We start from the raw sequence: 288,358 nt of genomic DNA, 5'->3' as shown, positions 1-288,358 counted from the left end.
CAATGCACACACAAGCTCAAGCACACACTTACTGCCAGCAGCACAGCACATTTCAGTGGCTAACACTGGGTTTTAAAGTGTGTTTTTGTATTCAGCAATAAAAGGCTGCAGAACTGTGACACACATGATTGATTAGTTGGACAGATTCCCACAGGTCAGACACCGCCACAGTAAAGAGATTTCACGCCGTGGCTCTGTGGACATTTTTTTTCCCCTTGATTTTTATCATTATGATTGTATTTGCTCCCTCATGAATGTATTAAATTGGACCAGCGATAGCTCTGTTGAACAAGATTAGGGGGCAGAGGAGGGGAGAAGGTGAGAGGTGTGATGAGAATGTTTGTTGTGGGAAACCCACAAGAGTTCCTGTACAAATGCCAGATCTAAAATGTTTAGCTACAGCAAACAAGGTGTCACCTGTGTACAAGATGCATGTAAACTCTGAGCTCTGCGGGAGATTTTGTAGCGACAATTTAGCAATTGTTTGTCTCATTGGCTGTGGAGTGATTTGCCCTTATCTGCTGCCTTATCTCGCAACAGCAGCCATGAATAAAAGTAGTTGACAACATTTTTTCTTGTTTTTTTTGCAGATTTTAATTAGCTGTATTGACTGGCAAGGAGGTAAAATTGGCCGTTGTTAAATGTAGATGTATTTGGTGTCTGTTTGTGATTTCTAGCAGTTTTTACACTCTGAGATGTTCTTCTTCTTCCTAGCGGTTTATGTCCCGCGACGCAGGGTCCGCTATCTTGCATGCCTTCCTCCACTTCTTCCTATCAAGGGCGTCTTCTGGTGTAACATTCACAGCCTTCATATCATCCTTGATTCGGTCCATTACATGACATGTTACATAAACAAATTCACTATTAGCAAGCACACAATTTCTGCTTTCACATTAATAAAAAAGTTAAAAGTTTTAACTAAACTTGAATAAAGATAAAGAAACAACTGTATTTCAAAGGGTAGGACTCGCATGTTAAAATAAGACCCTGTACATGTAAAGTAACGACTGCAACAATAAATTGCAGCAACGTTTAAGATTGTGTTTTGAGATAGAGCCCTTAAGTAATCATTTCCTTTTTCTCACACTCTTCCTCCATCACTATTGTAACGCACATAAGATAATGATTGTTATCATCCTAATCCTCTCTGCCCTTCATGTCATTCTCTCCTCTCATGCCTGTGATGACTTTTCCGCTCCACCCGTTATTCATTTTCACCATTGTCCTTTCTTGTTCCATCACATTCCTTATCCTCTTTCTCTGCACCACCATCTTCCTGCCTATTCCCGTCTGCACTCTTTGTGTTTTCTGTAATCCTCTTCTGCCTGAAAGTGGAAAGTGGCTGCAGGCCTTTTGATGGCCAATGGATAACTCCTACCTCGTGCATAAGATAAGCTGAAAATGTTTGTGCATGTAAAGTTTTCATTGTTAGGTGAGGAGAGTTTGTTTTTTAATTATTATTACTCTGCTGGTTCAATGTCACAATAATATTCCAATAATAAATACAATGTGGCACTTTTTATCTGTGTCAAGGTCAGGGTCATATATCCTTACGTCATCCCTTTTATTCATATTATCTTTCTCTTTTCTTCCATATTTACTTTTATTCTGCTCAACAGACAACTTTTGCTTCTATTCCTACAAGAAGAATGATGATGTGCAGAGTTTTGGAGCATGGATTAGCCATATACACTCTACTGTAGATCTAAATAAGCTAAACCATACATATGTTGAGCATTGCGAAAAGTTTTCCCATTAGTTTTGTGATCTTAGGTTATCCAGAAAATAACATGTCATGTCGTTTTGATATTAACAGCAAGAACAAAATAATCTGTTCTTGTTTGATTTTGAATGATTAGTGATTTCTAGCATTTTCTGTTTTCAAGTCAAGTCCAGCTTTGACCCTTAACTTAAGTTTATTTATGTGTCTGTGGTTCCTGGTCTAGTAACAGTTCTAACTTCCTGTCTTATTTTGATAGCTACTTTTGTGTGTTCCTGTTTTGATTATGTGCACCTGTGTCTAGATTCCCTGATTGTGTCCAAACAATGGCTGTATCCCAATTCAGGGTCTGCAGCCTTAAAGGCCGCATTTTAAGGCCGATTACGTCACCGCGACGCGACGAAGGCTGTCCCAATTCGAAGGCTGCTCGAAATGCGGCCCTCAAATGCGTCCTTCATTTCCCTGAATTTTAAGGATGTGGTGGTGTAGACTTCATGGCCCAACATATCCCAGAATGCATTGCGTGGCGGTGGGTGTGGATAATTTTGCTGAAAAAAAACAGCGAATGAGGGGCACCCGAAGAGTAAACTTTAAGTAAGTACTGAATATTATGTCACTTATTTATGTGCAAATGTTTAATAACGAAGAACATTAAAACATTACTGTTGGCCACATGTCGGCAAAGTCATGTGACATTAGTGACGTTTGTACTAACTTGGTTTTAAAGCCTTTACTTTAAAATATACACCGTTCAATAGCTGAGCTTAATCAGAGAATGATCAAAGCTCATGTAGAAACAAACAAACAAATGAACAAAAGATTTTCTCCTTCATTTCTGTCAAACAAAGCTGTATGAAACGTTTCCAGCTGTTAGTATCATGGTTGCTAGGCAACCTGGGCAGTGCGACAGAGGCTAGACCGTCCCATTTCACAAGCCTCGCACTTCCGGCCTTAGCGGTCTTTAAGTACGCGGCCCTTGAGGATCGTTAAGGCTGCGTACTTTAAGGCTGCAGACCCTGAATTGGGACACAGCCATTGTCTAGCTTCGACCCCCTTAACTTAACTGTTACTTCCTGGTCTAGTAGCAGTTCTAACTTCCTGTCTTATTTTGATAGTTACTTTTGTGTGTTCCTGTTTTGATTATGTGCACCTGTGTCTAGTTTCCCTGATTGTATCCAAACAATGCTGACTTCCCTGTCTTGTTTCTTTGACTGGGTGTACCTTTAACACTCAGTCATTCTGCCTGAATTCTGTTGTTTCTTTTAGATTTTTATTTGTTTTTTTGTTTGTTGGGTTATTTTTAACTTTCCAACAAAAAAGGTGTGTTTTTCTTTACACTGCCTTCCTACTGAGTCCTCATCCTATAGTTCTCTGACAGCCAAGTGGCCGAATATCTGTTCCTGCCAATATCTTTGGACTTTTTCAGGGTGTTTTTTATTTGTTTTTTTTTTGTGATAAATGAATATTTAAGGAGAAAATAGGAAGAAAATTGTAAGGCAAAAGAAGCGCATTTAATGGAAATCATTTTTTCATGTAGTTATGCCAGTAAAACACTGAAATAATTTTTTCATTCAGTGGCTCTCACAATATCTCTCTACCAACCAGTGTCTGTTGCCTATAAAAGCATCATATATGCACTTGTTAAGTTTCCTAATAGTCTTCAAGTTGTTATTAAGAACTTCTTTTAAGTATCTAAAATAAACACATTCATTTTGTAAAATATTTTCATCATACAAACTGTGTTGATATCTTGAGCTTGATCTGTAGTAACGCAATTAAGAAGAAATATAATCTTAATAATGAATAATACAGAGAGTAATAATACACAGAGAATACAGAAAGTAATGTAGACAAGAAGCAGAATGTATATGCTACAGAAAAATCTAAAGTACAAGTACATTAAACCTGTACTTCAGTAATTTACTTATGGTAAAGTATATCCTTCTGGTCTTTTGAACTAATGTCTCCTCTGTGTGAGTGACTGCAAAACAGGTATCATCACTATAGGATGGGACACAATTTGGCACCCTCAGCTGTTCTCCAAGGATATAATATGATATGATACAGGATATATTCCAGTTCTTATATTGCTTACTGATAATCAAAATTGTAACTGTATTTTTTCTCCTTCCTTTAAAAAAATAAAAGGACAGCCCAAACAGGAGACTTATAAGCTGCATTACAAGAAGCTACATGGATGAGTCTACAAGGTCTCGACTGAAAGAACAAGGAAAAGACGCAGAAGTTTTCTTTGACTGGGATTTGTTTGTTTTATGAGCATCTGCTCTTGACATGGCTGACCTCTCACTCTGTCCCTTTTTTTGTGGACCTCATTACTCTCTCTGTCTCACTCTCCAAACATACTCAGCAGAGTCCAGGCTGATTTTCTGGACCTCATTAGTTTTCCAATTAGCTGCTGTCATCTGTCAACTGTCCTCCTGGTTACTTGGGGCTCCATGACACCACAGCCAATTCTCTGAATTCTCTGCCCTGATTCGTCTCACTGGGAACAGGTGGACTTCCTGCTTTTTCTTTTTTCTTTGTTTGTTTGTGTCTGTTTGTTTTAGAGAAAAGGAACGACGATTCCTTGCCCTTAAGTGCCAATGTTCCTCCTAAAGTTAGAAAACACACTAACGGAAAATAGAAGTGACACTAGTTTAACACAGCTTTGCAGCAAATAATCTATTAACCTAAAAAAGATTATTATTCATTTAAGTGAAATGACACTAAATTCAAAATAAACAAAAGCACAAAGCTGATATTCAGATTGCATGTCCACAGAGACAGTTTAGATGTCCCTTTGAAGAGAAATGTTTAAATTTTTATCCCCTCACTGTTTCAGTGCAAAAGGATCAGACTCTGATATATTTGCTGTGCAGCTGTATTTTGGATGGATGTCTTTAATGGAAAAGATTTGCCGCTCCGTTACTTCCCAGTTCTTTTCTGCTCCTAATGACTGAATGTGGATCAAAGGGGAAATTTTGAACTCAAAACACTGTCATTAGTTTGAACAGGTTGTGTTATTACCAGAGATGGGCAGTAACGCGTTACTGTAATCCGATTACTTTTTTCAAGTAACGAGTAAAGTAAGGGATTACTATTGCAAAAATGGTAATTAGATTACCGTTACTTTCCCGTAGGAACGCTGCGTTACTGCGTTACTAAAACCGTGATTTTTTTGCGAGAATGTCTCATGACAGTGACGTAAGCGAGTGCGACGTTTGTGACAACAGCTGTGTGCAGATCAACAATGGATCATATATCGAGTGCAGAGAGAGTATGAGCGTGCAGCGTTTAAAGCGTGGAAGTACTGACCTTACTTTGAGTTTGATTCCATAAAAAGTGACAAAAACATTAGTGTCCGTTGTGCGTGGGAAGAAAACTTCTTTGTACAGCGAAAAAAAACCCTAAACAAGCACCGAGTAGCTACGACGTAATGGGAAACTCACAGAGAAACTCGCGGATTCTTCCACTGACCGCTGCACACCTGCACCAGGGTAACCCTCCGCCTACCCACTCCTGCTTTACAGGTGAAAATAGAGCAACAGGACCGCTAGTCTTTGACTTTATTTATTTTCTGCTGTGTTTTACTTGCATCTATTTGAAAGACTGAGTTTAAATACAAAAATATTTTATTTTATGTGCTGGAATGTGCAGAAAATAGGTTTAAATGTTAAACTAATTTCTTCCAGTCAGAGAATGTTGCATATAATTAAATTTTTGCTTGATGCATAAAGTTAAAAGATTAAAACTAATAAAACAAGTTTTAAAAAGAGACTTTTCCATTTGATTACATTTTGTATGATGGATTATGCAGAAAAAGTAGAATTGAGCTGAAAGATCTATCACTTTATCACCTATTCAGGTTGTAAATCGTGTTTTTAAAAAGTAACTAAGTAATTAATTACTTTTGAAAATAAGTAATCAGTAAAGTAACGGGATTACTTTTGGGGGGAAGTAATCAGTAATTAGTTACTGATTACTTTTTTCAAGTAACTTGACCAACACTGGTTATTACACTGCAGTTCAGATAAAACATGCACCAATGCCCACTTTATTAGGTACACATTTGACTTGAAGATTTGGGGACATATTGACATGACAGCATCGTGCAGTTGCTGCAGATTTGTTGTGAAACATGATGTGAATTTGCTGTTCCCAAACATGCTCTATTGGTTTGAGCTAATAAGTTACATTAACAAGCAGCTGAATGATCTATTCATCGCTCTAGTGAGGCTCCTGCTTAGTTGGAGGTTTGACTATAAGAAGTTTGTCTTCCTCATAAAAACTTTTCAGCACCACCTATACCAGAGGGAAGCCTTTTAAGCTAATGTTGCCACACCATTCTTTAAAATTCATCAATTAATTGGCGCTGGCCTGCTGCAAAACATCTTAGCCTTCCACAAGATGTTCTTCTGTTTTTGGGAGATCCAAACCCTGCTCTCTCTCTGTCTCACTATCCAGTATACCCCCGAACAGATGCAGACACACCTGCACCACAGCTTATTTCTCTCCTGATGCAAAACAAACCCTCCTCTGAGCTTACCCTTTGAGCTCCTAAACGTTCGTAGCCTCGGACCTGCTGTTAAAGCTCCCGGATAAAAACACACACACACTCACACACCAGCTACTGAGCTGCTATAATATATGCACATGATAAATAATCTACAGTGTATAGACAGGTTTCACTGGCACTGGAGGATTTGGTCTGTTAATGCGTCTTGTGTTTTATTTGAACGTTGATTTGTGGAGCACAGAGGTTTGGAGGTTCGCTCTGTTGTCTCACATTAAGGACGTTCTTGTTTTGAGAACTTTGACTGTTCTAGGCAGACCAGCACACCGAGGGAAAAGACTATCACTCCCCCATCAATTTGTATTGATGAGAGGGGGGTAGCTAATCTTTTTAGACACACTAAAAGCAGGAGTCTTGGACCTGACAACATCTGTGGACAGGTACTGAGAACTTGTGCTGATCAGCTGAGTGGGATTTTTCACCATATCTTCTCACTTTCTTTAGAGCTAAGATTTGGAAACATGCTGTCATTGTTGCTGTTGCTAAGGGCAGTTCTCCTAAGGTACTGAACGATTTTAGGCCTGTGGCTCTGACTTCTTTAGTGATGAAGTCATTTGAGAAGATGATTAAGAAGGAGATTTTAATGCATGTTGAACACCATCTTGACCTCTTCCAGTTCGCCTATAGAGCAGGGAGAGGCGTGGAGGATGCTGCTGTCACACTCCTGCATCTCTCGTATAAGCATCTTGAGGCCCCCCACACCCACGCAAGATTATTATTTGCTGACTTTTCATCGGCATTCAATACAAGTCAACCCTTCTTACTCGCTGACAGGCTTTACAATCATTTCAAGCTTGACACTAGTCTGGTCGGCTGGGTGACAGACTTTCTGACTAATGGGTCACAATGCGTGAGGGTGAATCATGTGTTTTCTGATGTGCTCTCCTCCTCTACTGGATCACACCAGCGTGCTGCCTCTCTCCCCTTCTGTTCATTCTGTACATGAATGAGTGTCGCAGCAATTTCACGAACACATCCTGAAGTTTGCTGACGACACAGTGATCGTCAGTCTTCTAGTGGGGGACGAGTCAGGCCATGGACAGGATTAGACATGATTATTGATTTTAGGAAGTCCTCTTACAGCTCATCGCCCACTATCATTAAAACAGCCGATATTGGGATCGTTGAGAGTTATAAATATCTAGCTGTGGTACTTGACCTTTTTGAATCTCATGCTGATGCCACTACTAAAAAAGTTCAACGAAGACTGTTCTTTTTAAGGAAAATGAGATCTTTTACTGTCTCATCTGAGATGTTGTCCTTGTTTTATAGAAGTTTTATCGAATCTGTGACGTCTTTTTGTATCGCTGCCTGGTTTGGTAACCTGATGGTGAAGAATAAGAATAGGTTGGGACTTCTGGTAAAAACTGCTAGCACAATTTCAGGGCGCTGGCAAGATGGACTTTTGGCCATTTACAACAGAAATGTGCTTAGAAAGACCTATTCTATTTGTGATGGACCGCGTTGAAAAACAGGAGGAGTCCCAGGAATTATTAGAAAAATATAGTTTCCATTTATTTAACCCCCAAAAATTATATTTACAAGAGTAATAAATGTTGAGCTCATAAAAGAGGTCAAAGAAACAAAACTGAACTCAGGCAAAGACTGCAAACTTAACGACCCAAATGACTGCTACAAACAAACATAACTGACCTAAAACATGAAATGACATACATATATATAATGGCTGATCAGACCATTGTGACACATGAGGGGTAACAAACAAAACACAATCATAAATCACAAACGATGCAGTACAATCTAGTTTGTTAATAAACTAAACACTAAAGAAGAAAATCAAAAACCCCATTAAACCCTAAACTCAAATATTTAATTAAATACAAATACTTTGTTTTTAAAGTAAAGAAAACACACATTCTCCCCTTCAGCAAGAAGTGGTGGTGTGGTCCAATTATCTTCCTTTTCATTTAATGGTTTCAAACCCTGGCTACCATCTTTTGTCCAGCAACTCCCAGGGATGATGGCAGGTAAGAAATAAGACAAAGGTTAGTCAGAAAGCAAAGAAATAAAGTAGTATGAATACATAACTAAACTAAATGTACGCGCTTACAAATAGAACAAATGTATCCAAAGCAATCAATAAAGTTATTGGCAACTAAAATGTATTACTATGTTCAAATGAAGAATGAAAATACAAAAGTTACCGACTTTAGGGTTTGGCCATCACACTATTATTAATTGTGTGAACCATCCACTTCACAGGGAGTTTGAGTTGTTGCCTTCCGGCCGCCGTTTTAGAGTACGAGGAAGACTAACAGACTCCAGGTCTCTTTTATCCCCACTGCATCTTGTCTCCTCAATGACAAATAACTGTCCTGGGACCTTCTATCACTATTATTGTCATTATTATTTTATAGTATAGTTCTGTTTATTTATATCCTGCTGCTAAACTAATTTCCCCTTGTGGGACAATAAAGAAATTGAAATTGAATTTTATGATCTGCTGGAGCCTTACTTTGCTGAGATGGGATGTTCTCTCTGTGCTTCCAGAGATCCAGCTTCCTTCCTCAATCCAAAACCATGCATATCTGGTTTATTTGTGCTTTAAAATCAATGTCAACGTAAACAGTTGACCGACTCTATCTGCGCAGTTTGACTTGGTAATGCACTTCTTACTTACTTTGGATCAACATATATTGAAATGATTTCTTTCACATTTAAAATAACTTTCTTTTTGTGCTGTCGTAATTATTATTTATCACTTCTAACTCACTTACGTATCACTCGCAGTGTGTCAGTTTCACAGATATTGAAGGGAGCACAGAGAGGAGGAGAGCTGCAGAGTGTTAACATAAGTTAACAGCATGAAGTGAAATGACAGCTCTCTATCTCGCACCCTCTTTCTCTCCCCAGGGCGCTGCCATCTGGCCCTGCCGCCGCCACCAGTCACACACCCAGATTGCGTGTTCGTTTGCATTTGTGCACAATATTACATTTTGTGAAAAAAATCCATTTTCATCAATGTTTTAAAAGCATCTCTGTAGTGAAGTTATATTTATTTCAAAAAGGAAAGTTTGGGGGGGATCTTTTTTATTTTTACAGACAAAAATGTATATTTTCTTCTATATATAGTATATCAAACACAACATCAAGTCCAGTTTTCATGGTTTCTTTGTAGCTTAACTTTTGGCCCATCCTTAAGTTTTTTGTTTGCTTGCTTGTTTTACTGTCGGGCTCTGTCCTTAATCACAGAAGCATGCATGTGTATCACATTACTGCTTCTCTATCAGCACAAAACAGACCTAATTATAGCAGTGTGTGGCAACGGCCCAGACAAAAGCCATTGTGTTATGTGTGTGTATGTGTGCGTGTTTGAGCACGAATCTGTGCTGTGAAACCAGAGTAGATTACTTTTAATGTGTGCCAGTGGCAGAACCAGCGCTATGTTTCTGTCAGCAATGAAGCGCCATGGTGTTTGTCTTTTTGTGGGTGTTTCTGGGTGTTTGTCTATAAATGCCAGAGGAAAGGTCAGCGAAAAGTTTTGACTATCTCATATGACCAGAATTAAATAAATATTTAAATGAAAGAAGCAAACACGGAGCTGTTTTTATTGAGGGGATGTCGGTGCACCGTGCTCATCCAGGGAACACGTCCAGCACTTTTTAAACGGTGCATATTTCAGAGGGGAGGTGATTTATAAACCTGTGTACAGAGCTGATGTGAAACTTGAACTGCTGGACTAAGAACACACACATAAAAAAGGATGTAGTCAGTACATAGGATATTTGGAGTGCATTAGAGGCCACTGATGTACTCCAAAAGCAACCTCAGTTCTTCTGGGAGTGCTTTCTGGCAGCAAAAATTCTGTAAAGCCACAAGAGCTTTATCGAGGTCTGACACGTATGCTGGGCAATGAGGCCTGACTCTCAGTTTGTATTACAGTTTATCCCAAAGGTGAATGAATTTGAGGTCAGGGCTCTGCACAGGTCAGCCAGGTGTTTCAACAAAAAGAAAAGAGAAGTCTCTTTTTTTTATCTTTTTTACATATTATTCTGAGGTGACTGGGATTTAGAGGACAGGACAGTCATGAGCCGACGTAAAACAAAGGTTTTGATTTACCATCAGTAAAAGCCAACTGTCTCCCAAAAATGAAAAAGTTAATTAAATGCTGATGGATTGGATTAGTCCATTTTTATCGTACCTTTTCTCAACCCTTCCCTGCAGTACAGATGTTGCATAATGTAATATGAAGATAAAAATGAGCTAATCACAATCTCATATGTTCTGTAGTGTTCATGTTTAATGGCTTGTATCAAAGTCTCAGAGTTTGGTGATGTGCTTGAGACTCATTCCCTTCCATTTTAGTGCCGTTGGCATGTTTTCCTTTGTCTTTAAAATCTTGTTTAATGTTCGCCTTTTTGCTTATTTTCTTTTTTAGGCATTAAGGCATTAGGGGTGTCTGTAGCTCAGCTGGTAGAGCAGGTCATCTACTGGTCGGAAGGTTGGTGGTTCGATCCCTGGCTCCTCCAGTCTGCATGCCAAATATCCTTGGGCAAGATACTAACCCCAAATTGCTCTCCGATGCATCCATCGGAGTATGAATGTGTGTGAATGTTAGCTATAAAGTATGGCGTTATTTTTGTGCCACTATTCTGAGTTTATTTTGTGACCCAGAAAGAATAATATTTCAAACTCCGCCACACCGTGTTTCTCCGCAACTGCCTCGTTTGAGTTTTGGACGAAATGGATTCTGGGATATTGCATTTCGTCATTTCGAGCTGATTGGAGACAAAAACAGCCAATCAGATTTTTTTTGCATCCAAGTCTGTGATTGGCTGGTTTTGTGGCACAAATATAACGGTGTAGAGAAAGAGTTGAGTGCGCACGGGCAGAAATGTTGAGAGCGCGAGCAACACATTGCGAGCGAGCGCAAATGCAAAAACTGAGCGAGAGGGGCTGCTGTTGTGCGTGTGTGTGTGAATAATAGCAAACACTGAAATACGTTTTCTGCACGCAGCAATGAATTCTGTTCACTCAAATTCAGCTTTTCTTTGCTCAAAATAAATTTCTCCTCAAAATGCAACACTTGCGCCTGCAAATTGTTTTTACGTGCGCTCAGAATAGTGGCACAAAAATAACGCCATAATAAAGCACTTAGAAAAATGTGCTTGTGCGAATGGGTGAATGCACAAGTTGTGTAAAGTGCTTTGAGTGCTCAGATGAGTAGAAAAGCGCTTTATAAGAACCAGTCCATTTCCCATTAATCATTTCTTTGCACTTGACAGCATCACTGCAAGTCATTCACATACAGGAAACTGATTATAATAGTTCCTTATGTTAAATTGGGCACATGAAGAAGACTTTAAATCATCTGGTTTTTTATTTAATTTTATTGTGTTTTTATATTTTTTTTATTTATTTATTTATTTAGTTCACAGAATCCCAGGAACATTTATATTTTCTCAGGAAGTAAGATAGAGAAAGAAAATCGTGACATGATAGATTATATTAAGCTACAGAAGCACAGGGAAGAGTGGTGAGCCCTTAAGCACCGTCACAAATTATTCATCCTTTTGCTAATATACACAAATATCCCATGCTGGAATGTTTACTCTTTAAGGATTTGAAGTGCAACAGCTTGTCAAGCAAATTTCCCCAAAATGTTTTCATTGACATCACAAGAAGGTTAGTCTCGTAGCGTTTGCTCAGCACGTCAGTGTCATATCTAACCACCTCATTTCAAGTTGGATGATGAATTACATAACTGGTTCTCCGGCTCTGATAAGTGTTGTTATTCCATTAAGAGTCAGGCTGTTGTCACCACGTGGGAAGGGATTTATAGTTAAATGATGACACAAATCCCCACATTTATCTGCACTGCTTCTTCTAAAGCATTACTTCATGGGGAGTTTTTTTCTGTTTGACTTCTACTCTTATCTTTTGTCGTGTTTTTTTTTTTTTCCTGGATATTGAATGGCACAAAATCCACTAGGATTTAAAAATGCAGATGAGGAAGCTGGGACAAGCACAGCATGCAAAAGTGTTGCTGAGCTCCTGGTTTGGCGCCCGCCTGCTGACATCAGGTTGTTCTTTTAAAAGGTCAGGCTTGCAGTTTGGGGCCAGTAGAGGAAAAAAGTTTTTAAAAAAAGGATGTTTCAAAAATAAAGGACTTGCTTTGTAGTCTATTGATGGATTACAGAGCAGCTGTCAAAGCCCATTCGAGACTCTTTCATTCATTCAAACTCAAACAGACAGCTCCATCTCCACCTTCATTTGCAATATTTGTTTTGGATTATTTTTCAAGCTGTGTATACAAACACATTTCCCCTGCACAGTTTGACCACACACTGTGTTTCTAATAGTCCGGAAAAGGAATTTAAAAAAGAAGAACATGCCTGTAATTTTAGGCAAACCACAGAATGCGGGGAAAAAGAAATATCTATCAAAATGCATCTGCCATAAATAGAGAATGATGACTTTCAGATGCTCTGTTTGGCCAAAGCTTTACATTTAATAATTTCACAGCTGTTTTTATTTTGTAAGAGATGTGAGAGCAAAGTAGAAATAAGGTTGCTAAATAATTATTTACCGATTACTGTTATCATCATTCAATAAGTAAATTTGGATCTTTTTGTCAGGTTAGTTTGAACTGCAGTTTAACATCATAAAACATTAGGGCTGCTCGATTATGGCAAAAATGATAATCACGATTATTTTCACTGAAATTGAGATCTCGATTATTTGACTATATTTATTTAACAATAACAATATGTTGAATAATGACTTTAAAGATTGTCAAAAATAATATAAAATAGTGTGCAAATACTGATAACAATGCAAATGTTTGCAATATAAGAAATAAATGAAAAATGTAAACATCTATGTTTAGTGAACTTTGCAGTGTTGCTCTGTGGTGCAGCTACGACACTGTAGCAAAGTTTACACACTGTGTCTACTTGATCCACGTCTGACTCCACGAACCCATAATGTTTCCACACCACTAAAGTTTTTTTTGCCTCTTTTAAACCAACGGCAGTCACTCTCCTCTCCAAATAACTTCTGCTGAGCTTTCCGAGCTTCCCTCGGGTCCTCTTAATCAGCGGTCCCCAACCCCCGGGCCTCGGACCGGTACCGGTCCGTGAGTCGTTTGGTACCGGGCCGCGAGAGTTGAGGCTCAGGTGTGAAATGTATAGTTTTCAGGGCTTTTATCGGTTTTCAGCGTTATTTTGTTATCGTTTTTATCGTTAACTCGGTTTTCCTGGGTCTTTTCACGTGTGTTATGAATAAATCTTCTTTTTTTCGGTACCGGTACTAGTTTTATTTTGTTGTATTTATCCGCGACACCTTAAAGGCCGGTCCGTGAAAATATTGTCGGGCATAAACCGGTCCGTGGCGCGAAAAAGGTTGGAGACCGCTGCTCTTAATTATTGTGACACGTGTTCGAAATGCAGAGAGGTGCGCTCGATTTGCCACACGGAGCAGCACGAGAGTAAAGCACGAGGGAGGGGCTAATAATCGGCTCAGTCATTTTTAACGTTGAAAGCCCAGATCGTAATCGAGATTAAAATTCGATTAATTGAGCAGCCCTATAATACATTATAATCTGATTTAACAGAATTATTATTAATGTGCAGAAGTATTGAGACAGCCTTCATTATTTTATATTTTGTGCCAAAGGAGCCTGACTTTCTTGTAATTTTGTGAAGTGGTCTAAAGCAACAGTTCAGCAGGCTTTCTAAAGGCAGTCCAGTCCTTGTACGTGATCATTTTCAGGGGAGGATTTCTTTTTGTTTGTTAAGATTGTCATGGTCCTGGGTTTGTTTCCACAGCTTCCTGAGTTTTTTTGGACTTTCTAATTTAGTTAATCTCAATATTGTGTGATGCCAGGTTTGTGTTGTATTTAGGTTGTTTCTTATTTTTGTACTACTTAGTGAATTTTGTCTTGTTCTTGGTCTTCGTCGCCTTCGTTTTATTCCTTCCTTAATGTTTCTCTTTCCCTCGTGTCAACTCCTTCTGCCTTTTGTACTTTCCCATGTATGTTCTCCCCATTGATATTTCCCTTTCTGTTTCCTTTGCCTCTTCCCCGTCTTTGGTCCTTTTGAGAGATCAGTCTGTTGTTTCCCCCTCTGTCTTGCTAGTTGTGTCCCCACATCTGGGTGGTCTCAGTGTCCTGTCTCTATTTCCTGTTTTGTCAAGTTAGTATGCCTTTTGGCCACTGTGTTAGTTACTTCCTGTTTTACTTTGTTAGGTCCTTGTCCTGTATATGCCACATTCAGTTTAACGTCACCTGTCTATTAAGTTCGATTCTGTTCCCACCTGTTCCGTTTTCTCTTGTCATCTCTTGTGTATATGTTGTCTCTGCCTCCATTTTTCCTTTGTTGCGATCTCCCTTGTTTTGCAAGTGCTGTGTGTTGAATGTTTCCCGCAATGAGTGAAACCACACTGAATGCCACATTGCATTCTTTTGGTGAAGCTATGAAATAAAAAGCTTGTGCGATTCGTCCTTGAAGAAGAAACTGGAAAGAAAGAGGGCAAAAGAAGAAGTGGCTTTAACTGTGTGGAGAGCTATTCCTGGTGAAATAAATAATTTAATTTCTTTAATCACTTAAAGAAGTTAAAATAAAGCTTCTCTGAGAAATTATGTTAAAGAACAAAGATATTTATACCAATTTTTGTTTTTCAAGCTTATTAGAAGCTTTTGTGTTGTTGTATTTTCATGTTTGAGCGTTTCAGTAAATCACTGCATATATTTCCTATTTTCCAGCCAAGATATAAAGGAATGAGGGTGTGACTTAAGACTTTTGCACAGTGCTGTAGATCTTGAAAGGGCACCAAGGCTTGAGATGAGGTTCACTTTATTTCTCTGTTGTGTGATTATGTGTGCTGCATATACTTTTTGATGAGCTTTTTTGTTTCCACATCAAAACAAACCTGTCCGCTGTTATGGTTTGTGTGCGTGAGATGCATGGCTATTCTTCCATCTTTCACCTGTCTTTGTTTTCAGTCTCATTCATATTCTCCACTGATTCTCCACTTGTCTGTGATTTTTCTTTCTGGCATATTTCCGGTTTATTCTTTCTGCTAGTTTTTAATCGTCTTCAGTGTAGCCAAAGCAAATACATCCAGACAACCACAAGTCCCTTTTCACCTCTTAGTGTATTTTCTGTCTACCTCAGATTTTAATATATATTAAATGAAAGCCTGTTTTCCCAGCAGCAGGCGTTTTATTTTACTCCCTTTAATTTGACTTTAACTGGTAGAAAATGAAGAAACTTTTTTGACTTGATTTAGATTAGACATTATTCCCAGCTCAGCTCTTCCCAGGAGGGTGGCATGGTTCCCCCCTTTTTGGTGGTCCTCCTCGGGTCCTCGTACTCTGGGGCCTTTGGATGTCTGAATCTCCTCCATACCTGCTTCATGCCCTGGGGGACGGGGCTATGGCTCCCCACACTCCCTAGCAGATCGTTACATGGAGAAACCTTTGGAATACAAGCATGCTGATCCATGCTTGTATTCCCAGCGTCTGGGACACAGGTGTACACAGACGTGGACTACACCTTTCTTGGCTGCTGCCTCAAAGCACATTGTGCGCTGTCGATCTTGCGTGCTGCACAATAGCGTTTAATATTTAGTATCTACTGTTATCTACTGTTAGCTAGTTTATTGTGATGGTGCTGTTTTTATTATGTTGCTCTTTTTTTGTTTGTTTTCTCTTCTGTTTTTTTCTCCATACAGGTGATCCAGGTGTTTTGTTTGTTTTTCTTTCTTTCTTCCCCCCTTTCTCACCGTCTCTTCTCCCCTCTGGTTTTCTTTCTCTCCCTCTCTTTCTTTCATTCTTTCTCCCTGTCCTATCCCCGAGTCATGTCTGTCCCATTTGTAGCAACCGAAAATAAAATAAATACATAATTATAATAAAGGTCAATCAAATGGACCAATATGGCAAGGCCATGATGATCCACTTGGTAAAATAAATCCGCTTGGTATCTTTCTTGGCCTTAAGACAACAATTCTGATGGCTAAAGATCCAAAAAAAGAAAAAAGATTAGATATTATTGTGATGGATGCAGGGAAATTTGGCCATTTAGACACTACATGTTTCCTTTAGTTTATAACCAGGTACTGGAATCTTTGAATCTCCTCTTTACAATATTATTTTTATGTAGTTTGGTGTTAATTCCCTCTGTCCTCAATTAAATGTTTTACTTTGATTTTTGTTCTGAGTGTCTTTGCATCATTGCTCATTTACTGACTATTTAATCGTTACCAGAGGAAATGTTAATTCGAGGTTACAGCTGAGCACTGTGTGGTAGCTTGGGACACTAATTAACTAGACTCATATGTTCCCTACAACTATACATCAAAGTACTTTGTTGGCTAAGAGGGCGAGCTCTACAGGATCGCAGCAAACGAACTGACAGTGCTTTGTTTTAAAAGGATGCTTCACGTGAGCCGATGGGAATACAAACTGATGCTGGGCCCAGTGTAGCTTTAAATGAACAAAGTAATTAAGGTCTAGATGCTTTGAAGCAGGACGATTAGATTTCCAAGATCATTTGGTTCAAATAAGTAAAGAAATAAAAATGTGGAGAAAAAAAAAACCTGAACAAAGAAACTCTTAAAAATTGCCTTCGATTTAACACCTCTGTTTAATCTACAACGAGGCAATGAGCTTAAATGTTTCCTTTTTTCTCCCAAACTGGACATGACAGACTGACAGAGAATTGCAATTGATTCTGTGCGTTCTTTTGGATTAGATCACTTTCTTAACCAATTGACGTCGATAAACAATCAAGCTTTACAAGATGGTTTTCAAAGATTCCTCCTATCAGCTTTCAGGCAAAACGGACAATAATTAAACAGAATCTGGTTTTCATTAAAGCAAAAAACAAAAAAAACTCCTTTCAACTAAGTTTACAGCTGGTGTCTGCTTTTTTTATTTTTTATTTTTTGCTTTTTTTGGGGGGGCACTTTGTGCATGTCTATGCCTCACAAATATATGTGACCAGACGTAACCAGAAAACTTTGATATTCACGCTCTTCTTTCCATCATTGCCCTTCCTTTAAAGGAGTCAGAACTCTGTCACTTTATTACCTTCCTACTACCTTGTTGCCTTCAGAATGGCCTCAATTCTTCTTGGTATAAATTCAACAAGATGCTGACATTCCTCAGTGATTTTACTCAATATTGTCATGATGCATCATCCAGCTACTAGAGATTTGATTTGGGAGTTCTCCAGCCATCAGAAGGTGGATGCACTGTGGTCATAAAGGGATGAATGTGGTTTGGAGCAATGCTCTTGTAGGAAGTGGCATTTAAATTTTGCAGTTGGTGCTAAGGGGCCACCACACCATTACACAGCTTTTGGTGAACCTATGTAGTTTCAGTTTCCTGTTCTTAGCAATTCAATTCAATTCAATTTTATTTATATAGCGCCAAATCACAACAAAAGTCGCCTCAAGGCGCTTCATAGATACAGAGAAAAACCCAACAATCATATGACCCCCTATGAGCAAGCACTTTGGCGACAGTGGGAAGGAAAAACTCCCTTTTAACAGGAAGAAACCTCCAGCTGAACCAGGCTCAGGGAGGGGCGGGGCCATCTGCTGCGACCGGTTGGCGTGAGAGAAGGAAGACAGGATAAAGACATGCTGTGGAAGAGAGACAGAGGTTAATAACAGATATGATTCAATGCAGAGAGGTCTGTTAACACATAGTGAGTGAGAAAGGTGACAGGAGTGGCACCATGTGTGGTCTTCTACTGCTGTGGACCGTCTGCTTCAAGTTTTGGCGTGTTGTATGGCCAGAGACACTCTAACGAGCGGTTATTTGAACTACTGTTGCCTTCCTATCAGCTTGAGGCGCTCGTGTCATTTTCCTCTGACCTCGTCCTTGGATATCCAAAAGTTGATTCTGTTCATCTGGACGTAGCGTTTTCAGTGGGAGAAACGTTTTGTCACTCATCCAAGTGACTTCTTGTGACGAAACGTTTCTCCCACTGAAAACGCTACGTCCAGATGAACAGAATCAACTTTTGGAGATTTACTTACCTGGATGATTGAGTCTGCATCAAGACCTTGTGCTTGGATATTTTCCCTTTTTTAAGACCATTCGTTGTAACACCTAACAATTGTTGTGTGGGAAAAATCCCAATTGGACCAGCCCATTGTATGAGCAAATACACCACTTTAACCAATCGTCTGCCTGAATACAATATTTATCTCAACATATTTAACAATATTGTGCAATTTATCAAATATAAATCAAAAATCTGAAAAAGACAAATTTTTTTCTTGAATGACGTCTGTGAAATGAATCTCAGCACTTTTGTTTTCCACAACAACACAGTTTATGGTCCAAAATACCTGATTTTGAGATAACTAAAGCAAAAAAAGTAGCTAAACCAAAGACAAGCTTCAAGTTTCACGATGTGATAAGGAATGCTGCTTCCTTTTACCCATCTGATTGTTGGCAAGACATCCTGACATGGAATGAGAAGGCAAATCACTAAAATAGAAAACATTTGTAGAAAAGACACTAACAAGGAGGTGAAGGCCTGAGCAGACTGTGAAACAGTGTGAGAAAAAATTTGTGGTATTTCCACTATAGTCGCTGCTGGAGGGGGTAAAGATGAGGACAGGCTCAGCACAGTGCACGTGAGCCTGCGTGGGGTGTGCTTAGAGATAATTGACACGTTTTCAGGCAATAATCTATAAGCAGCGTGTGCAGGCATGAACATGTGAGCTTGATGATCGTGCACACAAAGCTGAGATCTACTGGGACTGAAGAGAAGCTAATAAATGTGGATGCGCATGAAGAAAGGATGGATGAAAGCGGCCCTGATCTACTTTCTGCTGGAGGAAAGGCGATAAGGCTCTTTATGCTAGAAATGCTACTAATATACCGTATGCGTGTGAATATGTAAGCCAGATTTGAGCACTATTGAAATTTAATTTACTTCATTTAAAACACTACAATAACAGATTTTCACGCTGAAAAATCTTTTTGAAACGCAGGTGCCTCCAATTTGCTTTAATTTCCCCTGAGATATTTCTAAAACTTGTTTCATATCCAGCTGCTTAACATGACTGAAAATAAATAATGACAGAGTGTTTGTCAAGTTTTGTTGTTCATCTGAGGATATATTTACCTCGAGAAATTTCAAGACCTAATAAGAATAGATGATTTTTATTTTGTCCTGTAAAACCTTGTGCAACCATGCTTAAGTGAGTGAAAAATTTAGAAGGTTTTGAATTTTCTGAGGAACGCAGTGGCGCACACATCATTATGATAATGGCCAATTTTTTGAAATGCCAGGATATTTTCTGGGAAACACTGACAATGAAACACCTAAATGGCTCAGAGTAGAAGGAAAAAGAGTCTCTAGACTCGCAAACACACAGTTTTCACTTGTCTATTTTGTTGCCTATTGTAAGTGACCTTTACTGCACTACAAGTAAATACGTTATCTTTATTCTGCCTGGAGCAGATTAATAGATCTGTGCTCCACACGCACTGCACAAATTCACTATTACAAAGTAAATGACCCAGAAGACCTCTCTGGCATACAAAGTATCTGGTGTTGACAGATGCTTAGACTATGGTAATGAGTGTTCGTCATGTAAGATTCTTAAGTCTTTTCAGGAATACTGCCCAATAAATTGGCTCGTTGCATAATTATTTCCTGAAGCATGGGCTTTTTGTTTAGAAATCTTAGTAAATAACTCCTTGCACGCAAGCATGTGCGTGCATGTCATGTTGTTTCAGCAACAGGCAGTTAGAAGATACCCTTTGGCATTTGTTAACCCAACAGAGCTGATCTATTCAGATTCAGGTGAGTGCAAGGATAAGGACTAGTAAAAGACCTTAAATAGAAATGGCTTTTATAGTGTTTTCACCACAGCGACATTTTACAGTCAAATACATGTTTACTTGTAAGTCAGTGAGTCCCTGATTCTCTTTCTTCTTTTAGCTTAATGATATATAGAAATGCACAAATGCGTGTTTTGCACTAGCATTCAAAAACGTACCTGTGATTATTAAATATTTTACAGACGTTAAATTGCATGTTGCACTCGTGCTCTTGTATCTTGCACAGGTGTTTATGCCTCGCTAAAATGTTCTTACTCTCCACTTACATGAGACAAACAAAGAATTCCTGCAAAGTGGAACTGTAATTAACTTAATTTCGTCACAGACACGCTAACTGCTGGGTGGAAATTTTCCACTGCCAACCACATCTTAGTTAGCATTTGTGTGGGAGATGCTGTGAAAACACTGTCTTTAATTTCCATAAAATGTGTGTTGGGCTTTTTCGGATTAATATTTGGCTGTTCAAGTTTAAAGTATGAAAGTCAACTGTATTATCAACCTGACTAGAAATGTGTGTTAAAGCCAGTGATTGGGCTTACCTTATATGTTTTCAACATTTTCTGCTTTATATCTCTAATTCTGATTATATGAAAGTGATTCAGCACATGAACTTTCAAAGTAAAAGATTTTGGAGAACCTATCAACACCCGTGCACCTGCCTGAAAGACTAACAGAGCGTGTGAAAACACCTTGCTCAGCTCAGTTGAACTATGTCCTGAAGAACATGTAGGCTGCAAGTGGAGGCATTTTTTGTCCAGTTAGGACATGCCATCATTATGAAGATATTCCAACTTAAGGAGTGTCTTGGTTTAGGCACAATTGTGTTTTTCCATGTTTTTTCTTCTTTGATAACGAATTGCATTTAACCAAGGAGATCTTCACAACAGGCCGTCTGGTTTCAGAGATCTGTGTGCAGTTATCAAGCTGTGGAAGCAACATTTGACAACATTATTAAAGATATACTTTACTGTTAATGTCCCATTGTACTGCTTGCGTGTGTCTGTTGTAGTTGCAGCTCACTGATTACTGACTGAGGGCATCTGTGTGAACGTATGGGCTGAATCTTGGTGCTCATATTCATACATTTATTTGTATTTCTTTTAAATAAAACTTTTGGCATTTAGAAACATTTTCATATTTTGCTTGAATTTGTCCCCGTGGGGAATTTTGTTTTGGGGAAAACATCAGCACTAAACATAATAATCAGTACACATAAAAGTGATTGTCCTCTTATTTTCAATGAAAAACTGTGGTACCATAAACAATACACTGAAAATGTGAGGAAGTATTTGTAGCTAACAAGTTCTAAATCAGTCCAAACAGCTGAAACATGTTATTGCACTACCATTAAACAGTGAAATGCTCTAAAATAGTTGCACAAAGTGCCATATTCTCCAGGCATACACCAGCTGACATAAGAGCTCAGGCTGTGACGTACACCGTGTATGTAATTTTGAATTTGTGCATGTTTTCCCCCGTCTCTCTGATGGGAAATGAAACCTCAGATCTCGTCACTAAGAGGATTACTTGAGAGGAAAAGACCGATATCTGCAAATCACTATTCAGGGAATGTACAGCGCGCTCATAAATCCTTCTTTTATTTTTCTCCTCTGGGCACAGGATGACTTTTGGATTTCTCAAGTTTTTTTTTTCTATTTAATTTTTTTTATTGCATTGAGTTTAAAGACCAAACCATAATTTTTAAATGTGCAGATTGCAAGTATGCACAGAGTATGCATAGAGTGCACAGGTGTCCAGCATGCACATCTTGTTTATGGGGTAAAACTGTATTTCTTTATTGTAGGGTAATTCCATTAAAAAAGCAAGTAAATAAAAATCAATATTGTTCAAACTATTTTTGGTTGGATGCATAAATGGCCACAGTAGTGGCTTGTTTTTAAAATACCATTCTGCTGCCATACATATCGACTAAGACATCATGTTGCTGTTAATCTGCGTCTAAAAGTTGCCCCTCAGCAAATCAGCTTTCTTCCTAACTAAGGATTTTTTTTTTTTTTTTTTCAAATTTTTGCAAATTGGCTGGTGGTGGTTAAAATGTAGTCGGCCAAAATTATAAGAAACATTATCAATAATAGCTGTTAATGAAGAAAGCAAATGTGCTACATCCAGTGTTGGGAAGATTACTTTTAAAATGTATTCCATTACAGATTACAGAATACATGCCCCAAAATGTATTCTTAATATATTATCATGCTGTTTACAACTACATGAATGTACTATTGCTGTGATTTATTACTGTTACTGAAGGTCCGCGGCTCCGAACCGTAGTAAAGGGACCTCTGGCTAATACGGTGGGTTCTGTGTCAGCTCGTAGCCGAAAACTAGCTTTACTTTGTTGTCTGGGTCAACTTTGCTAGCGAGAGACAGAGAGAGGCGTTGAAAGGCTGCTCCAACGGAACTTATTGTTTTCGGAGGAAAACACGAACACGGTGTACAGTCGAGTCTTAATAGCTTACTTACAACTGGGCTCGTCAGGCTCTCTTCTTGGCTGCAGTGGTTATTATTATATTTACATGCTTCCAGCTCCCGTTTCTGCTCGATGACAGCTCATACTTTTCCTTTTTCTCCCTCCCTCGCTCACAGACACATAACGGGTATGGCAGTCCATTCTCCCTGCAGCACGGACTACACTGCCCATGATGCTACATTCTTTAGAGCTATACCTGTAGCATTCTGCCTATTAGCTTAGCACAACAACAACAACAAAAAGGCGCTCTCTCACCCAGGAGGCACAGCGTCGCCCTGTAACCATGCCAACCGTAACACTGCCGCCTGGAACAACAGAACGTAGCTGTCAAACAAAACCCAAACAGTCCTGACCCGCCACAATATGAAACAGGGAAGTACCGCCGTGTAATCCATTTATTTCAACAAAGTAACTGTATTCTAAATACCACCTTTTTAAACGGTAACTGTAACGGAATACAGTTACTCATATTTTGTATTTTAAATACGTAACGACGGTACATGTATTCCGTTACTCCCCAACACTGGCTACATGGCACTTTATGTATGTAACAAATGTGTCAACTTTGACTTCCAGTTGCTGTCTTCCATCTACTGCTGCTGTATTTTATGCCTGAAGCTGGCACCAGATAAGCCAGCTAAGCTGTATTGTTTTGACTCACCCTAAACGCTCCACGATGAAGTTGCTGCTAATGGGATCTCAGATTTCTGTTTGGGTTTGTGTCAGTTTTCAGTTTTGCCATCTGGAGCCAGGCTGTCCTGGACTCTCCCGATAGTTTTAACAACCTCTTCTGACTCCCAGCTCATCGCATACTGATGCTTGGTCAGGATCCATGGGCGTCAGACTGTGACAGACTGAGCACCTCTTTAGCATCATTTTTCAGCTTGCATGATAGTGCGGTAGAGTTTGGGTCTCTCGACAAGTCAAAAAATGTGAGGAGACTGTGGGCAAAAGGGGCCCATAGGTGTTGTTACTGTCACTGTAAAGATAACCATGCTAAAGGATATCTCACAGGTGCAAGAGTGTGTGTGTGTCTGTGTGCGTGTGTGTGTGTCTACCAAAGATTAGTCATGTAATTCCTTGCCTACTTTATTTTATTTGAAGAAATTAAACTATTACCTGCCTCCCAAGTGATACCTCTTCTAAGTTTTTTCGTTTTTCCTTTTCTTCATCATGTGGGAAATCAACACTGAATTAAGAACTGATTCCTATTCCGTGTGTTTGTGTTTCAGTCACAGCCGAAAGTTGAGCTTGCTGAGGTGGTTCTAGCATTTAAGTAAGCTGCCTTGCCGTGTTTGGAGATGGCCCTTGGTCAGATTCAGGACACACTGGAGAGGTTATGCTTCTCTGTTTCCTTGGGACCACCTTGAAGTTCCCCTAGAGTAGCTGGAGGAGGTGGCAAAAGTAAGGGAGGTCTGAGAATGGACAGATGCATCCATTGATGCATGCTTGGATGCTCACATGACAGTCCAGAATAAATGGGGTCCTATGGAGCAATCCAAATGTGTAATGCTGTGGGGTAAATGTTTTTACTGGCAATTTTCATTGTGTTGTCAATAGAAAAGGTCGATTAATAGGTGCCATTTTTAGATTGTTGGAGGTGTTACTGAGAATCGGCTCCATTCTCAGGAGAACAATGTGGAATTTGACCAGCAGTAAGCAGAAATTTACTTTGTCAAGTGATTTAAAAACATCTACTATGGCTCATTAATAAGAAATAATCCTTTAAAACAAAAATACAAAAGAACTTTTGTGTCACAATATTAAACGATTACACAAATGCATAGTGTATAAACAGTGTAATGTCATTGTCACAGTCTGTCCATGCTTGTGTTTTCACAGATGCCTCAGAAAAGCACATTAGGTCTTGTCTGGCTCCAGCAGCAGCCCGTGGTGCCCTTTCATGGGACAGCAGCCCGGGATGGATCATGCTGTCGTCTCCCCAGTGTTTGAAGTCTTCTTTCACCTTGCCTCGTCTTCCCACAGGCGGTTGGGGTGTCTTTGAAATTAAGCAGTGATGCATCTAAGGTGCCTTCTGTTAGAATTCATGGGTTTTGAAACCGCCATGTACAGTAGATGGATCAAACACAGAGATCGCACAGAGCTGAGGTATGGTGCGCAGTATAACACCAACGAGGAAAACATGATGTATGACTGCATCCACGAGCATCAAAACTCTATTTACTTTGACCTTAGCCTCAAACCCTTTAAGGGGGTGTATCTCAGTACATGATAGGCAGATACACCTGCAGTTGTATCTGGTCAGAGCAGGACACCCTTATGACACAGGAGGTTTTTTTCAGTTTTTCATCATTTCAACATTGAATTCAGTGGGTTGAAGCTGACCTGTTACATCCGGTCCTGCTATAAAATTCGCATGCAAGAATCTTTGCAGGATTACTCAGAACCGCATGTTCGTGTGGGTCGAGTTCCTCAGCTTCCTGACGTGTCAGTTCCTCCAGTGTGCGTACAAATGTATGCAAAGATAAGATAGCAAATGACTCCAGTGGAAATAAAAGCCCACGCAGTAAGCAGCTAAAAGTGTGCCTTGAAAAACTATGCGTGCCGAGTGGGTGTGAGACAATCCTGGCATACGTCAGTTGTTCTGAACAGTTGTCACGGGCGGTGGCCTGATGCCACATGAAAGCATCCGAGTGACGCAGATTTAGAGATTGATATTCAACTATTATAGCTATTCCAAAGAAGAAATAACCGAGCACTGACTCCACACAGATGATAAACGTTTGGTGCTTCCTTCCCATTCTTCAGTCGTCTTTGTAGTTTTCTTTGCCCTCCGATGACTCATGAACAAAACACGATTGTGAACGTCAGCGATGGAAGAGAACGCTGCATTGTTGTTGCTACTCTTGCTCATCAAATGTGCAGTGATGCAACTTATTCTTAACAATCTGCAGTGGGGCTGACATCCATCGGTATTCTTTGCAGCTCGTGGGTTCATATATGAGTGTTAACATCAGGTGACATTTTAATCTTTTATCTTACGAGACAGTGAAAATAATGCAACCTTGACACATTTTCAGTAAAAACACAAGTGATGTTCTTTGATTTATTTTATTCACTTAATCTCGGTTTACTTTCTACAATATAATTTCCCTGATGTTAAACCCAACCGTGGTATCCACTTCTTCTCTGCTGTTTCTTGTGTTTTTCTACATGTTCTTTTTATTCGTCGTCTCTTTTTTCTTCTTCTTTTTTTTACATCTGTGAAGTGAAGCCAACCAGTGGTGGGATAAGCGTAAATCTGAAAATTTGACGTTGAAAAATGTCCAACTCTTGGGTGCATTTTCAACATAATTCACGCTGCCTGGAGTAAATCAGTGTCTGTTTACATCTCCTCAAAAGCTTGGATTTCAGAGGCAGCGTGTCCATGTGCAGAAGCGTACACAAGTGACAAGCGTTTTCTCTGGATGGCACAGAACTGGCGATCCATCCTATTCAGTTTAACATGCTTCAATTTGAGCAATATGCTTTCAGTCATTTCTAGATTTTTTTTAGCGTTACTGCAGGGACATTTGCAAAGAAAAAATTAAGGTTTGGGAATAAATAACGGTAACAGCTGGGCTTCCTTGTGGAAATCAACCAGAGACTGAATGTGCACAAAGCATACACATTTTGCACGCACACTCGATCTCTGCGAGGGAGCTGAAGCTTAATTTATTTTTCTCTCATGTCTGTCAATCGCTGATTTATTTTATTTTACAGTAATTGTTGTCAACAACTACACAGCAGGAAGCTGCTGGTGTTTCATGAAAAACAGTTTCACTCTTCACTAAAAGTGTAGCCCGCGATGCTGCCAATCTATCAGCCCCAATACATGGATTCACCTGGGAAAATCGACCTGGTTGCAGATATTAGAAACAAGGCCAAATGATCTGGTTAAAGAGCAAACAGGACAGAGGGAAGAGCGTGTCAGTACGTGTGTGTGTGTGTGTGTGTGTGGGTAGCACTATTAGGCCAGCGGACATCTGCCTGGCCCGTGTTTGTAATCCCAAGTAGCCTGAGCCTAACAACTACATAATGAGGGTACAAAGCAGCTGGTCTCTGTGTTGATGTGTGAGTGCACCCTTGCCTTAAAATGTGAACACAATCATTAGGTGTGTGTGTGTGTGTGTGTGTGTGTGTGTTTTAACAGATAGTCTGGACACAAAGCTGCTTTTATAGACTGGGGAAAAAAGAGTGCCCCGTTCCCTGCTGAGAGGGCTCAGTCTCTGGACAAGGGTCTGTGTGTGTGCATTTGCACTTAAAGCATAGTGTCGGAAGAAACGCAACCATTTGGCTGCTGTGGTGTTTGTAGCCGAGCCAGAGCGCTGATGACAGCATTTCTCATTTGAAGTGTTTAGAAGCAGTTTGTCTTAGATTAAAATTGTGTGTGTGTGTGTGTTAGAATTTGGCATTTCACTCACGAAGAGTTTCCACTGCAGGTCAGCAGCAGTTGCTTGGATGCTGGTCAGGTTTGTGTGCCAGCTGACATGCATACTCTTACACACTGCGCTCAGGCTAAAGGTGGCTGTGTTTCGTAAAAATCTCAGCACAGCAAGCGGTGTTGGGGTTGCTGGAAAAGTCATGTATGTATGTGAGCTGTATGCATGTGCATGGCTGTGTGTGCACATGCATTTCTCTGTTTCAGTGAATGAGTGATGTGTGTGAAGTGAGTGTGTGGGAGTTTTGCATCGTTTGTAATTACCACCTGCTGCTCAGTCCTGATGGAAAAGGCCATAGATTGAAACAATATAGAATCAAAACTTGACCTTTACCCTTTTTGCATACATAGATTTGCAAGTGGACAAGTACATAAATGTAATTGGAAGCAACTAATAGGTTAAACCATAGTTTAAAACCCATCTGCTTGTCGTTTTTATTTATTTTTTCGGTATGTAACATGAATCATGCTAAACGGGATTTAGAACTTTTTATCTTTGCACCACATTGTCTGCCTTCATCTCACCCTATCCCGCCACCCTCATCTGTCACAACTCATCTGTTGGTCTTGCTCTTTTTCTCATGCTTGGCAGCTCTATAATCAATATCCCTCCATTGCACCTTGAATCTCCAAATCACTTAACCAGATCTTTCATTCTGATGTACTCATTTCTAATCCTCTCCATTCTGGTCACTCCCAGTGAAACTGAGCATTTCCAGCTATACCGTCTGTCTTTTTGTCAGTGCTACCATGTCCAAACCATACATCATAGCAGTTCTTACTACCAATCTGTAAACCTTCCCTTTTACCCACCCTACTATACATCTGTCACAAAGAGCCCAGACATTTGCCTTCCCCATTTCACCTCCTCCTTTACCTCTCTTGTGCACTGTCCATTGCTCTGAATGATTGATTTCAGGTGTTTAAAGTCATCCACCTTCACTACCTCTCCTCCTCGGATCTTCATAGTTACACCTGTCTCCCTGTCATTTGCACATATGTATTCTGTTGTGCTTCTGCAGACTCTCATGTCTCTTCTTTCCACAGCATACCTCCACCTCTCTGGGTCGTCTTCCACCTGATCCGTACTCATCACCAGAGATGGGCAGTAACGCGTTACTTGTAACCCTAACCCTAAACCCTAACCCCCTGTTTGCTTGATGCATAAAGTTAAAAGATTAAAACTGATAAAACAAGTAAAAAAAAGAGACTTTTCCATTTGATTACATTTTGTATGATGGATTATGCAGAAAAAGTAGAATTGGGCTGAAAGATCTAAAACACGATTTACCTATTCAGGTTGTAAATAGTGTTTTTAAAAAGTAACTAAGTAACTAAGTAATTAATTACTTTTGAAAATAAGTAATCCGTAAAGTAATGGGATTACTTTTTGGGGGAAGTAATCAGTAATTAGTTACTGATTACTTTTTTCAAGTGACTTGACCAACACTGCTCATCACAGATCACAAAGTCTTCTGCAAACATGATAGCCCATGGAGCCTGCTTCCTGTCCTGATGTGTGAACCCCCACATTACCCATCTGTCAGTCCAATCACACCTCCCCACTGTCTTGCTGTCATCATGCACGTCTGGTACCACCCTCGCATACTTCTCTGACTTCCTCATTTCTCATTTGGTCAGGGTTTGTAGACACTGGGTGACTGGTCCTCACGTTCTCCAGACCTGAAACCAAGAGAGAACCTCTGAGATATTATGTATTGGTGCATCTGATGCTGCCAAATAATAGCACAAAATGTCTAGAATCTCACTGATGCCCTGATCCAGGTCTGGGAGGGTATCTTTCAGGGCATTATCCACCATCAAATGACTATCAAGAATATTTTAATATTTTATTCATTATCTAATGTTTAAGTGTTGCATTATTTATTTTAAGTAAAACAAAACCTGAAAGCTTCTGCTATAAAGTCTCTAATGTAGACACTGGATGATTTCAGCAAATAAAATTTGTTAATTCAACAAAAAATAAATAAATACATAAATAAATAAAACAACATGACACCATTTAAAGTGAGTGTAGTCTCTTCATAAAGTGAAATTAGACCCTCCACCCCACCTCCTGCTTTGTGTGCCCTGCTTTACTGGCCTGTGTGAACCAGTTCATTAATGGCGTTGCGTGAGTGGAAGGAGTTAAGTCAGTCATAGACAAAAGCAGATACCATAGCTGTGTATCCTCCCGCCACTGCAGGCAACAACATTGCTTTCTTTTGTTGTCTGTGGCATTTCACCAAGTCCAGAGTGGAATTTGCGAGAAGCTGGAGGACGGAGAGAATCACTCAGTTCCGGGAGAGACAAGAAGCTTATCTGTGGCTTAACACATTAAAAGGAAGGCTCAGGTGTCCGTGTACTTGTATCCCTCCACGAGTGAGTAAACTTACCTGCATGCTTTGTCTAAGCATATATGTGTGAGTCACACATGTTTGACAGGTCCTGAGTGAGATCATTGTGTGACGCATGCACCTTAAGATCACTATGATCAGATTCAACAAGAACAAACAGAAATTATTCATTGTTGATGAACAAAATGCAAATGCAGTCGCATGCAGCTTAGCCACAGAACGCAAGCATTCGTAACAGGATCAGATATTTTCTGAGGCAGATTTGGAAGATGTTAAGAAATCACATAAAGAAAGTTTAGTCGTATAGAGACTTGGCACAGTTAAGTCCCATCCAGACAAGAGAAGAAAACAGTTCATGGCCTCAGTAGACTTTGTACCACATCAAAGTGCCTCCTTGTGAATTCTCAAAGTGAAACGACACAGAGAAAGCTGCAGTGTGGTGAGATGAACTGACTACAGTGTAAAAAGAAGTAGTAAGAAGTAAGTTTTTAAAAGCTGCCACACTGAAAAAAACTTAAGCATCAAATGCAGATGTTAATTAAGCTACATTTTGACTTTATTTACTAGAGTTGATCACAGCAGCTTACTAAAAAAGAAAGCTAACACAGGCCCTCTAACAGCTGAGTGGACATAGAAAGCTGAACTAATCCTCTGTCTGAGTGAGATGTGATATTTTTAGCCAGATAAAGTTCATGTTTCATCCCTCAGCTTCATATTGTGGTGTTTTTCCCTCAGTGTGTAGGACCCATATTCCTCTGTCTGTTTGTTAAAGTTGCCAACTGAGCGCCCAGTGGCACCGGGCTAGAGATTGGCTGGCAACTGCCTGTCAACTACCAGTTGCTAGGGAAAAGGGAGTATTCCCCGACTGGGTGCAAGTGGTTGCTGGCAGCCACTGTGAAATTAATGGAAACCAGTCAGTCCCCTAAACACTGGTCAAAAAAATAAAAAATAATGTGTACTCCCCGACCAGTAGTTGCTGGGGGATCCTTGCTGTTGCTGGGTAAAATTAGTTGCATTGAGGTACACTTTGTTACACTGAAAACCTCCTTTTAATTGTTCTGGTTGCAACCCCCGAAATCACCTGTAGTTTGTATGGAAGACACGGTCTTGCTGTCTCAACAACTACTGTGAAGAGTGCAACACAAACTGGAAACGGTGACAGTTGGTCTTCAAAGTAAAAGCTGAGCCTTTTGAAACATACCTTTTGAGAGTAAGTCACAGGTTTTACACTGAAGGCGAAAGTTCTCCGTTTTACATACAACTACAATCGACTAATGCAATCTGCTCCCATGGAGGCAATCACAAGGAGATTTTTGGTGAACCACCCAGTAACAACCAGCAACCAGTCACCAAGCAGTCAGGGGATAAGCATTTTTTTAAAGTGACCAGAAAATACAAGAAGGGTCACTGCCCAGGTCGTTATGTGCAACCCTTTTGTGTGGATATCTGGATAGTTTTTACTGATTACAAAGATATGAAAGATTTTTTTTGTATCTTTTGTCTAAAGTTTTACTCATTTATAAAGAAGCTTCATTTTAGATTTTAAAGTTCATGTTGCTTAACATGAACTACAGATTCCCATAAATGGACACATTATTTCATTCCATTGTTACAAAGTTCATTGTTTTCTATTCTTTGTTCGTCATTAAAATTTCAAATTAAATAAAAGCCTATTTTCAGAAAATACACGAAAATCACATCTTAATGTTCTGACGTGGGTAATTGTATCCATGCCTTCAAGGCATTCGGCTCATTATCTTTCTTCAGCTTTACCAACACCACAATGTATGTCCTTAAGCTCCAGAGCAAGTAGCTTTCCTTTGTGTGAGGTCTGTGGTGTCCCTTTACATGGCATGTGAATTATTCAGGAGTCTGGTCACGTTTCCAAGAGTGTCCCGCCTCATTTCGTGCCAGCATTAGCATGGTGACCTACATCATGGTCTCAGCCTTAATGTACAGCCTAGAATGAATATTAAATCTGCCAGTGTTGTTCACCTGTTGTACTACCAGCATGTTCTCAAATAGCACAAATCACAGGCCAAAATAAATAAACCAAACCACTGCAGAATTTGTTGGTTAAGAAGATGTTTTTTATCTCTTGTTTTTACTTAACATACAGTCTGTGCATCTGGGGCAACTGGATTTTCTTTTTTTGGGTATTAGTTTTCAGAAGGGATAACTAACTCTTGACAAAGTGCTTCCCTTTGTTTTTTAAATATCAGGAGTATAACAAATTGTTGCAGATATCATTTCTGAGATGACACTGTGTTATTTATAGCATAACTATGAGCTACTGTGAGGTATTTGCAACCAAATGGAGTTCGATTTTAAGTTAAGCACAATTTTCTTATAAAACTTTAAATACACCTCACTAGACTTATTTGCTCTTGTTGTAATAGTAGCTAGGTAATCAGATTAATCCTTAAAAAAGAGGCTGTATGCAGGATTATTTACATGTAAAAATCAGTGACTTCCTGGCAAAACCACCACTCACCGAGGCAAGAATGATCAATGATAGCTAAGATCAAGATCAACAATGGGAGGATACTAACGTGTCAACACAGCTAGTGAGGCCATTACATAGAATCACTTTTACAGCTTAACTTCTCATACCAGCGCATTTTAACAGCACATACATCCATTTAAAATGTAATTATCAACAATTGAAATACAATAAATACAGCAAGCAGATGGTTGTTTTGTCTCTCTGTGTTGGCCCTGTGATGGACTGGCAACCTGGAATAGGCTCCATCGCCCCGTGACTCTGATAAGGACAGTGTTGGGGAGTAACGGAATACATGTACCGCCGTTACGTATTTAAAATACAAAATATGAGTAACTGTATTCCGTTACAGTTACCGTTTAAAAAGGTGGTATTTAGAATACAGTTACTTTGTTGAAATAAATGGATTACACTGCGGTACTTCCCTGTTTCATATTGTGGCGGATCAGGACTGTTTGGGTTTTGTTTGACAGCTACGTTCTGTTGTTCCAGGCGGCAGCGTTATGGTTGCCATGGTTACAGGGCGACGCTCTCTCTCTCTCTCTCTCTCTCTCTGCGACTGTGTGTTTCCTGGGTGAGAGAACGCTTACTTACAGTTGTAAGTAAGCTATTAAGACTCGACTGTACACCGTGTTCGTGTTTTCCTCCAAAAACAATAAGTTCTGTTGGAGCAGCCTTTCAACGCCTCTCTCTGTCTCTCGCTAGCAAAGTTGACCCAGACAACAAAGTAAAGCTAGTTTTCGGAGCCAACACGGACCCCACCGTATTAGCCAGAGGTCCCTTTACTACGGTTCAGAGCCGCGGACCTTCAGTAATAGTAATAAATCACAGCAATAGTACATTCATGTAGTTGTAAACAGCATGATAATATATTAAGTAATCCAAAGTATTCAGAATACGTTACTCTCATTGAGTAACGTAACGGAATACGTTACAGAATACATTTTGGGGCATGTATTCTGTAATCTGTAATCTGTAGTGGAATACATTTTAAAAGTAACCTTCCCAACACTGGATAAGGATACGTGGAAGAGACTGGATGAATGGATTGAAATACAGCAACTGTCCAGATTTTTTTTAATTACTTAATGCTACATTTAAAAAGCTGTAATGATGTACATCTACATGACAGCTGTTTTTGTATCAGCAGACAATGCAAATGACCAAAAAACAAATTAGATTGACAATTTTTCTGTCTCAGTATAATAGATGCCCTCAGTCTGGCCACTCCTGTCAGAACTGTCTGCCTCCACCACTGACAATCACACTTTTATTTCTTCTTTTTTCCCCGTTAATATACCACAAACCTGAAACAACCTTTTTTATTTCTCAGACTATAACCAAACACTGACATAGTTTGATATTCAGCTGAACTTCCTGGAAGCATTTTTAACAGAAGAAATGTTTGAGCTTGAGCTCAAAGCATTAGCTGCTGACGTATGACATTTAAGCTCCTCCAAAGGTAACAAGAGACTCTGGCATGTTTGGCTACGAGCATGAAATTGCTTGAAAATGCTTTCTTTGTCACTGAGGGGTCATTTTGAACACAGTCCCAGACACACCAAGACTTACACTCTCAGTTTTATTCCAGCATAGTTACATGGTGCTAAAACACTGGAGGATATCCGTTTCTCTGGATTACTTGATAATAAGTGGAGGGGGGAACTATTCCTCATAATACAGAATTATATAGTATGATCTGACTGAAAAAGTTCCTCATGCAAAACACCATTTTATTCCTTGAGAAGGAATAGAGAGATTATGTTGTCTGGCAATTGCCAGTGATGGCTCTTTGGGGAGTTTTGAAAGAAACTGGAACTTTTGAGAACCTGAGGAGAGATTTGTGTCACAAATTCACCTACTTTACAGGTACATGGAGAGGAAGTGGACCAGGAAAAAAAAAAAAAACTCCAGTACTACCTTTCACTTACACTTAAGTAATGCATTTCAGCTTTTGGGCTTCATCGTGGTCATCGTAAAAATATATACATTTTAATTAAGATTGCTATTGGGTAGAAACAAGCATATCCAGTTGTGTGGCAAAATACACCAGGTGATTTAGTGTATGACGGTCATTTTGAATGTGATATGCTTCCTTTTGACAGGCAGTCTGAGTATTTCAGACACTGCTGAACTACTGGGATTTTATCACACAACCACCTCAAAACAGCAGAAGACCACACCGGGTGTCATTGCTGTCAGCTAAGAACAAGAAACTGAGGCTATAACTCACCAAATTGGTGACATGCTGGTGGTGTAATGGTGTGAGCCATATTTTCTTAGCACACTTTAGGCCCCTTAGAATCACCTGGTGATCATTTAAATGCACCAACCTTCCTGTATAATTGATTTGATGACTATTTCAATCCCTTTATGACTAGAGTGTACCAATCTTCTGATGACTGCTTCCCGCAGGACAACGCGCCATATCATAAAACTTAGATCATCTCATACTGGTTTTTTGAACACGACAATGAGTTTAGTCATTTACTGGCTTCCACAGTCACCAGATCTCAATCCAATAGAGCACCTCTGGGATGGGAGGTTCACATATTGGATATGGAGCCAACAAATCTGCAGTAATTGTGTGATGCTATGGACCAAAATCTCTTGCTGAATCTACGCCACAGATTTAAAGATGTTCTGAAGGCAAAAGTGGGTCAAACTGAGGAATAGTGAAATTTGCCTCGTGTTTTCTTTCCCCTTTGGGTACAAACAAGTTTTTATAGTGACTGTTAAATTCTTAGTATTCCATTAGATTTTTTTTCTTTTTATCATGATGTCTATTTTTTATGATGTATTTCATAAGGTGTTTCAGTGCTTTTCCTTTTTTTGGCAGAAGACAAAAGGCCCAACCCGGCCGTGTAGGTGTTTCCTTGGCTGATATGTTCATGGACTTTTTTGATTAGTTCTTGGGGGAAAAAACTGGACACAAACTCAGAGGAGCTTGGGAACGATGTGACCTTCAGCTTTCACACGGGAAGCTACACAGCTGTTCTTCTGTGAGGTACACTGTGTAATGAGCACCTGGATATTATTATTTCCTGAGTCAGAGAAAATTTGAAGTAATTTTGTTTGATTTTTTTTACATAGCTGGGTAGGGATGGGTATCGAAAACCGGTTCTTGTTGAGAACCAATAACCTTAAATAAATGTCGTGTTTTTAATTCCGCTCCAGACTCGTGAATCTCAACCCAGCAGCAGCGGTAACGTTTGCACGTCCTCTCCCGTTAATGTGGCAGGTAAATAATCAACTAACAGTGCATATTATGTTAGCGCGATCTGCCTCATTACAAAACCTGCCATTACTGTGCATTTAGGTGACCATGATGAGAGAGACAGAGTCTGGCTCAGATGCTGGCAGTTCTCGCTGCAGTCTACCGGTAGCGTCTCCTTTCAGGCCAGGATAGACGAATGTCACCGAGCAGTGACTAAGTTTGTGGTAAAAGGCTTGCACCCATTTGCCACAGCAGATGCCCCCGATTTTCGGTAAGTGAATGTGTTTAATTGTAGGCAGGGACATTATTGCATATTCTTGTGTAATTGCTACAGAAGAATATTTATTTTATTATTTTACATTCACAATTTTTTTTCCTGGGGACCTGTGACACCCCATTGAAGAGCCGTAGGTTGGATCTGTTAAGATCTCACTGTTGGGTTTGTAAGGCCATGTTACTCCTAAATTTTTATCTTGTTCAAAGAGAAGATATAAAACAAAGATCTAAGCTAATTGACCTTAGTGTTCTCCTTTTTTTTTTAAAAAAATAATCGATAAGAGAATCGATAAAGAATCGAATCGTTAAACAGAATCGAAAATGGAATCGGAATCGTGAAAATCTTATCAATACCCATCCCTATAGCTGGGATTACCTCACCAAAATTACTGTCTAATCATGAATAATCATTGTGAATCATGAGTGCAGGACATAGACACAGCCTAATAAAAGGAGCACCACAGCTCTCTGCTGATGGATATAATTCAGAAATTGGATCCAATAATGATGGACTTGAGCCACCATAAACCCTTATTATCATAGAACATATAAAATCATTTTCAAGTCAGATAGAAAAATAAGCAGTGATACTGTTCTACTGCAATTTGTATGCAAAAGTGTTTTTACATGAATATATGCATGTTGGAGAGAGGACAAAAGAGCAAAACAACTGTGAAGATTTATTACTTTCAGCCTTCGTTTCTGTTGTTATACATGGAGCATTATCCACAGGTTTTCCCCAAATGAATGTAATTTTAAGCAACTGAATTTGTACACATCTCAGCACTGGGGTTAGAAAATTACATTTGCACGCTTTCGTATTTTTCTAATTATGTTGATGCACCTTCCTGCGGAGACCCGGTGGAGGATAATAAAAACCACGGGTCACTTATTGCCTTAATGTTCTCGTGTACGAACGTGACATGACGAGCCAAACGGGGTCAGTTAAACACGAGGGAGGAGGTGCAATAAACCTGTTGTGGTTTCACAAAGTATTTACATTTCTTCATTTCAGAGGACATTAGCAAAATTGCATCTCAATAACTACATTAGCGTCAGACTCTAACTGCTGTTTAGAGGAACTGGACTGCACACTGTGCTGGCCACATGTAGGCATCTTCAGGTGTGTGTGTGTGTGTTTTATCTCTGGAAGAAGTGTTGATAATCTCGAGACGCATACAACCTAGATAACTGCTGCTGCTTCCCCACAGGTTTCAGCCAGTTACATTTTTAGTTCTTTGATTTGTTCCTCTCTGTTTCTACCAGCATGATCTGAGTCGTTCCCGTCTGCATCAGCTCAGATAATTCTGATATCTTTTTCACTGTGTAGCTTCTCCACGTTTATCAGCAGAAATTTCCAGTGGTTAGGGAGACATTTTTGTTTGCCTTATTATACAAAGATTTATACCTGAAGTTAGCACAAACTTTAGAAAAAAACATCCCTTCCAGCAAACTAAACACACAGAAGGATTTCTATCTTGTATGAACACAAAGTCAACAGGAAAACTAGTGAAAATCAGCCAAACAGCACTTTGTGATTCTACAATGTAAACAGACACTAACAGAATTTCTACCTATTAAAGGCTCTGCCTGCTTTCCTGAGGTCAACATACACTCAGCCTTAGCATCCCTATGGATTCTTCACTTCTGGCTTTGTGTTAGTATGTTGTCTTTGCAGATTCTTGCACAGGGTCCATGTCTTGTTATCAGCAGCTGTTCCTAGCCTGCCCACAGTTTGCACTTTATCACCATTCTTCACATTCTTGGCTTTTCATGCAATAAAAACAAATTGCTCCACAATTTTTATCCTGTACATGGATTCATTTGACTAGAACAAATTAGCAGGGCTTTAAAGGGCTTGGAAGGAAAAGACAGTTTGAGTTTCTTGAAAACATTTCACCTCATCCAAGAAGTTTCTTCAGCTCTAAAACCAATCTGTGGAGAGTCCCACATTTTAAGACCTAGTAGGAGTTGTCCCTTAAGAGGGTTGTTGAGCCACTATTGATCATTGATCACATACAAGGTCTTAAATAATCAGGCCCCATCTTATCTTAATGACCTTGTAGTACCATATTACCCTATTAGAGCACTTCGCTCTCGCTCTGCAGGCCTACTTGTTGTTCCTAGAGTATTTAAAAGTAGAATGGGAGGCAGAGCCTTCAGTTTTCAGGCCCCTCTTCTGTGGAACCAGCTTCCAGTTTGGATTTGGGAGACAGACACTATCTCTACTTTCAAGATTAGGCTTCAAACTTTCCTTTTTGCTAAAGCATATAGTTAGGGCTGGACCAGGTGACCCTGAATCCTCCCTTAGTTATGCTGCAATAGATGTAGGCTGCCGGGGGATTCCCATGATGCACTGAGTTTTTCCTTTCCAGTCACCTTTCTCGCTCACTATGTGTTAACAGACCTCTCTGCATTGAATCATATCTGTTATTAACCTCTGTCTCTCTTCCACAGCATGTCTTTATCCTGTCTTCCTTCTCTCACCCCAACCAATCACAGCAGATGGCCCCGCCCCTCCCTGAGCCTGATTCTGCTGGAGGTTTCTTCCTGTTAAAAGGCAGTTTTTCCTTCCCACTGTCGCCAAAGTGCTGCTCATAGGGGGTCATGATTGTTGGGTTTTTCTCTGTATCTATGAAGCGCCTTGAGGCGACTTTTGTTGTGATTTGGCGCTATATAAATAAAATTGAATTGAATTGAATTGAATCATGTGCCTCATCAATCTTTTTCTTCTATTCACCCATCAAGCAGATTATTCAAGAATGACTGTAACTCAAATAATGTCACAGTTGTATATCACCACGAGGCATGTTAAAGGCCAGTAACATAAACCCTAGATTGTCGTGTTTTTGCAAAATACAGGCTCAAGGAGCAGACTCAGGGCACATTTGGCAGGTTTTTAGTGTTTACTGACAAAGATAGACTAGTGAAGGGATTTTATAGGATGGGTGTCAGCAGCACTGCAGCTTCACACTCCTGAGCTGTGTCAGAGGAGAAAATATGGAGTTAGCAACTGCCCAGGAGGTGAGTATGAATTGTAAGAAGAATCTTGATGGTTCTCAATAATCTTAATCGTGTGCAGGGTTAAGAGTCTTGGAGCAAGTTGGTGGGCAGCTGGTGGAATTCCAGGAGTTGATCCCGAGAGCAGGAAGGCAGGTGACCAGGTGAGTCCTTCCTTTGACAGGTTATGGAGAGCTGGTTTTGGAGTTGGTATGATTAACCTGATATTTCCACATGCAGCAGGCGAGTTGGTTTCCAGGAAAGCAAGGTTTTCCAGGAGGTACCTGAGTAGGCAACTATGAGTATCGAAGAGTGCACTCGGGAGCAAAAGCAAATGATTACTAGGAGCAGGTAACACAGGTGGCCTAATCTTCACCATACTGGCCATGACAGTTTGGAAAAGAACTGCAACCTGAAGTCTGGATGATTCGATTACCAGATGTGAGACAGGTGTGAAATAGCTCAAAGGAGAAACTTAACGAAACAGAAAAGCATGCTTGTCCAGGGCTGTTTAACACCGTCACTGCTACTTTGAGCCTTGCTCTTCTTTCCAGCTTTCCTTCATTCACTAGACAGTTTACATTTAAAAAAAACACTCCAGGTGCAACCTGAATATGTCAAAGAACCCATACTTGTGTCTTTTTTTGTGAAGACAGACAAATCAAAGCCTTTATTTAACATACAAACAATATCTCACCTCTCCACCTCTCTTTTGTACACCAGCCATCTTCTCGTTCAGCTTTGTCCACAAAATCTTGTGGTTAAATTCAAACATGTTCTGTCTTATCCGCATTAAACAAGATGGTGTATTGAAGTTATTCTTCATTCAAAACATATTTTTAATAGATTTTTAAACATGAAACCTCCTGACCAGGTGTTCATGTTAGGACAGCGCAGGTTTCCCGTTGCACTGGGAACACGTGGATAACATCTCTCCCACATTTGTTTATTGAACTGTCCTTCTGACTTGGAAACGGGAGGAGGGAGAAAAAGGAACACGAGAAAAAAAGTAAAGACATGAACAAGACAAGACATAAAGTAAACAGATATGTATTATATTATAAGGTGATTAAAGGTTTAGATTAATGGATTTTTATACAATGAATCTAAGCATATATATATTGAAAAACCTTTATTTAACCAGTCTTGAAACTCAAGATAGGCACTCTTCACTTCATTCTGATAATTACAGAGTTTTTCTATTTTCAGCAAGTAATTTTCCAAGAAGGATTTAACTGGGAAACAAATGGAAAACTCATTTCTTATTATATTTGATGAATTAGATCCATTTCAATAATCTATGAGTCATTTTTTATTTTACACCTTTAATTTGGGTACAGGTTTTTGTGTAAATTCATCGGGTAGGTTCCAAGTCCTCGGATATTTTCAGCTCTGAGGTATCCAAGGATTTCAGATTCTTATGGGTTAAATAACATGTTGTCAGCAGAGTAGTTATTGTTTCAGACAATTTGCTTGTCTTTAGACCCAGACTGCCTGTTTCTCAACACAGGCGAGTAGACAGTGAGGCGACACTGTCAGCAGAACCAAATAAGGCAGATACTGTTTGGTAACACGATGAAGTAAAGTTTCATGCTTCCTTCGCTTGATGTAAAGTCGAGTTTAGTTCCAACTTCAAGATGAGTCATGATGGTTTTTTGTCGACTGGACATTTTCACAAACACTGATTGTATTTTCTCCTTTGGCTGCAATCCTGTCACATTCATATCGGTACTGACGGTGTATAGTTACACTTTGCATTGAGTTGTTTTACAAGATTAGACCTTCAGATTTATACCATATCATCACACCAAGGCTGGTTGCGCTAAGATTAATCATTACCGTGGCTTAGATTCGAGGAGAAATTCTGCAGATTTTATGCATGATTACTTCAGTTGTCAGTGGCAGCACTGTGAGAACAGCTGTCTATGAGCCAGAGATTAGGAGAGAATGAGGTTAGACTTTATTAATATCCATTTTAACAGAAAACCTGGTTTACAAATTGGAAAAAAAGAGGGGGGAAGAGAAAACAAGATATTTTGTATCTAAAAGTGTTACAGAGTTGCATAATGGAGATTATAGAATGTTGCAATTTTTGATCTTGAGCCATACTAAGGAATATATTCCTGCCTCAGCAGGAAAAGCAAGTGGAGAGGTGGGGTGAACTACATCTACAATTAGCTTTAATTATTTTTGTTGTTGTTTGTTTTTTGTATTTTAAAGCAGCAAAGTCATATTGCTATATTTGGGGAGAATACAGTTGGTATGAATATATTTATCTTCTTCTTGTATCTTCTTCTGTTTAACTCTGGATTTATTTGTTAGACCGCTAAGACACTGTACTTAAAGCTAGTTTCAGTTCCCGTGATTATATCACATTAGAACTACAGATTCAGCTTATTCTGGTTTATGAAGGCTGAGCTTTGTCCGCTCAATGAAATATAACCCTGCTGCCTCACTCAGGATAAATAATTTTTCTGTTTTTATTTTATCTAGGGGTTTATGATTTGTTCCTTAGATTTATTTCTCTGTTTTTGTTGGAAGTTTACAAAGTTATGACAGAAACCTGGAAAACATCAAGCCTGGACAAGTTTGAAGCTGCAAGCCAAGAGATGAATTATTAGTGCTTGGGGTTTATAATGACTGTGTTAGAAATACCAAATCACATTACCCAGCGGTAGCCTCCTCCATTTGTTATGACTGCGTGTGAGTGAATGAGTGATCCATCAGCTGACTTTACAGCTGATGGCTGTCAGGTATAGACATTGAACATGTACACAAACTCATTGACTTGAGTAGTGGCATACAAATGTGATTTACTGAAACATGTGTAGGTCAAACAGGAAAAAGGGATTTTGCGACCAGAAATAAAGTATTGCTGAAGCCTAATTACTGGGTTTAAATTTGCTGTTGATCCCTCAAGCATGGACCCATGGAGACATAAACATCTTGAGCCAAGCATTTTGGTAAACTTGATCAAGTGGAGTTTACGACTGAATCTATAAAGCCTGAGATCACAGACTATAAAACTGGGTTATGATTGGTGTAAAACCTAACTTTGATCTCAAAGTCTAGATTTGATGTCACTGGGTTTTGTACTGGTTATGTAGAGATATTGCAATTCAGCATATAGGTTTTAATTTTTACTGGCTAAAGGAGAAATATCACATTGCAGTTTTCAAAATAGCTTCAAAATGTAATTGATTTTTGTTTGGGTTTTTTTTTTTTTGGGGGGGGGGGGGGGGGGGTTACATCTTATTATCTTATTATCAGTATAATTAGTACCATATAAAAAAATAAGGATGGACGTAGCTGTTAAATGTGAAGCCAACATGCAAATATTTGCATTATTTTTAATGGCCACAAGGGGGTGATACCTGTGACTTCTGGTTCCATAGAAGTCTATCCGGTCGTTAAGTCTGACGTCACTAGCCGTGTCTGGGCCTAAACTCCGCTGCAGGTCCATATATCAAACGATCACTATGGCATTACTGGGAGTTGAAAAACTGTCTAAAGTCTTTCATCTTTAATAAAATGATCAACGTTCTGCTCTACCAGGTGTAACAATTGAGTTTAACATCCAGGCATCCATGAAAACGGAATTTATGACATTTAACGGAGTTAGCAGTTAGCAAGAAGTTAGCTCGCTAGCTTGTATCTAAATACAATATAGCATGTCCTGACTGCGGGGTTTTGGAAACAAATTCAAACGTACAGCTCTGTTATAACTTCCAACATAAATGAAGACAGAAAACTAAACAGCAGTGACGTTTGTAGGGTTACTGAAGTTTGGCTAGCTGGTATATAATGATGTGCTACGTGACTGCTAGCGACACAGCTATGTTAGCATAATATAAACAAGCTAACTTTTTTTCCACTCGATAAAAGTTAACGTGAGTGTTCTCGATGGTCAGGAACCAGTGTTGCCAACTCCTCAGTAAGGAAAATCGCTATTGGTTGTCCTAAAAGTCGCTAGAAGTCGCTAAATGACGTCATCACCTAATTTGCATAATTGGTCATGCTAATGTAATTGTAACCTACGCTGCTGGAGAGAGAAATAACATCGTGGACGAGACATAAAGTGAGCAAAAAACGTCCTAAATGCATTTAGAATTTATTTAGAACTACAAATTAAATTTCTTTTAGCAATTATTGTTTTTGTAATGTCTTTCACGTCTTTTTTTTAGCGACTTTTTTTCTAAAAAAAATTGCTAGGGGGTCTGAAAACTCGCTAAATATAGCGACAAAGTCGCTAAGTTGGCAACACTGTCAGGAACAAATGTAATCGCATGGCAGGATGCTGTAAAAGGACCAAACTTCAGCCAGGAGAACAACTGAGATAATCCATCCACAATACGAGGTTAGTCATTCATATACTGCTGCATGGGCTGGGCTGTAGCTACATCCTAAGGTTTTAAAAACTGAGCTTAAATAAATGATTAGCGGTAATAAAAGCCAAGGGAGGTCAACAGTGATCACTGACTGTTTTAGGAGCTTTTTGATATTAGATAGAAGAAAATACAAAACATTAAACATGTTAACAACACAAAAGCCATATTAAACACAGACTACTTTAGGCCCAGAAGTAGGATTCGTCACGTCATCACTTAACAACCGGATAGGAAAATGGCCTGCTGACTTGAACTCTGTAAGCACTTTACTATCGAGTTTATGGACTCTGTCACTAATTTGAATAAAAAAATATGTCAATTTTATAAATCTTGGTCATATTATGTTGACCAGTGAGCATGAAGATTCACAGTCAGGTGCAGTCAAAATCAGTTTTAAAACAGAAAGATGGTGACAGCGAAAATGCCCATGTGGAGGCTTCAAAACAGGACTTCAGATACCAATGGTTAACACGGTAGCTACATCCATCTTTTATATTGCCCGTGATTTTTGTGGTTGCTATGGCAACATCTCTACTCTGAGGAGTGTCAAAAATATAGGTGGTGCAAGATGGAAAAAAAATCTGCTAACTAAAATGCATTAAATTCAATGTCATGTTTGTAAAAAGAAAAAAATGGGGGGACAAAATATGTCCATATACATCCTTAAGACCGGGCAGGATATCAGGAAATGAAATGTATGCGACCCATGTAAGTACAATGTGAGTGATGTTTTAGAACTGACCTTGATATGATGTAACACCAACATAAGCCATGACCATTGTCATTAAATACCTCAAAATAGGACATGTCCTGGGAAAGCACATGTGATTTTTCCATGGTGAATTGAATAGAAGTTCGAGCAAGTGCATGACAGTTTGGTTGAATTTTCCCACTCACCTACCATTCCTGTCACTGGGGACCTCAGTACATATTTAGCCTACACACCAGATTTGCATTATCTTTACTGTCAGATAATTTTTTCATCCTTTCAAATTCTATTTTTCTTTGTCTGTCTTTGTGATACAGAATTTCCACTAAAATACTTACTCCCACTGTGACCTCTCACGTACCCTCACCATTGTGGCTTCAGGCGAAAGATTTCACTGCAGTACTCACATACTTCTCTGCAGAAATATGTCAAAACAGATGAGCAGTCTCTCTGTCTCTCTGCTATGCACTAATAGCCTAGTCTGTTTATGTGCCAAGTGACATTAATTTCAGCAATCCCAAATGCACTTTTATGGAAAGACAGTACACACCTGCTAGATGCTCTCCCAGCCCCTAAAAGAATTTACAGACTTTTATATTCGTGGAAGGCTTCTCTTGTAAAAGCCATGCAAATTCAAACAACCTGAAACAGATGGTGTGCTTGTCTTGCCTCTGTTCTGTTTCATGTCTCAGCAGGTCATTTTATGTCATTGAAGCAAAAGCTATTCATAAAATTCACTTAAGCTTAGGACTGTATTAGGAAGGACAAACTCTACAAAAGCAATAATTCAGTTTGAGAATGTTTTGAAAATGTCTGCAGTGTTAGAGTTATTGAATAAACTCGGGCTATTTTAGATCGAGCCTCAAAGAGTGCAGATCGAGATTCACTTATGACTTCCACATTATATTAAGGAGACAGACGGTGAATGGACTGCGCTTTACATTAATGTGTTTTGTTGCTGTGGTTGTTTTACTCCAAAGGATAACGTGAAATCTTTCATACACATTCACGTGACTGGCTTTAAAGCCATGTGGACACCGAGCAGCCAGTTGGAAGCAACTTGATCCCTTCAGGTAAAGATAAGAAGATAATCCTTTATTTATCAAAGATCAGGGGGATTTTTTCACTTGGAACAGTATTTTCATTCAGTTACATTTTATTTATATAGCGCCAAATCACAGTCACCTCACGGTGCTTTGTATTGTAAGGTAAAGACTCTATATTATAAACAGTCATGGAACCCAGTTTGAGCAAACACTTGGCAACAATGGGAAGGAAAAACTCGCTTTTAAGACAGAGATTATTAATAACCAATGATAAAATACAGAGTGGTGTATACATTATTTTAACATCGATACTGGTGTGCGACAAAGCTGCGTCCTATCGCCATTCCTCTTCAACATCGCCATTGACTATGTCATGCGCCGAGCAATTGGACCGAACACGATGGGCATCGCCGGACGTGATCCCCTGCAGCAGTTCATAGATTTGGACTTTGCGGACGATATAGCCTTACTTGCACCAACACTCCGGGCTCTTCAGAAAACAACCTCATCTTTGGAAAGTGAAGCAGCACCGATAGGACTCAGGATCAGCGGTGAGAAGTCGAAGATTATGCGAGTTGGTTACGCTACACCATCAAACACAGCGGTTACTGTGAAGCAGCAGCAGCAGCTAGAAGAGGTGGACAGGTTCATGTACCTGGGTTGCACTTTTAGCAGTGACAGGGACGTGGAGGATGACGTTAAGTGCAGAATTGGGAAAGCATGGGCAGCCTTTCAACGATTGCGACCTATATGGATGACCACCGCACTGCCTTTATCAACCAAGTTGCGGCTCCTGAAGACCATCGTTATACCGACGGCACTGTATGCAGCGGAGACTTGGAAATCAACTGCAAAGATCAACCGCCATCTTGACGTCTTCCAACAACGTTGTCTTCGACGGCTGCTCAAGATCACATATCGGGATTGCGTTACCAATGAAGAAGTATATCGCCGTGCGGGAGTAGAGCCGCTCCATGTCCAAGTCACCAAGCGTCGGTTCAGATTTGCCGGTCACATCCTTCGGCTACCGGACCCGAGACCTGCCCGTGTCGCGGTTCTGTGGAACCCGAAGAATGGAAAGAGACGGCGAGGAAGACCTAAAATAACATGGAGGAGGACTTTCCTTGAAGATTTACGTTCAGTCGAACTGTCATGGGATGAAGCAACAACTGCCGCGATTGACCGAGTTCGATGGCGTTCTCTTGTCGCCCGATGCGCCGATCGGCACGGGAGGATCTAAGTCTAAGTCTAAGTAAGGTGTATACACAGAGAGAGCAAAATGAAGTGAGTGAAGAAGAAGCACCATGCATCATGGGAAGGCCCCAGTAGTTTACTGCAGTGTAACTAAAGAAGGGTTTAGGGTCACCTGATCCAGCTCTATCCATAAGCTTTATCAAAAAAGAACGTTTTAAGCGTAATCTGAAAAGTAGAGATGGTGTCTTTCTCATTAATCCAAACTGGGACCTGGTTCCCCAAAAGAGGGGCCTGAAAGCTGAAGGATCTGCTGCCATACTACTTTTAAATATCCCAGGAACCACAAAGTAAGCCAGCCATCTGAGAGCAAGGTGCTCTATCTGTAATAATATGTTATGGTCAGCAGTATTGAATGCTGTGCTGAGGTCGAAGGATAAGCACAGAGATGAGTCCACTGTCAGAAGTAGGGATGGGTATCGTTTAGGTTTTATCCGATAACGGTGCCAAACCGGTACTTTTGAAACGGTGCCGGTGCTTAAACGGTGCTCAAACCGGTGCTTAAAGAATGGAGAACACAAACTTTGTCCAAAAACCTCTCATGTTCAGCTGTTTTTTTGTAAAAAGATAACAATGTTAGCCTTTTCTGCAGCTATGGGGCATATATGGTATCACTCTTGGCTGGAAGCAGCTTAATCAATGGAAAAAACAAACTTTGTCCAAAAACCTCTCATGTTTAACTGTTTTCCACTTTTTCTTTGGTCATTTTAGCCTTTTTGGCCAGGGTGAAGGGAGTATCTGCCATCAAACAAATAGACAGCCGCATGTAGCTATGATGATGTTTGCTAGTTCACCTTACGTATATTAATGTAATAACGTGGTTAGCCTACTCAACGTAAATTACACACGAACAACATTAAGCTACTCACGCAGAGAAGAACGGCTGCTGCTGCATCATCATCCTCATCATTTCTGCTACACTGGCAGGGCTAGGGGCCAGGACTCTCCTCTCCAGGTTTTTGGGGGATGTTGCTAACTCCGGGTCCAATAACAGGCACCACACCCACAGTAGATGTGCTCGGTGTGAGGTCTCGCAGCAAGCTATCAAATACGGCGCATTTCTCGGCTTTTAAAAAAACGCTATGCGTCGCCAGGTGTTTCATCAGATTTGAGGTGTTACCTCCTTTGACAGTATCACAGTATCAGCTTAAAGCACTTGTTGCAGCTGCTGAGTTTGCATCTTTTGCTGTGAAGTACAGCCAGACTTTTGACCGCTTCGCCTTGGGCATTTTTAATCTGTAGCTCTGCTCTAAAAGAACGTACGTACCTGGACCCGCCTACTATCCTTGGAAACGTAAAATGATTGGCTAGAATCTAAAGTGTATCACAGCTCGGGGGAAAAAAAAGCACAGAAATAAAGCACCGAAATGTGCGCTGCTTTTCGGTCTGGTTACTACCGTTTATGACAGAACCGGTGCCATCATGGCACCAGATACCGGTACCCATCCCTAATCAGAAGCCATAAGAAGACCATTTGTTACCTTCACTAATGCTGTTTCTGTACTGTGATGAATTCATACCTGGGTTTTAGAAGTATTTCAATATAATATTTATTTAGAATTTCGAGGGTAATTAATAGAAATGCATACGGTACGAGCACAAGTAAATTCAGCCAAAGTTAACAATTAAAGAAGCCGGAGAAAACAAATATATTTCTGAGATTCAATATAGTTTCTTGGAGATGGCGGCACTACCAAGAGGACAAGCAGTTGAACTGGAGGTGGAAGAGTTGGAGATTTGAAGCAGGATGGAGAGATTTAAAAAATAAGAGCATCGGAGGAACAGCTCAGGCTGAGTTAGAGAGGCAAGGATGAGATAGTTTGGACATGACATATAGCCACCACCTTACCTTAAACCCCAACGGGTGTAAGATAATGAAAATCATGCTGTGTTAACATGACAGTTTAAAGACCAATTACCTCTCTGCCCAGGGCAGCTAGCCTCACCTTGTACCTCACCCCAGCCACCTGAAAGGAATTATCTTCTCATACCTGCCTGTCTGAACAAACCTTTACACATGCCTTTCTGTCCGTTTAGCTGCCTGTTGCTGGAAGCTCAGTTCCTTCAACACAGACAGAGCTAGACACACATTTTAATGCCCACAACCCCAACAATGGTAAGATACTTACAGGAACATCCTGGTTTCACTGATTTACTCACAATCTTGCAAACAATCTGTTGCAGGGAGATGGCAAAACAGAGCATCCTGGCAGTTGTTATTAATTATTCACTATATGTGCGTGTATGTAGTGTCCCTACATGTCCGTACTGCAATTAAAACTAAAAACTAAAAGTACCACTTTTCACAGCTATGATGCATTTTTTTGTTATGCAATTAAGGAGAAATCTACCAGATTGTTTTGTGCCTGAAACAGCAAGAATGTGCTTTTCATATAGTAGTAAAAAAACAGACACACGCTCTCATTTGTGTTCATTAACCAGCATGTTCATGAACCTGAGAGAAAAATCGAGGCCTAAGGGAGAGTCCAACCCTTCAGGCGAAGCTTGTATTTGAGATCTCATTCTTTCGGTACCTCCCCACACCTCATGGCCACAGATGACCCAGAGGGGCCTTCTTTTTCCAGCTGAGAAGCCCTGAGACACGGACCTGACAGCTTTCATTCCTACTGCTTCTTGCTTGCCTGCAAACCACCCCACAGTGAGCTGGAGGACACCTGCTGATGAAGCCACAAGAACCACATCATCAAAAGCAGAGAGATGATCCTGAGGCCACAAGACCAGAAATCTTCAGCTGCTTGGCTGAGCCTAAAATCTCTGTGCATAAAAGTTATGAATCGAATCGGTGACAAAAAGCAGCCCTGGTGGAGCCCAGCTCTCACCAGGAACTGATCAGACTTGTTGCAATATGAGTGAAACTCTATAACAAACACAACAGCTTATTACCTCATTTGTAGTGTAATAGGATGACAGCAAACTAAAAAAAGACACCCTGTTGTCATGGTCCTGGGTCCTTTTGACCCAGCGTTTTGTGTTTTCTATTAGTGTGATTATTGGTTCTGTTCTTCCTGTTTAGTGTTTACTCTGTTCTACCCGTGTGTTCCTGTATCTAGTCTGTTTCTTAGTTTGTCCTTTCATGTGTAAGTTCCTGTTTTATTGTGAAAGTCTGTGTCTTATGTCAGTGTGTTCTGTTTACGTTTCCCCTGCCTCGTCAGCTGTGATGTCTCCCAGGTGTGTTCCCCTCCTGTTTCCCATCCCCTGATTCCTGCCGTGTGTATTTATAGTGTGTGTTACCTCGTCCTCGTGCTGGTTCGTCTGTGTTGTTTCCCCTCGGTCTCCCTGCGTCTCCCCGTATGTATTTTCCCGAACCTCCCTGCATCTACGTTTCTGGTTTGTTTTGTTAGTTTGCCCAGTTTAGGTTTTTCTTCACCTTCTTCACCTTCACCCGCGCCGTTGCTGTTGTATTTTCTTTTGTAAATAAATACTCATCTGCACCAGAACTGCCGCCTTTTGGGTCCTATCTCCTATTCCACACGTCTGCCACACCGGACGTGACACCCGTACAGTTTGAAACATATGTTCTCAAGTTTTTAAACAGCTGTAGAGCTTAACAGCTGATACACAGGCAGATGTGCTGAACCTGAAAAGTTTCTGTGCTTTTTGGTTACAGACAGAAGCCTGCATTTAACTGAGACACTCAGCTCCCAACAACATAAACATATTCTGTGTCTGCGTCTCTGTCTGCCACTGTCTCTCCTTCTCCCTCTTTAACTACATATCATTCCAATCTAAACACTATATCCTTCTGCTATGTTTAATCTTGGGGTAAACTTTACAGTTTTCCTGCAGATTAGCTCTGCGTTTACAGCGCTGCCAGGTTCATTAAAAGCCGATGGACACAGTGCAACTTAGTATCACAGACAAATGTTTACAATCTAGCAAGCAGTACGGTTCTGTGTAAATACATGTGGTCCTTCAGTCCAGTCCAAAGAACTGAAGAGAGCCACAGCTGCAGGCGGGCAGTGAAGCTGGAGTATTTTGACAGCCACTTTCAGAAAACAGCTGTCTTATTTGATCGAGTGAAGAAAAGTTTTCTCTACTCTGAGAAAAAATGTCAGAATATGAAGTGTTTACTTCTAAAATGACACATGATTTTTTTTGCTGTCTTAAAGAAAACAGTTGATGCGATCATGAGAAGAAATACAACATATAAATGTTGAATTATTATGGGGTTTTTTTTAAAAAAAAAACTAATTTAACGGCGACGGTGTCCAGCTGGGCCTTTTCTGTTTAGAGTGTGAATTGCACTGATGTGGATGTGCTGTGTAGCGTTCTTCTGATATTGCTGTGGAGCTACACCAGACAGAAGAAAGGCTGGCAACAACTGCTTGAAGGCTTTCCATAGTTTATTACTGTTTTTGTTTTGGGGTTTTTTTGAGCCAACTGCTATGTAGCATCTGTGGAAAATCTGGTCCGCTAATTACATTTTCTATTACTATGCTCTCTGCTTCACTGCCAATGCTGCCAGTGTTCATTTTATGTGAATGCAAAGATCAAATGTTGATATATTGTCAGTGTTTTTAATTATGTTTTGGTTAGTAATCATTAGCTAAACTTCAAAAAATGTTTCTCCAAAGCATCATCAACATCAGCTTATTAAGGCTGACAAATGATGTTATTTTCTTTTCAAGACAGATTCAGTTTGGCTGAAGTCCTCCTGTATTTTTAACTGCTGCCTTCACTTCCTTTCTTTCTTTCTTGTAGCTAAAAGGATCTAATGGATGAAGACAACTCATGTCCAAGTTATTTTCAGTCATTACAGCTGAAGACTGAAACAGACAGCTGACCGTTGTCTTTCATCCTGAGATCAAAAAACAGGATAGATTCACACAGCTGCAATGTCCTGTGGGGGTCACGTACATCCTAATCTGTCACAGTCCACTGAAAATGATGGCTGGCATCTTGTCCCGCTGCTGTTCATGAAGGGAACAAAGAAGAAATTGGCAAAGAGGTGGTAATATTAAGACAGGTTCACAGCTGATTTGCACACTGTTTTGGCGGCGCGCACGTGTAATCCTGCAACATGCGACAGATGTACATGCTGCGAGAACTCGTGTAGATGCACACCCACAAATATGGTCATGCAGACATGAACAAATGCACGCACACAGGTACATGGCGCGGACAGACAGTTCATGGCTGCTGCTTTGAGTTATGACAGAATCTGATTGCATCAGTGCAAGGGGCAAAGAGGTGAACACAAGCACAAGTGGGAAGTGAGTATGGGAAACACGCACACACACACAAATCTTATTACGCTGGATGGTGATGAATGTGGTTTAATCCTGTGGTTAGAGTTCCAGGTGGGAGGGGTCAGACCTTCTTCTCAGGGCTATCTCTTACAGGCCAAAGGTTCAGCCTGATGGCATCCCCAGATACAATGAGTGCATTTATTCATATGCAGGGAACAGAATAAGCCTAAAAAGCATTCACAGAAACAATATCAGCTTTGAATTTCACTGAGGGACATCCAAAAAAACGCAAGAAGGACAGAAAATAATTTGACTGTTAGAAAGTGACAAATGTGATCAGACATGAGGTTGTAAGATTTTCATTACGTTTTCGTGACAATGGCGTTTGAAACGAATCAGTCCAGTTTTCTTAGATGCTGACGTCAGGCGAGGGGAATCTTAAAAGGTCGTCTCCAGCTTTTTTTTTTATGTTTTCTCTAAACTGATAAATATTTATTATGTTATAGGTTATATCTGATTGAGGAAAAAATAATGAGAAAAATAATATACTCCACGATTTCAATGTGCGTGTATGCTTAAAAAAAGTTTTCTATCAGCAAATGAATTGAATCTCTTGAACATATATATTCTTAAACATGTGATTTTTACTTGTCACTTTTTACCCAACAACACGGATTTTTTTCTTCAATTTAAGTCTCTGATCCTTAAATGTTGCCTTCACTGACCCACAATGTGTGTTAGGTAACGTATTTTCGTACACGTCAGCCTTCAATTTCACTGTCCTGTCAGCGAGGAGGAACTTTTCCTTTGTCTCGGCTCTGTTGTTGCTGTCATCGTGGCGGTTTTCTTCATCCCACCAAGTTTTCTGCCTGTCAGCCTGAAATCAGGACAAGAGACGAACAGACCAGCAGACGTCATCCTTCCAGATTTTGGTGAACAATACGTGCGTTTTTGTTTTTTTTCCTGCCCTCCCTCCCTTTCCACGTTCTCCACTTCTCCCTCGCAGGACACAACAAGTGTTTGATTCGCTGTCTGGTCGTGCATATTAATGAGAATGGGATAGCGGGCAGCTTTTAAAAGAGCTGCTGCCTGCCTCTCCACAGCAAGCGAGGGGGAGAGAGAGACCTAAACGAGTGATTGGAGATTCATCCAAGCGCTCGGGACGCACAGACGGAGTTGCACAATCAGTGCTCCAAAGGGACCCCAAAAAGCTGAAATCCCCATTGCTCTTCACGTCTGCCTCCCAGTAGTGGATGCTATCTACATATCGAAAGACTTTTTGTTGATATTTCAGTATTTACTGCTTTGGAAGGCTCCGGTTTTGAGGAACTTCTTTTAAAAAAAATCTTTTTGGACTTGTGAAGACATGCGTGGGTGCACGACGGTGCTGCTTTTGTTAGTGGTGGCCTTATGCTGCCTGAGCGCAGAAGGTAAACACTTTTTTCCTGTTTATCTTAGTTAAAGTTTGTCATTTTTTCAAATGGGCTGTGCGGCGCTTAAGCTGTGATAACTGAACAATTATCGGCAGGTGGGAAATAGGTGGAAGGTGAAAGCAAACGCCTGGTGTGTTGTGTTGTGTTCGTGAAAGGAAAGATTGAGGAATCAACTCGTGCTGTGCGGAGTTTGTTTGAAACCAGAGTCAACAGCTGAAGTCAACTTTGCTGAAGGGACTCAGTGGTGCGTTTGCTTGCATGCCTGTGCTCCAAAAATGAATTTAGGTTGGCATAAACAGTGTGTTACCAGTAGCGTGCACTCAATTAGGCACTTTGTTTGTGTACTAGTGTCCATAAACACTGAGATCTTGGAGCTGAACTGTAATAATGAGTACCACTGTGGTGTAAGAAATCTGTGTTATGATGAGCCTTATGTTGGCAAGCGTCCTTGCACCCTGAACAGCCCTCTGGGACATACAGCGTCTGGCAAGACAAGCGAAGCCACCCATATGTAACTAAATTAACAGTAAAATATTCCAATTTTAGTTTTTACATAATTATTTAAAATGCATTTTTCTTTCTGTATCATAGATTCTCCTTTCATGTCTGCAGCTGTCAAACTTTGTGGGAAAACTTTGTATTTGCCAGGAGCATTATTATATTCTGATGGAAACTGACTTTTTGTATAAGTGTTTACCACCATATATATATATATATATATATGAAAGTAAACATACACGTCATTTGAGAACAGGTTTAACGGGCATCTCTTTCAGTTCAGTGTGTAAAGTGGTGAAGCTGTTTGCCTTTGACAATATAGTAACACCAGTGTTTGCCCATTTTTATTGGCCTTTGTTGTCTGATATGTTGGCGCTCCGTCGCGCTCCACTGTGGGGGCTTGTGGCAGATTTAGTGCCTGGCGGTCTGGACAGATAGCAGATGATGGATGAGGGAAACCTTGGACTATCCAGGTCATCACCTCCCATCACAAACATACAGCCCAGCAAAACTAATTTCCTCTGTGTAATATATTCACTACTACAGCTAGAAAACTTGCCCTGAACAGGCATCATTTTAGGTTGATCAGAAGATGATGGACAGACATTATTAAATATATGTGTATGCTTCAGAAGTAAGATGACATGTAGCTTTAATTAAAGAGGTGCATAGTCTCTCCCTTAGTGCTTGTAGTGCAGGAATTTTATAAAATTAGTGTCTGATAGAGAAGCAGCATGATAGTGAGATAAATGCAGGATAGCTGAAGTCTCAAGTTCTTCGTGCAAGGCATTAAGATCTTTAGGAACCCATGCATCGTCTGAGCTTAATGGGATAAATGCAGCATCTTTAATTTTGCTGATGTGCAGTGAACAATCAGCAATAGCGTAAAACTCGTACAGTGTGGAATTCAAGCCAATTTCCTCTCTGCACAGATGTTTCCATTTTGGTCACGCTTAATATAAAAAGGGGTTTAACTGCATGCCAAATTATATTTCTATTTTAATGTGCCTTTGACTGTGACTTAAGTAAAAGCATGGAATTTCAGCTGCGTGTTGCCAGATATAAATATAGAAACAGATAACACCCACTTGTCATTTGAATTAGAATTCAAAGATAAAGCGGGAGTACTTCGTTGTGCTTCCACGCCAGTTTGCTGTCAGATCGCAAAGAATCAACTTCCCTGTCAGTTAAATAACTGTCAGTCTCACTGGAAGTAATTGAGCTTGCATGACAAGTTTATTCGATTTGTGTGTTAGCAGTGTAATGTGTGCGTTATATTTCTCAACAGCTTACAAGTGCAGGTGCACCAGAAAAGGGCCCAAGATCCGATACAAGGATGTGCAGAAGCTGGAGATCAAACCCAAACACCCGTTCTGCCAGGAGAAGATGATATTGTGAGTCACACTTTGATTCTCTTTCAGTGTGTCACTCTCCATATGTCATTTCTGCATTTTCTCCTTTCTCTCTCTGCTTTTTTCCTCAGTTCTTATTCCTACTTTACATTCTTCTTTTTGCTTAATCCCTTGACATTTCCCTACCTGCTTACCTGTGTTCCCTGTTTTCCCCCCTTTCCTCTGGTTATTCATCCCCTTTTTCTTCCAGCGTGTACTCTGCACATGCCTTGAATACAAATCATACAATTAGCAGATTACCAGCATATTTAAAGCCGTTCCTCCAACATACTGTAAACATATTCAGCAGCTGCGCTCGCGTTTCGAGAACACCTTTTCGTCGGTGCCTAAAACACTCTGAAAGATTTACAGCGTGATAAACTGATAATTTAATTACTCCCTGTAGACAGGAGGTGGGGATGATTTATTACCTGAAAAGGAGGGGATGAAGAAAGCAGCGATTTCCAGAACATTCCACAATGTTCAATTACTCAAGCATGAACATTTCCAGACTTTTATTTGTAAATTCAGACATCATGAGCAGTGTGAGATGTTAGCATCACATAATGCTGCAGTCCATTAATCTATCTATTCTACTAATCTATTAAAGTCTAGTTAATGTAAGAATAATGTGATGCTTGTGTGTTCAAACGACTGTTTGTACTTAAACAATAAAAAATGGGCTGAATCACAGATCAGTGCTTGATCTTTCTGCCTCTCTCTGCCATCACACATTTAACCTTTCAGGTCAAAGTTCAAGCACACATACAGCTAATATGCTCATTTTGAGCTACTGAGGAATGCAGCATCAACTTTTCTTCTCCTATGAATTATATTTCAAAAGGAGTAACCTGTAGCGCTTTAAGACAGACACTCTCACCGGAGATTTATAAATACATTCATATAATGCATACCGTCTGTACTACATGATTTCAGCTGATGTGAATGAAGCCCCACAGAAACCAATAAAAACTATAAAACGCTGTGTGCGTTTTATAGTTTTAAGTTTTTGCTTCAAAGCTAAATGAAGGCACAGCAGATGGGGATGTTATGTCAGCCTCCTGCGACTCTGCTTGGTGTTCGATGCACAATCTCTGCTGCCACCTGCTGACACATTACAATATAACACAGAGGACACAGGCTGTGCGATGTGTGGACAGATTTTTCTACTTTTTACAAAAGGTTTGAGATAATATCCAACTATTTAAGTCAGTTTATCATATCAATTGATTTTAAATGGAAAACTAGGTCCTCTTATCTCACAATTTGCTGCTTTTATAGCAATTTTAATTAAGTAAAATTGATTATTAAGTTTTAAGTTAGCTGTTGTTCCGTTTTTGTTTTATCATTAATAATTTATTTAAGCTCCAAGTACATTTATACTATTAAAATCATTCATTAATGTCCTAATGTTGTTACAGATGCCCAGTACTTTATGGTAATTGGTTGTTGTTGAGTACAGCAAATAAATTGAAAATTTTAGTGTGTTAATTAGTGTTTCAAATTTCATTTGAAAATTTCAACTTTCAAGTGCTGAATAGTTACAAAATAGCTGTTAGATGTTGTCTCCATCTATCCGAACATTATATTTTTATGAATGCGATGTGCTCTTGAACGCCTTAAGGGAGTTTCTTAAAAATTGAGCCAAATGTTAGCTTAGCTGATTACATTTTGAGGGTCAGAGGTTACGGTCACTCTAACCTCACAAAAAACATTTTGGGGCTTAACTCAAGAATTTACACTGTAAATACGAATAAATGTAACACTCTGTAAAAGTCATCACTCATGATAAAGGCTGAAAGGGGCTATTTGAATTCATGACTCCTACCTTACATATTTTATACATGAACTGCAACGTAACTGGCTGGCGGAGGACTACAGCTGCAAAGTCACACATCAAGTCAGTCAAGAAATAAATTGCGTGTGCATTCCAAAAGAACAAACCTGTCAGAAGCATTATATTGTATTTGGTCTGCATCACCTCACAGGTCTGTTTTTCTGTGAGGGTGTTACGCGCCACACAGTCATCATTCAAGGTTGCTCTATTAGCATGAGATGGGGCCCACCAGCCGTTAGTGCCTGGTGAAAAATGAGTCTCAGCAGGCTCCGGAAAGCAACAGAAAGAAAGAGGGTGGGAGAGAAATGAGCAAGAGAGTCCCCACTTTGGTCGTTTGGCTTACAGCGCTTAGTTTGGCATTCTCAGCAGCCACTCCTAACCACAAACATGCACAGCCTAGGAGCCCCATATACCATCTCCCTATTCCTACCTGTCCTCTCAATTTTCTGTCTTTTCCCTGGACTTCATTCATCTTCACCTTCCTTTTTTTAATGTCCTTATAACTCACGGACGTTTTCAGTCACTAGCTGTGCTTCAGCTACCTAGGTGAATGATAATGAGTCGGCACCAAAGCTCAAACGATCACTTTAATTAGGTTAAATGCAATATACACAGGAAGTTTCATGTTCTATCCATCAAACACACTCAGAACTCAGTTCTTCCAAAAGAAAGAACACAGAGCTATCTAACTAAGGCATCAATTGTGAAACAAAGGGACAACCAAATGGGCAGGAAAATAGAGGCAAAACTCTTTAATCTAATCTTTATAACCACTGAATACAGCCTTCGAATCAAAAGTCAAGTTCCTTTGCAGTCAAGTCATTTAGCATTCATGGTTTGCTGAGCCTTTGAGTGTGTCACTGGATAGTGAGGCCCCCTAGCATGGTGGGTCTTTTGTTTTTTTATATTTACCACGCTCGCTTCTTTCGTCTGAATACGCCACATACAGGCAGTCTGTCTCTGTCGTTGCCAAAAGCAGAGCACAACAGACAGATGAACTGATTCAATGAGCTTAGATGTCACATTTTTAAGTGGCAGCTCCATAATATTGCTTCATTGCCAAAAAAGCTGGCAAAGCTGTGCAAGCGGATCTTTTGAATTCGGAGGGCATTCAGCTGTGGAGATGTTATTGGAGGCAGCTTAGAATAGCCACTAAAATTTGGGGCAAAAACATGTCAGTTGTCTTACTACTTAACCAGTCTCTATTCAGCAGACTCAGACTGGCTTTCAGATGGTTTGACTTGCTCACAACAGTGTTTTTACTCCAATGAAGTTGTGCTTTGAGTTCTTAAGCTGAACTTAACCCTCCCAGTCAAACTGAAAACTTTCATTGTGAAATGTTCTTATTTTGCTCACTAGCCATTTTTGTTGTCATGATATGATAGCAGTCAGATTCCGGTAAGTGCTTGGCCTTTAGGGCCACTATATTATTTTTTTTCATAAGTGATGTAGGCATTGAAATGTTAAAAGCGATCTTACTGAACAGCTGGCAGCCACATGTGCAAAAATAACTTTTTGCACATTTTAAAAATCTTTTTTCATTTTTATAGGAATAAATAAGAGTGTTCAAGAGTACATGTGTACTTGATACCGACTGGAAAACCTACATGTCATGTTTTGTGTTTTTTAAAATCAGTATTTAACCTTTGCTTCTTCTCGGCTCCTGTTCTCAGTGTGACAATGGAGAATGTGTCTCGGTTCAAGGGGCAGGAGTACTGTCTTCATCCCAAACTTCAGAGCACTAAGAACCTGGTCAAATGGTTCCGCATCTGGAAGGACAAGCACAGGTAATAGCCTAACACCAAAAATAAATAAAAAAATAAATAAAAATCAGGTGATGTTAGTTAAAAGTACAGTCAGTCGTGTTGTCAGGTTATTTAATGTGTAATTATATATTTCAGCAAATTGATTTTCACAAACTGAAACATCTACACCAGGGGTCTCGAACCCTAGGCCTCGAGGGCCGGTGTCCTGCAGGTTTTAGATGTGTCCTTGATCCAACACAGCTGATTTAAAGGCTAAATTACCTCCTCAACATGTCTTGAAGTTCTCCAGAGGCCTGGTAATGAACTAATCATTTGATTCAGGTGTTGACCCAGGGTGAGATCTAAAACCCAACAAAACTTGGGCCAGCTAATGTTAGGCTCAAGTGTTCTGAAAGTCACACTTCCTTCTGTTTATCAGAGACAAAGTGTCGCTAAGAGTCCCAGTCCAAAAATGTTAGATCCATGTTGTCAGCTGAGGTGAAAGCAGAATGACAGCCTACACTCACTACAGATAAACAGCAGCTAGAGTTGTTTGTCCTATGGAGGCCACCATAGCAAGGATTTTACTCTTGCATTGGTAGGCATAACAAAACAGAATTAAGTTGAGCGTGATCTGCATTCTAGTGACATCTAGTGGTCATTTATCAGGTTTACATGAGAAAAAAATTATATAAACACGTAAGTCAGACAGAGTTAGCTTAGTCAAACCCATAAACTATCGGTGTAACAGTTAAGGTCCACAAGTGTACTTTTTTTTGAGCTTTTATGTCCAATTTGCTGCCTTTCATGGGAAATAGAGTTTGTGCAGTTACATAAATTGTTGTGTTCTGTAATGTTTATATCATATTGCACCACTAGAGGGTGGTGTCGCAAAATAAGAGTAAAGCGGAGTCGGTAAAGGTTTAGAGTTAGAATATAGTTAGATGGCTAGCTGATAACTGATGTGTGTCACTGCTACCTCTTCGATGTTAGTCTGTGCTGAATTCATTAAAGAGCACTGTTCTTCATGAGGACTGGTTTATGTAACAGAGATAACATATGCTGTTATGGAAACTTAACCCCTTTTAGAGATTTGTTAAAGTAAATAAAAGTAAGAATCTAAAGAACATTTCATGTATTTACAATATCGCAAAGCTTCATAACTTATATATATATAGTCAAATGTTTACAAAACTTGATGTAACTAATGGTTATTTGACTTACTGCTGCATTGCTATCATCTAAAAGCAGTCGGGCTATTCTTTTCTGACAAGCCAGTATTTCCCAGACAACTGTTACTGAATGTTTCCCTTTGGATTAGCCTCTATAGACCCTGAGATGGTTTTGTGGGAAAATCCCAGTAGATCAGCAGTTTCTGAGATAGTTAAACCAGCCCGCACCAGCACTAACAATCATCTTCCCCATTTTAATGCTCAGTTTGAGCATTATAAGGTTATTTTGGACATGTCTACATGCCTAAATTCAGTGAATTGCTGCCATGTGATTGGCTGATTAGATATTATTAGATATGCATTAACAATCAGCATTCCGATTACAAGACGAACGCCCAACTCTTGAGCCACGATCGCCCCCTTATCTCTTAAAAATTACCATGTTATATCTTCTTTGTCATTTCATTAAGAAGCAATGCATAAACCACTCATAAACATATGCACATAAAGTTTTTCAAGTTTTATCCCTGACTCCGGGCTGAAACCATATCCAGTGGCCATCAATAAAGATGTGATGCTTTATTGATTTGTTTTGTTGAAACTAGTCTTTTTAACTTCAGAGGTCAGACTCAGGTCTTAGACAAAAGTCCTCTGGACGTATTTTTTCAAAAACAGCATTTCTAAGGGACACTGTTGGTTACAGAAGCATTAAAGTCATGTTTCTACTACATGTAAACATTTGATCGCTACTCAAACAGAGACACCTTTTTTTAGGAGGCTGAAAAAAACCTATATTGTTTACAACCAAAGGAGCAAATCTCGTAAGAGATATATGTTTGTTTTCCACAGGGTGTATGAAGCATAAAACCGTCGCTCTCAACACAAGGATCGTGTGAGACAAACAAAGGACACCAACTCCACCAGGACTACATTTGTGAAGTACAAGATGTAATCTGCATTGAAGCTGTACTTCTACTTCCTCTGCCTGAGATCTGTCAAGCGCATCAAGAGATATCTACAATTTGTACATAGGCTGGTGGGCTCGCTTTAGTTGGCCATCAGTGTAGTTACAGTCACTCACCACTCCAGTCTTTGCCACTGTAGTTACATTTGTCAAATTGTGGACAACGCCATCTGTGTTCAAACAGTTGTATGGTTGTTATTCAAAGGGGCTTCTGTTCTGTTTTGGCTTTGGTGAAAAATGTGCAAGAAAAAGAAATTCTGAGGAAAGGCAAATATTTCTCTTAGAAATACAGTGTATTGGTGTTTAATCATTGCAGTTTCCACTTTTCCGTATGACAGGTATATTTATATAATCAGCGTATAAGGTTTGGCTACAAGGGTGCAGTTGAAATAACGGGATAAAGGTTCTCCATAAATTAGATTCTCTGTATCTGTAGAGGAGAGTCAGTCAGTGTGTGATTATATTTTATACAGAAGTTGTTTTTATTCAGACAGATTATGGAGGTCCGACAGTCAGTGTGTGTGTGTGTGTGTGTGTGTGTGTGTGTGTACGCATCTGTGAGTGTTTTAACTGTTTCCATCTTAATAAAAATTCCTCTTCAGAGGGACAATGAATCAATTTTTTTGCAAACTGTTCTCAGACTAAGAGTGCAGATTCAATAAATATAAAAAAATATAAAAAAATCAAACAGGTCATTTGTGCCATCACTGCTACAGTCTGTTTACTGGAAATTGTCCAAATAGGTCATTACTAAGTACACTAAGAATATAAGAATCCTAGCTGTTTATGATGAATGACTATATGTTTCCATATTTTCACACTGGTTGAAATATTTTTTTAACTGACCTACATATCGTGGCATCCTTAAAAGGATGAGTCAGGCCTGCGATAGCACCAGTAGACAGCATCTTGATTTTAAAACCTATTTAAACTCTTTAACGCCTGCTGAAAATGTAAAATAATAATAATTAGAATAATTTTAGGAAATATTTGTCAGACAGAAGTAAAATGTGCTCTGGGCTTTACTGCACCTGCAACAGTAAAGCAAAAATAAATTACAGTGACATTATCAATAGTTTCAAACTCTGCCCAGTGAAATAGTCTGGCTTACTGGTGTGTTTTTTATTAGTTTATGGACAATAAGGAAGCTCAGTGGCACAAAAGAATGAACTATATCAAGATTTGGTTACACAGAAAAAAGTTTCTTTTGTATGTCTTCTTTTTTGTTGTATGATTTATATATATATTTTGATAGTAGAAATGTTGGCTGTTATCAGAATTGTCATTTATGATGGAGTTTGTGTTATTTTGATGTTAGAAAGGCATTGGAAAAGTAATGCTTTGCTAGGGACGATTTGGCTGAATATATATATATAAAGAAGCATTTTGGAAGTGGAAACATATAGCCTGTACGTTACTGAGAATAAAGAATAAATTCATCTTAAGACTTTATAGCATCATGTATATTGTATTACTGCATTATAGCTGTTTTTTGCTATTTAAATCTTGTTTTGGTAACAGATTCTTGGAGGGTGTGTGTTTGAAATAGCCCACCAAGCTCACTGTTAGACCTTCCTTAGATTGTTAAACAATAAACACAGCAATAAAGTGTCTATAGAGTGTCTATAGAGCTTGTGTCAGTTTGTGTTTGTATTTAATTCATTTTATTGAATTATTGAATTGTAGTTCAACTGAAACAGCAAAGAAACCTTTTTTTCTTACAACATATTCCACCAGGTGGCGGTAAATACCCATTCAGTCACATTTAATGTCCTGAAAGTGACTTTGCTCCACTGTATTTATGCATAAAATACATTTATGTTAAGTAATATAATGCATGACTAATATAGTACATGTATTGATCATGTCACTATGTGCAGTATAGGCTGGCTGGATATCAAATACGTGTAATGCTCTTTTATTCACTTTAACAAATCTCTAAAAGTGGTTACGTTTTCATAACAGCATATGTTATCTCTATTACTTCAGTGTTTTATGTATAGGCACATAAACTATTCATTTAATGATTAATTAACTTGCAGCTATCTTTATGTAACTGCACAAACTCTATCTGCTATGAAAGGCAGCAAATTGAATATAAAAGCTCGAGAAAAAAAAAGCACACTTGTGGACCTTAAGGTTACAATTGTTACACATATAGTTTATGGGGTGGACTTTGTTGTGAAGGCTCAGGTTTATTATTCTCCCAGCATATGAACAAAGGGGTGCTTAATAAAGTAAAGTTAAAGGTTTTAGTTTATACATTTATTCATTAGTTTTATTTGTAAGAAGCAATGTACAAAAACACTGGAAGAGAAAAAACAAACAAAACAAACACATATCTAACATGCAAGTAATAATAAAAGAATCTTTGAATTATTAAGCATACAATAGCAATAGTACTTCATTATTTCTAAAATATAATAAAGAGATTATTAGACTGAACTTACAGCATTGTGCAAAAGTCTCTTGCCACTCCTTTCTTTATATTTTGCTTCCAAGGAGCCAGACTTGCATGTAATATTTTAAAGTGAGCAGCAGTTCTCCAGGCTTTCTGAAATTAATTCACAATTTTTCTTTAGACATTGGCTGCTTTTTATTTTATTTTCAGTCCATTCCTTGTACCAGAGCATTTTTACATATAAAAAAGCCACACAACTCAGGGCAAAAACCAGTCTTGCACAATAGTGTAATATAGCCAAATATATATATATATATATATATATATATATATATATATATATATATATAAACACATACTTGACACTGGATTATTACTGTTAAGTAGATAAAGAAATCAGCCACAGATGCGTTTTAAGCCGTCTCTGCTAGTCTACAGCTGTCTGCAAGGCGGGGTCAGTATTTGGCAGCTGTCTCCTGCTGCGCTCACAGTAAAAGAGGCGGGGCCAGCATTTGGCAGGTTCGTCCCTGGAGGGTGTGTGTGTGTATGTGTGCGAGTCTCTCCAAGCAACGACCTGCGAACGGGCATCCGAGCCAGTCTGAGCAAAAAAACAGGAACCACATTAATTTCGAGTGTCTTTGCAATGTTCCCGACGATATTTCTACATTATTTGCTTTGATCTCGTCAAAGTTATCGTCTCACCAGAAGTCGGCTTCAGAAACGAAACAAGAAATTAATGCATCTCGCTCCGCTTTCCTGTTTGTTTTGACCTGGTAAGGTACCCCGGAGCGTCTGATTAGCTTTCCTTGCTAACAGCTCTTCTTCTGGTTCTCTCAGCATCTTAAACGCTAACTAATGCTAGCCTGCTAAGCTAACTCTGTCTGACCATTTCTATTATGTGTTTATATCATTTTTTCCCTCATGTATACCTGATATGATATATCTGCTCTATATGTGTCTTTACGTAGAGACTAATATTAAAGCACACAGCGGGGCTTAAAACCGTTTGCGACTACATTTGTGGTCACTGTGAGCTAGTGGCTAACGGATAGCACCGAATAGCAGTTCCATCACATCTGTGGCTCCTCCGCAGGCACGGCAAGCTAATTCGGAGACAGAAAAAGAAACTCCTAAATAATTGAGTGTTTAAGGTTTTTATCAGTACCGCAAGATAAAAAAAACACTCGATAGGTTTTTAAAAAAAGTTTTGTGTACCTTTGATAATATATATAAATTATGGAGTTGTGTGATATTGCTTGTGCATCAAGAATATGAGACGCAGTAGGTAGGATAGTTTAAAATCATCCGGTTATGACGGGTTTTTGTACAGGACTATTCGGAAACCGTTTTGAAATCTGTGTTCCTGGAATTCGTGTTCTCCCGAGTTGTAGATGGTTTCATTTTCTGTTCTGTTTATTTCTGGAAAGCTTCACTGACACAGATGCTTCCTGCTCGGATGCATTTAACTGTGTGTGCTGGAATGTTCGCCAATGCTAAGGTTCACATGATTTGATACGAAGCTGTGCTGATCCAGATGAGGATATGTATATGTGCAATAATTGCGTCAGCAATGGCGTTACATTGAAATGAGAGGCTGACGTTTATTTTTGAGCTCTTTGAAGTCTTGGTGATTGCATAATGGCATCCGGCAACATGTCAAGAAGCATGACGGGTTGGTCTTCATACGCTGTATAGTGTGCATAAGTAAAAGAACTTCCATGTGTATGAAAACTAGACTGTAATTCATAATTAGTCATAAATATTTGGCCAATTTAGGTCATAAATAAGGCATTAGTTAAGAGGAATTTACCAGTATATCCAGGTATGTTGTTAGTAATATTATTTCTGTGCCTACCATATAGGTTCCAAATATTTTTTTCACTTCATGACTTGTAGGAGTTAATTCTATAAAACCCTTTTAGTTTGAATACATTTCAAACTACAGCGCACCTAAATAATATACATTCACAATTATTAGTTATACCTCTTAAAGTGCTCATTAACACAAATACCTAATTAGGAAGTCACATGGCAGCAACTCAATGGATTCAGGCATGGAGACTTTGTCAAGTCAACCCGCTGAAGTTTAAACTTAGCATCAGAATGAGGAAGAAAAGTGGTTTCAATAACTTTGAACTTGGTTTGACTGATGGTGCCAGATGGGCTAGTCTGAGTATTTTCCTACACACCTCTCTGTACTATGCATAAGTAAAACAAGTGCTCTCACAATCTAGTTTGAAGTTCAGTCTGGTCTGGAAAAGGGAAAATATCAAGTGAGCAAAAGCTCTTTGGATAAAAAGCCTTGTTTGTGCCAGAGGTCAGAGAAGAAAGCTGTTTTGAGTTGATAGGCAATCAACAGGGGCTTGAATATCAGCAGTTGGGCTCAACTGTCTTAAAATTGTGTTTAAATGGTACATAATAAATTCAAAATAAAATGTTTGCTGCAATGCTACCTTTGCCCCTGTTTTTAAATAAAGTCAATATATAGCAAGTCTTTGTTGTAAAGCTTTGATACAAACTCCATTTGGACTTGTCAGGATAAACAGTGTTTTAGCCTTGAGGAATTACCCAGTATGCTGTTAAGCGGCATAATTGTGTAAATATGAAGTTATTAATTAAATAGTTTGTTTGACAACTTGTGTCCTAGGATTGTTCCCAGTTGAAGAGAGCTATTTGCAGATTTGTAATGGCTGTCCTTTTTAATGTGTATGATTCATAGGACAGGAACTGTGAGTGAGAAGACTGTACAGTCATAAAAGCCCCCTTCTCATGCGCTTCAGCAGTATCCATGGCAGTAATAAGATAAATAATAATATAAGCTATTTGAAAGGACACGGTGGGCGTTGTATCTTTTAACTGGTACAGCATTTATGAAAGACTGGTACACTGCTCAGCACTGCGTAATTTACAGTCATAAATACTGCGCTTCGAGCTTTTTAATTGTAATAAAAAGCTTTGTTTTACTTTGGTAGTAAATGATACATTTCTGTTGTTTGTCAGACAAAACAAGTTAACTAGATTTCAAATTATGCTATGAAAAGCTTTTTATGAAATTTACATTAAAAAAATATGTGATTAAGTTGATTGGGAATTAAAATGAGTTGTTCTGTGACATCATCAGCTAACCAAATGATGGGGATGGCATTTTGATAACTAGAGATATACTAATATATCAACAGAACATTTGCATTGGTCTTGATCAGTTGCTGAAGTCAATGTTATCAATTTTATAATGGGTAAATATATATCAGGATTGTTACAAAGGGCTGAAAGACTTCTAACAGTTATGTTACAAGCTGTCCAGACGATATCTTTGTTTTTGATACTAGTTTATTAAAAAACAAAAAGCTTGAAAAAATTAGATTATATGTTATTTATGTCACAAAACTGTCCTGGCAGTAATTTAATACAGAAGCAACCTCTGACTTGTTTCCACTCTGTTCTGATTGGATAATCTGTATTGTGTTGAGCTCTTCAGATATAAAATAAGAATTATTTTTTATCTACTTTAGTCTTAGGCCTTCTCAGTACAGTATAACCTGTTTCCAAAACACTAGTGTCTAAGAAACAACAGGTGGGTCTATACAGGTCAGTGGAAAAAATGAAAAGTAAGTAAAGTCAGCTGCTGTAAAAACACCTTAGATTTAATCGGACAGTACTTTACAATCTAAAGTGGTCTTATACAACAGTCCTCCAATACAGTCTACCTTAATAAAGGTTATAATGGTCCATGTTTGATGAAACTGTTTAAGCAAAGTGTTGATTCAGCTTTATGGTCATTCTAGAGTTGAGTTCTGGAGTTGTTGGTGTAAATGAACTAGATAATGGGAGCGCAAACATCTCTAATAAAAACTGATCAGTATGATTTTTATTATGATTGATTTTGAAATGGGCTGCGTTAACTTTAACTTAATGTAGAACTGCAGTTAAAATCTATTTAAAATTTTTATTACTCCTCCAGTGATTTTATCAATTTTATACATTTTAATTTTATACATCCTCTCACAGTGCATATACATGCATGTTAGGTTAATTGGTGATTCTAAATTAGCTATAAGTGTGTATGTGAGTGTGAAGGGATGACTTTCCATTTATGCTAGACCTGCAAAAGACAGGCCGCCTGCCTAGGGAGTACTTTACCTCTCACTACATGAAAACTGTTCCAGCCCTAAGTTGGGCAAGATGGATGGATGAAACTGTAATGGTGGCAATGGCTCTTACTCTTAGAGGCTCTTAGAGTGGAGTGTAACATATTAAGCCTTAAATACAAGAGAAAAAGCAGTAATTTATCATATTGTGACAGGAATCGGTATGATTTTCAAATATTCAAGTTGTCATCCACTAATAAAAATGAGTAGTGACTGGGTGCTGGCGTAGCTCACTGGGTTGAGTAGGGGATCCATGTGCCGCATTCAAGAATAATTGGATAAGTTAGTATTTTTTTTCATGAGATGCCTACATGTTAACAGCTGGAAATTTAATAATTACAGTAATTATTTTACCTCTAGTCACCTACCTATAACTAACTAACTAAGTATACCTACCTATAACGAAATATTAATACTGAAATCAAATAAAAATTAAATTCTCATTAAGTGTACTTAAACTGAACCTGCAGCCCTTTATGTGGAGTCTCTCACGTATGCACATACCAACAGAGTCAGAACTCTCCAGCCTCCTACAGCGTCAGATAAGACATACATGTAAGACGACCCATAGTTTTTATATGGAAGGAAAAACACACGCACACACAGCAGTGTCAAAATCACACAGCTGCCTGGAGTGTGAAACTATTGTTGCCTAGTCATTGAATGTTGTTTTTTTTTAAATGCTGTGTATAGGGCCCCAAGCCAAACTAAATATGCCCCAACGTTTGCTAAAGCTGGAGCAATACTACCAGAAAGCTACAAAATTAAATCTCATTTGGTTTATGTTAGCACGTATATAGCAAATATGCTTTGTAACTTATAACTAGTAGAATTGGTGAAAACACCATTTGTGTGTTTGTATGTCATGTGTAAGCACAAGGCTTAAGTACTCAGTGATGGAAAACAACAAACTCCCATGAAAAGGAGTAGCAATATGAAAGTATGTAGCTACAAGCTGAGGAAATCCAAAGCACTGCCTTCTGTTGTAAATTAAACCAAAACTGCCCGAAGGCAGTGTCATGCTGTGTGTCACTGCCCTGGCTCAAAGACTGTGTAAATGGAGATGGTTCACTGGGTGGCTATAGAAACGAAAGCTTCTACATGAGGGGAAAAAACCCTCATAGAAGCTTTTTCCCTCATATTTTGTCATTTACCTTGAATAACAAAGAATATCAGAACTTTAACTGTACATAGAGAATAGATGGAAATGATGTGTACATGCTTTAGGACTTCCACCAACAGGTTTGACTAGTATGATCCTTTTGGCATGTATGTATGTAATTGCTAAGTGCTCTCAAACATGGAGCTATCACTGTTTCCTCAATGACAGTAAACAGCTCAGTAAAAATCGCTGTGTCACGTAATTATGAAATCAGGAAGTCATGTGAAAGTACAGTTTGTCACTACTTCTAAAAAACTGACACAAAATGCTTTAAGTTATCAAGCTCCTTGTGGTATGAAATAACACAGAAGTGGTCAGCAAGGAGAGTGGTGAGGGGGATAGATGGCACTTGGGTCTGGTATAAACTAAATGTCCCACGTATAAACTGATCTCTGGAGAATGCTAGAGAATCAGTCTTGTGTAAAGATCTGACTGATCATCTTTAAATGCTCAGTGATGAGTACCAAAACTATGAAAAAGAGAGATGGAGTTGGGGGGGAAGTAAAACAAGGTCCTCATTTCACTTTGAAGGACTTGACGGATCTTTTTGCTCGTGTCTGAGTGCGAAATACCTTAAAAGGCCTTGCAGCCTCCAGGCTTTGTGGGTCAGAACTGTTTGGGCAGCAACAATAGGCCAATAGAGAGTGGTTACAATCTTTTGACAATTTGTATTTACGTTTGAAAATTCCAAATCAGAAATTGATAATTACATTTATAAGTTTAAAATAATTTGCTGTAGTTATTTGATGAAAGCAGTTCTTAATTTTAGTTTGGAGTTCATTTGAAAAGCAGAGGGCTACAGTATTCAATTAGGCAGATGGAAAAATCCTGTACTGAGCAGCTGGTTGGGGTTAAGTAATCTGGGGCTGACACCGTGTTCTCAGTAGGTTTAAGGGCAGTGCCCTAGCCGTACAGTATCTGCTGAGTGTCGAGCAACCACAGAGATTGCCTGGTGAGCAAGGTCATATAACTGGAAATACAGCATGACAAACGACCATAAAATATATTTGTAACTCTTAGCAGTATTTTCTACAGTATTTGCAGACCTTTGTACATTAAGTCTGTGGTTTTCTTCCTGCTTTGGAAAGCCCCAGTCGCTAAATATCTGTAAGCGTATTGGTTTCTATATCTATTTTCAGTTTTGGTCTGCATAATTAGTTGCCACCCTGTCTATAATATGTATATATTAGCTGTTATATATATATATAACAGCTACTGGAAATTAAAGACTGAATTCGTTTAGTTGCCCAAGTTTCCTTGTTTTTTATTTGTAGAAAGAAATAGTGACTCACTTTTGTTGATTATTTTTTCTTTATAATGTATGAAAGTGACTTATCACAACTGGGGTGGGTGATCAGTAAAAACAAAACTTGAATTCACCCTTGTTTTAAGTCCTGTTTAAGCCAAATTGCAATCAGTAAAGCCAACAGTCAGTCAGCGATTACTGCATGCTTTCAAACTTCTTGAATTATACTTGTGATAGCTAGAGCAAGGCTTTGCAAATGGCTAATGCATTAATTTGACCATGACCTCAGAGGTGAGTTTTCCTGTCTTGATTTGGCAGTAGTGCTGTTTGGCTTGGATTGAAGGGTAAAGTTAGTTTGCTGGCATCAAACTCAGCTATTAAAACCTCTCAACACTGCTCTGGAGCCATTTCAGGTCAAGTCATTGCTTACCTAGATCTGGGATCAGCTGTGCTCACTCGTTCAGCATTGGCTTTTGCACGGAAACTCATTTAATGGGATATACTTTGGTTTATTTTCATCTGGGCACATTAAGGGTTTATGTTACAGTGTTACATGAATATGATGGATACTCTCTATTACTGTTCATATAAGTCAGTAAAATTAAGGAAATATTTTTAAACATTTATAAAAATCATAGCAAACACAGAACTGTTTAAAGTTGTACACAAAGGCCTTGCATTATATAAAACTAGACATGCATGGGAAACTGCATTTTAATAATTATTTATATTAGTTTTAAAATATCAGTATCATTAGGCTGAACAACAACAATTAAGTGATTATAATATCATGAAACTGTTCCCTTGAAGTCTACAAACAATAATATGAACTGTTTCCCACTCTTAATATTTTGTTTACATTACACTTTAATAAGTACACAGCCTTGCTAGATTCTGTTGTGCGTTTCCATTTTCCCAGATGGGTTTCTACTTACAAAAAGAAAATTACATCATTACTCTTGATACTTTTGTACATGCTGTTCCTTTTTCCACACGTGGAATTAGTTGGGTAAAAAAAGGTGCTTTTTCAATTACATTTTTTGTCATTTGCCTTGACTTAAATGATCTATTATACCTCTGTTCTTATCATAGTAAAAATGGCAAACAAAATTTAGCAAGTGCATCTTGAAGAGAAAATCGACTCTTTTGTGTGTTCGATGCATGTGGAGAACAAGCATTGACTCGTGGCCACAGAGCAATAATTGAGAAGCAAATTCTCATTGATCTAAGCTCATTTCTACTTACCACAATGTAGATTTGTTCACTTAAAAAAAAGTTAAAAATATAAAAAGATGCAGTTAAAGAAGTAAAAGACAGCAGCAAAAGCTATAATTAAAATGTCACTTCCTCTATTCTCTGTGAAACTATAGCTTGAACTCGTATCAGATTTTGCTTGGTCACTGTTTAAATGCTCTTCAGCCTGTTCATTTGTCAGCTTATGCTCACAGCTGGTGTTTTGATCTATTGTTTACACACAGGAACTCACACACAGATGGGAATGACAAGACTTGTACTATCCTGTGTAGACTATTCTGTTAATTGAGCCTCATTCAGTCTTTGTATAGTAATGCAAAGGATATTCATTCTGTGATACTAGACAACAGGCTTCCTCATTGTTTGAGTTTGACTTTCCCATTGCACTGTCACTGCTTTCACAGAGATGCCAGACATACACAAAGGCAACGGTGACGTAAAATACCGGCAGAGTACTGGCCCAAAGTTGGAGTGCAGACATTTGGAAATTTCCATCAATGTGAGAACGAGTGAGAGAAAGAGGTGATACAATCGATGCTAAATCAATAAAGCTCAAAGTCATTGCCTCAAAGGAGGCTGGGCCCAGCAAGTCCTCCAAGCTCTGCTAAGGTCGGGCTACCACCTAATCTGTAATGCTTTGATGGTGAACTGAAAGGAGTGTGTTGAAGTATATGGAAGCTCTGGAAACAAAACATTTACTTTCAAATTTGTAGGTCGTGTACATCAGTAGGAAGTGTACTTCACACCACTGGTGCATATTTTGTCACCATGGCAACTAAGAAAAAAGAAAGACATAGCAATCGAATTTACTATGTATTTAATAGATATCAGTACCATCAAAAAAAAAAAAAAACCGATTACATGCATAATATGCATACAAGACATGAGATATATATCACCATACAAAACCTATCCACAGATTATACACCTGCTGAATTTAGTGTGAACCACACTAAATGTTAAAATGACTACTGCAGTTACTTTACAGTACAAGTTTGAAATAGATCTGTTGACTTAAAACCCCAATTTTACAGTAATTAATGTTCTTGTTCATAATCCTTTGCATAATATTTCTTGATAGAGGGTAATTACTTTAGATGCGCCAGCTCCACATGACTTTGTTGCTGTAGATGCTATCGTTTGATCAAAAACCACTGGTTTATTATTACTTAGTTTTCTAAGGATAAATTAGTGTTAGCTCTAGGGGGACAATTAAACGTTTATGATATAAGGCCTCTAAACAAAAAAAATCTTCAACTACATAATAGCTCTATTGGGATTGGCGTGATAAAGAGGCTGCACTAAAAGTTGATAATACACTATCAAAAGTCCCTTTTATCTTTTATGCAACATTGCTGTATGTTAGTGATGGCCTACTGTCATCCAGACATAGTTCGTGACAGTAAAGCCACAGTGTATAGCCAATGCTTAGACAGTAATATACACTATGTGTACTGTATAATAGACTTCTTTGGGAGATTGCACAGTCTGTGTGCAAATTACCTTTTTTAAGATGGTTATATTTAATAAAATATGACCTTAACCGTTTCTTTAGTTTAAGAATAATCTGATTTGGGTTATTGGTAAAGTGTTAAAAAAATAAATTCTGTATGTCTGTTTACCCAGATGGCAACCAGTCAAACTTTATGCAAATGTCCCAAACAAAATGCTGCTTTTCCCTCCACTCCCACATTGGCTGCACAGAGCTGCACTTGTGTTTCCACTGTAGGCGTTAGAGCTTTTTTCAATGTCAAAGCCTTTCTGGGAAGCAAAGAAAGGTTGTTGTTGTTTTTTTTGTTTTGTTTTTTACTGTTTCCCTTGAAAGGCACATGAGTCCTATAAAATTTTAAGACAAATTAATTCAAAGGCCTTCATAAATCACATGGTTGTTTATCCATAAAATGTCAGTATAAAGTATCAAAAAATTTCTGTTACAGTTTCCAAAAATGTCTGTAGGTTGCATTTTCTAAATGACTGTCCAGAATGATATGATGCGTGCTGCATAGGCTGGTTACACGAAACAAGATTTAGCTCTGTTCACCCCCTTAATCTGTCATATTCGTCAGATTCTCTAGCTTCAAAGAAAATCAAGCTAACCAACATTTGACAGCCAAACTAGTTTTTAAAGTACGTGTTGCATGAAATAGTATAAAAATATGTGTTGAAATGGTTATTTTTGTTAATGTCCCCTGCATCTTCAAAATAATTAACAGGAAGATTGTGAATGTTTCTCGAGGGAAAGAGATAACAAGGCCTGAAAAGAAGATGTCCCCCAAAGACATGTGCTTATTAATTTATCACAGAAGGAGCAGCTAAACTAGGCTAGGGCAGTGAGCTGCTGCTGCTGCTGCTGATTCAAGGGCAAACGCCAGCTTTACTGCCTTTTGTTTCCTCCTGATCGTCTCCTTACCTCACTTGCCCTTTCTTCTGTGACTTCATTAGTGTTTCTGCACGGAAACTGGATTCTGTTTGAGCAAGATAATTGCCAGTTTTCCTCATTTGGCATAAGAAAAATAAAACACAAACAAATTGTAAAAATGATTTGCCGTCTTTGTGTGGATACACTACTCAATTTTTCCCTTGTGTTTTTCCTCTTCTTATTCTTTCAGCCATTCTCTTTATGATGCTCTTTTATTCTCTATAACTCTACTCCTTCTTTATTCCCCCATCTGTCTGTATCTTAGACTCTCAGCCTGACTTGACCTGCTGCTGTCTGCCTCCAAGAAATAGACTATAATTTCAAAGTTGTAAAATAAAATAAAACTTTAACCTAAATTTAAAAATGTTAACTATCCGCAAAATATTTGATTTTGTACTAATAAATGACTGAATGCTAAATAATACTCTTCAACTCTAAAACTAATCTACAGATTAAGATAGAGTATAGTAGTATCTACTTGAGTCTTAGTGGGAAAATGTATTTATTTATATTAACATCTATTTATATGTAATCCTTCTATTCTGTTGCTTTATACACTTGCCATGAACAGTCTATGTAATAGCTCATTAGATGCTATTCAACCTTTAGGCTTTTTAACACAAAGGATAGTGCTATCGATGTATATATTGTTTTAAATTACTTAATATTTTTCTTAAATTGTACAAATTGAGAATAAAACAAATAATAATAATGTTAAGTATCAAATTTGTAATTCTTGCAGCGAGAATCTAAATGACAGAGTATTTATTTCTCACCAAAATCCCTGCTCTCTGTTGCTGCCATTTATGCATTTTGCCCATTTAGAAGTAAGTCTGGTGGATAGTGAACATCATCTGCTAACAGCATGTCACTAAAATGTACAGATAGAAGAAGAAGAAGAAAACAAGGAAGTTATTACAACATTACAACAACATCCTTTTGCTGGGACAGGGTGTATTGTTAGGGTGGCTTAGTGCTACAAGGCAAATGAAAAGACTTGGCACTAATACCAGACAGCTTAAAATGTGCACATACAGGTTTTAGGTCAGCTTTCACACCACCTATATGTTTTTGATTTATACATGCTTTAATAGCTGTTGTATTTCCTGTCTTTGTGTTCGTGCTTTCTTTTACGGGCTCTCTCATGCAAACTGTTTATTTTTCAAAGCCCTATCTGTTAATGTTTTGTATACTGAGACTGATACAGCTGTGTGTAATGTAAAAACACCTTAGCTGCTGGGATCAACATAATCACTAGCTGTGCTTAGCAGGTTTTTGATATGCTTCGTGTTATTCAGGTTCTTGCAAATTAGTTAAACATTACAAATGGCTAACTGGGCTCAAGGTAGTAGAAAATTAAAACTATTTCTGTGAGGTGACATGTTGTAAGTAGAATCTGAGTAAATGAGTCTCAATTTAAAAGCCGTCACTTTGTGCTCAGTAACTCAGATTGCAAATCAGATGGCACAGAAAATGTTTAAGTATACACACCCTGAATGATACATACCAATGCCTGATACATTTGAGGAGTGCTTAAAGTGACGTGTCATCTTCATTACTTCAGTGACAGACCTTTTTTGGGGGGGTGGGGCTGGCGTGGGTCATTCCAACACTATCGACTTAACTAAAGACTTAACAATCAATGGATACATGTAAGAAATGACTTGAGTCCAACACGCCTAACACAGTAGGTGTGTGGAAATATGAGGCCATAATAATGGTTTTATGGCAGACCATAAAAGTTGATAAAGTTTAGGGGATTCGTGTTTCTTCTCACGTTTACCTTTTTAGACTTTCAGGAAAGAGAATGAAAATCTCTTTCCTGAAGATTTTTTTTCTTTGCATGTATGTATCACAGTTTTATGTAGTTTTCTGTTATTTACCTTTTGTCTTATGTTATGTCTTAGGTCTCACTAAGTTTTAAGACTGGGTTTTTATTGTATCAAAATATTTACTTTAGTTTCTTTTTTTTTTCTTTAATGTGATTAAGTAATATACTTGGCAAGAATTGTTCAGGGGCAAGGTCCAAGAAATTCGGAATAGATTTGTGAGGCAGTTGAGTCACGTAGACACCCAAGTTCCAATAAACTATTACATGAATTCACAGGAAACTTATATCATTACCTTGAAAGGGAGACAGAAGCAAAGGCTGGAGTTGAACTTGGGGCACTGCAATAAGGCCAACTGATCCTTAATGCAAGGTGCAGTTACTCTACCAGGTGGGCCGCCAGGGCACAACAAAGGGCTTCTCTCTTTTTTAGTTTTTGGTTTAATATAAATGCTAAAAAACTCCCAGGCACTTTGTTTTAAGTGACAATTAAAACACTCTATTTCTTATACCACTATTATGTTTAATTGAGAGAGAAGAGTTGGGTTTTTTTTAGTTTTTTTTTTTTAGATTGAATATATCTTTTGTATGAGAATGAAGCCTTTTTAATTCTTCAGATTTTGACAAAGTCTATATATAATCTTCTGAAGAGCAAACAAAACCATTTTGAATCCAGGAAGCCAATCTGTGCAAATATTTTTTAAGCTAAGAAATTTAAGACAGTACATCATTGAGAATGAAAAACAGAACTACTGAAATGCAGGAAACAGGAGCAGTTTCTGGGTTTGTTCTTATGAAGAGAATTCCTGGCCCAGCTACTTCCTCCAACCTTCTTTTTGTCACCTTGTGCTTTCCTCATTTAGTTGGACCATGATAGTTTGACAACTAATCACAGACTGCAGAATTGAACCACTTTGATCTCTTTTATTCAGTAGATTTCACACCATGGTGCGCGTTGGGGAGAATTTGCTGATTTATTTATAATGCCCTGTGAATATTTCATTTTCATTGTGGTCATGGACTCTGTTTTAATGGAAAAGACACTGTTTTGCACATCAGAGGTTCAACTTAACAAGTCTTTTGTTCTCGTAGTTTTTTCCTCTTTTTTTTGCTGCTGTTATCACTTGGACCATGTCAGTGAACTGTGTGGTCATAGTCATATTGTGGAACCTCTGATCTTTCTGTTCAGGTTTCATATCTATGTGAACACAGGTGCTGCCATACTGAAATGTGATACAAGTCACATGGCAAGGATAGAGTCACGATCCAGAATCTGATTCTCCCGGCAGGTGTAGTTGAACTGACTCAAATCACATGATTAGTTGTGAATATAGTCCCTGGAAACTCGTATTTTACTTTGAAAGTTCTGATCATAAGTGATTCATTTCAAATTTGTTTCTGTTCCTTCTGCACCTGAAGCTCAATAACCAGAAATCCTCATAGTCAAACATTAACCAAGTCTTTTCATTAGCAGTGTTTGACTTTCAGAGGGTGAAACAGTTAATTTCAGCGGTCCCCAACCTTTTTTGCGCCACGGACCAGTTTATGCCCGACAATATTTTGTCGGACCGGCCTTTAATGTGTCGCGGATAAATACAACAAAATAAAACTAGTACCGGTACCGAAAAAAAGAAAGTTTATTCATAACACACGTGAAAAGACCCAGGAAAACCGAGTAAACGATAAAAACAATAACAAAATAACGCTAAAAACTGATAAAACACCCTGAAAACCATACATTTCACACCTGAGCCTCAACTCTCGCGGCCCGGTACCAAACGACTCACGGACTGGTACCGGCCCGGGGGTTGGGGACCGCTGGTTAATTTAGCTTATCTTCTGTGCTTTCTTTAGCACATCAACTGACCGTGTTTATTCTAGTGAGACAATAAAGTACAATTGGAAAATGCCAGAAGAATAGCAGAGCCATAGCCATACGTCTGGAGGTTTATTAGATGCCAAAACCCTATGATGTTTTGGCATCGAATAAGCAAATGTGAAACGAATGATTCCAGTCATTTCATCCTTTATCACAGCTGATGCGAGGGAAACAATAAGAGTATGGCTGTTCCCAAATCATATGCATTCCGGTTCTTTATTGGACCACACGGTCCCTCCCAATTGAAATGTGTGAGCTCATGGCTTTTTACCGTCTTATTGTTTAGCCGTGCGTCTCTGTGTACACCTTTCTGGGTGTGTGTCTTTTTCTTTGAACACCTTCCTTCCTCATTCTTATTCAGGTTTATTTTTCTCTCCTCAAGCACTTAAAATTTATCATGTTCAACAATGCCCCTTATTGTTTAGAAGGACGTTGTAAATGTATATGGGTTTAAGACAATCAGATAGAAGCATACAAATCAGTTCTATTGCTGACCAAACACTGCAGAGATCTTTTAAAGTCAATTTTCATAGCAGGCAAAGCTTTGGTTTAGTTGGTTGTCTAATCTCTTGGTTAGAGATTGTCCTCATCTGTCTGTTCCTCTGTCTGACATTGCTCCAGTGTTTTGAACCTGCCTGTTAATGTCAAGCTTTTGGTTCTGCTATTAAAGCTTTCAGCCTGGTGAATTAATAATTATCTAACAATATTCAGAAACAGTAGTTAGGGCTTGCATAATGACTTTGTTTTCCAGGAACAAAGCTGTGTAGCTTGTGGGCTCTGACCCAGTACAAGAGTTTTAGCTGCAACAGTGGGATTTACTCTGGCTTTTAAAGAGGCTTAGCAATGCCAGTTCAGTTGGCCTTAGAAAAACTGGAGGCTGAAGAATCTCTTTATTAGTAATAACTGTGAGCAAACACAAGGGTACTGAAAAGTCCGTTTGGTGAAGTTAAGTAAAATATCCTATGTAGTCATTGGGAAAGCTTTGATATTAAATATCACTCAGACAACAGTTCAGTAAGATGGGAACACTGGTACTCAAACAATGGCAGATAGGAGAGTAAGTAAAACTTTAGTCTCCAAACAGACCATATGGTACAAGAGACAATAATTATGTGTGCTGCCTTAAAAACCAAACTTGAAAACAGTTGTTTCTGTTTATTGCAGTTCTTTTCTTCATCACAACATAGCACATGTAATCACACATTGTGTCTAACAAGGAAACTTGGCTGTGCCTGACAATTATAATATGCAAACTCTGTTTCAGTCCCACAAAACCCAGAAATACGATCCCAAGTAATCCGATGGTTGATTTAGGTTTTATATTAACCAAAAATGGCAAAGAGCTCATTTTATCGTTAGTGCGTAAGTCAGTGCACTGGAGTTTTTTCATGGTTTTCCTGATTTGAGATTGTAGCTTTTAGAGTTTATAGCTTTCATAACATGGCACAGGGCTTTATTTCCATATGGTTGTTGCCAAGGCTCTTAAAAAGGTTTGTAACAGGCTCCATTTGATGGTCTTACTTACATGATCCAGACGACTGTTTAGGAGATTTAGGTACTTTTGTAATTTTGAAATCTTACTGTTTTTGCAAAGAGAGGCAAATCTTTTATCTGTCAGTATTTTCCTGTTGTGCCAATTTCTGTTCCTGTTTATCTCTACTACTGCGCTTCTCTTATTGTAGAACTGTTGAATCCAAGTAGGCCAGGTGGGTGGTGTAACACACAGCCAAAACTGTGAATAAGATAGGGAAGAAAGGAGTGAAATGGAAAAGTGCATTTATACACTGTTTTATTGAGTCTGGAGCCTAAATGGGTCTACCTGCCTTTCCTTTGCTTCATCAACATAAAATACAGTTTGTGGTACATATTTCCATACTGACCAGTTAAGCAAAAGTAAAATTTTCCTCCTAATATACTTTCAGACACGTACACTCATTAGCTAGATCTCATTTTGCACGTATTCTAACATGCAACCATGTCCTGTCTGGGCAAATAATAGTTCACATTCATACAATGGCAGTATTGAGACACACATGCACACTCTAAAGGGGCAGGAAGTCAATAGGAACACACCTAATATAGACATTAAATGGGACTCTTTGTGCATACGGGCAGGCACAGGTCTGTAAGACACTATGGCACAGCTTTCCAGAACAATCTTTATTGGTTTAATTATTGTATTCAGCTCTCCAGCTGACTTTTAGACAGCCTGATATCTCAAACCTTGAAGATTTCATTAGCGAGCAAGGAGAAAAACAGAATGGGGAGTGAAGAAACAGGAAAGACAGGATTTTAATGAAAAAAGATGAAAAGAAAATGGGCTCGGAGCATAGAAAAACTAGGGCTACGTCCACACGTACCCGGGTATTTTTGAAAACGCAGATTTTTCTATGCGTTTGCACCTTTCGTCCACATGTAAACTGCGTTTTTGGTCACTGAAAACTGAGATTTTTAAAAACTCTGGCCAGGGTGGATATTTTTGAAAACTCAGTTTTTGCATTTACGTGTGGACGAGGAAAACGGAGAAAACGCAGCGTCAAAGGTGTGCGCATTTTTTGACGTCACACTGTGCGCCACGTTATTGTTTCGGTGAAATGAATTTCTACCATACTGTTAATTGTTCTCTCTGCAGTGTTTAAATGCTTACATATACACACACAGTTACTGTCCCTCCACACATACGACTCGGTTCTGCTTCTATGCCCCAGCTTTGTTTACTTTTTCCCACCGAGGCTTCTAGACTTCTGATTGGCCAACATTTCTGGACGGTTAGGAATATAGCACCACCTGCTGCTTTGGCATGTTCCTAGTCTTCCTTCATTTCTGCCTTTACGTGTGGACGGGATTATTTTTTAAAACGAAAACGGAAAATCTCCATTTTCAAAAATACCCGTGTACGTGTGGACGTAGCCTAGAAGAAGAGAAGGGAAAACTGAAACTCGCTGTTGTGGGTTTTTATTGCTGCGATTCCAGTTTTGGTATTGGGCCCAATGCATCTTTCATCACTAAATAACCATGAACATGCAGCGTATGAATATAAAGCCTGAGAATAGAAACAGGAAGTGGAAAACTATAGCCCACATGAAACCCATTGTTACTACATGAAGTAGCTAATTGTGTTTTTCAACACACCTGCGATTGGTTAATTAAAACGTTCCATCTTTTTTGTCTCCATCTTTATCCTGTCTTCTTCTGCCATTATCTCCTGTTCTTTTCCCCTCCATCTTTTTTCTTTTCCTGGTTCTCTTCTCAGTGTAGCTAGAAGGGAATCCTGTTCGAGGGATTAGCGGTCTGTCAATGAGGAACTACCGGCTCATCTTCTGCCACAACCTGAAGCAGCCATAGATGGTTCAGTGGTTTACTGGCCAGGGGAGGAGAGGATAGAACACACTTTCACTGCTACACGGTGAGTGCACACAAACGCACAACACTTACTGAGCCACATCCGTAATTGAAGGGGAAAATAGACTCGGTGCATTTCTAAGCCATGATCACAGATCAGATGCACAGATGCACATCGGGGTTTTTTTAAGCAGTTTTTTTAAGCAGCAAAGAGCACATCATCCTACAGCCAAGAATTAATTAGCTACAACCGATGAACTCTGCCAAGGGCTGTAAAATAAGCAGTTATTGGTACATGTTGAATGTATCCACTTAATAATGCGAACAATCTGTAAAAGTAGGCTTAAACATAGTAGTTGTTGATATTGTAAAACAAACTGGATATCAAGAGAGTAAAAGAGAACTGAATATATGTAGCTTTATCTACTTACGTTCAATGCATTCTTTGTAATATTTAAAATTATTAGTGCTGATATTTTTCTATTTTCATCTGAAAATCAAAATGTTTTAACATTGAAGTTTGAAACTATTAAAATATGTACTCATATTAGGGCTGTGCGATATCACCAAAATCTCATATCCCGATATAAGAATTCTATCGTCCGATAACGATATAAATCACAAAAATGTAACATTTTCTGTAAATTCTGTGAATCTCGGGCAGCTCGACTTGCGTGAAGTGTTTCCAGCTGCGCGTCATGTAGCTGGAGTCGAGTGTTTTAACCGATGCATGAAACAAAACATTTTTAGACGTTAGTTGTAACGGCCGCTGTTTTCTTTGTGAGTATTTATTACACGGCGTGCTGCGGGGAAAAGCCTGTTCTAACGTTTGAGTCTAAGGTTTATTTTTTAGCACCTGGCGGCTCTTTTCTACTTCTCATTCGTAAATAATCTGCTCTTTCACGTGATTCAGTTTATTTTGAAAAGTCTCAACTAGAGATGGCACGATACCACTTTTTTATGTCCGATATCGATACCGATATCATAATTTTGGATATCTGCCGATACCGATATGAATCCGATATAGTGTGTTTTTTAATCAATAAAACGTTTTTTTAATATCTTGCTGCATTTTGTATAAGTTTATACTCAAGTTTAAATAAATAACAACACTAAAGCTATTCTGTTATACCTGTATGTAAAAAATACACTGCACCCAAAATATTTCATAGTTCAGCGACACTGATCAATCTAATAAACTTAAACCTACTCAATCCTTCCTATTCTGGTATTTTAAAGAGTACTTAGCAGAAATATTAAGCAACCTAAATAATAGGGTTGCAAACTCCAAGCAAAAAACAAACAAACCACCCTCCACCTCATGATGCTTAATCGATGTAATCAACTTTAATTTGATGCAGGGGGAAAAATGCACAGAAATAAATTATTTTTCAAGAATAATTAAATAGATTCAACATCTTTCTTCAACAGAATTGCAGACTGCACAGATGGTACCTTCCCAAAGGAAAAAGTACTATAGCTTACTAGGGTATATTAGACTTAACAGTTACTATATACAGTAATGGACTTCTATAGATTTTACATCAGATTAAAACTTTGGGTGTAAGAGTCAGATAATTATTTATTAAAAGCTAGACATTTTAAATGAGAATAAGAAAGAAAAGTATGTCTTTGTGCCCCCTTTTCCCTGTTCATGCCCTATCGGCCCCCCTGGCTAAACTTTGCTAGATCCGCCCCTGCACAGTTACCAGCTGTCAGCTGCGTAGAAAAAGATCCTGGTGTAGAAATAATATTAAATAAATTCTAACAACAGCTTATCAAGCTTAATAGTGCTGCTGTTTTTCAGCCGCTGGTTTCCTCTTTCTGGTGAGAAGTGGGCCAAAAACTAAGAAGAGAGACGGACTCGCGACAGAAAAGCCGATCAGCTAAGCATTAGCATTATCATTACGCAGTTTCACGATTGAAGTAGCAACAGGAGAGAGAGAGATATCTCACCGATATCCGATCCAGTAATTTGGGTCAGTAATCGGACCGATACCGATACGTAATATCGGATCGGTCCATCTCTAGTCTCAACAGGATCTTGACCTTTATTGTGAAAGGTTTATGTGGAACATAAACAAGCGGACACGCAATGCTGTTATCGTCGTTGTTGCTAACGACAATGCATAAAAACAGGCGCTTGTCCGTCCATAGTGTGGTTATATTAAATATAAGAGAAAGAGAGAACTTTAAGAAATTAATATAGCCACTACAGTGACCATCAGAACGATGAAAAAATATTGCCATAAACAGTTTATTTTGCGACACCACAAAACAAACGATAGCGTAAAATGAAACGATAGACGTTTTTATATCGTCATCCGATATACATGTTATATCGAACAGCCCTAACTCATATTGTATGTCATTTATATTTATATTGCATTGTATGTCACTATTGTAAATAAGGCCAGATTACTTGCTTACATTTAAAAGACCGCTATCATTAGTTACATAATACTGTGAGATTAGTTTCACTGGAACAAATTGAGAATACATTTCTGATAAACTGATGTTCCTCCCCCAGTGATGAGTGGACTGGACACCATCTGTCGTTGTTTGCATTTAGATTACTCACCAAACAACCAACGTCAATATCAGACTTTTCATTTGCTTATTTTGCATTGATTTTCATCCCATCCTGAATGTGATCACCTCTAAAGAAGCTACAGAGGACGACAGAACACATAATATAAGACTGCAGGAAGCAAACAAAGCAATTTGTCATGCAACATTTGTTATAGGATAAAATTTATTGGTAAATTGATTATGCAGTCTTTGGAAGACTGTAAACAAAACTGACATAAGATGTCCTACTCCCCCACCTACCCTCTTTTTACAAAATCCCTTTGCAGGTCACTACCCTGTAGCTGTGGCCCTGCCCCCTCCCACTCACTGGCACTTAACAGTTAGTAAAGCCAGACAGTCCTGTATGTGCTGCATGACTGTTTACTGGCGCCTTTAAATAATTATTCTTGTTATCTATAAGCCTGCATGATCAAGGACGAAGATTTTTATTTATTTTTTTAAGCCAGGCTGCATTCTGTCTTTCTCTCACATTATGTCTAAACTCATCCATTTCTTCCTTTATAAGACGTGAGGTCTTGGCGGGGTTGTGGTGAGGAGGAGGAGGAGCAGGCCATGAGGAAGAGCGTGTCTCCGTTGCCAGGCAATGAGGGCGGGAGCTCAGCCAGCACCACACGGGTTTTTGGTGTTCCTCTGGAGGATGTGACACACACACACACAATCAGCGGCCATGAGGTTCCTGCACTAGTAAAAGATATTGTCGACTACATCGAGGAGCACGGTGAGTGACTGAGACGCAGTTCAGTTTAATTCAGTCCTACATATTTGTTTAATATGCACATTGAAATGCATATCCTAGTCCAAAACGGGTCCAAGATTCCTCACAGTGTTACTGGAGGTTAAAGTAATGCCATCCAGAGTTAAGTATCTGCTTAGATACCATATTTCTAAGATTTGAAGGGACAAGTACAATAATATCACTTTCTATCTGAATTTAGGAGCAGGAAATTGGAGGTCATCCAGGTCTTTAATAAAACTTGCAGTTTCGTGCGGTTTAACTGATTAGTGTGTCATCTGGCTTCAGGGAAAGATAGAGCGTGGTATCATCTGCATAGCAGGGAAAGTGTATACTATACATGTATATAGTAAATGGAACTGGTCCTAGCAAAGAACCCTGTGGAACTCCATAATTAACCTTAGTGTGTGAAGAATAGGGATGGGTATCGTTTAGGTTTTATCCGATACCAGTACCAAACCGGTACTTTTGAAACTGTGCCGGTGCTTAAACGGTGCTCAAACCAGTGCTTAAAGAATGGAGAACACACATTTTGTCCAAAAACCTCTCATGTTCAGCTGTGTTTTTTTGTAAAAAGATAACAATGTTAGCCTTTTCTGCAGCTATAGGGCATATATGGTATCACTCTTGGCTGGAAGCAGTGCTTAAACAATGGAAAAAACACCAATTTTGTCCAAAAACCTTTCATGTTTAGCTGTTTTAGTATCTGGTCTGTTTTCGGTCTGGTTACTACCGTTTATGTCGGTACCCATCCCTAGTGAAGAGAGCTCTCCATTAACATTAACAAATTGAAGTTTATTAGAGAGACTCAAATCACTGCAGTGCAGTACCTTTAACATGCTCGAATTGCAGTAATGAAATATTATGGTCAGCAGTATCGAACGCTGCACTGAGGTCTAGCAGGACAAGCACAGAGATGAGTCCACTGTCATCGGCCATAAGAAGATCATTTGTAACCTTCACTAATTCTGTTTCTGTACCTCTACAAATAAACAATTCTTCTTCTGATGATCTGTTAGCTGTTTTAAAACTACTCTTTCTAGAATTTTTGAGATAACAACAAGGTTGGCGATTATTAGCCTATAATATAGCCTATAATTAGCTAAGATAGCTAGTTTAAGTGACAGCTTTTTAAGTAATGGTTTAATCACTGCCACCTTAAAGGCCTCTGGTACATAGCCCAGTAATAGGGAAATGATTTGGAGGAAGTAATTATTGAAATTAAATCAGAGGGAAAGAGTCTAAATAATTATTAATAGTAGTGAAAGTAGCTTAATTCTTAAATGAACTTAAAATAGCCAGAGGAACTTAGCCTAGTTACAGACCTTCAGTGTGTACAAAAGAAGCAGAGAAGTTCATGTAGGGATAAAGCTCCTCTCTAAATCTTCTGTGATTAAATTATAAGAGGTGCCTTAAATTTTGCATGTGGCTGACGCAGATCTTTCACCTCATTTCTTTTTGGTAAGGATCTGCTGCATCTCCCTCAGTTAAAGTTATGAGTCATATTTAAATGGAGCGTTTAATTTGTAGCAGGATACAGGCATTACATAATCTTGCATAATTACCACTAATGTTAGTTTACTTGACGTAGAAATAACTCTGCGGCTGATGTCAAAATCCTTTTATTGCGTTTCAGCTGTAGTCTGACTCGAGGGGTTGCACCTGTAGGTCATTCCGCTTATTTAACTAAACACGTCGAGCCAAAGATTGAAACAATTTCTCAGTACAAAATGTTGGATGTTCAGCTAAATCAGATTACGTCTGTGATGTTTCAGTCCTGCTTTTGTTGAGCTACAGTATCTTACATCGTGATAAAACCAAAATATGTTGTTTGTGGGATCCAGTTTTTGATAAGATAAATTCTGATGGCCCTGGCAGACAGCTCCATGGCCGGCTTCCTTCTGTTACATAACACTTCTGTCAACTTCAGCCTCACTTGTGAAAACAGAAGAGAGTGAAGAGAGTAACCTACCAAGCGCTCGCCCGGGATTTTCCTACAACCCCCTAGAACATTTCTGTATGAGCATCACAGAGCAGTAACTTCAGTCTTCTGTCACGTTCTTACAAAAAGGAAGTTGGCAGTTAAGACAGCTCAGTCTGAAAGATGAGAAGTAAAATGCCTGACTGTTTCATTAGCCAGATCCAAGTTTTGTTTTTTTGTTTTTTAAACGAACCAGATCTGAATTGGGCTTGTATAATGGTGCTGATTAGATTACACTATCAGTACTTGTTTTATAGCTCTTTAAAACCTCAGCCAGACACTCTTATTTATGCTAAAGATATGTTGTTGGTTTGACCCTTGTTATATCAATTAGACACTTGTATGTCGTTACCCTTACTGTGTGCAAAATTACTTCACATGAGATAAAAAATTGCAGAGCATGTAAAGATCAGTTGATGTACTTTGTATCATTAGAGATTGAAAAGCAATTCCACAGCTGTAAATCCCACATAAAATGAAGGAATTGCCTGAGAAGACAATAAATGGTTTAAAGTAATAAAAGAAAGATTATCTGGAAGCATCCGGATCATTTAAATAGGATTCATCTTTGATATAGATCTTACAAAGCAGGTCAATGGGACGCTGGACACGCTGGATACATTTTCACATTAAAGTAAATAAGTGTTCAGTAAATACGCTTTTTCTGGATCCACAAAAGCACTCGGGTTGTCACTGAGCTTTTTTTAAACACTGCTGAAATGAAGGACCACTTTAAATTGTTTCCAGTGAAGCAGGTTGGTGATTTGTGTAACTTGGGGGCTCTTTGACTACATGAGGTTATGCAATAAGTCTCCAGGGTCTCTGCTGGTGCAATAATTAGAGCGGTGCTGCCTGTCAGGAAGTTACTAAGACAGTGAAAAGGCCTCCGTCTCTCTGGGATGCCTGGTAGTAGTTGAAGCAGGAAAATGACGTGAAATGTCATTTTGAAAGAAGACAGTTGCCAAAAGCTGAAAACATTAGAGGAATGTCTAATGCCCAGTGTGTTTTAATGGATCAGCAAAGACAGAGAGACCGTTTTATTTTATTTGAGTGTAACTCTGCTGTCACTCTGTGTACCTCTGGTGTTCTTCATGTAGACGGCTTTGTGGAGATATAAAGCAGGTCCCACGGGATTCCTGTCATCATTTGATTATCTTGCTTGTTAACAGATAAAAAACTGGAGAGTGAGGCTATAATCAAATGTAATCCACACATCAAACCATTACCACTTAAATATAGTTTGAAGCATTTCGTGTGGTTTTTTTTCTCCACACCATATATTTGTTGTGTTGTCAAAAACGGATCATTTGTGATAGCAATAAGTCATCAGATCTAGAACACTCACCACTAAACAGATGTTTTCAGGTGAAAATGCATGCAGTCGATGTATTTCTTTGGAGCTTTGCTAATATATTCCCCTTTTCTTTTGTTTGTATATGTTTCAGTAGATTTTTTGGCAAATTTGTATAAACAACTTACAACTTACAACAAGTGGTTGGTCAGGTAGCTGCAACCAAGTAGTTGTTACACATCCAGAAAAAGAACCAAAAATCTTTTGCAGCAGATTCATGTGACATCGCAGTGCATAACATCAGAATATTGTTTTACAAGCTCAACGGATATGTTTGGTAAACAAGAGGGAAAAATGTTGATTATTCTAGAAATGTCCTCTAAAAAGCCTTGACAAGATTTACAGATTGATCACAAACACATGTGATGCTGCCTCACATGCGAATGATATTACAGTATGGTCATGCTTTTTCTGATAGATAAGGGAAGAATCCACATAACCAAATGTTTTTGCACACACACACACACACACATCACTGTACTTTCTTTTGTTCATCTTATATAAGTTGTGTAACAGTGAAGGATCTGAATCATTCTGCATCAGCAAAATTACAGTACTCGGTAGGGCTGCACGATTAATCGTTAGAAAATCGCGATCTCATTTCCAAATGACAACGATTTTAAAAAAAAAAGAAAGAAAAAAAAGATGACGATTGTACCGCATTTTGATCCGGGACATAATCTGCATGAAAACAAGCGCTCACTCTTCCTGCTCAACAAATGACAAGGGCGGAGCCTTATACCACGTGATACAGAAGCTGTGCCGTGTGATGCTAAAATTAGCAGGGAAAAAACAACGGAGAGCACGTCAGGGATGACGAGAAAGTGACAGGAGAAAATCCGTCCCGGTCAACCACCCAAACATCAATAACGGGAACCTTATACAGCGCTTCCCTATACTCGAAGAACTCTCGCAGGCACAAAGAAATTACGGAGGCCATCACTTATCACCTGACCAAAGATATGGCTCCATCAACACTGTGCAAAACGAGGGATTTAGGAAAATGATCAACACCCTAGACAAACGCTACACAGTGCCGTCCCGCAACTATTTTTCTATTGTTGCACTACCTGCTCTATACACGCAGCGTCGAGCAACGGTGGAGACGCAATTTCAAGCAGTACAACATTTTGCGGCAACCACAAAACGTGAGACATTTGTTGTTTTTATGTTTATTTATTGTTTTTATGTTCAGTCTCAACTGTTACGAAGTTGATGTGCAGTTAATAAGTGCAATAAATATTTATACTGGAAAAGAAAATCGTGAGAGAATCGTGATCTCAATTCTAAGCAAAAAAATCGTGATTCTCATTTTATGCAAAATCGTGCAGCCCTAGTACTCGGTTAGTTTTGACTTCCCTTACAGGTTTGTAATTTTCAATTCCTAATTTGGAAACTCTAACATGACCAAGCTGTATTTTGTTGCATCTTTATGAGTTATTATTGTCAGAAAAACATGCCCTGTGGGGGGGAAGCATATAAATCTTCACTGTTTTAAAACACCAATGACGATATAACAGTATTCCTGGTGCTAAACCTGGTTGTTACACTTTACAGGGTGACAATAAGCATGTTATTACAACATCGGTTTTTGCCTGATTTTGTTAAAAAGTTCTCTGACAGACACGAGCTTGTGAATGGGATTGTTGATTGGATCCAGTCTCTGTTTCTCTTTGTTTTTGATATCAACTACTTAAAAAATTTACTTACATGCAAAATTAATCCAAAGCAAGCAAACCAAACTACAGAAAGCAAGACTGTCACCTAGTATGTATTAGAACTTGCAAAACTACTGTAATGCCTGACATACCTTCACCTCTACAAGAGGACTTAATTTGACAAACCTTTAGCTGCAAAAAAGTGTGCCACACCTAAGCTACTGCCAAGACCTCTAAAGACTTAAGCATGAAAACACCTGTTTGTGAACCACAGCAGGGCTTTGATGAAGTTATCTTAACAATTATGCAAATATGAGAAAGGTTTATTTATTTATTTATTAACCTTTATTTAACCAGGAAGATCCCATTGAGATTAAAAACCTCTTTTTCAAGGGAGACCTGGCCAAGATAGGCAGCAGCAGGTGTCTCACAGTTACTGAAATTACTCAAACACAGGCAGCAACAACACACATGCAACAATAAGTGAAAGAATACAAATAAAATAAAATACAATTCAATAAAATTCAAATTAAAATAAAAAAGTCAGGTAAAATGACAATCAATCTAATAAAAAAGCTTGTTAGAAAAAACTTAAATCCATTTAAGATAGTAAAAAAAAAAAAAAAATTCAAAGCAGACATGTTAAAATAGAGTTTGATTGTTATATAATAAATATAATTTTAAAAAATCCTGGTAAAAATGAATAAGCAAACCAAGTTAACCAAATACTGAAAATTGAACTGTATATTAACATGAATGGTTTTGAAGTAGTTTGAGTTGATAATTAACATATTCATAACTGCTGCTATATGTGTCTTTAGGTCACCTGGACTTTGAGGGGCTCTTCCTGGTTAACGGCAATGCAGAGCGAGTGGATTGGTTGCGTCAGCGCTATGACAGTGGTGAGGAGGTGAAGCTAGAGAAGGAGGCCGATCTGGCGTCAGCCGTCAGTTTGCTCCGACTGTTCCTGCAGGAGCTTCCTGAGCCCGTTATCCCGACGGCTATACAGGGACGCATACTACAGCTGTATCAAGGTGTGTGACCGTGGCTGTGTTTCCTCTTCTCATGCTATTTTACGAATTTCTTCTACACTCAACCACAGTCTGTTTTTATCCAGTACGATGCAGTTCACCTCCTTTTTCACCCTGTCTTCCTAAAATCCGGTTGGAGCTTTGAGTTTGTTCTGCTCAGTCTGTAAATGTACTTCCTATGAAGAGTGTTGACCATAGCTGTTATAAAAACAAGCACACACTCTTCTGCATCATTTCTGGGTCTTCATCCAAGTTGATTTTGTTTTAAGCTGTTAAGGCTGTGCCCATGTAGGCTGTTGCTGGTTATATAAGCTGTGCGTACACAGTACGGTGGTCTGCATGTACAGAAAACTGGCTGAAACAAACTCTCTCATAACCTGAATTATCTCTATGTTTGCATATCTGCTACACTGATGCACAGCCTTTATCTTTATGCCTCTGCTTGTCCACACGCTTCTCAAATTCAAAATCTAAGGTTGTGTTAACAACGTCCCAGAGAGAACTGCTGTCTTTCAGTGGTTATTAATTCTTCCTTTTTGAGGGATTTTGGTGTATTTGGGTAAAAAATGATTGAAAGGCTTGGGTTTCATTTCCCTTTTTTGTTTCAGCTCTTTGGCCTGTCCTCTTTCCTCTCTGTTTTTATCACAGATAATCTGCTCTAATCCCCTTGTCACAATGATGGTTGTTCCGGTTGCTGTCATCCAGATTATAGTAGAAGACTGATTGTGTGTTTGTCGAGACTCCTTGTCATGCCATTTATTTCTCAGTCTATTATATTCTGTAATGGCACCACTGCACTTGTAAAGGATTGCCTTTTTTGCACATTTTCCTCTCCGTCGCCCTCCGTCTCACCTAGTTTCACCTCTCCCAGAGGTGAAACTGAGCATAATGTTATCTGTGTGTGCAGTTTCTCTTGATAAGATTTTTTAAGGCTATCTGTGAAGGACCAAGAAGGACCCGATAACCCATAATTCACCCCATATTATCATTAGTTTTGAGAACAAGCTCTAAAAGCAACACAGACTGCAACAGACGTTCTAATAGTGATTCTGAAATAAGAGCTTACACCTTTTTCAACTAAAAATAAAATAATTACATAAGAGATCCTGTCTGTGGGGTCGAGCTCTCGCCAGCTGTGCTTCTTCATAGCATGCACGACCTGCTGGTTCTCTCGGGAGCTGCTTTGCACAGTCCATCAAAAACCTAACGTTCTTTGATGACTCTAAATTGGCCGTAGGTGTAAATACTCTTAGCCTTGTGATGACCTGTTGAGCTGTCCAGGGTGTCCCCTGCCTCTCGCCTAATGAGAGCTCCAGCCCCGGTGAAGTGGTTAAGCAGAGAAATGAATGTATATTGGCTTAAGTAATGATATCCGGTTTTTCGTCTTCCCATTGCTAGATTACGACAACGAAGAAGAGCTGTGTAGAAATTTGAAGTATGTGCTTCAGGACCTTCCCCAGTTGAACTACGGTCTGTTGCGTTTCCTGTGCCGCTTCCTGGCTAGCGTGGCGTCACTTCAGCAAAAGAGCTGGGACGTCGGAGCGCTGGCCGCCGTCTTTGGACCCGACATCTTCCAGTAAGATTCTTCTGCAGTTGTTTAAGAATTTCAAATCGTAATTTTGATTGTTGTACACAGCTGCCGTCTCCATCTCACAGATGTTTACTTTTAACTTAATGCGGATGGTGTGGATTTGTCACTAGTATATATTCAGTACTTCATTACTTGTTTTAGAACTCCTGCTGCTTGTATTCAAAAGCTTCATTGTTACATCTTCAGTGGAAATTATTAATCAAGTGCAAATGATCAGATTATAAAGCTGTAAAGTCAGCGGAAGGAAACTCTTGAAGCCGTATACCACATCTCATTTAATGAAGCCACAGAATAGAGTGACAGCTGAATATCTATTTTTTTTTTTTAAAAGAGGGAAAGAAGTTTTTATTTTTGGCACTTGCAGGAACACGCTTACACAGAAGTTAAAAAAAGAGGGGTGTTTATTCTCGTGGGAAGCAGTGTGCAGCCAACTCAAACTTTTCTGTCATTTTCCATCTGCAGTCTGTCAACAGGAGGAGAGGACCTTCGGGACCAGGAGTCTGTCAGCAGAGTCCTGGCAGAGCTGCTGGACAATCAGGAGGGCCTGTTTGACTCGGAGGACGATGATGTCTCCACCACCAATGACTACAGCTCCATCAATGAGCAGGTTCGACCCAACTCTTATACCACGCCTCTCAGTGGGGCTGCTCAATTAATCGAATTTTAATCTGGATTACGATCTGGGCTTTCAACGATCATTAAAAATGACTGAGCCGATTATTAGCCCCTCCCTCCTGCTTTACTCTCGTGCTGCTCCGTGTGGCAAATCGAGCGCACCTCTCTGCGTTTTGAACACGTGTCACAACAATTAAGAGCAGCGGTCTCCAACCTTTTTTGCGCCACGGACCGGTTTATGCCCGACAATATTTTCATGGACTTTAAGGTGTCGCGGATAAATACAACAAAATAAAACTAGTACTGGTACCAAAAAAAAGATGATTTATTCATAACACACGTGAAAAGACCCAGGAAAACCGCGTAAACGATAAAAACGATAACAAAATAACGCTGAAAACCGATAAAAACCCTGAAAACTATACATTTCACACCTGAGCCTCAACTCTCGCGGCCCGGTACCAAACGACTCACGGACCGGTACCGGTCCGAGGCCCGGGGGTTGGGGACCGCTGATTAAGAGGACCCGAGGGAAGCTCTGAAAGCTAAGCAGAAGTTATTTGGAGAGGAGAGTGACTGCTGTTGGTTGAAAAGAGGTAAAAAAACTTCAGTGGTGTGGAAACATTATGGGTTCTGAGTCAGACGTGGATCAAGTAGACACAGTGTGTAAACTTTGCTACAGTGTCATAGCTGCACCACAGAGCAACACTGCAAAGTTCACTAAACATAGATGTTTACATTTTTCATTTATTTCTTATATTGCAAACATTTGCACTGTTATCAGTATTTGCACACTATTTTATATTATTTTTGACAATCTTTAAAGTCATTATTCAACACATTGTTATTGTTAAATAAATATCGTCAAATAATCGAGATCTCAATTTCAGTGAAAATAATCGTGATTATCATTTTTGCTATAATCGAGCAGCTCTACCTCTCAGTATTGTTGTTTCTGCCTTGCGTACTATCGGTGTCCAATCATATGACAATAAATAGCATAGCACACTTTCTACACTTGATTTTGCAAATGCTTTTGAATTTATTAATGACTGTGAATGGTGAAGATATAGTAAATATAGTTTGTGCTGTCGTGGCAAAACATTTTATCACAGTCCACAGAGAGGTCGTCTATTTTCAAGCTTACTCGTTAATGCAGTTTTTGGTCTTTCCAGCCCACACACGTCTTCCCTCCTGCTGTAACAGATTATTCCCCCCTGGGATCAATAAAGTCTTTTTTTTGTTCACCCCGGTCATTCTCCCATAGGGGTCTTTGTAGCTTTTCTTTTATCCTCAAATAAACACAGTCTCTAAATCTAGAGAGTGATGGTAAATGCCTTTTTAACCTGATATAATAATAATTAAATCTGCAAATAAAAACAAAGCACAAAACAATCAAATGGAAAAACAAGACAAATTTAAAATTTCTTGCCAAGTTATTTGCAGAAAATAAAACTTACTTACTTAACCATTTATTGGCATCAATCGTTACATATGGACAAAAGCGTGCTTTCACAAAAGCTGTTAGATTCCTCTTTGTGTTTTCTTCGTCCTCTCTGGTGGCATTTGGCTGTAAAATGTGGCATTTAACCGTGCCAGGGTCAGAGGGGAAATTTTTTCAGCGCTGACGCACAGAGATAGCAGTCAAATCTTATGAAAAGCGAAAGATGAAATTTATAAATGTCACCCAACAGCATAAAAGAATTTAAAAAGGCTTGAAGTGATTGTTCCATCCAACAAGCACGTTCTGTCTTGCTCTGAGGTCTTTTTTTGTTGTTGGCATCAGCAGCAGTAAGTTAGATGTAATAAATGATCAACCTTAAGGGCTAACGTGAGAATAACAACTCTGCTTTATTTTGACTCCAGTGACGATGTTGTTATTAGAAATCTAGAAGAGATCACATTGACTGATTCAAACCTGTTATGTACAAAAATGTTTCCTTGTAACAAAACTACAGTGTCTCTAACTGGAGTTATTAATTAGCTAGAAGATCAGGCTGAAGTTTTGCTGTAAGGTAAATAACACTGGTGTCAGCTGTACCCACTTCCTCTTGGTAATGTTGAAATGTAAGCAGCGGCGTTTAGGGAAAACAATACAGCATTTTTCTGTAAACAAATATTTCTCCGAACGACCTTGGTGTTCCCGCCCAAGGACAATGGCACACCCCTGCATACTTTACACAGAGCATTACAAGAATGTCGTTTTATAGAAACACCTGAGCCTCAACCGAACATTTTCCTCCGCTTTCTAACAACTCGTTCTCTTCGCTGTCGTGCACGGTACAAAGAAAGGCGTAGTTAACTTTTAACTTTACAGTGGCCTTGTGCTTTTGTGCGATAACAAAAATACAACAATAAAGAGGCAACCCTTGATCAGTATCTCAAATGCTGTGCTGCTTTAATTTAAGAGCACGTTGTTTGCCACAGCGGGGACTCTTTAAAGATAGATAAATGTTGGAGTGAAAGGACAGCCTGTGAAAGTATGACCACAAAAAGAAAAAGAGAAACTTTGCTATAGATCTACATTGTGTCACCTATTCAAAACCTTTCAGCTGCTTGCTTTGTTTGCTCCCCGCTCCTTATCTGTTATTCTTTGCTTCACAGTTAGTGTGCTCTTAACCGAACCACTGCAGACTTTGCTTCCACTTGCCTCGTAATATTGAGTCCTTGGAGTTATTATCTGCCAAATCCTTCCTTTTATTCAAGGAAAAGTTTAACCTGATCAAAGGCTTTGCCTTGCGAAAGACAACTAATTAGATTGTAATTGCGCTCTAAACAACAACAACGTAAAGCACAAGTTCTTTCAAGCAACTTCTTCTTTAGCTGTTGACCTCAGTTTTATTGTCTGATTTGTCAGATGAATGAGACGATAATATTTCTAAGAGACATAATGGAGGAGGTGAGAGCAGATGAAGCATGAGAAGACAGAAGCAAATCTGTAAAGACATGTCTGTGCACTGATCCATGTGTCTTATGTAATAGAGAGGGCAAAAAAGTGGGTGGTTTGAAGAAGGAGGGGGAGAGGAAGCAGCCGGGAAGATAGGGGAGAAATGACAAGAGTGCAGAGACAAAAGAGGAATCACTGAAGGGAAGGAGAGAGGGAGGGAGGTAGAGGTGGTGAGACAAGGGAGGAGGATAGGAAAAGAAGCCGGTGATGATGTAACCATGTAACTCACACCTCCAGTCCCTGCTCTACACCGGGGATGACTCTCATGAAGGGGATTATCTCCCACACACACCTGCTTTCACACAGGAGACCTTGAATCAAGCCTGGTTACAAACTAAAGAGTAAGTTGAAAATGCTTGGTCGAGCCTAGCTAGCACACGTAAAAGGAGCCGATTCATCCTAAGAAATGGAGAGACATTGTAAAAGCAGCGTAACAGAGAAGTACATGAACGATAGTGAGCGGAGAAAGGTGGAAGGCAGGTGTTGTTTTTATAGTGTGTTCAGCACAACAAGGCGGGAATAGGTCTGACAAAGATGAATATAAAGATGGATTTTAGCTTGTTTATCGCACAATCGGAGTCAGTTGAATCTCTGCTTGGGTGACAACAATGCTTGTTGCTGTTGCGAGGATAATAAAAGGTTTGTTTTTTAGTTCACACTTCTTAGTTTCAGGGTTTCTGTTAAGAATATGAAAGAAAAATATTCTGGATTCTCTACTGAGATGGATGGAGATTGTGACATTTTTGGTGCAGCTTAGCTTGGCTTGGCTGGACTGTCTGATAGTGTGTTTTGATTCCTTAGCCCACATTTTCTTTGGATACACACCAGCTTGGAAATATATTATTGCTTTAATCAACCACAATCCTGTGGCACTAAAATGCTGCTCTGTTCTGACTCATAGCTTTTAGACAGACAGCGACACTGCAGTACCAATATTACAAACATAAAAAGTGCGCACGCTGTCCCATCTGAATAATATCTGTGATCCACAGTGCCTTGTGTACTGGGGCTACAGTTGATATTTCTGCAGATTAAATGAGGCTTGTAGGCTTGAAGTTAATTTGACTACTGAACCTCAGACCTTTTCCTCTCGAGCTCTTTTCTTGTTACATAATTGTTCTGTTTCCTGTCTCAATAAGACCTCAGATCCCTTTGTACATCCCCTGTGCCCGAAGTGGACATAAGTTGAGGCTTCAGCAACAGATGTTTTATTATGCATTTGTAGGGAGCTTGTGAGAAGACTTAGTATGTGGGTAATTGTTGCTGTATGACCCTTTCATTGCACCAGGTGTCATTTCTGTTTAATGCAGAGCTGCAGCGATTCATGGAGTAATTCATAGAATTCTCTTGCAAAAAATTCTGATGCAAATTCCTTTCTTTGACTGCTTTTGTGCCGTTGTCACCGTAGGAACGCGAGCGCTTTGCGACTTAAAGCAGACCTGCAGTACCAACAGATTTAGGAGCAGCATGTGAATAAAAAGTTTAACAACATTAAGCCCACACAGTTTTAAACAAAAACCCTGATGACACAACAACAGCAGCAGTGATGATGACGCTGGCACAGTTCAACGTGTAGTCCGGACTCTGTTTACACACCGCGAAAAGAAGAGAGGAGGAGCCATTACCGAGACATCCAAAACAGCAGCGCTGTTCCTGTGATTAAACCTTTACTGGAAAAATGCTGGCAGAGTCCAACGAACGCTGACAGGAGAAAAATTTAACTCTGAAGCTGCTCCATCCACCGCTGTTTGTTTTAAGACAGCAAAAAATCTGCAGTAATGTATATTAAAATGTGCAGATGAACTATTGACTTACTCTGATACCAGACGGGTTAAACTACACAGCTTTCTGAAGGCTGAAAGTAGGGCTGCCACGATTAGTCGACTAGTCACGATTACGTCGACTATCAAAATCGTCGACGACTGATTTAATAGTCGACGCATCGTTTGAAGCTTTGTAAGATCACAAAAGACGCAGGAATAAGTAGTAGGATTTAAGAGTGTAATAACGGACTGAAACAGAAGAGGGCAGCACTGCATGTACAAGGATGCCAGCTGCCGTTAAACCGCGAAGAAGAAGAAGCTGTGTCCCAGAATTCATAGCGCGGCCCAGCTCAGTTTCCAACAATGGCGGCAGCTAGTTAGTTTTAATATTACTCTTATTATTCTTTCTGGGTCACAAAATAAACGTTTAACATATTTTCAGGCGAGAATGTAGCTGTGTAAACCTCAAATATCTGCTCAGTTTATCAAGACACCACATATTTTCAAAAGCGCTCCGACGTTTTCGGAGACGTCTGTTACCCACTAGCTCGATAGCTAGCCGGGGGCTAGGCTCACTAGAGCCCGTGAGAACACCGGACTCCCGGCAAATCGTTTTCAAACCCACTGCCGTCTTTCGCTACTGAGGTTAAACATGATATATAAGTCACTTAGATAACTTAAAAATGTTATTGTTTGGCCTTTTTTAGTATTTTATTTGTTCCTGAGTGAATCGGTTTGGCTGAGATTAAAGTTATAGTTTTTACACAGCTGAATAAACGTCAAGCAGACAGCTGATTATCAGAAGTGTGAGATGCTCGAGAATATACTCCGGTGTCCTGTTATATTTTAGATAGCAAGGAGTTTATTAAACTTCACCGAAACAATCTGCAAATTTCATTAAAATTTAATAAACTATCATCTTGTCTTTATTTTTAGTTAGCACATACCTTAAACACTTAAAGCTGTAAGCTAATGATAGTTATATAAGAGCAGATGCTGCTGGTGCAATAAGCTGTACGCTGTACGTCCAATGGATGATGATCTGATTAGTCGACTATCAAAATAATCGTTTGTGGCAGCCCTAGCTGAAAGCAGCCGTCCTGTTTTACATTGGAGCAATACCTGTAGCAAACAGGGGTGAGTCTAAAGGGGGGCCTTGGGTGTACTAGGCCATGTATATTTCAGGGGTTTTAATAACATTTTTCAGAAAAAGAGAAATAAAGAAATAATATAAAATACTCTATTAAATAATAATTAAATTGCATTAATATTTAACTTTTTTTCACAAGCTAATAAAAATGTAAGCGAGACTCTGTTAGGTCGGACACTCAGTTATCATATTATTATAATTAATGTCTACATCTTAATAACGTCTGTTTTCAGCAGTACAAAAACTTTTATTAAAGTCAGAAAGTATTTCTTATCTGATTACTCGATTAATTGATGCATTAATCAATAGATAATCCATCAATCGATGGCTGCCCCTCCCTGAACCTGTTTCTTCCTGTTAAAAAGGGAGTTTCTCCTTCCCACTGTCGCCAAAGTGCTTGCCCATAGGGGATCATATGATTGTTGGGTTTTTCTCTGTATGTATTATTGTAGGGTCTACCTTACAATATAAAGCTCCTTGTGGTGACTGTTGTTGTGATTTAGTGCTGTATAAGTAAAATGGAATTGAAGAGATTACTCTATTACTAAAATAATCAATAGCTGCATTGTAGTGCAGCTGTAATGTGTATACATGCAGTTGAGTGAATGAAAAAGGATTATGTGTTCCATGTATGAAAGACTCGTCTGTCTACTTAATTACTGTCTTAATGAAAGCACAGGTGCAGTCAGAACTGTGAACTGTAACTCCAACTGGGTGGATGTGTTAATTCATAAATATCAAGGTGTTCAGCAGCAGTGAACAGCCTGCTTAGGATGGAGGACACACACTTGCTTGGACCTCTGACACGAGTGATAAATTATTGAGTCGTAGCCTATTTAAGTTGGAATGTGGAGTTATTTAAGGAGGGTCTGTTGGCCTAGTTGGACAGCAGAGGAGATGTGTAATAGCTGTGGAGAGAGATATAGTATGAACACACAAAGATCTACGGATTTTTCAATAACGTCTTATGAATACACAGCTACATTCTTGATTTATTTACTTTGACTAAGATCTAGATCACACTGCCCACTCACTGCAGGAACATTAGGCCAGAGGGCTGTTCTCCAGTGGTACTGCTGGAAGTAAACAGTGCAGCCTTGCAAGCAAGAATGAGCAATAAAGCACTGAGAGGAGATTCAGTTGAACAGTTTGGACCTTTACACTTCCAGCACCTTAAAAAAAGTCCACTTCACAGTTCAGCTTCCTCTCTGCAGTAGATAAATGTGAAAATGAGAAAGAACTGCCTCCCGTCTTTGTTCTCTTTAGTCTCAAACCGCTCTGAGCGTACAAATGACCCCTTGGAAACCGCAAATGTAGGCCACAGTTTGAGATCAGTGATGCCCATCCCAATCAGTTGTTCTGTGATTGTTCTGTGTTCTTGGCCCACAAAGAGTTTGACAGCCAAGCAAGTGATGTCAGTGCAGCTTGTTCCTTGTTCTCCATCCTGAAACTCTGGATTCGACTGCTAAATAAGTGCCAATGTCGTGACCTTTTGTTCTAGAGTGTTCTCTCCCATCTTTTCACCCACTCGACCACACACACACCACACAGAGGCGCACTTGTCTATCATCACTGGGACTTGGTGTCTAAAAGCACTGCATCTTCTGTTTTTAAACATTAATTTGATAAGTTAGCCCGATTAAAGATTTCCACAGCCCTAAATGGGAGTGGGGGGTTATAACTGTTTAACCAACCCAATGAATGACCAAGCAAGGTCATCTTGACAGGGGGATTTAACCTCTCTTATCCTCTAATATTGTTACATCACCTCAAATGCTTTCTGATAACTTACTCAGCACATTGTTGACCATATTCATAACTCCATTTATACCATTTGAATGAACACATCTAGCCCAGGGGGAAGTTATACAATCAAGATTCACTGTTCATGATGTCAACCGCTAATGTGGATACACAGGGGCTTTTGTATTTAAAGCTTATCCACACCAATTTTTCCATGTCACTGATCAGCAGCCTGGATAGAATATGCTTCTGTTAAATCTTTGATCCCAGTTCACGTTCATTGAATTCAATATTCATTTTCCGTGCAAAGAATTTTTCACGAGTTTTGCATAATTTTAAGGTTTAACCCGTCTTTCTGTGATTTCCTGCTGTGTGTGTTTGTATCTGTTTGTGCCACATAATCTGAAATTATTTTACACTCAAGATATTCTGATCTGGATTATAACATCAGGAAGGTGTTTACTAAATGACAGTTTCTATATTTATTGTTTCAGCTCTCTGGTTGATAATTATGTGCATGTCCGGTTCAGCGGAGAACGTTTTAATGAAAAGCAGCTGAAAGAAGCAAGCAAGGAAAGTTGCGTTCTTATTAGGGCTATATCATACCGTTCACATGCTGTGTCCCAATTCAGGGTCTGCACGCTTGAAGTACGCATTTTAAGTGCGATTACGTCACCGCCACGCGACGACGGCTGTCCCAATTCGAAGTGTACTTCAAACGCATACTCCAAATGCGCCGTTGATTTCCCCAAATATCAAGCGTGGTCTGGTGCACGCTTCGTGGTCCCATATATCCCACAATTCATAGCGCGGCGGTGGGTGTGGATAATTTTGCCGCAAAATACGGCAGAAGGGAGCGACCAAGAGTGAACTGTCAAAAGTAAGTACTGAATATGACGTCACTTATTTATGTGCGAATGTTTAATAACGAAGAACATTAAAACATTACTATTGGCCACATGTCGGCAAAGTTATGTGACATTAGTGATGTTCGTACTTTCAGCGTTAACTTGGTTGTGTGTGTGTGTGTGTGTGTGTGTGTGTGTGTGTGTATATATATATATATATATATATATATATATATATATATATATATATATATATATATATATATATATATATATATATATATATATATATATATATATATATATATCATAATAATCTGACAATAATATAATATTGGCCATATTATATTTACACTACCACAGTGAGATGATTTTAGTCTTGTGATCAACATTAGCTAATTGTTATTTACTAACTAATCTTGAAATAACTGTTCAGTACAGAAATGAAGCCCAACAATCATGTTTTACAGTCCTGTGGTCTCAGCCTCAGATACTCAACTAATCACAGTGATGTCATGACAAAAATGAATGACCAACAAAACATTTTTCTCTTTCATTTCTGTCAAACAAAGCTGTATGTAACATTCCTCGCGGTTAGTATCATGGTTGCTAGGCAACCTGAACAGCGCGACGAAGGCTAGACCGTCCCATTTCACAAGCCTCTCACTTCCGCACTTCTCGTACTTATAGTACGCACCGTACGTAGTACGCGTAGTGCGCGTACTTAAAGCGTGCGGTCTCTTAATTGGGACAAAGCCGCAGTAATACCGATGTAATGTTGGGCAACGATAGGAAAAAGAAAGATCGCGATAGAATATGGGTAAAACGCGCATGCGCAGTGCCTTTGTTTACATACGCACATGGCGGCGACGCAGAATGAGAAGAGTGAAAGTGGATCGTTAAATGAAACAGATGAACCAGAATTAGCTTGTAAAAATGCTGCAACTTCAGTGGTGTGGAACTGGTTTAGCTTTCATCCGTCAGATACACAACAAAGCACTATTTTTGGTAGAGCATGCTAGCGGGCCGTCGTTATTACCGTGTTGTTTGGAAAATACGGCACACTTAAAATCAATCCTTTGATTTTTCTGAAAATCGACAGAGCCCCTTATAATCCCGTGTGCCTTATGTATGAACTCTGGTTGTGTTTACTGACCTCGAAACGATTTTATGTGCACGGCGCTCGAAAATCTGTCAGATGCTTTAGTACGACTTTGCTAAGCTACGAACCCACAACACTTGATGGATTGTCGGAGCATTACGGCTATCGTAGGCGGAGCGATACGTACTGTGCTTCAACATAATATTACCGTACTGTGTGTGTTTAACCTCTTTTTAAGTTTTCTGGATATTATACATGGTTATGCTGAGAATATGTCACTGGAAATGCCTTTTGGTTAAACTGTCAGCAAGGAATTTGCATTTGCACTGTTAAATTTTTATATAACTTTAATGCACATAAAAAAAACTGCTTGTTTAAGTGAAAATACATTGATGGGGTTTTTTGCACTAATAAAGTTGAGGAGTTGTAAAGTATTTTGTCTAGTGTCAATTATATCGTTATCGCAAATTTTCAAATGTATATCGTGATAAATAGTTTTGGTCATATCGCCCTGCTCTAGTTCTTATATATAAATGTCTAAGATAAGAGATGAATTTTCTGCATTCATATATAAACATCTAAAATTGGAGTTTTAATAAATCAAAACAATATTTCCCTATGGTAGCATGGTTTCCATCCATCCATTCTCTTCCACGTATCCAATTCAGGGTCGCTTCTAGAAAAGTCCAAGTATGATTGTGATGTGATGTGAAGGCAGAAATGAACAGAGTCATCTCTTAACATCACCATGAGCTGAGCTGCTGCTTATTTTTCCAGCTCCTGTGAAACATTAGCATCACTTGTATTTTTTCTGTGTTAATAGCAAAGGATGGTCAGGAGATTAATAATTATCTGTCAGGCTTCCATATAATTTCATCAGTATTTCACACACCTACACGTAAAGATAAATATCACCCCGTAGCTCAGCTTAAGTGCATGCTGGGATAAAGGATATTTTGACTTCTCAATTGAAGCTCTGTCATAAAAACTGAGACTGAAGCTGTTTAAAAGTCTACGTTCTGCACTTAGACACACACACACTCTCTTACTTCAGGGAATCTTGTGAGTCATCCTCCTAGGTCTGCACATGTGACGATGCAAGAATTTCCCAACAGCCAATCAGGGCTTTTTTTTAACAGAGGTGTTTCCATAGTGACAGTACAGTGACAGCAGCAGATGCTGAGAAGACCAAAGGAGAGAGGCACAGGAAAGGGCAAACAGGGTGACGTTGTTTCCTCATGACAGTGAATCTGGTTTAACCTTTTAATCCACGCTCCTTTCTGGGGTTTTGTAGTTGAGGTCAAACTTGTGTCTAATGCAATGTGAGCATAAGGTGTAGCCTGAAGAACCAGCTGATGATTTTACACAGGAAAAAATATCTGTTTATAAAGTCATATTTTACTAAATCAACAAAAGAAATCCTTGAGCTGGAGCATAAAGTACAGCTTGTTCACATGCTGTCACCTACCAGAATGATGATGAGTTATTTCTGTCAACATATCTATTCCCCCTCCCACCTTCTCTCCTACATCCATCTCCTTCCCGTCTCCCTTTCTTTCTTTTTACTGGCAGATTCATTATCACTCTTCTTCTTTCCCTTCGGCTCGCTCGCTTGACCTTTTCCTCATCGTATTCACACCTTCTTACGTGATCTTAGCCTTAAAACCGGAGCTGCGGCAAAAGAAACTCAATAGTTTGTTGTCGAGTTTAGGTTGCACTTGCATCAGCTCGTCTTTTTCCATCAGCCTGTTTTCTTCTCTGTAAAAGCTTTGAATATGTGGCTCGTGCAGGCCAATCAAAGGATTTTCCTGCACCGACAATAGGACGTGCTCTCTGTGAGTCAAAGGAAAAACAAAGACGGCGGTTTTTCCTTCTGGTGTGTGTTGTGTGTTCAGTTTTTCACAGAGTTTGTGTGATATGGTTGAGTTAACATCCAGAAAGCTCCGCAATTAAATAAAATGTCTTCTGGTGGTTATTTTTCTATATTAATAATCAATTTTTGACCCATTTCTGTGACCTTTCTATATTTGCAGAGTACACAGACCCACACGTATCATACATGTCAACTATGTGCTCAGTGTGTTTACAGCTGTGGATGTAGTCTAAAAGCTAAATGCATTCACTTGTTAGTTTTTATTTTATATCAAACAGCAAAGCTCCACGTGCTGCATACCTGGTGGTCTGGTTTCTCCTTCTTACAGTCTTGGAATGTGACTATCATGCATCGGGACATTGCTACGTCAACGAGAAAATGATACATCCTCTCAAGCCCGAATTTAAACCCTCGTTCCCGTCCTTCTCCCTCCTCCTCGTTCCTCTTGTCCACTCATCACCCCCTCCATCTGTCCATCAAAGAAATGTTTTTTCCCTCCCTGCTGAAGACTACATCTGCGCTGTCAATGCGTTACTCATTAGCGTCGTCTATATTTGGATATCTAATTGAACAAACTGTAACGTCTTGGTTCTGCCTTGCAAACAGAGTATATACAGCTTTATATGAAAGGATTTTATCTCTGCAATCACTGAAAGTCCCTGAAAAATAAAAATATAGGATATGTTCATGTTATTCTTATAACTGTAAACCTAACAGTGAAGTTGGCCGTCTTCATTGGACTCCATCGTGAGGCTGGTTAATGTCAGCGTGTATATTTCCACTCAGCGTGAGATACAGATAAATAAAGTTTTACGTTACTACCTGAAATCTTTATTGCAAAATAAACATGCATCGCGTTACCCTTTAAGAAACCGCTTTGGTAAACGTTTCACCCGCACAAGTACAGGTGGACTGTGGTGACCTGTGCTGTAACCTTTGTCGTTCCGTAATGTAACTGTAACTGTTTTAGTGCTTGTAGTGTTCCTCATTTACATCCTTTTATATTTCTGTCTGCAGATCACAGAGCTGTTGGATGATGAGAAGTGTGAGGCAGAATGTGAAGAGCTGCCTCAGGACGGGGAGGACGGCCCCGCCTCCGACTCACCGCAACGCACACGCACTGATGACAACCCCACAGTCAGGTGCGGTCACACATCTCTGTCTTTGTTATTAGATCACATGACGTGTCAGAGTCACATTAGGAGGAGGATATGACGTGTGATAAAGGGCATGACATGTCTTGGATTAAAAACCAAGACGTTCCAGTTCTGTGTTATTTTTCGACAGCCCTTCAGGCCAACTAGCAATGTGGTCACTTTATCAGCTGCTCGTCTCAGTCTGATTACGAGAGATTTTGTTTGGTCTGTAATGGACTCTCAGTGTAGGAACAATAGCTCATTCACTCATCAAGTCATTTCATTTTATGATGCCATAGAAACAGTGATTTTTAAAAAGACAAACAAATATTTTAATCCCAAGGCGCACCAGAAGACAAGCCAAGCTTTCAAGGCACACCTGCATGCCTACATGTGGAAAATAGCTTCTTTCATGTGAAATATCACTTCCTCTTTTAAATATATATTAGCAGAAATGGGCATCTTTTACAGCACATTTGTAGCATCTGGATCGTAACGCCTACAGATTAGTTACGTCTAGTTTGCTCCACACAAGAAAGCAGTCTGTAGACCCTTTTGATGTGTACTAATATAGACAATTTAGCGTTTTTGCAGTTGCAATGTATTTAGGTCAGTGTATGCTTCTAAAGTTAACTGGTATATCTTGTTTGTGCTGTGGTCCCATTTTAGCCCACTGTGAACATCTTTAACTGTGTTATAGTATAAAAGGTCAGCAATGACAGCAGGGATCAAGTTGGAGTATGAGTGTGTGTGTCTTTGGTATTAGCAGTTAATTTTTTTGTTTGTGGTTCAATACCAAATGTTTCCGTGACTGCGTTTATATTTATGTGAGCTTTATTAGAGGAAGATTTAAAGTCGCAGCTATTGTACCGCAGTGCACAGACTGCCAATGAAAACAAAGGGGGGATTACATGCAGTAAATTCTTTAAATGAAACCATGCACATCAGATGGTTTTGATCCTGAAGTCACATGGGATTGATTTTAGTTGGTATTAAATCTCGGTTAGCCGTGGCTAGCCTGCAGCCATCATCCCTTTGACCTTGACTAACCTCTTGTCTGGCCTGGGGGGATTACTGTGGTATTTGTAGACCATGGAGCATCCAGAGTACTCCGCAGAGCCGTTTCAATAATGCACAGATTTAGAGATTGTTTTTCTTTTTTAATTCCTAGTCCTATTTAGTCCTCTCGAGTCTGATTATGTGAAAAAAATATTTATTTTTGTGTTTTCAGAGCTGACATATTCATAAGCTTGTTAAATTAAATGCATAAATGTTTAGAATTTGAGCATGAAGGATGGTACTGGTTATGATTGGATGGGTTTGTTTTTTGTTTTCTACGATTATAACTACCACGTTTTTGGAAGCAAGCTGGAAACACTTACTGTCGAGTCTATTAATTTAACCCGCGTGCTTGATCCAGAGCCAGTCCTGACCTCTCTGGGGCCTTAGCAAAGTTCTGCCAAAGGATCTTCCTGACAGATCCATGAGCCATTTTAACTATTTATCATTGCCGTGTAATTAAACCAGTGATCCCACTACAAACCTAACTCCCTAAACCATTTAAGGATAAGCACTGCTAGAACACAACGAGATGTGGACAATAAACAGTATCGTTTCTATAGAACTACATGAAGTTTTAACATCAGATTTGGAGACTTTTCTGTTAAAATACACAGAAATGTTTTTGTTGAAAATCAGGTTGGGGCTGTTTTTTTGTACTCAAAACTTTTTTTGAGTTGAGCTTGCTGTTCCATATATGTATATGCCATAGGCTTTGACTCCAAAAAGGTAAGTTCCCATCTAGTGATTCAGCGTTAACGGTGGCTCAGTTGTTTGTCTAGACTTGACAGACAGGGAAGGCTGTCCTCTGTGGCTGTTGCTGTGCCCTCTTAATAGACTCTGACAGCCAACACACACACACACCTTAGATACCGACAGCCTCTACTCATTTCAGATCTATATATATATATTCCCGGGAATTTCTCTTCTGATCTCTCTTCTTACCCCATCACTGCTTCCCTCCCTCTCTGCCCTTGCTTATGTTCTCTCTCCATGTGTGGAAAGTATTTTTCATGGGTTCACCGAAATACCCTGGCAGCATGAGAAGCATCACCCTTAGAAAGCACGTCTATGGCTAAAGGCGGGAGGAGAGCGATGGATTAATGGAGGGAATGGAGATTCAGGCAGCTAAAAGCGCCACAGCGAGATAAGAACTGGAAAATGTCCCTACTTGTGAACGATTTATTGATTTTCAATCTAAGTGATAATGCAATACTGGACCTCAGGAGGAAAAATGTTAGCCTGACAGTAGATTTTAAAAACATTAGCAAACGTTTGTCTTCAATTTTACCTTTGAAGACAAGTTTTTACTTTTTAGACCGTCGTACCAGTTTAGCGTGACTGACCTGTGTAGCTCTTCGTGAAGCAGATTACCATCTGTGTACATGAAAATCACGCATGAGATTATTTTGTGTGACTGTGGAAATGATTCGTATATCTCACTGGGACACCATACCAGGCTGGAGAGCCTTGTTCTGTCCATTTGTGCCAACAATTTTCATGTGCACGCACACATATATGTCTGACCTCGTCCCTTCTGGGTCCCCTACACTGGCTTTGACCAAATTATTATTATTATTAACCTTTATTTAACCAGGAAGATCCCATTGAGATTAAAAACCTCTTTTTCAAGGGAGACCTGGCCAAGATAGGCAGCAGCAGGTGTCTCACAGTTGCAGAAATTACTCAAACACAGGCAGCAACAACACACATGCAACAATAAGTGAAAGAATACAAATAAAATAAAATAAAATTCAATAAAACTCAAATAAAAATAAATAAATAAATAAAAAAATCAGTTAAAATGACAATCAATCTAATTAAAACAGTTGCATGTTATGGACTTGGCCTCAAGGATTCGTAGTTTAGATTTAAAAGCAATGGTCACAACAATTTGGATATTAATAATCATGAAACTGATCTGTGTTGGTCTGGTCCTAGTTTTGGGCAATGTGCAAAGGAACTGTTTATATGTTTGGGAAACCTGCAGCGAGCTGAGACTGAAGAAGTCACTTGGATGAGTGATGAAATGTTTCTCCTGAAAACCCGTCGTTCAAATGAACAGAATCAGCTTTTGGGGATTTCCTTACCTGGATGATTGAGCATGCATCGAGACAAACAGTCACTTACTTTTTTACCTGTGTGAATTGGATCTTGAAGGCTTGGTTGTGTATTCTGTATCGTTTTATGCCATATTGCACTGGTCCAAAATGATCTCCAGACTGACCGCTGGAGTCCTTATCAGGTGTAATTCATAGCCACTGTTTTGGATTAACAGGCACAAATTGTACCACAGTCCCCTTACAAGTCGTCCCTCGAGTTTGCACGGTGTAAAAGGGCCTTTAAACTCTCTGCACACGAGGAACAGAGAGGAGACAGAAACCATAGTTTTATATCCTCATCCAGAGCTGAAAGCTTGTGATAGCACGATCTATCACAAATGCTGAAAGAATCCCATCATGTATAAAAAGGAGAGAAAATGTCCCAATTCAAACCACCCTGTCTTGTTTTTCAAAAGCGAAAAAAAATAATTGCCGGATTTTTGTGTTCAAATCCAACACATAATTAGTAGGGGTGCAACGATACAACAAAATTCACGGTTCGGTTCGGTTCGATACTTTGGTGTCACGGTTCGATATTTTTTCGATACAAAAAAAATGTTCATGCCTTTTTATTAATTTGTCATTTATTAAATTTTCACGGCATATTCTGCACCACATCTCTGTGCGTTCATCATTTGTTTGAAGCCAGCTCACCTCCTGCAACCACTTTTCCGAGAATACGTGCTTCTTTTGTGGTTCGGACTCCTTCTGACATTTCTTTGGAGGTGGAGGAACATCACAGTAATTGCTTAAAGGAGCTTCTTCGACATCTTTAAGAGTTCTAAACAAATGTCTGTCCTCCTCCTGAAAATCTTATGTACGCAAACACGCATTGCAACTTCTTATCTTGTGCGGGTTTTTATTTTGACAGGGAATGCGCACCTGCGGACCACTTATGTGCAGCCCTGGTTATTTAGCTCGTCATATTGCAGCCACAGAAATTCTTTTGTCCATGAAACCATAAAGCTGCACTTTCTTTTTGCCTTATAGTCTGATTTGTCATAACCTTTCCGTTTTGTCACTTCTTCACCCTGACCTGTCTTATTTGGCTCAGCAGAACTAAAATATATATCCTGCTGCTTTTACACACGCACTAACATAACGCTCAGCGATTCTCTGCGCGATCAACCTCTCACATGTTTAAGCTGCAGGAGATTTCACTTGTCATGTTTGCATAGTAAGCTAACGATTGATAAGACGATGTCAGAGGAATTGGTGCGCAAATTATCATTACTCACCAATCAGTACTGTCGCTTTCTATACACAGTTCACGCGATTGCAAAGTGAAAGCAAAAAACAAGCGCAAATTCAAACGCAATTTCAGTATGTCACATATTGACAGTGGCCGATGCCAATGACATAATTACCCAGCTACATTTCCGAAAGAATGCAAAAGCATTGACATATATTTTTCCTTCCTACGATAGGCCGACGGGCAGGGCAGAGATAGATTTTGGTAGCCCGACTGGAAAAAAGCCCCAGGACGTGGGGCTAGCGATTTTGCGAGCCCTGTATCTGATTGAGGAATCACTCATCTTTGGAAAAGAGAGTTTATTATGGAGAAATGTCTCTTTCCAAAATAAAAGCTATACTATACGCTTCTTCTGGGCTATATTCTCAGCAGCATATTAAACATATCAGGTCCCCATAAGGAGAATCATGTGCTAACGGCTGTCTAAATGACTCGGGTAAAGTTTGTAGCATGCGTGCTTGTTTTTGTCTGCTTCCACTTGTCTTTGCACTAGGATGATGTCGGAGTAAATGTGCAGTCATATTGGTTGTGTTCCCACTAGTGCTGTCAGCGTTAATCTGAAATGACGTTAAGGTCACAACACGGCAAATCTCCGTTAACGAGCTACCACGGATCGCCTCATGAGTGGGGCTGGAAGACGTCAACACATTAACGAGCTAACTGCGCTAACACACTAGTTCCCACCAATTGAGCATTGCTGGCACATCCAACATACTGTTTTACTTTTGTCCATGACACGCTTACCTTCAGGGTCATACGTCACATGAAAACCAAAATAGTTCCAAACGCCAGATCTGAATGAGGGTGGGGGAGGTTCAATTTGCCATGTTGCAACGAGCTTAACTTCTGTCTAGCTAGCTTGCCCTGCGCTCAGTGAATCTGTGTTCGACTACTCCGCCTAGGCTGCACTGTCGAGCGCAGATCCACAGCGCTCAACACAGACAGCATCGTCAGAAGGAAAGTTGATAAAATAAATTAAAAATGTTGTATCGTTCGATACATATGCGTACCGAACCGAAAGCACTGTATCGAACGGTTCGATATCGATACGAGTATCGTTGCACCCCTAATAATTAGCTCTGCTTTCCAGGGCTTTGCTGCTTCCTGGTACAAATTGATAAGGTAAACCTGTTCTGGGCTGTCTCTGCTCTGCAGTCTGCTTCCAGAAATGTTATAAATAACAATCCCTCAGTAAGTATTGACATGTGTTGATGCTGTTCTCCGTTAGGCACCCTGCCCATGCTTAACGTAACCATGACTCGAATATGTTGGCTATAAGATCTCTGCGTGACCTGAACATGGACTGTATATAGGTCAGTACAGGGGTGTCAGCTTTTTGTTTTTGGCGTTTCAACCTACTTAATGGATAGGTCATGTTTGCTTTATTTTCAAAAGCTGACACCAAAAGGAAAAAGGTAGATATGCACACAGACCAAGCTGTTTTTAGATTCTTTTCTTTCTTTTTTTAGCATTTTTAAATTGTGATGTATGTTTCTATAGTAAAAGGAGTGTAATGCACACAGGAAGTGATGGACCAGTACATAATCAAAACATTTAAAAGGATACAAGGAACTAGTCAACACTGTCATATAGAGGTGGGAATCACCATACATCCCACGATACGATATTATCACAATACTTAACGCACGATACGATATTATTGCAATTTTTAAAAATATTTTGCGATATTCAGATTCTGTACATAAAGGTAAACTTTATCAATATTCATTTGATCTAATATCAAAGTCTCACACTCAGTCTTTCTCTCATTTCAGTTTTATTGTTGACAAACTGAACGGTTTGTATTACAGTCTAGTCCAACTTAACTGAATCAACCATCTGGTACAATTATAGCTATTCTGAACTATGCAGTTTATGAAAACTATGCAGCCCCTTCAGCAACTGAAGAACTTGAAAGTAAATTAAAACAAAATATAATTTTACATTAAATAAAAAAGTTTTAAACTTAATTAAAATAAAACATGTCTTAAATTAAAATAAGTAAGCTGTCATGTTTATTGTTGCCAAAAAAAACAAGTTAAACACATTTGGACAGTGAAGGAATGTCAGGATTCTTGCTCAGAAAAAGGATCAACATGCTCTGAAGTCAGAGCACAAAAACCTTTTTGTAACAAAATATCGATTTCTGCTGTCCCTGTATCGATACATTATTAGCAAACAATATATCACGATACTACACAGTATCGATTTTTTCCCCCACCCCTACTGTCATAGTGTGTTTTCTTCAGCATGAGAGGATTATATTACAAAGAGGTCTGGAACATGCAGGGGGCTGGATCAGCGGGTCAAAGCAGTGGAAAAGTAATAGGAGACATTAAAAAAAATCTACAACACAATCAAATAGAGCTAAACAAAACTGTCATTGCAGTTAATTTAATGACAGAAAGCTGCTGCACAGCTGTTGTCAACTCCAGTCTCCATGCATCTATTTCACTGTGACACTCATGGAGCAGAGATTAGAGTGAGCTGGAAACGATAACACAAGCCTTCAGCTTGAAACACCTAAAGGAGAAAACGCACAGCCACAGCAGCACTGTGACATGGCATATGATGTGCATCAAGTGACACAAACAACGGCCAAGTGTGACTCGGACCACGTTAAACAACCTGTCTGTGAGGGACAACAAAATCCCATGTGGGTCCACCATTTAAACGTTGTTTTCTTAGTTGTAGAGCCAGTCTGCAGAGCCACACCTTACCCAGTTTATAAATGTAGGTGAAGGGTTATTGCAGTTGTGCGACTAGTCACAGCAGGGTTTCTAATTATACATAGAAAACATTTGAAGCTGCTGTTTTGACACATGCCATTCAGCAGCAGTGTGTTTCTGGCTTTAATTATATGTTTCTATGTCACCGCATTAAGTTGATGGGACTGGTTTGTTATGGCTTGGTGAATTGTTGTCAGTACAACCCAGTGAACCCATTAATAATGTTCAAACAGGTCTCCTGGTCCTTTCGCCCTTTATTTCTAGACTGTGGCCTTGGCACCAGCTTCGGGCACAGTGTGTAAAGTGATACACCAACTGACCCAGATTGTACCACTCATTGACACGTGCTATCAGTGCTCATCCACAGTTCGGGGACAGCTGTTCTATCTTTCCGAAGAGTGCTCACGTTTCTAAATCACAATAGATAAAACAGTTATTCTGATTGGCTCTGAAGCCTCTTTGTCAACATGCTGCCCCTGTTGTGTCTGTAAGTTATAAATAGAAGATAAAGTTTTAGTTTAGGCGTCACCAAAGTCAGCGGTAATACCAGGCAGGCTGAAAGTCAAAGTAGTGTTAATGATTCATAACATTTACACATTCTCCTCGTCTGTTTCTTCCCTTGAGAAATTCCTGGAACGTTGTGTGTAGACAGGTGTATCCCACATGGAAATAACAGAATCTAAAGTTGGATCCTTTAGGAAGTTTGGAACTAGCAGGATTTGTGAGCGGATTTGCACATTTCTTATCTATGATGGTCATGAAAAAGGACATTTCACATATATATTCAGTAGTTGACCACTTGCAGAAGTTGCATTTATTCGGTGTTGAAAAAAATAGTATTTTAAATATTTAAATATTTTTGTAGTCTGTCAATAATCTGCAAGTCCATGGTCTTCAAATTGACAGCGGTTAGAGTTATATATAATAATACCCAGTCGTCAAGTTTAAAGTGAAGTTTTTAAAGAATTTATCCAAACTGTAATCATTGAAGCTGTGCTCACTAATCGAAGGATCAGTTGAATCATAAGCACAGAACACAACGTGTCAATACAGATCTAATATGTTGAAACTGTTAAAGTTTCTTCCTTTTAAAAAATCATACAGAAAACAAGAATTTGGATCAAACTTCTCCTAGTTGTTGTATGTGAGGGTTACATTTTGATTGGGCAACTGTAAAATCATCAACTTTTAACTTTCACTGTTCTTTATGGAAACTTCCAGAAGCTTCACCTTACAGTTTGTCCAGAACAGAAGAACAGAGGCACACTGTCTGATATAAACACTGTGTTCAGAGTCACACTGATTTTTTAAGTGTAGTTACTTTTGTAGGTACGTTTTGCTTAAACTGACAAAATCAGCATTTGGTTTTCTTTTTTGTAAAATATGTAGCTAGTCTTGTATTTAGTGTTTAGTATTGCCTTTTACCCAGCAGCTAATCCGAAATGTAACGTGGTTTCATAATTCAAATGTTTGCTCAGGATGATTCGTGATTTTTGTCTTTCTGCTGAGGTCATGCTTAGTGAGCACTGTGCCTCTAAATCTCAGCTATGATGGTTTTAGTTTATTGTTTTCCTTCTCCGCTCTTACTACGAGACTCTAAAGCTCTCCAAAACTTCCAATATACATCTTTTAAAAAAGCTTAATAACTTAATATATACAACCATGGTAATTATAGATAACAAAAATATTAATAAAATAAGGAAAAAACACATTTTAGTTAACTGAACTAAAAAAAATAGACTAAAAGAAAGAAAACTAAAACCGATAAAGCCATCCAGTATTTACTGTTATATTCCCATATATTCTATATAAATTTATGTTATATATATATAACATAAATTCTTAGATTTTTGACTTTGGCTGATCGGCGAGTGGATTTTTTTCTTCATCACTTCTCTTTTGAGGGAACCCACAGAAGTTTCTTTGGGATTTCTGATCGAGGCGGTTCCCGTTCAGTTTTACTTGCTTTGTCTGTGTCATGATTATCAGGGATATTTGTAGTCGATGAATCAGCACACTGATAGGAGTCTTCACCTTTAGTCCATTTGTTTCATATTTGTTCTCCCTTTTGTTCCTTTTTAACTCTTCCTTCTTTGACTGGTATAAATATTTTTGCCTCTTTCTTCCCTCACACCCTTTTTCTTTCTTACACTGTTTCTGTGCCTTTTTCGTCTATATTTTCTAAATGTTTTAATTCTTCTCTTTTGGAAAAAGCTCATACAGGGTGTTTTAAAAGACACAAGCATCTGTTAGTTTGTGTGCATCTTGTCTGTGCGTGCGCGCCATTACACAGCCCACTGGGCTGACGGTAAACTGCTGAGTTCATAGTCGGCACTGAGTGGACAAAAGAAATCAACCCTCTCCCCAGTTTCTGCCGTAAGATTGGCCCACATAGCTTTCCCTCCCTCTTCCCTCTTTACAATTGGCTCCCAAATTCAGCCCCTCCCATCCCATTGGTCCTCCTGGGGTTGTTGCCTGGTTACATCAGAAGCTCATATATTTGAGCAGAGCTCTGGATATTTACTGCAGCACTTTTGGAGACAGAGTGCAGAGTGAGGCAACCTCACACACACACACATCCACACTTGTTCATAAATTCAAGACACACACCGTTTTAGAGGACGCTACAGCATGCACCCTGCTGACACCGTGGCTCTGTTGCTAGACCTGCTTGTACTGACGCTGACACCTCAAAGTGCTCAATTGGGATAACCTCTGAATACAAGGTTGATCTACTGACCTGCCAGGTACTCGAAGAAGGAAGGAAAAACTGAGAGTTCAGGAAGAACAAGCTTAACAGCTGGATACTGCTGCTACAGGAGATGTGTCAATTGGTTAACAGGCAAAAAGAAGAGAAACACAGAGATCGTGCAGAGTTTGGCTAAAAGTCAAGCTCGCTTCTCACACTGGACTTCAATAACCTACAGGTCGGCTTGCTGAGTACAGTGGAAAGACGAGAAAGAAGATACTCAACAGAGAAACTGACAGAAACTGAACCGCCTACAGGCTTGATCCAGTGGCATAAAAACCCCAAAGCTAAACAAAAAGAGTAGATCACAGTGAGAGGAAGCACAGCTGGGAAAATGAGAATGGCCTGTGACATTCTGCTGCAGAGGTAAACATCAGGGGTTATGTAACTCCTGTAGTCTGACTGGAATGAAAGATTTCATGGATGAGTAGATGGATGAAGGAGAAAGCAAATATGGGGTTGGATGATTGATGAAGTTAATAAAGAGAAGAGGTGGGGGAAAGTGGATCGTTGTGGATTGTTTGAGGGAAAATGACTGTAAGAAGCAGCTGGAGGAATAGTTGAAGTTTTGATTTAGGTATGAATTTGCTCAGTCTTTATTTACCAGAGAGAAGAAAGAGTCGTCGTCCAGAGGAAGAGAGGAGAAAGGGGTTATATGTATATACTTGACAGAAGATTTTTTTTAAGTTATGTAATCTGAATATAAATAACACAAGAGTGCATGAAGACAGTGTGTCAGCACTTTTTGCACCATAGACGGAAAGAAAAGGCAAGTTAGTAGGGAGTAATTAGGCGTGTGGAAGTTTATCGACTGAAATTTCGCTAACTGATTAAAGTAAAACAAGTCCTGATGTGCCAAATGCCAAACCCCTGTTTCCTTCTGCTCAGATGTAAGGATTTTGATGCTGTTCAGCTAATGATGAGCAATTAGAAGATGTGACCTTGAGCTTTTTCTTTTTAATGCTGGTACCTCACATTTTACAAGCAAATTCATTTAGCAAGAAAATAATCATTGATTTGTTTTTGGCTTTTTCTGACATGGAAAAGTGAATTAAAGCATCAATATGTAAAAATATAATGCATAGTTAGATGTAAAATAATCAAAACAGTGAGGGTATCTGTAAATGTGCAAGCTCTTAACAATGTTGCATCAGTTCCTCGTGACTCTGCAAGAGAAATGATGAATTAATGGTGGAATGAGGAGGATTTGTTGGGCCAACTTAACCAAAATTTAATCAATATTCTCTGATGGCCAAACTGCTGCAGGACAATTAAGAGAAAATGAATGAATCTGTGCAAAGCAAATGATGGAAGCAAACAAATAAGCATCATGGAGGCAGTGAAACAAACAGACGTTACATCTTTGACCTGGTCTGTGTTTAGGTTGTGATCTGTTTGAATACAAACATCTGTGACGGGTTTTTGGCGCTTCCACGAAGGACTATAAATGCTTACAGTTTCAGACGCAGCCAGGAGAGCTGTTTATGAGATGTAAGATGATGCTTGTGAAGAAGAGTGGGCAAGTGTGTGTTTCAGGTTGTGCTGAGGAAGGAAAGGCTTATGCAGGCAAGGTGTATTTATGTCCGAAGTGGGTAACGAGCTAAAGCAGTGAGCTATGTTTTGTTGAACATGCTGGTTTATATATATATATATATATATATGTGTGTGTGTGTGTGTGCGGGGGCTGCTGCAGTCACTATTACCTCCCAGCCAGAGCAGAGCCGAGTCAGGTTTGCTGACAACAGCACATCTTTAAAATCATATCTCACCTCTAACTTACCTTACGCGCACACACTCGTGTATTCTTGCCTTTGCATCAGAAGAACCGTTGAAAATAATACAAGTTGGTAGTTGATTAGTTATTTTATTCTTTAGTGTCATCACTGATAATACAAAGTTCCTCTGCTCTACTTTGCAGTAACCCACAATCTTTTAGCTGTTTAGTCACCAGTCAGCTGACTTGATGGCGCTGATACACAGCACAGTGGTTCACCTCTGCAGTTCATGCTCTTATCTGTGCGAAACTGATACTGGTGTCCTACATTTGTGACACACACAGGGTACTGTAATGTTTTAGATTTCAGATAATTGCACAAACTCAAATACTGCACATTTCAACCATATTCCTCAATGATTTTATCTCCTAATACCCGAAGGTCACGCCCCGTGCTGCAAGTGTAAAATGTGTGATCGCGAGATATTAAATCTTACAAGTTTTTCTCCATTACTGAAAGCAAATAGGAGATTTTTTTTAAACAGCTTTGTTGAATAATGATTGAATTAGCTCAGCAGCAAATGGAAGGATAGCTTTCAACACAGATGGAAATAACAGTCGTGTTTAGACCATGGCAGTGCTGACTGATAATCCTTTGGTGCTAAATCAGCAGTAAATATGTTATGAATGTATAAATATTGCTCTTCATAAATGGAAACCCAGGTAATACAACTGGAGAAAAATGGCCAAACGTACATGATAGTTTTATATTTATATTGATTTATTGATATTGATTTATATCAAGTTAAGTGCTGAGTTGTGATGATTACTATATCCAAGACTACAAAGTTGACACAAGAGTGCCAATTGTGGTGGTGTGTAAGTTGGACTGTGTCCACTGACCCAGGGAGGATCCAGGGAGGAGGCAGCAGATTAACTTGATGTGATCTGAGTGATTCTGGCAAGCATCCCTTTGACTCTGACGTGCTCGTCTCTGTGCCTTTAAGACGTAGACAATAATGCAGTTAGTAAAATCAAAAAAATCAGTCTGTTTGAACTATAATACAATGTTTAGTGGTCGTCATATATGTAGAGACTAAATGAAAGTTGAACTATTTATACTTTGGTCACTAACAAAGGGTTTAGAGTATTAATGCCAACAAATAGCCGTAAAAGGTGCGGTTCCTTAAAATGTTATTAAGGGCTTATCTGTGTCTGCCGTTGAGGCTTTAGGAGCTGCTGTAATCCAACTACTTGAAGCAAAGCTGTGTGTGTGTGTTCTGGTTGACTCATTGTTAGGTCTCTGCAATACGAGCGCCGTCCTTTTCTCTGTCCTGCCTTCACATTCACTCATGATCAAGGCCACGTTCTCAGGAAGGGAATGTCGGATGTTTGCTGCCTTCATAGTCAGTAAGATGGAAAAAAGAAGCAAAGCAGAAGAGAAAAGAGAGCTCAAGAAATGCAGTAATGAAACTAAAAAGGCTTTTTGGGGTTGAGTGAGCATGAAGGAAAAGAAACAATAGAGTGATAAACAGAAGCAGATTTGATTTAAAACAGAGCTAATGGAAGACGAACACCGCAGAGAAAGAAAAGAGGGAAAGTAGCAAGAAGGAGAAGAATAAAGAGAGGGCATTATCCTATCTGCCATTAATAATTCAGTCATTATCGATCAACCTGAGCACTTCTTGTAGCGTTAAAAGTGTGTGTGTGTGTGAGAGAGACAGACCCAGCACACACACATGAAAGGCTTGCATAACGTCAGCTGTTGTTTTTCTAATGAGTTGAGTTCGACCCCTTGACTGACACACACACAAACACACACACAGCAAGGTCGTTCGCATTAAGTCCAAGAGCACCGACACTTCTTAGGTAGGTGTGTGTGTGTGTGTGTGTGTGGGTGGGAGTGTTATATAAATCCTGGCGTGCCTGTCAGTGGGTGTGTTTGTGAATCAAGTGATGGGACACATCACAACCAACTTCTTGTGTACACAAACACATGCACACACACACACACTTCCCTGCTTATGGAAGAACAAGTATGACATTACATACACAGCCGTCTATCTGATCAGCAGGGTCAAGCAGAGCTCTGTAGCCTAAATAACAATCTGCCCACTCAGAGTGGCGCCACTGACTAAAACTGCGCGTGATACATTTGCTGAAATTGTCATTTCAGGGCATCTCAGACATCACGGTGCTAATTTTTACATGTTTTTCATCGATTTCACCTCTACTACCTCAGTGCTCTCTGCTGTCTCACTAATGCACGTATAGAATACACAGACATGCTCATTGTTAACAGCATTGCTAACATTCTTCTTCCCTGTTTTGACTCTTGCGGCTCGACACCCACCTCATCCAAGGTCGGTGCGGGACAGGAGTCGAGGAGTGCGTGATGTTCTAACCTTGTTGTGCTTTTCCTCTCTCTGGCTCTACAGCTCCCACCTCTCCCCTATATCCATCCTGCCTGCTGACTCTGCTGAGTAAGTCTCCACATATTCACACACACACTCACAATGGCATACTTAGACATAAACTCACGCTCACATACGCATTACATCACAACTTATCATAAACATCATAAGCTGTAATAAAATATGTACTCAATAATTCTTTATATTATATCCCACAAAGGCATTTCATGTTAGGATATAATATTAAAGAAACTGCAAATAATCAATAAGAGAAAGACGGAGCCATATTATATGTGAAGCGTGATGAGGCAGTCAAATAGCCTTTTCTCAAGAGGCGAATAAAATAATAGAAATCGAGGTTGATGTGCAGCCGCTGCTGAGACAAGTGAGTTTTAAAAACTGTACAAGGTTTAGAGGAAGAGAGGAGCAGGAAGGAGGCGAGCCGGCCTTGTGTTTTGATTGGGAAGCTAAAGTAAAGCGTTTTGCATGGCGTGGCACTTTGACGGTCTCAAGGACACGAACTGCAATCACATGACTGTCAGGCCTTCTCTTCGACGCTGCTCAGCATGGACGCAGAATACAATTATTTCTCTTTGTGCAGCGCTTTAATGTGGGTTTACTTATTTTAAGACTTAAACAACGAGGAATTAAACATAAAAGCTGGAATTCACTACCAGCAGTCAAAGGAGTTTAAATGGTCACATGTTCAGCTGCCCACCCATTTGACAGGAAAGAGTAAAGATGGTTTTAAAAAAAGAAGAAGAAACACATGATGATGGAGATGGGGAGACAGTTTTTCGCTGTGCAGATTTTAAAAAAGCAGTTTAATCTATTTCTATAAGTTTATAAGTTTCCCTTAAATTTAAAAAGAGGGACCCTGCAGGTCCCACCGAGTTTAGGTAGAAATTTGGACGCCGTGTGAGTGTAAGTGCTTCTTTCTGCGTGTATGTAAGTAGGAAAGAGTGCAAGTGCATCATCTCTTACTGCTTATGTGTTTATTTCTGGAAGTGGCTGTTTGTGTGTGATGTGCAGCGTAGTTATTATTGTAGAGCTTCCTGGAGGTGGAGGCGAAGTTTGAGTGTATGTGTTCATATATTGACACCTACATTTCATTTATCTCAGCTCAGTAGCTTTATGAGTTTCTGCCTTAAATGGACATAGCAGAAAATCCCCTACAGCTATTTTTCCAGCATCAAGTACTCGATGTGTTCAATTCATGCGTATCTACAGTACCTGGGTCAACTTGGTGTCACTGTCTGGACGTTTACTTTGAGGATCAGCTTAAGGAGCAGAAGTTATATGATAGAAATATTTTTAAAAAATAGAGGAAAAGTTGGAATAACACGTGATGAAAGCAGATGAAGTGAGTGAACAGTTGGTACGGGGGAGTTGGGTCTTTTCCCATTCAACTTAGGCTCTGCCGCCGTCTAAGCTGGAACAGTGACAAAACTCACAGACTGCATGAAGCCAGAGTAAATGAGGGAGGAATACATTATGATCAAACAAACATGGTCCAGTAATTGAAGCCAGATAGATGGAATCTCAGTAGAGCCGGTGGATCAGGCGTTGCATGTCGGTGCAGAAAAGGTCAGCGTGTGACTGCTGATGTTACCTTTTATAGGCTCTAACATCCCCTCTTTTCTTCTCCCCGACTCCATAATAATCCTTTTAGACCAGAGCCGCACCATTGGCTTAATAAGGACTTGTTAAATAGCTCAGAAGGGGAAAGAAAGCGCTGAGTGAAAATGATGAATATTATTCTCTCTTAAACTTCAATAAATGTCTCTTATATGTACCTAATTACTAGGGGTGGGGGAAAAATGGATACTATGTAGTATGGTGATATTTTGTTTGCTAATAATGTATCGATACAGGGACAGCAGAAATCGATATTTTGTTACAAAAAGGTTTTTGTGCTCTGACTTCAGAGCATGTTGATCCTTTTTCTGAGCAAGAATCCTGACATTCCTTCACTGTCCAAATGTGTTTAACTTGTTTTTTTTGGCAGCAATAAACATGACAGCTTACTTATTTTAATTTAAGACATGTTTTATTTTAATTAAGTTTAAAACTTTTTTATTTAATGTAAAATTATATTTTGTTTTAATTTACTTTCAAATTCTTCAGTTGCTGAAGGGGCTGCATAGTTTTCATAAACTGCATAGTTCAGAATAGCTATAATTGTACCAGATGGTTGATTCAGTTAAGTTGGACTAGACTGTAATACAAACCGTTCAGTTTGTCAACAATAAAACTGAAATGAGAGAAAGACTGAGTGTGAGACTTTGATATTAGATAAAATGAGTATTGATAAAGTTTACCTTTATGTACAGAATCTGAATATTGCAAAATATTTTAAAAAAAATTGCAATAATATCGTATCATGGGATGTATGGTGATTCCCACCTCTACTAATTACTATATATTTTCTTGTTTTTCAGCAAAGATGAACTATAAATGCCATTTATCTGTTAATTGATCAGCAGAGGTTCCAGACATCTTAATTAAATCTGGAAAAACAGCCCTCTAACCTCGTCAGTATAACTGAACTAAGGATGTTGATGGCAACAGTTTTAGGCATTATGTGAGCATTTTTAAAGCATGTATACTAATCACTTAAAAAAAAAAAAACATGTTTAACTGAAGGATTAAAAAGATAGTAATGGTAGTGCTGTAGTGTTGGGTAGTTGTTACATCTGCAAATCAGTTTTTATCTTTTTAGGTTTTTGATACATCGTGTCCTGCTGCAGTTCAGAAATAAATACAAGCCTAAGTAGTGCGCATGATTCTGGCAGGTGGACGACAGATGGAACTTATCGGTCTACAGCTTTGACTATTTGCAACATGGCTGAAGTATTTTTGTTTTGGTTATCAAAACCGTTCTTGACGTCACAGACTTTTTCTCTACTAAGTCAGAGAAACATGCCCAGCATCTTGGGTGTTTGGATTATTGCTGTGGCTCGTTTTATGTGGATACTTCAGGTGGATAATGTTATTTTCAGGTTATCTATTTTTGTTTTTCTGTGGAGTTGTTGCACTGAATAAACAGGAAACAAACATGGTCACTGGATCTCATGCAAATTAGTTATGTAAACCTTTGAAACTCGGCTTATCCTCTTTAAAGGTAGTCTGAACTCTTTGGACAGTGGTTAGTGTTAACTTGTATTTCTGCTTTGTTTCCCAGTATTATTCAGCGGACCATCAGGGCTGCAGTGGAGCAGCACTTCTTTGATCTGAAAAACTCCATCGACCAAGACCTCGGCAGCTACGACAGCCAGGGGTGAGAGTGCAACACAGGCAGACCTGAAACCACAAAGTTTCTATGCACGCATGAATTAAATGTCTGTTGCACTTTGTAGTTGCACCTGTTGGTACAAACATGATTGCTCAGTGTTTTAAAGTGGCATCAGATGACTCTAAAGAAGCATTTCCAAGATAGCAAATCTGATGCACAAAGGCACAAAGCCAGCCAGATGGTTCGCGTTACAGATAAACACGTTTAGAGCAGTTGTACTGTAGGTTACTTTAGCATTACGCTACTTTGCATAGCATTAACCTGGATACAAGTTATGAATTTATATTTAAATAAGGGTACTTTCATTGCTTTATTGATCTTTGCATTGTGATGTGTTAGGGAGAGTCCCAGCGAGCCTGCAGACCAGGGCTGTGATGGAGACGAGGAGCAACAAACTGACCCTGAAGACAGTGCCTGCGACACAGAAGGGGGTGCCCCACTCACACAGCCTGAGCAGCACATCCAACAAAATCAGCGAGAAGCGCAGGTCAGTGGGGGGACGTCATGACGCGATAACCAGAAAGGGAATCTTTGTTTTAACTGCTCACGCTGCCTGTTACTGTAACATTGGCAGAACAGCAGCTCCCCTGTGTTCAAACAGAAAGTGACATCAGATGATAAGACGCAAAAGGAAATCGTAGCAAGCTGCTGTGTGGGCTCGGAGCATGCTTCCCATAGCTAACCTCCTTCCCATCTCAGTGTGTCGCTTCATTCCAAGGCAAAATGTGTTTGATAATATCAGCACAGGCCCATCTTTGTTCTGCTCTGATTGCTACAATAGCGAGAAACAAGAGGGTTGTTTAACAAATACAAACACGCAGACACATTTAGTCATAACTAAATGTTAATAAGGTCATTTTGTACTTGGAAAAAGTGCCGAGTAGCTTCTTTCTCAAGGTTTGGCGAACGCATCATATGCCAGGATGCTAAATTAAAAAACAAGGAGCTACTTTCAAGGGCTTTGGAAATTCTTGACCTTGCTTTCTTTACATTTTGGTAAGAATAGATAAGAACTGATAAAATTATTATCCAGATGATGATGCTTAGAGATGTATTATCTGTTTAACACATTCTGAAGGGTAGTAATGTTTCTCTTTATTTTCAATATTTAGTTTTAGGCAGACATACACGGCACATATTCTTTGTATTCCTGTGCACATCACATACATTTTTATTGAAGCTCATTGGAAATCAAAACCCTGTTACTAGTGCCCCCCATTCAGCCTTACTGGCTTTTATCCCAAGAACCATGTTAGCTTCCAGATGGAAGGTTGAGGAGGAGACAACATGGTAGGCAGGGAGATGAGACCCACGGCTGGAGGAGAAGCTGTCACAGAAACAATAATCTTGATCCAAGTCCTTAAATTGATCAGCCAAGAGCCAAAGAATGACAGCTGCTCCACTGTACTACATCATCACAGACATGCATGCATTTACACTGGTTTTATGTTTAAAAAGTTGAATAGTTGTTGCTATTAACAATGAGTTCAATATGTGTTTGTCCACATAATATACACACTGTGAAATGTCTTCTCATTTATGATGAGGACTGTTGTGTTCTTACACAGTTGTCTGTATAGGTTATTCAGGTGATGCTAGTCTTAGGGACTTGAGGGGGGAAACAGAAGGCGTCCGGACGTCTTTAAGCTTGTGAAGACATTTCATTCTCATCCAAAACTCCCAAACTCTCTTTCAACGATGCCAATGTTCACATTCTGGACTGAAAAGACAGATGGCTTGAAAGAGGAGTAAATGAAAAAAATCTATGAACAGAAATGCTTTCTCTTCCTTTTCCTGTAGCGCCTACTCAGCTTGACTTGACTCTACTTGGTTTCAGTCATTTTCCATTACAATCGATTACCAACTTATGTGCATGAGGTTGTTATAGCAACGTCCTGTGACATCTTCTGTATCTGACACAAAAATACATGTCACTCTCATGACTCATCGAGTGATGCCACTGACTAGCCAATCGGTGGCGTGCGGTCTGTTAATGTCACATTTTCGGATCGCCTCAGACTGCTCGGAAGCCCAGCTGAGTAGGTACTAAAGAAGTGGTGCCCGTTATTACCAGCTAGTGGAAAACCCTAAAAAACGTGTTTAGCTGAGCCAAAAGCCAAAAGCCAACCTGCCTACCATAGAGTTTTGAGAACCCTTCCCAGGTTTTTCAAATCTCACTCACAGCTTACCTCAGATGTGAGTCAGTAGGTCACATGATAGGGTGGGGCAAGGTTTCACAGTAGTTTCACCCTTAACTTCCCTGATGGTATTAAGCCACGCCTTTTTTCCCACCTTGGCTCGTGATAATGCACATGACGTGATTAAAGCGCATGATTAACCCTTTAAAACCAGTCGGAGCGGGCACGCTCTGTTTTGCGCAACTACTTTTAAATCCTTGTAGCTCTGCAACCACGTGAGCTAGCGCAATAATGTTTTTTGCATATGAAACCGGAGGAGTTGTACTTACATCTTATGCCATCAGCTTGTCCTCGGTCACAGTTTCCTTCCACATAAAGCTTTGCAAAAACTGCATAAAAAGCGCTTGCAGCAACAAATACATAATATTCCAGAAACACGCTTTGCCGATCCGATCAGCTGTTTGTAACACTTCCTACGTTAGAATAGACGTCAGCGTGAACTATCGCATGTCCGCCATGACCTGCCTCATGAGCCTATACTGGTGTTTTTAAAAGTTATCTTTGACTTTATGACTTTCTGTGTCGTTTCTGGGATGCTTAGGACTCATATTGCACTGCTGGAAATAGTTTATTTTGATGCATATGCTGCTTTTTTGCAAATTTTCATTATAATATTTATTTTCATTTTTTTCCTGCAGTATATAAAAATTGGTGTATTTCAAAAATAAAACTATGAAGACACTCAAAATAAATTTCCTGTGGTGGGAAACTATTTTGTGCAACTTTTTTGTATTTACAGTTTTGAGGGATAAGGCTCTTAAATTTCTCTAACTAGAAATATATGTTAAAAAACAAAAACAATTTTCAATTTTTTTGTAGTTTATTGCACTTTTTTGCAAATTATGTAATTACTGCACTTAATGCAGACATATTATTAAACTTTGGGCTATAATGGTTGTATTGATGTATAGCAACTTGAAATGCTCCCAAAAATGGCACTACAGCATGTAAAATTATAATATAAGCTCTGGCAGACTTGGTTCTATGGTAGGTCTTAAAGGGTTAATACTGGGCCAACGACTCTCCAAACCACGTCCAAAGAGAACAACCCGCATGTTAAATACGTGGGACTCTCCACCTTTTGTTTTCAGGACTGAAAAGCCTCACAAACCTCAAGAAGTCCAGGAACTTTTTCAAGATTTACAGAGTTGTTGAAGATGAGCAGAGGCATTTTTAACCTCTAATTTTGGCATTAAGGAGCCTTAAATTATTAACTATTTAAGGTGAAAGAGCTTTATTTAATGCATTTATGATTATCTCACTGTATTCTGGGTATTTTGTGAACATTTGATCTGTTGGAGTGTCTCATTAACTGAGGAAGTGAAGCATTTACTTATTTATGTTAGGCTCCAGTGTGTAGCTCAGTTTGTGTTCTTGCCCATTCATGTCTCTTGCTCTGCTTCTTCCTGTTTAAGTTAAACAAAACATCTTCCTGTCTTGTCTTTTTTCCTCCAGAATTCACTGGACTCTGTGCCCACCCTGGAGGAGAGCTCAGGAATGGACCTGGATGCAGAGTCTGTCACCGATGCAAAGAACAACTTAAACACTGCCAGGTGAGCTGTTTACTTCACAAACACCAGCTGCCTGGATTTACCCTCAGAGTTTAGTTTCGATACAAAGCAAACGAGAAGCAGCGGCGTTGCTGTGCTGATCAGACACTTGCCTTCTGCAAATTGCTTTGACACGCCGTTTCAACCAGAGCTCACATTTTATGCTGCATCTGAAACGCATCTTTATCTCAGTCTCTCTCACTCCCAACACTTATTCACTTATGCTTCCTTCTTGTGTACCTTTACATGTCATATGATGATATTACACCCCCAGCTTGTTGTTAACAGCTGTAGTGAGTACACCACCATCAATGTGGCCTGCAGTGTTAAAACTGACAAATGCTGTTTCACTCCTATTTATTTAAAACAGGCAAAATACTGACTACACAAAGCACTGATTTTGGTTACAGCTTTGTGAGTTTTTTTCCTCGTCGAATTCTTCTTCTTCTTTGTTGTGTGACTGTGGTGTGACTCTTCGTCAGCTGTTATCCAGGCAAGGTTTCAGGAAGACCAAATATGGTGACAGCGATATGATTGGACAGCTTTTATAAAAGTACACTTATCCAGATGAGTCTGTACAGGGGTACCATATTAGTACTTCTTGTTATTGGACCAAAGAGTACTGAAAACGTACATCCCCTGGTGGAGTGTTAATGTGTTTATCTCCTTTATGGTTTCATTTTGAGTGTTTATCTAATTTTATTTAATTCTAATCTTCATTTTCAGGCAGGACAATCAGCCTCTTGTGACGATGGAGCACACTGTCACCATAAGCTGTGTAAGTGACAGGATGTGGAAATGTACACCTTTCATAGACTGTATATAAACAATGGCTATAGCCATGGTTATTAGGGGTGCAACGATACACAAAATTCACGGTTCGGTTCAATACTTTGGTGTCATGGTTCGATATTTTTTCGATACAAAAAAAAAGTTCATGCCTTTTTAATTTGTCATTTATTAAAATTATAAATATATATTTTAACTCAAAAGTACAGTTTTTAAATTTAATGTTGCTGAAACAACAAAGTAATAAAATAATAAATATATCTGATTGAGGAATCACTCATCTTTGGAAAAGAGAGTTTATTACAGAGAAATGTCTCTTTCCAAAATAAAAGCTATACTATACGCTTCTTCTGGGCTATATTCTCAGCAGCATATTAAACATATCAGGTCCCCATAAGGAGAATCAGGTGCTAACGGCTGTCTAAATGACTCGGGTAAAGTTTGTAGCATGCGTGCTTGTTGTTTTTCTCTGCTTCCACTTGTCTTTGCACGAGGATGATGTCGGAGTAAATGTGCAGTCATATTCGTTGTGTTCCCACTAGTGCTGTCAGCGTTAATCTGAAATGACGTTAACGCCACAACACGGCAAATCTCCGTTAACGAGCTACCGCGGATCGCCCTGTGCGTGGGGCTGGACGGCCAACACGTTAACGAGCTAACTGCGCTAACGCACTAGTTCCCAACAATTGAGCATTGTGTGGCACATCCGACATACTGTTTTACTTTAGTCCATGACGCGCTTACCTTCAGGGTCATACGTCACGTGAAAACCAAAATAGTTCCAAACGCCAGATCTGAATGAGGGTGGGGGAGGTTCAATTTGCCATGTTGCAACGAGAGCTTAGCTTCTGTCTCGCTAGCTTGCCCTGCGCTCAGTGAATCTGCGTTCGACTACTCCGCCGAGGCTGCACTGTCAAGCGCAGATCCATTGAGCGCTCAACACAGACAGCACCGTCAGAAGGAAAGTTGATAAAATAAATTTAAAATTTTGTATTGTTTCGATACATATGCGTACCGAACCGAAAGCACTGTATCGAACGGTTCAATATTGATACAAGTATTGTTGCTAGGTGAAATTGGTTACAAAGGTGCTGTTCTGAAAAACACGTCAGGCCAATATTCCTTCAAACACTTGCCAATTTACCTTCAGTTATTTTCCTTATTTCTTTTATCTCTTATTGATTTTTTTTTTTTTTCTCCTCCAGGACTCCAGTTCATGTTGCTGTGATCACAACGCCAACACCAGCGAGCCCAACAGGAATCACCTGTCACCATGCCAACCAGACTCCTCCCACCTCCAGCTTTTTCCCAACAACCAATGGGAAGGTGAGTTTCATCATATCCTGGGAATTCCAGCTTGCTCAGTGCAGCATAAATATTCACAAAATTAAAGTGGCATTGGAGAAGTTGTGCAGAGGGACAGACTTTTAAAACTTAATTTATTTTATCTAATAAAAGTGACATAATGGGAAAACTTAATTTCATTTAGATTGTTGTATGAATTACTCTTACTTAAATATAAAGATGGAATATTTTTACTCTAAGCTTAAATATGTCGCTGAGATCTGAATTCAAACCTGCTCAGTTTGATAAATTCTCTCATATAAGTGATGAAAAACTGACGTTGGTGACATTTGTGTGCAAGTAAACACAACACACGTTGGATGAATGCTGGCGAGTGAAGTTACGAATGACCTCACTGCTCCTCTTCTGTGCTATCTCTCTCCCTGTCCCTCTTCCTCCTCGTCCTTCTACTTCTCCTCCGTCCATCCAAACAGCGTCACCCCCCTCCCATCTCCACCTCCCTCCCATCGACTTCTCATTGATGCATCTGCAAAAGGAAGGCCAAGGTAAGTCATTTCATAAGCGCCCATTCGCCAGTCTTCCCCTCCCTCCTTTCACCCGTCCTTGTTATTGTTTTTAATGGTGGTCACGGGTGACAACAATAAAAGAAACTATATTAAAATATAATTAAAATAGCCTCGGCTTTTCAAATGCGCGCGTGGTGACGCTGATCGTGATAAATCCCTCCCTGTAACATTCTTCCCTCCATCAGATTTCATGAGATAGCAGGCGAACTTGTTTTTTCTTTCTTCACTCTTCCCTCTTATTTTTTTAATTTACACTTTGATTCTGCTGCTCTTATTGGTCACGACCCCTCCTACACTCTCTCTTCCTCCTCGATTCAACTTGGCAGCATAGCACTGACTGTAAATACACCGGTAATCAGGCTTAGTGTGAGTCAGGAGGTGTGGAAGTAAAAAAATAAAATGTTGCTGTACATATCTGTCCATCATGATATGTATAACACCTCTCTCTCTCATGTACTTGCTAGAGAGGGATTGATCGTCTGGCTTCTCCTTCCTTCTTGTCCTCTTTCTACTTGGCTTGATTCCTCTCTTTATTTCTTTCCGTCTTCTCCAGACCCCGTCCCAGCTTTTAAATCCTGGCAGGATGACAACGAGAGCGGAGAGGCACAGCTCTCCCCGCTGGCCGGTCGCATGGTTCCTCTCCCTCCGCTCCCCCTGGAGGAGGGTGGTGAAGAGGAACAGGGAGAGGGAGGGCAGGATGACTCCCCTTCCTCTTCCCGCTCCCACCCTCACCTGCTGGCACGGCGCTTTCTTGATTTTGGTGTGCACGGTGCCCAGAGATTCCTCCAGCAGGATCTGGACGCCACTTCACCCACCAAAGTACACAGGTATGATGTGCAGCTTATTCACTGTAAGACTGGTTTTTTTGGAGGGTTTAATGGTTATAATGACACCCACAAATCGTGATCTTTGGTCTGAGAACCCGAAGGGGTTTTTTTGGGTTGTTTTTCTTTTTTAGCGTTTTTTTGTTGTTGTTTTTTTGGGTTTTTTGGTAGTTCTGTCATGCTGGGGGGGTCGCTGTGGCTCAGGGGCTAGAGCAGGAGTGGGCTATCTCAGTCCACGAGGGCCGGTGTCCTGCAGGTTTTAGATCTCACCTTGGGTCAACACACCTGAATCACATGGTTAGTTCGTTACCAGGCCTCTGGAGAACTTCAGGACATGTTGAGGAGCTAATTTAGCCATTTAAATCAGCTGTGTTGGTTCGAGGACACATCTAAAACCTGCAGGGACACCGGCCCTCGTGGACTGAGATTGCCCACCCCTGGGCTAGAGTGTGTGTGAAAGTGGCTTGTAGTAAAAAGCCCTTTAAGGGCTGAGCTGGAGTCAAAAAGCGCCATCAAGTACCAGTCCGCTTACTATTTATCCTCAGGCCCAGGCGAGCATCGTTTGGTTCCAAAGAGGCGATGAGAGGAGGAGATTCAGTGATGCACCAGCTCACCAAAAAGCTTCAGCATCTGAAGAAGAAAATCAAACAGTTTGAAGAGCAGTTTGAGAAGGAGAGAAACTACAAGGTAAAATCAGAACTTTAATGGTTTTTTAGGTAGTAATTTAAAAAAAGAAGAAGAAAAAAACTGCAGGAACCAGTCAATCATTGCTTTCTTCAGGCTGTTATAGCAAACAGTCATCTTCCTCTGCCTTCTCCCTTTCTCTGCATCAGAAACAACAACACATTGTTTCATTGCTTCCACTGTCACACATTCTGAAAATGTCATTTAGTATTTTTGTCTTAGCTGTTGTTGATGTTTTCTGTGAAATGCCAACTCTTCTCTCTGCAGCCTTCTCATGCAGACAAGGCAGCTAACCCCAAGGTCCTCAAATGGATGACTGACTTGACCAAGATCCGCAGGCAGATTAAAGGTACAACTACTTTTTGCTGTCGGCATGCATTCACGTGTGCTTGACGGGGTTGGAGTGTCTGTATGCCATCCTGTTCTGTGCTGGACATTTTGACCCCGCTTCCAACCTTTGACCTTTTGTGACAACATGGCATGTATGCTGGTCTGACCGACATACGCAGACATGCACGTGCTCAGGGTCAACGTGGCTCTCACATGCGTGGCTCCCACCCTACAGTGTGCTGGTGCGTCCTTGTGAACCCACATTCATTACCTGCAGGGTGAGTTCGGTCAGGTGAAGCAGCGGAAAACACATAAAGGAAGTATTTGAAAATATTTGGTCAGAAATCCCAGAAAGCTTTTGGTTTGGCTGCCAGTCAGCATGTCCAACATCAGATATTAAAATATAAAATGTATAGAAATTCATGTTTCTCCTCCCGTTGTTTCACCACACTGAACGAACCCTGCAGGACGCCCGTCCACCTCCTTCCTGCGAGGTGCCGGCTCTCCTTCATGGAGTAACGCAGCGGCCAAAACATTTGTCACTGTTTCAAATCAAAACTGAAATCAATAATGTGAGAATCCGCTCTTCACTTTCCTCCTTCCTCCTACTGCCCAACGACCCATTGATTGATTGATTGACTGATCGGCCAACCAGGACGCCAGCACCACCTTTTGCCCAGAAGCACGTTGAGGCACCAGGCTTTGATCCATTCACACAGATGCCACCATGCTCCCTCCTCCCCTTCCTCCTCCTCCTCCTCCTCTATCTGCTCACCTCCCCATCACATACTCACCCCCCCGCTCCACCCCTACTCAGGCCTACTCAGCTCTAGACCGTTTCACCTCAGTAAGTACAAACCCCTCAGTAAGTAGACATCTCAAACACTACTGACAGTCACAGCGAGGCGGCTTTGTGAGAGCATCTTGCTTCCTTGTTTCGGTGTCTGCTGAAACAGCTTGTTGGCATGGGATAATTAATGGAGAGAGGGTGAGAAGTGTGAAGCATCGTGATGAAATTACATATTTATGGTTCTGATTTCAAAATACAAAACAAGCTCTCTTTTTTGCCAGACATTTTGGGTCTCTGACATGTTAAAAAATGTTGGCGAACTGCAAAAAAAACATGTCTAACTGCTGGTAACAAGAATGCTACGGTGCTGAAGGTGCAGAAGTGTTTCACCTTTACAGCCATCAGGGTTTTTTGAATTTAGCGATTTTACTGTCTGGCAGTGTTACAAAAAATAGTCTGGAAAAAGTTTGCTCTCTGTCTTTGGCTTTGTGTGTTGTGTGGTGGTGTGTTTGTGTTGTCACACTGTCTTCTTTCTCCTTATTTCTGATGCGTTAATTGTAATCGTGACGATAAATTCCTGCATGCCTTAACTGATTTTCTCTGTTTTCCATGTTTCTCCCTCTCTCTCTATCCCTGCCCTTATTTCTTTCCTCTCTCCTCAACCTCATGTGTTCATCCTTCCCCAGATGCCAAACACCGAGCAGAGACCGAGCTCGGCCCTCAGACTCGGCCCCGCAGCAACACCTTGCCCAAGAGCTTTGGATCCACACTGGATCACAGTGCTCACGACGCAGCAGGGGAGCTCAAAGGCCCGCGGCCTACAAGGGAGGAAACACTGGAGCTGATCCAATGCAGAGTCAAAGAGAAGAGGGAGGAGGACGGCTGGCCTGATGATATCAAGGTAAGGACCAGATATTTTCCAGCAGAGCCACTGCACTTATTCAGGACTCTAGCAACAGGACAAATAAAAAGGATGTGGATCAGATATATAGATGTCAAGATGGGGAAAAACAACAGAATATAACCTATAGAGTTTTTTGGGGTTTATGAAATCCTTTAGAAAAGGTCTGGTGCAGGTTTACATACCTAGCAGAACAAAAACTGACAAAAACTTTATTTTTACATTTCAATTCATGCTTTTAAGTTCTACAGGAAGAGAAGAAATCTTTTTGATGGACATGCACAAAATTTATATTGACTACAACTTACAAACTGCTAGTATATTGTTCGACTATAACTTTAAGGGTAATTTAAATAGTTTGATTGTGAACTTCTCCTGTCACTGTGAAACACCAGTTTAAATACTAGTTAGTTAAATGTATTACTTTTATTTTATTAACATACAATGGCAGTTACCTGCTGGTTCAGAGGTGTTGCAAGGCCATCAGCCACTAACAGGGCTCTGCACTGCGACAGGAAGTTACAAGCAAGATGGAAAGTAAGGAGTGACTACGCAAGATTCTGCAGCACTTTGATGCAGAAAATTAGCAAATGTATGAAAGCTGTTTCAGAATAAACTGACCCAGAAGCACGCAACAGGTCACCTCACCTCGGTGATGTGCAACCACATTGTGCTCGGGCATGTGGACGCCGGCCTGTGCTCTGATTGTGAGCACAACATTATACACGGGGCCCTACATTTCAGCAAAAAAATCTTATATGTTTTTAACTACACATACATTATTTCTGTGTCTCTGTATTAGGGCTGCCACGATTAGTCGACTAGTCACGATTACGTCGACTATCAAAATCGTCGACGACTGATTTAATAGTCGACGCGTCGTTTGAAGCTTTGTAAGATCACAAAAGACGCAGGAATAAGTAGTAGGATTTAAGAGTGTAATAACGGACTGAAACAGAAGATGGCAGCACTGCATGTACAAGGATGCCAGCTGCCGTTAAACTCCGAAGAAGAAGAAGCTGTGTCCCAGAATTCATAGCGCGGCCCTGCTCAGTTTCCAACAATGGCGGCAGCTAGTTAGTTTTAATATTACTCTTATTATTCTTTCTGGGTCACAAAATAAATGTTTAACATATTTTCAGGCGAGAATGTAGCTGTGTAAACCTCAAATATCTGCTCAGTTTATCAAGACACCACATATTTTCAAAAGCGCTCCGACGTTTTCGGAGACGTCTGTTACCCACTAGCTCGATAGCTAGCCGGGGGCTAGGCTCACTAGAGCCGTGAGCACACCGGACTCCCGCAAATCGTTTTCAAACCCACCGCTGTCTTTCACTACTCAGGTTAAATATATATAAGTCACTTAGATAACTTAAAAATGTTATTGTTTGGCTTTTTTTAGTATTTTATTTGTTCCTGAGTAAATCGGCTTGGCTGAGATTAAAGTTATAGTTTTTACACAGCTGAATAAACGTCAAGCAGACAGCTGATTATCAGAAGTGTGAGATGCTGGAGAATTTACTCCGGTGTCCTGTTATATTTTAGATAGCAAGGAGTTTATTAAACTTCACCGAAACAATCTGCAAATTTCATTAAAATTTAATAAACTATCATCTTGTCTTTATTTTTAGTTAGCACATACCTTAAACACTTAAAGCTGTAAGCTAATGATAGTTATATAAGAGCAGATGCTGTTGGTGCAATAAGCTGTATGTTTTACGTCCAATGGATGATGATCTGATTAGTCGACTAATCGCAAAAATAATTGGTGACTAGTCGACTATCAAAATAATTGTTTGTGGCAGCCCTACTCTGTATTTTAAACTAGTCTCTTTTTTCCCCCTTCCTCACATTTAATGACTAGTAATGTTAAAACCAGGAAAGACACTGAGTGTTAAATATCTGTGCATCTCTGCAGAAGATGACAAAAGAGCAATTAACCTGTGAGAAGACTGTCCTGCAGAAGAATCTGCTGCACTACGAAGGGCTGCACGGTCGACCGGTACGTTCAAAAACCTAAATTCTGCAAAGATTTGTCTTTGCCTTAAAAAGCAAAAAAGAAACCTGTTCTAACCAGGTCTGTCGCTTCTCCTGTCCTTCTAGGTGACCCGAGAGGAGCGGCTGGTAGTGAAACCTCTGTACGACCGTTACAGGCTGGTCAAACAGATGCTCACCAGAGTCAGCATTACACCTGTTGCAGTAAGTTCACAATCTCCACCAGAGACACAAAGTTGGCAGCACTCATGCAGCAGACAACGGATCAACTGCATCAACCTTCCTTTCCCTCCTCCAGGTATCTCCATCTAGTAAGAGGCGGAGTAAAACCCTGCAGCCAATCATTGAGGGTGAAACTGCTCACTTTTGGGAGGAAATTAAAGAGGAAGAGGAGGAGGAGCAAGAGCAGAAAAGTGGAGGAGAAGAGGAGAGGGATGAGGAGGAAGACGAAGAGGAGGAGGAGGAGGAAGAGGGAGAGAGCAGCGGTGGTGAGATGCAGAGCCCCGAGGTTATCATGGCCATCGACCCGATGACCTCGAGTGACGGGCCCGTGAGCAGCCAGAACCAGTCTGACCGACAGAGCGACTGTTCGATGAGAGAAAAGATGGAGGAGGGATCGGGGAGGCTGGCGCTCGACCTGCGTCTGTCCAGCTCGAACGCCTCATCCATGTGAGAACAAAACACACGCGTTCACGCAACATTAGGGTCTGAAAACTGATGAGTTCTTATCCCTCTGGGGTCCAGGGTATAATTGGCCATTTTTGACTACTTTTGATTTTACCTCTATATTTCACCTTTAAAATATGTTTTTCTTGCCTTGTTTGGTATCATTATTTTCAGCACAACCTCATTTTTTCATTTTGGTATACTATATTAGCACAGTTGATCTAAATTCAGACAAAAAAAATTCAAAATCCGAGTAGAAAAAAGTTATTTTTTACTGTAAAACCCACAAACATGTTTAACGAATCATTTTCATAACTTGAAATGCAAATAGAAATTGTGCATAATTTTTAGAAATGTACAAAGTTTTGCAAACAACAAAGTTATATGGTACTATTTACCTAAAAATGCAGCCAAGGCCTCGGGTGTTTTTTTATATAACCATTTAAATCTATTTACAGAACAATCAGGTGTTCTGCATCAAATAAGAAGGCACACAAATTATTTGTGCCAGTCCAAAAAATGTAGTTTGTGTTCAGTATAAGACAGAGGAGAACAGCACAGGCCTAAATCCTGCAGGTCTGACAGCAGGAGGTGCATCAGTCCAGTTTTCCATGTGGGAACAGCGTTTACACTGGAATCTGCCTTTGACGGCTTTTTTAGAGCAAATGTGATATTCAGCAGTATAACTGACACACAATACAAGACAATAACTACACAACACACTAACTACAGCCTCCAAACACGCTAAACGTCACTAATGTCTCACATATGAAAACTCGCTCTCTCTCTGTCTTTCGCTCGCCTGCTTTCCGTTGCGGGTGTCACTCCTAAAAACTTCCCCTTCTGCCTAAACAACCAAATGTCACATGTTGCCTTATCATTTTTTTGATTGGCTGACATGGTAAACTCTAACACCAATAGGGAAGGGGTGTTTTTTCTTTTTTCACTCGCAAGCGGAGAGTGTTTGCTAGCGCTGTCTGCAGAAAACGCCGTTTTTACCGTTCTTCCCGCTGTAAACAGTAAACAGTTTTGTTTAGAAAAAAACATTGCGTGTATTTTTTATCATAACTCTGGTTTTATGTGGCCCATCGACACAATTGGTATATAGTTTGAAGTCCGCACTTTCGACTCAAGTTGAAATGGAGACTCTGACATGCTGCATCTTGTAGCTGTGTCGTCTTAAATTGGTCATGTGATTTTGACGCGCCGGTCGCGTCCAGCGACCCCAGAGGGTTAAGTTGAAATTTTGCTCAGCTATTTATCATTTTAGAAATACTGAATTTGGGTGATATTGTGAATTTGAATACATGTTTGTTGCAAATATGGAAAAGTGTAGCCTGCTGTGTTCATTCACTAAACCCTGGAGAGGAAATGTTCACATATTCTTCTGCTTTGCTGACTGTGCAGATACAAGCAGGAAGTGTGACACAGTTTTCACACAGGTTTCAGCAGCTCAGGTGTAATCTGTTTAACGTGTCACAGGATAAATCCTGGCATTAACATACATAGACTCACACCTCTGATCAGCTCAGGTTCCTAAGTCCAACTGTGATGTGTTTAGTTCACTTCCTGCTCACACTGATCACCTTCTCTCTCTGAAGTTAAGTGATTATTAGTGTTAAAGAGAGCAAATGTTGCTGAGAATAAAGCTGTTCTGATGTATCCGCACCACTGTAGCGTTACACGTGGGTTACAGCATCCTCTTCTATCCCATCATCCTCCAGGCCAGAGCTGCTGGAACAGCTGTGGAAGGCCAGAGCAGAGAAGAAGAAACTGAGGAAGACCATCAGAGAGTTCGAAGAAGATTTCTATCAGCATAATGGAAGGTAGGTGGGACACGTGCGCCCACACATGCACGTTTATTTAAGGAATGAAGTCCAGCTACATCACATATGTTCAGTGATTTCAGCTTTGTCTTTTTAAACTCAGCAGAGAGTTTATTCAGTGAATCAGGACAACCTTCATGCAGGATGTATACGTTTGTGACAGACTCCCTTTTCTGTATTCATGCAGCACTTTTCTGGTCTCTCAAGGCTTCTCTATTGTGAAAAAATAAATAGCACACCTTCTGACAGCCAAGTCTTTGTGTTAGAGCTTTGTCTGTCTGGATAGATCAGCAAAAAAACAGTCTCAGCCTGTGTGTGGCAGGTAATTTGACCAAGCTGTGAAAATGAAAGCCAGGCGGGGTGTGAGGACCATATAGCAAGGCAAAAAAAAATGTTTTACCTTCATACTATGTTCAAGATGTCACATCCTGTCAGTGTCGGTACAGTTACAAGTGATCCACTGACTAGAACGAGCAGAAGTTTCTCCAAGATCAGTTTTTAGTCAAGAAAAATATCCTTATTGAAGCTCCACCTGCTTGGCAATAAACACGCTGCATTTCCTGCCAAAACAAATTAGCTGAAGTGAAGGAGCAGCTGGATCAGGTTCACCGTGCTCAGCAGTAACTTAACAGGTCCGACACGGCTGACAGCGATCAGCAAACTGAAGGGAGCGGCAGGGAAATTAAACGAATAAAAAGTCTGCGTTTCAGATGGAAGCTGCAAAAGTACTGAGAGCTGATTAAGGGAAAAATAAAACATAAAAATAATTAGAGATATCAGACCAGTGCAGAAACCTCACAACTCTGTCTGCTCTCGTTCCTCTTTTAGAAACGTTCAGAAGGAGGACCGGGTGCCGATGCTGGAGGCGTACAGAGAGTACAAGAGGATCAAGGCCAAACTCCGCCTGCTGGAGGTCCTCATCAGCAAGCAAGATTCCTCCAAATCCATCTAGACCCCTTCCTCAAATATCCGCTATCCCCGCACACATCAGCTGTCATCACTGCAGCAACGCTACGCCCAGGACGTCTAGCCTGTCATCACGCCTGGAGAGTTTAACAAAGACTGCAGCCAATCAAACACACAACAAATGACCTCCTGTTCCCTGCAGCCACATCACGGGGAAATTAAGTCAGCTCTGACTGCTTTTATTAAAAAGTTTAAAAAAAATAAAATAAAAGTGCCACGAAATCGTAAATATGGTGTAGCTAAGCTACAAATAACCTCACAAAAATTAAAATGGTACGGAAACACCCGAAATATTCAAAAAGCAGAGGTCACAACGAGAAACACATAACCGACTCTGCCACATATCAAACAGAAGAATATTTTAGGGCGGCTTCAAGTGTCATTTCCTTAAATTAAAAAATGGAACGACATCTCAAACGTTTTTTAAACGTGTTAGTGATCCAATCTGCCAAATGCCTGCAAGTGTGTGAGGACGAACACTGGAAAAGTAAAGCCGTCATTTAATGTGTGGCCAAACCGAGGTGCTTTGCCAAATATCTGAAACCTACGTTTTAGTCGAGCATTTTAAAGTTAAATGTGCGTTATTACAACTTTTTCCCCCTGATGTGAATGCAGCACGGCCGCTGGTCAAACTTAAAGCAACTTCCATCATCCACATTGATCCCCGCTGCCTCAGTCTGCATATCATCTGAAATCAGCAGTTTAAAAAAAAGACAAAGAGAAACTAATCACTGTGTGTATCATCATCATCATCATCATCTCACCAGTTTGACTCACGACTCTGCACTCGTCTCTCACCTCCTGGTTTTCTGACCAGGAAGAAAAAGGCAGAAGCATTTTGACTTTTTGATTTCAAGAACATCACTGTTGTCGATCTTTGTGTTTCTGAGGAATCTCATCGGACAGCTCGAGGACTGGCATTTTAGACTCTTCACTCAACACTTCGGATTCATCTGGAACGTCTCGCACTGCGCTTCAACCTCTTTCACTTGTTGCAAAGCGATTTTAATAATAATCTAACATCCTTACATCCTGGATGCCTCACCTTCTGACTGATTTTAAATATTCATCCACAAGATTTCAAAACCACTTTGTTTTAAAAAGATGTACACGTGCAATTAGTTACACCGTACAAGATTTATTGCAACAAAAGTATTAATTCTTTTCGTTATTTTCTATTCTTAGGCGTTTTCTTCTACTTTTTGTTTGCATTTCAAAAAACAGTGATGTGGGAGCATCTTGCAAAAAGAAAAAAAGAAATGCTGCTTTAAGTCTTTCGACGAGGCCTATTTAAACAGAAGATGCTCACAGGAAACAGTTGTTCTCAGCTTAATCAGCGATGCAAAGGACGGCTGCAGAACTCTGACTTGGCTCCTTGTGTTTCATCTGTCTCCTGTTCAGTTTGCCACATTGTAGTTCCTGAGGAATTATGGGTGATAAATAGGTCTGTGTTGTTTTTCATCTGAGAATCCAAAAGCATGTTGGCAGCGGGCATTAGTAGTCATGTGACTAATCTGGAGGTTTTAATTGAAATTTGATTGAAGCTGAGCAGATCATTTGTATGTTAGCATGATGTCCTCAATACTGAGAGAGCTGAGGTTGTTTTTAACGAGTGAACGGTCTTTAGGTGTGCCTCTGACCTCCGGTCTGCAGTTTGATTTCCTGCTGGCAGGTCAAAGTAGGGCAGGTAAGGGGAGCAAAGTCTGATTTGAGCTCTTCTTAGTAAGAGTTGAGGCGTCACAACGTGCTTTAAAATGTGGGACAAAAGTTCCCGACAGTCACTGAATTTTGGTTTTAAGCTGCGAGCTCGTCAGTCGGCCGTTTGTCGTTTTTCTTCGATCTGCACTTGCATGTTTTAGGCGCACGGGACAAAGCTGACGTACGATTCTCTGCCTGGTTCAGAGTTGGCTGCAGGCTGTCTGTCGGTGAGCATTCAAAGCTATGAATGAGGTGAACCTTTTGTGTTGTGTGAAGATTATTAGGAGCGTGAGAAGTTGGGACGGTTGAAGTTAAAAAGTTTGATGTAAAAAGATGTTATTTGCACAGCATTCACAGAATGCAGCCCTTTTGTGTTTTATAATTTTTTTCCATTTGTATTTCTAGAAATGAAGCACTACTTCTATACAGAAATTATACTGTACATTTAAAAAAAAAAAAGAAATACCCGAAGGAATGAATGTCAAAAGAAATGTTTAAATTATTTCAAACATTAAGTTTGGCCCCCTTTGGTTTATTATTATTTGTGATGCCCTGAGAATGTGTTTTTTATTATTATTATTAATATTATGAATACTGCTTGTAGTATCATAACCATTATTTTGTGTGGTAACGACAATAATAATCCTTTTGTATGTACTCACTAACTGTAAAACCAGCTGTAGACGTTAGTCTGGCACTGTGTGGCGAGACGTACATGAACCTGCTCTGTTTTCTGAATTACTTTGTTGCTCTGTGTAATATAAGCTAATATAGAAGCTGTACTGTAGTGAGCTTGCATGGCAAACAAGAACATAATCATATGAAAAGAAAAAAATGTTTCCATTATTTGTGCCATGAAGAAGCAGCAATAATATGTTTGTGTTCTCTTTAACACAAAAGCGTTGTGGGTTTGATCCCGTGTGAACACGATGTTTTCGGGGTTGGACGGTGTGTTTTTTACCTCTGCGTCACGTCGGCACTGAAATCCAACGTATCAATAAGTCTGTGAAACTAGCAGGGATTGAAAAGCCAATGACAGATGTATCATCTGAAAACATTCCAGTTTTTATCGTCATCAAAAAAGTGAAGAAAAACGATCCACCGTCAATATCTGAAGGGCTTTTATTTCTGTCGACTTGTTTTTCATTGTGCCTGTAGCAGAGTGGTAAAATTCACAAATGTAAATGTATTCTGTCGGTGTACAGTATGCTTCATCTCACACTTACCCATCTGACGTGCATGGTTGTTTTACACACCGGGAATTCAGAGCAAAACTCCTCTTCAAAGACGTCTCCTCGGTCCTCCTGGAGATACTTTAGAGATTAGACACATTTTTACTAACTGATTCTTTAAAGTGATTTAAATAAAAGTTGTCCAGAAGTTAGTTTAAAAGACAAATTATATCTTTTTCCTTTAACTACAAACAGTCTGAAGTCAAGAGGAAAACCTCAGGACATCCTTGAGATGGGATTTTGCTATAAATTCCTTCAGTCGAGATTTCAGGAGGGACGTGGCATCAGACGCTCCCTCCCAGTTCCTCCAGTCGACCTACACGTGACGCGTTTTAACACATTAATATATCGTATGTATCTGTAACTGTTTTCTTACTTTGTGAATGCTTTTTCAGTTGTTCCTTCATTGACAAAAATGAGAAAATACAATCAGTAACAAACATTTACACACAAAAATAAAATTTACAAGCTTGCCACACCACTTCTCCCGACTGTTTTATTTTTTAAGTGAAATATACTGGGACCAGGATGTCCCCTGCAAACTTGCCCTGAATATTAAATAACTGTTATGTCCAATTTAAACAAACAAATCCTTAAGATGACTGATTTAACCCAGTAACACTTTAACCATTAAAACCCATCCAGGTTACAGACTGGTTTTGGTTAAATTAGAATTTAACCAGCTCTGCAGCCATTTTTCATCAATCTATGCTAATTTTTTAATTACTTTAAGTATTTATAAGTATTTAATTTGTCTTATTATCACGCAAATATGATTTATAGCGTAAACAGATGCATCTATAACAATTTTTCTTCATCAACATTATGTGTGATGTTCTCTAATTGCAGGCTGTAGTGCCCATAAAAGTAGGTCTATGCTCTATACATCTACAAATAGATAGCATAGTAATAAGACCACACTCCTTTGGAGCAGGAGTTGCAAGTTCGATTCCCACCGGTTCCTATATACAGTAAGGGAATCTTATAACCTTAGACCTATGAAATCTTCAATACCCAACATCCACAGTTGATGGCAAAACAACTAATAGCTGTCAGTGTTCGTTTGGAAGAAGGGACTGCTCCCACGAGCACATGCTACGGCAAGGGGGAGCCAGTCATCACCCCCACCCGAGATTGGGTACCAGTCTCCAAGTGTGGTAAAACTAGCCGATTACTCAAAAATCTGACCAACCCTTTATCACAGAAACCTTTTAACCTGATTAGGTGAACTACAAATTAGTAATCAGTGACCTCTAGTGGAAGCTAGAGAAAGCACATATGCTACACAAATACAGGCAGAGAGAAAAAGACTGTAAGCCTTTTCCCAACTTCTAGATAACCAAACTACAAGTCAAACATACCAGTTAAGATAAGTTATATACTATAGTTATAAGTTATATACCGTCCTTTGTTTTAATTTTGTCACACAGTCAACCATTATTGTTTTTAAAACATATTTTAAAAGTACAGCAATTACCCAACAAGTTGGGTCCTCCAAGTTTCACAGTCTGAGATCCCACAACTCGCATCTATTTGAGAAAGCACTAATATTATCACTGACATTTTGAAATAAAAAAAAATGTACTTTTGATGCCTGAGCTCAACAAATGTAATTATTTGCTTAATTATTATTTGATTTATACATAACAGGGTTATAACATTAAGTGACATTTAATATAATTTTAAATATTTTTAAGCTTAAATTGTCCTCCAATTGTAAAAACACCGTGATATATACGTTTAACCAGACCTAGAAGACAGGTGTTCTGGGAATCCATCCTACCTGGAAAAACATCCTACCCAATGTTTCTGCGCAGACGCGGCGCATGCGCACATCACCAACGCCAAATTAACTACTTTTTCTCTCACCCATCCGGAATACTTCTTAAGGTTATGGTTAGGGTTATGGTTAGATTTAGTCGCAAGTCACCGTCAAATTATAATACGGGTAGGCCGTTTTGTCAGAGTAGGATGGTTTTTCAGAACACCGACATTAGCGCTAGCTTAGCAGGTTTGGCTTACAAACTACTAAAACGAGGACTTAACAAGTCTGTTAATTTATTCCAGTATGCAACAACACGGCCCCTCTCTGTGTTACACCTGGTGTGGTCATTTAAAGTTAAAAGCATGGTAGAGAGGGCAACAAATGACGGTAACGAAAATTAATTCAAACTCACCTCCCGCTAGGCTCTTCTTGCGGCATACACGTATCCTGACAAATAGTTCAATGGCTAACTGTTAATAGCAACTGCTACATTCGGCACCGTAGCTAATTAGGCTAGTTGCACCTGTCAACAAAACCAAGACCACGCCCACATGGAGTATTTTAAAGTATTTGGACCCTTTTCTTTTTCATCCGAACTCATTCAACTGCTTTTAAAACACACACCTTTAAAATAAATTAAGCATTAAGAATGTATTTTCTTCCAAACGTTCTCCTTAAAGGTTTGCTTCTTTATAAAAGGAAATAATTTCCCTTAAAATAGATTGTTTTGTTTTATATGCTGCTTTGTCAAGAGGAAGATGGCATCATGCAAAGAGCACAAAGAGATGTAATGATGGAGACATACAGAGAAGGCCAGAAGGAGCTGCACAGTGTCTTTGTGGATTAGACAAAAGCATATAACAGGTTGCAAATAGAGGATCTTAGAAAGCCCGGAGTGGCAGAGAATATGAGTGTGGTGCAGGAGATTTAAGACAATGAGATAGTGGTGAGCCGTACGGGAGCAGTGACAGACGGGTTCAAGGTTGGGGTGGGATCATGGAGTCTCCCTGGCCTATGAGTTTTGTAGATGGCAACTGCAACCTGTTGTGAGAGTAGAGAGCCTGCAGAGGTGGGGGGAGCCAGCAGAAGGTTGAGCGATTTGGAGACAAACTTAGTGATGCAAGGCTGGAACGTTTGGACACGTGCAGAGGAGGGAAAGTGGATATATTGGACTAAGGATGTTAAACATGGAGCTGCCAGGAAGGAGGAAGTTCTCCGAAACGATTCATAGCTGTTAGTGAAGGAGGTGTGCAGAGGGTTGGTGTGACAGACAGGACATCATCTACTGTGGCAATAAATGTTATGTATTTGGGCTGATTAGAAACCACCACTGTGCACTTGCTCACTCAATACCAGCTGCTTACTACTTTCCATAGAAGGCAAAGTTAACAAACTCACAACAGCAGCCGTTTCATTCACAACATCCACAGTTTATATTAAAAAATATAACATCTGCTGTAAGAACATCATTATAACCTGAAGCTTCGATAAAAATCACCATAATCATGACCAAACGGGTTTAATTTGCCATCTACGTGAAACTGCATATTGTTATCATAGCTTTGTTTTTTTAGAAAAAAAAAAAAATCCCAATGCTTCTGGTGGAGCAATGTGAACGTCCGCTAATAAACACTTAAATTTGCTCGAGACAGATGCAGGTAAGTGTGAGCAGGTTTAATTTTTTAGGTGAAGAAAAGATCTAAGAAAGCAAAAATACTTGGTGATGCGTTCAAGTGCTGATGGGAGGCTCTGAAATCACCTCTTATTGCTGCCAAGTGCATCTCTCTAAAGTTTCACCCATTTTAGTTAAGTGTCTAAAACTCAGAGTGCGATCTGTGCTTTAAGTAGAGCCCTGAAAAATAAGAAGAAGAAATTTACACACATTTACACCCCAAACTGGAATATTCACAGTGATCCATTCATATATCTCGAGCAAATTCAAGTCACTCCAAGTCTGAAATTTTAAGAACTATGTATATTTATAGTTCTTTGTGAGACTGCTTTGAAAGGTTAATCATTATGTCATGATTTTAGGGAAATCAAAAACGGAAATTACAAAAGTCGACGTTACATAAAACATTTTTTTTTTTTTATATATATATAAAACTCTCTTCATTCAAAAGCCATGGCACCAGTCAGTCATCTTCATCTAAAAGACACCCACCATCATCCAGACGGGGGCACAACGTGACATTATGAGACTTGGATGCGGATAAATGCTGTGTGATAAAATTCAACCAAATATAATAATAATAATAATAATAATAATAATAATAATAATAATAATAAATAAAATGTTAAATCTGCATGTTTTACACATTACAGCTGAATTACTACAGTGCATTTTTGACACGTTCGATTCTTAATTTACTTAAGCGGTAAAAACATCTCCAGCATTTTTTTGATTACGATTCAAACTGGCATACAGTTTTTTTTACAATTATTGGCCTTTAAGAAGTGAATGTAAAAGCTCCTGTGAGTGCGATCAGACACAGCTGAGCGTCCATCTGTCTGACAGCAGGTCAGCAATCAAGTTCGTTGGTCAGTCAGAGAGAGGTCGGTCGGTGTGTCCGCTCCGCCGCTCTGCGTCAGTCAGTGCAAGTGATCAGTGCTTCAGTAGTGTGTCGACAACAGCATCAAAGTCCCATCAACCGGCCTGGGTCAGAGCCCCTAAAAATATTAAATATCACTCTTAATTTGCATATTTTATACATTCTTTACACGAACTGTGCAGCTCTCCAGGTCCAGGATTCTTGGAGGCGAACCAGCTCAACCCCTCAGAATAAAGTTGAGCAGAGTTGCTGGGTGAGTCCTATAATTTAAAAAAAGAAGAAGAAAGGTCTCAACTGCTCACCCAGATTACAATAATCTTGTGAATGATGTTCCTGCAGCAGCCAATCACAGGCCAGCATTGGAGTGTCGACGCCTCAACGATGTTGTGAGCAGTCTGAAACCTTTGTGCAGTCCATCGAGTCAAGTTGTTTCTTTTTTCCTTCCTCAGCTGATGTTTCAAAGCTTTAATTCTCCAGGAAATTCTCCAAAAAAAGAAAACCGTACGTCTCCATTTGGTCCACTAGGATCACTTCCTTCCTTTGAGTCTTATTACAGCTGCTGGTTGTGTGCTTAGCATTTGAAAAAGCCCACTCTCCTGTGGCTGCTGCTTCTTATCCAGTGCAACACTGCCCTCAAACAGGATCTGACACAGCTTGAATTGAAATGACAAGAAAAAAACAAAAAAAAAACAAAAAACAAAAAACAGATGTACCCCCCTAAAAATAAAAAAATATAAAAAAAAATAATTTAAAAAAAATTGAGATCATTTCCGATCGTGTTAGCTGAAGACTGAGGGCGTCTCGTGTTTGTTCCGCTTTCCTGATTGCTTGCTGAGCTTCAGTTCGCTGATGTGGAGCCGATGCCGTCATAACAGCTTGTCAATCACTGCGACTCCTGAAACAACGAGAACGGGACGACCAATCAGACAAAGCAGATTTACAAACAGGTAATACGTGTTCAGCCTGTCACGTTCATTTCTCCCAGTACTGTAGAAATACTGCCTGCAAGGAGACCTACCAGCATAACTCCGTCCATTGCTCATGTTGGTGGGAATGAGGCTCCACTTGTCTGTGGCTGGGTTGTAAAACTCTACAGAGGACAGATTGCAGGACCCGTCATCTCCACCAATCACATACAGCAGCCCGTTAATGGCACAAACACCTGGGGGGGAGCAATGTAACATGTTTATTTTAAAGATCAGCACATTTATCATTAAATGACCCAATTTACAAAATAATCAGCATACACCACGTTTACGTATGTTTTAAAGGTTTTTAGTCATCTCTTACAGATCTAATATCTTTAAAGCACAGGCCAGAAGATTACATGAACATCTTAAAGCCAATCTGAACATCATGCAAGAAAATATTGTAAATATTTGTACATGTAAATCTAATAAATGGCTCTCTTACCCATAAACGGCAGCTGAATAGTTATTTATTAGTAACAATTTAAATAACTCAAGGATCAAAAAGAAAGGCAGTCATCAGCTTTTCATAAAGCTTTAGCCAGAGCGTACGATAAATAGATCGATAGATGCTGTGGACGTGTGACCGCAGTCTGACCTGCGTTTCGTCGACACATGTTCATGTCGCAGACCAGCCTCCAGGTGTTGGTCTGTGGGTCGTACACCTCCACGCTCTTTCTCACCAGAGGACCGTCATGGCCTCCTGCTGCATACAGCTGACCACCCAACACACCCACACCTGGACAAAAATATTTTTTAAATAAATATCAGGAGACGGTGACAGTGAAATCCTCCAAAACCCAAAATATAGTGCAAATTCACCACAAATGAAGCACTTTAACAAAACAAGTTCTGATTTTGTTCAGATTGTTTTTACAAAGCAGTTAGCGTCCACCAGGGGGCGCTGTTTCTACCAGTTAAATGGTTAGAAAAAGGCCAATTCACCATCATAGATCGGGATGATTAGACGCTTCTAATACTGATATTACACAACACATTATGATCAGAGTATGTGAGCATTCACTTGGATCCCACTGATGGAAATTTCAATTTTTCCTGAATACTACGGGTTGAGCTGTGATGCTGCTCCCTGTGTGGATGTACCTGCTCCACTTCGCCGTGTGCCCATCTCAGCTACATAGCACCACTGATTAGACACTGGGTCATATTCTTCCACTGTGCTGAGACACTGGCGTGATGCACCATCATAACCCCCTACTGCGTACAGTTTACCTACAGATAAACACAAACAGGTTAAAAACACCGCATATACATATTTAAAGCTTGGATTTTCACTCTGATGGCTGACACACAAGTCATTCTTACCATCAACCACCCCTACACCCACGCTGCTGCGTCTGGTGTTCATGGAGGCGACGTACGTCCACTCGTTGGTTTTATAGTTGTAAACCTCGACTGTTGACAGACCTGAGACACAGATGCAAAGAAAGAAGGGAGAGATGTAGAAATGGGAAAGACTGGAAGCGAAGGTTTGCGGTAAAGGGTTACCGAGTGTGTTATCACATCAGTCTGTGAGCGTTCTACACCCAGCTGGTAGATGTGTTGTGAGAAGAAAATGGATCTGCTGCCTCCCGTGTTTTAATGGGGTTTAATAGAGCATAAGAGTGCTGTGCCACTACAAGCAAATGTATCAAATGAGAGAGAACAGTCAGATGATGATACCAAGGAAAAACAACTTTTTTTCTAAAATGAAAATATTTTTCTTGACTTGCATAGAAATTTACTTTAATTTCCTCCAGTATAAACAGTTCATAATCAGTATTTTTATATTAATTGAAGGCAGTGCAATGAGATCCCTCTGAGAACTATCACACATCCAGTTGCTGCTCACAAACTGCAATAATGTTACAAATGTTGTATCTATTCCGACTGAAATTTACTTTAAAAATGTGTTTATTTGTGTTACCAACGGGCACATTATGCATAAACCCACTGCTATTAATAGCTATATGCATTATGTGTACCTATGCTTCCGTTAAAGCCTCCCACAGCATACAGTAAATCGCCCAGCACAGCGGCTCCCAGCGTGCTGCGTCTCTCCTGCATGCTCGACACCGCACTCCACTGGTCTCTCGTGCCGTCGTACACGTCCACCGTACGCTCCCGCAGCGAACTGTTGAAACCTCCGACCGCAAACACTCGGCCCGCCATGGAAACCACACCTGGGAAACAAGACAAAGAATTTGGGGATGAGATCATAGCTTGTTACATTTAAACGCAGGTTTCCAAAAGTCATCGCTTCTATGAGGAAACCACGAGAACGTGCATTTCTGACATGTTGGTTTCTAAACAAAGTCTGTCTTGAATCCTTATATCAGGGGTGTCAAACTCAAACACACAGTGGGCCAAAATTCAAAACTGGAACAAAGTCGCGGGCTAACGTTAATATTTATTGAAATATATTTATTCCTCCAGATATAAGAATGAATCTTTTCTTATGGACGTGTTTTGCTGAAAAACTGAATATGGAACAAGCAAAGCTTAATACTAAACACTAATTTATTTATATATATATATATATCCCAAATATAAAAGCTGTATAATAGCAGTAGGCCAGCTCTGATAGTAATTTGGTATGGCTTCGCGGGCCAAATGTAATTAGGCTGCGGGCCAGAGTTTGACACCTATGCCTTATATCTTTAACGGTCTTTGTTACACCCTTGCTGAACCTCGTTCAGAAGACTCTACTAGACCACAGTTGGTCTGCTGCATTGTTCTACTGATTGTTGGAGGTCTTTCCTCCTTTTTTCAATGCTTTTGGAGTAGGGCTGTGCGATATGACCAAAATCTCATATCCCGATATAAGACATCTATCATCCGATAACGATATAAATCACAAAAATGTAACATTTTCAGTAAATTCTGTGAATCTCGGGCAGCTCGACTTGCGGGAAGTGTTTCCAGCTGGGCGTCATGTAGCTGGAGTCGAGTGTTTTAACCGATGCGTGAAACGATTTTTAGACATAAGTTGTAACGGCCGCCGTTTTCTTTGTGAGTATTTATTACACGGCGTGCTGCGGGGAAAAGCCTGTTCTAACGTTTGAGTCTAAGGTTTATTTTTTAGCACCTGGCGTCTTTTTTAATTCTCATTTGTAAATAATCTGCTCTTTCACGTGATTCAGTTTATTTTGAAAAGTCTCAACAGGATCTTGAGCTTTATTGTGAAAGGCTTATGTGGAAGATAAACAAGCGGACACGCGAAGGTGTTACCGTCGTTGTTGCTAACGACAACGCATAAAAACAGGCGCTTGTCCGTCCGTAGTGTGGTTATATTAAATATAAGAGAAAGAGAGAACTTTAATAAATTAATATAGCCACTACAGCGACCATCAAAACATGAAAAAATATTGCCGTAAACAGTTTATTTTGCGACACCACGAAACAAACGATAGCGTAAAATGAAACGATAGACGTTTTTATATCGTCATCCGATATATATCGTTATATGGAACAGCCCTATTTTGGAGTGCAGGAACCTTACAGAGTCAGTAGTTTTGGTCCATACATATATGTAGGCTTGAGTAATCTGGATAAAGCCAGACTAGTACAGGTATACATGTATATAGATTAGTCATTGAACATAAATGCAGCACCACCATTGCAAAAATATACATGTAAACCTTAAAAAGTGGATAAATAAGGAAATATTAATGCACCGTAAATTCCTTATTGATCCTATATAATACACATTTTAACCTTGTATATAAGACCATATATTCCTGTCAACACACTACAGGGCATCCAACACACCACAAACAAATGTGGAAATAAGAGGTGAGAAATAAGGTTTGGACGGTACACAATTCCCTGAGAACAGTGCAGACAGTCCCAAAAACTGATTCAAATGCAGCCATTATTTGTATTTTTCCATCAAAAGTGCATATGCAGCAGTATTATCCAACCCGCTGTTCTCAGATGTCACTAGACACACCAGGTAATGAACTAACCTGCCCGGCAGCGTCTAGAGGGCAGGTCGGCCACTTGGTACCAACGATCTTCCTGGAAGTCGTAACACTCCACGCTGCGGATGGCTTTGGGAGCCTGACCACCCACTACAATCATCACCTGCACGTCCACACAGACCCACAGTAAGAAAATACAAGCGCACACGTGTGTTTCATGTTAAAAACCTTCAGCTTTGGCACATTTCTGCGTGTACCTTTGGGATGCTGATCGGAGTTCGTGGTCGCGTCCTATCAGTCTTTATGAGGTGACGCTGGTCAGCAGGCAACAGGTGATACTTCATTGCTTCTATGAGGAAATCTTTACAAGTGTTGTTGTTCTTTATCAAAGCTTCTTCCTCTACAATCTGAAACAGGGATCAGATTTCATTCAAGATGAAGATACAGTAGATTATTGTTGAGTACTCAGCCTTTCAGTTTCTGGAGGCATTTCTAAATGTAATAACTCCTTTCATCAAGTCCCTCTGTTGTTGCAATACCCGTTTAAAATGTGGCAACAGTGGCAGAGACATGAACACTACAGGTGGGAGGAGAGAGAAAATAATTACGTGGGAAACCGGTTTCTTGTGTGTGACTTGAGCAAAAAAAAAAAATCAGTGCTGCTGAAAGATTTGCATGTAGGCACACTAATTGTGGCAGCTGGCCCACAAACATGATGACTAATGTACTGCACAAAGATGAACAAACTGATTTATTTCAACATCAACTCTTCTTAACATACTGTGATGAAAACCATTTGTAGCTGTGGGAGAGACTTTGTTATCCAACCTAAAGGCCAGAAACTAGTCGAATATCTTAGAGCAGCGATTCCCAACTGGGACGAGCCATCGAGGTACGGCAAACAAAGCTATGAGCTGAATATTTGAGAAACTAAACAAGCAAATCATTAAAAATCAAATCAAGGACAACATAATGAAGGAAATGCTTGATACACTAGTGTGAGGGTCAAAGTTGTGGGTTGGCCAGAGGAGATTTTTAGATCACATAATGAGCGATAGCAGTCTTAGGTTTAAAAAAGCTCTTTTGAATATTCAAGTCTATCTGATGGCTGACTGAAAGCCATGATTAACCCGTCACCTGTTGGTCAAAGAGCGATAATGTTTAAACAGAATCTGTTTTACCTGCACCAGGTAATCTCTGGAAAGCAGTGGAAGTCTCACATGCTCCATTAGTTTGGGCATGTATTCCAGACGAGCTGGTTTATCATGTTTGATCCACGATATCATCGCCTCGAACACCTGAGAACAAGGAAAAATATGAAGGATATGGTGAAACTGCTCCGAGGTAGAAGCGACCACAGCGGTTTATTACATAGACTCCCACTTTGTCTTTACGAGTGCTTATCTACATCAGTACTCCACATTTTTGGGGGTGCGTGAAAGTTTGAAAACTTTTGGGATCAAAAACTTAAAACTGAGAACAAAACCTGTTGACACAAGCCCAATTTGATCCCATCCCCTTGTTGAAGTTAAGAGGGCGTGACTGCTGGATGTTAGAAATGTGCAGGCTGAGACTGAAACTGTGAGACCAGTGTATAAATACACAACACCTCATAATCCCAACGACTTTCCTCTTTTGTAGACGCCGTGAAGTTTCAAGACTGATCGCTCCCAGGAGCAATCAACAGAACAGAGGCTGCAGACACTAGTTTCATGCCACACCACATTCATATTCATTGTGCCACTTCAGTCCCATTTATCTCTTGATTGCCTGTAGGGCAGCTCCACAAGAGCAAAGGGGGGGCTGCGTGCCCCTCACATTGTGCACAAAGGACACCAGCGATGGTAGTTGAGATTAAGAGGACAATTGTTCAAAACCTCTCAAGACTCTTATCTTCCAGGGTTAAAGAGATCTTGGCAACGTTTTACAAGGCAGCACGTCGAATGTCCTCAGACGGGCACTGCGAGTAAAAATGTAGAGACTCCTGCTGCCATTTATTTCAACTAGAACACAACCAGTACTGTACATTTTCATTGTTTTTAATTTAACAGTGATGAATCATTCACCTATGAATCATTCAAGCATAAAAAGGCTCACCCAAACCAAGGGATGCACCAGTTTTTGTCTAAACATAACAAACAACCTAGCAAAAAAAACTGTTTTAAATCACATCTTTACACAGTTCATTACTAGAAAGCCTGTCAGAAATGCAAACACAATTTGTTCCCATTTCTTTAGCTGAATCTATGAAAAAACACCAAAGATAACAGTTTGACGAGCATAGAAATTGTGTTTTTCCACCAGTAGGGCAAATACCAAAGTGCTATTAGGTGGAAACCTAACTTATTGTGGCAGTATGCACTTCCACGATTAGAGGAAACTAGTCAAATAGCAGAAATGGGCAACTGGGAGCTAAAAACTACCAGCAAATAAATCACTATCTGAAAGTTACGTCCTTAAGAAATGGGACAAAATCCAGCAAAAACCCAACTGGCCCTTTTGTTGAGCCATTCGTTTGTTAAAGCCTCGTCAAAAATGGTGTGAGGGGAAGGGTGGCTGTTAAGAAGCCAGACTTTTCTAACCCTGTCAGCCAAGTGGAAGCTAACTTGGCTCGTCTTTTAGTATCAATTCATATGTAAATTAGGTCGTTACCTGAGAATTCTGGATGGGAGTGGGGGGTGTGTGAATGATTGCTGATTTCTAACTGCCTCTTTGTTTTTTTTTGTGTGTGTGTGTGTGTGGGGGAGCTGCTAAAAGCTGTGAACTTCCTTTTGTGTTGAGGTGGATATAATCTCACTGCACTTGGCCTAATCCTTCATTGCCCTGAAGAATTCTGTGGTGTACGGACCTCCTCTCCAAGGAAAGAAAATGCAGAGAAGACTCACAACTCAGCAGGACTTGGAAATGATCCTGAGTGAAGTCAACCCTTGTGACTCGGATGGAGAAGACCTAGAACTTCAGCCGGATTCGGACTCAGAGCTGTCTGATCAGTCTTCCGGTAAGGTTTCATTTCATATTGTTTCCTATTTCATTTCAAACAAGTAAGTGGATGTAGTAAGTAGAGATGGACCGATCCGATATTACGTATCGATACTGACCCAAATTACTGGATCGGATATCGGCGAGAAATAAAAAATGTAATCCGATCCATTAAATATCAAAAAAGCACCTCACAAAGCTTGCTACACGGCGTAACTCGGCTCATAACCGTAGCACGTCGCAGCAGTATGCGTCACGTGATAGAGCCGCTGTGTGTATTTGTAGCCTTGCTAGCAAACCAGCATTTCATCTCCGAGGAAGTTTTCCTCGGAGAGAAGTAAAGCAAGTGTGTAAGTTCATCTCTGAATGTTTGTAATGCATTCCCACCTTAAGCTTAACAACAGATATGTGGAGCGACTGCCCCCCCCCCCTCTCTCTCTCTCCTGCTGCTACTTCAATCGTGAAACTGATTAATGATCAGCTGATCGGCTTTTCTGTCGCGAGTCCGTCTCTCTTCTTAGTTTTTGGTCCACTTCTCACCAGAAAGAGGAAACCAGCGGCTGAAAAACAGCAGCACTATTAAGCTTGATAAGCTGTTGTTAGAATTTATTTAATATTACTTTCTACACCAGGATCTTTTTCTACGTAGCTGACGGCTGGTAACTGTGCAGGGGCGGATCTAGCAAAGTTTAGCCAGGGGGGCCGATAGGGCATGAACAGGGAAAAGGGGGCACAAAGACATACTTTTTTCTTGTTCTCATTTAAAATATCTATCTTTTAATAAATAATTATCTGACTCTTACACCCAAAGTTTTAATCTGATGTAAAATATATAGAAGTCCATTACTGTATATAGTAACTGTTAAGTCTAATATACCCTAGTAAGCTATACTACTTTTTCCTTTGGGAAGGTACCATCTGTGCAGTCTGCAATTCTGTTGAAGAAAGATGTTGAATCTATTTAATTATTCTTGAAAAATAATTTCTTTCTGTGCATTTTTCCCCCTGCATCAAATTAAATTTGATTACATCGATTAAGCATCATGAGCTGGAGGGTGGGGGGTGGTTCCCTTTTTTTTTTTTTTTGCTGGGAGTTTGCAACCCTATTAGTTAGGTTGCTTGATATTTCTGCTAAGTACTCTTTAAAATACCAGAATAGGGAGGATGGAGCAGGTTTAAGTTTATTAGATTGATCAGTATTGCTGAACTATGAAATATTTTGTTGTATTTTTTTTTTTTTTTTTTTTTTTTTTTTTTTAAACATACAGGTATAACAGAATAGCTTTAGTGTTGTTATTTATTTAAACTTGAGTATAAACTTATACAAAATGCAGCAAGATATTAAAAAAACGTTTTATTGATTAAAAAACACACTATATCGGATTCATATCGGTATCGGCAGATATCCAAATTTATAATATCGGTATCGGACATAAAAAAGTGGTATCGTGCCATCTCTAGTAGTAAGTAAGAGATTTCAGACATTATTCCGATACAGAGGAGGAGATACTGGAATTATAATTAGTATCTATGCATGCATTTGTGATTACGTTTGACCTTCCCATTGCTCACAATTTGAATTTGTTCACACTGCAGATGAGGAGACTGCTTCTCCACCTAAAAAGAGAGCTCGTTTGGGGACTGACACAGCAAAAGATGGCACAGTGTGGCGTGAAGAACAGGTGGGGACCTCTCTCGCTTTCACCCCAATAGAAGCGTACGCTGCAGATGGAGAGCCAACGGCTAAGGCCAGGAAAAGTATCTCGAGTCGCCTTCAGAGCTTCCTGTGTTTCATCACTCTTGACATGCTTCGTAGCATTCAAGAATGGACTATTCAACATGCACAGCAAACAGAGCATGTTGATTGGTTCATGGACCTCCCTGAACTAATGGCATTTATTGCAATTGTCATCTTGCGGGGGGTTACTAGGGTTCCATTACTTCGTGACTGCTGGTCAGCAAACCTGGGAAACCCACAGATCATTGGAACTATGCCGCGAAACCGCTTCCAAGACATCATGCAACACCTACGCTTTGATGACAAGTCCACCCGCAGTGATCGAGCAAAGTCTGATAAGTTCGCTGCAATTTCCAGTGTGTGGGGATCATTTGTCACCAACTGCATCACGTGCTACAACCCTGGTCTGCATATCACCGTTGATGAACAGCTTTTCCCATCAAAGACTCAGTGCTGTTTCCTGCAGTATATTGCAAGTAAACCTGACAAGTTTGGGATCAAGTTTTGGGTGGCTTGCGACCTAAAATCCAAGTACATTTGCAATGTCTTCCCATATCTTGGCAAGGACCCCAATCATCCCAGTGGGGAGAGACTGTCTGAAAATGTAGTGATGAGGCTGATGGAACCATTCCTAGACAAGGGCAGAAATGTTACCACGGACAATTTCTTCACATCGCTTTCACTTGCCCAAAAACTTCTTAGACGGAAAACCACCATCCTCGGCACAGTCAACAAGATTCGCCGGGAAATTCCTCAATCCGCTAGACACACAGATCGCAATGAATTCACCACTCAGGTATGTTGCAGGTCTTTTGTGGTTCTACGTTTGTGTTTCATTGTGTGTAAAAGTGCTATGGAAATAACAATTTATCTTATTTCTTAGGTGTTTTCAACCTCTGCTGCCACGCTGACGGCGTATGCGGCCAAACGGAAGAAGACAGTCTATATTCTTAGCAGCATGCACAGCGTGGTTCAGACTGATAACACCACCAAAAGGAAGCCAAACACTGTCACCCTTTACAACACCACAAAGTGTGGCGTGGATGTGATGGACCAAATGGTGCGGGAGTACACTGTCCGCAGAGGAACACGGCGCTGGCCAGTTGCCGTGTTCTATAACATGATTGACATGGCAGCACTGAATGCACATGTGCTGTATCAAGCATGCACCGGGACACAGGAAAGACGGGTGGACTTCCTGGTGGAGCTTGCAAGAGAGTTGGCTAACTCTCATGTGGCTGGGAAGAAGGCAAGAAAAGAACAGTTGCTTCGGACACAACCCTCCACACCTAGCCCTGGAAAAAGAGCCATGTGTCAGGTCAAACACAAATGCAAGAACAATCACGCCACTGTGCGATGTGTTCACTGCTACAGATACACGTGTGGTAAATGCAGACTAGAGATACCATGGCAGTGCCAGGATTGTGAGTGATTGCTGAAAATGTTGAAATGTACTCACTCACTTTTTATTATTATTTGTAAATATGTGTACAAATGGTTGTTTGTTTTTTGGTACTGTTTTTATCAATAAATCTCAGAAACAAATGAAATACACCCATGTGTGTTGATTTCTCCCTAAGATGGCAAACTGAAACACAAGTTTCCTTGTGGCTCAGCATGGCCCCACCTTATTTATAACAAAAGCAGCAGTTCACAGGTGATTAAGGATATAGCTAAAAGCCTACCAGCCATTTGGCTGGAAGGTGGGTTTGCTCTCCGAGACGTCCAGTGTTAAGGAAGAGAAGTGGACTGAAGACCAGTGGCAACGGTTTTGATGAAGTGATGAATCCAAATTTAAATTTGGACTGGATTAACCAGAGCCCAAACCTCAACATTACTGAAGCAGTGTGGGATCATCTTGACACAACAGAACAAGAAGGCAGCCACCAACATCCAAAGCCTGGAGAACTATTCCTGAAGACAACTCAGACAAGCGTTCTAGTAATTTCTTTAAGAGTCCGTCTGTTTAAGAATAAAGGTGATCATAGCAAATACAGACTGTCAAGCTCCTTTGTGTTTATACCAATTCTGTTTTTGCCTCATATACTGTATTTTTATATAGCGTTGCACATTTCAATCCATCACTGCACCCATTTTCAATTTTCCTTGCAAAATATAAAGAAATAAGGGTGGGGTGCAAGACTTGTAAAGCAATAAAAACGATGCAATTTGGGTTATTCTCCTCTCAACGAAGAGGTTAATAGAGGGAACCCTGTTTCAATGATGCATGAACACTCACATGATGGAAGAACAAAGTCAAATTGAGACAATACACAAAAATGACCTCAAGAAGTTAATCCACTCACTTCATTTAATCCACTCACAAAACAGCTGCAGCAGGTAAATCAGAGCTGAATGACTGTGTCTGCTGATGCAGTTTGTTTGGCGCTTCATGGTTAGCGTGACAGCGTCCGACTCCCCGTGTTTATGTTTGAATCAACCTTTGCTGTCAGTGCTCTGACAGCAGCATGTCACACAGCTGCTACATCAAACTCTTGCTGTTTGACAGGTTAACTGCAGACAGATGCGCCATCCCAGGAATATACGTCTGCTGTCAGATTCAGCCCGTCATACACAGCAAGTGTGGGAGGACTCTTAATTTAATTGGCTTTACTGTCCCTTTTTCTGAAGTCTGCTTTACTTCAGAGATTTTGTGATCACTGAAGTGAAAATCTGTGATGGATTTCATTTTCACTCAAGCATCTTTAAAAAAATAAAAATATCCATCTTTATGGTGACGCCTGACCTTTTCCTCTGTTGACACGGTGAGTTTGTCGCTGGAGATGAGGCTGCACACCTGCTGCAGAGAAAGGCTCAGAAACTCCTCGCCCTGCACCACATCAGTAAAATGCTGCTCTGAGAGACACAAACATCCACAGCACACATTAAACATTGTCCCAGCAAGCAAAGCTGAAATGAAAACATGTTTGTTTCCCCCCAAAATAATCTCTTTGCTGTCCAAGACACCTAATGTATTCCCTAGACTCGTGTCGGATTTTAAACACCTCATAAATCAGCCAACTCACAAAGTGACAGATTATGTGGTGTGAATAGGGAAAGAAAAAACAAAAATCTTACCAGCGTAAGCGTGAGCCTGGTTGAGAAGCTGTGTGCACGTATGCAGGTCAGCAAAGGCTCTGATGCCCAAGCAGTTGGTGGGATGAAGCTGAGATTGCAGGAATTCACAACAAACCTGACGCACATCCATCAGCTGGAGGAGGCTGGCTGCAGGCAACAGTACCTAATATTTGTTTTTTTAAAAAGTCACAAAAAGTTGAGTTAGCAGTTTACCTCCACAGCCACTCCCAGTGTAAACAACTCAAGACTTCATCAGCACAGGTTAGGAAGCAAACTGATACCCAGTAAGTTTATCAGTAGGATTAACTTTAAGGATCGGACAGAACTGAAGAAGCTTCTCGGATGAGAGGTGAATCGTCTTCAAGCAACTTAAAAAAGTCCAGACGCTTTTCTTTGCAAGCTCCTTAAAGTAAAGAAACTCACATTTGGTTTTGATCTCTACTTTGAATGAGGAGCTACTAAACCATTTCCTGCAAGACTTTCAACTTAGTGCAAGAGCCTCTAAAACGAAAGGTCACAAACATGTCAGCTATGCTTAAAGTTTATAAACACAAAGATCTGGATTTAACAATTTTCTGCAATTCTTCATCTCTCTATTTTCTTTACCAGCAATGAAAAATAAATAAATCCAGCCCGGGACCATAATCGGCCAATAGCCATTGTCCTTGGTCCTGACCAGAGTCGACCTCATATATGATTACAAGCCAGTCTGATTCGTGCATGCACAACACATACACACTGACGGCCACGCGCTAACATGAAAGCTTCTCACTGGGCATGAATACACAATCACCTTCATCTTGCTGAACACTGACATTAACTGAGGCTGACAAAGGCTAAAAAAGCTAAAGGTATCCAGAGCTCAGAGCCAGGAAGACGGCAGCCTCGCTACGAGCAAAGACTCGAAGCAGTTACAAGGAGAATTGCAGAGACAAGTGAAAAAGAGAAAGAGCTTGATGTTCTATTATCTGCTGAAGTTAGGAACACTGGAAACATTATTCAAGTACCTGAAATTGATTTTGTTATATGAACCTGTTGAACCTGCTTCTGTTTGGTAGGTAAAAGTGCAGCAACTCATTTTCAGTTATGTGTGCCTCTTTCCACTAAAGAAGATCCTGTAACTTACTGCAATTAGGGAGAAATTGTAAAGCTTAACCTTCATTTTCACTATAAATCTGCCTCTTTTTGTTGTGTTAAAAACAAAGCAACACTAGAACACTAGATATAATGCTAAACTCATCACTGTGACATAAAGATAGATGAAAAAGAAAAAAGATTAATAAGCAGACCAAATAAGAGTTTGCACACATTCAACTGGCAACTAACACTTACTGCTCGATCAGCACTGACCTTGGCCACTTGAAACTATTTTCTAGACCAGCCCTCGTTTTTTGGCTACGGCTATGTTTTTAAAACGGGTGCTGCTTTTTGTCCATTTCAACATTTGTGACAAGCATCTAGGATACTGCTGAGAAACTGATGCTAACAAAGCTACTCATTAGTTTAAGTAGGTCAGTGTCTGCCTGCCTCAACACCTCGCTGTTTCTTCAGACACACACACAGTGAGTATTGTCACTGTGTCCTCTGTTTCCTGTACACAGCTGCCCCGAAGCCTTGCATCTTCTAAAACACAGCATCAGGCCCAGTGAAACTCTGTTTACAGCAGCTGTGACACAAAACACACACACACACACACACACACACACGGCTGCGAGCAAAACAAAAACATTTCTAGTACAGAGAAACACTGACTTCCAAGAAAAAAAAAAAAAAAGTCTAAATCCAACTTTTTACAGATTTTTTTTTTGTCAAAACACACAAACACAAAAATTGAGAGCCAATCAGCAAGGCACGCTGCTAACAGTTGGAGGATTTCCTGCCTCCTCCATGCACACTTCCTGCACTAATAATCAGAGGAAGTATCTTGCCTGCAGCTGGATCAAGCTGAGCTGTGAGAGAAGTAATGCAGCTACCACATGTTAATGCCACCGAGCGAACCAAAGCCTCAGCGCTGTGCTTTCACAGCAAAAAACCCACAGAAAGCTCTGTGTTTGTCCTCGGCAGTAAACATCTGCTCCTCAAACACGGCCAATCGGACCATCCTGATAAAAGGGAAAGACTTAAAATGACGACAATCCCTTTCAGGTATTATGCAGCTGTGTCTGAAACACTTTTATGATTATAAACAAAAACAATAATATCACTAAAAAGCTTTTGTGAGCAACACACTTTTATTAAAATTAATTTAGGTCTTAAAACAGGTAAATAGAGGCACTTTCCCCAAGACGGACAGTTCAAAATATGTGTTTAGTTTATAGTTTAGCAACAGTGTTTAAAAAAATTAAAGCCTTTATCCACCTCAAACAGGATTAATATGCAGTTATTCTTTCTTGTACTTGTGAACAAAAACAAAGGTCGGGATAAAGAAAAAGGGCAGCAAGTTACAAATTTCCTTCTTAAAACAAAGGAGGTTTTGTAAGAGCCAGACTTATGCTTGGAGCAGCAGCAGCACCACTTTGATATAATTATCTAACTTGTTAAACAAGTGTGGAAAAAGAAAGTGTGACAACATGATGCTTTAACATGCAGCTCCCTGTTTACTTCTCCACTGTTAACCATTAAACAGAGGAGACGACCAGCTTACAGGGCTAGGTGGATAGGCGTTATTAGCAAAGGTGATTATGTTATTGCTGCTAATATACAAGAGTCGTTTTAAAGCACAAGCAGTCTTCAAATGAACACACAAGCCACCATAAGAGAGGAGAAATGGGAAGGAAATATAGTATTCTCACCTGGACGTTGTCCTCTGTGACCTCGATCTCTGCTGTGTAAATATAGTCGACCAGTTTTCTCAGAGTCTGACCGTCCACCTCTCTGATCTCCACCTGCTGAGCTTTACTCTCACTCATATCACCTGCGCACACACAGACACACACAGCTAAGCATACACACAACTGTGTGCAGCATCATACACAATGCGCAAACAATAGTGTGCATGTACCCGTGAACATGGCACAGAAGTAAGGGCTACAGGACGCCAAGACCACCCTGTGAGCTGGCACTTCGACGCTCCCGGCTACCAGCTGGACGTCACACAGCATCTTTTTACTGGAGGAAGGACAAACAGACGGCGTTACGTACGAGAACCTTCAACTGACATCTGATTTTCCATCCATCCATTCACTTCCGCTTATCCTTTTCAGGGTCGCGGGGGATGCTGGAGCCTATCCCAGCTGTCATAGGGCGAGAGGCGGGGTACACCCTGGACAGGTCGCCAGCCTGTCGCAGGGCCAACACACAGGGACAAACAACCATTCGCACTCACATTCATTCGCACATTCACACCTAGTGGCAATTTGGATTGTCCAATTAACCTATCCCCACAAGCTGCATGTCTTTGGACGGTGGGAGGAAGCCGGAGTACCCGGAGGGAACCCACGCAAACACGGGGAGAACATGCAAACTCCACACAGAAAGACCCCGGCCTGATGGTGGAATTGAACTCAGGACCTTCTCGCTGTGCGGTAACAGTGCTAACCACCGCGCTGCTGATTTTATCATTTGCAATTTTCAGATTCGTCATTATTTTTGTGCAGAAACACTCAATTTCCTAATGTTACACACCTACAAACACGACGTTTATTAGAAAGTAAATCTAAACAGACATGTGGCAGTAACACTATGAGATTAAGGAATTGAAACAAAGAGAATTTAACTCACTTTTCGATAAAGACTAAAAAAAATTACTGACATTAGAACATAAATATGGCACAGACATACGATAAACACAAAATAGAGCAACAGATAAGCATTAATGCTATTAGTTGCTTTGTCAATTGAGAGTTCTGGAGGGATTATTTGAGTTGCGTCAAAAATATAAGACAGAATTATTAAAATGTTTTTTGTACAAATGTGAAGTTAAATCTGCACTCAAGAGCCAGAGAAGAGGAGCACCTTTGAAGTCAAAAAACTCTGGTATTCATCACCAGTTGATGAAATATCACAGTAAAATACATGAATCTGGGCCAGTTGTGTTGAGCTTCACATTTCACGATTAACAAGCCCACAGTCGTTTTTGTCATGCATGTGCAGAATAAAACATCCCCACCCAACAGAAGAGGTTTGCCAGTAGCTGTTTGACAGCGATTTGCAGTTGAAGTCTCTTCTTTAAAAATGCAACAGTTCAGGTCAGGCAGAAGTAATGTACTGCTGCACTTTTCAGACAAGCCAGGTGAACAAGCGAAGACTTGCATGTCCGTTCTGGCTTGCAAAACTCGATGCGGCCTCTTCGTTCTCAAGTTAAAACCAAACGGTAGAAACCACAATTTGAGCAACGCACCTCCTCAGGTCGTTCATCAACTGAAACGCTTTCCTCATGTGCGTCTGGTTGAAGGTGTGCATCCCTCCATTCACCGTGTCCTCTTCTGAATCGGTGGCACATGGTGGACGCGGTGAGGCCGGTGTGGCAACCAGACTGGTAAGACATAAGAGGCAGTGTCTGGATCAGCGGATAGCGATGATGACAAAAGGCAACCACAAACCATAACAAAGCCTCCACCATCTTTTACAGATGACTGTAGACACTCACTGTTGTACATCTCCCCTCACCTCCTCTGTACATACGGATGATCTGAACCAAAAATAATTTTATACGGCTTCTTCTCTCCATAAAATTTGTTGCTACAGTCCAGTTCTTATGTAATTTGGCATAGCTCAGCCTTGTCTCCTCATTTCCCTTAAGAACAGATTTTGAACAGCCACCTATCCAATGAGGCCATTTCTGATAAGGCTTCAGCAAACAGTAGACAGATCAACTGAAGGTTCATATGCATCTTTCAGATCCTGTGTCACGTCTTTGTGTAGATACAACACTGGCTCATCCTTGAGTTAGGTGCCTTCTTATCCTTGAATGGTTAACTGGTTAGTGTTAAGTAGAAAGTTTGGATTTCTCAAGACAAACAACAACAGAGTCTGGCTTCTTGGAAGCAAACTACAAAAAAATGAGTATTGTATACTCAAAGCTGATGCATTAGACTGATGGATGTCATCTTCGTGTTAATCCAAAGGTACCAAATAACCATTCAAGCATGTCTATTTAACTGAGGATACCTGCTCTATTCAAGATGATTGGAGGAAATGTGTTCTTTGACCCTATCCTTTATTAAGGATTAAAGCTGGATACATTTTATGGTCAGTGCATCCTTTAAAAAGGCTAAAAGCAGCCACAACATATAGGGTTTCATTTTCTTAACGAGCTAAGCAATTAGTGCCCATTTCCTGTGGAAGATTAACAAACATCTGCCACACATATGGCATGTGCATATTACTGGTAACTTCTTTTACACGGGAACTGCACAGAAAAAGAAGCCCTCACACATGCTTACAAAGAAATGGGGGGAGAAAGAGCATACAGACCCGAACCTTAGGATATTAATTTACAAGCAAATGTGACCTGCAGCGAGCTGAAAGCACATCTGATAGCGGTTTTTCTGTCCGACACTGTTTATTTAAACAGTGCTTGGCCGTCTCCACCGTGCATGTACTGTACGATGTGCTATCTTAACTCTCAAAACAAGCCGTCTTTTCACCCACAGATAATCAAGCATTTCGAAGAATTTATGATGCTGCACTGAAAAGTCACAGTAGCTGCCCGGTAATTCGTTTTTGTTTAACAGCTTACGGTAAGCTTGTCTTCATGCGTCCAAAAAAACCCCAAATCAACAGGAAGCTGTTCAATTCATTTTAAGTTTGTTGTGGGTTAAGTTAGCTAGCTCCTAGCATTGCTAACTAACATATAACCTTATGACAGCCATGAATATCAACTGAAATCGTATTCTAAGCTACTTTAAAAATAATTACAAACCAACCCACATTCAGTCAACTATCTACAGTCTGGTTTGGTAGGCTGCCATCAGCTGAGCAGCCAGTGATGCTAGCTGACTAACGGGCGCTAACTAGTCAACACAGCTAGCCGCGAGTTCGCGTGCTGTGAGCGAGCTCTCGAGCTGTCTGTGTTGGATTTCTGGTCACTACATCGCGTAGGTTCAAATGTCATCCAGCAGATGCAGAAGCAGCCTGAATCCCATCTTTAGAAAACATAATCCCCACCGATGAGCCAACTCACCCCAACGACACACCGTCCATCCTCCCGGAGTCAGAGAACACAGCGGGCATGAGCGCCGAGCGGCCGGCTGCACGCAGATCGTCTATTAGAAAGATGAGTAACTCCGCATACACAGATGGTTTTATATGGTGACTCACTCCCTTTATTTTTATGCACATTTTTTAAAAATAGTTATACAAACTGTATTAAAACACAGTAAGCCGACCTTTGAAAGATAATAAGTAATGACAAGAATTATCAACAAGACCACAATTTCATAAGAGTTATTATGAGTCGCTTTTGGTTCGTTTGTTGTCATCGTTCTTTCTTTGTATCACTAGTTTTTTGTTTTCATTTCCAGTGAAAACAGGATCAGGGATCACCATTTCCCTGAAATTACTAAATGCTCCTCTCACGATAAACTTGAATTTCTCTTATCTTAAAAACACAACTGATTTGAATTTAAATTAGCTGGATGATTATAATTCAGATATTCCGATTAACTAAAAAGAAAATGCGTTTCAATGCCTGTTGTGTCCATTTGCACTAGAAAGGCAGCACAGTCAATAAATGCTTTTGCATTTGCAGGACTACATGAGTACAATTGATTTTCCATCATCTGGCTAATCAAATCACTGTTTCAACTCTAACAAGAAAATGGAAATCCATCACCTGGTATAAAGGAGGGGCGTCACCAGCTACTTAAGATAACAGGAAATGCAGCAACGTTGTAGACATAAAATAAAGCCATTTTCTGCGATGGAAGCACTGCCAAAGTAAAAGAAATTAGATGACTTAAAAATCACATCTTAAATAGGCCCACATTATGAATATTTAGGTTTTATTAAATAGCAAGATTGTACAATCCAAAATTGCTTACTGGAGGGTTGTTTACCAACTGGTGGCCTGCATTTAGTCTATTAGTGTACCATAAAATGCTTACTTAGGAGTCAAATACAAATAGTCACATCTGGTACCACTGAAAGTGTCCCATTTTAAAATCTATGGGAGCATTCAGTGATTGCAAATACCACGAAGCAAAATTCCCACCCATTATTGTGAGCTTTCAAACGTAAGTCAGACACCCTTTGAATTCACTTTTGAGCAAAAGGGGTATGCAGAACTATTTCTATAAGTTAATTGTTCCTATTTTAACAGCACAAACATGCATTTAGTTTACTTCAGCAATAACAAAAAATAACTTGAGGAACTTTCTTCTATCAGTTGAGGTTCAAATAAAATGCTTATAGGCTTTGTATTAGCACTTTTATGCACTATCCGCGAGGGATTCAGCAAATTATAAAAGTGGCTCAAAAAATAACTCTTTGGACTACAATTAAAAAAATTACATATCAAGTTCTGCGCGTAGTGTAAATAATGGTCGTCTCTATAATAAATCTTTCTAGCTCCACTCACTGTTTGACTTAGTATTTTACATTCACAGCCAGTGGATCACATCTGTCCAGTGATCGGAGCTTTATTCTGGCTTCCTGTGAGTCAGAGATTTTACTGCTGTTGTAAAACACTGAACGGGTTGGTGTCAACAGCACTCGGAGTTATACACCGGAACCTTCTCAGTTAGCCTCATTTAATATTGCTAATCTCACTCTCTATGAATTGAAGTTGACTTAAAATCCTTTTTGTAACCTGTGAAAAAAAATAAATAAATAAAAACCTGCAACCCTGTGCCTGAAGAACTGAACTCTGTGTGACCTTTGGGGAAGCTGTACCTAGATCCCTGTACGGTGGCCTTGAAGGGAGGTTGTCATACAGTTTACAGGGAGTAAACACTGGGAAGCATGCTGAACATGGGCACGCTGAAATACACTGGAAAAGCATGTTTGGCATGTGAGAGGTGCTTCACATTAATATTCATTTAGAGTCTGCGCTTGTGCACAATACATGTGGTTAAATAAGAGAGAAGGTGTCAGCGGCACTTTGTCTTTCTCTGCTGCTCGTGCTTAAGTCTCGACACCCCGGGGGATCATTTTTGCTCCTTAGAGTTTTATTTTACATTTTTTTATTAGGATCTGTTAATGTGGTTTAAATAAAGCATTGTATTTAGCAAGATTATGCTCAAAATACTTTGCAAAACAAGCATTACAAATTAATGCTCAAACCTTTTGTGACATGTAACTTTTCATTAAATATATTAAACAGGATACAAGGCAAGGCTGCACAGAAATGTTACAATCAGAGGTTTTCCAGGCCTGTTTTCTGCATTTATTTCTGATTTCCTCTTTCCTTCCTGGAAATGCACATTCTCATCTCCAGACCTCTTAGGTGAGGTTTGTGATGAGTATGTGCATTTCCATGTACTAAACTGATAATAGAAGACTAGCATTCAGTTTTAAGTTCGCTCGAGGTCTCTTCCAACTCTCATTCCATTTAATCTAAAGCCAAAATAATTCAGTCAAACAATGAATGTATGCTACTAAACGTGCTTTATAAAAATCAGGCATGAAAGGAGTGATAAAATGCAGTGTACAGCTGTAACAACATCAGGTTACAACACTCAATGTTAAAAAGAAAAATACTTTCATATAAAAACACCCAGTATTTGGATATTTTCCAAACCAGAAACAGGTTCAGAGTGAGAGCTCTCACTTTATTCTTCCTTTGCCTGTGCACCTACTATCCTCCATAAAATCTTGTAGGTCATGTAGGTGTTGCTGATGACATCTAGCCCTTACACAAGCGGATTTGGTGCACATTTTAGCCGGTTACGTTCATTTATATCTGCAAATACGTAACACCTCTCCCTTTGTTTAATGGACACTAAATACTGGTTGCTCCCAGGTGAAAATATTTATCAGCTGGCTGAATGTGTGAGGGTTTTAGGAGCCAGATATTGTGGAAAAACCTGTCATCGATGCATTTCTGTAGAGCAATATGGAGGAAAAATAAAAAGACAACTGGTAAGTCTTAAAAAACAAAGCAGTTAATCAAAATGAGGATGCTCGTTTATTTTTTATGTTGTGTAGGAATAACAAAATACTGCTTTGGTGATTCACCACCTCCAAAATGGCCGATGTAGCAGAAATCCATGATTTCCAGACAATACTACCTCCTAGTGGTCGCTTCCTGAATCCAATTTAAAGAGGAGAGTTTAATGATTTTAAAAGGAAATAAAAATAATTATTCCCAAAGTGGGGGGTTTAAAAGCACTTTCTGTTGATCTGAATTAAGACTGCGAGATTAGATAGATTTTTAAAACATTAAAAACTTTAATAAAAGCAGAATAAAACATAGGGGGTGAGCTGAACACATGAATTTCAAAGGATTTTAATCTAGGCAAAACAAAAAACAAAAATAGAAAACAAAAAGAAAAACTGGGACGGGAAAGTGGGGCAAGAGTACAGTGAAAATAGTCCCTGACATTTCTCAAAACAATAAACAAAAGAGAGCAAAGAAAAAAAGTTTTAGGGTCAAGAAGCTGAAGAAATCCAGTCCCATGCTGCCGGACACTGCCACAAACTTTACCTAAAACCCTGAGTTCATGGTGTGAAAACAGGCAAAACTGACGGATCTGCAAATCAAACAATCGATTTTTCTCATTTGAAGCAGTGACTGACAAATTATACTTAAAGAATTCAACATAACAAAATACAGTTCAATAATTCACAATTCTTAGTATTAAAGTCCATAACGTGTGGAATAAGAGGACAAGAAGGGAAGTCCTGGTGGGGGGTGGATGGGATCCAGAAAGCAGGCTGTGTGGGTGATGGGCGTTGCTTCTTTTTAATTGAACTCGAAGACCACCTCTCACCCCCTACCTGGACATGTGTAGCTCGTGTGTGTAAATCAAGTCCATTTCAATTAGAAATGAATCTCTCATCGTTTGAGGGCGCCATTAGTAGCCGCTGCTAAATCCACCACCCCTGTTATAAGGAGCCCCGCTCCGGTAAGAAGTATAGTTGCCCCCCTTCATCGCTCCATAACTGGAGTGCTGCTGTCCATAGCCGTCCCCAAAGTCCCCATTGCTGTACCCGCCACCCATCTGGCTGTCGTATTCGTCGTATCCCCCGTAGCCCCCGTAGCCATCCCCCCCGTTATAGCCCCCGCCGTAGCCGTAGCCACCCCCGTAACTACCGCCGTAGCCTCCTCCGTAGCTGCCGCCGCCGCCGCCTCTTCCGCCGCCGTAACTCTGCATCCCTCTCCCTCGACCCCTTCCTCCCCGGCCGCTGGTGGACATTTCCTGCTTGGTTAGAGCCTTTTTCACCTCCACCTTGTTCCCGTTGATGGTGTGGTATTTGGTCAGGACCGCTTTGGTGGCGGAGTCGGTATCCTCGAAGAAGACAAAGCCGAAGCCTCTCTTCCTGCCGGTCTGCTTGTCGGAGATGATTTCGGCCTTCTCCACCGCGCCAAATTGCGAGAAGTACTCGGTCAGGTTCTCCTCAACGATGTGGTCTTTCACGCCGCCGACGAAGATTTTCTTGACATTGGCGAGTATGTCCGGGTTGTTGGCATCCTCTCGCGCTATGGCCCTTTTCACCTCCACGTTGTTGCCTTCGACGACATGTGGCTTAGCGGCCATTGCTGCGTCGGCCTCCTCCGGCGTGGAGTAGGTGATGAAACCGAAACAGCGGGAACGTCCAAGCTGCTGGTTCATGACCACCACGCAGTCGCTAAGGGTACCATACTGCTCGAAGTACTTGCGGAGGCCTTCATCGGTGGTCTCCACGTTCAATCCCCCAACAAAAAGCTTACAAAGTTTGGATGTCATGGTTCCTCCGGAGGATGGTGCGCAGCTCAGACCGTCCCTCTTCTTCAATGAACCGACGTAAGGGCGGGCCGTTTCACTCACGTCTTCGTAAGACGTTCCTCTCGCTGATTGGTCACCTTAAACCAAATCACCCCCTCACAATCGCGCGCGATTGGCGTCACTGTCCTGTTCCCTTCAGGTCCCATCGGAAATCTTAATTTCCTGAAAAAGGACCGCGTGAATTTCGATCTTTGTTTTTCTTCGAATACAGTAATAAAGCTACACCCCCCATTAATTTCACTTAAAACACATAAAACGTCAATCCGTGTTTTATTTTGTGTCGCACTTTAGACCCACTGGGACAAAATATATTTTTTCCAAGTGTGTACGTGAACCACGTTCAACCCTAAAATAAACGAAACTCATAAGCCTGAATTATATGTTTTATTTTTTTTTAAGTGTATATTAGCTCTGCACGACTGGCTGTTGCAGTCTTTTTCCAGCAATTACAGCTGTGAAATGCAGTCATTTCGCTGTTTAACTATTATGATCAGAGAAAATCTGAAGTCGCCTACAGCCTTAATAAATTAGGTTAGCTGGAGGCAGGCGCTTCGCAATAAACGCAACTTCTCTCAGCGCCCCTCCCCCCTTGTTCCTGGAACACAATTTGAGCCCGACAGAAGCGAATAACTCCCATCAATCACATATTCTGACACACGAAAAGCATTTTTCTTGTGAAATTCAGCTTCTTAGTTTGATCCACCTAATTTCTGATTGAAAAAAAAGAAGACATTTTGATAGGGCACCTTGTGGAGATTGTTCTGCAAGCCATTTAAACTTCAATGTTAGTGGTCGTGCAGATCTGAAATGTAAATTATGTTAATTTAATTCTATGTGAATTTTCAGTTGTGGTAACTGAGATTGGATATAATTTATTCATTTAACACATACTTCTTTATCTTGTTTGGCAAACATGTTGCAAAACACCAACTGTAACCAAGTGAAAATATATTTAGTTAAAAGGTACCACCAAGGTTTTATTATTATTGCCACTATTGAACTATTATTTCAGCCAGTTATTTAGCCAAAACATGCAGCAATGTGCAGGCAAAACCAAAGTGGAAGGAGACCAAATAGGAGTGGTGGTGATGGGCAGACCTCCACAAGGCACCTTCAAAACTTGCACAGTATGTGCTATGCATATAGAAAAACCATGAAATCCACGCTGTATAATGGAACACATGGGATGGACAGTAAAGAAGGGCACTCTGCATGTTTTATACAACTCCCCTAAAACAAAAACACATACCAGCTTTACATCTCTGGGCTCCCACCTCTGCAAACCCTCCACCCAACAGATTGAAAACCAGCAATCAGACTGCCCTCAGTGTAAAAAAGCAACATAACAGACATCTTGATATACAAAAATATATTGATTTATTGTGAATTCATAAAAAGAAAGGCCAACATAAGTTTCCTTTTCCTACAGGGTGATCAGAATTCGTCAAGCACCATCATCCTATAAAAAAAAAGGTAAGAGAACAAAAGCATAATTTACACTCATGACCACATCAAGCAGTTCCTTTTTAATCAGCACAAAACCTCAGATTGGCTTTCATTTTTTTATTTAAACCCTAACAAATACTTAAGATTACTGTGGGAGTTTTAGTCAACTCTTGTACTGATTTTCTAGTGCTCATTAAAGCCAAGACATCAAGTACTGTCTTGCATTTCATCATTGAAGCGCTCTGTTTACGTTTTTAAAAATGAACATCTTTCAATTAATCTGAGAAAACTGCTTCAAGAACCACAAAGACCAAGAGATTCACTTTTAGACAGTAGTCAGCAGACTTTAAGACTTAAAGCAGTGCTGGAAAAACCAAATAGCTGAACAGTCCACGTTGTGTAGATGACTAGTTTGGTCTACAGTGTTTGTTTATGCAAATTCTGAGTGCATTATGGCTTTTACCTGATACAAAGTAGCATCATCTCCCTTGTGTTCAATTATATATGACTAACGTTCATTGTCAAATGTGGAGGCCGTTTTAACAGCTAGCCCACTTTGCAGCTGTTGAACACTTTAATAATTTAGGTAAGAAGCATTGAGGCGCAGTGGGGTCTGCCACCATCTCCCATGTTTTTATTCCCCACCCCTTCCATTTACTGACCCGTCATGTGTTAATTTTACAACCATCCATTACCACATTAAAAGCCGACAAGTGTATTATTTTAATTACTTATTTGCAAGTTAGAAAAAATGAAATGTGAAGTCAAGTCTGTAGACAAATGTAGGGTCAACTGTGTTGTTTACCAAGATCAACTCGATTTTTACTGGTCTTGCTAAACAAGTAAAACCAGAACTACAAGAGCCATTTGAACAGTTTCTCTTTTGCCAAAACCCCACAAAGCATTTGGCTGACTTGAAATGCATTTTAAAAAGCTTTACAATTATCAGCTTCAAGCGTTAAATACTTCTGAAACAGCGCAAAAACGCACATGAACATTGGTGGTTTCCAACCAAGATGTTGAATCAAGTAGAAAATTCTCAGACTTGACCTCAAGTTTATTTGGGCACTGTTACTCAATGCCAAGTTCTCCTTTCATACAATGATTTATTCTGGTATTAAACACAAATTAATAAGTTAACTAGATGAAAGTCAAAACTGTAAAAGCTCAAATACACCAAAAAGAACACACTAACGAGGACTAAGAAAACGCTTTATTTTAGAAGGTGTTCCAGACCAAAAAGGCTAGAAAACCCCGATTTGGATTCAGTACTTTTTTTTTTTTTTAAACAAATGCATCAAAGGTGTACACTGGTTAGTCAGTAGCACTGTGGTCCTGTATAATCAAAATTCCCTGGAAACCCAGTAACAGTTCACATTAAAATGCACATTAACACTGCCTTTGACCACACCGGGGGAATCCTCTGAAAACTGACTTCACCTGTGGGGGAAGAAGGCACAACCACTCTTTGGTCCCCACTGTCAGCGTGGAGAGACACACACCCCCATCGTTTCGGGGGTTACCGTCCTCGTGCCCAGGTTACAGAAGCAACCTGGAGGAGATGAGAAAGAAAACAACAGGGTGAGATTCTGCACTGAGCAAAAGCTTCTCTGGAGGAGACTCCAATTTACTTGTTCCATCATTTCATTTAATTATGGAACAATACTTGGACCCCCTTCCAACCCCCATCAAAAAATAAAAATTAACCCACCCACCCCTCCCTTTTTTATTATTTTAAGATTAGCTATATAAGACGCTGATAAATTAAATAATGGCACACGTGTGCACCATCTCAAAGATATGCCATACAATGACCAACACAGAGTGAAGACAGGTTGATTTACATACCTAGTTTGCTGGATGTGGATATCCTAAAGAGATATTTCAGACTCCTATCACAATCGACCCCAGGTAATCAACAGGGTCCTGATGTAGCCTACAAACAAACTGCTACGGCTATTTTGGCTGGGATAGCCTACTGGAATAAGAGTAAGAACACCTAAATGTAGGAATAATCAAAGATAAATATCAGAGCCCTCATGTCCACATAAATAAATGTATTCAGAAGAAAAATAAAGAGTTATTAGCAATATCTAAAAACCACATAATTTTAAAACAACGTCACACCCTACAAAGCCTACATGCATTGGCTGTGGGTAGACTACAACCATTAACCGTTTCACCCACCTGAGTGTAAGGGAATAAACTGTGGGAATGATGCCATGTAACTAAAGAGCAACAAGGTGACGCCACTTATATACCTGTGGATGAACTTGAGGAAGCCTGGTTAAATAAGTAAAATAACTAAGCTAAGTGGTATAACGTTTTATTTAAAATGAACATACATGAGCATAGCAAATTGTTTTTTTAACAGTAGGTTTTGTTCTCCAGACATGAAAGTATACAATATACATTAGATATTGCTACAGGTAAAGGAAACATGAACAATATTTAGACTGAGACTGGCTGAGAGGTTTGGTACAATAAGGGAGAAGGAAACAGTGGTCCTGCGTCCCGTCCCGCCTTTGCTGAATGACCCAATAAGTAAATAATACATATGTCCGTTATCAATAATGACATAGCTATGAAAAACCATAAACATGCTTTCTCATCCTCATACATTGAAAAGTCACACTAAGTTTTCTGCAGAAAAAACAAAATCGAAAACGAACTGCTTTAAAATGCAAATATTAAAAATAAATCAGAACTTGTCAGCAAAACAATCCTACATCGAAAAAATCCAAAAACAACGAGTGAACGCAAATAAAAAATAAATTCAACTCTAGACGACAACTAGACGCCGGAGGCGTGAGTACATAATAAAAAGCGATGTTATTCTTCGTCTTAATGTGTCCTAGTTGAACGGCAACAACCGCTTCTCGTTATAATCAGGTGTTCTGGGAAGTGACCTTCCTACCTGTTTGGGTTTGGAGGTCTTCGTAATGATTTGGGGGAGGGGGTCTTTGTGTCCGTATCTCTGCCATGGTTGGATTTCACGGCAGACGCTCCGTTACTGGCTTTGACTCTTGGCGTCCAATTCCGGGCTGAGGGGAGAGGGCAATTTGTGGGACAATAGTGGGGGTTGCTTTCCATCGTGCAGTCTCATTTAATAGCCGCCGCCGCCGTAGCCCCCCCTTGGGTAGCCGCCACCGCCGCCGCCGCCTCTGGTGTAGGGAGCTGCGCTCCTCTGGCCGCCGAAAGGTGGCCCTTTCATGGGGCCATAGCCAGAAGGATGCTGGCCATAGCCGCTGCCAAACTCATTGTAGCCGTTGCCACCGCCATAGCCACTTCCCTGATCTCCATAGCCACCCCCATATGGCCCGCTGCCGTACCCTCCGTAGCCGCCACAGTTGTAGCCTCCGCCATTACCGTAGTTGTAGTTTCCGCCATAATCCCTGCCGCCGTAGCCATTTTGATTTCCTCTCATACCTCTACCGCCTCTGCCTCTCGGTGTCATAGAGGTTCTGTTGGCTGCCTGCATCTCCTGTTTGGTCAGGGCTTTCTTTACTTCAACTTTGTGTCCTTTGACGGTGTGAAATTTCACGACAACCGCCTTATCGGCCGAGTCGTGATCGGTGAAGTACACAAAGCCGAAGCCCCTTTTCTTTCCGGTCTCCTTCTCTGAGATCACTTCGGACTTCTCGACCTGCCCGTACTGGGAGAAGTATTCAGTCAGATGCTGCTCTTCGATGTCGTCTTTCAGACCGCCAACGAAGATTTTCTTCACCTTAGCGAGGGCCTCGGGCTTGTTTGCATCCTCTCTTGCCACGGCTCGCTTCACTTCGACCGCGTTGCCATCGACGGTGTGCGGCCTAGCCGCCATTGCCGCGTCGGCCTCCTCCGGCGTGGAGTAGGTTACAAAGCCGAAGCAGCGAGACCGCTGGAGCTGCTTGTTCACGACGACAACGCAGTCGGTGAGCGTGCCGTACTGCTCAAAATGCTTGCGTAGGCCATCGTCGTCGGTGTCCACGTTGAGCCCACCGACGAAAAGTTTACAAAGCTGGTCGGTCATTTTTGAAAAATGGCGAATCGATTGCACCCAAACACCCTCAACAATGCTCTGAGCTCAAGATGGAGGTGGGGGAGAACGCAGCTGTATTTATATCCTACGCGCTGTGACGACATGCTAGGCTGACTATTAGCACCGCCTTTTCCGGTCTACTGCTGTTTCTTTTGTAGAAAAAGAGACACGAAAAAGACTGAAGATACATGAATAATCCATGATTTAAAAACACTTAACTACAGTGAATAGTTTTGGCCATGCTACCCTTTTCTCACGTATTACTAAACCACATCGATCTCAAAAACTTTGACCTTAAAACATGGATGTGGAGAACCTTGTTATGTATTGCGTATCTCCTCCTAAAATGACAAATAACGTTATTCTCATTATTTTAAAGAGTGCGAGGCTATAACCCAATAAATCAGATGAAAAAAAAAAGACTTATTCATTCAGACTTATTCTCTTTTCCATCTCTCCGAAATATGGCATTGGAAGATTTGCTAATTAAATTACAATTTTTATATTTGGTTTTATCTACGGAAGAGGATTAGGGCCACTGGAAAAAGTGGGCACGTCTTTTTTCTTCTTCTTTTCCAGAATTCTGAGATTGAATTCTGACTTTTTTCTCAGAAATCTGGAAAAGAAGAAGAAAAAAAGACGTGCTCACTTTTTTCCCCAGCAGTCCTAATCTTCTTCCGTATTTATCAAGGTAAGAAAGGCTGTAGAAACTGAATAGGCTCTCAACTAGTGTGTGAAATTGTAGCAGACATTATTTTTCACTAATTTACATGTTAAACAGCAAATGAGAAAAATACTGGATTAATCTGGAGAAGAAAACCTTGTCAGTGGCTGATGTGTTTTCTGCAGAAGTTGCAGGTTTCGGTTGTTAGATACAGCAATAACAGATAAGCTAATTATCCTGCCTATTTTTCTCCTTATCTTTCCTGCCACGATCTCCATGTAAGTGATCAAACACAAAGAAAAGGCCAATTCCCCTCCCTCGAATCCCGACGTCCTCGGGCTATGGCGATGTAGTTTCAGGTGAAAGATACTTGATTTAATTATGTGCAGAGAATAACCACACCTACCAACAGCTTATGGTGATGCAGATTTCAGAGCAGACAAGAGCAAAGCAGACGGCAAACAAAGAAACACCAAAATCAAAGTTTACTGAAACCTTTATGAGGCATATTGCTCATGAAACAATCCCCATTTCTACTCTACCAACACAAACACACACAGGACAGTCTGTGTCTGCACAGATACAGCTCCAAACTATAGATGGACACAAACGAGGTGGTTTGCTGATAAAACAACAGATGGAAGAAAGGACCGACCACAAAATTGATTATGTTAACCTGCATTTTTTGATTATTCTGGGTGTTCAGGCTTGATTTTCAGGTCCTTCTCCATAATATTTTATATCCCAGTCCTTCTATAGTACGTTTGAAAGCCATAAAGGTTGAACGTGACTCCTCTCCTCCTCCTGTCTTTGTAAGGAAAGACAAAGTCTTTACCTTCAGTAAAGGCATGTGAATGAATATTAAATGAAATGGTCTTTTAAAGCCTGTAATAATGGTGCTGCAAGCAGCTTCAACATAGAGTACAAGACTGGTAACGCATCGCCATTGTCCTTCTCTTTATTATCGAGGCTTCACTGGGAAAATAGTTATGAAATTCAGACTGTAGGCAACGTCCAGTTGACTAAAAATCACCCAGAATGTCTTTTTAAAGGCAAAATTTCAAACAAACTCAAATAAAGTGTCAACACCAAACCTGTCACACCAAAAATGGGAAGACTGTTTTTTGTGTTTTTCATTTGGAAGCTAAAAACATCAGAGATGGTTTTCTTGTCTGAAAATTTAGTACATTTCTTTACGGGAGCAAGTACCGCTTAATTTATATTACTGTCTGTGAAACTACGAGCTTCTCCAGATATGAGAAATTATAGGCAAAAACCGCTCGACTTGAGGATATTGAAGTCTACATCAGGTTTTAAACACCCGAGAAAACACTCAAACTTACACAGCAATCTGTGCAGATGGCAAATATTTTGTTTTTTAAAATGACATTTCTCTAAAACTCCTGAATTTATAAATGAAGATCAAGTCATACCTAATATTTACATTAAAACTGAAGCCTTTTGTAGCCCAAAACATCCTCCAGTTTCAATCGTGAGGGAGATAAATGTAATTAATCCAGTTAGGTAGTTTAAAGGAAGCATTTAAAAATATTCCCTAACAACCAACATAAACATGGCTATAAGACAAACGATGCAGACAGCATGCACCACAGGAGGAGGTGTGACTAGGAAGCCATGTCTGTTCACAAAAAAGGCTCAAATCTCGTGTTAATGGTTAAAGCAGCGACTTAACACATTTCTGCCACATTATTATTTCAGTAACAAACAACATTTGTAAAAGGAAAAAAGTCAAAAGTAACCTCAACAGGATTTTATTTGTTGTAGTAAAATCAAACATCTATCTAGCAGTTTTTCCACTCTTCAGTCTTTTTCTCTACTCTCTAATCTTCAGTGTGAAGGCCTGTAAGATAATGACAATGCTGATAGTCCATGTGCTTGAATGGATCAGATTAAACAACTTCTAGCCACATCTAAAACAGAGTCTTAAAGGAGAGGAGCCCAGTTTGTCAGATAAAATGGAGGGGGTGGGGTGGGCACGGGGTCTGGATGGGCTAACTTGAGCTGATCATGTAGAGGAAGTGGATGGGATGGGTTGGGGTGGTGGAGTCTCCACCGACAAACCCGTTGTGGGTTTTGTCTGTGGGAGGAAGAAGGGCACTGGATCACAGCTCCACAGGTGGCTCTGAGCGGGCCGGGTCACAGGTGATGGGCGACGGGCCGTATCTGATGTGGTCGATACTCAGAAGCGTCATCCGAGCAATCACATGATGTACACTTTCTCCGCCTGAGAGAAGTTGAAGACTTCTTTGGTTCTGGGACACACCACTTTGTCATCTTGGCGAATGGACAGAAGAGACTGGAAGAGATAATAATGAAATATCAACGAGTGTTTTATGAAACTTTATCATCAAGTCTGCATTTTAAATTGCTTCAACATGGATGGAAGCATCTTTACACAGTCCCAGCTGGCATCGTGCAGTTTACTCACATTGTAGCCGTAAACATATCCATTAGGCAGCATCATGGGAGGGTTGTTTTCATTCATGACCTCTCCAGAGATTTTACAGACTAGTCTGGAATTGGCGCAGTGGGCCATGGGTAGAGGCTGAGCCAACTTGTTAAGAGATTTACTGCACACTGGGCAGTCTGGGTTTTTAGAGGTGCCATCCTCCTTGTAGCACTGACTGGTTTGGAAATGGGAGTTAAGGATTAATGCAGTTTAGGGAATAACACACAGAATAGACCCTCCTTAGAACAAAAAACACCATCCATCTTCATAGAGCTTAAGAAGTTGAAATGACAGGGTTAATAGGAACCACACACTGGAAGGATACGGTGTCTTGATGGCAGACAGACCAGCCTGCAGGGTGATGGTGAAGACAGAGTTGTTTCCCAGCTGATGCAGTCTGTAATTGTCATATCGGAACTGCTGGATCAGCATCTTCCAGCGGGCTGGATCCAACAGATCCTGATAGATCAGAAAGAAAAAGAGACAATAAAAGGAAGATTTTTTTTTACAACTGCATTTCTGAAAAAATAATAAATAACCAAGTTTTTAAAATCCATTATCAGAAATTTGGATAAGGAATAAGATTCCACACATATTCATCACATTTATCTTCTTGGAGCAGTTTCTAAGCTACTTTTATAGCAGCAATAACAATAATAGCAACACTATTACACATTTTTACTTCCTCCAGAGTCTATTACAGTAATGCTCTCTTTTCTGGACCACCTAAAAAAAGACAAAAAAGAAGCCCCACTGAAAGTCTTAGATTCTGACTTTAATCAGCGATGTTGATTTCAAGTGAATTGTGATTAATGGTTTTTCCAAGAACAGCTGAGACTGTAGGCTGTAATCCTATCAGTAATGTAACTGAGTTGTCTAAATTAATTACAGTTTAATCCTTTTTAATTACCCCTGGCAGTATTTTTATTGAGCATGATTATATTTATGATTATTTTTATTATGATCATAACTAATCATGACATTGAGGAAAAACACTATGATAATAATGAAAGCTACTAAGCTCTCCCTTTAATAGCATACTGGCAGGGGAGAGAGGCTGTTTCTGTAACTCTGGCACGAGCAGCTGGCACAAACACTACACTGGCTTGCCTAAAAGCGAAAGAAAAAGAGCCAAAGGCTTTTTGAGAAAAAGCCCTGGTGACAGTGTGCCATAGTACGATTCAGAGGACGTTGGAGTGGAAAATTAAAAATAGCAGTGTCACTGAAAGCCTGTACAAAAAGGGAATTGAGTTTTTTGTAAAAGACAACGGAGGCCCTCTGGTGGCTGGTCTGTGTCTGTAGCGCTTTGTCTTTACTTCAAACACACAAGAAGTCCGGGTGGTTTGTTCACAGCTCTGCCCAAATATTTCCATGAGGACAGACCCATGGAGTTTAACGTTTTTCTCAAAATTTTCCCAAGTGTTTTTTTTCCTTCTTAACACAGAGCAAGAGATTTTCAACATAGCATTTTTAAACATATCAGTTTTCTTTAGAAAGCATAAATTATCTATATTTGAACACAGAAACAAAACAAAAATGATCAGGTCAGAATTATCAGCCCGACTGAAAATCTGACCTTTTTATTGAACCAAAGCACAAACTATTGCTGTGTAATGACTTCTGATCAAATAAAATGATATCCTTGTAGACATTCACACTAATGTTACCTTGTATGGAGAGATGTGTGTATCTGATGGAAAGGCCAGCATGCCCATCACCTGCCGAACCTCATCCAACTGTCCACCTTCTGCTTGGCTGAAGTGCTTTCTAGCATGTCTAATACACACAGAGAGACTCACAATCTCAGCAACGCAACTGCAAATGTGGAAATACATGAGTAAAAGGCTTCAGGTGAAAAAATTATGTGTGTGTGTGTTTTAAGTACCGCACTGCATCCATGCGCTTGTTTTGTCTGATGAGCTCAATGAACTCCTGGATTCTCAGACTGAACTCAAGACAACTCTGCCAGAGAAAGGAAAGATGGAAGAGGAGGCATCGAGTTTAAAAAATGAGGCAACCCCACCCCATGGTTAATTAATAATGTCCATGGAAATCGAGACAGAACAAACAGCAAAATGATCTGTTAATATTTTACCATCTAAATGGACTGAGCAGGGAAAAAATCCACATGTGTTACCAACTGGAACTATGGCTTTTCTGATTTACATATTGCCCAACTGGCAAGAAGCTAAACTAAACCAAATTTTACTAATGTTCTCAGGAGAAAGAAAAACAAAGACACGTCCATATAAATAATTAACAGCCAACAAGTCAGATTGACTCCCGTCTGAATTCTACTGAGGACTCAGACCCTGTCTAATAAAATCATTTTAGGATTAAAACGGGAACTTGCTGGGATTCTCAGCAGAGCGAAAGCTACAAGAAAAGCAATCAAGACTTAATTTTTTGCATCAAAAACCGGTTACACTGCTGACTGTTGGTTATTAGAGCCAAAACTATGCAATGTAAAAACTGATAGCAGGTTTTTTCAGGGTTCATTGGTATCAAAGCTGGTATTAAAAGCCCGATCAGATGCTAAGATAGTTCTTCAGTGTGTTCTTACTCCCCTGCTATATATAATAACAATGGCTTGAAACATCATTAATTATTCTACCTTCATCTTGCGGAGACGGGACTTGTTGTCATGGCACCAGGCCAGGCAAGTGGCTGTCTCCTGCCTCTCCAGAGACTCCTCCACCTCCTTAGCTGTGAGGAACATCTCAATGTTCACCAGATCCTAAAAACACAAGAGACAAAAAAAACAGAAAAACACAGGTTATTTCTGTATGTGAAAGGTATGTGTGAACGAGAAGATTTTTCTTTAACTAACAAGCTGACAAACAGCTCTGAGGGTATTAATTTAAAGAAGAACAGATCTATTAAAGTCTGATCTTCGCTACACATTTTTAATGAACTCAATCATGGCTTAAACAAAAGAAAACTCTGAGGATGTCAGAAACAAGGACGTGATGCTCATTAGGCTGGTTATTGAGTACTCTCTATAGAGGCTGACAGACATTGTAAAGAAAAAAAAAAGAAAAAAAAGAGAAATTCAAGACCATTGTTACCCTCCCTGGGAAAACTTGACTAACAAATATTCCTCAGAGAGCAAAATGTGTAATAGTACCCGAGGTGACAAAGTAACCCCGGGTAACGTGCTTCTCAGAAACTAAAGGCCTCTCACACTGGCTAACGCTGGGCTCACACTGTGCGATTTTTGGCCCATTTTGAGCCGATTCTTGAGTCGTGTGACCGTTTTGGCGATCGGCCCGATTTTGGCCTTCATCGTGCATCGTGTAGTCGTGTATTTCACCCAATCTGCTTGTTCATAAACGTGACAATTTGCAGTGTTTTGAAAGGAGCATTGCAAAAAAAAATTGGCATTTAAAGGAAGATACAAACAATCAATTGTTACACAGTGAAAACGCAATGAAAAATAACCATAATGAGTTATTACATTTGACCGTAAACAAACGTAATAATAGGATGATTCTTTTTTTTTTCAATTTTCCACAAGTCTCAAAGTGCAAAGCAGCCTGAACAATCCTTGACGCTGCACCTGAAACCAGGGGTGTCTGCGTGGGTTAACGAGAAGCGATTAACACCTCACGACCAGCTCCCGATCATCAATCGCTCGGTCCGTCGTGAGAGTGTCACCGCAGCTTCTCACACTGCGCACGTGCAAACACAAATGTCAGCGAAAAAGTTGGAGCAGCACGGCAGTGCAGCGTGTGATCTGGACACAAGCGATGGAGGCACTTGTAGAACTTTGGAAAGCTCATCTGAGCCTTTTTGATGTGGCCTCACAAAATGATCACAACCACAACAACCGTGAAAATAGTTGGATCTACATCGCTGCTCAATCACAGCTGCCTCATCAATGTTTTTCATTAGCAATTTAGCAAAGTTGGTGGTGGTGCGTGTCTGCGTGAGTGAAAGAGAGGGAGAGGGAGCGACAGAATTTCTGTTATAACCTTTTTATGGACGCACAGTGTGAGAACCCAGGTCGCATCAGAGCATCGGGCCATATAGTGTGAGGCCCTGCATTGTGACCTACAAACTTTAACCCCTGCGAGTCAATCGTGCAGTTTAAGCAGGAGCTGAATAACGCGACTGAAAAAAATCGCACAGTGTGAGCCTGGTTTAACGGTCATGTTTTTGAGCCCACGATCAGCAGAACACTGAACAACAGTGTTATCCATGTCACGGTTGAATGGAGAATGCCACTGCTCTTCCAAAAGAACACAGCTGCTCATCTGCTGTTTGTTAGAGAAAAGACACTGGAACCTTTTGGTCTAAATCATAAGCACTACATTTGAAGAAAAAAAAGATTCCAGCATCTGAATCTCATCCCATCTGAAACGCACTGTACTGTTAGAGTCATGGTTTGCAGGCCTTGTCTGCCGGTCCTTAGTGGAGCGATTCATTTGAATTATACCACAAAATTCTAAAATGTCAGGATGTGTCTGTAAAAAAAGAAAACTGGGTCGTGCAGCAAGACAGCAATGCTCAGCACATGTCATTCTACAAAAGAAGGATTAAAAAGAGTAAAGGTAATGTTTTGCAACATGTGCTGAGAAAATCCAATACAAATGCTCTGAAAGGACCTGAAGCAAGCAGTTCAAAACGATGAAGCCACTCAGAAGTTCTCTATCCAGCTGGGAGCCATTTAAGTCCCAGACAAAAATCACACAAATCTTAGATGATTAAAAAAAATATTATAAATATTAAAAAAATGTTCTGAAACAGTATCTCGAGGACAAAAAACTGTAAAATAAGTGAGAGGAAAGGTTTTAGAGACAGGCATGGATGGGGACTTCCTGTCCTGTATAGTAATCTCTAATTACAACTAGTTTGGTGATATGGTTTTTAAAATACTGTGTAGATTTCATGCATTGGCTCATGAAATCACACCATTCATAGCAAAGTGATGTCTGTGCTTCAGTATTCAAGTAGTTGTTCTTCCAGCAGAAACTGTGATTGTGTGGGCTGCATTCACCTGAATTTTTCAGAAAAAGAGAAGCACTGTAACGCTTTTGGTGTGTTTGGGCAGGGCATGTTTGTAAATAGACAGTTTTAACTGACAGCACAATTTATTTCCATGTTTTTCAGTAGTATTATCCACAGACAAACTTCACAGTGTTGGTTTAAAACACTGCATTTACTCTTTTAGTGATTCCACAGTACTCTAAGGCTACGTTCACACTGCAGGTCTTAATGCTCAATTCAGATTTTTTTGTCTGCTCGTTCACACTACAAATAAAATGCGACAGCAAACGCGCTCTAGTGTGAACGCTCAAAGCGGCCGCATGCGCAAAAGAAGATGTCACACACAACGCGCTCTGTTTAGACCCAGACCAACAGTATTGTTTGACTGATGGCCGTTAATATAAAGACTTCGGACTTCACGTTTCCCAATTTTTGCTTTAAGTTATTTTGTTATTTACTTAATAATGTAAATAACCTAATAATGATCCTTATTGCTGTTTTAGAGGAGCGGTGCTTCAAAGGATAGTTGCAGATTTCTGTCAGAATCTGCAGATTATACAGAACAAATAAAATGTTCACGTTTCTCCAACGTTGTCTTCCCAACAGTTTCACTAACATCTACACCGGATGGCCAGGAAGCGTTCACAATGTCTTCTCCTGTGCTGATAATTGGCGTCTGTCCTGTGTCAGTGACGTAAAAGACGGATTTAATGCGACATGACCATCAAACAGCAGTCGCTTTCTGAAACATCGGATATGTATCGGATTCAGTACCACATACGAAAGTGACCCAGATCGGATTTGAGAATATCGGATTTGTGCCGTTCACACTGTCACACCATGATCAGATATGGGTCGCATAGGGTCAAAAAAAAATCGGATTTGATGCGCTTTCGCCTGCAGTGTGAACGTAGCCTAATGCAGGCTCCCTTATGGCCATTTGGCTTGTTCTCTCATTAAAACTATCCCCATTTTAGATTTCCTATCAACAAATAAATCAATATCGCTGCAGATACAATTAAATATGAGTTCCCATTATCACTGCTCTTCCTGTTGGATAAACAAACCAATGTTTATCCATTATTAATGTAAAACCACATTCCTACTTAGGTGTCTCTACATGTTGTAGCTGTTTGTTATGAACAGAGGGCAGTGAGGAAAGTCGTCTTGTTCGTGTACGCGCTGTTGTTGGTCTTTTTGGTTCACCTTCAACTGCAAGTCTAAATCATAACAAAGACCTTTTCATGGTGTAAAGAAACAGAGTGTTAAGAACAATGAAAGCTGTCCAGTGTAGCCACAGTCTGTACTTCAAGCTGCTGCTGAAGTCCACTCTTGCTCCCTTTAACTCTACCTTTGCCTATCATCACCACCGTAGTGCCACATGCAGCTGTTGTTTTGATATGAGGCAAGGACGTGTGCAAAGACAGAACATCCATAATCCTTCACTCTCAATAGCTAAAAGCCACAGAAACACAAGGACAGTACCATGAATTCTGCTTTAAGAGTCAGGGCTGTATTCACTAAATCTCCTAACAGCCAAGGAGCAGATGGAGATCCAGCAGGGATCTGTCACAGATCTGAAGAGGGCCTGCCACTGACCAACCAGCTGGTTTGTATCAGCAAAATCCTTCTTGGAGTTAAACACTCTGTATATAAGGAACTGGTTAAAAGTCCTTTAACCCTTTAAGACCTACCATAGAACCAAGTCCACCAGAGCTTATATTATATTTTTACATGCTGTGGAGCCATTTTTGGGAGCATTTCAAGTTGCTATACATCAATACAACCATTACAGCCCAAATTTTAATAATATGTCTGCATTAAGTGCATAGTAATTACATAAATTGCAAAAAAGTGCAATAAACTACAAAAAAAATTAAAATATTTTTTGTTTTTTTAACATATATTTCTAGTTAGAGAAATTTAAGAGGCTTATCCCTCAAAACTGCAAATACAAAGAAGTTGCACAAACTAGTTTCCCACCACAGGAAATTTATTTTGAGTGTCTTCATAGTTTTATTTTTGAAATACACCAATTTTTATATACTGCAGGAAAAACGAAAATAAATATTATAGTGCAGATTTGCAAAAAAGCAGCATATGCATCAAAATAAACTATTTCCAGCAGTGCAATATGAGTCCTAAGCATCCCAGAAACGACACAGAAAGTCATAAAGTCAAACATAACTTTTAAAAACACCAGTATAGGCTCATGAGGCCCTGATGGTAAAAAACTACATTTCCGCAAAATGACGTCACTTCCTGTTTCGGGCAGGTCATTGGCGGACATGCGATAGTTCGTGCTGATGGACGTAGGAAGTGTTATGAACAGCTGATCGGATCGGCAAAATATGTTTCTGGAATATTATGTTTTTGTTGCTGCAAGTGCTTTTTATGCAGTTTTTGCAAAGCTTTATGTGGAAGGAAACCGTGACCGAGGACAAGCTGATGGCATAAGATGTAAGTACAACTCCTCCGGTTTCATATGCAAAAAAAATTATTGCGCTAGCTCACGTGGTTGCAGTGCTACCGGGATTTAAAAATAGTTCCGCAAAACAGAGCGTGCTGCTGTGACCAGCTTTAAAGGGTTAAACTGATGTGCAGAACGATAAGTTCTGAAGTATTCAAGTTCAGAAGTTAAGTTGCAATTACTCCTGCACTACATACTGAAAGTAAAGGTTAATACCTTTTCCCCTTGCAGATACATAATACTGGATCAAACCCTCAGTGAATAAATGTAAATCATAGAACAATTTCTTTAATTAGGTTCTCTTTTTAAAAAAAATATTTCAGGTCATATTTATGAAGAAATACAGAAAAACTAAACCTTTGCCTCTTTCTGTGCATGAACTGTAGGAGCCCTGTAATTACCTCTATACCGCTCTGTCTGGCCAGTTTCACAGCTGTGTTGTAGTAGCCACAGCGCAGCAGATGCTCCACCATCATGCGGTCCATCCGTTTCTTCTTCCACAGGTTAACTGAAGCTGGCTGGTCGCTGCTGTGCTCCTTTAAGTGCTCGATGCGACGCTTACACAGCTTGGCACTCTCGTCTTCTGCTTGAATGGACTCTGCAGCCTACGGGACACAAACACAATCACGAGAGCTACAAAGTGCTTCCTGTTAATTGTTTCTCTAAGAAGGATAATTAAAATGAATTATGTTTATGACATGTAGCATGGTTGACTGTAGAACAGGAACAAACCCTGAACACTGAAACCAAGAAGTCAGAAACCTTGAACGCTGCTCAAGTTTTGTTGGAACAAACAGACACGGCAGGATGTAAATTATGGATCACAACCACAAAGGAGTAATTTCTTTCCACTGTTACAAGTAGTAAGGACTCAGTGATCGTTCAGCACATAATTACAATCCTAGGCTCGCTTTTCAGCACATCTTGTACTTTTAGAGTAACTTTAAAAAGAAACAAATATAAAATTGTATAACACCAATTTAGATACGCATTGTTTTCCTGGTAGAAATGGAACAAAGCAACTTTTATTTTTCACTTCTCAGATTTCAGATGCCAAATCAGTGCGGTGTCTAATATGACATAATCTGATACACAATTAAAGTTCCCCCCTTCCCCCGCCCAAAATGAACCTTTTGTATCTGCTGAGAATGTCGACATAAAGGTAAAAATTTTATTTTTTTAAAAAGCAAAAGTGCGATTTGACAGCTCAACACACGAGCCACCATTGGAGCTTTCCTTGACAAACAAATGCAACCCACCTAATGAGGTGCTTTTGCTAAAACAGTGATTACTGTGGTTTTCCATGGTCGGCTCTACGTGAAGCAAGATTTTGTTTGGAAAAAAGATAATACATGTGATGTATAGATGTATAACAGCTTTTCTACTCCAGGTTAACAAGATGTAGGTGGTTGGTTCTGCTTTACCTCTTCACACTATTTTACATGTTAGGCAAAATGACGGTGTGCAGAAGTAACTTAGAAAGGCCCACAGAGCATGACCAAAATTTAGCTGCACGATTGAAGTGCCTCTTTTAAGGCGTGCACTTTATCTCTTTACAAAAAGCATCAAGTTATTTCTTCCCTCAATCGGGTTCAAACTAGAGATGGCACGATACCACTTTTTTATGTCCGATGCCGATATCATAAATTTGGATATCTGCCGATACCGATATGAATCCGATATAGTGTTTTTTTAATCAATAAAACTGTTTTTTTAATATCTTGCTGCATTTCGTATAAGTTCATACTCAAGTTTAAATAAACAACAACACTAAAGCTATTCTGTTATACCGGTATGCAAAAAATACACTGCACCCAAAATATTTCATAGTTCAGCAAAACTGCTCAATCTAATAAACTTAAACCTGCTCCATCCTTCCTATTCTGGTATTTTAAAGAGTACTTGTACGACGTGCTACGGTTATGAGCCGAGTTACGCCGTATCGCAAGTTTTGTGAGGTGCTTTTTTGATATTTAATGGATCGGATTACATTTTTTATTTCTCTCCGATATCCGATCCAGTAATTTACGTCAGTATCGGACCGATACCGATACGTAATATCGGATTGGTCCATCTCTAGTTCAAACAGCTGCCAAGTAAAATTGAGATTTCTCTGGCCTTCTGTTTTCTCTCTTTCCAGAAGCGAGATTTTAAATAATGCCAGAAACATTTTAAAACACAGGCCTGTAAGTGTAGCAATGACAACATACACAGGGATGACTATTATGATAAAACTATATACAGCTGCACAGTTGCACTTGAAAGCCATCTTCCTGTTGGGCCTGATTATCTCTGTCATTGCCTTTTTGTATAAAAGCAGTGCTTCAGACTGCTTCCAGAGAAAAGGCTAAAGTTGAAACTGATAGACCCTCTATTGTGTGGTCAGCTTCAGTGGAACAGAAAACAAGCAACCGCAGAGAGTCAGGGATATCAGAGATTTACTCTGTTAGGGATGAAAAGAACATGTGCAAAGCTATGCATGTTCATAAAATCAAGTGTTATCATAAAAGGAAGCGGAAAATATCGACTTTTATGCCTTCAAAAACATGACGTTCAAGAGCTGCAAACTCCCTCACTAAAACTAAAAGGAAACTTGGCACTCCTACCAGTCTGGAAGGACTTGACTGTTACACTTGGAAAATGTGTATGCCTGTATCTCTTACCTTCCTCTTCAGGGCACTGAGTTTCTCCACCACTCCATCCAGCAGGGACACCACCGAGTCAACCACGGGGAAGCTGCTGAGCGTTTTCTCCAGCTCCGCAACTACCATTGTGACGTGACTCGTCTCCCTGTCGATGTTCTTCTGAGCCGCTCTAAAGCGTTTGTTCAGAGTCTCGTATGGCACCTGTAGACATCATAAATGTTCTATTTCAGACATTCATTCAAGGGGATTAATGCATCTTAGTGTAATTTTATAAGCTACAATTATAGCTCAATATGTGAATTACCTCAAGACAATATGGTAGAAATCTGTTTAAATACTAAAGCTTTACTTTTTCTTATCCTTGATACAGAACAATTATCCTTAATTTGAGATGTTCTGTTCTCTAATTTATGCCGTTTCATCTGGAATGAAGAACAAAAACATGATGCTAAACTCCTGCTTAAACATGTCCTAATACTTAAACTGAAAAACTGCCAGCAGATTTCTGTAAAAATGTTACTTTCTCCGTCAGTTCACTTTAAATAAAACTTCCATATCAATTTATGGTCATTCAATTTTAGAACAGCAAGTAAGCTGTCACAACAGATTCAAGAACTTCATCCAGACCACAAAGAGAAGGGGGGAAAACACCATTTCCCCTCACCAGTTGGCACACACTGGAGCGCAGCCAGAGTCTGTAAACTTCTTCTGAAAACTCAGCTTGAAAAAGCTAAAAAAGCATTCGAAACCACATCCTTTTCAGAGAAACCTGCTTTGTTAAATTATGTACTGATTTTCTTTGCACAACAATAAAAGTACTTAACTAGTTTCATGTGATTCTTAATATTCCCTCTGCTGACATGCTGGATCAACAAAAGAAGTGCTTTGACCGATTGAAGGGAGCGTTTCTTTTAATTCAGAGCCAAGTTTATGTCACAGATTACTAAGATGGCGAGGAAGGAATCGGGGGGGACAAACTGGAAAATGCAGCACCAAATGCAAAGCCCAAATGGGCCGCATTTCTCAGATAGCTTACTTTACCACATATTGGTATATACTCCAAAAAATTATTGGATGTCCTTTTTTCGTATTACACTAACAGCTCCCATCAGAATATAACAGATTAAACATTACCTTTATGTCAGCCTCCACTCCCTAATATCTTTCAGTGACGACTACATTAGAGTCAGGATTCGCCACAGACAAAGTTTATACTTACTTATTGACCAGCAAATATTCTGTTTAAATGGTAAATGGCCTGTATTTGTATAACGCTTTACTTGGTCCTAAAGACCCCAAAGCGCTTTACACTATACACAATCATCCATCCATTCACACACTGGTGATGGCAGCTACATTGTAGCCACAGCCACCCTGGGGCGCACTGACAGAGGCGAGGTTGCCGGACACTGGTGCCACCGGGCCCTCTGACCACCACCAGTAGGCAACGGGTGAAGTGTCTTGACCAAGGACACAACGACCGAGACCGTCGGAACCGGGGCTCGAACCAGCAACCTTCCGATTACAAGACGAACGCCCAACTCTTGAGCCACGATCGCCCAGATCAACAAATAACTACCGGTACTCATAACTCAAATTTTTCAACACAGAAGATGATGATTTTAGCAAGATGTAAGGAAGAGCCGAGGTATATTTATAACGTAGGTAAAAGGTTTTTCCTGGCTCAGAGAGGGTCATTAGAGAGCATAATCAGTTTGCATTACGTCAAAGTCATTTCAATATGTCTGTGTTACATTTTTAATATAAATCTATTAATTGTCCTGCTGTCATTGGCCAGCTGACAGACACAAATGTGTAGTCTCCTCAATTCACAACACTTATTGAACATGTCAATGTTTTTGATTTTGTTCTGGGGAAAAACACATGTAGCAGGCTTTGGTAACATAGTAATATAGTAGCTAAATGGTAGATTGGTATGCTCTAATTAACTTTTACAAAACTCCGTGCTCATTTTTTTAAAAAGCTGCTTGAAAATGATTACATATTTTTTTCTGTGGCAGACTCATCCTCATGGCAATTCAAACAGACTCAGATAACTCTGATTTTTTTTATAAACAACTTTTTCTGTAGATGGTCATGTCAATGGCATACCTGCTGGCACAGACTGTGCTAACCCAGGTTTTTCCTGGCTCAAAAAGAAGGCTTTGAGGGTGGTGACCACACATGGAAGCACACATTCTCCTTTATAATTTAGCCATAAAGTCTTTTACTTGTTAACAGCTTTTCAGATACATTTTTATAAAAAAAATAAATAGCACATATCCTTAAATAATCCATAAGGCCCATGTCTGCAAAATTTTTTTAGCTGCATGTTGGGAAAACTGAAATATCCCCTTTCTGAATTTGACTGGCTACTAGATGTTATAACATTGCTAAGATTAGTAACCCCTTTATGATACGACCTTGATTTAGTCAAGAGTGAACATGTAATTCAGCCATGAACACAAAGCAGACTGTTATCACAGTAAAAGCCATACAGTATATGAGTATGGTGGTTATCATTCATAATTGTGAATCCTTGGAAGAGACAACAGGAAGCCCATTTCAAACAGCAAACATTACATATTAATAACAATCACAGTAATAATCAATACAAGGCTCAAGTGATTTAATTATCATTTTGACTGCATTTTGCTCTCAACATTTCAATACCTTTGTGTCTTAATTGTGAGATCTTTATATATGCTTAGTAATGTAGAAATACAGATCAGATTAGAACCTTCTTCAGTTTCTGGGACAGGCATTATTACAATGATAAAATCCTGCTCAATACAGCTCCAAATGTAATCAACAGTGCTGTCCTGCAGCTGTAGACTCCCATTTGATGCCAATTACAACCATCACTCCTGTCTTAAAATGGTGCCCATCATCTCACTGCAGCATCCAACCATAGCAGCCAGAGACATCCCCAAACCAAAGCCATGCATGCTCAGCACAGAGGCATTTTAACATCAGCTGCAGCAGGAAATGCCTCCATCCATCATGCAACATTACACAATTAGTTACCACACAAAAGCAGTAAATGCGCCGGTACTCACAGCCCTGCTGTCTTTATATGACGACGCTCTCCTGATCACAGGAAGCAGCCCGGACCTGTCTTTTAGCAGCGGTGTCGCAGCAGCAGCGTTATGTGGAATGGAGGAAAACCGTGCGTGTGTGCGGCGGCGGCAGGCTGTGATTTCTCTCACTGGCCATTTTGAAGTACAGAGAGGCAGCAGCAGCAATCTGATGACACTGCGCTAACTCACAGTGCTGCTTCTCCGCCTGACAGCACCTGGTTAGTGGATCTTCCTCCTCCCCCGAAAGCTTTAAACCCACCTATCTCCGAACCAGCCCGGATTTCGCTTGCTTTGACGTTATGAATTGGGCAGGCTGCTCGTTAAACACGACAAATACTGGTTTTAAGTGCCGTAGCTAAGCTAACGGCCGAGTTAGCAGGCCAATCACGTTTGCATGTCATTTCTCTGACTGGGGGCGAGTAACCATGCTGCTTCCATGTAACCATATAAACTGTAACCCTTAAACCTCCTATCCCAGTGTCTTTTTTAAATGTCCAGGTCAGCGCAGGAGACAAGCTGTACACTCGCACACATACACTACACAAAAAAGCATGCTTCCCACAAGCCAGCCATCTTTAAGGTGATGCACCATTAGGTAGGTGGTAGGTACTTAGGTGAGCTCACGAGCCATGGTTAAAAGGATAATCAGGCCAAACCCAACAAAAAGTCAAGCTATCAGCTTTTGGGCCTCTGACGGACTCAGAGTCCATAATAAAAAGAATTAACCCAGCAGGAAGCTAACCAACTAACCCCCAGCTTATATCATTTAGGGGACCACTCATATTTTTACATCCGCTCATAAAAACAAGCACTTTACGGACCCTAGGTGCCTGGCTAAGCTAATTCAGCTAGCGTTAGCCTCCCTGACGAGTTCACTCGCTATCTAATGAACGACTAATTCCGATTTTTTTACAAGTGGCACAGCACGCATTGCGTATTTTTGCAACTGCAGACTCATTGAGCTATCAATATACACCATTTTGCGTTTGTGTTTACCTTCAGGGTGGGATATTCTTGGACTTTGAGAGCCATGGACAGTTGAGATGCTGTCTCCTGCACCGCCATCTTGGTTTTGTGGTTTTCTTGTGGTTGTTTGTGTTTTTTTTCTATCAGCTCAGAATGGGCTCAGCGCTCACTATCGCCATCTGGTGGGACGGTGTAAGTACTGACTCTGAAGACGTTCAGGATTCAGCACTTACTATGCAAACATAACGAAATGACGTTACCTTGTGCACAACATTTACACACAGCACAACACGGACGGACGTACATACACAAACAGTAGGAGGAAAATAAATAAAAAATAAATAGGATAATAGAAAAGTATTTATTCCTTACAGTTATTTGCTTGCATTCCTAAACATAAACGTTTTTGTAGTTTGATTAATTTCTCCCTTTTCAGAGAAGTCCAATTTGTTGCCTCAAACTTGGGTATAGAACATTATTTTGGTGGGTATTTCTGTCTGTCTAAGTAAAAAGGGATGTAAACAGTAAGGACATAAGACATTTAAACAGGTGCAACTTCCACCAATACTTTCAGATTTGCAACTCTGAGAAATGAAATGGGAAAAAAGAGACGAATACACCTCCAGGAAGAAGTACAGAAAGGTGGTGACATCCGTGATGAGCGCTGCACTGTTTTAACCCATTCCAGTTTGTCCTGTTTAGTGAAAGGTGATTTTGTTTTTCTGTGTGTAAGGATGTGTTTCAGCCTATTTGCGTGTTTGTACACCTCTAAAGTACCTGCTTGATGGGCTGGAGAGTCTTTGTGGCCTTCTTCACACAGCAAGTGGTGTAAAGATGATCCAGATATGGTAGCTCTGTGCCCACAATCTTTCCACAACATGCTGGAGGGCCTTTTGTCAGCTTTGGTACAGCTACCACACCAATGCTCTCTACTGTGCTGTAAAAGCTGCAGTGTGGTGCGCAGTAGACTCTCTCTATGGATGTGTAGCGGTGTGTCTGTGGTTTTCTTTTTGGTTCGGGACTCTATAATCATCTCTTTGGTGTAAACACACACATGACATCATATTGTTATGATGTCGTATCATCTGTAAACTTAACAGTGGTATTCGTCTTGCGGATGCACTGATGGTCATGTCTGTCCGGAGCATACAGGAAGGGTCTCGGCACGTAGCCTTGCGGAACTCCGTGGTCAGAGCGAGGATGGGGAGTGTTTGCCTGCCCAGGCTGACAGTCTGAGAGCAGTTGGTGTTAAAATCTCACACCTGGTGATCTACCTCGGCTGTGACGCATTGCTTTATGTGATTGAATAGCAGTTCAAAGTATTTAGAAATGATCATGGTAAGAGGAACTGGCCAATAGTTGTTGACACAACTTACTGTAGATTTTTGGTCACAGGTTCAATGATGGTTAAAAAATGACCTCTCCCAGTTAGCAGGGCCAGCTGCTATCCTTGTGTTGATGCTGCAGAGATGCTGCTGCACCTCATAAGTAGAGCAGAGGTCCCTGGATTGCTGGGTTGCCTATTGGCTTACAATTGTTGTGTTCCTCTGCTAGGCTGACAGAGTTATCAGTATGTGTGTAGTGTGTGTTATTTTTCTTTTTGTAATGCACAATGGACTTGATACCTTGCAACATCCACCTTGAACTGGAATTATTGTTGAAATACTCTTTTATCCATAGTTGCTGGTCATTTTTGTGTGTATGAAGCGCTGTTTTCAGATGTTTTTATTCAGCAGGAAGAAAGACAGCATCAAGGGAAAGGGATGAATGACTGAATAACCCTTTAGTGTTGGAAAAATGTAAACAGTTTTTGCATGTCGGTAAGAAACATTCTTATTATTGTTATGAAATATCCCTTCTTTAGGGCTGGGAGGACACAGACCCAGTGTCAGTCAACTAACCCCCAGCTTATTTGTATTTAAGGAGTATTAGCGTACTCCCAGTGCCAGTCCCAAGCCTGGATAAATAGGAGGGGAGCATTCAGAAGGGCATCCGGGGTAAAAAATGTGCCAAATCAAACATGTAGTTCTATCCGCTGCAGAGCCCCTTGGGTAAACAAGGAAGCAGCCAAAAGAGCCCAGCCATCATCGTTATTATTATTGTCCTCTAAGTGTTGAGACTTGTGAGAATAATGTGAAAAAGAAAAAGGCATATTTTGTCATTTCACAGCCTTGAATGTCAGGAGCAATAATAGAGAAAAAGAGCTTTAACAACCATAAGCACCCAACGTTACTATGAGATATTTCTGTAATGAGATCAGTAAATAAATAGTGGCTATATTTACATGGATCTTCGTTTTTGAATGGTTTAAAAACCCAGATAAAGAAAAATGCTTCAAATGAAGAAACTCAAAAAAATGAATGGAAAAATTAGCGGCACGTGGGAACACTAGCCAAAGCTGTTGAGGAAGACAAACAGATGATGTATTTAACAGTTTTGATGTAAACACCGCGCAGTATTAAAACCATATTTCACATGAACACCTGGCACCAAATCTTCCATCCAAATAAAAATAATAATGTGTGATTTAATAACCTCTTATTGGGTTTATTGGTTCCTCTAGGCTTGTTTTATTGAATCATCCCTTTCAAGCAGAGCTTAGTTTGATCCTTTTTAGTCACTCATCACATTTATTTATATATACAGTAGAAATGCAGTTAAATGAAAACCAACAGGGATAAGAGAAAAAACGAGGTTTTGGGCTAAAAGCAGAACGAATGGATGACACTGGAGACACTTAAGCTGCTTTCAACATGCACTGCATCCCTGAACATTTCTAGACTTTACCCTTGTGTCTCTTTGGTAGAGGAGAAGCAATTTACATGCATCAACCAGGCAGGAGCAGTTCTCTTACTTACATGTTGCCCTCAAAAGGACGACTGTAAATATTCCTCAGGTGTGCAGGTGAGGCAGCTGCCAGGGTAGAGCGTGCAAGAAGGCAGACTCCTGATGCCCCGTGGTTTACTGTGAATTTACTGCGTAATTACATGAGTTGTCTCACACATGCAGACTTTGTAAAAGTCTAGAAAAGCTCAGAGCTGAAGCACAAAGCTGTGGACAAAAAGCCTGGCCCAGAGTTCTTGTATAACTGCATAATGCTTAAACAATTATTGAAGCTAGTGGAAGAACAGAAAATTTGTCTTGATGCATTCTCAATCATCCAGGAAAATAAATCTCCAAAAGTTGATTCTGTTCATCTGGACGTAGCGTTTTCTGGGAGAAACGTTTCGTCACTCATCCAGGTGACTTCTTCAGTCTCAGCTGACTGCAGGTTTCAATCTTATAAACAGCACATTTGCATAATGACTGAAACCAGCCCACTGAAGGAACAATGGGCTGGGAGGTCAGTTCCTTAATCATAATTATGCAAATTCTCATGACCATTGATCAACAACCACTGATCAAAGACCACTGATCAATGGCCATGAGTACCATTCACAGAGAGTTGGGGAATGGCTGCAATCACAGCATTGTAAGATGGTGAAAGAGGTCCTCTTAGGCCCCCTCCTCGATTCAGAGATGGTCTTTCCCTTTTCACGTAAATGGCCTCGTTGACTCCACACTCAAACCAGCGTTCTTCGCTGTCCAGGATGTTACATCCTCATCCTTGAAAGAGTGTCCACTGGCCTATAGGTGTAAACAGACTGCAGAGTCCTGGCCTGATGAGGTAGCTCTTCTGTGTTGTGCCATCCACTTCGCCAGAGGTTGTTTGGTTTCCCCGATGTATAAATCCTGGCAATCCTCCTGGCACTTAACAGTGTACACTATGTTACTCTGTTTGTGTCGGGGGACCTGATCCTTGGGGTGGACCAATTTTTGGCGCAGCGTGTTTTGGGGTTTAAAAGCCACAGAGACCCGGTGTTTCGAAAAAATGCGTCTCAACTGTTCCGATACTCCTGACACATTCTCTGTGAATGGTACTCATGGTCTTTGATCAGTGGGTTTTGATCAGTGGGTTTTGGTCAGTGGTTGTTGATCAATGGTCATGAGAATTTGCATAATTATGATGAAGGAACTGACCTCACAGCCCATTGTTCCCTCAGTGGGCTGGATTCAGTCATTATGCAAATGTACTGTTTATAAGATTTGGGGAAACCTGCAGTCAGCTGAGACTGAAGAAGTCACGTGGATGAGTGACGAAACGTTTCCTCCACAAAACGCTGTGTCCAGATGAACAGAATCAACTTTTGGAGAACAGAAAATTTGCTACTCCTACAATAATCAGGATGAGATATCAGTCTGAAAACAACATTTTTATCTTTCCAAATGCCAGAATTCGGCTGCTTTCATTGTTTTAAATCAGCATAAAGGATATTTTGAAGTTTGCAGGACAAAATAACAAACTCAAGATGATGAGCTGGAGTCTGGAAAATTATACATTACAGTAAAGGCTGGTGACGATGACAACGAGTTATATGTGGTGCACAGGAGTGACTCATATTTAAACATTAATAACACGTTGCTACATTTACAGAAAAGGCAGAAAGAGATAAAAAAGGATAAAGATGAAAAATTGTTTGTGGCATAGTGTAAAAAAATGACACTGATGGAGAAAAAGTTGTTAGTTATTCTTTTTTTTCACATTAGTCTGTTTGGAAACCAACTCTGGGTTTTGTTTAAGGACGTCCATCTAAAAATAAATTGTATGTAATCAATTAAAAAAAATTAAACAAAATTGTAAAAACATATTTACACACATGCACTGAATTATAGGAGGTTCTGTAAAAAGGCTCGGCCACATTTCTTTTCCTGTGTGAGCGAGAGCGCCCTCCCCCAGCTGCGCTGAACATCCAGCTATTGGCCACAGTCCAGTACCAGGCTGTGCTGATTGGTTGGCTCCAACTCTAATCACTTACAATTGGCCCATTATCTACTGCATGCCACACCTCCCGTACGCACACACACACACCTCCACCCAGCTTTGGGACACAGTGGAAGAGTGGACACACTGAGAGGAAGGTGATGCAAGGTTTGTGATGTATTTTTGGCCCCATATCACAGACTTCCTGTGTGTAATTTTCTGTGTGTGTCTATGTATGTGTGTGTGTGATAACAGCGGCTATTCTGTAGTGTGTTTAAGGTCTGAAGAGATAACCCCCCCACCCCACCCCCTCCCTCTGTGTACTTAACAGTATGAAGGCTTGGTTGTGTGTGAAAGTAAGAATTTGTTTATTTTTCTGTGAAAGGGTTGTTGTTTAGTAAGTAAGATGTTTGCAGAGACGTGGGGATCACTGCTTCGATGAATTCTGCCCAGAAGGGTTTTTACATGTTGCTGCTGGTAGTAGAGTATCAGCTCTCATCGTGTGACAAATACAGCATCTAAAACATCCTTATGAACCATAAACAGGGAGCCGATCAGAGAGCGAGTCTTTAAACTTAAATGTTCAGAGGGCTGTGCGCTCCTCAGCGCATATGATCAGTGAAGTTTGTGAGGTATTAAGAGCCAAAACCACTGTGAGCCCCCAAAAATTAATATTAACAAGCTTAGATAGGACACTTCATGCAAAAGTTGCAAAACCCCTGTTTTAATGTAGCTACACATTAAACATAACCTATAACAAAATAACTTAAATAAAGTAGAACATCTAAATGAAGTGAAAACAATATAACAAATGACACAAAGAAGCCTAATAGGTAAAAATCTAAACAAAATCCAATAGATCACCATTAATAACACGGTTAAAATACAATAATTTTGTGTAAAAACAAACAATTTTACAGGTATCTCAGTGAAAAACTAAAAACTTAGTACACTTTGTCTCAACAGCTTGCATAATTTAAAGTATTTATTTACTGTATGGCTTTATCAGTCTCTCACACTGATGTGTCTCACTCTTCTTCATATTATTGCTTAAATAAATTCATTGAGGTTTGCAGGTATTTGTTAATGCACGGCTCTTTTGTGATTCTACCACAGCATTTCAATCGGGTTGCTTGATTATTTTCTTTTTTTAACCATTCTGTTGCTGCTGTGTTTGGGATAACTGACCTGTTGCATGATCCAGTCGGGGCCGAGCTTTAGCTGTCGGACTGACAACCTCACATTTGGCTCGAGAACACTTTGGTATTCAGAGGAGTTCACGGTCGACTCTCTGACTGCAAAGAGTCCAGGTCCTGTGGCTGCAAAACAAGCCCAAATCATCACCCGTCCACCACCGTGCTTGACGGCTGGTATAAGGTGTTTGTGCTAATCTGCTCTGCTTGTTCTTTTCCAAACATGCTGCCATGCTCTTTTTAGAGAACAGGCTTTCTTCTCCTATATCTTTTTTGGCAGCTTACAGGGTTTTAAATCATCCAGTGCCCAATTATTATCTCTACATCCACTTAAAAGCACTTGGGTCCAAGAGATGTAAACGGTGACAGCGAGGGTCTCTGCAGATGTCCGCAGAGGATTTACATAACAATGCACCAACTACTCATGCGCCCCAGGCGGCAGACTTCAAGAAGTATAACAGGAATGACTGCTCGGCCGTTGCGCCTCGAGCTGTCTGTGCTTGTATATGATGAAGGTATAACACGATCGGTGTCCCAGCCACTAGAGCGTCACAGTATCCAGTTTGTAACCACTCTCACACAGCCTTGTTTGAGCCCAGATGCATGGTTTTGATCTGCTGTTTAGCATAATGAAAACATCTAAAAGAGTCCATTTCCTCTTTTATTAAACAGCTCAAGAAAGCAGCTCATCCAGTAAGAACTGGTCTTTATTATGCTGATCAGATATTGCAGCATTTTTAACCTCACACTCTCATACTGTTACTGAGTTTTCAAATAGCTTCTCTACTCCTTGAATGAAACAGGAAGATAACACAGCACAAGTTTCAGGCCAGAATCAAAGAGACTACTTGACTACTTCCTTTATTCTTTTCTTACTGTGCCCATCCTTTTGCACTCCTCAACTTCCTCTTCCTCCTTCCTTTTCCTTTCTAGCGCTCTGATCCTTAATCTCTCCCGTTGGTCCCACCTAGTCAGCCTCTTTTCACTCATCTTGCCTCCCCCCTCCTTCCCTCCTTGTCTTCCACATGTTGGCTGGATTCTTCACGCCTGCGGTACCCATCTCCGCCTACAGTAGATTAGATTGTTTCTGCAGCATCTACTCTCTTCTGTAGTGGCATCCACATTGTTCTGCAGCTCACTGTCAGCATCCATAAATCCAATTTGTTGCCCATGCGTGTGTCTGTATGTGCCTGCGTCTGCATGTTTGCTTCAACGCGATGCAGCTGCCTTACGTTTAGTTGTCCGCGTGAGTGCATTTAAGTGTCGCAGGCATCCTTTTGTTTGTGTGCTGCAGATATTATTTCCGTGTACCTGCCTTTCAGTGTCAGTACGTTCGTCTTGCACGAGCGTGCATTTATTATGCTTGTATCTTTGTGGATGTGCAGGCGTGTATGTTTGCAATTGTTTGTGCGAGTGAGCATGTGTGTGTGTTAGCGATAGCTCGGGGTCTAGTTCGCTGTCAGTCTTGATAAGGCCAGTGGTTGGGAGGCGTCAGTCGGGGCGGCTGCTCGCCTGGCCTCTGCGTGGTGGATCTGCTGAGGAGCCGAGCCATTAGACACGCTGCAGTGACTATAGAGAGAAAAGGAGTGGGAGGGTGGAGATGTATGGTGAGAACGCCTGAGAGGGGGAAAAAGAGAGAGAGAGAAATGCAGGAGTGAGGAATGGGGTAGGGGTGGAGTGTGTTGTGGGGGGTTGATGGAGTGTGAATAAGATCAAGATAGAAACTGGGAGAGAAAGATGATAAAAAACATCACAGGCAGATAAGGAGGGCCGATGCAGGCGAGGTGAAGGCGGTTAGAGAGAGAGGATGAACAGGAAAAACCAAAGGAAGTGTATCCCCAGTTCTTTCCCTTTTCTGTTTCACCTTTTCCCTCGTGAAAATCATTAAATATTCAATCTCTTTTAAACTATTTTTCCCTTATATCTCTCTACTACCCATCCACCCCCCTTCGTTTCCTCCTTGCTCCCTGTGGAGCTTGAACAGTTCAGATATCCCCGCAGTGTCTCCTTTCTCTGTCCTTATTTAGAAGCACCAAATATGCTTCATATTTCTTCCATCTCCTGGGGAATATTCGTCTCTCGTATGTTAGCCGAAGTCGCCGTCAGCCTCAGAAACAAGATAAACACGACTGTTGCTTCTCTGCTCGACACAGGGATGTCAGTTTGCATTCGGTCTGAGACCTCGAGCACCTAACATGTTCCTTTTAATAGGCTACACGCAACTGTGATGTGTCAGAGAGACATTTCTCAATTACTAATCAGTTTATCTACTAACTGGCATAATTTGTTGAGTTCAATATATCACGGTTATGATATTAAAATACGAGACAGCTCGAGTGCTTCTTCTTAAAACAGCAAGTGGCTGATACATTCTGCAGTGTGGAGCAAATCTCACAAACCTCCTAATCCCACAGCAAATTTTTAAAGTATCTGCTGCGGTTTGCACCTAATTTATAGGTTAGTTCGTGGGCTTTTTCTCGTCGCAAATTTGATTAGAAACACATTTAGTTAGACATGTTTACAGTGCAGAGGTGGAAAACCTTGTTTCTTAAGTTGGAAAGCGTCTCAGGTGTGTTCCCGACAGCTGCTGCTACTGGCTGCGATAGAGAAGATTACTTCAAGTCAAGCTTTACAAGAGAAACATTCAGGGGTTTTACAGCTTCCCCACTCCACTGTTGCTCAGAAAATGCCATCGCTTGGCACCGTTCGGTGCTGCAGTGTGAAATAAGCATGAAAGTGCGCGTCTAATGTTGTGGAAAAAGCCAGTAGGACTGAAAACAGCCAAAAATAACGTGTTTTAGTATCAATCATCAATTGTCACGCTTGACAGGTCTCTGGTTCAGTATGTCAAGGCTACTCATATATACGTATATTCTGCATATTTGCAAATATGAGGCAATCTGCAGCTCGTTCCCTTTGACCTGTTTTTTTAGTGTTGTCTTGTCTATACTGTGTTTTTTTCCTTTTACTATGTTTACCTTTGGAAAATTTTGAGTCTACGTAATTTCCATCACAGTTCTTTGAAACAGGGCCAGAAAAAAGAGGTTGGGTTATTTTATTTAAAAAAAGAGGCAGAGGCCCAGAGCCATGTATGGTCCACTTCACTGTGTAAATAAAGGGAGGAAAAAGGTAAGGGAGGAGGCTACTGCTCATTTTTAATTTTGTTTAAAACAGTTCAACAGTGCACGAAAGCAATGATGGGAGGAAATGCTGGTGTTAAAAAACAACAGTTTCCCTAACCCTCTGCCTCTTTTTGGATTTGAACAACTCGCCCACTGGCTGTCTGTGACATTTACCAATAGTGAGCGTGTGATGTAACCATCATTGCTGTTAAACTAGGTTAGGCGCCGGCAGTTAGAGGGGCGTCTGAGGCCGCTTATATCACAGCCGTTATCAAGTGGCTAATGTGTAGATGACAGGAGCTCTAAAGCCATCGCTGCAGTCAGTCTGGACAGGTGACCAGACCAAAGCACCCAGATGGAAAATTGGAGACTAATTGGATGACACGCTAGCTGTTGCTTGCATTTTTGGACACACCTATGAGGTATTATTAGGGAACAATAGAGCATGAAGGAGACAATATTATATCACTAATAAGTCTTGATGCATTCTCAATCATCCAGGAAAATAAATCTCCAAAAGTTGATTCTGTTCATCTGGACGTAGCGTTTTGTGGGAGAAACGTTTCGTCACTCATCCAAGTGACTTCTTCAGTCTCAGCTGACTGCAGGTTTCAATCTTATAAACAGTACATTTGCATAATGACTGAAACCAGCCCACTGAAGGAACAATGGGCTGGGAGGTCAGTTCCTTAATCATAATTATGCAAATTCTCATGACCATTGCTCAACAACCACTGACCAAAACCCACTGATCAATGGCCATGAGTACCATTCACAGAGAGTTGGGGAATGGCTGCAATCACAGCATTGTAAGATGGCGAAAGATGTACCCTTAGGCCTCCTCCTCGAAGGATGGAGGAGGGGACCTAAGGGCCTATCCTTCTGATAATGTTCTACTTTAAAGGCTTAGTTTTTATGCGCAAAAGGAATCAACAGAAAATTAAATGATAAAAATGGCGAGGACATATATACTCGCTGCCCACTTTGTTAAGTACATCTGTTCAGCTGCTCATTAATACAAATATTTCACGCAACAGCAACTCAGTGCATTTAGGTATATAGAGTTCAAAACGAGCATCAGAATGAGGAAGAAAGGTGATTTTTAAGTGGCTTTGAATGCAGCCTAGTTATTAGCACCACAAAGATTGGTCTGAGTAATTCATAAATTGCTGATATTCTGGGATTTCTCCACATAGCCATCTGTAGGGTTTACAGAGAATGGTCCAAAAACGAAACAAATATGGACTGAGTGAAAGTAGGCAACAAGAACTCAAATAATCACCTATTATATGCAGAAGAGCATATTTGAACCTTAAAGCAGAGCAGCAGCAGAAGACCATACCAGGTACTAATGCAGTCAGCAAAGATCAGAAAACTGAAGCTACACTTCACACAGGCTCACTAAAATTGGACAAATGAAGCTCTGATCTGGTGAGTCTGCTGTAAATAACATGAAGGCATGGATCCACCCTGCCTTATACCAATGGTTCAGGCTAGCAGTGGTGGTGCAATGGTGTGGGCGAGGATATTGGCAATTCAGTGGAGCAACTTTGCATTATGAATGTTCAACCAACAAATTCATATGGATTTAATACATCTTTTAATCTACGCCATACAAAAAGCAGTTCTGAAGGCAAGAAGACGTCAACTAGGTATGAGGAAGGTGTACCTAATAAAGTGGCCAGTACAGCACATAAACAAGATAATTAGAAAGAATAGTAATATTTTATTTTTAAATAGATGGATGATTTAATAAAGAAACACCATAATGCAGTAATAAGAACTTTTTACTTATAAAATTTCTTTTTCTGGAGGAAATCATTGTCACAGGCTAAATATTTAGCCAAGCAAAACAAGCTAAACGTATATAACAAGGAACTACAGCACAATCAGCACATTTCATACGCTTACTTAAGGCGGGGTAGACTAACAGCACTGACTTCCTCAAGTAACTTCCTTAAAATCTAAAAACATGAACCTGTATTCATGCATGGCATAAGCACAGTGTATTTACCCATATACAAAGTGTGCATTACTCATGGAAGTGGGTTAAGTCAAAAATATAACTAATCACTCACAAAAATAAAAAGTTTGAATGTTCTCAAACAAACACAACGCAAGAGTAAACTTATAAACCAAAGATGGTGATTAAACGGGTGTTACTAAAGGCACACATGGATTGCAGTGTCACAACTTGTCTCCTCATGATTCTAATTAAGTTTTGTTATAGTTTCGTTTTTATCACAGAGAACTCGTTTTTCCTCTCTTGCTTCAGCCTTGAAATTGCATAACTCTTCTTTCTTTCGTCTTTCCTCCTCCCTGTCGTCTTTCAGGAAACAAAAGATGAATTTTGGCCCGCGTTAGCTCCTCCCCATTCCTGCTCTCCCTATCGCTCTCTCTTTTTTTCCTATGCTATATACCCCCCTGCCATCTCTTTTGCACTCTCCCGCTCTCATAAACGCAGCAAACTGTGTGTGCTTCTTTTTTGGTGACGAGAGCTGGAAAGACAGAGAGATTTTGTGTATTAGAAAGTGAGAAAGGAAGGGGAGGGAGGTACCTAAAGACAGCGGGGAGGGAGGGGTAAGAGATAGAGAGAGCAGGCGAGCGAAGGGGACGGAAGGGAGGGGAGAGAGAGAGAGCGAAAAGAGGGGGAGCACATGTGTATGCTTGTCACTAAGGGGCTGGGAGAAGGACTAAGGGAAGCGAGGTAGCTGGCCACAGCCGCCATATGCTGACTGGATTCCAGTTCATGTCTGCTGTGTGAAGACTGTAGGTTTCTGCTGTGTGCTGGCCGGCTGGGGAACACACCATGGGAAGCTCACATCTCCTCAACAAAGGCATGCCTTTAGGTAAACAACCAGCACTCTGCTTTTATGTGGGAACTGCATATCACTGTGTGTGTGTGAGTGTGTGTGTGCCAATATTTGTGAACTAGTGTAGATTATTCTGCCTCCTTCTCCCCTCCCCCTTCTCTCTCTTCCTCTCCCTTTTTCCATCTCCTCCTCCTCCTTCTCTTCTTAATTCACTCACTGTTATCTTTTGTTTTTCCTTAATCGCTCAGCCGCTCTCATCACACAAGACTGGTTAGTCTTTTCTCTAAAGATCTGTGTGTGTGTGTGTGTGTTTGTGTGTGTGAGTGAGTGTGTGTGCACGAAAAGGCAAATCTCTGCTATTGAAAGCTGCTTGAACACCTCTGTTTGCGGTGACAGAAATAGATCTCCCTCTCCTCGAGGGCTAGCAAGGACGTGACACATATTTGCCTTTGATTGTGCTTCTTTTAATGGAAAGTGGTTGCCTTCACTGAAGTGTGCGCAAGATTTACGTGCAAGCACGCTTACACGCTCACACGCATAAAAGGGAACTAAAGTGACACACATATTCAAGTATAAACATGCATGCCCCCAGCCGGATTCACAGGTTATAGATGCACCTTGTGATAGGGGCTGCAAAAGACTGTTCTAGAAAATGGGATCAAGGTAGGGCTGCTAGGAATAAGAAAGGGGTGGGAGGGGAGGAGGAAGAGGGGGGTCGGGTGTCGAGCAGGAGGATGAGGGTGTGAAGATAAACGATCATTCCCCGTGTTATCGAGTTATTATATCAGCTAAATCTGCATTTGTGAATCCAGTTCTTCAAAGAAAGCAGACGTTATTTGATGTCATCAAGAGGCTGCAGGCTCTTTTTCCTGATCACATCAAAGATTAAAGTTGCACCTATTATCTTACTATCTTACTACCCCCCCACCCTTTTTATTGCCCCTCGCTTTGGGCAGATATCTTCTCCACGCCGGCAGCTTGAGAATCCAAGGTCACAGGACTAAATGACTGTGAATTCCAGCTCGGCGAGGTTTGTCCTTTTCAAGACGCTCATGCACAAATCTCCACCAGTTAATAATAATCGTGACACTGATTGGGTCGTGGGGTCTGTTTCAGTGCACGGTGACGAGCACCGAACCTTTAAAGGGTGCTGTAAAATCAGCTTGCAGCTTCAGGTGATTGATTGATTCATCTTTGTGAAGGCAGGGAGCCTCTGATCTCTGTGTTGTATCGTGTCTGAGCTGATTACGAAGGCCTAGATGAGTGACACCCTGTTAAACCAGATCTGCTGGTAAAACACAAAAAATCTAATGTTAGTAAACGCATCCTATGAGGCCTTTACGCTGTAAACACGACTGTTATAGTTGCAGGCAGTTTCCCACTGAGACGCCTAATGTCAAAGGCAAAAATCAAGGGAAACCGCTCATGTGGTGGCATGTTGTTAGTTTAGAGAAATCCAGAGTAATCTGAAACGGCTATTAGATTACAAGTCACTACACATCTATGTTGGAATGTGAAATAAGGGCTCCAGTACCATTTCACACACTTATAAAAACAAATACAGATTTTTTTATACTGCACTACTGCCATATAAAAGGCAGGAATCTCCTCAGGTGTAATTTACAGCACTTAGAAATCTATAAAGTGCTCAGCAAAGAGACTGTGGCACTAAGAGCCATTAAGATGTTTGGTCTATTATGTCAAATGCTTACAGAAAAATGACTGAACCAAAATGGGAATCAATAGTGAAAGATGTGCCAGTCAGAACGAATAGATCTCACTCTTTTATTCAGTGAAGGTTAGCCTTATGCAATACCTGCTAGCTGCATTTGACAAGTTCGTTTTTTATTGAGAAGGGCTGTTCAAAGGGGGGAATGTGACTGAGACAAAACCAAAAGATCAAAAGACAAGTACAGAAAAAAGAAAACACAACAAAAAGCCAACAGACCTACAATTTACCACCTCAAAACAACAGTTAGCAGGTAGGCTGTAATTCAGCTACGATAGGTAATTAGCAGCTTTGCATTATGATGAGTCCGCGCATACTCGTTATTAATTTATATGTCAACACTGTCAAGTGAGTCTGTTTGGGGTAAAACCTGCAGATTAAATAACTTTTAAGATGATACCTGTAAACTGGCTTTAGCAGCCTTTTTTAAACTACCAAACAGCACTTTAAGCAGTTATTTTAGCTCAGCTCAAATAAACGGTGCAATGTGTGAAACTAAACCCTTTTTTCCTTTTGCTGGGAATACCCTTGAAACCGCTCAAAGGCCCCCCTGCGGGTCCCCGCACTTCAACAAACCCGTAATCTAAATGCAGCAAATGCTTCATAGCCTTAATAATCCTTTACGGGGAGGCGTTTACACCAGACCGTCCAAACTGACCCAATCCAACTGAAACTTCAAAGTGACTGTGATTTTAAAAAAATGTATATTAACAATTAATCCAATGTAACAGGCCAGCAGCCACACAATAATCCAGTTACAGCCTTATAAATGTATTTTTTCCTCTAGTGCAAATACTGTTTAAGCCAGTACTTATAAACAGTTTATGAATTCCTGCAAACAAACAGTGGGTACTAAATTGAACACTAAGCCAAGTCAAATTGAAAATGATTAACTTCACAATTGTAAAATAAATATTTTCCAGCAGAAATAGCTTACAATAATAAATTATTTTTAACAATTACAGTCTCTGGAGTATTTAAAGTATAAGGCTATGCTTTTAAATCATAACCTCTGCCTTTTCCCTCATACTTCTGCTGAATTCATAGCACAACTGGAACTATAGCCTGCCTCGTCAAACTTTGAACTGGTTGCCATTACTGAGTTGCTGTTATTGTGCGTCCTTGTCTGTTTTGCTGCTGGTGTCTTTCATTATGAGAACAAAGACCTGACAAACCTGAACTGCTTTGCTGACACCATACCTGCAAATGAGAGGCCTGCATGGTGATCGTTTCTATGTGTAAGCACCTGTGTGTGTCATACGTCACCGTATATTAGTCCAAAAGCACTGATTGACGAGGCAAGAGTGTAATACCTGTGTTACCGTGTAGGTGTGTGAGTCCATGAAAGAAGGAGGACCGGTGGTGATGGATATCTTCTTATTTTTCCTTCCTGGGAATTGAAGTGGGGGTAGGGAGAGAAAGACGAAAGACAGAAACATCAAGCCACCCCTGAACGCTTTGTTCCTGGATATTCACCCGCTTTTCAGCAATATAAACACAACTATTATACATACACGCCTTTATGCATTGCTAGGGAGTTGTGCAGAGCGGGAGAAAAAAAGAAAAACGGCAAGGGAGATGAAGAAAGCCTGGGAAAGTGAGACTGAAATGAGAGATGGAGACCAAAAAATGAGGCAACAACAGATGAAGAGATGTTGAGACGAACACTGAAGGGGTGAGAAGGAGGATACGGGGGCTCTTGTGGTTGCTGCACGCCACAAGAGCCAGCGGCATTATAAATCAGCCATGCTGTGGCTCGATGATTGGTTTCTACGGCTGCAGGCGACTTGAGCGATCACAGGTGCCGACAGCGATGTCGTCCCCGCTTTCTCGCTCGCACAGTGAAAAACAAAAACACTTGATCTGCTGGAGCTGAATGTAGTCGAACGAGGAAAAGGAACGTGAAGATTTGTTTTTAAATATTGAAATGAAGAAAACGGGAACTATTCTTCTAACTGTTCTTAGCTTACAGCTTAATAAATAAACTGTAACAATAGTTATGACCTTTTTTCAGCTGACTAATAGTTCAACACAGAGGAAGGCCTATAGATGCTTCGGAGCTGCTTACCCTTGTTACTAGAGTGCACGCTCTTGTGGGAAAAATCAGGTCCGCTGCAGCTTGTTTTGGCAGATCATTCTGCATCGAGGCTGGCCGACGTCCCGTTGACCTGTACATTTAAAACGCATGAAATTAGCTGATCCTTTTAATTGTCTTTGTTGACTGACAGTGTGAAAACAGGGCCTCCCTCCTCGGGGACTAAAATCCAGCTGTTCCTAAGAGCTGGTCAATGACAGCTGGATGCAGGCAGGCCGCGGGGCTTTCCCATTGGCTCTCGTGCTGCAGTCCCAGCAGTCACTGGCAGATGCTTTTTCAATTTCTAAATGTCAATCAAATGGCATTACCATCATTTTGCTACTTTGGGACGGAGCCTATTTTCATATCTATGATGTCATTTGATCTTGCCCCCCCTCCCCAGGCTCAACTATTACTGTACAGATGGTTATTGTATTATAGTGAACAATGAACAAAACTTTCTTTGTTTTCATTTTTCCTAAGTTGCAAATCACAACCACTGCTTTGCTGCGTTTACTCAAAATGTCTACTGTTCATGCTTGTGCATCCGAGTTAAAGAGTACTTGTTCAGAAATGCTGGATGGAAAAGCACGAGCAGAGCTGAAGCTCTCGCCCTGTTGGCCGTCAAGAGGCCTGTTTGCACTGTGAAAGCCCCCAGCAGTCACCAAGCCCCGGGGCTACGGGAGAGGTAAAGAAAGACCGAGTGAGAGATTACTGGAGTATTTAATATAATGAGAGAGGGAAAGGAGAGGGATAAGCGTTTACAGTTAGGGAACTGGAAGTCTGGGCAATTATTTAATATAATGAAGGATTTAATGAGTGTTTAAAGTGACGGGAGAGCGAGAAAAATACCAGTAATAAAAAAAGACCAAGAAATAATGACCATTCGAGTTGGAGGATTAATATTTACAGGGCACTGCTGTGGTTTGTGAGTGTGGGGGAAGAGACAGAGAGTGAATAAAGCAGTGTTTTATTGCCGAGTACTACTCAGCAGGCTGAAGTGCTGGTACTCCCAAGGTCATTCATGGTGCTGGAATGAGAGCTATTTCCTCCCTCAGTCTGACCAAGTGTGCGGGAGAAATGTCTGGAATCCCTGTAACCCCCCCCCCCATAAAAATAATACCAGAATGACAAGATTTCATGAAAATCCTGTCTGCTCAGTTACTACTTTTTCCACGTCAGTGCCAAAAACCGAGCAGCGCGGTGCCGTATTTCTTCTCGCTGCCGCTGGATTCCATTTTCTAAGCTATGCACCATAGATTTCATATTGATGTGTAAGTGCAATGGCCTCCAGGCAAATCCTATTAGGGATAGCTGATGTTTTAGCAGGCCACATAAGGCACCATGTGCAAGATTTGAGTTTCACCTCACTGGACTGCTTCATCAGATCAACAATGCAGAAGTCGAGTGATGGGAGCTATTCTTTGTCTCCGTGCAGCTTCTGAGTGCACTTGCTTTTCTTTTTTATCAGTGGAAGTATGAAGGAAATGCCCATATTAAACCAGGACAACATGCTGTGGGCAAAACTGAGGTGGAAACCAAGTTTAAGCTCACGTACAAGTAGCTGAGCTTCTGTTGTGGCTGCACGACAGCTTTATACCACATGAAACCAAAACTGAAACGTGTTTGAACACAACTGTTGGTGTTAAATTCCCGACAGCGAAGCGGCTCTCTGTGTATTTTGTCATGCGCTTATAGCGTGCTAGTTTAAAAATAACCGCGTCTTTAAACAAAGGGAAAGTTGCTGAGTTAACGGCAGGCGGAACAAACGAGACAAACTGAATGCAGACCCCTTGTGTTTTCTTAATATAAACTGAAAGCTTATTTTGTGTCACAGCACAACTTTAATGGCTGCAGCCTAATGAGACGTACAAGCTGAAATGCAACGTAACGCTGCAGACATTACTTCCTCGTGCATGCACACCAGTGAAAACTGCTGCAAGTATGTGGAGTCAGAGTTTCAACCTTAATGACCTATTTACTTCCCACGATGGGCCTTTCACATGAGAAAAAAATCCTCATCCATCATCATGCATACTTTTATAAATAGAAGTTAATTGGATGTTTTCCCCCAGTCTGCCCCTTTTCTCTTAATTATACTGTTACACTTATTTACTCCTAGTGGTTACAAATACAACACAGTCCTCATCTTGTAGTGAAGCAAATGAAAGAAAAAAAAGATCAAAGCAGCAACCAGTTCCTGGCCAATGTAATTAATGTTAAATGCAAATTTCCAGTGTTAACAGAAAGCCAACAAAGATGAAATAATCAAAACATCAGTGCTAAAGGTCAGGCTCAGACATCACTCCAAATCAAAGAGCAGAGGTGTCTCTCTGAGCTGTTTTGCAGCAACATAAAACAGTCACACAGGAAGAAATCAATCCACTGCAGGAAAGGTTGGGACACCGACTTCTCCAACAACAGGATGCAACCTCAAAAAACATGTTGCATTACTCAATTTAATAAATTGGAAAGTCCCTTTATGTTTCAGTCATTCTGAAAGTTGCATTCATTCTGCTTCTTTTTCCCCCCTCATGCTTCTGTCTTCAATAATCTGAAAAGCATGAACTCACTGTTTGAAGTAGAGAAACGCAGCCTTTAAGTGCAAGAAAACAGGTAAACAGCAGCAAAATCCAAACTGACAATGAGCATCAACTGGGCTCTCGTTGAAGCTGTAGCTGCCAGGAGACGAGTGTTATTTTTTCAGATTTCTCAAACTAATTCGTAAGTTTGGAGCTGCCAAACTTCTGTCCACAAGTACGCTTCTCAGGGATTCTTGGCATGCAAACTATTGCGTAGACCCTAGAATCTTGATTACGTTTAATTGAAATGACTGGTTTAATAACTTGGCTTCTTTTGCACGATGTCGGTTAATGCAAATGGAAAACACGCTAAAACTCGGGGAAGGTCAATTGTGTATCCTTTGAGTTTTGAGTGGAATATTTTGAGTGAACTGACAGAGGAGGCTGCTTATTCGAGATGTCAGGCTGCACATCTCAGATGGGGGGAAAAGTCAGCGATGAATGATGGCTTTGTCAGCATCAGCAAAAACAGGCATAACTCTGCACTTATTTCATCTGCAGTGTTTCAGAGGGCTGTCAAAACTTTACATGTCAAAAAACCCCAATTACACACACACACACACACACACACAGCCAGGACTTTCTTCAGAATCTGCATCTCTATGTCCCTCAGATGTCTTCTGTCTCAGACTGTAAGGCCCTCAGTCATCTGGAATAATTATTCCATCGGTTATGTGGAAAGAGAAAGGGAGGGAAACGATGCAGGAAAATGCAGCAGGAAGGAATATTCAAGGAAAACTAATAAATCCCCTTCCTATCAACCCTTGTTCTTGTTATAACTTCAACAAAGGCCCACTAGTGGGGTCATTTGGCATATCTTCATTGTTAAATACCATTTTTCCTCCTGTACAGCCCAGCAGCACTCTCAGGGTAATGGTTTAATCTTTAGATATGATTTAATAAAACACCCTGTGGCAGGGGTGCAGGAGGAGTTCGCTGTAATTCGGTTATTGACAGATTTCAGTCGGATTTCAGAGACTCGCTGTCTCGCGTGGCAAACCTCTATCCCTTGCGAACTGTTGCACTTCCTTATGCACCGGCACGTTTACCCCTTCCAGCGATGTTTTGATGTTTTTCTATTTGCATTTTTCTTGTATATTTATAAAGAGACACTTGGTTTCATCCAAACTATGCTGCACAATAAACAACTGAGATATAATCTAGTGCTTCAGGCTGCATGCCTAGTTATTTTCGTATCAACACCGCCCCATTTTTTCCAAGTAAGCAGCTCCCAAGATGCACTCTGAGTCCATGGGGATGAGCATTTACATTCAGTATATAAAGACTTTTGAACAGGCTGGAATAAAAAGTATTCTTCATTATCACAGGCTGTTGTTTTTCCTCATTATTAATAACACTAAATTCATATAGCAAGATTTGCCTTTTCAACGCTATTTTCTACTAGAACAGCTACGACACCCACCTCATCCATCTTCTAAATTACCGCCTGTTTCATAAAGTCAGCAAATTTAATCCTAAATCAGCAGTAATTAAGCAAAAACTGAAATATTTCAAAGTTATGAGGAGAAAAACAGCTGTGAAACATGACCTCACACGAGAGGAATTAGCTCCGCAACAGGCAGACAGCTGCTCCGAGAAACAGCTTTTTTCCCTCCACGCCTATTGTCACCGTTGGCATGGCAACCACTGCCTCAGAACAGAAACATTATGGGATGCAGATACAGCAGCGGCCTCGTGTGTGCCTGGGACCTCATCCTTATTTTCACTTTAACATTTCCTACACAAAAGTGAACGTTGGAAGTTTTAATGAAGTACAGAACAAGTATCCTCGTTCCTTCTGTAGGAGATTCACACTGGTGCTGTTTCAGTACCACAGCCTACGTTTCCACCCATGTCTTCCCTGTCTTCTTTTGTTCTGCCGATCTGACTCTTTGTCCCTCACTTCTTGCGTTTTCAGGCATCAGGCCCCCCATTATGAACGGGCCTATGCATCCGCGCCCCCTGGTGGCGCTGCTGGACGGGCGAGACTGCACTGTGGAGATGCCCATCCTCAAAGACGTAGCAACCGTAGCGTTCTGTGACGCTCAGTCCACACAGGAGATCCACGAGAAGGTAACATGCGTGAAGTAAACATGTACGCATAAAGTGCAATAATAATTCTATCAGGATGTTTTTGTGTTTCAGCTAAACAGAAAAAAAACAGGCAAAGTAAAGCGTTTGCTTTTACTAATTTTGCATATATGGATCAAACAGAAAGATAACCAAGTAGCTGACATGAAACTTGTCACCATGGGGTGAAGGAATAATGAAAGCAACGTCAACCAATTCAGAAACCAGTGATTTAAAACTCTTTTCCTGCTTTCCTGACTTAATGATGCTGCCATATCTAATAGGCTTAAAGAGATATGACTCGGTAAAGGAATGGCACCAAAAAGAAGATTTAATTTAAAGCTTTAAAATATAATACTGCCTAGCCCAAAAAAGTCACCATCTGGATTTAGCTAAGCAAACAGGTAAGAATACACACACAATGTCAGAAGAACTCAAGGGATTACGACTAAACAGCTACACAGTCTTTAAAAAGTGAGGGTGATCGGAAAAAAGGCTTCTTTTTCTCCCGAAGGATGAAGATTGTAGCGATGGAAAAAGTTCACGAGACTTGAGAAGCCCAGATTTATCCTGTTTCAGGGTGATGGGAATGAAGAGATGTGGATGAAGTGATTTACCCATCATGCCCAGTGCTTACCATACAAGTCTGTTGGGGCAGTGTTATGTTTGGGCTTCCTTCAGTTGGTCAGGTCTACATTCAGAAATGCTATGTGCTTTCCATCAGGATGACAAAGGCAGGATTCGCCAGACTCAGACTGAGAAGAGTGATTCAGGAAGCATGAGACACTGGCCACCACAGAGCAGAGACAGATATGTCTGGGCTTCCTTCAGTTGGTCAGGTCTACATTCAGAAATGCTATGTGCTCAAAAAAAATCAACTGAATATACCGAATGATGAGGTTTTTCCATCAGGATGACAAAGGCAGGATTCGCCAGACTGAGAAGAGTGATTCAGGAAGCATGAGACATTATTTTCACACTGGCCATCACAGAGCAAACGTTTAACCTAAGAGAAGAGTCTAAAGTTAAATAGATGATGTTAAAACAAAAGGGATGCACAAAAATCAAGTACAAACTTGAATGTGGGTCAGATTCTGCAACAGTCACTACGGATTGTAAATGGGTTTGTGTGTCTGGCAGGGTTATGTCGTGTACTGGGTGTCTGCCAGGCGCACCCTCTCTGTGAGCGCGCTCAGTAGGCCACAGTGTGGGAGAAACAGATGGCACTCCCTCCCTCGCCATCCTTCTCTTGCTCTCTGTCTCTGGTTCTCTAATAAGCAGCCATCTCATTGTGTAATTAAAAGGGCTTCTTTACTGTAATTGAACCGCATGTCATTTTCATCCCCTCGCACATATGAACCAGGGGGCTGGCAACATTACAGAACGATCACACGATTCCTTGAGAACCAATTAAAAGGTGTCGGCTCTGTAATGCATTCAATTCTATATGATAATCTTATTATCTGCTTCTGAGCCATTGAGGTTATTGTCAGACAATAAGCTAGAAATGATTAAAAGTCACCGAGAATTCAGTGTGAATCGTATTAATTCTAATATTAGACAGTTTAGTTCGATGCAGACACCTTATCTTAATTTGTCTTAATCTTACTTCAAAAGGCAAAATATCAATGAAATGTAATTCTTAGGGAAAAATAAATAAATAATAATAATTTCTTATATGTTAACTTGCTCTATATGTTGTGTTGTGTGTGTTTCCAGGTCCTAAATGAAGCTGTAGGAGCGCTGATGTACCACACCATCACTCTAATGAGAGAAGACCTGGAGAAGTTTAAAGCGCTGCGTATCATCGTCCGAATCGGCAGCGGTTATGACAACATTGATATTAAATCTGCTGGAGAACTTGGTAGGAACATGCACGCATACGTGCACATATTTGCATAATTGTGCTTCCCAGCTGTTTCAGTGCAGTCTTAAAGACACAGGCAGAACTGGCACAGGTTTTAATTTTCCTCTTAGTAATCTAACAAGAAAGAAGCGTCTCTGACAATTTGGTCTTATTATTTTTTATGTTTTAAAATACTTAAGATGAGCATTGGCGTATGAATTTATTAAATGGTAAATGGCCTGTATTTGTATAGTGCTTTTTACTAGTCCCCCCTAGGGACCCCAAAGCGCTTTACACACCCAGTCATCCACCCATTCACACACTGGTGGAGGCAGCTACAGTTGTAGCCACAGACTGACAGAAGCGAGGCTGCCATATCGCGCCGAGCCGGGGCTTGCAACCTTCTGATTGCAAGGCGAACTCCCAACTCTTGAGCCACGATCGCCACGATTATTATTATTCAATAAAAAACGATCCAGTCTTTGGTATGACCGACTGTCCTTCCTATGTGAGGGGGGGAGTGGCTTCATCTAGTAAAGAGATGCTTTTTCCAAAATTAAGCACAAACTTCATCACACTTATGCTGTTCCTTACTTTCTATTGTAAATTTACTCTTGCAACGATGGATGTTAACTTTTGATGTGTCCAAAATTTAAAATAAAAAAGACAAACAAAGCATTTAAAGAAGCTTTTTTGCATGCTTTGGGAACAGATCTTGCTATAAACACAGAAGTAACACCCACCTTGTGTTTAAACCTTTTGTTTTTGCGGAACAGCCAATGAGAAGTGAGCCAAATCTGCAAAGACATTTTTAAAATTAGAATAATAGAGCCCCTTTAAATACATTTTTTTTTAAGTAATTTAATATATGAAACACGAAAAAGTCGACTTTTGTGTAAATGCATATGACCTAAACATTAAGTCAAATTTTAAACTTCCTAGCTACCAGTTGCCATGTTTGCAAAAAATCTGTAATAGAAAAAAGGAGAACTTTTTTAAAACTCAGTTTGCTCCTGCAACAGCCTGAACTTTACTAACTTCCCTTATCTTCTTCTACCGAGAGCCTCTGCCATTTTAAAGTGTCGAGTAGTTTTGTATTTTGCACAGGAAAAAAAAAAACTGCTGACACCTTCAGCTCGTACTTCCCCACAAAAATAGCTTTCACCAAACTTCATTTCTCTCTCAAAATGGTTTTTAAAAGCTATTACCAATCCTTATCTGCTTTCTGGTCCAACAGGCATAGCTGTTTGTAATATGCCAGCCGCCTCCGTGGAGGAAACGGCAGACTCCACGCTGTGTCACATCCTCACCTTGTACCGACGCACCACCTGGCTGCATCAGGTTTGTAGCTCCCTGTGGCTGATAAAAGAGTCTCAAATTAAATGGATTAAAGCGACTTATTTTAAATGTCTTGGTTAGTGGTGTGCATTCGGTTATCACAATTTTAGTTTCGACAGTTACCAATCAGAAAAATTGAAACGTTCATTCATTTTCTTTAGAATGTGGCTGTATTTGAAAGACGTTGATGTAAGATGTAGAAGGTACAGTAAAATGATTTGTTCCTCAAATCATTATTTAGACCTGAAACGACTTAGACTTTGGTCATTGAGTCCAGATATTATGATGTATGGCTGGATCATGTTCAACTGTAACGTTTGTGTGCTCTGCCTTGTGTATGCGTGTAATAACTAATTGGTATTCGTGCCAGGCTCTGCGGGAGGGGACCCGTGTTCAGAGTGTGGAACAGATCCGTGAGGTGGCGTCGGGAGCAGCGAGGATCAGAGGAGAGACCCTGGGACTCATCGGGCTCGGTGAGTAACACACCGAGGTCAGCATGCTGAGGTGCTCGCCGTGATCATACTAACACGCAGGGACAATGTTTGGTCAGCTGGTCAGAATCTGCTGTTTGTTTTTACATTTCCAACATTTGTTCTGTCGTTTCTAGTTTGATTCGGGGAACTTTTGTCCTTAGCTCAGCTAAATTGGCTTCCCGAGGGGTTACTGCCAATAAAATATAAGCGGATTAACCAGAAGCAATGCAAATCTCTTCCATGTACCTTCTAAAAGGGTTTTCCAGTAATAATGAGCAAACGTGGGAGCAGTCAGAGAATCGCAGTATGTAATTTGTGTTAGCAAAAGACAAAAAGCGGAATATTAGATGCACGTGGATAAAGTCTATTGTGGCTTCTTTTTAATAGCACATTCAAATGGTTTCATATATTTATATGTTTGCAGTTTTTCTAATGCCCCTGCATGAGTATTGATGTTAATGTAATTCCACGCCCGCGGGTATTCCTGTGTTTCTAGGTCGAGTGGGCCAGGCTGTAGCCCTGCGAGCCAAGGCCTTTGGCTTCAGTGTGATTTTCTACGACCCTTATTTGGCTGACGGTGTAGAAAGATCCCTGGGATTACAAAGGGTCACCACACTACAGGTAAACACACACTTGTGAAACCATTTTATATTTTAAACATCAGCCTCTTTTCACTTTTGTCAGCTCTTCTGTATAAAACCATCTTTTAACAGTTTATTTAGCATGGAGTCATTATTTTCAAATGGTAACTCCATCACTGTTGATGCTGTGGAAGTACAAACAGGGCACTCCTGTCTGAACGCAGGTAGAAAAAATAAGCTCCGCCTAGATTTTACCATGTGCACGTCACCTTACTCCTCAACCATTTGAGAGAAAATCGAAATGGTTAATGAAAGATTAGACTGATTATTCTGATTGATTATTATCTGATTGATATTGAATGATTATTTTTTTGGAGCCAAATTTACAATAAAAGTCCATTAGTCCTGTGTGAATCTTGATCAATAGAAAGTTAAACTCATAGGCAGCCTTTTCATACCTCTGCATCCTTGACATCTACAGGCATCGGTCGTATACATCAGCGGTCTCCAACCTTTTTTGCGCCACGGTTTATGCCCGACAATATTTCCATGGACCGGCCTTTAAGGTGTCGTGGATAAATACAACAAAATAAAACTAGTACCGGTACCGAAAAAAAGAAGATTTATTCATAACACACGTGAAAAGACCCAGGAAAACCAAGTTAACGATAAAAATGATAACAAAATAACGCTGAAAACTATACATTTCACACCTGAGCCTCAACTCTTGTGGCCCGGTACCAAACGACTCACGGACCGGTACCGGTCCGAGGCCCGGGGGTTGGGGACCGCTGGTATACACTATGTGACACTGAGACCATAAAAGAAGTGAAAGCTAATTAAATTCCACAGCTAATTTGATTTTGAGTGGATTTAAGGGCGACGTTTGATGAAAAATTGCAATGGCTTGTGAGTTACTACTGAGAATCGGATTTTAAGGGGACGTGCTATGCTCATTTCCATCTGCATATTTGCATGTTTTCACTGATTTTCACTTATTTATACATATACACTAATACTAATATATACATATATTTACTTATACTTACCTATACTTATACTGGGCTTTGGTGTATGTGTGATACAGGCAGTTTTTGCTCTTTTTCCTTTAACTTTATTCTGACTGCCCCTAAGTAACATGTGAGCACGACCCCTGAGCCCAGCTCTGACCGTATGAAGGCTATTGTTGACAATAGAGACCCAACAGTGCCAAAAATTGGTAGAAAGCCAGTGTTTAGATTAATGTGAAGCTATAGCTGTCACAGTATGCACATGACAGAAAATGAGGGGAAGCAGAGCAAAATGCAGCTGTGTCAAGAATGACACTTATTGCTTTGCACAAATATCAGCAAAGCACCTGTCACACAACAATGCTCACCTGCGTGCGTGCCAAAAACAATTTCCACTCAGCTCGTATTTAACCAATAAGAGCTCATCACTAGCACAGCATTTAAATGGATTCAGACTAAATCCTCTTTTTACAGGGAAACAAATCCTTTGTCTCCGATTCTCTTTGCTGACGAGAATGCTTTCTCCACAATCCGCCGTGACAAATAGGCATTTATTGCAACGGTGCTGTGACCACTGTGTGTGGAAAAGGAGAGACGCCACCTCGTGCTAAGTAACAGTAACTGTCGTCTGGACCTGGCTCAACATTTCTGTTGGGATTGGGATTAAGTGGCTCCTTTTTTCTCTTCCTCAGGATCTGCTCTTCCACTCTGACTGTGTGTCTCTGCACTGCAGCCTCAACGAGCACAACCACCACCTGATCAATGACTTCACCATCAAACAGGTAAAGATCGGCATTCGCACTCATCGCCCAACACTGAGCAGGTACACCGAAGCATAAATGATTTCTTTAGCCTCACATCAGCTACTGAGTCCCATAGCCATAAATATTAAACAGGCCTACACCCAGGGAAGCCCACTATTTTACAGATTAATGAGGTTCTGTACCACGTCTGAAGGACTATCAGATATCGGCTTTTCTCCTTAAAGGATTTTAGCTTTAAACACTTCTACCCTAACTGGGAGAGGATAAGTGAAAAGACAATTGCTCAGTGTGGGCCCATAAATTATTACTGGAAATTCTGCACTGTGAGCAGAAAATGTGATTTCTTTTTTATTAGCATTACTGAAAGGGATTTGTTTCTGAGTCTTTATGTACAGGGGCACCGGTCTTAAAATGTAAATGTGGTGTTAAGCTCAACTGAACATATATCACTGACTGTGTGTGTGTGTGTTAAAGATGCGTCAGGGGGCGTTTCTGGTGAACACAGCAAGGGGGGGTCTGGTGGATGAGAAGGCTCTGGCTCAGGCCTTGAAGGAGGGAAGGATACGTGGAGCTGCCCTGGATGTTCATGAGTCAGAGCCTTTCAGGTAACCTCCTGTTTTAACTGCTAGCTATTTTTGACTTTATCGTTAATGAATTCATGAATTATTCCATCAGTGCTACTGGCCACTTTATTAGGTATGTATTCAACTGCTGGTTAATGCAAATATCTAATCGGCAGTCAAGGCAACCATCAGAATGTTAAAGAAAGATGATTTAACTGATTTTGAACATGGCATGGTTTTGGTGCCGGTATTCCAGAAACTGCTGATCCGCTGGGATTTCACACAACCATCTGTAAGGTTGACAGAAAATAGAAAAAGAGAAAAAAAAATCGATTAACCCTTTAAAGCCGGTCGAAGCGGGCACGCTCTGTTTTGCGTAACTAAAAATGGTCCTGCCCAAAACCGGAAGTGACGTCATTTTTGCGGAAATGTAGTTTTTTACCATCAAGGCCTCATGAGCCTATACTGGTGTTTTTAAAAGTTATGTTTGACTTTATGACTTTCTGTGTCGTTTCTGGGATGCTTAGGACTCATATTGCACTGCTGGAAATAGTTTATTTTGATGCATATGCTGCTCATTTGCAAATCTGCACTATAATATTTATTTTTGTTTTTCCTGCAGTATATAAAAATTGGTGTATTTCAAACATAAAACTATGAAGACACTCAAAATAAATTTCCTGTGGTGGGAAACTATTTTGTGCAACTTTTTTGTATTTACAGTTTTGAGGGATAAGCCTCTTAAATTTCTCTAACTAGAAATATATGTTCAAAAAACAAAAACGATTTTAATTTTTTTTGTAGTTTATTGCACTTTTTTGCAATTTATGTAGTTACTATGCACTTAATGCATACATATTATTATAATTGGGCTATAATGGTTGTATTGATGTATAGCAACTTGAAATGCTCCCAAAAATGGCTCCACAGCATGTAAAAATATAATATAAGCTCTGGCGGACTTGGTTCTATGGTAGGTCTTAAAGGGTTAAGTGGTAGTTTTCTGCGAGAAAATGCTTTGTTGATACCAGAGGTCAGAGGTCAATGGCCAGACTGCTTTGAGCTGATAGGATGATAACAGTAATCTCAACTAACGACTCAGCGCAACTGGGGTATGCAGAAGAACGTCTCTGAATGCACAACCCATTGAAGCTTGAATCAGATGGCCTACAGTAGCAGAAGAAGAACAGGACACTGAGGCTAAAACTCACAACGGTTCACCAAAATTGGATATTAGAAGATAATAGAAGGTCTGATGAGTCTCAATTTCTGCTGCAGTCTTTAGATGGTAGGGTCAGAAAGCATGGATCTGCCCTACCCTGTATTGGAGTGGGGGATGTTTTCTTGGCACACTTTAGGCCCTTGCTGTCAAGTGAGCATCATTTGAAAGCCATTACCTAGCTGAGCATTGTTGCCTACCCTCTCTATCCTATCGTGACCACAGTGTACCCATCTTCTGATGACTGCTTCCAGCAGCATAACACACCATGTCACGAAACTCAAATAATGTCAAACTGTTTTTTTTAACATAACGATCAGTTCAAGTCCTCACATAACCTCCATAGTCAGCAGATGTTCATCCAATATTACTCCTTAGAGATGTGATAGAACGGGAGATGTGCATCATGGATTGGCAGCTGATAAATCTGCACGATGGTTTCATATCTTATGGACCAAAATCATTGTTGAATATTTGCAGCATCTTACTTCACTTCCATGAATAATTAGGGGCAGTTTACAAGAATGTTTACTAAGTTTATGTTTAACCTCCTAAGACCCAAACTCTTCCAGAGCATGCATTTTTAATTTCTCTTTGATATTTGGGCTGATTGGGACCCGATGAATGTAAAAACAAAAAATTATCAAATGTTGTTTTTTTTTACCTGATTTTTGTTTCTAAGAAAAATGAGAGCCACAAATGAGGATATTTGTTAGAATTTTGATAGAACAGCAGCAGTATAATGTCCTCGTAAGTGGATATCAGGCCCTTGTAGAGCAAAAGTGAGTATTTTGGTCTAAATAACCCAAAATGTGATGTCCACATATGTGGACGCAGGGTCCTAGGAGGTTAATATCATGGTATTCAATGACATTTGTGCCACAGCATAGGTCATCAATAAACACAAAACAAAAGCCTTTTGTGGTGCACAAAATCATTTTGCTGCAGCTCAGAGTGATTGTACTGCTTGTGTATTTGTCAGTTTCAGTCAGGGTCCGCTCAAAGATGCCCCCAATCTGATTTGCACACCACACGCTGCCTGGTACAGCGAACAGGCATCACTGGAAATGCGAGAGGAAGCAGCCAGGGAGATCCGAAGGGCTGTGACAGGTAGTGCACACACACGGTCACAGAAACACAAACTTTAGCAGACAGCATGATTTCTGATGAAAAAAGCCCAAAAAGTGGTATTTTAAGGAATTCCATGCTTCCTGTCGGGGAATTTTAAGGGCCTTCTTTCTTTTTGTTCTATCCTATTTTTCTTTTCTTTAAGGTCGCATCCCAGACAGTCTAAAGAACTGCGTCAATAAAGAGTTCCTCACCCAGAACAACCACTGGGCAGGTGTTGACCCAGCTACCGTCCACCCTGAGCTCAATGGGGCATACAGGTATCAACCAGCAATGACTTGACTGGGTTTTTAGTTGTTCCTTCTTTCTATACATTTTCCAACTATATGGAAACCTTAACCCTTAAGCTTTCAGGGTAAAAGAGCTACAATCATCAGTTGATGTTTGTTTTGGTCTTTCAAATGTACTCGAGCTTTAAAGGAGCATGTTGCTGCCCTGTTGACTCCCAGTCTGTTAGTACTCGCAGATGTGATGACAGCTCTGACTACACACGATAAGAGAGGTCGCACGGCAGTCTATAATTATACTGATGGGTAGACAGCGTCGCTGCCTGCCATGAGGAATTCAGCCAGGCAATGTCAGCACAACAAAACACTGGCTGCTGGGGTATTGAAAAGTGCTTGCAGGGTGTATCACATCCTGAAATAGCAACACAGTTCAGTTTACCAAACACTGCACTACATCTACTACACAAAGCACTGTTTGGTGATGTGAAGAAGGTGATGAATATCCCACTTATAATTATTAGTTTATATTCAAATTAGATTTCTGCCAACCACAAAAATGGAGGCCAAATTTCTGTATGTACAGCAAATCTAAATATTCCACAGCGACACATAATAATCAAACATGCTGTCATAATCGGAAGTAGTGTCAGTGTTATGGTTTTGCTAGTTTTCTGGATTTCTGTTGCCCATGGGGTTTTTAAGTGGTCTTTAATGTTTAACATGTGGACATGGTTATGTCTAGGGCTGTGCGATATGACCAAAATCTCATATCCCGATATAAGACATCTATCGTCCGATAACGATATAAATCACAAAAATGTAACATTTTCTGTAAATTCTGTGAATCTCGGGCAGCTCGTCTTGCGTGAAGTGTTTCCAGCTGCGCGTCATGTAGCTGGAGTCGAGTGTTTTAACCGATGCATGAAACGATACGTTTTTAGACATAAGTTGTAACGGCCGCCGTTTTCTTTGTGAGTATTTATTACACGGCGTGCTGCGGGGAAAAGCCTGTTCTAACGTTTGAGTCTAAGGTTTATTTTTTAGCACCTGGCGGCTCTTTTTTACTTCTCATCCGTAAATAATCTGCTCTTTCACGTGATTCAGTTTATTTTGAAAAGTCTCAACAGGATCTTGAGCTTTATTGTGAAAGGTTTATGTGGAAGATAAACAAGCGGACACGCAAAGGTGTTACCGTCGTTGTTGCTAACAACAACGCATAAAAACAGCCGCTTGTCCGTCCGTAGTGTGGTTATATTAAATATAAGAGAAAGAGAGAACTTTAAGAAATTAATATAGCCACTACAGTGACCATCAAAACATGAAAAAATATTGCCGTAAACAGTTTATTTTGCGACACCACGAAACGAACGCTAGCGTAAAATGAAACGATAGATGTTTATCGTTATATCGAACAGCCCTAGTTATGTCACTTTTTTATAATTTCTGCTATTCCTGTTTTTATCCATTCTAAGCTGTTTAGAGTTTAACTTTGTTTTTGTTGAGTGCTTGAAATGAACAACCCCCTTGGTGGGGGTGTCCTCTTGGAGCTGGACCTTAGATTTATTGACCCACCCTGTAATCATGTGAGTCATGTGAGGTGTGGGTTATTACTGTCAAGTAAGGTGTAAATCCTTTCTAAGACACGACCCTGTGAGTTATTAAGGTTGCATAAGTGAATTTACAAAAATGGCTTTAATCTTATTAGTTGCATTTAAGATGACTCAGTTCTTATTCTCTCAGATTTTATTCTCTCCCCATGTGTGTTACCACCAGGTATCCCCCAGGAGTAGTGAACTTGCCATCTGGCGGCCTCCCTCCCCCTGTTGAAGGCATTGTACAGAGCGCCGTGCCAATCGCGCACACCCTTCCGCCCGCCGTCACACACCCTCCTCACGCCCCGTCTCCCGGACAGAACACAGTGAAGCCACCAGAGGGCGACAGAGAGCAGCATCCAAATGACCAGCTGTAGCCCCTCCACAAACACAAAACACACACGTTCCCGTGTTGTCTAGTGACTGGTGGTGGTTGGCACAGCAACCGGTGTCATTGCGATAAGTTCTCTAGTGACAATTGTTATCAGGTTTGGTGTCAGATTGACCGGTTGACGTCCCAATTACAATCAATTCAAGAACTCTCTGGCAACTGGTTTCCAATAGCCAGTTCACACTCCAAAGAGGAAGACAAGGAAGGTGGTGATGAATTAAAGAGCAAGGCAGCCGTCTGCTGCCCCAACCAGAAGTTGGTCTTCCGATCGGTGGATGATCTGCAGATTCTGTGCCAGAAGTAAATAAAAAAACAACAACATAACAATAACTATCTGTTGATTTGGGGAAAAAACTAGGATCAAAGTTCCTCTGTCTTAGACTGTAGTGTGTCCAAAGTTAGAGGGGCGGGGTTTATGTCTTTCTCTCTTTTCTGTGTCTTTTCCTTAGTTTGATGTACAAGCAAAGTTAGTAGGTTATAAAATGAATGTAACCTGTCTGTGTACAGTTTTAGACTTAAAGCAAGAAGATACTGATATTTGTATTCGAGTCTTAACAAAAGCAAAGGTGATCTCTCTATGTAGCTGAACCAGTTGGAGAATACAATATCCGTTTTTTTATTTTAATGTCCCCAAATTAGCAAGCCCCCCCAAAAAGAGGCAGCTTTTTGCACACCATCTCAGGAGAGTAAGTTTCCGCAGTTGGTATTTTAGTTATTTTTTGTTTCTTTTTGTTCTTTTTTTTTTAGTTTTGTTTTATAAATTCTTTTTTCATGCCACTTAGTGCTTTTGTTTTTCTACCTGCTTGCCTTTTCGTGTCCCGCTACATTAGAAAAAGAACTTTAACAAGAGCTAAAGTTGAACTAATGTTTGCTTTTGTTAGTTATGTTTAAGGGGCATGTGACTTTGCTCTTGGGACTTGTCTAAAGGCTTGACCGAAATCAAGAGGGTTGTGGGAGGAAAGGCTGCGTGAAAGCGGTAAAATGGTATGCCAAGGCTGGGAACTTATCTCCTTGTCTCTATTAATATATATGTCGACAAAATGATGCACTGAGAGCTTGTAGCAGACCGCACTTTGAGAAACAAGGATGTTTATCTTGTCCTGTCTAATGATACAACAGTACCCCTATCACACACAGTAAATGTGCAGGTCATGGAGCATGAACAGTTTGATGAATCATGGTTCATCATGCTGCAAAGTCAGTATATTACTGAAGTTGCCCTTGCAGATATAGATCTCTCCAATCAGCCCGTAGAGTTGCAAAACATTCAACTTTCCATTTGAAGTTTTAAACTCACTCCCAGATGTCACATCTAGTTAAGCAAAGTTAACGTTTACTGACAGATGAGAAACAGTCATGCGCATGAACTTGAATCAAATGAAATCTTCATACTGTTCAGGACACTTTAAAATACAAAGCAAAGTCAGTAAATAAAAATAAAAATCTCATTTTTCCAGACTACTATCCCTTTAACATTTCAAGATGGGTCCTTCCTTGAGTATACCGTTTAGCCACTCTCTGTGGCCTCCGTGTCTATGTGTACATATGGTGTTCTGCCTGCCTGTGTCAATGTGAGTTGGTTGTATCTGTGTCTAAAAAAGCAGCACTGGGAGGAGGGGTGGTGGCTTGTGCTCTCCACAAAGCATCATTACAAAGACTGCCATTAACAAAATACTTAATACGAACTATAAACACCTGAAATTGAAACTGATTCCAAACTTAGCCTAGCAATCTCTCAGAAATTAAATCTCTTACAGGTTACATTCCCACATAACAAGAAGAGTACAGTGTCATGCAAGCGTAAAACTCTGCCAAACCCTTTCTGATCCCCTCCTACCAGCAGCTGAGTAGTAAAAAAACAGTTTACTGTTGCCTACCTGGTCTTCTTCATAGTTAGGTAGTAAGCGTAGCAATCAGGGATGGAAATTTTGCCAGCGATATCTGAAAGGGGCGCCTCATACTGAAGGTACTGCCAGGCTAGAGCCCCAAAATCCTCAACATCATGCTGAACTGTTGTGAACTTGAATCTTAAACAAGATGCCATTCTTTTTCTGTGGACGAAAGTCTTCTGCTTGTTTTTTTCTAAAACAAACTGCGAGCATTCCTTTATTATAATGATGGGCGCCACATCAGATTCGCTTTTTAAGTGTCGAGGTGCTCCTTGAATTTCCATCCCTGGTAGTAACACACAGTCCACTGTTGCCTACCTTGGTCCCCTTTATGGTAAAGTAGTAGGCGTAGCAATATACAGTATACATAATCTATATTCTACAGTAAATATCATTATTTTTGGTCAAAACTGACAACCTGACAAAGATACGTTTGTGACTGTATGCATTTGTATGAATTATTTTAAAAGAAATAAACTGTGGAAAGGTGATGGTTGTTTCCTTAATGCCAATGGGTTTGGTTTTAAGGGGAAGTTATGGGTATGTACAAGAGTATGAGAGAATTTCTGATTTAAAGTAAGCATGAATTTTGGTAAATTTACCAAGGAAAGAACGATTACTGAATGTTTATGGAACACACACCACAATATGATGTTTGAAGCTTATTCTTTAAATTATTAAGTTCAAACAAAGAATTGAGTGGTCAATACAACACGATAAGTAACTGTTTTAATAGTTTAATAATCGTATGGTAGGATAGTTAGTCCAGCAATGGGCAGCATAGTGGCTAAATTTGTTATGGTAAATGGCCTGTATTTATATAGTGCTTTACTAGTCCCTAAGGACCCCAAAGCGCTTTACACATTCAGTCATCCATGCATTCACACAATGGTGATGGCAGCTACATTGTAGCCACACATTGTAGCCCTGGGGCGCACTGACAGAGGCGAGGCTGCCGGACACTGGCGCCACCGGGCCCTCTGACTACCACCAGTAGGCAACAGGTGAAGTGTCTTGCCCAAGGACACAATGACCGAGACTGTCCAAGTCGGGGCTCGAACCAGCAACCTTCCGATTACAAGGCGAACTCCCAACTCTTGAGCCACAATCGCCATATCTCCCTGTTAAGTTTCAAATCTATACACCACGAGGTGACCAGCTCTTATAGTCGAAGTTCTCAACTGGGATTTCCAACTTGTAAAATTGAAACTGTCCAACCAACCACAACTTGAGAATATAGGACGGTGGCAGTGAATGCAAATGTAAATGCTACTGTAAAGCATAAACAATCTGTACTGACAAGTGCAATTGTGAGTTTCTAAATCAATACATGGAGAGGAAGGACTGAGCTTTATCCCCCCAAAAAACAAGCATCACTGCTAGTGTACTGCTAGACATGCACGGATGGCTAAAGAGCAAAACAATCCCTATTTTTTCTTCCTTTTCCGACTTTACTCCTTCAACGCGCTCAACTGGGGAGTGAAGTAACTCCCAACTCTAAAATCAGGCTTCCAAGGTAAATGGGACACAGCATTAAAAACCAGGTTTGTATCAAACATCTATATATTAAATGCTCAAGCCATTTAAAGACTTGAGTGAATACAATTCTATAGCTTAACAGAAGCAACTGCAGACAGGTGACAATCAAACGATATGATCGCTCTTCCTAGTTTTTTTGAAATTCCAGCAGCAGCATTTTGAAGTAACTGTAATTGTCTGATGGTCTTTTTAAGGATGCAAATAAAAAAAACATTGCAATAGTCAACCGAGAATAAGAATTAAAGGGATAAACAAGCTTAGTTATTATTACATAATATTATCCAGAACAGGAAAGCACAAAAAAGTCTTCCTTTATGCTTTTCTACTAAACATGACAAGTACTTAAAACTGCTGTTACATTTACTACTACACTGCTCAAAGGTGGCACATTAGATAGGTTTCTCTTTTTATAATTAAGCACAACGCACTCTGATCTTTTTACTTAATCAATATGATTCATTTGGAGTTGTTCAACCTTGAATATATATCCTACTTTATTCCACTAGATGTCACCAGCACAACTGCAACAGCCACTGTGACATCCAAGCCAGATGTAACATCTGAATCTGCTCTGCTACCTGCATGTGTTAAATGTATTCACACCAAATTTATGTTCATCTTTGTGTCTTATTCCAGACTTATACCACGCACCTGTGTCACATTATATGTGTGGGTGTCAATATTTCTTGCTGGACTGCTCAGCCGGGCACAGCAGTTATTGGCTGCTCAAGCAAAACGCCCGGTGCGGAATATTAGGTAATAGCCTGCAATCATTAGAGAATTGTTTATGAATTATATTTTACACAGACAGAAGAACAGGGCATCAAAATAATTACTTAAAACTCTCAAAATCAATAAAATGTCATCCATATCACTGGACTTTTGAGTGAGCAAACAGGAAGTCAGATGTCTTTGCAAATCTTGTACAAGCTACGGATCCTCAATAAATAATGAATTTCATTTCAATTCAAAAAGAATAGAAATCTATCAGCTATGAGGCAGATAGGCGTAAAGTTAGGTCCGTATACTTTTCTGAACACTGGCATAATTTTTGTAATCTCACCTCTGTACACCAACACAGTGCAGTCCAAGTCAGACACTCAGTATGTGAGTGATGTGCCAACTTCATAAACGCACAGCATTGGCTATACGTGAGTTCCAGCCAAATTTATACATAGTCTATTTAGAGGCTTAAATTAATTGGACAAATTAACATAATGTGAAATATAATGACTACTTTTAGTACCTGCGATCAATGATCAGCTGAAGTTTAGAAATCAAGGACATCACCAGCTCTGCTGGGTGTTTGCTGCAGCACCGTTCAGTTGCTGCTTTTTTGTGGGTCTCTCCTTCAGTTTTGTATTTAGTAGCTGAAAAGCATGCTCTACTCTGCAGAGGTAGGTGACTGCCTTTGCCGTTGTAGAATATCCTTTTTCTTTGCCTTCAGAAACTCTTGGGTAGCTTTTGCAGTATGTATTGAAAACACTGATGGAATACAGAAAGGTGAAAATTTAAACTTTAACATTTAATAATAAACAGAACTTGAAAGTTCAAAAACACAAACAGTGTCCACTTTCACAGAGTCTATGGTTATTTTAAATAATGCACCAGAACAGCTGCAAAATAGAGCCCTGGTGACATTTTATGCTGGGTGCTGAACAACAGGACTTCGACAGAGATTAATACTAGCTAATATTAAATGTATATGATTAGAAAAAAACTTTAAAGACATCTTAAAGATATTAAAAAAAAGAATAATCTGCCATTAGGTAAATATTTTAGCTTTGTCATGAACAGCTAATGTGGAGCAGCTGTTAAGTTTTAAGCTTTGAGGATGACTTTTAAGTAAACCTAGCACACCAGCACACTCTGTTGTGTAGGGAGGACACAAATGCACAAATCCCATACATTAATAAGAAATATAAAGGATAATAATTAAGGGTAAAAAACAAAGAAAGCTTAAAATACAGATAGTAGATAAATACAGATACAGTAGATATTGAGACACCTTTTTTGGGCTCGACACTGAAATGAAAACACGAAGAAGTTACTAATGGGAACTTAAATTTGTTTTGGTTACTGATATGTGATAACTGCTAGTACAGAAAATGAGCTTGTGCAGCTGTTTGGTTTGGAACTAGGTTTGACTGCTTTGATAAGATTTGTAACTTGTAATACGAAACAGGAGTATGCCTCAGTGACTTTCATTTTGTCAAATTAGCTCTCTAAGGAAATCATTTTGGGAACTCCACTTTACTCTAGATTGTTACTTTAGATAAATAAAGCCCCCAAATGGAAGAAACAAATGGACGAAACCACAGGAAGGATAAGAGAGGAGGTTTCCCTCTCCAAGGCAGACAGATATGCATCAGAGTGATGATGTTACACAGAAAGGAAAAATACAATACAGATGGTCAAGTTATAACTTTTTTTTTTACTTTTATTGCCAAAAATAACAAGGCAATTCACATCAACAACATGACCTGAGACCAAATCTGCAGCATATAATGGTGAGGGTTATTCAAAAACTTAATTTAAAAGAAAAAACATATATACACATATACATATACATACATACATACCAATACCTAAGCACAGATGTAACAATGTTAAGGCTTGAGTGTCCTTTCAAGATATTTTATAATTAGTCTCGTTGGCACTTTTAGTTGTAGTTGAGCTGTTATCCGTTCCATCGTATAGACATGTCTAGTTTTCAGAAGCCACTGGGCAACTGTGGGTGTTTCTGGTTTGAGCCAGTGAATTGTTAATATTTTTCTTGCAGTCATGAGGAGGAGATGCAGGAGAGAGTGCTGCTCATAGGAAAAACCATCAGGAAAGATATCCAACAAAAAGATCAGAGGATCCATTGGGAGGTTGATTGACAATATGTTTTGCATAATGTTCTTGACATCCATCCAGTACTGTTGTATGTAAACACAGTCCCAAAAAATATGCGTCTGTTCACAAACCCACACCCTCTCCAACATTTATCACTGACACTACTTTTGGGTAGAAAGGTTTTCAGTGGAGTTCTAAAAAATCTTAATTTAACCTTCCAGTCAAATTCCTTCCACATTTGACTACCCACCCCTCTATGGCAGCCACAACAGACACTCTCCCATGTGGCATCATCCAACATTATGTTGAGTTCCATTTCCCATTGTTGTTTTATATGATAGGTATTATCAGACATGTCAATCAGCAGTTTCTGGTAGATCCAAGACACTTGTTTTTTCAATGTACCTGACTTTTCAAGCAGTTTTATAAAATGGTTTTCCAACCCCATTGGTTCTCTTCTATTACTGTCCCAGTCTTTATGCTTTGTAATGTAGTCCCTTAACGGTAAGTATCTATAATGGTCCCCTGGGGATAAAGCATATTTAGCCCTTAGCTGGGCAAAACTTTTAAGAGTATTCTTTTCAAACAGCTGATTGACTGTAATCAATCATTTCTCCGCCCACCTCTCAAAACTCCAATCTGACAACGATGGGAGGAACTCAACATTTCCATTTATGGGAACCGCTCGAGACATGGTCAAATTCCCTTTTAACATTTTTAACACTTGGTTCCAAATCTTTACGGTGTGCTTGACCCATGGGTTAGTTATTTTAATCTTTTTCCGTGATTGTGGGTTGAGAAATGGGAGACTCCGAAGGGAGATGCCTGGTAATGAATACTCTTCCATAGATACCCACTGCATTTCTGAATCACGAATAATCCAGGCAGCCATTGATTTTAATTGAGCTGCCCAGTAGTACATTCTGAAGTTAGGCAACTTGAGGCCCCCTTTTTCCTTTCCAGACATTAACATTTTGAGTCTGACCCTTGGTTGTTTATTCTGCCAGATAAATTTAGATGTAATGCGTTCTAATAATTTGAATGCAGACTGTGGGATCAAAATGGGTAGGTGCTGAAATAGGAATAATAGGCGTGGAAGAATATTCATCCTTATACATTCCAGGTAGGTTCCATCTGTCCAAGTCCCCCTTAATCTCCTTGAACAACTGATCATAATTGAGTGCAAATAGCTGATTGGTTTTAGGAGTAATAATTACCCCCAAGTATCTGAAGCCCTGTTTGGAGTGTCTAAAAGATACAAGATAATCTAGCTGTGTGGGCCAGTTACCAACAATCATTAGCGCCTCAGATTTATTTGTATTTATTTTATAACCTGACACTGTACCATAATCTTTAAGGTTGCTCAGAAGGACAGAGGTGACCGGATTCTCTAAAAATAGCAGAATATCATCTGCGAAAAGTGACAGCTTATGTTGTGTATTGGTTTCATCTCTAATTCCTTGTATGAGAGGGTTGGATCTGATCAGTTCAGCTAACGGTTCAATACTAAGAGCAAATAAGGACGGCGATAACACTTTACCCTGTCTAGTGCCACGGCCTAGAGAGAAAAAGTCAGAGCAGTGACCATTAACCCTTACCCGAGACCTGGGATTTTTATATAGTGTTTGGACCCATGAGATAAAAGTTTCATTGAAGCCCATATGCCTGAGAGTCTGTTGCAGGAAGTCTCAATCTACCCGGTCAAAGGCCTTTTCCGCATCCAGGCTCAAGAACATTGAAGAGGTGTCCCATTCCTGTGCCATAATCTGAAGATTGAGGGCCCTTCTAACATTATCTGAACCTTGCCTATGGGAAATAAAACCCGTTTGGTCAGGTTTCACTAGTTTTCTTGTATGTTTTTGAATTCTATTTGCAATAATGGCTGTAAGAATTTTTAAATCAACACAAAGCAGGCTGATAGGGCGATAAGACATGCATAAAGTCGGGTCCTTGCTTTCTTTATGGATGACACTAATAATAGCTTCAGACCATGACTGGGGGGGGGATCACCTTTAAATAATGCATAATTATAAACTTTGCATAACAATGGTGTTAGCTCTTTTTCAAAAAAATTTGTAATACTCCCCAGGCAGGCCATCCACTCCGGGGGACTTGTTGTTTTTCAGTTTTCCAGTACTGTTTTTTATTTCTTCAATGGTGATTGGATTTGTTATTAGTTCGGCCTCTTTCTGAGACAGTTTACTAAGATTAATTGGGTTAAGAAATTGTTCAACCTTTTAATCTTATTTGGGACATTTTCTTCTTTATACAATTCCTGATAATACAAAGAAAATGCTTTCGCAACTTCCTTAGGTTGGCACACAATTTTTCCGGAGTTTGGACATTTAATTTAATGAACAACCCTACTTGATTGCTCTTTACGCAGCTGAAATGCCAGCAGTCGGCTTGCCCGATTGCCGTATTGGTAGTACTTTTGATTAACAAAGCGTAGTTGTCCCTTCGCTTTATACGTTAGTAAATCATCCAACTTTTGCCTCTGCTCTTTCAATGAGTTCAAAGTCCCAGTGTCTTTAGTTACCTGATAGACATTTTCTAATTTCTTAATTTTGTTTTCTAGTTCTGTTTGTTCTGCTAGTCTCTCCTTTTTCAGTCGTGATGAAACTGCTATAATATTACCTCTCAAAAATCTTTTGGCACTCTCCCACAAGATTGAAGGAGACACCTCATTATTATCATTGAATTGAATATATTCAGTCAGACTCTTTTGAAGTTCTTGTCGGGTTGTTTCATTATTCAAGATAGATACATTGGCTCTCCAATATTTAAAATGATTGTTTGGATTCATTCTTAATGTCAGACTAACCGGGGCGTGATCAGAGATAGTGATTGCTTCTATGCTACACTGTCTAGTCCTATAAAGGTCCGTCCTAGGCATTAAAAACATGTCTATCCTTGAATGGCTGCGATGTACATGTGAATAAAAAGTAAAAAAAATTTTCTTGGGGGTGGAACTGGCACCACACATCCACTAGGCCCAATTTCTTAATCATTGTATTTAAACTACAAGATTTTTGGATTTGGGGCCATTGCGTGCCGGGAGTCTGTCGACAGCTGCTTTCAAAGTACAATTGAAATCACCTCCCACCAAGATCATTCCTTCAGATTTTTCTGCTATTAATGATGCAATATTCTTGAAGAAATTTGGACAGTCCTCGTTTGGTGCATATAAATTTAGTAAAGTAATTTTAGACCAGGCTTGTCGTAGAATGGTCTCTTTCACAGAGAAGTCCCAGAATCTGACCACCAGTGAGCACGGTGCTGCGTCGGGGTTCTTGGGTTTAGCAGCGAGGGCTCTGTGTGCTCGCTCTATTCCAATGTTAAGATCAGCAGGAAGTTGAAGAGTTGATTTACACAGCTCTAGTACAAACAGCTTAACATCTCTCCCCTCACTCCCTTCTGGGACACGATAGATCCTCAGGTTGTTTCGCCTTAGTCTATTTTGCATGTCCTTGCATCGTGTTGTGAGATCCATTTCTCTATGTAACAAGTACCGGAGGGCTCGTTCATGACGCCTGGTGGAGTCTTCGTTGTCGCCGATCCGCTCCTCCATCTCCGTTGTTCTGTTTTCCAGCTTTGTCATATCTTCTCTCTGAATCTTGAAAGACGCCTCCAGTCTCATCAGAGCTTGCTGTGTTTCCATATGTCTTTGTTATCTTTTCTTATCTTCTCCAGTTCTGCTAATATCCTCGTATCTGCATCACGAGTGCTAGCAGTAGCATTAACATCTGCATTCGAGGGCAAAGTTAGTTGCTTCAAATGCTCGCCTTTATCTTTATTTTGATCCTGTTTGCCTGGATCCCTTGCCTCTCAGGGATGATGCCATGCTGGTTGGAATGGAAATTTTTCCAACTACAATTTTAAAAATTGTAGTTAGGAGTAATGTATTAATCTGGATGGAGCTCGTTCCTTATGCTGCTTGACTAGATCATGGCGTCACCGGAAGCCGAACACTCCAAGTTATAACATTTTTATTAGGTATTATTATAAATGTATTATCAGTTTTAAAGAGTTGGGAGTTTTGTGCGGGTTTCTTTTAGGTTTTGTTCTCTTTGCGTGAGAAATCACGAGATTCAACCAGGAAACATGGATTCCTGGTTATTTTAAGAGTACCTTAATATTAGGTCATGATAGTCCAAGGAGCTTGGAAAGAAAACAACTGGACTTCGTCAATTCTCAGAGCATCTTAAGGAAACCTAAAGAACTGAAGAAGCCTCTTAGATGAGAGGAGAAACGTCTTCATGAAACTTAAGGAAGTCTAGTTGCTTTCTTTCCAAGTTCCTTAGAGAGGGTTAGTCACTGACCAATCTTTTTCCAAACTTTTCCATTACTTAAAACAAGCCACCATCTCTTAAATCTACAAGCTTCACAATGGAAGATGTGACTGCTTTGAGCTTACTGATGGTTTTGTACAATGTCTCCAACAATTTAATTACAGCCTGTTGATGGTCTTGAGGTTTATGCACCTATTTTTTTTTCCTGACAAAAAGTTTTATGCAGTCTCAGTCTCCTCTCCCCCTTTGCACAGTGCCCTTTGGAGATCCCCATCCTAGCCGAGTTAAACGTGCCCTATGTTTGTTTTCTTTCTTTCTTTTTTTCCCTGTATTGCATCTGGTTCCCATCCTGCTTCCTGAGGTTTAGATTAAACCATCTTGAGTTTCCAGCTGCTGAGGAGCCTGTTCCAGTGGTTGTAACCCCGAATGGATGAACCAGAGAAGGAGGAAGAAATAAAGAAGAAAAAAGAGAGCATGATGGAGAGATTGAGGGTAAGCTAAGGGCAAAACAGGGATCGCTGCAGAGAAAAGCAAAGAGAAGCTAAAGCTCACGTCTGTTTCTGCACCAGAAGAACCTTTAATCTCGCTCAAAATTTGAACTTTAAACAGTTTTAATAGTTTATTTATTTCTAATTTTATTAAAGACTTCAACAAGACTGAACAGTAATATAACTTGAGTAGTGCTTTCATCCGTAACTACAATTTGGTCTCTTTTTTTTGGTCAACAACACTTTGGTCAACACATTTTGTTCTTTTTGTTATTTTGTAAACCACTAAATAGTATTTTAAATCCATTAAGATCTGATCAAAATGCAAACTTTCAGCTGCCTTTTATCAGCTTTTGATAGATCAGATCACATGGACTGCACCAACAGCACAAAGACAGCATAGATCCAGTTTAGTGAATTAGTTGGGATCAAGCATACAACAATCAGTCGAAAGGAGAAACTCTTTCCTGCAAAACTTACTTTTTAATGCAATAAAGTTAAGAATTTTAACACAGGACTATTTTGGGATCTTTGGGGGATACACTGGCTTTGGTTTTTAGCCTCAGAGGCTTCATTCTTCTTTTTTACCTGAACATTTCGTCTCTATCAATTTTGCTGCTACCAGATTCTCCCTTGATTTCACGTTCTTTGAGTGTCTCTGTCTTAAAATGTCTCTGGTTCTATTTAATTTCCCGTTTTGTTTGCCGAATATAACTGACCTTAATAATGACGCATTAAGGAAAATTACATTGGAGGATAATTTAGAGCATCCACAGCCTACTATATGCATCTGGTATCAATTTAGTCAGCTGCAGTCAGTACAAGGAAAACCAGCTTTGATTATAGACTACACAGTCTGACTACTTGATGAAATGTTAATTCATTGTTGTGTCAGATTTGAACGCTCACTGCAGAAAGAATTTGTGAATTTAACAAAACTTGTGCCAGGCTTTAACAGATGAACTGGTTGATGATGGAAAAGGAATAAATCGGGTGGTTTTCACACTTCCTCTCTGCATCTCCTATTCCCGTCTCTCTGCTCTTCTCACCTTTCCTCTTACATCTCCTCTCACCTCTCTGTGGTTTCTCCTCCTGACAATATTCTCCCTTCTGTTTTCTACTCTGCCCCCCTCTCCCCTCGACTGGTCACAGTCCAAATAGAGCCTGACAGAGGATTATTATGTGCAGAAGTATAGTGGAATACAGTGGCAGCCCTAACACTGAGAAGGTGAGGCATCATGCTGAGATGAGTTCCCCACAAAGTGTAAGATTTCCATTAGAATTAGTTTCAGTGTCCACTGGGTACACACAGTGTTTCATAGGGTCCTTCAACTCTGCCAAGAAAAATGTCTGGTGATTAATAAACACCAGCCACGTGCTTGTAAATGTTAGCTGATGCCTGAAAGACGCCAACTCCCTTGGCTGCTTTGGCAGGTCATCATTTTGTAGTTGGCCAGTAGAAAAGGATTTAATTCCAATACGTCTGCAATTTGTAGCATTTTATACATTTTTACAACAATCACTCCCCTTAACACCAAGCATGGAGGCCTTTGTTGATTTTTACTTTTTTGCCTCAGATGTGCCTCAATGAAAATCTGATGTTTTAATGAGGCACAAAGACTGGCTCTAATTCCTCAAATGTGTCTGTTAAAGTAGATTATATTGTTGTCTCTGGTCTATTGGGTTTTGTTAGGCCCATACAATGTTGGAAGACCCTGTGCAGTAAAAAAATAAACAGACTGTTGGATAGAGCATGCACTGCTGGAGAAACCACAGGAATTAAATGGGTGGATGAAGATTATGAGAAAGGCAGCTTTAGATAAATATAGATTAAACATGGAGATGACCGTGAATAACTTTTCTGATTTAATATTTTAGGAGAACAATAAAGCTTTTTTTTCAACCATCTTTTTTACATTTTTCACAAGAACTCTAAGTCACATTTTCCCTCAACGTGAAAGAAACCTGTGAAGGTGGTGACCCACTTTCTACTGCCAAGTTCCTGGGGTTTGGGTTTTTTCTCTTCCCACTCGTGTCTGAGGTGGGAGGAGCTGACACTTGACAGTTGCCATGTGGTCCATATAAACATATACATAGAGAAAAAACACACACTGGTAGGACTACATATGTGCTCAATGAAGTTCTTTATATGCTTCAGAGTCTGTCGACTAGTTTCACTGCTGGTATGTTTCTCAAAAAGTACATCTTGAAACCCTAACACATTTATTCTGTTGTTTTGTCCTTTCAAACTTCAGTATTAGATCACAATCACACTAAAAAGTGTTACAACAAAACTGATTTGTGCGTTTTTGGTAATGTAATGCCACTACTACTTGCAGAGTAGATGAACCGCTGTAATTGGCAAACTACATGTGCTAGCTGACAGATTTTGTGCAAGTTTCTATTCGTTCCAAAACACATTTGCGAGCTAATAAAAGGTAAATGGAAACAATTCAACCAGGCTTAATGTAAGGGCCATTCACATTTCCATGTCTGGTCTGACAATCCTCATTTTAAACTGTGAAGATCAGTTATAATCCACAAAAACATAATAAAAGACAAATAATCCCCATTCATATATTGGTTAACACATACAAGATGCTATTTGCTTAAGCCAAAAGACAGAATATTGTTTTTATAGACCTCGACCCTGTCATTTTTCCAGAGAAAAACCCACAAAAGGCACGCTGTTAATCCAAAAGCAGAATATTTCCAAGAAACATTTACCCAACAGCAGGAGTGCCCAACATTTAAACAAATCTTGAGTCTTCTTGTACTTCTAGTCAGTGAAGAGCAACAGATACACTGAAGCACTGCCAATAATGGGGCAGCGCTTCATTCCTTCAAAAATGAACAACATCATGTTTTCCAAATGTTGATCCAGTAAGATGTTTAATGTCCTAGAGGCCAAGGCAGATTGTTGTAAATGCTATAAACAGGAATATTAAGAACAAACCAGCAGGAATACAAAATGAATAAATATTAGCATGTGATTATTTGCACAGATCCCAGCCTGAGTAGTGATGTCTGCACCTATCCGTGCAGGCAGCAGAATATAATCCTCACCTTAGTGACTGTGGATTCAACAAGGTCGTGAAATAACGTTGGTCCATACTGACATGACAACAACACTTTGTTGATGCCATTTTTATCTCTTTGCTGGTGCAACTAAACTTGATTCTCAAAATTCACCTTAAAGAGCAATTTAGCAGTTAAGACCAATGTTAGTAAAGACCAGTCGGAGCAACCACCTGCTGGATTTTCCCATGAACTGCAATGACTGTGATCAAACTCAGTGGGGGAAATTAAACCAACTTTAAAAAGCAATCATAAAATCAAATCAATGCTGTCTTGGCCAATAATGTCCCTTTATTCAGAGATGGGACACTTCAGATCAAAATATTCCCATTGGAGAACAAATGAGTAGATTGTTATCCTTCTGGTTTGGATTTGTACTTTGAATTCAGGTCGAGCAGGTCCACACAAGACATTATTGAGATCACCACTGAGTACTACTTTAATAAAGTCAAAGAATAAGATCACATCCATGATTGGGAACTATTTCCATGTCACCAATTTTACTTAAAGCAAGTTTTTTCTAAAAAGCACATTTTAGTTTCATTGCTACAGTTTAAAAGTTTTTAAATTAATTGACAGATGAAAAAAGCAAAAATGAGAACATCTGAGTTGATACTTTTATATCATTCATGTTCATTCATGAAATGGCCAAAAAAGCTCTTGTTATGAATAATTCACAAACCTGAAATAAGCAGCTTTAGGTTTTATCATCAAGCAGTACAATTGCTGCATGTAGCAGAGAAGAAAGAGTTGAATTTGTGCACAGTTGATAAACAGACGTTGCATGGTAACGTTTCAAACTTCATGGCTGCTCTGCGTGCCAGATGGGTATTTTTTTCCAGCTTTTTACGTGTGTTAGACCTCTGGCTTTAATGGACGAAGGCTACAATTGTTTGTAACGTTACTGCAAAATAGCTTTTGCCCTCTCAGTCTCGAAGGAAGTCTGTTCTTGTATTCTATCCATAGGAAGGGATTTTTACATCTAAATACAGACAGGATTTCACTCCAATCCTGAAATAGGCTCAGTTAGGTTTACGGATCAAAAACTCGAAGTATGCCACTGACATGTAAACATCTCCAACCTGGAGTTTGTATCTATTTGTCAGCTTAAAAACTGCACAGTTTTAGTCAGACTCAGAGCCACAATTGTCTTTTACAAGAGCATCTGTTCATACTTAGGTACTCTCAAATGCCTCCAACTATAACAAGCCCTCCAGTGAACAGATAAACAAGTTATTTTAATCACTCTTCAGATTCAAACTACATCCCTACAGCAGAGTTGAAACTAAGCACACAGTAATTATTTATACACCTAAATTTGAGCAGTTTGCTTCTGTCTTCATTAACCTCCCAGCATGGCCCACACAGACAGGAGTGGAAGAGAGACAAAAGCCCACAAACATAGGTGGGCAGGCTTCCTCACAATCACCCCCCTCAGCTGTCAGAGTTCTGGTGAGCACTTCTCTCATCTGTCATCATTATTTCATTAGAATAGAAACCTGAGAGACACCTTCTGGCAAGGCTATTAACACTGAATATTGTGCAGTAACTGCTCACACCTATGAAAACAAAGTGGAGACTCTATGACTCTGTCAAGATGTCAGAGGTAGGAAGAAAGAGATTAAGGGGTTACAGTAATCTCACTTAAAGCACATCTTATCTCACTGTAACATTTGACAGATATATGAGAGAGGTAATTTCCAATTACATAATGCACATATAATTCAGGCATCTGTTTGCATTTTTCTAAGTATGGATAAGTGTCAAAGTCACAAACAGCCTCAGAATTAAAAACTTTGCTGATGAAGAAACCAATAAGTTATGGGATACAAAATAGTAAATATACTATAAACTGATTGTCTTGTCTTATATTTTGTAGTTTGAAGGCAAAAAGTGTGCACATTAAAATTATTAGCACTATTGGCACTGAAGACATGTATAAAGTTGACATGTCTGTGAAGGTTCTCAGTCATCCAGGTCATCGTAGTCAAAGGAGCTTGCAAAGAAAAGCGTCTGGACTTCTTTAAGTTACTTGAAGACGTTTCACCTCTCATCCGAGAGGCTTCTTCAGTTCTAAGGTCAAATGGTGGAGAGTCCCAGATATAACCCTAGTGGGAGTGTCCCCCCACAGAGGGACAAATGTCCATATCCATGGGGGGCGACCGTGGCTCAGGGGGTTGGGAAGCGTATCTGTAACCGGAAGGTCGCCGGTTCGTTCCCTGGGCTCTCTGTCCTGGTCGTTGTGTCCTTGGGCAAGACACTTTACCCTACTGCCTACTGGTGATGGCCAGAGGGGCCGATGCCGCGATATGGCAGCCTCGCTTCTGTCAGTCTGCCCCAGGGCAGCTGTGGCTACAACCGTAGCTGCCTCCACCAGTGTGTGAATGTGAGAGTGAATGAATAGTGGTTTGGGTGCCTTGAAAAGCGCTATAAAAATCCAATCCATTATTATTATTATTATTAAAACTACAACTATACTATTTTCCTCCTCCGGCATACAAAATGAAATCAACTGATTGTAGCGCAACTTCAAGTGGAACGGATAAGCGGGATAGGGATTGATAGGCAAGCGGACTAACAACTCCAAGGAACTGAACTACTTCGGTTCCTATCTCTAGTTGGTACTTCATTATTCCAATAAGGGTCTTCCCTCAAATTTGAATCTCCATTCCATAAAACAGTAAAAAGCATAATGTTTTCTACCTCTAAGTCTTCAGAAACCAAAAAAGTCACAGAAAATAAATAAAGAAATGCAATTTTTGCTTTGACTTAAAACTTGCTGATGACAAATGACAAATGTTACAAAAAAGTACAGTGAAAGTGTGGCCCATTGTCTCAAATGACTGTCCCTTTGCACCCTTTGCAACATCCTATTGAATGTCTTGAGAAATGTCACCAACACAATCCCTTTTTATGAACTGCACTCTGCAGTTTTGGTGACTGTAATATTGAATTGCAATAATCCATGTATGAACCAAAATCACCTGTCAAAAGCTACCATGGCAAAGGGGAATTTATGAGGTGATTAGGTGAGTGAGGGATCATAGGTTTTACCTAGGTTCATTTTGGTTAGCACGGTTCATGGAAACAGCAGGTGCTCCTGATAGGTTTTCTTGAGAATCACAGGAGTTCTGGGCAGTGAAGCAGCATTACTTAACGATTCCTCAGAGAGGGACAATAAATCCCTGAACAGAGAGGAAGACCAGAGGTACTAGATGATCCCTCTGGCTGACTAACTGAAAGGGAATAAGGTGAGTGAGTGTGTGTGAGAGCTTCTATTATGTCACTTTTGCTGTGTGCATTTGTATGTCGTGTGCATTAAAATCTCTTGTGTGCTGTTCTTCAATAATACCACGAAGAAAAATTTCTGTATTTTTACAAGACTGCACAAGTGTGAGTCAGTAGTTCTGCACTTTTTCTGCAGAGAAATTCTCCTTTTGCATAATAACAAAAGCAGAAGGTCTACTCTTCTTTCTGCAGACATCTGGTCTAACATCAAACCACATCTTCACCAAAAGGTTTCTGAATGTGTTCTTGCATTTTTATTCATCCTGTTCAATATTCATAAGTGCAGTCCTGTCACTATGTTTGCAATAAAAATCAGCGATGTGCACTGTTTTGCAGACATTGGACTTATTATTATTACAGCCTGTCAATCAGGGTTTGATTTACAGCAAGAACTAGCCAAAGTTTAAACTGACACCAAGGGATTGGGAACAAAGAATCACTGTCCAAACGCAGTTACACAACAGTACAGTTGTGTGGAAATCTCCTATATTCACATTTGGCTTTTGCTTCATTTTCACCTTGACTTTAAAGCTGACATCATCCTCCAACATGCTGAGGGAGTGATATGACCTTTGTGTCTGCAGAACCCATTCCATTACCCAAAAAAAAGGCCTCACCATGAAATAAGAATTGCTTTTCTCTTTCTGCTGTGCTGCAAAATCAATCTATTATAACAAGTCCTTCAGTGCAGAATGGAGGCTTTAAACCTTATTGTGCAGAAAACTACTGAAGCAAATCCTGGCAGGAGACAGTGAAGTTTGCTGAAGCAAGCTGGTTTGTTTAAGCAATTTTCAAGTAATGTCCGCTTGATAATCCTGAGATGACATTATCCGTATTTCACAATGTCATCGCTTGTTTTTAAAACCGCTCTGGTAACCAGTGAAATTATTTCACACATTTTCACCTCCTTAAAAGAAAAACAACATCTTAAGATTTTTTTCTGCGTGATGATATGTCTTCTGGGATTTAAGGTTTTGAGGTTTTGTTTTTACTTCAGTGATACTTTAATATCCTTCCTTGTCTCTTTATTTCCCAACTATTAGTAACTCATCTGCAAAGCCTGACAGTTGGATAGACTTCTGCCCAATAGATTTCTCCTCTTCATTATCAGTGAAAGAGCTTCAAACAATCACAAGTCAAAGTACATAGTACAGGATCTTACTTGGACTAATTTCTCAGTCAATATCACATTTTGTTGGGACAGCTTAGACACCAGTGTTCACAGCATATCTCTGGCTTTGTTATCAAGTCTATTAAAAACAGGGGAACAAACACAAACCTAATTAGGAACAAAAAAAGCAACAGTTAGTTAACCGGTTACTCTAATTTAACATAAGTTAACTGGCACAATTATTACATTTTTACATCTGTCTCCTTCGCTGTGGCTTTTAGAGTGATTATCCTGCCTTCAAAGCTGTTTTCAGAGCAAACCAACCTCTAAACTGGAGGACTAGGGATCATTCTGGGTCTATCCTCTACTCTTTAACTCTTTCCAGCATGGGTGAACCTACCTGGGATAACTCTAGGGTTCACTGAAACATGCAGGCTCCACGATCAAAATAAGATGGCAATCCAACAGTTTAAATTAGCTACAGGACAAAGGACTTTAATGGTACCTGACATAGTAAATAAACTTATTTTTTCATGAAGAGAAATGTCATCTGCATTCATTCACAGGGCTGGAAATTTGGTTTTTTTTTCCATGCAATACTTTTTTCATTTACTTTAATTATGGTGACTCCATGGCCTACCAAACTAAATTGGGAATGCTTTGCTTCACTTTGTTTGTGGTGCTTGCAGTGAAGAGTTCAATACTACAATCACCAGTACAGATGCCAACAAATCAAATCACATTTATTTAAATTGCATTATGAAAATATCCCATGGAGTCTATGAGAAAGGGATGTGGTTGCTGGTATATTTTGTCATGTGACATCAAAATTGACTGTTGTTATTTCTATGCCCATTAGGCATGCCCACAGTCAAGCATCAACAGAAAGCCAGCATGTGAAAGCAGCAGAGTAGGAGTTCATTTAATACCTGCTGCAAATGTGAAAAAAACAACAACAAAAACTAGTCTGTTATGTCACTATGTTAATGATGTTATACAACAGATGACTATGACTCCTTCAGGCATGCATTAATCAAAAAAGCTCTGTTTGATTACTGATGTGGACAATAAACTTAAGGCCTCTGTCTTCCCCCTGTTGTTCTGCAAAAGCTTTCACCTGTAACCACTAATGGTTTTACAATACAGTTACATGAGAACATGACAGCATAAGAGCATCTGTAGAGCAAGAGGAAAAATAGAGTGATCCACCATCACTGTGTGTGTGTGTGTGTGTGTCCTACAGAGCAGTGAGCTCTTTCCAGGAGCTCGTCAAAGGTTATATTTACATATATCTAATGTAATTTGTGATGTGGGTAGTAATTTACATTTATATGTTTTTAACATTAGTCAGCAAAGAGTGATGCCCTTATATGGTAAGTCCAAAGTAAACTAAGGAGGTGAATCTTGGTTTGGTATGATTTCACTTTGATTGGTTCATTTGGTCATTTAGGTACATCTGGTCACCTCACTAACCATTAAGTGGTTAGCGAGGTGACACAGTGGTAAGCACCTCACCGAAAAAAGGTTCAGTGCCCGAATCTTTAAAAAAGTACGGCTTAAAGGTGATGGCACAGTATTAGTGTAATCATAATGGGCCATATTTGCTTTACTGATTCATTTAATAATAAATGTGAACAGCTTTGTAATTTGACTGTACTGTATGTTTGACCAGCTATAAACAGCTTACCAGTTTGTCCAATTAAGTGAAGGGCTGGAGGCGGCTGATTAACAATAAATTAGAATCGCACATAATATAGATCGAGCAGGCATAGCATTATGACCACTGACAAGTGAAATGAATAACACGGATCATCTTTTCATCATGGTACCTGTTAGTGGGTAGGCTATATTAGGAAGCAAGGGAACATTTTTCCTCAAAGTTTAAAGAAGCAGTAATAATAAATGGAAAACGTAAGGATTTGAAGGCGTTTGGCAAGGCAAAATTGTGATGGCTGTGACAGAGTGACACCAAAACATTTGGTTACATGCGTAACTCTTGTTCTCTGACAACCTCACTCGGTATCTCACTATTGGAAGTGCCCTCTGATTGGTCATAAAAGGATTGGTCACTCTTGGATTGGTCATGCCAAAGTTCGCTTCCCATACTGAGTGAGGTTTGAAAGAGAACTGAAGCTCTTGCTATCATTTAGTTTTTGATTATTGTTTTTTGAGGATCACTTCTGTCCTAGTTTGTCTCTTTTCCAATATTAGTAAGAATGCTTGTGGCAGGGTGTGGTCTGTGGTTGTAGAAGGAGGGGTAGAGCAGTGGGTTGAGGGGGTAGTGTGAGGGGAGGCTGGCTGGCACAGCTGTCAGCCATCACACCAATTACGCCTTCCCTTTTTCAGTAGCCCCCTAACCCCGGAGGAGAAAGCTGTGTGGTATGTGTGAGTTGGAGAGGGCGGCTGAAAAGCTTTGTGTACATGAATCACTGTAAATAAAAACAGTTTCCTGCCAAGTGCCAGGTCCTTCCTACCACAAGGCTATTTTCTTTTATGTCATTACTATATCCTCCAGTGCTCAGTTTGTATTCTAGTCCATCTAATTATGTATCTTCTAGTTGAGTCCATGTGTCTTAGTTATGTAGTTATGTCTTAGTTATGTAGTTATGTAGTATTTTTCTCTGTTTCTGTTTTTGTGTCTGTCTGGTTTCCCCATTTCATTGTCTCAAGTTATTCTTGTCTTCCCATTCAGTTATGTCTCTTTTGCATGTCACTGTGCATTTAGTCCTCTGCCTGCTTTGTTGATTATACCTTTGTTAGTTCCCTTTTGTATTCCCATCCGGTTCCCTTGTCTCTGTTTGTTTTTGTCACTATGTCAGATTCGCTTGTGTGGGTCTGTCATCTATTACTTCCTGTTTTACTTTGGTGGTTGTTTGTGTCTTGTATTTTGCATCTAGTTGTGTCTACTTCCCTTCTCTCAGCTTCTGAGATCAGACCATGTACACTTTCAAAAGGATAATGCACCATGCCACAAAGCAATCATTGTACAAATATGTTTAAAGCAGCACAACAATGAGTTTTAGATGTTGACTTGGCATTTAAATTCCCCAGAGAAACAAATCAAATCCCGAGAGGCTTCATCTTGCATTTTACAGGACTCAAAGAATTTGTTGCTAACATCTTGGTGCCAAATACCATAGCATACGTTCAAGGTTCTAGTGGAGTCCATGCATTGATGGGTCAGGGCTGTTTCCTTTCAGTCGATCCACTCTGTGCAACATGCAAGTATGGTATATCACATCCTTGTGTGTCCTGGCTGAAGTAACCTTTATTCACGCCTTTTTGACCTGTGATAACATATGCACAGCCCTTCCTGCGCATACATCCCCTGTCATCACATTACCCAACAGTGACCAGCACCATGCCTGTCCTGTTTGCTGGTGATTGTCCATGCTAGGAGAGCGTTGACAGAGCCCAAAGCCTGTGCATTCTGTCACCAGCACCAGCGCTCAACCCTGGAAAGACGGATGATGTTTGTGGAGAAAGTGCTGGGATGGACTGCTGTCGCATGGCATGACCCTCTCCTCTCGTCTCGAGTCTGGCATCTCTTCTTAACAAGGTCAGAGTCGCCACAGATTACATCCTCTGTGCGTCCCACTGTACAGCACTCTCCCAAGGCAGAGGGATGGCTTCAACAGTCGTGGCCCAGAGGCACCTGTGGCTGAGCCTCTCTGATGTCCCAGACAGGGACAGGGCTGTGTATCTGGACAAACCAGTGCAACAATCGATCTAACAGATGCTTATTTTCATGTGGCTATACACCCAAACCAAAGGGAGTTTCACTGCATTCGAGGGCGTAGCCTACCAATACCTTGTGCTGCCGTTCGGGTTGTCTCTCGCTTCTCGGACCTTCGCGAAATGTGCCAAGGCAGCGCTAGCACCCCTCAGAGCACGAGGGGGAGGAGGTTTCACCCTTTGATAGTGTTCCAGATTTGGATCTATTTGGCTAGCCGTAAAATCGTAGATCTTTTTGCCAGCCGGGTAAACGCTCACTGCCCGCTGTTCTTCTCCGTAATTGACCACGATGCACCCTTGGGCATGGACGCAACAGTGTACCAATGGCCAGACGTGCTCCTGTGTGCATTTCCTCCAGCGGAAATGATATCTCCAGTTCTAGAGAGAGTGTGTCGGCAGTATCTCTCAGATTCTAGTGGCCCCTTAGTGGCCTCCAAGGCCGTTGTATACAGAGATAATCGGTCTGCTAGCAGTGAGTCCTTGGCAGCTACCTCTCCGTAGGGACCTTTTCTCTCAGGCGGGAGTAGAGGTGTTTCATCTGCGCCTGGATCTGTGGCACCTTCATGATTCAATTTGATTGCTAAGGGTCTACCACCTAGTGTGTTAGTGACAATTCAGAGTGCTAGGGCGTCATCCACTAGAGGCTTGTACACTTACAAATGGCAAGCCTTTGAGCTATCGAACTGAGGGATGACTGTGATGACAGTGGGTATATGTGCAGGCGGGGCTCTGCGCATGTCAACACAGCTCATCTGCCTTTGAGGCATGAATAAAAGTTTCTTCAGCCAGGACATGAGAGGGCGTGGTATCCCATACTCATGCGTTGCACATCATTCCTCTCCTTCAGGGAACAGATGTTATAGATACAACTGTTTGCTTTGGCTGTAAAAGTGGGACCAATACATTCGGTGTTCGGTGTACATTATATTAAAGAACAGGACTACAGTATGATAAGCTGACATAATTCAGGCTTGTTGAAACATGTCAATATAGAGAACTTCCTGTTCCTTGAATGAACTTCTGGATTGCATTGTTTTATCAGGTATCTACATAAATAATTAGTCTAAATTCTCAAACTGGTAATTAATCATCAAGTAGAGATAGACTCTAGCCAAGGTCTCTCTGCACAGTACATTCAAAGCTTGATTGTTTTACCACATCATGTTCAGAGAAAGCACTGCCATCATTTTGCTTCAACTGTAACCCTTCAATTACATAACCAGAATTTATGACCTAGAATATGCTTTAAAGCTATTTAAAAGGCAGTTTTAAAATGTGTTTTTTTACCTACTGAATTGTAAAGTCATTTACTCTGTTCAACGTTAACTGTAAACCTTTTTATTTGACATGGAAGTTTAATAAACTACATTTTATTTTACCTCTTCAGTTTTGCTATTGCAAGCAAATGAATTTCAACAATCTGACTTTGGGAAGCACAATAACTGTTAATAGCACTCCAGCAGCACCATGATGTTGACATCGATTCAATGGATTACTGTGAATCAAATTCTTGTTTTCATGCAAGATGAATGTTACAAACCTGAACCATTAGTTTTCCAAACAGCACACTCATCAGTTCAAAATTCCATTTTCTTTTGTGATTTCAATTATACCAACAGGATCGGATCACAGACAGGATCCAATCTCGTCTCCAGTCTTGTTTGGGGGACGAGGGGCAGGATTTCAAGGTATAGACTGTCGAGGAAGGTGTCCGTTTTGTGAACCTAAGAACAGCTTCCCTTCTTTTCACAGATGATTCTGTTGGATTCATCGAATCGTGACCCAACTGTGAAACAGCTATAATGGAAGTGAGCAAGGCAAATTCTGAGGCTCTATGTTGGATGTAAGTTCCCTTTGGGTCAGGAGAGAAAGGCCACCCCCAAGTGACAGAGTTCAAGTATTGGGATATTCTTAACCCATAATGGGAGAGCAAAGCGTGAGTTGGACTGACAGATTAGTGCACAATCAGCAACAACGTTGGTGTTGTATCAAACTATGAAGGTGAAAGAATAGCTTAGCCAAAATATTTACATCAAGGACAAAGATCTGGGTAAAGTCCAAAAAAGTGAGGTCTCAAATACAAGCAGCTGAAATTAGTTACCATCGCTGGCCTTTGCATGGTTGGGCTCAACCTTACAGATAGGACGAGAAGCTTGGACACATCAAAAACCTCACAGTTGAGCCACTGCTTCTTCGTGTCAACAGGAGCCAGTTGAGGTGGCTCAGCAGTCTGGTTGGGATGCCCTCTGGGCAACTCCTTTTGCATGTTTTTTTGGCACAACCACCAGGGAGGAGACCTTGGGGACATACCCAGAACTCATCATAGAAGCTATATAACTAATCTGTCTTAGGCCGCTGCCACCAAAATCTTTGAAAGATGAAAATAATGGTTGGATGAATGGACTATATATTATGTTATCCTCACTCTGCTAGCTGGCTGTAGACTTTTAGTGTAGCATATATTTATAATGTAAACACATTTAGGACAGTTAAACATCTCCATATCTAATCATGTCCACCTATAATTATTAGTTTGTCATTGCTTTAGATTATTTTCTGTTTGACATGCTAGAATTTCCTGTTACCTGGCACTGTGTTTTGTTATTGTTCTTCTGTAAGTTTAATCAAAGGTCATCTTTGTTTGCTTACCTGCCTGCCTTTATATTAGTACTGTCACTCAGGTTTATTTATCATCTATTTTAGTTTAGTTGCATATTTTCAGTTTCTCATAACATTTGTTAGATCTGTAATTACTTTGTTTCTTGTTGTGTTTCCATATGTAAAAGCCTTAATGGGTGTTTGGGGTTTGTTTTGACACTGGAGCACAGATATACTGGTTTGTTTCCAGCAGTAAAATTTATAGGCTCAGCCTGACACAACTTCACAGTGGTTTTATTCATGAGGAATGTCTGTCTGGGTGTTGTTGTTTTTCAAATGACAAGAGAGATGAGATGTTGAGCAGCACACAGTGTGTGTCTGATTGCATAGGAGCATGGTAACCTCCCTAATCTTCCCAACATATGTCTGTGAATTAGTGCTTAATAGCATAATACTTGAATTTCACTCACTAAAAACTGAAGCACAACTTTGCAGAGAGTCTGTATCACACAGCAAACCACATCATTTGCCAGTAATTCCATTTAAAATGCTCCAAATGGCAAAACACCACAAACATCATCCAGTTGAGTGACTCGAATCGCAGACATGAGGACTAGCACAAACCGATCAGCTTACAGCTCTCTTTGTCAGCATACCTGTCAATCAAAGCAGCTGAATTTCCTATACTGAAGCCTTACTGGTATCCAAGTGTGAAGTAGTCAGACTCGAACATCAAGGAAGGTGGTAGGGAAGCAGACTACACAGACATGTCAGGTTTCCAAAGGGAGAGAGACTGGCTTTAAATAGGGCCATCACTTTCCCTCCAATTGCCCAGCCAGTACCCTCACTCAAGCTGAGGGATCTAAAACTCTACACAGATGATCTAAAAACACAAAATCTCTTCACACTTCTAATATGCACATTTACACAACTAAATGGCAGTATTAATGAAAAGAAAAACATTCAACAAATCCATTTAAACCTTAGCACAAACAAAAAGAAGCATCTCTATGAAAAAAAGAAAGCCCTCCACTTGGTTTGTCCTGCTGATGTCATGTGTGACATCATCAGGATTTTAAAATGAGGAAATGCCAAGCGGGCGTTTCCCCACACCTGACCCTCATGAAGACTGAAAAGACAAACAAATTATAGTATAAACAAAGTATAAACAAATGACTTAATCTGTAACATAACAAAGTATAAAGAAACGTAACTGAGTATTTGTCTTAATTTGCAGAATGTTTGATTTGCCAGCAACAGAACGCTTACACAAACAAACCCGGGATAGTGAGTGCAGCAATGTTACTTGACAAATAGCAAATCATAGCAAATAAATAGAAACAGAATAATGTATATAATGTGCAAAAAAAAGGTCAACACATATGGGACAAATGGAGAACATTTCAACTGCTCATCCGCTTTGTAACCTTGGGCACAGTACACTGGACCCTAGAGTTTTTATTCAACATGGAGTAAAGACTCATGGGTCCAGTGTACCCTGCCTGGGATAGGATTACTGCGGTCCTACCCTTGAAGTAGGCCTTGAGCAGAAGTTCTAGGGTAAGCGTCTGTTGGCTGGGACTTAGCCCATGGGACCTAGTGAGGCTAAGCCCACAGAAGCTACATGGGTCCATCCTCCTGTGGATGGTGGTCCCTTTTACCAATTCTGCTTACGGTTTTTAAGGATAAAACATCGAGGGATAGTCAGGTTATAAAGAGTCTCCACTTTGGTGGCCTTTTATTTGCAAACTGTAGTTCAGCAGTGGTTCAGTTTGCACTGATGCGGTTTAGAGCTGAGTGTGAAGCGGCAAGAATGAGAATGAACATTTCCAAATCCAAGACCATGGTTCTCAACCAGAAAAGAGTGGACCACGAGATTGACATGCAGTTCGCATTGCCAGAAGAATACAGTAGAAGCAATCTGTAGCATTTCAGGTTTGAACTGAAATAACATTGAAGATCTTGGTCACAATAACAACATCCATAAGGAAATCCACATCTCATCCCAGTCGAACTAAACAAGCACAATTAGATATTTATACCACATAAGAGTCTGGAGAGAAAACGTCAGGCTTTTTACCTCTACAAATTGACACCTTTCAGCTTTCCAGTGTAAACAGTCTTCTGCTATTGACCATGGACCTACTCCAGCTGACCAGCTGGGGTTAAAATGTCTTTGTTGCTTAGGGATTAGAAACTTTTGTTGATTTTTTCTTCTTAAGTCTGTCCAGAATGTAAATTCTTGACTTTCTAGCTACAGATCTCCTGCTCCAACTTCCAGGCTAGATTTTTGTACTATTAAACAGAATCAGTGATTGGCTTCAAACTCATAACTGATCATAATGTATAACTACATCAATATCAGAAGATAGCATTTATTCTGGAAGACTTCGTAGTGTTACCTCTATTTGTTAAAAACATCGTGATATGCTTCCAAGGTTCTACAAAATAAAAAACATTCCAGGGTTAACTGGTATCTTGGATTAGTAATTCAAAATATTATTAACTAAAACAGCCACTGTGTGATGTTTTTCAGAAAGAATTTTCCTCTATTCCAGACTACCAAACATCTAGTACTTACTTCTGAGAAATATTGACTTCAACGCCAATATTGTCTGATCAAAACAGAATTCCACTGGCAGTTATGTAAGTCCACATTTTATTTTGATTTTGTCATCTCAGAGTAAAAGCAACCCAGCTCCACTGCTAATTCACATTAATGATATCCTTGCAGACAGCTTTCCAGGACACTATCTATTTAAAAATCAGGTCATTTACCTTTGATCTCTTCTTCAACGTGTAGAAGGCTGCACAGTTCAGCTTCACACTGTATATATTTATGTATGTATACGTTTTTGCTACACAAGAGAAAAAAACGAGACTTCATTTAACTGGGACTTCACATCCCATGGTTTCTTTTAAACCACAGCATCACTGAGTGTCAATAACTCAGCACTGGGCCTTAATGTTTAACTGTTGTTCCCACTTCCTCCCTCATTTGGTTGTCCATGGGGCACCCCAAATTGCTCTCCGATGCATCCATCGAGTATGAATGTGTGTGAATGTTACTTAGAAAGCACTTAGATCAATGTGCTTGTGCGAATAGGTGCGAATGGGTGAATGCGCAAGTTGTGTAAAGCGCTTTGAGTGCTCAGAAGAGTAGAAAAGCGCTATATAAGAACCAGTCCATTTACCATCCAGATATGTCAACAGAACCCATATGGAGAAAACCAAAACCAGCTTTAACATTGTTTTCTTCTCCTGTGGAAATGCATTTTGGCACTTTTGCAGGATGACAAAATTGGACCACACCATGTCGTTGTTGAACTGACATATATCAAGTAAAAAAAACAAAAAGACCCCAAAAACATTGATGAGTGAAACCTGCATTGAAGCCCAGGGCTACTGTGCTGGAAAACTGATCTCTCTTTTTATGTCTTTTTTTCTTTTTTCTTTTGCTGCAAAGGAGCCCTGTAAATCATGTCCTTTATACCTCCGGCTGGGGGTTCACTGCCTCACCACAGGGTGGGAGGAGAGCATGATGGGAAAAACATGATGGGATCTTACTTTAGTGCGTCAGAGGAGACAGCGGGAGAGAAAAGAGGGAAACGAGAATGAGAAGCTCCAAACGGGTAGACAGACAAAACCAGCAGGAGGGTAAAATATTGAAATACAGTCAGAGAAAGACAAATAAAGACACAAGACTATGAAGACATAAAACTGCAGTAACAGTAATAAAAATTAGACTTACTCTTTCAAAACATTTTAAATGGCCAGCTCTGTAACTCTGTAATGGCAAAAGGGCACAAAGTGTAATGATATATTAAAACATCAGCCATGACCTATTCAAAAACAAAAAACAAAAAGGAAGAAAAAGGGAAACCGATACATAAATCTTCCTAACTCCTTATTGGTTCGACCATCATTTTTTTTTTTTTTTTTTTTTTTTTTTTTTCAATAGTAGCACAATTTTTGTAGCTGTGTTGTATTTGTAGATTTAAATAAATAAATTAAGATACAAATGAAGTGCAGACTTTCAGTTTTGGTTCAAGGATTTTAACAAAAGTAATAACTGTTTCTGAAGTAATAGTCATTCTTATATACAGACACCCATGAAGGATCAAAATTAATTGGAGATCCATTTTCATGGCGAGATGACATCTGTTTTTATTCCATGAAAAATGAAGAACATAAAAGTTCTTGAGTTGATTTCAACTGAATAACTGAATGTATTAATGGAACGCAGTGGCTAGCTCGGCAACACCAACAGGCCTGAGAAACCACAGAAGGAAACTGAAATGCATGATGACTGTTATTTTCTATGGTTAAGAAAAACAACTTGACGTCTAACAAAGAACACTGTCAAAGAGCAGGGCTCGCAAAATTGCTAGCCCGACGTCCCGGAGCTAGCGATATCTCCGGTCGGGCGACCAAAATCTATCTCAGCCCCGCCCGTTGGGTTGTTATATAGCCCGACGGGCGGGGCTGATATAGATTTTGGTCGCCCGACCGGAGATATCGCTAGCTCCGGGTCGTCGGGCTAGCGATTTTGCAAGCCCTGAAGAGGTAGGCATATCATTGTCTAGGTCACAACTAAAAGATGCTTTCAAGACTATGATGGAAATGGAATGCGTCAAACATAGAGTTTCTCAAGGTAAGGGTATTCTTTAATGGTCAAGTCAATCATCTAATTTGAACCCATTGGAGCCCACCTTTCAGTTATTAAATGCAAAACTGAATGCAGAAATACCAACAAACAAGCAACAACTGTAGGTGGCTGCAGTAAATGCCTATCAGAGGGTCTCAAGAGACTAAAAACAGCATTCGGTAATGGCCATGAATTCTGCAAAGGATTTTGATCTAAGTACCAACATGGAGCATGAAAATGATTATAGTTTGTAGATATTTTTGCCAGTAAATAACCTTTGGTATTAAACATAGATTTAAGTACTCAAACTAATGATAAATGTTGCCTTTTAACCTGTGAGCAAGCCTCATTAAAATCAAATGAGACCTCATTTTTGAATGTCCCCACAAGAAAAAGTACTGTGACCTTTTCATGGGCCAGTTAAAAGTGTCTCCTACTCCTATGGCAGATATGGTTGAACAAAAGACAAAGAACGAGAGAAGACAAAACAAGTATTTATTTATGAGGGATTTATTTATTGATAAGGGATACTGTACTTCATGAAATGAGGGCTTGCCAACCAACAATTTCAGGATCTGGCACTCAGGTCATGGAGGCATTTCAGAATTTTAAAGTACACCTAGTGGCCATCTGATGCAGTTTTTTTTGCAATTTTTCATATATAATTTCTCTTTAGGGTTTTATAGCCACCAACAGTTACTCGCACAATGCAAGCTCTCTAAGAAGACAAAGAAAGGCTTGCCAAAAAATGGAAATAGCAAATGTTATTGCAACTAAGAAGAAAATCACATGAGTCACTAACCACAGCGCTTCTCTCCTCCACATGAACCCTTATGTCTATTTGAAGTTACCCTTGTGCAAATGCTCTCTGTGAAGCTTTTAAAAGCCTTCCAACAAAACCTAGACGACGCAATCCAGGTGCCAACTCCTCGAAAATTGCCACAAAAGACACAAAATCGAGTAAGAGGAAGCAGGAACAGCAAGCTCAGCAGCTGTGCGTTCCTTGTGGTAAATTCATGTGTTGTGTTTTAATACTCTTCTGTCACCTAATACTCTAAACAGAGCTGTTCATCCATAATTCTCAGATATAAATCGCTTTGGTCTCGACATCTAATATTGGCTTGTCTGAATGTGGTGGGTTATGATGATTGATTGCACAAACATTCAACAAAGTCAGTTATAATATTCTGCTCCTGTGGAGGCAAACGGTAGGAATCATGAATGATTCATTACAGAGTTAAGGTAGGTCAGAGGGTTTATGCGATGAAACTTTTTTTTAGAATTATCATTATAAGAATCCAAATTTAAGATCTCAGTGATTTAAAACAAGTAGCAATTTCAGAAAGACATACAAATGGGTTATATGTTTGTGTCATCATGTAAATAAATCTGGGACTCTGATAGTACTGCAGCCATATGTCAGCAAGCCATGTGCTACATAGATACAAAATACCACAATCAAACTTGTCTCTTCTTTCTGAGCTGACCTGCTGCATCCATTAGACGGGGCACGCGCTTACACACACACACGCATATGCGCAATTTATCCAATAATGTGCAAATTAATGCACAGGCACAGCTCAACAGCGATTATTACAACAACAAGGACCTGGGGACATGCTGAGTGAAGGCTTGTTAAGAGAACAGTGTGAAAAAGGTTATATGGTGAGGAAAGGGTCTAAGGAGCTTGGAAAGAAAAGCATCTGGACTTCTTTAAGTTACTTGAAGACGTTTCACCTCTCATCCGAGAAGCTTCTTCAGTTCTAAGGTCAAATGGTGGAGAGTCCCAGATATAAACCCAGTGGGAGTTTCCCCCCAAAGAGGGACAAAAGGACCCCCTGATGATCCTCTACCTAATCACATGAGCCAAGGTGTGAAAGCGGGTGTGGGTCACAATCAGCCAGGGTTTCGGGTGAGCTCATTGTGAAATCTGGCCCCACCCTATCATGTGATTTCCTGAGGTCAAATGGCCCAGGATGTGAGTGGGCGTTAAGGTGTCTGGGAAGGGATGTCAAAACTGGATTATATATAGCATTATATATCTGGGATTATAAATCTGGGACTCTCCACCATTTGACCTTAGAACTGAAGAAGCTTCTCAGATGAGAGGTGAAACGTCTTCAAGCAACTCAAAGAAGTCCAGACGCTTTTCTTTGCAAGCTCCTTAGAGTACGATGACCTGGATGACTGAGAACCTTCACAGACATGGTGAGGAAAGGTTTCAGCTCGAAAAGGAACAGGTCAAATATATATATAAATATATATAATGAACGACTGATGCGACTTTTGTTTTAATTTATTACAAGCTTTCATGTGAAGCACCGCACGCATCTCTGTGTGTTCATGTCCTGACACACGAGACTAGATTTGTTTGTGTCCACATGTGCATGTCTGATTGCGGATATTTCTTAGATGAAGCCAGGAAGACAAAACAATGACCTCACATTGTGTCACTACAGCAACCCTGGCGACGGACCAAACAATAACATCTCTGTTATTTTGTTTGCAGTTTGTACGGTCCATTGGATTGCCTCATGGTTTGCCTCAGGGGGCCTTCAATATCTTTACCCAGTCGCTGAAATCAATGTGTTCAACTCTGTTTCTTACTTTCTGCTAGAAAGTTCAGTGATGTTACTTGGCTGCAAAACCAATTCCAGCTTGTAAACCACGTTTGGATAATATTTCTTAGCCATCAAAGTTTGTGTCATAAAAAGACTGAATCTGTTTCATAACCTGATATGAGCACTAGGCAGGCCACTGGGTGCAGCCAGGGGTGAAAAGTGTACTGGATGATCTGACTTTTGGCATGCAAGATAAAGAAAAAAATCATCCACTTTTCCCTCTGTTGTGCTATAAATTCCCAGAGCGAAACATTCACACTCCATTTGTCACTAGTGAGTGTAGTGCAATCAATGTGTGTGTCCTTCCAAGAATAATTGGGACAGTGCCTGACAGGTTCATAATTAATCACAAATGATTTAATTATTAAAATAGTGCTTAAATTTAAGCAAATCTAAGCTGCTAAATGGTTTAATAGGGTTATTAAACCATTTAGCAGCAATAACTTGAAGTAACGTTTGGGCTCTCACATTATTATGGAGGACTTTTGGCCCACTCTTCTTTACAGCATTGCTTCAGTTTATTCAAGTTTCCAGTTGTTCATTTATGCACAGCTCTCTTAAAGTCCTGCCACAGCATTTCATTCAAGTTGACATCTGGATTTTGACTGGACCAGCAACTTGATTCTTTTTTTCTCATTGTATTCTGTATACAATGGAGTTTGTGGTTGACTCAATGACTGCAATGGTACAGTCAATGAGTCAGTTTGTCATTGGCTTTTTGCAATGTCTCTGAAGGTTGCACGTCTGTCTGATTACACATAATTCTAGTCTTTCTTTTTTACAAGACTGCATATTCATAGTTGTTGAAGAATATTATAGTGTTTCATATAGATTGCTTTTTTTTGTAAGAACCCAGCAACATTAATTGAAAAATATATTAATGAATATTCCCAAAAATTACATTTCACAAAGTGAAAGTATCAACAACAATCCTAGCAGGGTAAATATTCCTTTTTCATAAGCTGACTGTAAATAAACTCACAACATAACGTGACATTGTTTTATTTTTTGTTTGCCAGTTGCCAAATTCCACAATCTGTGAATTACACCGTCTATTTTATTAATTCTTCAATTCATTTAAGAAGAACTTGGTCTTCAAAATTGCCATATTACTCTTAACTTCAGAGTCCTGGAGTCTTAGAAATTTATAGAATACGCCCACCTCCATACCACAATATGTGCCTATATCCTTTACTTAACATGCGACCGACTTTGGCTGGAGGCCCTTGTTGTCTTTTCTGAATGTTTTTTCCTCGATTCTTGATTTTCTTTCTACATAAGCAGACTTACATGTCAGACCTGTGTGTTTCTAAATCAAGGCCAGCTAGTCAGGGTCGACCTTATATGATGAAAAAGTAGAGCTGACATGGGTGTGTCCACAGCGTCCCACAGTAACAGAAGAGACAACAATATAAAAACAACTTGAACTTGGACAGTGTTTGCATTTCTCTCTAATGCAAAAATATCAACATCCCTTGCCCACCATTTTCTCAAAAGGCCTTTATTTATACTTTCATTGTAAAAATGGTTTTAGAGATATGAGCACTCACACAACCACTCTAAGTGCTTTCTATCTAACATTCACATGCATTCATACTAGCAACTTGGGGGTAGTATCTTGTCTAAGGGCTTTTGGCATGCAGACTGGAACAGACAGGGAGCGAACCACCAACCTTCCATCCTTCCAGATGACCTGTTTTACCACCTGAGCGACAGCTCCACATTTCTGCAGCACCTTCTTGTTTTTAATCTCAGTAATGTCTGTAACAATAACCTCTTTATTGTTTTAGTTTATATTTCTCTGACAGCTGCCACAAAACACAAATGGAATTTCAAAAAGGACAATAAACAATATAATAATCCAATATAACTAATCCATCTGTAAATCTCATCCTCCACTCGCTTGTGAATAAAACCCTGAGATACTCAAACTGGAGGCCATCACCTGATGAAGCCAGGTGATGCCACCAAAACCACATCAACAGATTAACAGAACCACAAAAACCAAAGACAATATCTTGAGACCATCAAAGCACAGACCCTGTACCACTTGGCTACAGCAGAGTATTATAATTATAAGAATTATAAACAGAATTGGTGACAAAGTGCAGCCCTGGAGAAATCCAACATGCATTGGCTTTTGCTGTAGTTTGCAACTAGCCATACTCCTGTAGTTCCCCTCATACGATATCTTGAGTGACTTGGTCAAATGCCTTCTTCAAATTCCCAAAACACCTGAGGACTGGTTGGGTAACCTCACACACACCCTTGAATATTATCCAATCCAGGATATCCAGGATAAAGAACTGGTCCACTGTTCTGCGACTATGACCTTTTAAATGGAACCATCCCCCCTAGTCTGCCAATCCAGCACCGCCACCCCACGCAACACTGCAGAGATGTGCCAACCAGGACTTCCCAACAAACTCCAGAGCTTTTCAGAATTCAGGGTGAACCTCCTCCTCCCCTGTGGTTTTACCATTAAAGAACTGTGTGACTATGCCAGTCATCCCCCTTGTCTCCACACTGCTTTCATTATAGAAAGTGTCAGTGGGATTGAGGAGATCTCCAAGGGGTTACTTCCACTACCTGACTATATCCTCAGCTAAGTCAGCAGCACTTCTTCCCCATCCTGAGTCACTTGATGCTTTGCCATAATTACTTGAGCACACTCCACCATTGTCAGCTTGGGTTATGAGGGTGGTAATGAGTTAACTTTTCCTTTTCAAATGTTACTGGGTCAAAGCAGACTGAATTCTACAGGCCAAAAAATTAAAGGCAACTGGTCTGTGTGTGTGTGTCTGTATGTGTGTAGGTGTTTTGGTTGAGGTTTTTTGTTTTAAAGAAACGTGACCATATGGAAATCATTACATGTGGGCTGATTCAGCATGCCAACATATTTTTGTGTTTGCACGTGAGTGTGAGTCTGTCACCTCCAAGTTCAGCAAGTCAAGTACCACACCCCCAACCTCCACCCACACACATACAAACACAGAGACATAACAAAATGACCTCAGAAATCTGGCTTAGACTAAATATTTGACCAAACAAAAGTAAAAAGTATCTTGCATACAAATACTAAAGTATGCTCTGTAAGCTGACTGGGAGACTAACACAATGGGAGAAAACTGCAACTGTTATTTTGGTTTCCTAAAGGCGTGGAACTAAAGCATATTTAACAACAGTTATTTAGAGCCAGTTTAAGCCAAAGTTTGATCAAAAACACTCAATGCTTATCATATTTTTTGTAGAAAACATGAGAGTTGTTCTAAAAGTGTTCAGAAAATAATAACAAAGAATCATGACACTGTTACAATTAATGTAAAATCTTCCAGAAATACTCACGTTAGTTCGGAAAAGTAGCTCTCTGAACAAAGGTGACCAATCATGGTAATAATTGCAACAGCTCAATACAATTTATACAGTTTAATACAAAACATAGCTCATCACTTTTCAAGTACAACTTAAGCACAACTTCTTAAACCACTGACTATACTAGATCAGTAAGTTTTTTGCCAATCACTTACCACTAGCCACCAAAAACACAATCTTGTTGTGTCTGAAACCCTGTAATTCCTCTGCATTTTGTAATATAATGCTGACTGACTTTATAAGCCCCTGAAAAACACATTAAAGAAAGTATGCAAATTGACACTGACAGAGGCAATAAAGCTTCCTACATGAGTTAAAAAGCAGCACTGGGACTGGATCTAGTAGCTCAACTGAAATTCAAAAACGTGACCAAGAAACCGTTAGAGAATAAGTACACCATTAACCTCATTAGTCATATATGTAGGTTTAGAGAGCTACAGTATCAAACTGTGAACTGACACTCTAACCACGGACTGCATCGGACCCCTGGCAGTGCATGCAGAACTGCTGAACGCATTATTCATTTAATGGGATACTTATAAAGAGTACGGGAGAGAGGAGGAGGCGGGTGAAGGAGGGAGAGCCAAAGTCAAAGGGCATGAAGGGGCCAAGGAAGTCATTTGCATGAAGATAGAGACTGAGTGAAAGCGTGGAGCAAGCTGGAGAGGGGAGTGGAGCCCAAGAGGGGGGGAAATAGGGGAAAGGAGGGGAGGAAAGTGAGGGGTGAAACTCCTAAAACACATAAATAGGCGGAAAAGGACTTGGAACTTTGCAGTCACTCGTCCCGACAGCCACATCCACAGCTCTCCTCTCCCCTTCTCTTCACCTTCAGCCCTCTGCTCCACTCAGCTGCAGTCCTTCATTCATCTGGAACCCTGAGCAAACCCAGTGAGTAGTTTCTACAGCACACATTTACCCTGTTTCTGCATGGCCTTCCAGCTAAAAGACTGCTTAGACTACTAATCTACACAAATTGATGGATGTAAGAGTTGAACCATAGGTAGCTACAGAGCTGTAAGCTACTAACAGCTTTTAAGACACAGGACTTTTAAACAATTACAAAGTATTTAAGTGATAACATATTCAGAGTAAGCAACAATGAAAAAAAATGTAAATGTAGCCATTTTTAATTTAATTGTAAATATTTAAATTAAGAACGGAATTTTAAAAGAATGTGTCAAGATAAAGTGTCTTACTTGCTCAGGGTTAAATACTAAAAATGTGTTGCAATCTATGTGAAAGCTGTTCATTTATATACCCTCTGAGAAGCAGGGATGCAGCACTTGAACTCTTCATTAAACACATATGAGCATGAAAGTGATACTGCTAACTGAAAGACTAAATCAGAAGACCCACGCTGGAGCTTTAATGACAGAGTTCAGGGAAGATGCAGCCATGACTGGAGGAAGGCAATAATGAGATATCCAATGGAGAAGAATAACAACTTACTTCTATTTAATACCTTTAATGCAGATAATACAGAGATGGATGGTTTAGCAGACTCAAGTGCGATTACACTTTCGCTGTATGTATCCTAATAAATATCAAATTTCCTTCTGCCACTTTAACAACGCTAAACAAGTATAAACAGTGGAAAGACGGTCTAGAAACAAATTTCCCTTGTATAAAGAAGTTGTTAAACCCAATGTTAATGGTGTCTGATCAGTTTTCTTGGTGCTGATCTCGCTTAAATATATAAGATGATAAGAATCAAAAAGAATGAGAAGGCTTTTATTTGGAAAACCAATATTTATGGTTAGGCCACTGTTATAAGACCTTTATAAAAGAAAAAAGTACAAAATAGTGTTTTCTGTGTAGTGACTGACCAGGTACTTCTTTGCAGCTCTATATTATTACTGACTAGTCTTCCTTCTTTACCATCTTCTTTTATGCACCTCATTCAGGTCTTCTCCCCCGATCTACTCTTATCATGGACACCTCCTTCTCCGAGGCACTCTGTCACCTGATTGTCTTGATGCTAAGTCTGGGCCAAGGAATTCATTCAATGCCTGTCCCTACTGACATCCCCATGTGCACAGCTTCAGAAACTGCCCAGTATAGTCTAAAATTTACTGGCAAGTGGACCCAGGCAGCTTTTCCTAAGCAGTATCCTCGCTACCGTCCTCCTGCACAGTGGTCAAATCTTATTGGTAAGTGCACCTAACCTAAGGCAAGTTATTGGTCACATTATTTTCAGGTCAATGTGGCAAGATCTATTGGGTGGTTGAAAAACAGAAAGCTACTACGTAAAATGTCTTTTGAATAAATCAGAAGAGGAATGCACCAACTGTTTACTATAGAGTTATTCAAAAACAATCCTATTTTTTATTTGTATCGCATTTTACCCACTAGTAGGATGTTATACATCTGCCCAATTCAGACCAAAAACACTAGTAAACAGTCACAGAACTCCATTAATTTCCCTTTGCCGAGATGTACTGTATATGATCTCACTATTCAGACTAATACCTGCTGAAACAACAATTTTTCATCCTTTCTTTTCCATTAGGGGTGACCCACAGCTCTGACTACCACATGTGGCAACGTAATGAGTTTGCCAGCAATGGAGTGAGGGAGTTCACGGAGAAAGGTGAGGCTTGGACGCTTGTGAAGGAAGTCGAGACGGCCGGTGAACGCATCCAGAGTGTTTATGGGATCCTCTCCGCTCCCGCTGTCGTGGGCGGCACAGGCCAGATGAACACTGAGTTTGAGGTCTTTGCCAGGCACTCCTTTGTAAGTTTCTCAACAGGGCATCAAGTACATGCAAGGCCTGTCACTGACAGGTCAGCATAGATAAAGTGGTGTGCAGAATTCCCAAATAAGCACTTAGAATCATAGCTCTGTTTAGCCCAATAATAAAGCCTTACAGATAGGTACCCAGACCAAACAGGTTTAAAATTTGCCCATAATATAAATGAACTGTTTTAAAGTGGAAATGATCATTCTAGGAATCAGCACCACATCAGATTATACAATAACTTCCACTGTAGTGGTTACAACTATTTCAGTGTCAGTGAAGTTTTCAATGTTTCACTGTTATTTAAATTTCATGTAAGTGCAAATAAGAAATTTGGTGTAAACTCGAACATTATTTCTACTGAAGATGTTTTGTTGCTATGTTGCTCCATTGCAACTGTGTCTGTTATTATAACCAATGGTAATAAAAGCCAAAACCTTAAATATATAATGTGAATATTTATATATATCAAAATTGCAACCTTTGTAGTCAAATAATTACCTGCCACACTACTGATAATTGTTCATAATATGAAGTTATACTGTGAGAAAAACTGCATAATGCCTCTTTAATTAGGCTAATGCAGCAACAAAATGTTCCTATAAAACAAGCTCCTGACAGTTTTTTTCCCCCTGTAAACTACACCAAAAAGCGAGCTTCTGTAACTGTAACGAGTCTAATTAATGTCTCTTCGAATTATGTAACCTCTGCAGAAGTTTGCAGTTAAACTTCCCACTGATGAGTCTCTGGGTAGCTAATAACACCTCTGGCACATCTGACGAAAATTTGTTAAGCTTGGAAAAAGCCAATTGGAAACATAAGATGGTCACCAAAATAAAAGCAAGCCATGCTGGAACAAAAGTGCACTTGTAGAGTGGTGGATATGGTACAAGACTACGAATCTCTATAATGTCATGCTTAAAAAAGAGCATATTAATGCACAATAAAATAAATCATTGTAAAGCACAGACATCATATATGATTTAGAAGTATTTAGTGGTCCTTGAAGGAGGTTTGAGAACGAAGATGTTGGAAAGATGTTTGGAAAGGATTTTATTCTGTTTTTCTTTCCTTTTCTATTCTCATCTCTGCCTGTGGCTACATTTTAACTCACTTCTTATGTTTTACTTTCTCCATTCACAGCTGTCATTTATCGTACGGATCGTCCCAAGCCCGGACTGGTTTGTGGGTGTGGACAGTATAGACCTGTGTGATGGCGACCACTGGAAAGAAAATGTGTCAGTGGATCTTTTTCCATATGATGCAGGAACTGACAGTGGGTTCACCTTCTCGTCCCCCAACTTTGAGACCATCCCACAGGATAAAATCACACAGGTGGGCAGCACAGGTGCATGAATCCATAGTAAACCCAGGTATTTAGAAATCCTGATTGTCAACAGCTAGTAATGAAAACATTAGTGTTTCTATTAGACTCATACAGAGATGCTGTATTTAAGTGATGTACAGCGACACTCTACGGCTGTTGAATTTGCCCAAAAATTACAACACTGCTTTAACAAAATAAACTACACTAATTAGAATATTTATTTCTGCACATTTCAACCAGAAAAAGCAAAAAGAATAGAGACATAACTATAAGGCTATATTTAAGGTAAATTTAAACATAATTATAAGTTTTAAAATGCATCCCTCGACCAATAACATGGTGTAAGTCTTATCCATCAGTACACTGCAAGCACAACGGTCCAGGGATAATTTAGGTCTGGTCAATACCAGCATCTTTTTTTCATATTTAAGACGGCTTTTTCATCAGTTACAAATGTTAAGTTAGCTGGTTAGACAGTAATGTCAAAATAGTACAAAAAACTGAAAAAGACTATGAATAAACAGGGAAACAAAAATGGGGTATTCGTAAGTCGGGGTTCCACTGTATATAGAAATCATCACCAGGCTGAGTTCAGTGAGACATAACAGAAAATCAATTAAAGTGTAACTAGTAAACTATATGAGAGTATTTGAGGTTTAGTAATGTTGATAAAGGTAATTAAGCCACCACCGACACAGCTGTGTGCACTATCTGCCTCCAGGAAGCACCTAAAGACATTTATACTTCCCTAAATCCTCCAGCAAAAATTAAAAGAATATGGCAGCTGTTGCCGTGATACCAGCTTTCTTTTCTATTAAACTGTAATTTAAACTTTTAGTATCAATTGTAAGCCCACGCAGCAGCAAAATCAGTCTGAAGAGGCTTGTTACAACGCATATCTTGATAGATATTCCTTGTCCATTTTCCTCTTCACAGATCACTTCCTCTTTCCCTAGTCACCCAGCCAATTCCTTCTTCTACCCCCGCCTAAAGCACCTACCACCCATTGCGAAGGTCACACTGACCAAAATAAAGAAGACCAATCAGATCATCAGCCTGCCCATTGAGCCCACTCAATCCAACCAGCTGCCAACAGGAAATGAGATTGAAGATAAGCTCATAAGTAAGTCTGAATAACAAGTAAATTAAGAATTTCTGTTTTTATATGATTCATCTACTTTCCTTGAAGCATGCATTTTACAGCATAGTACAGAGCACAATAACAAAAGCTAGAACTCAAGGATGTGGCAGTTAACATCTCAGTTTGGTCTCAGTTTCGCACTCATTAGAGTCCTATGTTTTGATAAATTTTTATGGGAAAATTAGGAGCAGTCTTTAAATGGCATCATGTCCTCCTTTATGTCTTAACACAGATCCATGCGTGAACCATTACTCGCGTAACCCCGGTTCTCTGAAAACTGAGTAATCTACTGAGCGACAATTGAAAGAGAACTCTACATTAATCCCAATCCTCAATGGTTCTGGTTAACACACCAATTCTGCATTCAAGATACTGTCTTGGCAGCTACAAGTCATTCTGGTGACAAACCCTGAATGCATCCATAACTGAATTAGGCAAACATATGAGACAGACTTCAGAAGAACACCAACTCTATAGTGTCTTTCTTATTCTATTGATACTATATATATTATACTTGTTGTTAAAGGCTAAACTAAAAGTATAAACAGAATAAAATGAATACAGCATTCTACATGCTTTGTAAAACTCAGATGTAAGGTTTTAACATAAGGCAGGGACTTGCTCATTTTGGGGGAATTTAGGAAACATTACAGGCCACACACAAACTAAATTGTTTCCAACCAAAGACCAGAAAAGCCAAGCCAGAGTCAGGGTACCAGAAAATACCAGAAACACATCTGGCATCTAGTATAAGAGCCAAATATGTGTGATAAAAATGTCAAAGAGTACTTTATGAAAACTGTATAGAAATTATATACAGTAAATGTTTAGTCATGATGCCAAGTGGGACATAAACACTGGACTTTATTTCATGGGTGAAGCTGGATATGTGGGTTCCGAGACTATTTAAGACTCTTCTGTACAGAAAGGAAGAATACAAAGACATCTTGGAAAATGTACATGGAAAAGCTGTATCAAACTAAAAGTTAGCAATGCAGCAGACAAGTAACTTTGTGTGAATGATGCATGTGATAGGGAGGGCAAAACAGCCTTTTATAAAAGCATAATTCACCACGGAAAGTCTAAATAGATGACTTGACCAGGAAAAGTTTTTTTAAGGGGGGAAAAAGTAATAGATAGCATGTTGGCCTGGCAAAAGAGCTGACAGAGCATTAATCAGAAGCAGGGTTGAGGGTAACTGCAAGGGTCTGAGTCAGCATCACAGACTACAAGACCGTTCCCCCGACAACCCATCAACAAACAACAGAGAATGGCCAACAATCTGTTGGGGTTTCCTCCCCCTGTTCCCAATGCTCCATCTTACCCTTGTGTCTGTTTATCCTACCCCTATCATTATCCCTCCATCATATTTGTGTATTCTCCCCAGAGCTTGAACAAAGCTTTTCTTTAATGATCAGTAAGCACCTGTTCTAGATCTGTGAGACACTGATGGAAAATCAGGTTAAATCATCTTTGCGTTTCTGCAACCTTTTGTCACATTAACCTTCGCTTTGTCATTCTTGAACATAAATTTTAAGGGGAGTTATCAGCCTTTCACTTGATATCCAAATGTCCATCTATGCAGCTTCCATACAACCTCCCATCCTTCTGCTTTTCTACTCTCTAACTGACAACTGCGATTCATATCAGCTGCATAAAAGCCCACCAAGAGCTTGACTGAGGTACATCAGCAAGTAGTCTGAAAGCACCAAAAAACATGATGTGATGATAAGACTTTAAAAGGATTACATTTTTATTAGGTTAGCTGAAAAAGCAGAAAGTCAGAGGATGCTTCCTTACCCTCTATTATAATTGAGGTGTCTCCTAATAAGGGGCTAAATCAGGATCTGTTGCAGAGGAGTCATTAAGTAGCAGCACTGTTTACTCTGTAAACAGTAAGCACAATGAGCAAAAACCCACTCTACAAATGAAAGTAAAGCAAAATTAAAATTAACTCGAGCAGTGCAACCAGTGCAAAGAGTCTATAATGAGAAAATGTGGGTTCATAAGGCCTACACACAAAGCACGGCAACATCCTTTAATAATTTTGTGTTATAAAAAGAAAAGAAGATTTTCCTGATTACGACATATTACTCATCTTTAAAATTAAAGTCATGTGCAAAGACTTAAGAGCAACAAATTAGCAGAATGGAAACCTGATTGTTAATATGATTGCTATGCTACCCGCCCTTCTCTGCAGATACCCCTCTGGACTGTGAAGTGTCAGTGTGGTCTCCCTGGGGCTTGTGCAAGGGCAAATGTGGAGAGTCAGGCGTTCAGCACCGCACACGCTACATCATAATGCACCCAGCCAACAATGGAGCAGCCTGTCCCCTGCTGGAGGAAGAGCGGAAGTGTTTCCCAGACAACTGTTTATGACTAGGCCAGGAAAGGAGGGAAAAGAAAGAGAGGAAGGAGAGGAGAAAGAAGAAGGAGAGGAAAGCCAGAAAAGGGAGGAAAGGACGAAGACGCAACAGCAACAGTAAAAGGTCCGCGATTTAATCACAAGAAGTTTAACCATCACAAACCAGCTTCCATCGGTTCTCCCTGGCCAAACTGTTTCTGTGGAAATCACTAATATACATGCCGATTATGTGACTGTTCAACTGGGAGAGTGTGCCTTAAAAAAATCCTTAATCTTCCGTTCACATTGATAGATCTGACAGCACTAAAGAGGTGTAGTTTGGCAAAATAGCCATTAGACACCGATTCAGTTTTGGCAGATTATCAAAATTGTCTGGGGAGAGATCAGTGCTGTTTGGTAATTAGAAAATGAGCTGAAAACACAAGTTGGCACTGTAATTGGATTTGCTCTGACACTTCTGAAGATCACAAACATTTGTTTGCTACTCCCAGTAGCTTTTATTTAGAAATAAATCCTGGCATAAGATCCAAAATTATACAAATGATATCAAACTAAGAAAAGGTGGAAATACGGTGCTTCAATAGCCCCATTAGCAGAAGTAATATGATAACAAAAGTGACATATACACTTTCCTAAATTTAAAACATAATGTTTAAAAAAACATTGCGCTTGTTTTCCTAAAGAAAATGGATATATTTATTGACAGGATTTTAACCTGTAGTGTACAGCATATGAAATCTGAAATAATTTGTATTCCTTCACGTTACTGAGTTAAAACAGAAAAACTTGCTTTGTAAAATACTAAAACACTAAAAATATGTGTATTTTTTTTTGTAAAGGTCAATAAAATGTAAATACAACTTACAATACTGTTTCCTCTTTGATTCCTGTTTTCTCAAGAAACAAATGGTGGCGTCGTTTAATTAAAACTGTCGATTATCACCTCTAAATATTAGGCATGCATTAAGTTAATATTACTGATGTTGGGTTTGCAGGATCCAATGGAGTGTAGAGGACAAGCTGACCTCGGTTCACACAGTTTTGGACTGAATTCACTCTAATGAAGTGTTGGTGTTGGTCATAAAGTGAACACAAGTGATCTCCAGTGATTAAAGAGTTCATGAAATGTTTAGAACTCAAAGTTTAAAATCTTAAAGCAAGAAATTAATTTCACATAAAGGCTATAAAGCATAAATCCTACTGCACAAAAATATATATGTACATAGAAAAATTACCTTTTCTTTCAGGGCACGATGAAGACGACATAATTTTAAGTAAACGATATTAGCGTAAATATGTAAAACAGATATTCCCACCAAGCCAGCACTGAAACTACAGACGGCAGACTGAATAGCAATAAGAACTAAACATCTGGGACATGAGGGATGTCCTTCCGTTCGGAATGACGAGGGAGAGGAAAATTACTGAGCTAAAGATTTCTATTGTAGGTTCACTAACTATGTGTTAGAAGTAAGAGTAACGTAAACATCCAGTTTGGTGCAATGTCATGAGAAATATCCCTGCTTTGTTTGTGAAATTGAAATTTTAACAGACACAGTATAAAACCTGTGGTTATTTTATTGGTATGATAAAAGTACTGATTTACTATTCAAGCTTCCTGTAAAGTTACCAGAGTGTGGGATGAGAAGGAAATCTGATTCTTTGCTTACTTTAGAAATGACAACTTTTGCAGATGCTAAATATGAGATGGGTTCATTCAGTGTGTGTGGGAGTTTTCTCTGCATGTGACCTCATCTAAGGTAAACATATGGCATTTTACGCAATGGGCTGGATTACATTTCCTACACTACATAATGGGACACTGTCAAACAATCAACTTACTATATTACAATGTGCTAATATTTTGCATATAATTGTCCTTTGGTACTCTAAAGTACAGAAAAAAACTGGAAAGCACCTTCTTGAATTTTACTGAGGTAACTGTAAAGTACATCCTTGATAAACACACAACATTTTTTATAAGTGACACTACAAATTGTTATATGTGACCAAAAGTTCATGATGCTTATTCCTACCTCGTGTTAGTGTCAGAATATAAATATAATCTGCAGTGAAACGAAGAAACTGCTAGATACCCTATATCAGGTGCATGCTTGCCATTGCAGCTTTTCTATTGGTCGCCAGGTTAACCAGTTACAAAATTACCAGAATAACTTGTCACACAAAGTAGCACCTGTGAGTTTCTCACACTCTCACATATGGACATCATTAGATGGAAAAAACCTCAAACTTGAGCTAGAATTTGCAGATCTACATAAAGGCTCTACTGGAACTGCAGGCAAAGCATTAGGTCACTGTTAAGTGTAATCGAATAGTTTGCTGTTAACATAAAATGGGTTTGCAAGGCACTGGCTTTCTCCTTCAGTGTTACCTGATGCTGGCTGCTGCCATGTTTTTTCATCTTGGAGTGCAGGAGGAGAAATGCATCATTGAGGAGATTCCTGAAGACACACTAGTGACCGGTGAGTGTTTTAGATGGGGAAAAGTCCTCCTGAGTATCATTTATGATACCCAATCATAGCAATAAAAGTGGAATCAGTGATTGAGGGTGAATGTAATTATTTACAAATGTTAAAAACCATGTGATTTTTGAATCACACAGTAGCTTTACATGCACAATATTACGTTTCTAATTTGAGCAAGTGCAAAAACCATAAAAAGCTATTCAAGCCTTGTTTTAAATGAAACACTTTCAATGTATCCAGTAGTTAAATGGATACAATAAAGAAAGAAATATAAAGAGCATTCCACCAACTGCAAGGTTCATGGAGTTGGAAATCAAAATGAGTGCTTTTTAAGATCTCCTCACGAAAGAACCTCATAAAAAAGCAGTGTATTTAAGGATGTATAACCAAGTAATAACACCTGGGTACACAGCTACCTGAGAGTCGCTAAAACAAACTGTATTTGGTTCTTATTTACCACACGGCAGTTCAGTGATTCTCTCTGCAGTTTTCCATATTTACTGAGCTGGATGTGTGTTTTGCGATACTTTACATTACTTAACATTTCTCAGATCTTTTTTCCTTGATGTTAATCGCAGACTATTTAAGACTTTTTAATGATTACGGTGAGTTTTCATAACCACAGAATAAACAAACTGGAAATGATCAATCTTATCATAAGCATATGTCACGAATCTTGCAAGTTTGCTATGGGTCTTTGCAGTTACTGTGTGTGTAATTTTGTTTGTGTATATGTCTGCACTCATGTGTGTGTCTCTTACCTTTAGGCTTTTTTCTTTTGGAGCCTTGGGATGTGAAGGCGTTATCAAAATTACCTCAACTTGGCCTCACTGTGACAGTAAAAGATTCAAACAGTGAGGTACTGGACTCAAACGATACTTGAATGTCTTCACGTGATGTTACACTAAAAATATGTATCTTTCGAAATGAAAAAGAAACAAATAAACAAAAACAAGTGCTTATTACAGCCTAATAATAATAGTAACTTTCCTACTTTTCAGATTGTTTTGTCCAAGCGATATGGGAAATTTGGTAAATTCACCTTCACAGCTCACACTTCTGCTCAGCATCTTCTCTGCTTTAAAACAAACTTGACAAGTTTTTCTGTCTTTGCCCGTGAACGTCTGGTGAGAAATGTGGACACACAGAACAAACGTTATTCAAAACAAAGCAAAATACATAAATGGACTCCCCGTTTAAACACTGACTAATAGTTAACATTAACTTCTGTTTATCGATTTTGCTACACAGAAGCTACATTTGGATGTACAAATGGGAGAGTTCACAGTTGGTCACAATACTGATAGGACCAAGGACAGCATGGAGGCCCTGGAGAACAGTCTTAGACACCTGACGGAGCAGATGATTCACATTACCAGGCAGCAGGAGTTCCAAAGAGTAAATAAATATTTTACTGCACTGTCTTAACAGTTGTTTAAACCTGAAATACAGTAAGGAGACCAGTATATCAGATATAAGCTTCATTTTACGTCAAGAATCTTGAAGTACTTTTTTCCAATGCTACCAATGAAGGAGAATATATTCATTGTAAAATGGTAAAATTACATCATATAACAGGTTATCAATTCTATTCTTCTCTCTTTCTTTTTATTTTGTTGCCTGTTGTCATTCAGGAGAAGGAGGAGGTATTTCGTCAGATCACTGAGAACACCAACAGCAAAGTGTTGTGGTGGGCTGCAGTGCAGACCTCCATTCTGCTGGTGGTTGGTTTCTGGCAGATGAAAAGACTCAAAGACTTCTTCATCGAGAAGAAACTGGTCTGATGAACAACTTTGACCAGCCTCATTGTTTTTACTTTTATTTCACACACCCGTACCAGTGAAGTTTGAGTGCTGTAGGGCTGCAATGCTTAATAAAAAGGCCAGTTTTTACCAAACAGCTGGTGCAATGCTCTAGAGTATGGTGCTTAAGACTATTGTATATACAGTTGTGGTATGAAGTACATACATTCGCCATGGGCATGGAGTTGTGGTGATCTGGGGTTTTAGTGATTTCTGTGAACTGTGGAATGACTGTGGAGCACACATTTTTAACGATTATAATCAAAAATTGGGTGCTCAAGTTTCAATCTATTTTGGATTTTCTTTAATCCATTCAGGGTCACAATTATACATGTTGGATCAAATATATACATATACCCCCAATCATATTTGATTAGCAAGAAACCTTCTCAAATTGCATCCGCCACTTTTTGTAGCCATGAAGGTATAATTTTGGCTGGCTATTTCACCACTCTACTTGGCTAAATTGGTAGACGTCTTGTAGATCGATTGCTTTCTTGGCAAAGATTCAGCTTTTAGGCATAGTTCACAAATTTTCAATAACGTTGAGGTCAGGGCTTTGGGAAGGCCACTCCAGAGACCTAATATTAGCCTGCTTTATCAATTCCAAAACCAGTTTTGATGTGTTTGGGATCACTCTCCTGTTCTAACACCCAATTGCATTCAACCATCTAGTTGCTGATTTGAGGTAAAGTTGAAGAATTTGGAGGTAGGCCTTCTTCTTCATTATTTCACCCACTTGCAATGTACCAGTACCACTGACAGCAAAACAGACCCAGAACATGAGGCTACCACCTCGTGCTTGTTAGCTGGTAGTGTTCTTAGTTAGAGTCAGGGCTTCTTTCTTGGTTGACATTCTCTCAATGCATGGCGATATAAAACTCGCTTCACTGTTGACAATGACACTAGTCTTCCAGCAGTTTCCAGTTCGTGGCAGGCTTGATCCTCATTCCCCCGGTTGTTCCTCAACATCCTAACCAATTTTCTTTCATGACAGTTTGCGTCTTCTTTCAGAGTGAAAAAGTGGTGAAACATCCAAATAACATGTGTACAATTGTTTGAACTGATGATCTTGGAAACTCCAGTTGTTTAGAAATCATTTCCAAAGATCTTCCCAACTTGCGTAAATCTACAATTCTCATGTTTAAATCTGAGTTCCTTAGACTTTCTCATTGGTCAATCTAATCAGTGGTGTCAATCAAATCTTTTTTATGCTAAAAAGAGAAACTAGCAGTTGTAGTTAATCATGATCACAAAAGTTAACTGGCTTTGGTCTTGTCAAGTTAAAATACAGCATAAAACATTTAGCACCGTTTATTAAAGCACTTAAATGAATGTGGACATATATTTGAGCCTGCGTGTTTTCTCTTGATGCCGTGGATTACAGAAAATCCTAAATAAATAAATAAAACCAAGATTTGGGTGCATAGAGCTTGAAAGTATTTAAAGATGTATGCTTTTCACTCTGGAAAAAGAACAGTTCAAAGAAAGGATTAAAAGTCCAAAGTTACCATGACATTCATGACCACGATGAATGAATGTAAACTTCAGAGCACAACTGTATCCTTTGCTAATTAAAATGTGAAAAAATTGCATAAAAACTTGGAATAGTGCTTGCAAAATTGTTTTTTTTTGTTTTGTTTTTTTTTGCAATATTTTTTGTTGAATAAAATATTGTTTGAGGCATTAGGTCATTGTAATCTTTGATTTGTGTGACATTAACTCAATATAATAATTTATATTACTGCAACTTTGCCCTAAATAAGGTGAAAACCGTAGCCAGCAATTAGGAAAATATACACAATGTTTACAAAGGTTGAATGTGTTATAATTACGTACTATGGTTTTAGAAAATATAAGCTAATAGCATAAGAATCATCATGTGATTATGATGCATTTCACTCATAACTTACCTGGTGTTCAAATGTCCAACAGGCATAATCTTAAATAGGTATTTACAGGTTTTCAGCAATTTAAGTTAGAAGTTGGACAAACAGCTTCAACAACAATTGACCATCAGCGAAAAGGTGAAGTTACCTTTATTATAAGCAGTGAGGACATATATTAACCATTAATGACTCTAGGAGTAGGACAGAGCTAATATAAGCTAAATTAGCATTTAGCTTCACTAGCAGTCACAAGGTTTTCAAAGTAATAAATATAGTTATCTAATAAACCTTAATGAAATATGGCTGTAAAAACGAACTATATATAGAAGATATGCAGCAACTATTTTAATACACATGTGTAAATAAGAGTTAGGAGACCGTTTAGCTAAATATGCTAATTCATAAACGTAATTTAGCAAAGAACGTTAGCTAAATTAGCTCATTAACTCCTCACCTGATCTTGTTTTCCTGCAGGTTTTGAAATGGCTTCCTGGGTTTGCTGCAATTCCTGCTTTCTTCCTCAAAGTGCTGACCGCAAACTGGCGGTCACAAGCTGTGGCCATGTCATCTGTAGTGATTGTCATCAGAGAGGTTATCAGAGAGGTACATAAACAGTTTTGTTGCAAACACAGTCAAAACAATCACTGTTTGGAATACCTGCATATATTTAAGCACCAAGTCTACAGCCTTCCTACTCCCCAGCAAATGAAAGTATGATTAGACAGGGACATCTGTTGGGCTCTAAGTGATATTGCAGAGCTGATTATTTATTTTTTGCACTGAGTGTCGCATGTTAAGTTGTCTCTAAAGGAAAGGATCTCCCTAGGGATCTAGATCTGTTTAAGATAGATTAAATATCAGTGTTAGAGATTGTTATATTATAAAAAAAGTGATTGTCTATGATTATATGTTTTATTCAAAAATTGAGAGTGAAATTACACCATTCACCAATGGATGGTACTCCTGGAGGTCCTTTAATCACTATTCATTAGCCCTGGAGTTGTTCATGATTGGTCTCACCTTAATCAGACTTTCTTTGACTTTTTCTGTCTCCCATGGTTAGATAAACCCATTTAACTGATTTTGTTTCACAGAAACCCTTGATGTCAATTTTCAGTCCTTCCATGTCTTCCGATCCTTGCGATCCACCATTATATTCTTGACTTTGTAATTTTGGTTTAAATATAATCTTTCTTTCAGGCCAACCAGGCAGCTGTTTAATCTGCAACGCTAAATGCCAACTGTCACCACTGTCTGACAAAGTAAGCACTCTTTTCTCATGAAATCCCCAGGTAACTGTGGGTGTTGGGGTGGGATAGCCACATTAATAATCAGACTATTAAAAGTTGAATATTCTGCTGTCGTTAGAGTTATGTTAAATGTGCTTGTTTCAGAGCAGCCCTGGTGTGAAGGCCCTTTTCTCAAACATCAAGGTGGTGGCAGCCAAGCACTTAATGGAAATCAGCCAAGTTCAGTCATTTTCTCGCTTCATATAAACACCTATAATCCGATTGTATATCACCAGTGACCTGTAAACAATTGTGCTGTATAGCATTTAAATATATCCAAGGTTATCGTTTTCCCAGGTTATAAAGTACCAGGAAAAACATCAAAAGAGGCTCTTCACTCACTACGAGCAAAGGGTGATATTTTTTTATTATTTCTTTGCCTTAAAATTGTATTTTTCTATCAGTCTGCAGCATTTAACTCATCTACCACACTGGCTGTCTAGCTCTGTAGACAACAGTAACTGAAACAGATGCTTATGCCACCTAGTGTACCAAACTTATCAATTAATCACTTGCAGAATGAAAAGCTAGAGGAGGCAGTAGTGAGGATGAAGCAAGAAATGCAGCAGATGACAAAGTAAGTTAAATTAGATTTGAAATAAGCTGCAGTTTGTGAAAAGATGGAAAGGTTTCTTATTTATTTTCCAATTAACAGGAAGCTGAATGAACAGAGTGCCTACATTGCTAAGCTGGAAAATGCACTAAAGCTTCAGAGGTACAACACTGAATAGATAGTTAACCCAATGTGTAATTGTCAGTTTCTGCCTAGTAAAGCCAGTTATTGCTCCCCTAATTCTTATTTTATGTTTTATTTTGATTAACAAATGTCTGGCTAAATTCCCTGTGCTGTAGATTTGAATACCATTTTTTTAGGGTTTTGCATCAATAATAATGATGTTAAGGTAAATAAAATTTAAAAAAATTGTAAATAATGATTAGTGGAGGCAGTTAAAAGCCTGTGATTAAAGACTTTTACAACCAACTGGTTGTTCTACCGCACCGTTCACTAGGTGTCACTCCTGGCACATCTATGGTTCAACTATAGTGATGCTTTAGTGTTTCCATGGGCATGTTGAAATGAATTCAGCAATAAAAATACAGACTTATAAGTCTGTGTAGAATAATCTATAAAAGTACCACAGTTACATTCATCTCTTATGTCTTAATCCACTCTGATTTCATGCAGAAACGCCATCATCTGCTATCTTAGTGTAGGTTTCAGTCCAGCAGGTGCGCTTTGTGTAAGTGATTAACATTATTTATTACTCCTGTTACTCAGTACCAAAGCTTCATCTGGGCACCATATGAGCCATAGTTCCCAAACCCCACATGGACATAAACCAGGTAAACTATCTCTCATTGTATTGGCAACTGTAATGATCTGTTTTTTGATGGCGCCTGACAAACTACGCAGACATACTGTGTACCATTAACAATTTTTATTACTAATTCTGTCCTATGCAAGAATTGTATATGTGCACTCACTGTCCACTTCACAGATATACCTGTTCAACTGCTTGTTAACATTAATATCTAGTCAGCTAGTCATGTAGCAGCAATTCAGTGCATTTAGCCATGTACACATGGACGGGACAACCTGATGTTCAAATTGAGCATCAGAAGGTGGAAGAAAATTGATTTAAATGACTTTGAACGTGGCGTGGTTGTTGGTGTCAGATGGGTAAAGTGAGTGGGAGTTCTCTATTGCTGATATCTGAGGTCAGAGGATAATGCCAGACTGCTGTGAGCTGATAGGAAGGCAGCAAAAGAACATCTCTGAATGGATAACACATTTGACCTTAAACACCACACTCCACTCCTGTCAGTTAAGAATAGGAGGGTGAGTTTACAGCTCCCATGGGCTCACCAAAACTGGACAATACTAGTGGTAGGGGTCAAAATTTCTCATAAATAAGCAGGGATCTACCCTTCCACGTGTCAACAGTTCAGGCTGGCGGTGGTGTGATGGTCCGGGGGGGATTTCTTGGGACAATTTGAACAGAATACAATGCCTTTTATTGTCACTATACACATGTACAGTGAGATATAAAGTGTCTTCTATTCAGTGCAGACACGTGGGAAAAGAAAGTGGGGTGAGGTACACAGTTCTGTAGCACTATGTACATATGAACAGTATCCACAAGTAAGAACTCTGCAAATATACAAATTGGGGGAAAAATAGTGTTATATATTTACAGTGTGGGTTATAGCTTGTAAATTAAGTATTGCACAGAGGTGATGATAGTTGTGTAGTCTGTGTCTAGAGGGAAGTCTTTGGATTGGGAGTGGAACTGTGTTGTCAGTGCATGAGTGAGTTCAGGGTGGTGGCTTAATGCCAATTGTTTAAACACCACAGTCTGCCTGAGTATTGTTGATATTATTGATGTCCAGCACAAAACTCAAACTGATTTCTTTAACATGAGTTGACTGTAAATTGGCTCCACAATCACCAGATCTCAATCCAGCAGTGCGCCTCTTGAATGTAATGGAATAAGAGAGTTTCACGGATCTGCAGATAACAAATCTACAACAACTGTGTGATGTTGTCATTTCATTATGAATCAAAATCTCTTAGGAATGTTTCCAGCACCCTGTTGAATGTGTGTTATGAAGAATTAAGACAGTTCTGAAGGCAAAAGAGGGTCCAATCATCAAGAGCATGGTGTACCTAACAAAGTGACTTTTTTAGTTATTATACAACACATGGTTTGTTTATTTTATACACTTTGTTAATGCTAGAGTCAATGAAGCAGATAAAACATCTTTTATTATAATTAATTATAATAAAAGATTATATTTATTTAAATCTATGAGTGCTTGTTGCAAAAAAACCATGCACAAAGACCAGAAGCTTTTGTAACCTTGTTACTTTTAGACTGTAAAACAACCATCTAAGTGGTTCATTTTATGAATAACTAAATAATGTCTGTCACTAATAGCATACAGCATGTTTTAAGTTACTTTAAATTTTGCTCCTTCTTTTTCGTCTAAGTCTTACAGATACCATATAACTCCTCTGTGTCCCTCTCACGACACTCTTCAGCTACTAACGTGTGAGTATAGTCTCTGTCTACTATTTCACAATTTTCCTTAATAGCGCTGACCTTGATTAATACTCTCTTCATTCTATCTCATGCTGCTAATTTTTCTTCTTTTGCTTATATTATTCTCTTACTATACCTCAGGCTTCAGAGAGAGAGAAAGTAGGAGGTAGTTCACAGCACAAACAAGTTATATCCTGGCTTCACTACTGATGTCTTATGTTAGCTTTCGTTGCCGTGAGCTTTGCCCTGCCCTGCGGCTATCCGCACACCTGAATAAGCTGATCTTTGCTTGGGTTTAATCAGGAAAGCGTACTGGGTTTCCTACACAGTACTGACACAGGACTGATTGAGTGTCAGAATTTAATAGTATTATTGTTATTTTATCCACTGAGACACTGGCTTTAAAAGATGGAGAGTGGATATAAATGTCATTTCCTGCAGGGTCAATTCAGCCGCTGGCACTTTAGTCACTGATAGATGTCTTTCTGCTTTGCTGGGTGGCAACGCGGGTGAAGTGGTGCCATAATAATATAAATTTGGTCTCAAATTATTTTGATCTTGCTTGAGTGAATGATTTATATTTTGAAAATCCCCCAACTCAAATAATCTATGTTTTCTATCACAAGTACAGTAAACTACACACAAGAGTCATGATTTTGGTAAAAATAAAAGGTGAATAATATAATTTTTGAAGTTCATTTACAGTTTTTCTTCTACAGTTTAGTGTAGAATTAATAAAGGATTTAATAAATTATATAAAACTGTTTAAAATACATATAGAACATAGAAGGTCAGATTTATTTCACTACATTATACCATGTTTTCTTGTATTCATTTGTACATGAATTTTTGCAAAATTTCTGCAACGTCCACTGTTCACTAAGGATGTGTCAGTGTTTTACTATTGAAAAAATAAATACTAATGTAACTTGTAAATGTTGTCCTATTAAAGAAAAATCAAAAGCATTCAGTTATCGGTGCACTGTTAAAAACACTGAAGCCAACAGAACTAATGAAGTGTGCCTTCCTGTCTGGCAGCGCTGAAAACATGGAGGTGGATCAAAGGAGTCTGCTCTGGAAAGTAAGTCCCAGTTACTTCGCTCGCTGTCTATCATTGTTATGAATGAGATTCTGTCGAGATTACACAGCATCCTGACATTGACTTTGAGGCTTTGGTTTATTATGATGGAAAGTATTAAGCAAATAAAACATTGTGATTTGTGCTGTTTCTCTGTGAATCTGTCTTTCAGCCTAACTCTGGCTCATTTATCAGAGCTTCACAAGATGGATGGACTGGTATGTGCTTTCTACTGCCTGTTATGCAGCTACTGTTTTGGTTTTAACTAATGGAAGAGGTGTCATCTGTGTCAGATATTTCCATTTGCTGGAAATGCTGTCATTGTACACTTAGAAACTGATGATTTGACCACCTATAGTAAATAAATCAATAGAGATAAATAAGATGACAGTCCTTTAGTTGCTCTTCCTTTATCACTTTAGACATTGTAGATATCTACTATACCTACATAGCAGTTTAATTCAGGATATACGCTAATATACAAGAGGATCATTTTGTAACCATCAGTGGATTGATTATGCTGTTAAAAATACTTTTTACAGAAGATTTGATTGATGGTTACTGCAAGATAAGGATGAGCTGTGTCATTAATTATAGACCTAACTGCTGCAGAGGCGTGTGTACAAGCTTTAGGTGTTTTGCCTGGTTTGTTGGTAGCAACATCTGTGCAATTTTGATGCAAATTACTCTGGAAGATGACTCACCTGTTTATCTTGCCATCTCTGATGGTTTTCCAAATGAAACATGCTCGTGAGGTGGAACAAGAGACACATAAGCCTATAATGACCCAGGAATTTTTTTAATCATTGTGAGCCATTTTTATCTGACTTGTGTTAAGGATTAACCCTGGTTTTATCTTGTGTAATGTGCAGGCACCATGCCTCACAGATCGTCCAACCCAAACATGTCAGCCAGTCACGCCGCATGCTCAGCCACAGTGAGGTAACAGGTTTAATTCATTAAATACATCAAAACAATATCATAGGCAGCATGGTGATGTAGTGATTAGCATTGTTATCTCACAGCAAGCAGGCTAGTGGTTCGAATCTCCGGTGTGGCTGGTGCCACTGTTCTGTGTAGATTTTATATCCTGTGATCCTTTCTGATGTTTTTTTCACTGATTAGTTTTGTTTTTTGTGTATTAGTTTAAAAAACACTTCAAAACGTCTCAGGTTTTTCTAAGTTTATTGCAGGTGCTGATCATTTGTGTGCTTTTCATTTTGTAGAACAGTTCATTTGTTTCAAGAAAAACATGCAGTGTCATGACTGTGTGAGCTATTTATTTGTGGACACAATGTCAGAACACACAAAACGGCAGGAGTAAACTCAAAATGAGCATTTAATTGTCATAGTCTAAAAATACACAGGAACAAACAGATAAGACAGCGAATGAACAACTCTAAGGATTGCTAGGAGATACAGCGTCACTGTCAAACTCAGAGTACTACTCTGAGGTACTGCGGAGAGCTACACACAGCTATGAGGGATAATGAATAAACAGAGACAGAGACAATATATATAGACACAGCAGATAACGAGGGGAGCGGTAACAGGTGAGTATACAGCTGAAACCAACTCAAACATGGGTCATCCAGAAGAAACTTGAACTCAAAACGCAGAGAACATGACATGTAGAAATCTCACTACTGTGAAATTTGTGTTGATTCTGCCCCACATAAAACACAACAAGAAAACTGCATCAATGAGAGAAGGTTACATTTAATGACATGTAGTGTATCCAATTATGCCTCGTTGTTGTTACAGTAGATTAACAGTTTGCCTCTCTTATCGTCTCCCAGCCGTTTTCAAGGAGGACCTTTTACCCCAGACGTGTCATTCGGCCAGAGTTCTGGATGGAAGTCTCCAATCTTTAGACCACCGTCCTCCTCCAGGCACTCCATGTCCTCACTGGTCTACCCACCTCCTTAAAAAAACACACACACGAAAACTGTCATGAGGTCTCTAGATGAAATACGCCTAGCTAAAATGAGTCACCACCCGGTTTATATGTTGGTTTCACTCACACACCTGTGAATTCACAGACACGATTAAATGTATTTAGCTTAAAACCAAGATTTGTTCTTATGTACATTGATTACAAACCTAAAATTTAAGTTTGGTAAATTGTGTTCAATCTACAAATTCAATAAACAGATGATAAGATAACACTGCGGCTTGTTGCTGATTGAAATGGTTTCAATGTTTTCTATTTTGACAGAGTTTTAGCTCACACCAAACTTTGGCGTTCTGGTGAAATCTGGTACACTTTTATATTAATGACTGGTTTGCAGTCAAAGGTCAGAATATTCATGACAATTACTTTGAGTAATCCAGTGGAGAAAGGCCTCAATTCAATTCAATTCAATTCAATTTTATTTATATAGCGCCAAATCACAACAAAAGTCGCCTCAAGGCGCTTCATAGATACAGAGAAAAACCCAACAATCATATGACCTGCTATGAGCAGCACTTTGGCGACAGTGGGAAGGAAAAACTCCATTTTAACAGGAAGAAACCTCCGGCAGAACCAGGCTCAGGGAGGGGCGGGGCCATCTGCTGTGATTGGTTGGGGTGAGAGAAGGAAGACAGGATAAAAGACATGCTGTGGAAGAGAGACAGAGATTAATAACAGATATGATTCAATGCAGAGAGGTCTGTTAACACAAAGTGAGTGAGAAAGGTGACTGGAAAGGAAAAACTCAATGCATCATGGGAATCCCCCAGCAGCCTACGTCTATTGCAGCATAACTAAGGGAGGATTCAGGGTCACCTGGTCCAGCCCTAACTATATGCTTTAGCAAAAAGGAAAGTTTGAAGCCTAATCTTGAAAGTAGAGATAGTGTCTGTCTCCTGAATCCAAACTGGAAGCTGGTTCCACAGAAGAGGGGCCTGAAAACTGAAGGCTCTGCCTCCCATTCTACTTTTAAATACTCTAGGAACAACAAGTAGGCCTGCAGAGCGAGAGCGAAGTGCTCTAATAGGGTGATATGGTACTACAAGGTCATTAAGATAAGATGGGGCCTGATTATTTAAGACCTTGTATGTGAGGAGCAGGATTTTGAATTCAATTCTGGATTTAACAGGAAGCCAATGAAGGGAAGCCAAAACAGGAGAAATATGTTCTCTCTTTCTAGTTCCTGTCCTCAGCCCACAAAGTCTTACAAGCTTTTAGGCAAAGGCACAATCTGACATGACGTTTTCTTTGCCCGCTGGATTTAACATTGGAAACACAAACCTCATATCTGTTACAAAGCAAATGCAAGTGAAGGCGAAGAAAAGTGTAGCCGCATAGAAACACGATATCACCTGAAGTCATCTCAGCACGGAAAAGCTTACGCGGTGAAGCGGGTGGCGAGGACGCTTGATGTGTTCAGACAGGTCAATTCTGTCTTTGAAAAGCTGTGTTTTCACCTGTATTGTTCCCGGCTGTCAGGGTGGAGAATGGTGTCTATTCAGGAGGGCTCAGGTGGGACTGTGTGTGTGTGTGTTCTGGGTCTGTGCACGCTATGTTCAGGCACTTGCATTTGGGTGTGTGCTCGTTTGTAAAGTAAGAGAATTGTATAGAGTCAGTAGGCCTGATCCTCTTCTTCGCTTCAGTGGGATTTGAAGACGTTTCCTGTTTTTTAAGGTCCACTTAGACGGAAATGGCTCCCCAGGGCATGTTCAGCTGTCGTGGTGTCACACATTGACAGCTAGAAGACTAAATCAAAATAATCACTACCTTATGGGCGCACACAAATAAACACACATAAAAACCAGGTGAACTCTTGTGCTATTAAGCTCAAGAAACTTCAATTAGTGTTATACTGTTTAATGTGTGTCAGTGTATTACAATTTTTCTATAATTTCTTTTTCCCTCTCTCTTGGTCTCTCTTTGACTTTCTCTGTTGCACTCACACACACCTCTACATGGCTCCAGGCTGTACAAATGAGCTGTGCCACTTCAGAGAGCTAAAGAAAACTATTCTGATGTCAGTGGTAATTATTCAGCAGCATGTTCCCACAGCTTGTCCACCCCTCCCTCTCTCAGTCTCTCTATCTTCACTCTCCTGTTTGTGTGTGTGTGTGAGAGAGAGAGAAGGAAAAAGAGAAGCTTCTCACTTGATCTGATCCAGACTTCACACTTTGTCACTCAGTATTTCAGTCTTATAACTTTGGTGTGGTAAGTGTAATCCTCTGTAGGCAAGACAAGACATGAACTAAATGATTTCACATTTGAATTATTTGTCTTGGTGAGGTGCAGAGAACTTGCTTCTATATAAAGTCGATTTACTTTTAGTGTTGAAGATGTAATTTGAAAAGCAAAGAAATGTAATGAAAGTGTTTGAGTTTTATCATTCAAATTTTGCATTTACTTTTATAGATCATAAATGATTTACCTCATATACTGTTTACTGTTTTAGAGCAGTGCAAGCCCTGCGGTGGTTTCATCTCTGCTTGTCATGTTACACCTCAGTGCAGTGCTTTCCATACTGTTGATCGCAATATTTGACTACAGAGATGAGAACACACTTTTGGCTACACAGGTTGAAACTGTATTTATTTGTTAGCTTGTAATTTTTTCATGCATACTCAATCATCCGGGTAAGAAAATCCCAAAAAGTGAACAGAACAACTTTTTGAAATGTAAACAAAGTGGGGTTTCTGTGGGTTTTTCTGCACTTTCTTGTCTTTCCTTGCCCAGTCACAGAGTTCCACAGGGTTTGGTGCTGGGACCAATGTGTTTCATGTTTTTATACTTCCTTTATGCAGTATTACTAGAAAACCCTGCATACATTTTAATTGTTATGCAAATGACACTCAGTTCTACAAAACTTATGTGAAGTCAGATGACACAAGTTAATCAATACTACAGGCGTGTTACAAAGGTATTAAGCCTGGATGATCTGTAACTTGTTACTTCTAGATTCAGAAAAAAACATATTGTACTCGGCCCCTAAAGCTTTCTCTTGGCCTCCAGTAACACTATGAGGAATATTGGAGTCATTTTCAAGCGAGCTATGTCATTGAATGAACACATTAAACAAATATGTAGTACTGCTTTCCTTTATCTGCACAATATGTCTAAAATTGGAAAAAATATCATATCTCAGAGTGATGCAGAAAAATTAGTTCATGCAACTCATTCTAGGCTCAACTATTATATTTCCTTATATTATGGAGCTGCTCTAAAAGCTCCCTAAAAGGCATTCAGCTAATCCAAACTGCTGAAGTAAAACTCCTAACAGAAACTAGAACTGAAGATCAGATATCTTACTTATTCATTTCTCTTTATTGGCTCTGTCTTAAATACAGAATTTAATTTAAACTCCTCCTCTTCACGTACAGTCCTGAATGATTATGCCTTATCATATCTTGGACCTTTGATATCAAACCAAGAGAGCATTTCACTTTCAGACTGGAGAGGCTTCAGCTTTCTGGCCGCTCTCCTGTGGAACCAACCAGTTTGCATTTAGGAGACAGATAGCCTACCTATTAGTTACACATAAACTCCCCTTTCTCCCCCCCTTTTTAAAGCATATAGTTTAAAGTATTTAGTTTATAGTTGGATCAAGTGACCCTGAACCACCCCTAAAGGCTCAGGATGCTGGGGGTCTCTGAACGTTTCTTCACTTCCTTGCGTTTACATGCTTTTGCTGCATATCATTAGCTTTTGTCTATGCTGTATTTGTCCCCCTGCATCCTCCAGCCAGTCATACAGTCATACAGATGGCTGCTCCTCCCTCTGCCCCGAACCACCCTGAAGGTTTCTTCCAATTAAAAAGGGACTTCTTCCTTCCACTGTTTCGTCATGTGATAAAGATGAGATATGCTTTTAAATGTAACATAATGTTTAATAGGTAAATTGCAAGTGACCACCCTGATGGGTTTACTGTTTGACATATTGAGCCAAAGCTTCTTCCTCAGACTTCTGATAATTACAGAGCACCATCCTTAATATGCATAATTCATATACGACAGCACAAGTGACATATCTCACTTGCTGCAAATTGCCATCACTTGAATAGCGAGAGAGCAAAAAAACCCCAAACAAACAAACAAATTTAAAACATACATAAACCTATAAAACATGGACACAATAGACAATGTTTTTAAAATTGATATCCTTACTTTATGTCCTTACTATTTGAGGTCTATATATTATTATAGGGAATGAGAAAGTATCAGCAATGTCAATATTAGAGAAAAGAATTAGGGTACTAAGCCACAAGTCTATGTCCTATTTTTTAAGGCCTTTAGGTACTAAAGTATCGAGGGTTTAAGGCAGATGCATTTTACATCTTCACTTTTTTGATTTGAAAAACTAATCTAACCTCAAATCAAGTTGAAAAAGTCAGAAAATAATGGTGTGAGTCATTTGTTCTATACTGTAGTTCACTGCATAGAACGTGGAGCAGGTTGATGAATAATCAACATAGCTGAATGCAAAGATTTCTTCCAACAACCTGCAGAGCTGAATTTCATTCAGTAAACAGTGGACATGACATTAAATTGATCTGCCTTTAGATGGGGCTATAGTCCACCGCTGCCTCTTATATAGCTTGATGGCTCCACTATGCATTCCTTTGCTGAGTGTGAAGGTCTGTGGACCACAGCTGCCACAGATAGGGATCTGCAGGATGAGGAAGGGACGCTCAAGAGGTCACTTGCACACAAATACTCCCACAACCATGCAAACACACACGAATGCAATCGTGCTTCCATCAGTTTAGACGGCATTAAACTGACTTATGTGCATTTCCTCAGGACATACCCAAACCACAACCTGCCTTACACTAATGATATATGTTATAAAGGGATATTAACCCCTTCAGTGTGACTGTATAGATGGTTTTATGCCCCCAAAACATGAGTAATTCAAGTATGCACACACACACATACACACACCCACATGCACATACATCTATTCACAACTGCTTCTTTTGTAGAGGTTAAAGAGGATGAGACTGAGGACTGTTGCACATACAAACACACACCCACAGGAACTCCTGTGGCATTTTGGCGGAAGAGAGCTGAATGGGGGGCTTATGAGGGAGCGAGAAACAGGTGAGGACTGGTGACCGAGTCCACTCATGTATTCTTCAACATACACATACATGCAGGCATCCCACATGTGAAGTCGGCTGTTGCCTTTGGAAAGGGGCCTCCTTCAACTGCTCTATGTATGTTTAAGTGATGTCAGCACAACTATGGAAAGATTCCTTTCCTGTCGTACACACAAACACAGACTCAGACACACATATTTTCACACCAGCACACACTATCTTGCTTTGCCATTTGACTGCTCTTTTAAAAATACACACACATGCACGCTAGTGCCCTAACTGTTAGTTTCTTCCCTTTTTACTCTCCATGAACACACATGCAGACACAAACTTGGCAGGATGTGAAGGCAGAAAAAGGGGCCGAAAGACAACACTGAGATTAGGAGGCTTTTGTCACGGCTCTGTGGCAGACTTTAAAGACCTTGGCTCCCTTCCCCTCGGCCAGATTTCTTTCTTTTCTCACCCTGCCTGTCCACATCCCTCTCTTTTCACAGGGGAAGGTAAACATTCAGTACAGAGAGACAGAGAAAAGGGAGGAATAGAGGAAGGGAGGGATGGGTGGAAGAAGGATTGAAGCCGCCTGTTGCCCTCTTATTGTGTTTTTGTTTTCTTAGTTTTATTGGTGGCTTTGTGGCTGTGTGGAGGATGATTAGGGAGGGAGAGGTATGCAAACAGAACAGCGCTTCAATGCTAGCCAGGTGTCTGCGTTGTTTCCATCTGTGAGTGTGTGCATGTGTGTGTGCAATGACTGCATATATCTGTGCTTTTGTGTTTGTGCATGTGTGTGCAAACTCCTATAAGACGCTGTGTACACATGTTGCATATGAACTTTACCATTACTCTCGTCCAGGTGAGTGTGCAGATGTGTAGGTATTTTTTTCAGGTTTTTATGAGGAGATTTTGTCCATGTGTTTTTTCCCCCCAGGTGTGTGTGTGTAAGTATGTGAGAGAGAGCGATAGCCCTTCATGGTCACTGACTCCATTCACCTGAGCACTCCTTTCACACTAAAAAGGCAGCTGACGGTAAAAAGCTCTTTGGACAGCTTCTCTTCATCACCAACCACAGCTGTTGTTGACTCAAATACCCAGGAATCTCCTCCCTGGGTTAACACCCTTTTAACCATCCAACCACATACCAGAAACCTCCACCAGAATACAAAGGATCCAACAAAACCACAAGGTAAGAAGGTTCAAACATGCAGAGGTTTATGTCAAGATGTAGACATTGGCTTCAGCCATGACTGTGGCTTACTTACTCAGATATTAAAGTGTGCTCATAGTGATCATGAGGTAAGCAGTCCATTAGAAAACTGGACTTGGAAAAACCAGAATAAAGACAAACTATTTACATGGTTATGTTACTATTCCCTTCCTTCCTCCATTCAGCGAGTAATGTTACCTGAAGAATCAAGAAAAACATTTAAATTGAACTTTTTCTCTCATTTTTTCTTTTTATGTACAGCACTTCTAATAAAATCTTCACCAGTTTAGCTCTACTAGTGAAAGCAAAAGGTCTACCATGTTCAAATGCTTTCTTTATAATATTAAACACATCATAATAGGATTTACAGCTTGTGAGCCATGTATGTAAAAAGCATTAAGACTGAACTCGTTCGTGACCTCTGAAATGGAAAAATATCCCTGTGTGAAGCCACATAGAGCAAGGTCCATAAGTTTTTGAGCAAAAACAATTTTGAGTCTTCAGATAGCCGAGACAGTCAAGATGTTACTGAACTGAGGATTTTCATCATTAATCCAAGTGCTTTAAGTGTGGCAATTGCAGTCAGTTTTACATATAATCCTCTGTTTTCAAAAGTAATTGAACAGATGACTGACTGGAATGTTACTTTGTTATTTCCAAGTGTTGAAATTGCATTTTGTAGCTGTTCACTGGAAATCTCAATATGACGTCAGGCCACCATTAGGCCGAAAAATCAAAACGGTCATATCAGTGGGAGAGAAAAACTTCTGGAGTGGCCAAATATACAATCTGGTAAATTCTTAAAAAGAACTAATTTAGTGTAGCTTAATAACACCAAAAGAATTAAAGTGTGTGATTGCAAAATGATTTCCAAGGTTAAGAAAAACACCTTCACGACATGTAAAAATCTAGAGACGGCTTCATGAATGTAAAAACAGAGGGTTACCACAAGATCCACTGGTTACACTCAAGAACAAGAAGCCCAGATTAGACTTTGCCAGAGCACATCTGAGAGGGAATGTGCAGTTCATAAAAAGAAAAGTAAAAATTCTCAAGGCAAAAAAAATGTGATCTTTGTCCATTTCCAAGGCAGTCAAGTGATCCCGACTCAATCCAGTCGTTAAGTCTGACGTCACTAGCCGTGTCTGGGCCTAAACTCCTGCAGGTCCATATATCAAACGATCACTATGGCATTACTGAGAGTTGAAAAACTGTCTAAAGTCTTTCATCTGTAATAAAATGATCAGCGTTCTGCTCTACCAGGTGTAACAATTGAGTTTAACATCCAGGCATCCATGAAAACGGAATTTATGACATTTAACGGAGTTAGAAGTTAGCAGGAAGTTAGCTCGCTAGCTTCTATCTAAATACTATATAGCATGTCCTGACTGCGGGGTTTTGGAAACAAATTAAAACGTACAGCTCTGTTATCACTTCCAACATAAATGAAGACAGAAAACTAAACAGCAGTGACGTTTGTAGGGTTACTGAAGTTTGGCTAGCTGGTATATAATGATGTGCTACGTGACCGCTAGCGACACAGCTATGTTAGCATAATATAAACAAGCTAACTTTTTTTCCCACTCAATAAAAGTTAACGTGAGTGTTCTCGGTGGTCAAGAACAAATGTAATCGCATGGCAGGATGCTGTAAAAGAACCAAACTTCAGCCAGGAGAACAACTGAGATAATCCATCCACAATACGAGGTTAGTCATTCATATACTGCTGCATGGGCTGGGCTGTAGCTACATCCTAAGGTTTTAAAAACTGAGCTTAAATAAATGATTAGCGGTAATAAAAGCCGAGGGAGGTCAACAGTGATCACTGACTGTTTTAGGAGCTTTTTGAGATTAAATAGAAGAAAATACAAAACATTAAACATGTTAACAACACAAAAGCCATATTAAACGCAGACTACTTTAGGCCCGGAAGTAGGATTTGTCACGTCATCACTTAACGACCGGATAGAGCACTTTTTCACTTACTGAAAACAGTCAATGCAATACTTTTTAACCCTTGAGTTGAAAGGTCTGCTGAAAGTCTGCACTTCAATCGCATCTTCATTACTGACTTAGAATCCACCGCTGTGGTACAGAGGCACAAATACAACCTGTAGGGCTACTCTACACATACACACACATAAATAGGGTAAAGTAGGCCAACCATCGAAAAACGTGCACTGAATATTTTTTAAAGATAGTCTTAAGTCTCAAAAGATTTTTGTGAATGAGCAGTGAAATGCTCACGAAGTGACAAATCAGAGCGAGGGCAGATGGGATACGTGTGATAGATGGGACAGGTTGTATCTGGCCTCTGTGACATTTTCATCTTCCTTCCTGTTGCGCATTTCTTTCCTCTCACACTTCCACACTCTTCACTGATCTCATCTCCCCTCATCAGAGAACACCAGTGAGCTCAGCACATCTATCAGCAACTCCGCTCTGTGTCATCCTTCTCCTCCTCATTTCGCTTAATCTTTTCTCCCTTGTCTGTCCTCCCAGGTTCTTCTCCCCAGCTCTTCAAGTCAATCAAACTACAAAAACTAAAAAAAAAGAGAAGCCCACACAGACAAAAGCAGGAAAATGTTAATCTCCCAGATAAGAAACATACTCTTTAAATGTTGATAATTCTCTTATCTCACATTATGTACATACATTTTTCACAGCTGTCATGGATCTGTCAGGGATCCAGGATTTGGAATTCCCTGGTTAAGGTCATATAGACATGGGTAACTGCTGATTATTGCAAATATTAACAACAGCAAATTCCTGTGAGGTATTTTCATTCCCTGCACTGTTTTTTTTTCTTAACCCTTCTCCCCTGTTTCCATCCTATCACACCGAACACCCCGCTCACTCTTTAATGAATCCAAGAAGTTAAGAAATAGTGTGTACACATCATCTAATCAGTTCTGGGTCAAGATGAGGAGTTCAAAATATTTTCTTTCTCTTTTATTTTAATGTCCATTCATTTGTAACTCTCTCCAAGAGAATATATTTAAATGTTTTTTGTTTGATAAGTAATTTGTAGATAAATTCATGACCTGAACTTAAATCAACTTTGTAAAATCTCCTGTTTTTGGAGTACAAACTGTAGTACTTTTTATATTTAAAGCATGAGCTAGTTTCAAGCTAGTGTCATTATAATAAACAGCAGAAGATTAGCTAAGCTACCGCAGACGTGGTTTTGGATTAATCAAACGAAGTCAGCTTCTCTGTATGGAATTACTATTAACTAAACTAAAAGTAAACTGATTTACTTTATAACATTAAAAACAGCTTATACGGCTGCATGTAATATGGAAATGATTTGGGTTTGGTGATGGACCCACAGAAGATAAACCCCTGAATCTGCAGGTCATCATTCTCACCACTAAAGTTAAGGTTTGAGACTTCTCTGAATGCACCAAATCATATATTTCATATATTTTTGCAATCTGAGATTTGGCTGTAAGTGCAAAAGCTTCGCCTCTCATTGTTTCAACCTTTTGCTTGTGAGGAACAAAAAAGCTGGCTTAAAGGCTGGGCGCTGTTAATGGGCGTCTGTGACTAGTGCTCAACAGAATTTTAAAAATGTTGCTTGCAGATACTAAAAAGTGTAAGCAGCGAGCTCTTTCACAACTACATTGGACTCTCATAAACTAAGCGATGGAGCTGAACTGACTTTGTTCTCACATCCTGCCCTGTAGCCATTTCCACTCTTTAGCAATGCCCCATCCTTTCAGCAGTGTTTTCTGTCATCGTCTTCCTCTTCGGGTGAGTCAGAGAGCAGAGAGACACTGCGCCTTCACACCCTCCATCTGCACGCAATACTTGTCCGTCTGTCATCCCTCCAGACAGA

The 288,358-nt window shown here is 39.9% G+C and overlaps 10 protein-coding genes and 1 long non-coding RNA gene across 23 annotated transcripts; 6 read left to right on the top strand and 5 right to left on the bottom strand.

The window, feature by feature from the left end:
- Positions 1-51,985: 51,985 nt before the first annotated feature.
- cxcl14 (chemokine (C-X-C motif) ligand 14) lies at positions 51,986-61,674 on the top strand. Its single transcript, XM_006804543.3, has 4 exons — positions 51,986-52,440; positions 54,230-54,335; positions 57,843-57,956; positions 59,936-61,674. Exons 1-4 carry the CDS (start codon positions 52,377-52,379, stop codon positions 59,949-59,951), a joined length of 300 nt encoding a protein of 99 aa, XP_006804606.1. The 5' UTR covers positions 51,986-52,376; the 3' UTR covers positions 59,952-61,674.
- A 1,297-nt stretch (positions 61,675-62,971) lies between these two features.
- Positions 62,972-139,955, top strand: fam13b (family with sequence similarity 13 member B). 4 transcript variants are annotated; one of them, XM_006804538.3, is made up of 24 exons: positions 62,972-63,224; positions 79,641-79,793; positions 82,827-83,039; positions 88,866-89,078; positions 90,474-90,651; positions 91,129-91,273; positions 103,725-103,849; positions 117,887-117,931; positions 121,047-121,142; positions 121,497-121,644; positions 124,811-124,908; positions 125,632-125,683; positions 126,900-127,020; positions 127,473-127,544; positions 128,119-128,392; positions 128,935-129,076; positions 129,341-129,422; positions 130,059-130,250; positions 130,880-131,094; positions 133,013-133,096; positions 133,198-133,293; positions 133,388-133,758; positions 135,480-135,581; positions 136,410-139,955. In XM_006804538.3, the coding sequence occupies exons 3-24, from the start codon at positions 82,874-82,876 to the stop codon at positions 136,531-136,533; spliced, it is 3,141 nt and encodes a 1,046-aa protein (XP_006804601.2). In that variant the 5' UTR covers positions 62,972-63,224; positions 79,641-79,793; positions 82,827-82,873; the 3' UTR covers positions 136,534-139,955. The 4 variants fall into 4 exon arrangements, with proteins under 4 accessions (XP_006804601.2, XP_006804602.2, XP_006804603.2 ...); XM_006804539.3 differs by lacking the exon at positions 117,887-117,931; XM_006804540.3 differs by lacking the exon at positions 127,473-127,544.
- A 2,694-nt stretch (positions 139,956-142,649) lies between these two features.
- klhl3 (kelch-like family member 3) lies at positions 142,650-162,762 on the bottom strand. 2 transcript variants are annotated; one of them, XR_015719641.1, is made up of 16 exons: positions 162,605-162,762; positions 160,820-160,954; positions 159,482-159,588; positions 159,273-159,394; positions 156,481-156,643; positions 156,149-156,258; positions 149,867-149,983; positions 148,943-149,092; positions 148,731-148,848; positions 146,748-146,945; positions 146,089-146,190; positions 145,867-145,995; positions 145,361-145,501; positions 144,813-144,956; positions 144,097-144,689; positions 142,650-143,912 (listed from the first exon to the last, which is right to left on the bottom strand). XR_015719641.1 is itself a non-coding variant. In XM_087846188.1 (15 exons), the coding sequence occupies exons 1-15, from the start codon at positions 162,760-162,762 to the stop codon at positions 144,661-144,663; spliced, it is 1,923 nt and encodes a 640-aa protein (XP_087702314.1). In that variant the 3' UTR covers positions 142,650-144,660. The 2 variants fall into 2 exon arrangements, 1 of the variants encoding a protein (XP_087702314.1); XM_087846188.1 differs by having other exon boundaries at positions 142,650-144,689.
- A 3,024-nt stretch (positions 162,763-165,786) lies between these two features.
- LOC102776824 (heterogeneous nuclear ribonucleoprotein A0-like) lies at positions 165,787-167,376 on the bottom strand. Its single transcript, XM_006804537.2, has one exon. It carries the CDS (start codon positions 167,307-167,309, stop codon positions 166,437-166,439), a length of 873 nt encoding a protein of 290 aa, XP_006804600.1. The 5' UTR covers positions 167,310-167,376; the 3' UTR covers positions 165,787-166,436.
- Positions 167,377-168,702: 1,326 nt separating this feature from the next.
- LOC102776150 (heterogeneous nuclear ribonucleoprotein A0-like) lies at positions 168,703-172,876 on the bottom strand. 2 transcript variants are annotated; one of them, XM_035913758.2, is made up of 3 exons: positions 171,712-172,876; positions 170,235-170,346; positions 168,703-168,807 (listed from the first exon to the last, which is right to left on the bottom strand). In XM_035913758.2, exon 1 carries the CDS (start codon positions 172,804-172,806, stop codon positions 171,901-171,903), a length of 906 nt encoding a protein of 301 aa, XP_035769651.1. In that variant the 5' UTR covers positions 172,807-172,876; the 3' UTR covers positions 168,703-168,807; positions 170,235-170,346; positions 171,712-171,900. The 2 variants fall into 2 exon arrangements, with proteins under 2 accessions (XP_035769651.1, XP_087702305.1); XM_087846179.1 differs by having other exon boundaries at positions 168,703-170,346.
- A 1,545-nt stretch (positions 172,877-174,421) lies between these two features.
- maea (macrophage erythroblast attacher, E3 ubiquitin ligase) lies at positions 174,422-190,237 on the bottom strand. Its single transcript, XM_006804533.3, has 9 exons — positions 190,130-190,237; positions 186,072-186,254; positions 183,810-184,013; positions 178,564-178,686; positions 177,835-177,911; positions 177,617-177,725; positions 176,275-176,408; positions 175,929-176,124; positions 174,422-175,796 (listed from the first exon to the last, which is right to left on the bottom strand). The coding sequence occupies exons 1-9, from the start codon at positions 190,196-190,198 to the stop codon at positions 175,701-175,703; spliced, it is 1,191 nt and encodes a 396-aa protein (XP_006804596.1). The 5' UTR covers positions 190,199-190,237; the 3' UTR covers positions 174,422-175,700.
- A 4,804-nt stretch (positions 190,238-195,041) lies between these two features.
- LOC102800029 (C-terminal-binding protein 1) lies at positions 195,042-223,995 on the top strand. Of its 3 annotated transcripts, none has more exons than XM_087846149.1 (11): positions 195,042-195,068; positions 210,332-210,486; positions 212,203-212,347; positions 213,567-213,670; positions 214,038-214,140; positions 214,637-214,761; positions 216,424-216,513; positions 216,970-217,100; positions 219,260-219,387; positions 219,551-219,665; positions 221,373-223,995. In XM_087846149.1, exons 1-11 carry the CDS (start codon positions 195,062-195,064, stop codon positions 221,599-221,601), a joined length of 1,332 nt encoding a protein of 443 aa, XP_087702275.1. In that variant the 5' UTR covers positions 195,042-195,061; the 3' UTR covers positions 221,602-223,995. The 3 variants fall into 3 exon arrangements, with proteins under 3 accessions (XP_087702275.1, XP_087702269.1, XP_006804594.1); XM_087846143.1 differs by lacking the exon at positions 195,042-195,068 and adding an exon at positions 201,745-202,064; XM_006804531.3 differs by lacking the exon at positions 195,042-195,068 and adding an exon at positions 201,748-202,064 and having other exon boundaries at positions 221,406-223,995.
- On the bottom strand, positions 196,959-271,456 carry LOC148106053 (uncharacterized). Of its 3 annotated transcripts, none has more exons than XR_015719636.1 (6): positions 271,314-271,456; positions 268,211-268,292; positions 267,930-267,998; positions 213,640-213,688; positions 213,073-213,126; positions 196,959-197,817 (listed from the first exon to the last, which is right to left on the bottom strand). It is a non-coding gene; the product is annotated as an uncharacterized LOC148106053 (long non-coding RNA). The 3 variants fall into 3 exon arrangements; XR_015719639.1 differs by lacking the exon at positions 196,959-197,817 and adding an exon at positions 205,848-205,925; XR_015719640.1 differs by lacking the exons at positions 213,073-213,126; positions 213,640-213,688.
- spon2b (spondin 2b, extracellular matrix protein) lies at positions 257,897-265,549 on the top strand. The gene is made up of 6 exons (XM_006804560.3): positions 257,897-258,000; positions 259,017-259,262; positions 259,622-259,845; positions 260,993-261,184; positions 262,113-262,299; positions 264,518-265,549. Exons 2-6 carry the CDS (start codon positions 259,043-259,045, stop codon positions 264,694-264,696), a joined length of 1,002 nt encoding a protein of 333 aa, XP_006804623.1. The 5' UTR covers positions 257,897-258,000; positions 259,017-259,042; the 3' UTR covers positions 264,697-265,549.
- si:ch211-255i20.3 (transmembrane emp24 domain-containing protein 11) lies at positions 267,036-269,128 on the top strand. The gene is made up of 5 exons (XM_006804532.3): positions 267,036-267,165; positions 267,936-268,027; positions 268,170-268,295; positions 268,420-268,566; positions 268,803-269,128. The coding sequence occupies exons 1-5, from the start codon at positions 267,036-267,038 to the stop codon at positions 268,950-268,952; spliced, it is 645 nt and encodes a 214-aa protein (XP_006804595.1). The 3' UTR covers positions 268,953-269,128.
- rnf212 (ring finger protein 212) lies at positions 270,859-278,431 on the top strand. Of its 4 annotated transcripts, none has more exons than XR_015719635.1 (14): positions 270,859-270,997; positions 271,334-271,462; positions 272,060-272,121; positions 272,254-272,328; positions 272,446-272,502; positions 272,667-272,725; positions 272,804-272,863; positions 273,428-273,492; positions 275,141-275,201; positions 276,231-276,273; positions 276,443-276,488; positions 277,143-277,212; positions 277,638-277,823; positions 278,070-278,143. XR_015719635.1 is itself a non-coding variant. In XM_087846160.1 (13 exons), exons 2-13 carry the CDS (start codon positions 271,342-271,344, stop codon positions 278,197-278,199), a joined length of 849 nt encoding a protein of 282 aa, XP_087702286.1. In that variant the 5' UTR covers positions 270,859-270,997; positions 271,334-271,341; the 3' UTR covers positions 278,200-278,431. The 4 variants fall into 4 exon arrangements, 2 of the variants coding, with proteins under 2 accessions (XP_087702286.1, XP_087702289.1); XR_015719634.1 differs by having other exon boundaries at positions 277,623-277,823; XM_087846160.1 differs by lacking the exon at positions 277,638-277,823 and having other exon boundaries at positions 278,070-278,431.
- The last annotated feature ends 9,927 nt before the right edge of the window (positions 278,432-288,358 follow it).

Source organism: Neolamprologus brichardi, chromosome 2, assembly GCF_056152115.1.
Source record: "Neolamprologus brichardi isolate AB-2024 chromosome 2, ASM5615211v1, whole genome shotgun sequence".
In the NCBI taxonomy this organism is placed as follows: Eukaryota; Metazoa; Chordata; class Actinopteri; order Cichliformes; family Cichlidae; genus Neolamprologus; species Neolamprologus brichardi.
Note: the sequence above shows the minus strand (reverse complement) of the source record. Positions and strands in the feature narration are given on the sequence as shown.

Coding starts and splice junctions, on each gene's coding strand:
- rnf212 (XM_087846160.1), top strand. CDS start 271,342: ATGGCTTCCTGGGTTTGCTGCAATTCCTGCTTTCTTCCTCAAAGTGCT. Junction 272,864..273,427: donor AATGCACTAAAGCTTCAGAG/GTACAACACTGA, acceptor CCTGTTACTCAG/TACCAAAGCTTCATCTGGGC. Junction 273,493..275,140: donor CCCACATGGACATAAACCAG/GTAAACTATCTC, acceptor TTTTCGTCTAAG/TCTTACAGATACCATATAAC.
- fam13b (XM_006804538.3), top strand. CDS start 82,874: ATGAGGAAGAGCGTGTCTCCGTTGCCAGGCAATGAGGGCGGGAGCTCA. Junction 124,909..125,631: donor AACAACTTAAACACTGCCAG/GTGAGCTGTTTA, acceptor CTTCATTTTCAG/GCAGGACAATCAGCCTCTTG. Junction 133,294..133,387: donor TCAGCATTACACCTGTTGCA/GTAAGTTCACAA, acceptor TCCCTCCTCCAG/GTATCTCCATCTAGTAAGAG.
- LOC102800029 (XM_087846143.1), top strand. CDS start 202,025: ATGGGAAGCTCACATCTCCTCAACAAAGGCATGCCTTTAG. Junction 212,348..213,566: donor TAAATCTGCTGGAGAACTTG/GTAGGAACATGC, acceptor CTGGTCCAACAG/GCATAGCTGTTTGTAATATG. Junction 216,514..216,969: donor ATGACTTCACCATCAAACAG/GTAAAGATCGGC, acceptor TGTGTGTTAAAG/ATGCGTCAGGGGGCGTTTCT.
- maea (XM_006804533.3), bottom strand. CDS start 190,198: ATGGCGGTGCAGGAGACAGCATCTCAACTGTCCATGGCTCTCAAAGTC. Junction 184,014..186,071: donor TCAGTGCCCTGAAGAGGAAG/GTAAGAGATACA, acceptor TGTGTCCCGTAG/GCTGCAGAGTCCATTCAAGC. Junction 176,409..177,616: donor CACACATCTCTCCATACAAG/GTAACATTAGTG, acceptor CTGATCTATCAG/GATCTGTTGGATCCAGCCCG.
- LOC102776150 (XM_087846179.1), bottom strand. CDS start 172,806: ATGACCGACCAGCTTTGTAAACTTTTCGTCGGTGGGCTCAACGTGGAC.
- spon2b (XM_006804560.3), top strand. CDS start 259,043: ATGGACACCTCCTTCTCCGAGGCACTCTGTCACCTGATTGTCTTGATG. Junction 259,846..260,992: donor TCTTTGCCAGGCACTCCTTT/GTAAGTTTCTCA, acceptor CTCCATTCACAG/CTGTCATTTATCGTACGGAT. Junction 262,300..264,517: donor GATTGAAGATAAGCTCATAA/GTAAGTCTGAAT, acceptor CCTTCTCTGCAG/ATACCCCTCTGGACTGTGAA.
- cxcl14 (XM_006804543.3), top strand. CDS start 52,377: ATGCGTGGGTGCACGACGGTGCTGCTTTTGTTAGTGGTGGCCTTATGC. Junction 52,441..54,229: donor ATGCTGCCTGAGCGCAGAAG/GTAAACACTTTT, acceptor ATTTCTCAACAG/CTTACAAGTGCAGGTGCACC. Junction 54,336..57,842: donor TGCCAGGAGAAGATGATATT/GTGAGTCACACT, acceptor TCCTGTTCTCAG/TGTGACAATGGAGAATGTGT.
- si:ch211-255i20.3 (XM_006804532.3), top strand. CDS start 267,036: ATGGGTTTGCAAGGCACTGGCTTTCTCCTTCAGTGTTACCTGATGCTG. Junction 267,166..267,935: donor TGAAGACACACTAGTGACCG/GTGAGTGTTTTA, acceptor TCTTACCTTTAG/GCTTTTTTCTTTTGGAGCCT. Junction 268,028..268,169: donor TAAAAGATTCAAACAGTGAG/GTACTGGACTCA, acceptor CCTACTTTTCAG/ATTGTTTTGTCCAAGCGATA.
- klhl3 (XM_087846188.1), bottom strand. CDS start 162,762: ATGTGCATAAAAATAAAGGGAGTGAGTCACCATATAAAACCATCTGTG. Junction 149,093..149,866: donor CCAGAGATTACCTGGTGCAG/GTAAAACAGATT, acceptor TCCCTGTTTCAG/ATTGTAGAGGAAGAAGCTTT. Junction 144,957..145,360: donor CATGTGTCGACGAAACGCAG/GTCAGACTGCGG, acceptor GCTCCCCCCCAG/GTGTTTGTGCCATTAACGGG.
- LOC102776824 (XM_006804537.2), bottom strand. CDS start 167,309: ATGACATCCAAACTTTGTAAGCTTTTTGTTGGGGGATTGAACGTGGAG.